The 225000-nt window shown below is 50.4% G+C and overlaps 4 protein-coding genes and 1 long non-coding RNA gene across 16 annotated transcripts in view; 2 read left to right on the forward strand and 3 right to left on the reverse strand.

The window, feature by feature from the left end:
* Window positions 1-21177, forward strand: part of LOC129475916 (granulocyte-macrophage colony-stimulating factor receptor subunit alpha-like) — a 39702-nt gene extending 18525 nt beyond the window's left edge. For all 3 annotated transcript variants that reach the window (XM_063635487.1, XM_063635488.1, XM_063635486.1), the window contains exons 3-12: window positions 1621-1763; window positions 3754-3877; window positions 3995-4124; window positions 5738-5910; window positions 7463-7596; window positions 8428-8457; window positions 10843-10978; window positions 14121-14217; window positions 16079-16160; window positions 20652-21177. In XM_063635487.1, coding sequence (XP_063491557.1) covers window positions 1621-1763; window positions 3754-3877; window positions 3995-4124; window positions 5738-5910; window positions 7463-7596; window positions 8428-8457; window positions 10843-10978; window positions 14121-14217; window positions 16079-16160; window positions 20652-20729 — 1127 coding nt within the window. In that variant the 3' untranslated portion in view covers window positions 20730-21177. The remainder of the gene's footprint in view (window positions 1-1620; window positions 1764-3753; window positions 3878-3994; window positions 4125-5737; window positions 5911-7462; window positions 7597-8427; window positions 8458-10842; window positions 10979-14120; window positions 14218-16078; window positions 16161-20651) is intronic.
* A 9112-nt stretch (window positions 21178-30289) lies between these two features.
* LOC134736105 (uncharacterized) lies at window positions 30290-44342 on the forward strand. Its single transcript, XR_010119821.1, has 4 exons — window positions 30290-30435; window positions 34643-34761; window positions 41008-41089; window positions 42320-44342. It is a non-coding gene; the product is annotated as an uncharacterized lncRNA (long non-coding RNA).
* Window positions 44343-47739: 3397 nt separating this feature from the next.
* Window positions 47740-52773, reverse strand: LOC129475922 (ADP/ATP translocase 3). The gene is made up of 4 exons (XM_055269682.2): window positions 52491-52773; window positions 50080-50566; window positions 48807-48947; window positions 47740-48260 (listed from the first exon to the last, which is right to left on the reverse strand). The coding sequence occupies exons 1-4, from the start codon at window positions 52599-52601 to the stop codon at window positions 48103-48105; spliced, it is 897 nt and encodes a 298-aa protein (XP_055125657.1). The 5' UTR covers window positions 52602-52773; the 3' UTR covers window positions 47740-48102.
* A 5916-nt stretch (window positions 52774-58689) lies between these two features.
* Window positions 58690-106447, reverse strand: ASMTL (acetylserotonin O-methyltransferase like). Of its 7 annotated transcripts, none has more exons than XM_063635481.1 (14): window positions 106200-106394; window positions 99966-100097; window positions 96492-96539; window positions 93184-93248; window positions 92209-92270; window positions 89242-89350; window positions 85812-86199; window positions 83735-83897; window positions 77459-77643; window positions 74895-75027; window positions 74228-74356; window positions 73952-74095; window positions 69138-69260; window positions 58690-60948 (listed from the first exon to the last, which is right to left on the reverse strand). In XM_063635481.1, exons 1-14 carry the CDS (start codon window positions 106290-106292, stop codon window positions 60788-60790), a joined length of 1935 nt encoding a protein of 644 aa, XP_063491551.1. In that variant the 5' UTR covers window positions 106293-106394; the 3' UTR covers window positions 58690-60787. The 7 variants fall into 7 exon arrangements, with proteins under 7 accessions (XP_063491551.1, XP_063491552.1, XP_063491553.1 ...); XM_055269673.2 differs by lacking the exon at window positions 58690-60948 and adding an exon at window positions 64544-64892 and having other exon boundaries at window positions 106200-106447; XM_063635482.1 differs by lacking the exon at window positions 74228-74356 and having other exon boundaries at window positions 106200-106403.
* Window positions 106448-113585: 7138 nt separating this feature from the next.
* On the reverse strand, window positions 113586-195921 carry LOC129475918 (P2Y purinoceptor 8). 4 transcript variants are annotated; one of them, XR_010119802.1, is made up of 3 exons: window positions 149724-150008; window positions 115191-118147; window positions 113586-114543 (listed from the first exon to the last, which is right to left on the reverse strand). XR_010119802.1 is itself a non-coding variant. In XM_063635489.1 (2 exons), the coding sequence occupies exon 2, from the start codon at window positions 118121-118123 to the stop codon at window positions 117044-117046; it is 1080 nt and encodes a 359-aa protein (XP_063491559.1). In that variant the 5' UTR covers window positions 118124-118147; window positions 195588-195921; the 3' UTR covers window positions 113586-117043. The 4 variants fall into 4 exon arrangements, 3 of the variants coding, with proteins under 3 accessions (XP_063491559.1, XP_055125652.1, XP_063491560.1); XM_063635489.1 differs by lacking the exon at window positions 149724-150008 and adding an exon at window positions 195588-195921 and having other exon boundaries at window positions 113586-118147; XM_055269677.2 differs by having other exon boundaries at window positions 113586-118147; window positions 149724-150049.
* Window positions 195922-225000: the final 29079 nt, after the last annotated feature.

The following is a 225000-nucleotide window of genomic DNA, read 5'->3' on the forward strand; positions in this document are numbered from 1 at the left end:
TTCTTAATAACAGCCATTGTGACTGGTGTGGAATGATAACTCATTGTGGTTTTGATTTGCATTTCCGGGAGGAACCCTCCTGACTGAGGGTGTGAGGGTCTGCTTCAGGAAAATATTTCCAGGTTTTTGTGACCTGGTTCAGGGAAGACAGACAAAGACAGCTTTCTGTTTCTGCAATTTTCTCAAATTCCTTCAGCTTTATTTTAAACTGCCAAGAGCCACATCACTCTGGATAAAGAGCCTTTGCCTGTTCTCATTCAAGCGGTTTTCTTTCTCTTTCTTTTTTTTTTTTTTTTTTTTGAGACAGGATCTTGCTCTGTCACCCAGGCTGGAGTGCAGTGGCGCGATCTCGGCTCACTGCAGCCTCAACTTTCTGAGATCAAGTATCCTCCCACTTCAGCCTCCCAAGTAGCTGGGACTACAAAAATATACCACCACATCAAGCTAATTTAATTTTTTTTAATTTTATAGAGATGGGATCTTGCTATGTTGCCAAGACTGGTTTTTGATTTTTTTTTCTTTTTTTTGAGATGGAGTCTTGCTCTGTCACCCAGGCTGGAGTGCAGTGGCACGATCTCGGCTCACTGCAGCCTCCACCTCCCAGGTTCAACCGATTCTCCTGCCTCAGCCTCCTGAGTAGCTGTGATTACAGGAATCCACCACCATGTCCACCTAAATTTTTTTGTATTTTTAGTAGAGATGGGGTTTCATCATGTTGGCCAGGCTGGTCTCGAACTCCTGACCTCAGGTGATCCACCCACCTCAGCCTCCCAAAGTGCTGGGATTGCAGGCGTGAGCCACCGCGCCCAGTGAGTTTTTGATGATTTCTGCAGTAAACATCTCTATGTGGAGAAAGAGCAAGCTGGGACTACATACGTGCACCACCATGCCTGCCTAATTTAAATTTTTTTTAAAAATTGTGTTTTTTAAGAGATGCGAACTTGCTATGTTGCCCAGGTGGATCTCAACCTACTGGGCTCAAGTCAGCTTTTTGCCTCAGCCTCCCAAGGTGCTGGCATTAGAGGCGTGAGCCACCACCCCCAGTCTTCAGGTGATGTTTGAGTATTTCCGCAGTAGAAATCTCCTTTTTCAGAAATAGCAAGGGGGCTGAGAAAACGAGGGAAGATGGACAAGGGAGGAACAGATACCTGAGGATGTGGGACGTCCTAGGGCCATGTGGGTGAGAGGAAAGTCAGCAGGCTCCAGCTCTGAACTTCACCTCCCAGAGCCGGGTGGGAGGAGAGAAAACAGGGCTGGCTGGGTGCTGCGGTGGCTCACGCCTGTAATCCCAGCACTTTGGGAGGCTGAGGTGGGTGGATCACCTGAGGTCGGGAGTTCGAGACCAGCCTGACCAACATGGTGAAACCCTGTGTCTACTAAAAATACAAAAATTAGCTGGGCATGGTGGTCGGCGCCTGTAATCTCAGCTACTCAGGAGGCTGAGGCAGGAGAATCACTTGAACCGGGGTGGCGGATCTTGCAGTGAGCCAAGATGGCGCTATTGCACTCCCGCCTGGGTGACAGAGCCAGACTCCGTCTCAAATAAAAAAAAAAAAAAAAAAAAAAGGAAAAGAAAACAGGAAAAGAGGAAATTCTGAATCCACTGCCCACTGTTTGCAGATCCGCGAACAGTGGTACCAGCCTCTAGTCTCAATGTGAGGTTTGACTCCAGGACGATGAATTTAAGCTGGGACTGCCAAGAAAATACAACCTTCAGCAGGTGTTTCTTAATTGACAAGAAGAACAGAGTCGTGGAACCCAGGGTGAGACGAATTTCCCATGCTCAACCCCTGTCCTTTACACAGCCCTTTCTGAGTTAAAAGCAACAGGGCCAACCAGGCGTGGTGGCTCATGCCTGTAATCCCGGCACTTTGGGAGGCGGAGGCGGGCGGATCACCTGAGGTCAGGAGTTCGAGACCAGCCTGACCAACATGGTGAAACCCCGTCTCTACTACAAATACAAAATTAGCCGCGCGTGCTGGTGCATGCCTGTCATCCCAGCTACTCGGGAGGCTGAGGCAGGAGAATTACTCGAACATGGGAGGCGGACGTTGCGGTGAGCCGAGATGGCGCCATTGCACTCCAGCCTGGGCAACAAGAGCAAAAGTCTGTCTCAAAAAATAATAATAATAAATTAAATAAAAGCGAGAGGGCTACGGACACAAACAAGTGTGGTATTTGGAGAAATGTCGGAGCCACAATCTCAGGGGGACTGGGAAAGTGCTCTTGGCTCATGTCCGCAATGTGTACCGGAGACTGATTCCCTGAGGCAGAGCCTATTTTACCATATTTTAGCCCAAGAGCTTACTTTACCCCAAGATGACAGAAATCCTGGCAAATGCAATTGGATGTGCGCCTGGGTCTGTGGTGGAAGAAGGGTGGAGAAAACTAAAGTGTCAGTGACTTTTCACTGTGTCACCATCCTGGTCCCCCAAAGGATTAAGGTCAGGGTTTTTGGAACACAGGAGACAGAGAGAGAAGAGAGGGGAGAGGGGAGGGAAGGAGGGAGAAACACAGAAAGAGAGAACAGAAGAGGAGGGAGAGGAAGAGAGAAATATAGATGATCAATAGATAGGTGATAGATGATTTATTGACTGATAGGTGATAATAGATGATTGGGAGATTGATAATCAATTCTATAGATAGATGTTACACGGATGGATGGGTGGTCCTGCTATGTTACCCCAGATGACATACATTTTTTTTTTTTTTGAGATGGAGTTTCGCTCTTGTTGCCCAGGCTGGAGTGCACTGGTGTGATCTCGGCTCACTGCAACCTCCACCTCCCAGGTTCAAGCGAGTCTCCTGCCTCAGCCTCCCAGTAACTGGGATTACAGGCACCTGCCACCATGCACAGCTAATTTTTGTATTTTTAGTAGAGACGGGGTTTCACCATGTTGGCCAGGCTGGTCTCCAACTCCTGACCTCATGATCCGCCCCCATTGACCTCCCAAAGTGCTGGCATTACAGGTGTGAGCCACCGTGTCCGACCTTTATTTTTTGGGATGGAGTCTTGCTCTGTCACCCAGGCTGGAGGCACTGGCGAGATCTCAGCTCACTGCAACCTCTGCCTCCCGGGTTCAAGAGATTCTCCTGCCTCAGCTTCCCGAGTAGCTGGGATTACAGGTACCTGCCACCACGCCTGGCTAATTTTTGTATTTTTAGTACAGATGGGGTTTCACCATGTTGGCCGGGCTGGTCTCAAACTCCTGACCTCAAGTGATCCACCCGCCTCGGCCTCCCAAAGTGCTGGGATTACAGGTGTGAGCCACTGCACCTGGCCTCTAGTCTGATACTTTCAGCACTGCTAGAGTATCAGATTGAGTTTTCACCTGCAAGCTGCTATTCCGCGTATCCACTCAGAGTCCTCAGAGGAAGCGTAGGGAGACGATTTCACAAAGGGAGGCAGCTGCGTGTCACCAAATCCAGGTAAAAACCAATACCATGGCTGGGCGTGGTGGCTCATGCCTGTAATCCCAGCACTTTGGGAGGGCGGGGCGGGTGGATCACCTGAGGTCAGGAGTTTGAGACCAGCCTGGCCAACATGGTGAAACCCTGTCTCTACTACAAATAATTAGCTGGATGTGGTGGCAGGTGTCTGTAATCCCAGCTACTCGGGAGGCTGAGGCAGGAGAATCGCTTGAACCTGGGAGGCGGAGGTTGCAGTGAGCCGAGATCACGCTACTGCACTCCAGTCTGAAGAATGTAGGAGACAGAAGGTGTAATTGGCTCTGTCTGGTTGCAACTCTTCAGCTCAGTAGGAATGAATGTTCATGCACATTTCGTGAAATTTGTCTACATGAAGGAGTGACATTTGAGGTTCACGTGAATACCAGTCAAAGAGGATTTCAGCAAAAACTGCTTTATCCAAACTCAGGTAAGCAAGACAGCTCTGGGATCCGTTTGCAGCACTACCCCCCACCATCCCACCAGCATCAAAGTACATCCCGTTGAACTTCAGAGTGAAAATTGTTTTGTTTCTGCCTCTTCCCAGGAAGGGAGGGTACCGCTGCTCAGAATTTCTCCTGTTTCATCTACAATGTGGATTTCATGAACTGTTCCTGGGCGAGTGGTCCGACGGCCCCTCGTGACGTCCAGTATTTTTTGTACATACAAAACTTAAAGTAAGTGTTCACCTCATGTGAAGAATTAAGAGGGACTCAGGGATGGGAGAAAAATCACGCTGGTTTTTTTTTTTTTTTTCTTTTTCTTAAGACATTGTCTTGCTCTGTTGCCCAGGCTGGAATGCAATGGTGCCATCTCGGCTCACTGCAACCTCGACCTCCTGGGTTCAAGCAATTTTCTTGCCTCAGCTTCCCAGGTAGCTGAGATTACAGGCGCCCGCCACCATATCCAGCTAAATATTGTATTTTTAGCAGAGACGGGGTTTTGCCATGTTGCCCAGGCTGGTCTCAAACTCCTGACCTGAAGTGATCCGCTCGCCTTGGCCTCCCAAAGTGCTGGAATTACAGGCATGAGCCACCACACCAGGCTCCATATATTTATTTAGAGACAGGGTCTTGCTCTGTCACCCAGGCTGGAGTGTAGTGATGTGATCTCAGCTCCCTGCAACCTGTGCCTCCCTCCTGGGTTCAAGCGATTCTCCTGCCTCTGCCTCCCGAGTAGCTGGGACTACAGGCGCACTCCATCACACCCATCTAATTTTTGTACTTTTAGTAGAGACGGGGTTTCACCATGCTGGCCAGGCTGGTCTCAAACTCCTGACCTCAAGTGATCCGCCCGCCTTGGCCTCCCAAAGTGCTGGGATTACAGACGTGAGCCACCGCACTGGGCCTGTTGTTTTGTTTTGTGTTGTGTTGTTTTGTGTTTTTGTGTTTTTTAGTTTTGTTTTGTTTTTGTGTTTTTCTTTTGTGTTTTTGTTTTGTTTTATGTTTTTGTTTTCTGTTTTTGTGGTTTTGTGTTTTTGTGTTTTGTTTTGTGTTTATTTTTGTTTTGTGTTTTTGGTTTGTTTTGTGTTTTTGTGTTTTTGTTTTTTGTTTTGTTTTGTTTTGTGTTGTTTTGTGTTTTTGTGTTTTTTAGTTTTGTTTTGTTTTGTTTTTGTGTTTTTCTTTTGTTTTGTGTTTTTGTTTTGTTTTATGTTTTTGTTGTTTTCTGTTTTTGTGGTTTTGTGTTTTTGTGTTTTGTTTTGTGTTTGTTTTGTGTTTTTGTTTTTTGTGTTTTTGGTTTGTGTTTTTGTGTTTTTTGTTTTGTGTTTTTGTTTTGTTTTGTGTTTTGTGTGTTTTGTGTTTTTTGTTTTGTGTTTTTGTTTTGTTTTATGTTTTTGTGTTTTTGTTTTGTGTTTTTGTTTTGTGTTTGTTTTTGTTTTGTTTTGTGTTTTGTGTTTTTTGTTTTGTGTTTTTGTGTTTTTGTTTTGTGTTTTGTGTTTTGTTTTTTTGTTTTATTTTATGTTTTTGTGTTTTTGTTTTGTTTTGTGTTTGTTTTTGTTTTGTTTTGTGTTTTTGTGTTTTTTGTTTTGTGTTTTTGTGTTTTTGTTTTGTGTTTTTGTTTTGTTTTGTTTTTTTGTTTTATTTTATGTTTTTGTGTTTTTGTTTTGTTTTGTGTTTGTTTTTGTTTTGTTTTGTGTTTTGTGTTTTGTGTTTTTGTTTTGTGTTTTTGTTTTATTTTATGTTTTTGTGTTTTTGTTTTGTGTGTTTTGTTTTGTGTTTTTGTTTTGTGTTTGTTTTTGTCTTGTTTTGTGTTTTTGTTTTGTGTCTCTGAACTCTTTCTAATCTTTCAGGAGAAAGAGGGAGATCCGGTGTCCTTATTACATACAAGACGGGGGAACCCATGTGGGATGTCACCTGGATAACCTGTCAGGATTAACTTCTCGCAATTACTTTCTGGTTAATGGAACCAGCCGAGAAATTGGCATCCAATTCTTCGATTCACTTTTGGACACAAAGAAAATAGGTGAGAATAACACATATGATTTTCCTATTGTTTATAGGTGAAATGGAATTTGCCTTAAAATCTGTGTAACTGAGGCCAAGTGTGGTGGCTCACACCTGTAATTCCAGCACTTTGGGAGGCTGAGGCAGGCCAGTCACCTGAGATCGGGTGTTTGAGACCAGCCTGACCAACATGGGGAAACCCCATCTCTACTAAAAATACAAAAATTAGCCAGGCGTGGTGGCAGGTGTCTGTAATCCCAGCTACTTGGGAGGCTGAGGAGAATCACTTGAACCTAGGAGGTGGACGTTGCAGTGAGGTGAGATTGTGCCACTGCACTCCAGCTTGAGCAACAGAGTAAGACTCTGTCTCAAAAACAAAAATTTGTGTAATTTTGGTGCTGTAACAAATTACAACTCAGCTGACTTAACTTTCCTTTTTTTGAGATACAGTTTCACTCTGTTGCCCAGGCTGGAGTGCAGTAGTGCAGTCTCAGCTCACTGCAAACTCTGCCTCCCAGGTTCAAGCGATTCTCCTGTCTCAGCCTCCTTATTAGCTTGGATTACAGGTGCCCACCACCATGCCCAGCTAATTTTTGTATTTTTAGTAGAGACAGGGTTTCAGCATCTTGGCTGGGCTGGCCTCAGTCTCCCAAAGTGCTGGGATTACAGGTGTCAGCCAACCTCCCTCTTTCTCTCCTTCCTTCTTTCCTTCCTTCCTGCCTTTCTGCCTTTCTTCTTTCTTCCCTTCTTTCTTCCCTTCCTTCCTTCCTTCTTTCCTTCCTTCCTTCCTTCTTTCCTTCCTTCCTTCTTTCCTTCCTTCCGTCCTTCCTTCCTTCCTTCCCTCCCTTCCTTCCTTCCTTCCTCCCTCCTTCCTTCCCTCCCTCCCTCTCTCCCTCCCTTCTTCCTTCCTTCCTTCCTTCTTCCTCTCCTTTCTTCTCCTTCCCTCCTTTCCTCCTTCCTTCCTCTTTTTGTTCATTTCTTCCTCACCAGCATCTCTTCGTGTCCCAGTGCCCCACTCCTGGCTGGCCTCTTGGAGCCAGCCCCATATGCCCACACGCTCTCCTCTTCCCAAGCCCACCACATCCCACCCGTGGACTCCTTCATCCCATTGGACATTCCCAGCCTCTTCAGGCTCAGGACTCTCACAGAAGTGTGAGTCCTGCCCACCGAGCCCATCCCTACCTCCCACCCTGGACCCCCTGCCTCAGTGGGTATCTCTCCTGTACATGGTAGCTGCCCCACCTCCACTTGCACCCAGTGTAGACAGGAGGAGACCCTGCACCACCTCCACCTGGACACGGCGCAGACGAAGAGGTGTCCCTACTCCATCTCCACCTGGACCCAGTGTAGACAAAGAGGTGTTCCAACTCCACGTCCACCTGGACCCAGTGTAGACAAAGAGGTGTCCCTAGTCCACATCCACCTGGACCGAGTGTAGACAGGAGGAGACCCTGCCCCACCTCCAACTGGACCCCGTGTAGACAAAGAGGTGTCCCTACTCCACATCCACCTGGACCCAGTGTAGACAGGACCTCTCTGGTTCAGGGTTGTGTCCTGCGCCCTCATTACAGAACGATTCAACCCTCCCGGCAATGTCACTGTACGTTGCAACACGACGCACTGCCTCATACGGTGGAAACAGCCCAGGACCTATCAGAAGCTGTCGTACCTGGACTTTCAGTACCAGCTGGCCGTCCACAGAAAGGTCGGTGACGGCTCCCCGGGGCTGGGCACCAGGAGGGAGGTGTATGTGACACGCCCGCAGAGGAGCCTGGGAATCCCGGGGAAGTGGCCTGGGGGAAGGATGGGTGGGTGGTGAGCGGTGACTCTGGGGTGAATGCACTTCGGGTAGCAGAGGAAGAGGTGAAGCGTCTGTGGCCTGTGAAGCCACCTTGAAGGAGGTTGCAGGGAGGATGGACAAAGATGATCCTGTAACCATGGAACCAGGAAGTGGACCGGGAGGTGTGGGGGACGATGCCACAAGGAAGGGAGAGCCTCTGCTCCACCTCCAGCTGGACGCAGTGTAGACAGAAGGAGACCCTGCCCCATGTCTACCTGGACCCAGTGTAGATAGGAGACCCCACCCCACCTCCATCTATACCCAGTGTAGACAGAAGGAGACCCTGCCCCATGTCTACCTGGAACCAGTGTAGATAGGAGGAGACCCTGCCCCACCTCCGCGGAGACGCAGTGTAGACAGGAGGAGATCTTGTCCCACAACCCCCTGGACCCAGTATAGACAAGGAGAGCCTGCTCCATATCTGCCTGGACGACAGGAGAATACCCTGCCCCAAGGCCAGTGGACCCTTTCTGGATGGGTCACAGGAAGATATCTGGCCAGGAAGAATTCCGTGTTGGCAGCTCCTCATCCTACCTGTCTTGTAGATTCGGGGTTTGTGGAGGGAGACCTGCTCGCCGCTCCTCAGGGACTCTTTCCCATTCAGTGTCCACACCAGGGGAGACACTGTGTGAACCATCTAAAGTGTTTTAGAAATGGAAACAGTGAGTCTTGTATTGTGTTTTGTTTTGTTTCTAGAATGCCCAGCCTGGCACGGAAAACCTACTGGTAAGTGAAACCACAGACCCTACTGATGACCCTCCATGTAACCCTACAGTCCCCTATTCACCAGACCTAGTGTAACCCTACAGTCCCCTATCACCACACCTAGTGTAGCCCTACAGTCCCCTATCACCACACCTAGTGTAACCCTACAGTCCCCTATCACCAGACCTAGTGTAACCCTACAGTCCCCTATCACCACACCTAGTGTAACCCTACAGTCCCCTATCACCAGACCTAGTGTAGCCCTACAGTCCCCTACTCATGAACCCCAGAGTAACCCTACAGTCTCCTACTCACGATCCCTACAGTTCCCTACTCATGACCCCGAGCATAACCATACAGTCCCCTACCCATGACCCCTGGCGTAACCCTACAATCCCCTACTCACCACACCTAGCATAACCCTACAGTCCCCTACTCATGACCCCTACAGTCTCCTACTCATGACCCCTGGAGTAACCCTACAGTCCCCTATTCACGAGCTATAGTGTAACCCTACAGTCCCCTACCCATGACCTCTGGCAGAACCCTACGATTCCCTATTCACAACCCTGGCGGAACCCTACAGTCCCCTACTCATGACCCCTAGTGTAACTGTACAGTCCTGTACCCATGACCCCTGGTGGAACCCTACAGTCCCCTACTCATGACCCCTAGTGTTGCCCCACAAACCCTAGCGTAACCCCACATGACCCCCGGCGTAACCCTACGGTCCCCTACCCACGACGCATGTCTGACTGGACCCAGGGTAGACAGGAGGAGACCCTGCCCCACCTCCACCTAGACCCAGTGTAGACAAGAAGGAGAGCCTGCCCCACGTCTACCTGGATCCAGTGTAGACAGGAGAATACTCTGACCCACATAAAGTTGAACCACTCACAACCCTAGCGTCACCCTACAGTCTCCATGAACCCAGCGTAACCCTACAGTCTTGGTTTATGAGACTGTTAGTGCCATTGTGGCCCAGGGGTGGACACGGTGGGGCGTGACCCTGAACTGGAGGATGCAGATCTCACATGGGTCTGCTCTTAGCCTCAACCTTCATGTCCCAATGGTTGAAATATTTACACTCAGCATGTTCTACTGATTTTCCCATTTTATTCCTCTTTCCTCTGAGTGGGTTAAAAATATATTCCAGTGACTGTCTAAGGAAATTATGTCTCCCTCTAAAATGCTTTTAGAGTGAGTACTGTTGCCGGATATTTACCAACTCTTGCGGCCACTCTGACCCTCAGTATCCTCCTCTGTCCAATGCATATGCTAGACTTGGGGATCTTAATATCCCTTGCTAAACTATCCATCTGAAGCTCTGTTAATATCAGTTGTTGCTCCTGAATCATTTATTTATGTACGTATGTATTTTTGAGACAGAGTCTCGCTCTGTCCCCCAGGCTGGAGTGCAGTGGTGCGATCTTGGCTCACTGTGACACTCACCTCCCAGGTTCAAGTGATTCTCCTGCCTCAGCCTCCCTGGTAGCTGGGACTACAGGCGCCCACCCCCACACCTGGCCAAAAATTTCTGTTTCAAAAAATAAAATTTTAGCCAGGCATGGTGGCTCAAGCCTGTCATCCCAGCACCATGGGAGGCTGAGGTGGGCAAATCACTTGAGGTCAGGAGTTCAAGACCAGCCTGACCAACGTGGAGAGACCCTGTCTCTGCTAAAAATACAAAAATTACCCATGCGTGGTGGCGGGTGCCTGTAATCCCAGCTATGCGGGAGGCTGAGGCAGGAGAATCGCTTGAACCCTGGAGGTAGAGGTTGCGGTGAGCCAAGATCATGCCATTGCACTCCAGCCTGGGCAACAGAGCGACAGTCTGTCTCAAATAACATCAAATAGGCTGGGCGTGGTGGCTCACACCTGTCATCCCAGCACTTTGGGAGGCTGAGGTGGGTGGATCACGAGGTCAGGGGTTCGAGACCATCCTGGCTAACATGGTGAAACCCCGTCTCCACTAAAAATACAAAAATTAGCCAGGGATGGTGCCGGGCGCCTGTAGTCCCAGCTACTCGGGAGGCTGAGGCAGGAGAATGGCATGAACCTGGGAGGCGGAGCTTGCAGTGAGCCGAGATTGCACCACTGCACTCCAGCCTGGGCGACAGAGCAAGACTCCATCTCAAAAAATAAATAAAATAACATAAAATAAAAAAATTTAAAGCCTACATCACTCAAATTTTCCCAACTTGTCTTCCATCCATATACTAACAAGCCTTGACTCTGCTTAGCTTCCAAGACCCGATCAGACCAAGTGCATTCAGAGTGGTAGAAAAAAAAAAAAAAGAAAAAAAAAAAGGAGAAAAACATTTAAAAGACAAAAGAATGAAAAAAGACAACCTTTTCCTCCACGCAGAAGACGCCTATCTCTAACTTTCTTTTTTTCCTCCAAAGATTAATGTTTCTGGTGATTTGGAAAATAGATACAACTTTCCAAGCTCTGAGCCCAGAGTGAAACATAGTGTGAAGATCAGAGCTGCAGATGTCCGTATCCTGAACTGGAGTTCCTGGAGTGAAGCCACTGAATTTGGTAAGCGTCGGGCGGAGGTGAGGGATGTTTGTGTCATCTGCCACCATCTTGGGGCAGGCACAGAGGTCAGGTGCTCTGTCCTGGGCGCTGAGATTGAATTGAGAACGTCACTGGGAGTAGTATCAGGCTCTGAGTTTATCGCTGAGGCTCAAAAGGAGGAGGTGGTCTCGTACTCAGTCACACAGCATTGCTTTGCTGATGTTTTTTCAGGATGGATGAGCTAAGCTCACTCAATAACCAGAGAAGGGCCGGGTGCAGTGGCTCACGCCTGTAATCCCAGCACTTTGGGAGGCTAAGGTGGGCGGATCACTGGAGGTCAGGAGTTTGAGACCAGCCTGGCCGACATGGTGAAACCCCGTCTCTACTAAAAATACAAAATTAGTGCAGCGTGGTGGCAGGTGCCTGTAGTCCCAGCTACTCGGGAGGCTGAGGCAGGAGAATCACTTGAACCCGGGAGGCGGAGGTTGCAGTGAGCTGGGATCATGCCACTGCACTCTAGCCTGGGCAACACAGCAAGACTCCATCTCAAAAAAAAAAAAAAAAAGCAAAAACTAGCCAGGCGTGGTGGCACGTGCCTGTAATCCCAGCTACTCGGGAGGCTGAGGCAGGAGAATGACTTGAACCCGGGAGGCAGAGGTTGCAGTGAGCTGGGATCACGCCACTGCACTCCAGCCTGGGTAACAGAGCAAGACTCCGTCTCAAAAAAAAAAAAAAGTAGAAGGAGGTGGTCTCATACTTATACGGGGTCATGCAACATTGCTTTGCTGGTGTTTTTTTCAGGATGGATGAGCTAGAATCCCTTAATAGCCAGAGAAGGGCCGGGTGCAGTGGCTCATGCCTGTAATCCCAGCACTTTGGGAGGCTGAGGTGGGCGGATCACTGGAGGTCAGGAGTTTGAGACCAGCCTGGCCGACATGGTGAAACCCCGTCTCTACTAAAAATACAAAATTAGTGCAGCGTGGTGGCAGGTGCCTGTAGTCCCAGCTACTCGGGAGGCTGAGGCAGGAGAATGACTTGAACCCGGGAGGCGGAGGTTGCAGTGAGCTGGGATCATGCCACTGCACTCTAGCCTGGGCAACACAGCAAGACTCCATCTCAAAAAAAAAAAAAAAAAAGCAAAAACTAGCCAGGCGTGGTGGCACATGCCTGTAATCCCAGCTACTCGGGAGGCTGAGGCAGGAGAATGACTTGAACCCGGGACGCGGAGGTTGCAGTGAGCTGGGATCATGCCGCTGCACTCCAGCCTGGGTGACAGAGCAAGACTTCGTCTCAACAAAAAAAAAAGTAGAAAGAGGTGGTCTCATACTCATACGGGGTCATGCAACATTGCTTTGCTGGTGTTTTTTTCAGGATGGATGAGCTAGAATCCCTTAATAGCCAGAGAAGGACTCCAATGATAGCCCTCCTAAAGCCCCACCTCCCTCTACCCCACTGGGAAATAGTCTTTGTCCAGTCAAACCATCACCATTCTGGCTCCCTGGCCAAGAGGAAGCTCTCTCCCTCTTTTTTTTTTTTTTTTGAGATGGCCTTTCGCTCTTGTTGCCCAGGCTGGAGTGCAATGGCACCATCTCGGTTCACCGCAATCTCTGCCTCCAAGGTTCAAGCAATTCTCCAGCCTCAGCCTCCCGAGTAGCTGGGATTACAGGCACCTGCTACCGCACCTGGCTAATTTTGTATTTTTAGTAGAGACGGGGTTTCTCCATGTTGGTCACGCTGGTCTCGAACTCCCAACCTCAGGTGATCTACCCGCCTCGCCCTCCCAAAGTGCTGGGATGACAGGCGTGAGCCGCCACATCTGGCCGGGGAAGGTCTCTTCAAAGCCAGGTCTCGGCCGCCCAGGAGACAGGTCTATGCTTTTCTCTGAAGATGATTTTGAGGGCTCCAAACTGAAAAGGGGAAGGGGCAGGATATTGAGAAGTATGTGGTTTTCACCTAAACAAAGGGGACAGAGGAAAAAATGTGGGCTGGAGTGCAGTGGTGCACCTCCACCTCCCAGATCACACGGACAAAATGGGGTACAGAGATGATCAGAGGTGCATTCATGTCTGAGGGGCCAGGGTGACTGTACCTGTAAGAAATGTTTGTTTGTTTATTTTTTGTTTTTTTGAGACGGAGTCCCGCTCTGTCACCCAGGCTGGAGTGCAATGGCACGATCTCGGCTCACTGCAACCTCCACCTCCCGGGTTCAAGCAATTCTGCTGCCTCAGCCTCCTGAGTAGCTGGGATTACAGGCATGCATCACGCTTGGCCAATTTTTGTATTTTTATTTATTTTTATTTATTTATTTTGAGATGGAGTTTCACTCTGTCACCCAGGCTGGAGTGCAATGGCACGATCTCGGCTCACCGCAACCTCCGCCTCCCGGGTTCAAGTGATTCGCCTGCCTCAGCCTCCTGAGTAGCTGGGATTACAGGCATGCATCACACTTGGCCATTTTATTTATTATTTTATTTATTTATTTATTTATTTATTTTGAGACAAATTCTCACTCTGTCTCCCAGGCTGGAGTGCAATGGCACGATCTCGGCTCACTGCAACCTCTGCCTCCCGGGTTCAAGAGATTCTCCTGCCTCAGACTCCCGAGTAGCTAGGATTACAGGTGCATGCCACCACGCCTGGCTAATTTTGTATTTTTTTTAGTAGAGACGGGGTTTCACCATGTTAGTGAGGCTGGTCTTGAACTCCTGACCTCAGATGATGCACCTGCCTCAGCCTCCCAAAGTGCTGGGATGACAGGTGTGAGCCACCGTGCCTGGCCCAATTTTTGTGTTTTTAGTGGAGATGGGGTTTCACCATGTTGCCTAGGCTGGTCTCGAACTCCTGACCTCAAGTGATCTGTCTTCCTCAGCCTCCCAAAGTGCTGGGATTACAGGCATGAGTCACTGCGTCCGGCCCATGGTGGCGAAGTTTTAACAGCTCACCACAGATTTCCTCGTGGGCAAAACATGCAGCAGGCAGGTCGCCTTTCATCTCAGAGCCATCTTACTTAGGAACCAAAAAGAGGGAGGCAGGTTTACTCTACCCAGTTCCCAGCTTGACTGTTCCCTTTGGCTAAATGCATTTGGACACCCCAAGAGATTTAATTTCCTTTCACACGTCCGTCAGTGATTCACCGCAGACGCAAACCTGTGTGTCTCTCTAGGCTCTGACGACAGAAACCTCAGCTCTGTGTACACTTACGTGCTCCTGATCCTGGGAACCCTTGTCTGTGGCATCGTCCTCGGCTTCCTCTTTAAAAGGTAATCTGTGAAACACCTGGGCCTCCCCCAGGCAAACAGGCCAGGCCGGGAGCAAAGCGCTTTCTCCAAAGTCTCTGTCTCTGTGAAAGAGAAACAGCCTTGGCCGGGCGCAGCGGCTCACGCCTGTCATCCCAGCACTTTGGGAGGCCGAGGCGGGCGGATCTCCTGAGGTCAGAAGTTCGAGACCACCCTGACCAATGTGGAGAAACCCCGTCTCTATTAAAAATACAAAATTAGCTGGGCGTGGTGGCGGGCGCCTCTCATCCCAGCTACTCGGGAGGCTGAGGCAGGAGAATCGCTTGAACCCGGGAGGCGGAGGTTGCAGTGAGCCGAGATCACGCCGTTGCACTCCAGCCTGGGCAACAAGAGCGAAACTCTGTCTCAAAAAAAAAATGATAATAAATAAAAAGAGAGAAACACAGCCTGCAAATCTACCTGGTGGTTCCATGACCCATTCAGTAATACGGAGAACTTGCTTGGGACCCCACCTTTTTGCTGGACGTGAGATGCCTCTAGAGCTCAGCTGCGGGCACAAAGGAGGTATCTTCCTGTCTCCTGTGGCTTCGCCTCTAAGGGACGATCGTTTCTGCCTTTCCCAGCTTCTGGAGGCTCCCTGCATCCCTGGGCTTGTGGCCACATCACTGCCATCTCTGCCTCCGTCTCCACGTGGCCTCCTCCTCTGTGTCTGTGTCTCCTCTTCTGCCTCTTAGAAGGGCATCTGTCATTGGATTCAGGGACCACACAGATACACACTAAGAATCACCAAATGGGCCAGGTGTGGTGGCTCACGCCTGTAATCCCAGCACTTTGGGAAACCAAGGCGGGTGGATCACGAGGTCGGGAGATCGAGACCATCCTGGCTAACACGGTGAAACCCCGTCTCTACTAAAAATACAAAAAATTAGCCGAGCGAGGTGGCGGGCACCTGTAGTCCCAGCTACTCGGGAGGCTGAGGCAGGAGAATGGCGTGAACCCAGGAGGCGGAGCTTGCAGTGAGCCGAGATTGCACCACTGCACTCCAGCCTGGGCGACAGGGCAAGACTCTGTCTCAAAACTAACAAAAAAACACCTCCAACCCAGAAGCCACGCTCTTCAAGGCTGGTGGGATCAAGGCAGACGTTTCCCCTCTGGAGCTCAGCCCTTCAACACCAGTGACCTCAGACTCCCTGAAGTTGCCCACAGCCTCAGCCTTCTGAATAGCTGGGATTACAGGCGTGCACCACGATACCCAGCTAATTTTTGTATTTTTAGTAGAGATGGGGTTTCACCATCTTAGCCAGGCTGGTCTCGAACACTTGACCTCAATTGATCCACCCGCCTCAGCCTCCCAAAGTGCTGGGATGACAGGTGTGAGCCACCATACCTGGCCTAGTTCCTTAAGATTTTTGTCATTTGGTGATTTTTTTTTTTTTTTTTCGAGATGGAATCTTGGTCTGTCACCCAGACTGGAGTGCAGTGATGTGATCTCGGCTCACTGCAACCTCCACCTTCCGGGTTCAAGCGATTCTCCTGCCTCAGCCTCCTGAATAGCTGGGATTACAGGCATGCACCACGATACTCAGCTAATTTTTGTATTTTTAGTAGAGACGGGGTTTCACCATGTTGGCCAGGCTGGTCTCGAACTCCTGACCTCAAGTGATCCACCCGCCTCGGCCTCCCAGAATGTTGGCATTACAGGCGTGAGCCACTGCGCCTGGCCTGGTTCCTTAAGATTTTCGTCACTTGGTGATTCTTAGTGAAGTTGTTTTGCGCAGTTGAGCACAGATAGCCCGCACACAGCATCCCTCGGCACAGGGCGTTGATGGAAGGAACTCTGGTGACCTGGGGTTCGTTCTCTTCACACTTTTTCTCTGTGTCTCAGGTTCCTTAGGGTACAGCGACTGTTCCCGCCAGTTCCACAGATCAAAGACAAACTGAATGATAACCATGAGGTGGAAGATGAGGTAGGTAGGGGTGGGCGGAGCAGTGACCTGGGATGGAAAGAGGGTAGTGGGGAACATGGGACACAGCCTCTGAGTGTCGACCATCTTGCTTCTCCACCAGCTGCGACTGCAGCGTCGCCATGGATGTGGCTGGAATCTGTATCCCGTTCCTGGGCCTTCTCCCGGATTGGGGTCAGGGTCGTATCTGTGAGGTCCAGCAGGAGAAATTGAGGCAGGGTAGTGGTCAAAAAAAGGAGGAGAAGATGGTAGAGAGGGCCGGGCACGGTGGCTCACACCTGTCATCCCAGCACTTTGGGAGGGTGAGGCAGGTGGATCACATGAGGTCAGAAGTTCGAGACCAGCCTGGCCAACATTGTGAAACCCCATCTCTGCTAAAAATACAAAAAATTAGCCGGGTGTGGTGGTGCACGCCTGTAATCCCACCTACTCTGGAGGCTGAGGCAGAAGAATCACTTGAACCCAGGAGGCGGAGGTTGCAGTGAGCCGAGATCGCGCCATTGCACTCTAACCTGGGCAACAAGAGCAAAACTCTGTATCAAAAACAAAACAAAACAAAAAAACAACCACAGCAGGGAGAGGAGAGAGACAGAGAAGAGCAGAGGCACAGAGAGGGGAGAGAGACAAACACAGAGAGACACAGAGACAGAAAAAGAGAGAGACGGAGAAGGAGAGATAGAGACAGGGACAAAGAGAAAAAGACAGACAGAGGGAGAAACAGAGAGACATAGGTGGACACGGAGAGGGGAAGAAGAGAGAGAGAGAGAGTGACAGAAAGAGACAGACCAAGGGATGGGAGTGGAAGAGAGAGACGGAGGGAGGAAAGAGACAGAGAGGGAGGCAGAGAAAAGAGACACAGAGACACGGAGAGAGACAGGGAAGACAGAGGAGTGGGACTTAGACTCAGCGAGAGCCCAGAGAGGGTGAACAAGGGCGAGGAACCATGTGACCTGCACCCCGAGACCCCATTGGTGCTCCTCTCCCACCCACCTCTCTCCAGCTCAGGGACTGCGTCTTATGTTGCAGTAGGCGGGCAGGCTGGAAAGTCAGGTCAGGGCTCATGCTACATCCCAGAGGCAGAACCGTCCTGCATTCTCAGAGTAGGAGATGAAATTTTTAAAAAGGAAATAAAACTCTTGTCCAGGGAACCTCAGCTTTTATCCTTTAGACCTTCGACTGATTAGATGAGGCCCACCCTTCCCACTTTATACCTTCGACTGATTGGATGAGGCCCACCCTTCCCCCTTTAGACCTTCGACTGATTGGATGAGGCCCACCCTTCCCCTTTAGACCTTCGACTGATTAGTTGAGGCCCACCCTTCCCCTTTAGACCTTCGACTGATTGGATGAGGCCCACCCTTCCCCTTTAGACCTTCGACTGATTAGTTGAGGCCCACCTTTCCCCTTTAGACTTGTTTTTTTTTGGGGGATGGAGTTTCGCTCTTGTTGCCCAGGCTGGACTGCAGTAGCGCAATTTTGGCTAACTGCAACCTCTGCCTTCCAGGTTCAAGGGATTCTCCTGTCTCAGCCTGGCGAGTAGCTAGGATTACAGGCTCACACCACCGCGCCCAGCTAATTTTTTGTATTTTTAATAGAGATTGGGTTTCACCATGGCCAGGCCGGTCTTGAACTTCTGACCTCAGGTGCTCCGCCCACCTTGGCCTCCCAGAGTGCTGGGATTACAGGCATGAGCCACTGTGCCCAGCCACTTTTAGGCTTTTGACTGATTAGATGAGGCCCACCCTTCCCCCTTTAGACCTTCAACTGATTAGACGAGACCCAGCCTTCCCCTTTAGACCTTCAACTGATTAGATGGAGCCCACCCTTCCCCTCTAGACCTTCAACTGATTAGGCCAGGCCCACCCTTCCCCTTTAGACCTTCGACTGATTAGGTGAAGCCCACTCTTCCCCCTTTACACCTTTGACTGATTATATGAGGCCCACCCTTCCTCTTTAGACCTTCAACTGATTAGATGAAGCCCACCCTTCCCCTTTAGACCATCAGCTTATTAATTAGACAAGGCCTACCCTTACCCTTTAGACTTTCAACTCATTAGATGAGGCCCACTCTCCTCGTTTAGACCTTCGACTGATTAGATGAGGCCCACCCTTCCCACTTTAGACTTTTGAATGATTAGATAAGGCCCACCCTTCCCCCTTTAGACCTTTGACTGATTAGATGAGACCCACCCTGCCCCTTTAGACCTTCAACTGATTAGATGAAGCCCAGCCTTCCCCTTTATAACTTCAACTTATTAATTAGATAAGGCCCACCCTTACCCTTTAGACTTTCAACTGATTAGATGAGGCCCACTCTCCCTATTTAGACCTTTGGCTGATTAGATGAAGCCCAGCCTTCCCCTTTAGACCTTCAACTTATTAATTAGATGAGGTCCACCTTTCCCCCTTTAGACTTTTGACTGATTAGATGAGGCCCACTCTCCCCATTTATACCTTCGACTGATTAGATGAAGCCCACCATTCCCCTTTATACCTTCGATTGATTAGATGAAGCCCACCTTTCCCCTTTAGACCTTCAACTGATTAGATGAAGCCCACCCTTCCCCTTTAGACCTTCCCTTCCCCTTTAGACCTTCAACTGATTAGATGAAGCCCACCCTTCCCCTTTAGACCTTCCCTTCCCCTTTAGACCTTCAGCTTATTAATTAGATAAGGGCCACCCTTACCCTTTAGACTCAACTGATTAGATGAGGCCCACCCTCTCCCTTTAGGCCTTCAACTGATTAGATGAGGCCCACCTCCTTTAGACCTTTGACTGATTAGATAAAGCCCACTCACATTCTCCAGTCCAATCTCTTTTCCTGGAAATCAGTTGATTGTGAACTTGACATCTACAAAGCACCTTCGTAGCAGCCCCTGAGTCAGGGTTTGATTCAATAATTGGGGACTGTAGCCCAGTCAGGGGACATGTCATTACTGCCAGGTATCTGAGACAGAGAGCAAGAGATGAAAGGGAAACAGAGAGACTGAACCCAAAAGAGGTACACACAGGAAGATGGAGATAGAGAGAAACCCAAAGATGGGGGTGGAAGATGGTGAGATGGGGAGGAAAGAGAGACAGAGAGAGAGAGACAGAGAAAAGAGGCAGAGAGACCAAGAGAGAGAGGCTCAACAGCAAGACTCCAGAGAGGGTGACTAAGGGTGAGGGATCTGCGTGACCTGCATCCCAAGACCCCGTGGGTGCCCCTCTCCCAGCCACCTCTCTCCAGCTCAGGGGCTGTATCTTTCTCCCATGGGGAACTCCAGTTCCAGCCCAGGGCTGTCCCCAGCGCCCTGTTCCCTGCCACATAGTTAACATCCCCCCAGTTGCCCCTTGCACACCCCCGTCCTAGACCCAGCCATCTGTCATTCCGTTACCTTCCACCCCCGCGCCAGCCTCCTCCCTGGCACCCACTTTCCACTGACCCCTAGGGGTCCCCCACGTCGAGGTGCCAGGATGACAGCTTCAGGCTTCAACCATCCCTTCTCTGAGCTCCGTCGGCCCCAGGGGCTTAGCACCTGCTGTACCCTGCCCAGGTTTCACACTCACAAGCTCTTCCAAAGGCCACCCTGTTCATCGTCAACTATGAGGCCACATAAGTGGATCTGTCTCAGATCTTTACCCCAGGAAAAGCCCCTGGCCAGGCGCAGTGGCTCACGCCTGTCATTCCAGCACTTTGGGAAGCCAAGGAGAGTGGATCACCTCGAGGTCAGGACTTCGAGACCAGCCTGGCCAACATGGTGAAACCCCATCTCTACTGAAAATACAAAATTTAGCCTGTGGCAGCTAAAGGGGGAAGGGTGGGCCTCATCAGTCAAAGGTCTAAAGGGGGAAGGGTGGGCCTCATCTAATCGGTCAAAAGTCTAAAGGGGGAAGGGTGGGCCTCATCTAATCAGTCAAAGGTCTAAAGCGGGAAGGGTGGGCCTCATCTAATCAGTTGAAGGTATATAGGGAAGAGTGGGCCTCATCCAATGGGTCAAAAGTCTAAAGAGGGAAGGGTGGGCCTCATCTAACCAGTTGAAGCTATAGAGGGGAAGGGTGGGCCTCATCTAACCAGTCAAAAGTCTAAAGGGGGAAGGGTGGGCCTCATCTAATCAGTCAAAGGTATATAGGAGGAAGGGTGGGCCTCATCTAATCAGTCGAGGGTATATGGGGGAAGGGTGGGCCTCATCTAATCAGCTGAAGGTATATATGGGAAGGGTGGGCCTCATCTAATCAGTCGAAGGTATATAGGGGAAGGGTGGGCCTCATCTAATCAGTCAAATTTGTGGTGGTGGGCACCTATAATCCCAGTCACTTGAGAGGCTGAGGCAGGAGAATCACTTCAACCCAGGAGGCCGAGGTTGCAGAGAGCTGAGATCACACCACTGTACTCCAGCCTAGGCAACAGAGTGAGACTCCGTCTCGAGGGAGGAAAAGAAAATGAACACAGCCCACTGAGTCCCAGGCTGAGCTCGTGAAGATCTGACAGCCTGAATCCTCCTTTTTCTCAGATCATCTGGGAGGAATTCACCCCAGAGGAAGGGAAAGGCTACCGCGAAGAGGTCTTGACCGTGAAGGAAATTACCTGAGACCCAGAGGGTGTAGGAATGGCGTGGACATCTCCGCCTCCGTGACACTGGGGAACTGTTTTCTTGTTGATGATGCTGTGAGCCTTTATATAATTTTCTATGTTTTTATTTAAAAACATGATATTTGGGGCCAGGCGCGGTGACTCACGCCTGTAATCCCAGCACTTTGGGAGGCCAAGGTGGGCAGATCACCTGAGGTCAGGAGTTCAAGACCAGCCTGACCAACATGGTGAAACCCCATCTGGACTAAAAATGCAGAAATTTACCCAGGTGCGGTGGCGGATGCCCATCATCCCAGCTACTCGGGAGGCTGAGGCAGGAGAATTACTTGAACCCGTGAGGCGGAGGTTGCAGCGAGCCAAGATCGCGCCATTGCACACCAACCTGGGTGACAGAGCAAGATTGCATCTCAAAACAAATAATAATAATAAATAATAAGTAATAAAAACCTGGTCAGGCTGGTCTCGAATTCCTGACCTCGTGTGATCCACCCACCTCAGCCTCCCGACATGCTGGGATTACAGGCGTGAGCCACCACCCCCGGCTGACTTGCCTCCATTTAAAGCCTTTACCATTGGTAAGCTGACGTCCCAGCTTGCTCCTTCCCCCATGGGAGCTGTCTACCTTTGCTGCTTTCTGGTTTTACCTAGGAGTGGGTGGGGTGGGGGTGGTGGGACCCAGACGAGCCTGAGAGAGATCCAAGGTCTAGACTCAGGGTCTGGAAAATACCCAAAGGAGGAGGAAGAGAGGCTGTGGCCCTCCCTTGGGGTGGAATGAAAAAGAGGCATAGGTGCTCACGGCTGTCATCCCAGCACTTTGGGAGGCCGAGGCGGGTGGATCACGAGGTCAGGAGATCGAGACCATCCTGGCTAACACGGTGAAACCCCATCTCTACTAAAAATATAAAAAAATTAGCTAGGCGCGGTGGCGGGTGCCTGTAGTCCCAGCTACTCGGGAGGCTGAGGCAGGAGAATGGTGTGAACCCGGGAGGCGGAGCTTGCAGTGAGCCAAGACTGCGCCACTGCACTCCAGCCTGGGCGACAGAGTGAGACTGTGTCTCAAAAAAGAAAAAAGAGGCCTAGGTTTGTATGGTGCATGACAGTATGATACATATAAGCAATTCTCATTCTACATGGCAGCTACAGCCCACAGATTTCCTGCAAACGTTGGAAGAACAAATACAGAGCCATTACCTCCTAGAGGAAATACAAGGTTAGATCCCAAGAGTTTCTCTTCACAGTTGTAATCAACCAATCAACCAATCAACGCATGACCTTGTTTGACATGTCCTTCTGTTTAAAGTCCCCTTAATTGGTCGGCAGCGGTGGCTCACAGCTCTAATCTCAGCACTCTGGGAGGCCAAGGCAGGTGGATCACGAAGTCAGGAGTTTGAGACCAGCCTGGCCAACATGGAGAAACTCCGTCTCTACTAAAATACAAAAAATTAGCCGGGCGTGGTGGCAGGTGCCTGTCATCCCAGCTACTCAGGGAGGCTGAGGCAGGAGAATCGCTGGAACCCGGGAGGCGGAGCTTGCAGTGAGCCGAGATCACGCCACTGCCCTCCAGCCTGGGCGACAAGAGCAAAACTCCACCTCGAAATAAATAAATAAATACATAAAGAATACATAAATACACACATACATACATACATAAAATTTAAAAATAAATAATAATAAAACTATCAAAGCCTGGGAAGTCAGTTTGAGACTGTTTCTGTGGCCGGCGGGTTCTGAGAAGGCAGAGATCACAGCGTGTGCAGGAGGAGGTTGGGGACGCCTCGAAGTGGTTGTAGTGAATGATAACAAGGTAGAGAATGGCAACCACAGAGCTTCATCCTTCTGCCATCCTGGAGACCAGGAGTGTGAGGTCAAGGTGTCTCACGGTGGAGCTTCCTCCAGAGGCCCCGGGGGAGGGTCCTTCCCGCCCCTCCCAGCTCCTGGGGTCTCCAGGCGTCCCTGGGCTTGTGGCTGCATCACTCCAGTCTCTGCCTCCATCTCCACGTGGCCTTCTCCTCTGTGTCTGTGTCTCCTATTCTGTCTCTTAGAAGGACACCTGTCATCGCATTAAGGACCCACCCTAATCCAGGATGATCTCATCTCCAGATCCTTCACTTAATGACATCTTCAAAGACCTTTATTTCCAAATAAGGTCCCATCCACAGGTTCTGGCGGGTAAGGGATGCAGATGGAGCTTTTGAGCGGACTATAGTTCAACCCACTACAATTGTATCCAGTTCCTTCTGGAGGCCCTAGAAGAGGATTCTTCCTGCCTCTCCCAGCTCCTGGGGGCTCCAGGCATCCCTGGGCTTGTGGCCGCATCACTCCAGTCTCTGCCTCCATCTCCACATGGCCTTCTCCTCTGTGTCTGTGTCTCCTCTTCTGCCTCTTAGAAGGACACCTGTCATTGCATTTGGAGCCCACCCTAATCCAGCATGTTCTCATCTTCAGATCCCTTAATGACATCTGCAAAGACCCTATTTCCAATTAAGATCCTATTTCCAATTAAGATCCTATTCACAGATGGATGTGAATTTTGTGGGGGGCGGACACCATTCAACCCAGTACAGTTACCAAAAAGCTGTATTTTGCCAGGCGCGGTGGCTCACGCTTGTAATCCCAGCACTTTGGGAGGCCGAGGCGGGCAGATCACGAGGTCAGGAGTTCGAGACCAGCCTGACCAACACGGTGAAACCCCGTCTCTACTAAAAATACAACAATTAGCCGGGCGTGGTGGTGGGTGCTTGTGATCCCAGCTACTCAGGAGGCTGAGGCAGGAGAGTCGCTTGAACCCGGGAGGCAGAGCTTGCAGTGAGCCGAGATCACACCACTGCCCTCCAGCCTGGCAACAGAGTGAGGCTCCATCTCAAAAAGTAAATAAATAAATAAAACTGAGCATAGTTGGAGCCCCTCATCCCCATGACCCCTTTGAACAGTACCCCAGGGGACGGTATGTGAAGTTCAGACAGAAGTGGGTCAGTTTTGCAACTGCCAGGAACCGTGGCCCCTGCCCTGGGTGGCTCTGAGCAGTGGCAGAACCAGCCACATTGCAGGAGCCGGGAACCAGGAGTCAGCCTCATGGTGGGGGGAGGGTGGGGGGCTGGAGGGTGCCTCATTTTCCCGGGACAGACCTGCACGTCCACCCTCTTAGAAGCCAGGGTAAGAGCAAAGAGTCAGCACGCAGTGTGAGAGACCCACTGGCCATGGAAGGTCTCAGCGACACCATCCCTAGGAGGGTGTTGCAGGGGCCTGTGGGGCTAGTTCCTGGTTCCGGGCAGCCTTTACTGTCCAACCCAGGCAGGCCTGGTTTCCGTGACCCCAGTATTGCCCGTGGAATTCCCCTGAGACGTGGGGCTTTCCTGGCGAACTTTCCCAGCGAAAACGCATCCGGTCGCAGGGTCTGCAGCCCCCTCACTCCTGGGATCCCTGGGGAAGTGGGGCTGACTCTTTGAGATTTCTTTTTTTTGTTTTTTTTTTGAGATGGAGTCTCGCTCTGTCACCCAGAGTGGGGCTGAGTCTCTGAGATTTCTTTTTTTAATTGTTGTTTTTTGAGATGGAGTCTCGCTGTCACCCAGGCTGGAGTGCAGTGGTGTGATTTGGGCTCACTGCAACCTCCACCTCCCGGGTTCAAGCGATTCTCCTGTCTCAGCCTCCTGAGTGGCTGGGATCACAGGCGCCCGCCACCATGCCCGGCTCATTTTTCGTATTTTTGCAGAGACGGAGTTTCACCGTGTTTCCCAGGCTGGTCTCGATCTCCTGACCTCGTGATCCACCCGCCTCGGCCTCCCAAAGTGCTGGGATTACAGGCGTGAGCCTCCGTGCCCGGCTGACTACTCCCAGTTTAATTCACCCCAGGCAAATGCAGGCTGGATGGGCTGGGACATCACGGACGATAAAGGGTGTGGCGGGGGATAGAGGGGCCAGGGGAGAGTGGTTGGCTCACTATGCCTCCCCGAAGGATGTTCACATCCCAATCCTTGGAACCTCTGAAAATGCCTCTTTCACGGCAAAGGGGTCTTTGTAGATGTCGTTAAGTAAAGGATCTGGAGATGAGATCGTTCTGGAGGGGGGTGGATGGTAAAGGCAAAGACAGGTGTCCTTCTAAGACACAGAAGAGGAGACACAGACGCAGAGGAGAAGGCCACGTGGAGATGGAGGCAGAGACTGCAGTGATGTGGCCACAAGCCCAGGGACGCCTGGAGCCCCCAGGAGCTGAGAGAGGCAGGAAGGATCTTCCCCTAGGGCCTCCAGAGGGAGCTCAACCCTGAGACACCTTTTTTTTTGTTTGTTTTCTTTTCTTTTTTTTTTTTTTTTGAGACGGAGTCTTGCTCTGTCACACAGGCTGGCGTGTGGTGGCACGATCTCAGCTCACTGCAACCTCTGCCTCCGGGGTTCAAGCCATTCTCCTGCCTCAGCCTCCCCCAGTAGCTGGGATTACAGGCACCCGCCACCATGCCTGGCTAATTTTTGTATTTTTTAATAGAGACAGGGTTTCACCATGTTGGCCAGGCTTGTCCTGAACTCCTGATCTCATGATCCATCCACCTAGGCCTCCCAAAGTGCTGGGATTACAGGAGTGAGCCATCACACCTGGCCCGACACTGAGACATCTTGATCTCAGATTCATGACCTCCAGGACTGGGGGATAGGATATTATGATCAAGGTGCGGCCTCTGGCACAGAGATTGGCAAGGCCTGAGGTTGCTGCAGCAGGCACACAGGAGGGCTGCATCACCGGAGGGAGACCTGAGGTCTCCAGCCATCACCCAGGCTGGGGAAGAGCAGCAGACAGAACCCCAGAGGAAGGTTAACCAAAGCCAGGTCCCATCCCACTTACCTGACCACTGTGCACCCCTCAACATCCTCACAAGGGATGCCTCAGCCTCCCAAGTAGCTGGGATTACAGGCACCTGCCATCATGTGCAGCCCATTTTTTTCTTTTTCTTTTTGAGACGGAGTCTTGCTGTGTCGCCCAGGCTGGAGTGCAGTGGCACGATCTCAGCTGACTGCTACCTCCGCCTCCCGGTGTTCAAGCAATTCTCCTGTCTCAGCCTCCCCAGTAGCTGGGATTACAGGCACCTGCCATCATGTCCAGCTCATTTTTTTCTTTTTCTTTTTGAGACGGAGTCTTGCTCTGTCGCCCAGGCTGGAGTGCAGTGGCACGATCTCAGCTGACTGCTACCTCCGCCTCCCGGGGTTCAAGCAATTCTCCTGTCTCAGCCTCCCCAGTAGCTGGGATTACAGGCACCTGCCATCATGTGCAGCCCATTTTTTTCTTTTTCTTTTTGAGACGGAGTCTTGCTGTGTCGCCCAGGCTGGAGTGCAGTGGCACGATCTCAGCTGACTGCTACCTCCGCCTCCCGGGGTTCAAGTGATTCTCCTGCCTCAGCCTCCCCAGTAGCTGGGAGGCGGAGGTAGCAGTGAGCCGAGATCTCAACACTGCACTCCAGCCTGGGTGACAGAGCAAGACTCCATCTCCACAAAAAAAAAAAAAAAAAAATTAGCTGGACATGATGGCAGGTGCCTGTCATCCCAGCTACTCGGGAAGCTGAGGCAGAAGAATCGCTTGAACCCGGGAGGCGGAGCTTGCAGCGAGCCGAGATTATGCCACTGCACTCCAGCCTGGACAATAGAGCGAGACTCCGTCTCAAAGAATAAACAAAAAGTCGGCTGTGCTCCTGGCCTGTGCGGCACACACACGAGGGTCTGCACACACAGGTGCATGCCTTGCTGCGTTAGGGAGGTTCTATTTCAGGTGTCTCCCATCTGTGCTATCTCTCAGACTCACCCACGACCCCTTCTCATTTCCTTGTTTCTGTTCCTCCCGCCGTGTGCAGGCCGGAGTCCTGCCAAGGCCGCCACCCCTCTCGCAAATTTCTGAAGCTATTCCCAATTGCCTCCCTCCTCTGCCACCAGCCCAAGGAGTTTTTCAGAATGACCCCTGCCGGGTGCATGGCTCACATCTGTAGTCCCAGCCCTTTGGGAGGCAGAGGCAGGTGGATCACCTCAGGTCAGGAGTTCAAGACCAGCCTGACCAACATGGTGAAACCCTGTCTCTACTAAAAATACAAAAATTAGCCAGACATGGTGGCAGGCACCTGTAGTCCCAGCTACTTGGGAGGATGAGGCAGGAGAATGGCATGAACCCGGGAGGCGGAGGTTGCAATGAGCTGAGATCTCGCCACTGCACTCCAGCCTGGGCTACAGAGTGAGACTCCGTCTCAAAAAAAAAAAAAAATTAGCTGGACATGATGGCAGGTGCCTGTAATCCCAGTTACTCGGGAGGCCGAGGCAGGAGAATTGCTTGAACCCTGGGAGGCGGAGGTTGCAGTGAGCCGAGATCGTGCCACTGCATTCCAGCCTGGGCGACAGAGCAAGACTGTCTCAAAAATAAATACATACATACATATATACATACATACATAAATACATAAAATGGCCCCCACCAGGCATGGTGGCTCAAGCCTGTAATCCCAGCACTTTGGGAGGCTGGCAGATTGCCTGAGGTCAGGAGTTCAAGACCAGCCTGACCAAGAAGCTGAAACCCCGTCTCTACTAAAAATACAAAAATTAGCCAGACATGGTGGCGGGCGTCTGTAGTCCCAGCTACTCTGGCGGCTGAGGCAGGAAAATCACTTGAATCTGGGAGGCGGAGGTTGAGGTGAGCCGAGATCATGCCACTGCACTCCAGCCTGGGTGACAGAGCAAGACTCTGTCTCAAAAAAAAAAAAAAAAAAATTAGCTGGACATGATGGCAGGTGCCTGTCATCCCAGCTACTCGGGAGGCTGAGCCAGGAGAATGGTTTGAACCCGGGAGGCGGAGGTTGCAGTGAGCCGAGATCGCGCCACTGCACTCCAGCCTGGTGACAGAAAGAGACTCCATCTCCAAAAAAAAAAAAAAAAAAAAAAAGATGTGAATTCTGAGCCTGGAGGAGGAAGTAGGAGAGGAGAGCTGTGGAGACCAGAAGTCTGAGATTCAAGTTCTTCAGGGCCACGCTCCCTCTGGAGGCCCTAAGGGAGGGTCCTCCCTGCCTCTCCCAGCTCCTGGAGGCTCCAGGCATCCCTGGGCTTGTGGCCACATCACTCCAGTCTCTGCCTCCATCTCCACGTGGCCTTCTCCTCTGTGTCTGTGTTTCCTCTCCTGTCTCTTAGAAAGACACCTGTCATTGGCTTTAGGGTCCATCCTGCTCCCAGAAAATCTCATTTGAGTTAATTATATCAGCAACAACCCTCTTCTCAAATAAGGTCATGTTCTGAGACTCCAGGTGGACATAAATTTGGGGGGCGGTGGGGAGAGAGGCAGCTCACCCTGGAGTAGCAGGAGAGACAAAAGGAGCCGGGGCAGGGCCGGGCGCTGTGGCTTACACCTGTCATCCCAGCAGTTTGGGAGGTCAAAGTGGGCGGATCACTTGAGGTCAGGAGCTCGAGACCAGCCTGGCCAACACGGTGAAACCCTGTGTCTACTAAAAATAGAAAAAATTAGCCGGGCGTGGTGGCTGGCACCTGTAGTCCCAGCTACTCCGGAGGCTGAGGCAGGAGAATCACTTGAACCTGGGGCAGAGGTTGCAGGGAGCTGAGATCGCACCACTGCACTCCAGCCTGGGCGACAGAGCAAGACTCTGTCTCAAAAAAAAAAAAAAAAAACAAAAAAAACATATCTTAGTGGTCAGGTGTGGTGGCTCACGCCTGTCATCCCAGCAGTTTGGGAAGCCGACAAGGGCAGATCACCTGAGGTCAGGAGTTCGAGACCATCTGGCCAACATGGTGAAACCCCGTCTCTAGTAAAAATTTAAAAATTAGCCAGGTGTGGTGGCAGGTGCCTGTAATCCCAGCTACTTGGGAGGCTGAGGCAGGAGAATCGCCTGAACCTGGGGCAGAGGTTGCAGGGAGCCGAGATCACACCACTGCACTCCAGCCTGGGCGACAGAGCAAGCAAAGTGAGACTCCGTCTCAAAAACAAAAAAAAAAAACAACAGGAGCCGGGCTGCAAGGTGGAGGCTCCAGGGAAGGGCTGAGGTTGGGCTGGAATTCGGGAAGGGTGCCAAGAACGAGAGAAGACTTGATACATTCAGAGGGAGGGGAAGGGCTGTCTGGGAGTGCCTGTGCTGAGTAAACAAATAACAGATTTCAGCGTTGGAAAGGGAAGTCGGGGACAGGTTGGTGGATGCCCCATTCAGGGCTGGACTTTACTAAGGGTTTTTGTTGGTTTGTTTTTTTCTTGTGACAGAGCTTGCTCTTGTCACCAGGCTGGAGTGCAGTGGCGCCATCCTGGCTCACTATAACCTCCGCCTCCCCGGTTTAAGCAATTCTCCTGCCTCAGCCTTGGGAGAAGCTGGGATTACAGTCACCTGCCACTACGCTTGGCTAATTTTTAAATTTTTACTAGAGACGGGTTTCACCATGTTGGCCAGGCTGGTCTCGAACTCCTGACCTCAGGTGATGCGCCCTCATTGGCCTCCTAAAGTGGTGGGATGACAGGTGTGAGCCACCACAACTGACCACTAAGATTTTTTTTTTTTTTTTGAGACGAAGTCTTGCTCTATCGCCCTGGCTGGAGTGCAGTGGCGCCATCCTGGCTCACTGTAACCTCTCTCCCAGGTTCAAACTATTCTCCTGCCTCAGCCTTGGGAGAAGCTGGGATTACAGGCACCTGCCACCACGCCCAGCTAATTTTTAAATTTTTACTAGAGACGGGGTTTCACCATGTTGGCCAGGCTGGTCTCAAACTCCTGACCTCAGGTGATCCGCCCTCATCGGCCTCCCAAAGTGCTGGGATTATAGGCGTGAGCCACCACCCCTGACCACTAAGATATCTTTGTTTTTTTTTTTTTTTTTGAGATGGAGTCTTGCTCTGTCGCCCAGGCTGGAGTGCAGTGGCGCAATCTCTGCTCACTGCAACCTCCGCCTCCTGGGTTCAAGTGATTCTCCTGCCTCAGCCTCCTGAGTAGCTGGGATTACAGGCACCCACCACCACACTGGGCTAATTTTTGTATTTTTAATAGAGATGGGGTTTCACTATGTTGGGCAGGATGGTCTCAATCTCTTGACCTCAAGTGATCTGCCCGCCTCGGCCTCCCAAAGTGCTGAGATGACAGGCATGAGCCACCGCACCCGGCCACTAACATATCTTTAATAAGATCTGTCATCTGAGACCGGGGGCCACCTCCCTGTCTGGGTGCCCTTTCCCATGGGACAGGGAGGAAACACAGGTAGGAACCCCTGGACACCGGCATTGACGCCTCCAGGGCTGAATTTACTATGTCAGGAAGTTGCCCAACCCTGCCTGAATAGCTAGCACGAATTCTAATTATAGCAAACAGAAACACTTGCAGGAAAAAAAAAAAAAATGAGAACGAGAACATGACAGTTTTCAAAGAAAGAGTCTTTCTTTCAAGGAAAGTCAGGTTCATGGTTACGAAGCTGCTGACCCCAGGATCCCAGCCTGTGGGAGACAAGGGGGTCTCTGAGAGCCCCCACCCCTCCCCACTGCCATATCCTTATTGGGTCTGAGTTTCAGGGGTGGGGCCCCGGCTGGAGGTTATAAAACAGCTCAATTGGGGAGTACAACCTTTGGTTTCTCTTTGGGGAAAGCTGCTTTCAGCACATACGGGAAGCTATCGGAAGCATCCTAGGATCAGGACACCCCAGATCTTCTTGACTGGAGCCACGAAGGCTGTTTCTTCCACACAGCACTTTGATCTGCATTTAAGGTGAGGTCCCCTCTCCAGGGTGGGATGAGGGAAAAAGAGGGCAGGCAGGGGAGGCGGTGGACTGTGGGTTCCTAAGTCCATGCTGGCAGACACGGGGCATTGGCACGTAACAGGTTTCTGCTGAGACCTGCTGTCCGTGGGCACCACACCGCACATTGAACGACCTGGTACCAAAGAAGGATGTTTGCAATCTCATTCATCATTTGTAACTGGATCGCAGGCTGAAGCCATCATAGCATGTTAGATGCCTTGGGTTTATAAAGGTGATAGCATTAGAAGTAATTTGACTGTGTTTTCTGCTTTTTCGGTGTACTTGTTGGAAAATGTAAGCAACTACACGTGGCTACAGTTCTCTGTTTATTAGAAAGTGCTGGTTCAGCTAGTCAAGGAGCTCACGCCCAGGGCGAGCTGACTGCCAGCCGGGGAGCTGCTTTTGGGACTGGGACCCCAGCCTGCTTGTAGTGTTTCTTAGTGGTTTTCAAAGGCTGGTGGGACTCATGATGTTCCAGACGGCTGGTGAAACCTCAGGTCCCTCCTAGCAGTTTTATTCACAGTAGCCAAGAGGTGGAGACAGCCTTCATACCCATCTATAGATGAATGGAGAAATGTAATGTGGTCCATCCACACAGTGGAATATTACACAGCCATGAAAAGGAACAAGCAGCTTTATTCACAGTAGCCAAGAGGTGGAGACAGCCCTCATACCCCCATCTATAGATGAATGGAGAAATATAATGTGGTCCATCCACACAGTGGAATATTATGCAGCCATGAAAAGGAACAAGGCTCTGCCACAGGCGGCAATGTGGGTGAATGCTGAGGGCATCATGCTTCCTAAGAGAGGCCAGATACAAAAAGATACACAGTGTCTGTATGATTCCACGTATTCCCTATGTCCAGATACAGGCAAATCCACAGAGACAGAAAGTAGATGAGTGGTTGCCACAGGCTGGGGAGGGAAGGATGGGTCTTTAATGGGTGTGGGGTCTCCTTTTGGGGTCACGACAATGTTCTAGAAGATAGAAGTGGTGGGTTTTTTTTGAGACAGAGTCTTACTCTGTCTCCCAGGCGGGAGTGCAGTGGTGCGATCTCGGCTCACTGCAACCTCCACCTCCCGGGTTCAAGCAATTCTCCTGCCTCAGCCTCCCAAGTAGCTGGGACTACAGGCACCCACAACTATGCCTGGCTACTTTTTGTATGTTTAGTAGAATAGTAGAGATTTTGTATGTTTAGTATGTTTTGTATGTTGGTCAGGCTGGTCTCAAACTCCTGACCTCAAGCAATCCACCCCCCGCCCCCTCCCAGCCTCCCAAAGTGCCGGGATTACAGGCGTGAGCCACCGCGCCCGGCTAGTGAAAATCTTTATCAACAAATGTTAAGAGCACAGATTTCCTAACGTTCTTACTCCGGCGTCTTCCTGGACCACAGCCCCTACAGGCAAGTGTGACCGTGCATAGTGTGCCCAGCACATTTTGGACAGCGAGGCCACTATGGGCAGTCACCCCCTGGTCTCTTGGCTGAGCTGACTCTGTCCCAAGGGAGACTCTAGAGATTGCCTGTTGCCTTGGAGGTGGGTTCTGGTCCCTCTGCCCAGGCAGGAAGGGGCTTCAAAGCCTGTAGAACCTCATTTCACCTTTTCTCTGCTGCCCTCAGTCCCGTCCCCTGCCTGAAGGGGCTCAGCATTTTCCAGGCTCACCCCTTCCATTTATAATTTGGAGACAAGCAAGGTCCACTGATGCTAACGCCATTTGGTTCTTTAAAAGACGTTAGGCCGGGCACGGTGGCTCACGCCTGTCATCCCAGAACTTTGGGAGGCAACGGTGGGCGGTTCGCCTGAGGTCAGGAGTTCAAGGCCAGCCTGACCAACATAGTGAAACACCGCCTCTACTAAAAATACAAACATTAACTGGGCTTGGTGGCAGGTGCCTGTAGTTCTAGCTACTCGGGAGGCTGAGGCAGGAGAATCGCTTGAACCCGGGAAGCGAAGGTTGCAGTGAACCGAGATTTTGCCACTGCACTCCAGCCTGGGCAACAAGAGTGAGAATCCATCTCAAGACAAAACACACACACAAAAAACATTATTTATGGTGGTGATGGGTTTTTGAGGACAGCCCATTAGATTTGGCACTTGAGGACCAGGCACTGAGATTCGTGTTTATCATCCCAGCACTTTGGGAGTTTGAGACCAGCCTCGGCCACATAATGAGACCTTGTCTCTACAAAAGAATTAAAAAACTGCCAGGCGCGGTGGCTCACGCCTGTAATTCCAGCACTTTGGGAGGCCGAGGCGGGCGGATGACGGGGTCAGCAGATCGAGACCATCCTGGCTAATGCGGTGAAACCCCGTCTCTACTAAAAATACAAAAAACTAGCCGGGCGTGGTGGCGGGCGCCTGTAGTCCCAGCTACTCGGAGAGGCTGAGGCAGGAGAATGGTGTGAACCCGGGAGGCGGAGCTTGCAGTGAGCCGAGATCGCACCACTGCACTCCAGCCTGGGCGACAGGGCGAGACTCTGTCTCAAAAAAAAAAAAAAAAAAAAGAATTAAAAAATTATCTAGGCGTGGTGGTGCACCAGGAGGCTGAGCTGGGAGGATCATTTATACTGGTGAGTTCGAGGTTCCAATGAGTTATGATTGAACCTTTGTACTCCATCCTGAGCAAAAGAGCAAGACCCCATCTCTAGAAATAGAACAAAAAATGCATCTCAGTACCTCCCCACCACACCCCAGTCCCTGTATGATTCTGATACTTCACCCAAGTGAATGCCTTCAGCTGATAAGCAATGCGGGATCCTCTCCAATCCCTTCTCCGTGATACCCCCTGTTCAGTTAGAAGCATTTACGTTTTTTTGTGTTTTTTTTTTGTTTGTTTGTTTGAGACAGTCTCACTCTGTTGCCCAGGCTGGAGTGCAGCGGCGCGATCTCGGCTCACTGCAACCTCCGCCTCCCGGGTTCACGCCATTCTCCTGTCTCAGTCTCCCAAATAGCTGGGACTACAGGCATGCGCCATCACACCCAGCTAATTTTTGTATTTTTAGTAGAGACGGGGTTTCCCCATGTTGGCCAGGCTGGTCTCGAACTCCTGGCCTCAGGTGATCCTCCGACCTCGGTCCCCAAAAGTGCTGGGATTACAGGCGTGAGCCACCACACCTTTCGCTCCCGGTGTATCACATTCCATTTGCGTAAAAGTTGCTGCTTGTGGAATCCTTGATACTTCCATTGTGGAGATGCTCAATTTCCTGGAAGCCCCAAGGCTCTTGGCAATGGGTCAGGAGACTTTGAGCACCTCCAGCAGAGACCCTTGAATGACAGAGGCTGGAAACAGCCCTGAACCAACCAGTAGGGAGATTTTAAGCCTTCATTCCCAGCTGGGGATCCTCCAGGTAAGACCTCCTGACGGGCCCAGGGAGATTTTTTCCCCCTGGGGAAGGGGTGGTCCCCGAGGCAGGTGAGGCTCTCAGGCACCCCGTGGCAGGGTGGAAAAAGGAAAATCTCTTTGTGTGGCAGTCCCAAGCTGGTCCCTGAGGCAGGTGAGGCTCTCAGGCACCCCATGGCAGGGTGGAAGAAGGAAAATCTCTCTGCGTGGCAGCCCCAAGCTGGTCCCCGAGGCAGGTGAGGCTCTCAGGCACCTCGTGGCAGGGTGGAAGAAGGAAAATCTCTTTGCGTGGCAGCCCCAAGCTGGTCCCCGAGGCACCATTACCCAGAAGGAAGAGTCTGGATTCTTTTTACTGCTGCTAACAGAGGTGTTAAGCGTGTTTGAGAAACATGAGTGGGGCCCGGCCGGGCGCGGTGGCTCACGCCTGTCACCCCAGCACTTTGGGAGGCCGAGGCAGGCGGATCATGAGGTCAGGAGATCGAGACCATCCTGGCTAACACGGTGAAACCCCGTCTCTACTAAAAATACAAAAAAAAAAAAAAAAAAAAAATTAGCCGGGCGTGGTGGCGGGCGCCTGTAGTCCCAGCTACTCAGGAGGCTCAGGCAGGAGAATAGCTTGAACCGGGAGGCGGAGCTTGCAGTGAGCCGAGATCGTGCCACTGCCCTCCAGCCTGGGCGACAAGAGTGAAACTCCGTCTCAAAAAATTTAAGAAAATAAAAGAACTCCACTTCCCAAAGGTATTGGCTAACTCCACGGGCAAAACCATACCCCTTACAATGCTGTTTTAAGATTCTTATGTATCTCTTCTAACTCCAACCTGTCACCATTTTAGATCCAAACCCACCAGTCACGAACCTAAGGATGAAAGCAAAGGCTCAGCGGTTGACCTGGGACCTTAATAGAAATGTGACCGATATCGAGTGTGTCAAAGACGCCGACTATTCTATGCCGGTAAATCATACGCTCTATTGTTTTTTATTTTTATTTTATTTATTTATTTATTTATTTTTCTGAGACGGAGTCTTGCTCTGTCGCCCAGGCTGGACTTCGGTGGGGCGATCTCGGCTCACTGCAAACTCTGCCTCCCGGGTTCACGCCATTCTCCTGCCTCAGCCTCCTGAGTAGCTGGGACTACAGGAAGGTGCAACCTCACCCGGCTAATTTTTTTGTATTTTTAGTAGAGATGGGTTTTCACCGTGTTAGCCAGGATGGTCTCGATCTCCTGACCTCGTGATCCGCCCGCCTCGGCCTCCCAAAGTGCTGGGATTACAGGCGTGAGCCACCGTGCCCGGCCCAGACTCTCTATTGTTGACAAACGAGACGTTCCCGTCTTCTGCAGGAATCTCAGAATCAATACTGCTCCCATTGCTGGTGTCATGACTACCTGGTTTCTGCCCCGAAGTCAGCTGTGGGACTGGAAGTGTCTTTGGAGGGTCTGATTCCCCATCCGTGGGATATCTAAGATACCACACACTGGACAGGGTGGATGTGAAAGTGAAATGAGGCTAAGCTATGACTTCTGCAAAACCAAACCCCACGCTGGGCGCGGTGGCTCACGCCTGTCATCCCAGCACTTTGGGAGGCGGAGGCGGGTGGATCACGAGGTCAGGAGTTCGAAACCAGCCTGGCCAACATGGTAAAATGCTGTCTCTATTAAAAATACGAAAATTAGCTGGGCACAGTGGCTCACACCTGTCATCCCAGCACTTTGAGAGGCTGAGGCGGGTGGATCACCTGGGGCCAGGAGTTTGAGACCAGCCTGGCCAACATGGTGAAACCCCGTCTCTACTAAAAATATAAAAATTAGCCGGGCATGGTGGCAGGCACCTGTAATCCCAGTTATTTGGGAGGCTAAGGAAGGAGAATTGCTTGAACCCGGGAGGCGGAGGTTGCACTGAGCCGAGATTATGCCATTGTACTGCAGCCTGGGGGACAAGAACGAGACTTCATCTCAAAAAATAAAGATTAGCCAGACGTGGTGGCGGGTGCCTGTAATCCCAGCTATTCAGGAGGCTGAGGCAGGAGAATAGCTTGAACCTGGGAGGTGGAGGGTGCAGTGAGCTGAGATCGCGCCATTGCATTCCAGCCTGGGCAACAAGAGCAAAAATCCGTTTCAAAAACAATAAAAAACAAAACAAAAAAAAAACAAAAGTGTGTGCTCAGGAAACAAGGTCCTCATCACGAAATCCTTCCGAATCCCCCTCGTCATCGCCTGCGTTCTCAGGCTTTGAGAACAGCGCCAGGCCTCATGGGGTAGCCCAGGTGAGGATGTGAGCTATTTACGAGTCAGTGTGTTATGGGAAAGGAGCACGTTTCCCTGAGAACCTATTTGGTCCCCTCCAAGTGCTATGTTCATTCAATATAATTCAAATCACGGCCCTTTATGCGTCTGCTCGGGCCACCATTACAAACTCCCACAGCCCAGGAGGCCTAAACCACAGACATGATTCTCCCACAGTCCTGGAGGCTGGAAGTCTGAGATCCAGGTGTGGGCAGGGCTGGCTCCTCCTGAGGCCTCTCTCCTGGGCTTGGAGACACCGTTTTCTCCCTGTGTCCTCACAGGCTCATCCCTCTGTGCATGTCTGTGTCCTCATCTACTTTTCTTCTTCTTCTTTTTTTGAGACAAAGTTTCACTCTTATTGCCCAGGCTGGAGTGCATTGGTGTGATCTCAGCTCACTGCAACCTCTGCCTCCTGGGTTCAAATGATTCTCCCGCCTCAGCCTCCCGAGTAGCTGGAATTACAGGTACGCGCCACCACACCCGGCTAATTTTTGTATTTTTACTAGAAACGGGGTTTCTCCATGTTGGCCAGGATGGTCTCAAACTTCTGACCTCAGGTGATCCACCTACCTCGGCCTCCCAAAGTGCTGGGATGACAGGTGTGAGCCACTGTGCCTGGCCATCATCTCCTCTTCTTATGAGATGTCTTAGTCCATCTCAGGCTGCTATCACAGAATACCATAGACTGGGCGGCTTATAAACAACAGACATTGATTCTCCCACAGTCCTGGAGGCTGGAAGTCTGAGATCCAGGTGTGGGCAGGGCTGGTTCCTCCTGAGGCCTCTCTCCTGGGCTTGGAGACGCCATCTTCTCCCTGTGTGCTCAGAGGGTCGTCCCTCTGTGTGTGTCTATGTCCTAATCTCCTATTCTTATAACACTAGTCCTCTTGGATCCGGACTCTCCCTAGTGACTTAATTTTACCTGAATTGCCTCTTTAAAGACTGCCAGCTCCAAATACAGTCACATGGAACATTAGGGCGTCGATATGTGATTTTGGAGAATAGAGTTAAAACAGTCTAGAACCCCAAAGCGACTTTACCCTATACCATGGCCAACTGACTCTGAACTTTAGAACCACAAATGCTGAAACAAAAAGTTAAGGAAGTTTTGAAAAAGAAGGTGAATGAAGGAGAACCTGGCTTACTTATATCAAAAGGCACTGAAAAGCTGTCATACGCAATGTACGGATTGCTATAAGAATACACAAGTGGATTAATGAAATATGGCCGGGCGTGGTGGTGAGGCAGGAGAATTGCTTGAACCCGAGAGGTGGAGGTTGCAGTGAGCCGAGATTGCGCCACTGAACTGTCTCAACAAAAAACAAACACACAACAACAACAAAAAGAACAACAAACCAAGCAAAACAAACAGAAAAATATTTCCCTAATATTTATTGCTAAGTGGAATTATTTTTATTCAAGCTTTTGTATCTTTAGAAAAAAATTGTGGCCGGGTGCAGTGGCTCACGCCTGTAATCCCAGCACTTTGGGAGGCCGAGGCGGGCGGATCATGAGGTCAGGAGATCGAGACCATCCTGGCTAACACGGTGAAACCCCGTCTCTACTAAAAATACAAAAAAATTAGCCGGGCGTGGTGGCGGGCACCTGTAGTCCCAGCTACTCGGGAGGCTGAGGCAGGAGAATGGCGTGAACCCGGGAGGCGGAGCTTGCAGTGAGCCAAGATCGCGCCACTGCACTCCAGCCTGGGCGACAGAGACTCCATCTCAAAAAAAAAGAAAAAAATTAATGCACACACACACACACACACACACACAAATTCCTTGACAAATACAAAATAGAGTTCAAAGCATGCCCTCCGTGCTGCCCACACCCAAAGCACCTGCCGGCCTGCTAGGGACAGTGGAAGTCCCTGGCACTCCCCGTGTCCCGAGCACCAGGCAGACAGGGATCCCTGCTGGTCTTTCAACTCCCTTAGGGTTCCAGGCGGGGCTGGGAGGTCCGGACGTCGCTCCGGGTCCTGGTACTCAGGTGGCCCACAGGTGGTCACGGTGCCTGTGCAGGTGGCACTACTGCGGTGTCCCCCCCCGGACACCACCCCATATGGCGGTCAGCTCTCTGCTTCCCAGGGCCCTGGGGAGAGCCCACGGTCCCTGGTCCCCCCAGGATGGCCCCTGGTCTGTGACCGTCTCGCCCTTTCCCCCTAGAGTGCGACCAGGAGGAGGGCGTAAACGCGTGCCTGGCGGACGTTGCTGCTGATCGCGCTGGGGACGCTGCTGGCTTTGGTCTGCGTCTTCCTGATCTGCAGAGTCTCGCTCTTGTGGCCCAGGCTGGAGTGCAGTGGCGCGATCTCGGCTCACTGCAGCCTCTGCCTCCCGAGTTCAGGCGATCCTCCTGCCTCAGCCTCCCAAGTAGCTGGGGTTACAGGCACCCAGCAGCACACCCAGCTAATTTCTGTATTTTTAGTAGAGACGGGGTTTTGCCATGTTGGCCAGGCTGGTCTCAAATTCTTGGACTCAGGTGATCCAGCTGCCTCAGCCTCCCAAAGTGCTGGGATGACAGGCATGAGCCACCTCACCCAGCCTGTATTAGTATTGTTATTATTATGTTTTGAGTCTTGCTCTGTCACCCAGACTGGAGTGCAGTGCAATGGTGTGATCTCGGCTCACTGCAGCCTCCGCCTCCCAGGTTCAAGCGATTCTCCTGCCTCAGCCTCCCGAGTAGCTGGGACTACAGGCGTGCAACACTGCGCCCAGCTAATTCTTGTATTTTTAGTAGAGACAGGGTTTCACCATGTTGGCCACATTGGTCCTGAACTCCTGGCCTCAAGTGATCCCCCTGCCTTGGCCTCCCAAAGTGCTGGGATTACAGCCGTGAGTGACCGTACCTGGCCCCTTGAGAATTATTCACAAAAGACCAGGGGCCAAGTCCTCTCTGCTAGCTGCCCCCTGCCAGGAGGTCTGTAAAGCCGAAGCTGAGGGCTCTGGTGGGACCAAGGGTGTCCCCAGGGTGGAGGAGGCAGGGCTGGTCCTCCCCTGCCCTGCCCAGCTGGCCTGACATAGAGGACGGAACGCCATGCTTTCTGGTCGGGAAGGGGCCTGGGCTAACGTCAAAGCTGTCCACTTGGACGGGCCAGGATCTGTCATACAGACCAACTGCAGTTCTCAGTCACCAGCTGGGTCACCCCAGGCCCTGTCTCCTTTTTTTTTTGAGATGGAGTTTTGCTTTTGTTGCCCAGCCTGGAGTGCAATGGCACCATCTCGGCTCACTGCAACCTCTGCCTCCTGGGTTCAAGTGATTCTCCTGCCTCAGCCTCCTCAGTAGCTGGGATTACAGGGATGTGCCACCACGCCTGGCTAATTTTGTATTTTTAGTAGAGACGGGGTTTCTCTGTGTTGGTCAGGCTGGTCTTGAACTCCTGACCTCATGTGATCCACCCGCCTCGGCCTCCCAAAGTGCTGGGATTATAGGTGTGTGCCACCATGCCCAGATAATTTTGTATTTTTAGTACAGATGGGGTTTCTCCATGTTGGTCAGGCTGGTCTCGAACTCCTGACCTCAGTTGATCTGCCCGCCTGGGCCTCCCAAAGTGCTGGGATTACAGACATGAGCCACCATGACTGGCCAGGCCCTGTCTCCATCCTGCTGGGCATCAGAGCTTCACAATCTGTCAAATGGGTGCCGTGGTGATTTCTGTATCCCGAGGGAAGGAGGAGTGGGGGGGGAGGAGGGGGGAGGGAGGAGGAGAGGGGAGGGGGGAGGAGTGGGGAGAGGGAAGGGGAGAGGAAGAGGGGGAAGAGGAGAGGGGAGAGAGGAGGAGGAGGAGGGGGAGGAGAGGGGAGGGGAAGGAGGGGAGATGGGGAAGGCGGAAGGGGGAGGGGGAAAGGGGGGAGGAGAGGAGGGAGAAGGAGGAGGGGGAGGGAGAAGGGGGAGGAGGGGGAGGCAGAAGGGGGAGAAGGGAGAGGAGGGGGAGGGGGAGGTGGAAGAGGGGGAGGGAGGAGGGGGAGGGGGAAGAGGGAGAAGGGGGAGGGGGAAAGGGAAGGAAGGGGAGGGGAAGGGGGAGGAGGGGGAGGGAGAAGGGGGAGGAGGGGGAGGGAGAAGGGAGAGGAGGGGGAGGGGGAGGTGGAAGAGGGGGAGGGGAGGGGGGAGGGGAGATGAGGAGGGGAGGAAGAAGGGGGAGGGGGGAAGGGGGGAGGTGGAAGACGGGGAGGGGAGGGGGGAGGGGAGATGAGGAGGAGGGGGATGAAGGGGGAGGGGAGGGGGGAGGGGAGATGAGGAGGAGGGGGATGAAGGGGGAGGGGGGAGGGGGGGAGGTGGGGAGGGGGGAAGGAGGGGAGGTGGGGGAGGTGGGGGAGGGGGGAGGGGGAAGGGGGGAGGTGGGGGAGGGGGGAAGGAGGGGAGGTGGGGGAGGTGGGGGAGGAGGGAGGGGGAGAGGGGGAGGGGAAAGAAGGGGGAGGGGGAAAGGAGGAGGGAGGAGGGGGGAGGGGGAAGAGGATGGGGAGGAGAGTGGAGGGAAAGTGGGGGGAGGAGGAGGGGGAGGAGGAGGGGGGAGGGGGAAGGGGGGAGAAGAGGTAGGATGGGGAGGGAGGTGGGGGGAGGAGGGGGGAGGGAGGAGGGGGACGAAGGGGGAGGGAGGAGGGGGAGGATGGGGAGGGAGGTGGGGGGAGGAGGAAGCCCTTGCTGCAAGCTGTCTCAGGTCGTAAACTCAGTGACCTGAGGCACCAGGGGTCTGTCTTGGCAGCTGCACCCCTGGGTGGCTCCGGTACCAGCGCCTGCCTACGATGATTGTTGGCAGCGTGTCAGGGCCTTAGGGGCGGGGAAAGTAGAGACCCCTCGAGTAGGTGACTTGAGTGTTTTGCTCCGTCCTGGCACTGCCTGTCCTGGACACGCTGTGTCCCGGATGATGATGAGCTGGTCAGTGCTGGGTTCAGAGCTGGGCCATTTCTCTTTCCTTCGAGGTATCTGGTGATGCAGAGACTCTTTCCCCTCATCCCTCACATGAAAGACCCCATCGGTGACAGCTTCCAAAACGACAAGCTGGTATGGTGTGTTTTCTGCCGCGGGACGGGTCTGGGGGCATGATGGCCACTTTGGGAGGCCCAGGCGGGTGGACAGCTTGAGGCCAGGAACTCGAGACCAGCCTGGCCAACATGGAGAAATTCCGTCTCTACTAAAAATACAAAATTAGCTAGGCGTGGTGGCGGGCGCCTGTAATCCCAGCTACTCGGGAGGCTGAGGGAGGAGGATCACTTGAACCCTGGAGGTGGAGGCTGCAGTGAACTACGATGGAACCACTGCATTCTGTTTGGGTGACAAGAGTGAGATGGCCTGGACTAGGAGGCTGGACACCTGTCTGCTGGTGCTGGTGGGTGGCTGGGAAAAGCTGCATGACGAAGGGAGTGGGACACTGGGCTCCCAGCCCACCGTGATCACAGGCTGTCTCCGCGCCCTGCACACCAGGGCAGACCAGATTGTTTTTTGTTTAGATGGAGTTTTGCTCTTGTTGTCCAGGCTGGAGTGCAATGGTGCGACCTCGGCTCACTGCAACCTCCACCTTCCCGGTTCAAGGTTCAAGCGATTGTCCTGCCTCAACCTCCCGAGTAGCTGGGACTATAGGCATGCACCAACACGCCCAGCTAATTTTGTATTTTTAGTATAGACGGGGTTTCACCATGTTGGCCAGGATGGTCTCGATCTCCTGAGCTTGTGATCCCCCTGCCTCGGCCTCCCAAAGTGCTGGGATGACAGGCGTGAGCCACCGTGCCCGGCCCAGTTTTCAACAAGTTTTTAATGATACCTCTGTCCCTAAGAGAAACGAAGGGCAGAGGAAAAGGAGGCAGACATTTCTGTCAGATTTTGTTGTTTTGTTTTTTTTTTTTGAGACGCAGTTTTGCTCTCGTTGCCCAGGCTGGAGTGCAATGGTGCAATCTTAGCTCACTGTAACCTCCGCCTTCCTGGTTCAAGGTTCAAGCGATTCTCCTGCCTCAGCCTCCCCAGTAGCTGGGACTACAGGCTCGCACCAACATGCCCAGCTAATTTTTGTATTTTTAGTAGAGATGGGGTTTCACCATGTTGGCCAGGATGGTCTCGATCTCCTGACCTCATATTCCCCCTGCCTCGGCCTCCCAAAGTGCTGGGATGACAGGTGTGAGCAACCACGCCTGGCCCACAGAGCAGATCTGACATGGGACAGGCCCCCGCGGATCAGGACGTGGGCTGTGTTATCTGGGGGTGGCCGACTCACCCTGCCTCCTCCTCTCATCTCTGCAGGTGGTCTGGGAGGCGGGCAAAGTCTGCCTGGAGGAGTGTCTGGTGACTGAGGTACAGGTCGTGCAGAAAACTTGAGACTGGGGTTCAGGGCCTGTGGGGGGCTGCCTCAAATCTCCCTGGCCAGGCCAGGCGCCTGCACAGACTAGCTGCTGGACCTGCGCACGCAGCCCAGGAATGGACGTTCCTAATGGGCGGTGGGCGTGGGAGATGCCTGCGTAATTTAGTCTGAAGCTGCCAGGAACAGGAAAGAACAGAACTTTGTGTGTTTATTTCATGATAAAATGCTTTTTTTTTTTTTTTTTTTAACCCACTCACTGGTCCCCGTCTCTGGATTCACCCCCGTTCCTCCAACACTACAAGATTGTTTCCACTGGTTTTTTTTTTGGAGATGGAGTCTCGCTCTGTCACCCAGGCTGGAGTGCAGTGATGCAGTCTCAGCTCACTGCAACCTTCGCCTCCCGGGTTCAAGCGATTCCCCTGCCTCAGCCTCCCAAGTAGCTGGGATTACAGGTGCCCGCCACCACCCGCGACTAATTTTTGTATTTTCAGTACAGATGGGGTTTCACCATGTTGGCCAGGTTGATCTCTTGGCCAGGCTGGTCTCGAACTCCTGACCTTGTAATCCACCTGCCTTGGCCTCCCAAAGTGCTGGGATTACAGGCGTGAGCCACCACACCTGGAGTTTTTTCTTTTTTTGAGACCGAGTCTCGGTCTGTCACCCAGGCTGGAGTGCAGTGACGCGATCTCGGCTCACTGCAACCTCCGCCTCCGGGGTTCAAACGTGTCCTGCCTCAGCTTCCTGAGTAGCTGGGATTACAGGCACCTGCCACCACACCTGGCCAATTTTTGTATTTTTAGTAGAGATGGGGTTTCACCATGTTGGCTAGGCTGGTCTTGAACTCCTGACCTCAAGTGATCCACCCGCCTCGTCCTCTCAAAGTACTGGGATTACAGGCGTGAGCCACAGTGCCCAGCTTCCAGTGTTTTATAACTGCCTCCTCCAGGACTTCTGAGAAACACATCAGCTTTACTGCTTTCCGAGGGTGCCAGATGTCCAGCCTGGCCTGTCTGTCCTCTCCGGCCCCCAGTTGTACACATGACCCTGGCTGTATGGCTTTTTATTTTTTGTGACGGAGTCTCACTCTGTCGCCAGGCTGGAGTGCAATGGCACGATCTCGGCTCACTGCAACCTCCACCTCCGGGTTTCAAGCGATTCCCCTGCCTTAGCCTCCCGAGTAGCTGGGATTACAGGCGTGCGCCACCACGCCTGGCTAATTTTTGTATTTTTAGTAGAGACGGGGTTTCATCACATTAGCCAGGCTGGTCTCGATCTCTTGACCTGGTGATCCACCTTCCTCGGCCTCCCAAAGTGCTGGGATTACAGGCGTGAGCCACCGCGCCCAGCCTGGCTGCCCGTCTCTTTCTAAGCCACCTTACAGGGCTTGTGTAGCCAGGTACACTCCAATGTCCCTAAATGTGCTGTGTCCACGCACCTTTTTACCCACAGACGTGAGGAGCTGCCCACATCCGGCGGGGGCTCTGGGATCTGCCCTGACAGGTTCAGTTGTGCTCACACCCCGAGGCCAGCCTGGGCTCTTTTCTCCCCACCCTGGCCTGACCTGTGTCCCCGCCCTCATTCCCCAGAGCTGGATGGATGCTGGCTTGACTTCTGACCCCCTCCCCAGGCCCTGTCTCCCGGTTGGGATCTTCCCCACTAAGCCTCTGCTGGGTGTGAGGGCCAAACTGAAAACAGGGGTACTTGGAGCTGCAGGACCAGCGTCGCCTGTGTGTGGCGAGGGAGGCCGGGCAGCCTGGCGCAGGAAAGCAGGGAGAAGGAATCCAGGCAGCAGTGACGCTGGCAAGGAGGGAGCCCACCAGCCCACCTGCAGCCCCTGGGGACGGTCCCAACGTCTGCGGGTTGAACGTAAAACACGGAGCCCTCCCAGGGAGTCCTGGATGCCCCACTATAAATCCACAGGAAGGAACTGTTATTTTTTTTTTAGATGGAGTCTAGCTCTGTCACCCAGGCTGGAGTGCAGTGGCATGATCTCAGCTCACAGCAACCTCCACCACCCAGGTTCAAGTGATTCTCCTGCCTCAGCCTCCCGAGTAGCTGGGATTACAGGCGTGCACCACCACGCTCGGCTAATTTTTTGTATTTTTAGTAGAGACGGGGTTTCTCCATGTTGGTCAGGCTGGTCTCAAACTCCCGACCTCAGGTGATCTACCCGCCTCGGCCTCCCACAGTGCTGGGATTTCAGGCATGAATCACTGTGCCCAACCCTTTTTTTTTTTTTTTTTTTTTTGGAGACAGAGTCTTGCTCTGTCACCCAGGCTGGAGTGCAGTGGCACCATCTCAGCTCACAGCAACCTCTGCCTCCTGGGTTCAAGCGATTCTCCTGCCTCAGCCTCTCAAATAGCTGAGACTACAGGCACGTGCCACCACGGCCGGCTAACTTTGTGTTTTTAGTAGAGAAGGGGTTTCACCATGTTGGCCAGACTGGTCTGGAACTCTTGACCTCATGTGATCCGCCCACCTTGGCCTCCCACCCCCCCCCCCCTTTTTTTTGAGACAGTCTCACTCTGTCACTCAGGCTGGAGTGTAGTGGCGCGATCTCAGCTCACAGCAATCTCTGCCTCCTGGGTTCAAGCAACTCTCCTGCCTCAGCTTCTCGAGTAGCTGGGATTATAGGTATGCACCATCGCGCCTGGTTTTTAGTAGAGACGGGGCTTCTCCATGTTGGTTAGGCTGGTCCTGAACTCCCGACCTCAGGTGATCCACCTGTTTCACCATCCCAAAGTGCTGGGATTACAGAGGTAAACCACTGAGCCCAACCAGAACTGTGATTTTGATAGTACCCACGAGGCAGAATTCTCTTAAAAACAGCCATGCCACCACGTATTATTTCCTATTATCTCCAACACTCAGCTTGCTAAGAGCCTCAGCATTTCAAGATTGTGCAGGACTGGCCAGGCAGTTAGTGGCTCATACCTGTCATCCCAGCACTTTGGGAGGCTGAGGTGGGCGGATCACGAGGTCAGGAGATGGAGACCATCCTGGCTAACACGGTGAAACCCTCGTCTCTACTAAATATACAAAAAAATTAGCCGGGCATGGTGGCGGGTGCCTGTAGTCCCAGCTACTCGGGAGGCTGAGGCAGGAGAATGGCGTGAACCCGGGAGGTGGAGCTTGCAGTGAGCTGAGATTGCGCCACTGCACTCCAGCCTGGGTGACAGAGCGAGACTGTCTCAAAAACAAACAAAAAAACAAAATTAGCCAGGCGTGGTGGCAGGCACCTGTAATCCCAGCTACATGGGAGGCTGAGGCAGAATGGCTTGAACCTGGGAGGCGGAAGTTGCGTTGAGTTGGTTATCACACCATTGCACTCCTGCCTGGGTGACAAGAGTGAGACTCCATCTCAAAGAAAAAAAAAAAATCAAGCAAAGTGCACTTGCTGATCTTTGAATTGTAACTTTGGAGACCCTCCCCCCGCCACCAAATTCCCCAAGTCCAGTGTACCATGTAAGATTTCACTTGATCTGCTGAGGAAACCATGGCCCAATTACTAGGTTAAAATCTATTAAGTGCCAGGCGCGGTGGCTCACGCCTGTAATCCCAGGACTTTGGGAGGCCGAGGAGGGTGGATCACCTGAGGTCAGGAGTTCGAAACCAGCCTGGCCAACATGGTGAAACCCCATCTTTACTAAAAATACAAACAGCCAGGCATGGTGGTGGGTGCCTGTAATCTCAGCTACTGGGGACGCTGAGGCAGGGGAATCGCTTGAACCCGGGAGGTAGAGGTTGCAGTGAGCTGAGATCGCACCATTGCACTCCAGTCTAGGGTATAGAGTGGGACTCCGTCTCAAGAAAGTGAAATTAAAAAAAAACTATTAAGTATCAGGAGTGAAAATACATCCAAGAGGGAATGAAGCAGTGAGCACGGCTCCAGGCAGGAACTCAGAACCCACGTCCCCGTGGGTCGCAGCTGTTTTGTGGAGGGTGTGCTGGACCTGCAGGGCTGATGGTGGAAGGTCCTGTTTCACCACTTGCCTCTGGGCCGAGTCATGTGACCAAGACGAGGGCTCACTGAGCTTTCCTGATCTCTGATTTCATCACCGGGACACAGTGAGGGTTTCTACGTGGCAAAGTGCAGAGATATAGATTGTGCCTTTCGGGCCAGGCGCGGCGGCTCACACCTGTCATCCCACCGTGTTGGGATGCTGAGGTGGACAGATCATTTGAGGCCAGGAGCTTGAGACCAGCCTGGCAAACATGGTGAAACCCCAACTCCAGTAAAAATACTAAAATCAGCCGGGTGTGGTGGTGCACGCTTAGAATCCTAGCTACTTGGGAAGCGGGAGCAGAACTGCTTGAACCTGGGAGGCAGAGGTTGCTGTGAGCTGAGATGGCGCCACTGCACTCCAGCCTGGGCGAGAGTGAGACTCCATCTCAAAAAACAAAAAGATTCTTTTTACTACAGCTGGGATTTCTGGAGAGCCCGGGAGAGCCAGCTCTGGAACCGCAGGGCTGCAGTCTCCGTGGCCCTGCCGTGGGCTGAATGTTTGCGCAGGAAGAACTCAAAGGAAGCTGTCGTGCCTGGCGGTGGGTACCCCTTGTGGTGGATTCTCACGGGTGAACCCACGGACACACAGCTGCCACTCTGGGGACCCCGGCCGACTCCACTGTTCATGCTGGAATGGGGGCTGGAGTGGCCCTCGGGAGCCACGGGAGGTGGAGAGGAATGCAAGGTGTCACGGCTGTTTCAGTGTCCCCAAGATTCAGGCTGAAAACGCCACTCTCCCAAGTGATGGCGTTGGGAAGCAGGAGTCTTTGGGAGTGATGAGCCTCATGGATGAGATCAGTGCCCTTAAAGGGACTCCAGAGAGCACCCTGGCCTCATCCATCATCTGAGGACACACAGGGAGCAGGCGCCATCTAGAAGCCAGGAACTGGGTACTCACCAGAGACTGAACCTACCATGCCTCGGTCTTCTGGGACTTCCAGCCTCCAGAGCTATGAGACATGTGGTCATACAAATGGTCTCAGAGAAGGCACAGTAAGTGCCGGTGCCCTGGGGTCCTCCAGCATTTACCAGGGAGCCCGGCTATACTTCTGCCGCTTGGTTTCTACCCCCTACCTCTTCCCAGCTGTGACCCTGTGCCCTCCGTGCCCCGGGGGTGCTGGGGAGAAGGCAGCACCGCAGGCCAGGCCTGCCCTCTGTGCCCCGGGGGTGCTGGGGAGGAGGCAGCACCGCAGGCCAGGAAAGTGGGCCAGCCACGGGGGCAGAGCGTGGCCCCATCTGCCCACAGCACCCATCTCCGGACCCCAGACCGCCCTGTGGAGAGGTGCGCGGCCAGGCAGGAGGCCCAACATAGAACATACTCGCCAGTACTCGGCTGTGCAAAACAGGGGCTAGGGCTTAAGTACAAATGGGAAAACATGATTCTTTTGCTTTAAATAAATACTTAAAACACGACTCGGGTCCTACAAGCGTCTGGACTCTTAGGTCTTGGTATTGGAGTGTCTCACCCATGGGCCCCACGCAGCGACGCCACGGTTCCCTCCCACCCCGTGATCAAGACATGGAATCGGCAGCCGACGGCTGGATCGCAACGCGCCCCTTTTCTAGAGACTTCCCCGGCCGTCTACAGGCAGGATGCAGCTGGGAAAAAGACAAACTGGAATTTCTCGAAGGTCGATGGTCCGCACGGTTGAGGATTCTACGTGGTTCTCTTGGTTCCCTTGGCGTGTGTGTGTGTGTGTGTGGAGGAGGCCGCAGCCCTTAGATCACCTTCTTGAGCTCATCGTACAGGACCAGCACGAAGGCGCCCCCCATGCCCCGCAGGACGTTGGACCACGCACCCTTGAAGAAGGCCTTGCCCCCCTCGTCTCTGAAGATCTTCCTCCAACAGTCGACGGTACCCGTGTACATGATGTCAGCTGCAACGACAGGGAGACAGTGAGACGAGGGCCTCGCCGCCAAGCTCTTCAAGACACGGATGCCACCTGCACCCACAGAGACGTTTCACAGAAGTAACGCCCCAGACGCCTGAGCCACAGTTCTGATTACAGGAGGGAAACCTGAGGTTCTGGTGACCACGTGCCCCCAGCTCAAGCCCACCTCCTAAGCCACTGTCTGAAGGAGGGCTGGACACAGGACTTCAGGCCCCGCCCTGGGTGTCCCCCATCTCCACCCCTGGGGTCCATGCAGAGAGGGCAGGATCGAGGGTGTGGATGCAACCAGACGTTCTAGGAGGTGGGGATTCGGAAATTGCTGCCTGGACCATGAAACCCCAAAAAGATCAGAAGCCCATCATTCAGGAGAATCCTTCCACACAGCCAGGTTCCTTTCGGACACACTGCTGTCTAACATGCCCTGGAAGTGCCTCCTTTGATGCTTCCTGGCCTCCCACGGGCCCGGGCCGAGGAGCTTGGTTCCCCTTCCCACTGGCAAGGGTCCCCCGCCACCCGAGCCCGCGCGGGTACCTCCTTTGCGCCCAGACTGCATCATCATCCGCCGTCGCACCGTGTCGAAGGGGTAGGACACCACGCCGGCCACGGCCGTCACGGTCTGCGCGATCATCCAGCTCACCACGATGTGCGTGTTCCTGGGGTCGGGGAGCATGCCTGCGGGGGAACGGCACGTCACCTTCCGGCGCCTGCACGGCCACCCGAGACCAGGGTCAGCCTCCAGTGTGTGCTCACGGCCACCTGAGGTGGTACCGAGCTCTTGCAAGACCACCAGTGCCCCCTCCACGTGGCTGCCCAGTGCCAGCCGATGATGTTTACGACATGAAAGGTCAGGGCAGGGACAGGAGGGGAAAAGGCCACCTGCCACCTACTGGAACCCAGCAAGACAGTCTCAGAGGTCGGGGTTAGGCCTGTTTGGGGAAGAGAATAGGGCCCTGACCTTCTAAAGGGTCACAGTTATGGGAGTTGCACTGTGTCCTCAAAATCCACATGCTGAAGTCCCACCCCCACCCCAGGACCTCAGAATGCAACTGTACTTGGATATGAGGTCTTTAAAGAGGTAAGACTGAAGGAGGTCAGTAGGGTGGGCCCTGATCCTATGACCCTAGTGTCCTTCTAAAAAGAGATGAGGACACAGACACACAGAGGGACGATCCTCTGTGGGGACACAGGGAGAAGACGGCGTCTCCAAGCCCAGGAGAGAGGCCTCAGGAGGAACCAGCCCTGCCCATACCTGGATCTCAGACTTCCAGCCTCCAGGACTGTGGGGGAATCAATGTCTGTTGTTTATAATCCACCCAGTCTATGGTATTCTGTGATAGCAGCCTGAGATGGTCTAAGACACCTCACAAGAAGATGAGGACACAGACACACACAGAGGGACGACCCTGTGAGGACACACGGAGAAGACGGCCTCCACAAGCCCAGGAGACAGGTTTCAGGAGGAGCCAGCCCTGCCCACGCCTTGATCCCAGACATCCAGCCTCCAGGACTGTGGAAGAATCAATGTCTGTTGTTTACAATCCACCCAGTCTATGGTATTCTGTGATAGCAGCCTGAGATGGACTAAGAGACCTCATAAGAAGAGGAGATGAGGACACGGACACACACAGAGGGACGATGCTTTGAGGGCACAGGGAGAAGACGGAGTCTCCAAGTCCAAGAGAGAGGCCGCAGGAGGAACCAGCCCTGCCCACATCCTATCTTGGACCTTCAGCCCACGGGGCCCCAAGGGAATGTCTGCATACTGAGCCTGTCTCTGGGATTTTGCGAGGGCAGCCACACGTACCCTTGGCCGTATCGTACACGCCGAAGTAGGCCGCCCGGTAGATGATGATGCCCTGTACGGAGACGCTGAAGCCCTGGTACAGGCCCCGGATGCCGTCAGACTTGGTGATCTTCACCAGGCAGTCTCCCAGGCCTCGGAACTCACGCTCTGTGCTTGACTTTCCCACGTCCGCTGCCAGGCGGGTTCTGGCGAAATCCAGCGGGTACACGAAGCAGAGGGAGGTCGCGCCGGCCGCACCGCCGGAGGCCAGGTTGCCCGCAAAGTACCTCCAGAACTGCCTGTGCTTGTCCACGCCCCCCAGGAAGATCTGCTTGTACTTATCCTTGAAGGCGAAGTTGAGGGCTTGAGTGGGGAAGTAGCGGATGACGTTGGCCAGGTTGCCCCTCCAGAAGGACAGCACGCCCTGCTCCTTGGGGATACGGACGATGCAGTCCACGATGCCCTTGTACTGCTTGTCGGCGGCGATCTGCTTGCTGGCGTGCTGGACCTGGGGGACGCAGAAGGTGTTCAGACCAGACCCGGGGCCAACCACCCAGTAAAATCCCAGCTACAGAGTGCATTCTTTTTTTTTTTTTGACACAAGTCACCCTTGTTGCCCAAGCTGGAGTGCAATGGGGTGATCAAGCGATTCTCCTGCCTCAGCCTCCCAAGTAGCTGGGACTACAGGTGCCCACGACCACGCCCGGCTAATTTTTTTTGCATATTTAGTAGAGACGAGCATTCCACCACGTTAGTCAGGATGGTCTTGATCTCCTGATCTCGTGAGCCACCGCACCCGGCTTTCTTTTTTTAAAAAGACAAGGTCTCATGCTGTTACCCGGGTTTGAGTGTAGTGGTGCGATCTCACCTCACTGCAGCCTCCAACTCCTGGATTAAGCCATCCTCCCGCCTTAGTTCCGGAGTACCCGGGTCTACAGGTGCAGAATCATCAAGCTCCGCTAAGTTTAAAAATTACTTTTAGAGATGGAGTCTTGCTACGATGACCAAGCTGCTCTCAAACTCCTGAGCTCAAGTGATCCGCCCTGGGCCTCTCAAAGCGCTGGGACATCACGCCCTAAGTTTAAAAAAATGTTTTAAGCCAGGCACGGTGGCTCATGCCTGTAATCTCAGCACTTTGGGAGGCCGAGGTGGGCGGATCACGAGGTCAGGAGATCAAGAGCATCCTAACACGGTGAAACCCTGTCTCTACTAAAAATACAGAACATTAGCGGGGTGTGGTGGCGGGCGCCTGCTAGGGAGGCTGAGGCTGCAGTGAGCCAAGATCGCACCACTGCACTCCAGCCTGGGCGACAGAGAGAGACTCCGTCTCAAAAAAAAAAAAAAAGGTTTTTTTAAGATGTGGGGTCTTGCTATGTTAATCTGGTTGGTCTCAAACTCCTGGGCTCAAACAATCCTCCCTGGGCCTCTCCAAGTGCTGGGACACCCCGCCCTGCTAAGTTTAAAAAATTTTCTTACACATGGGGTCTTGCTATGTTGTCCCGGCTGGTCTCAAACTCCCGGGACACGCCACCCTGCTAGGTTTAAAAAATATTATCTTAGAGATGCGGTCTTGCTGTGTTGCCCAGGCTGGTCTCAAACTCCTGGGCTCAAGCGATCCTCCCCGGGCCTCTCAATGCACTGGGACGCTCTGCTTTGTTAAGTTAAAATAATTTTTTTTTCTTTGAGGTGACGTCTTGCTATGTTGCCCCGGCTGCTCCCAAACTCCTGGCCTCAAGCGATCCTCCCCGGGCCTCTCAAAAGCGCTGAGATCGCGGGCGTGACCTGTCCTTGCAGCCAAGCCTATTCATTCCCATCACCGAGCTGTCACTGGGAGTACGTTAGCAAGGACGTCCTGGCAGCAATGTTCCTAGGCATCATGCTACTTTCCATAAGCCTCTCTCAAAAGACAAAAAAATGCATTGCTCTGGATCAGAATTGCACAAATGAGCTAAGAAGGGGGGCTAAGAACCACCAATAGCCATATTCTGGTTATTCCAGGACACCTGCGGGCAGGCTCGTTGCCCTATTGGCCTTAGAATTACCCTTCGCGGTGGAGGGGGCAAGAGCAGACACCGGCCAAGGCATCCGCCGGAAGGGTTGGTCCCAGCCCGGGGACCCGCAGGATTGAACTCAAGGCCAAGGCCCGCCCGCCGCAGGGTGCGTCCATGGGCCCTGCTCACCGCGCATGCGCCTTCCAATCCGTGCCGCATTCCCCCGCCCGCCGGGCCCAGTGCGCACGCGTGGACGTCGCCACGCCCTGCGGCAGCCGTCACGTGACGCAGCCCCCGGAAGCCGGCGGCGCATGGACAAAGCGATCGCGGCCTTCCACTTCCGGCGCCCGCCTGCAAGGATCTGCTGCCCGCGTCCCCGCCCGGCCCAGCCACTCGGTTCCCGTCCCTTTGTCCCCGGAGCGGCCGCGCCCGCGTCCCCACCTGCAGCAGCAGCTTGACCCGCTCGATCGGAGCCACGGCCGTCTTGGAGATGGCGGCGGCGATGCCTCCGGCCAAGAAGTCCTTGGCGAAGGAGATGGCCTGTTCCGTCATGGTGGCGGGGCGGGCAGCGGAACGGGCGCACAGCCGGAGAGCGGGCGCGGAGAGTGAATGGAGGGCGTCGCTGGCTCAGCCCTGCCGCCGCCGGGACCGAAAGGACGGAGCGGCTACCGCGCAGCCGCTAAGACGCCGACGCCACGCCCACTCCCCGCCCCCGCGCCTCCTCGCGCCGCGCCCATTGGCTGCGCCGCCCGGCCATGCCCCGCCCCTACCTGCGTGCCTCGCCTCCGAGGGCTGCCGGGAAGCCCGCTGCGCCCCGCCCCGCACTCCAGCGCGCCGCGCCCATTGGCTGAGCTCCCCGGAGACGCCCCGCCCCGCACCCCTAGGTATGCCGGGAACCAGGCCCCGCCCATGCACCGTAGGGGCCGCTGGGGGTTCCGCGGCAGCCTTGACCTTGTGAAGGTCACGCCGCTGCCGGTACCCGAGCGGGCGGGCGGCTGCGGAGTCAGAAGCCCACCCTGATCCCCCGTTCGCTTCGAGTGCGCCGTCCGCTTTCTCTCGGAGGCCGAGGCGACCCCGCCGGGATGCGCGACATGTGTGCCCTGACCTCCGACCCTTGACCCTTGACCGCCAGGCGGCTCCGATCCCTTCATATTATCCGGGGTCGCGCGTCGGGAGACCCCGGCCCCTGCCCGCGTGCACCCGGGGGTCTCCGCGCGAAGCCTGCTGCGGCTTCCACGTGGGCGCGGCTCAGTCCTGCTGCCGATCCGTGACTCGGCGCCGCCCTCCGCGCCCGGCCTAGGTGGAGGGTCTCTGGGCCTCCGTCCTGTGACCCCGCGCGGTGCCCTCCGCCCTGGGGTTGGGGGTTCCCCCTGGGCCGCGCCCACCCGACCGGGCTCCCCGATTTCCCCGTGTCTGCCCGGCGGGGGCTGCGGCCCGGGTGCCCCTTCCCGACCTCCCTGTCCGCCCTTCCTCCCTCCCGCCTTTTCTGCTTTCTCCTCTCCCTTCCAGGCTGTCTCCCGCCTGCCCTTTTCTCCCTGTCTCCCTCCTTCCCTGCTTTTCCGTTTGTTTTTTGCTTCTTTCTCGCCTCCCTCCTTTTTCTCCCTCTTTCCGTCTCTCCCTTCCTTTCCCTCCCTTTTTCTTTCACTTCTGTCTCCCTGTCTCCTTCCTTTCTTGCTACCTTTCTTCCCTCTTTTTCTTTTTTCTCCTCCCTCCCTTTTTCTGCTTTTCTCCCTCCGCCCTTCCTCTCTTTTTTCTTTGCTCCCTCCCTCTTCTGTTTTTCTCCCTCTTTCCGTCTCTCCTTCCCTTTTCCTCTTTCCTTCCCTTCCTCCCTTTCTGCCTTTCCCTCCTTCCCTCCCTTTTCTTTTTCCTCTTTATTTCCTGTCTCCCTCCCTCTCGTCCCTTTCTCCCCTCTCTCTTTTCCGGTTTTTTTTTTTTTTTTTTTTTGAGACAGAGTTTCACTCTTGTTGCCCAGGCGGGAGTGCAACCTCTGCCTCCCTGGTTCAAGCGATTCTCCTGCCTCAGCCTCCCGAGTAGCTGGAATTACAGGCATGCGCCACCATGCCCAGTTAATTTTACATTTTCAGTAGAGACGGGGTTTCACCATGTTGGCCAGGACGGTCTGGAACTCCCTCTCCCTCTCTTTTTCCTTTCTTTTATTCTTTCCTGTCTCGCTGTTTCCTTCCTCTCTGTTTCTCCCTTTCTCCCTGTTTTCCTTTTTTTTGAGATGCAGCCTTGCTCTGTCACCCAGGCTGGAGTGCAGTGGCATGATCTCAGCTCACTGAGGTTCTAGAGATTCTTCTGCCTCAACCTCCCAAGTAGCTGGGATTACAGGCACCCGCCACCATACCTGGCTACTTTTTTTTTTTTTTTTTTGTATTTTTAGGACAGACGGGGTTTCTCCATGTTGGCCAGGCTGGTCTTGAACTCCTGATATCAGGTGATCTGCCCACCTCGGCCTCCCAAAGTGCTGGATTACAGTCGTGCGCCACTGCGCCCCGCCTCCTTTTTTCTTCTCTCCTCCTTCTTTTTCTATCCTACCTTCCTGCCTCTTTATTCTCTCCTCCCTCCCTCCCTCTTTTTCCTTTTTCTTCTCTCCTCCCTCCCTCCTGTTTTTCTCGATCATTCCCTCTCCCTTCCTTTCTTTTTCTCCCTTTCCCCCTTTGCCTCCCTCCCCTTTTTCTTCTTTCCTGTCTCCTTTGCTCCTTTCCTCTTTCTCCCCTCCCTCCTTCCCCGCCTTCCTTTATGCTTCTTTCCCTCTCCACTGCTTCCTTTCATTTCCTGCCTTTCCCCTTCTCTCTTTCTTTCCTTCTCCTCCTGCTATCCGTCCTTCCTCCCTTTCCTCCCTTCTTTTCCTTTCTCTTCTTTCCTTGTGTCTTTCTTTTTTCTTTCCCTCCTCCCTTCCTTTTCTCTCCCTGTGTCTTTCCCGCTCTTGTTTTTCCTTTCTCTCCCCGTGTACCGAGAAGGTGACAGTCCCTGGCTGTGGGTGGGCAGGAGCGACTCGCCCCAGAGAGTGGGGTCACCCTGGGTGACTTCTGGGTGCAGCTGTGAGCCCTGCCTGAGGCTTTTCCTGACCTCTGGGGAGGGCGGCTGAGCCTGGGGCTGGAGGTTGGGGCCAGCTCTGCAGGCTGGAGTGGCTGCTGGGTGGCGGGATGGCTGTCTCAGAAGTCACTGAGGTGTGGGTAGGTCTAACCTTGGGACATTGCTGTGGGGAGGGCCGTGGAGACCAGGTACATTCCTGAGTCTCTGCCAGGGCACCGGGGGTGGACGGTATCCCCTGAGGACCCAGGACCAAGCCAGGCTCGCTGCAGGGGCCCTGGAGTAGAGGGCAGAGGCCGGGAGTGCTGTGGGTGCTGGGCGGGGTGGGGAGTTTGCTGGGGCAGCTGCACCTCACAGGCCTGTGTTCCTTTCCCAGCCTCAGCGAGGCCGGGTGGGACGGGGCCCTGGTGCTGGTTTTCAGTGCCTCAGCGAGGCTGGGCTGGAGCTGCTATTTCCAGATGAGGCTGGTTCGCATCTGCTCTTGCTGGGGCTCCAGGCCTGGGCCCTGGAGCGTGGCGTTCCCTTTCCAAGTCTGCAAAGCCTTAGGAGAGAGAAGAAGGTTCATTCCATGCGGGTGGGGATGGCTAACCATGTCCAGACACTGAGACGGCGCCCTGTGTGCTCAGCCCTCAGCCTGCACTGGCTTGGTGGCTTGGTGACCCGCCAGCAGGGTGGTGCTGTCTGTGGGCTCTGCTCAAGGTCCTCTCAGAGCCAGCAGGATGCCTGCCTGCTTGGGCCTGGCACCCAGGATGTGCTTGGCAAATGCTTCTGGGATGGATGGATGGATGAATGGATAATGAATGCATGGATAGATAATGGATGGATGGATGGATGGACAATAAATGGATGAATAATGGATGGATGGATGGATGGATGATGGATAGATGGATAATGAACAGATGATGGATAATGGATGGATGATGGATGGATGGATAATGGATGGATAATGGATGGATGGATAATGGATGAATGGATGGATGGATGATGGATAATTGATAATGGATGGATGGATGGATGGATGTAGATGGATGATGGATGCATGATGGATGGATGATGGATGGATGGATAATAGATGAATGGATGGATGGATGGATGGATGGATATAGATGGATGATGGATGCATGATGGATGGATGGATGATGGATGGATAATGGATGGATGATGGATGGATGGGTAATGGATGGATGATGGATGGATGGAGAATGGATGGATGGATGATGGATGGATGGATAATGGATGGATGGATGGATGGATATAGATGGATGATGGATGCATGATGGATGGATGGATGGATGGATGATGGATGGATAATGGATGGAAAATGGATGATGGATGGATGGGTAATGGATGGACGGATGATGAATGGGTAGGTGGATGGATGGATAGATGGATGTGTTTGCTTGGCAAATGATTCTGGAATGAATGGATGGGTGGATGGATGGATGATGGATGGATATAGATGGATGATGGATGGATGGATGGATGGATGGATGATGGATGGATAATGGATGGATGGAAAATGGATGATGGATGGATGGATGATGAATAGGTAGGTGGATGGATGGATAGATGGATGTGTTTGCTTGACAAATGATTCTGGAATGAGTGGATGGATGGATGATGGATGGATGGATAATGAATGGGTGGGTGGATGGATGGATGCACTCTGTCGGCAAATGCTTCTGGGATGGATGGATGGATGATGGATGGATGGATGGATAATGAATGGGTGGGTAGATGGATGGATAGATGGATGTATTTGCTTGGTAAATGATTCTGGAATGGATGGGTGGATGGATGGATGGATAATGGATGGGTGGATGGATGGATGCGCTTGGTTGGCAAATGCTTCTGGAATGGATGGATAATGGATGGGTAGATGGATAATGAACGGGTGGGTGGATGGATGTATAGATGGATGTGTTTGCTTGGCAAATGATTCTGGAATGAATGGATGGGTGGATGGATGAATAATGAATGGGTGGATGGATGGATGCACTCGATCAGCAAATGCTTCTGGGACGGATGGATAATGGATGGGTGGATGGATAATGAACGGGTGGGTGGATGGATGGATAGATGGATGTGTTTGCTTGGCAAATGATTCTGGAATGAATGGATGGGTGGATGGATGGATGCACTCGATCAGCAAATGCTTCTGGGACGGATGGATAATGGATGGGTGGATGGATAATGAACGGGTGGGTGGATGGATGGATAGATGGATATGTTTGCTTGGCAAATGACTCTGGAATGGATGGATGGATGGATAATGAATGGGTGGGTGGGTGGATGGATGGATGCACTCTGTCGGCAAATGCTTCTGGGATGGATGGATGGATAATGGATGGATGGATGAATGGATAATGAATGGGTCGGTAGATGGATGGATAGATGGATGTATTTGCTTGGTAAATGATTCTGGAATGGATGGGTGGATGGATGGATAATGAATGGATGGGTGGATGGATGGATGCGCTCGGTTGGCAAATGCTTCTGGAATGGATGGATAATGGGTGGGTGGATGGATGGATAGATGGATGTATTTGCTTGGTAAATGATTCTGGAATGGATGGGTGGATGGATGGATGGATAATGAATGGATGGGTGGATGGATGGATGCGCTCAGTTGGCAAATGCTTCTGGAATGGATGGATAATTGGATGGATAATGGGTGGGTGGATGGATGGATAGATGGATATATTTGTTTGGTAAATGATTCTGGAATGAATGGATGGATGGATAGATGATGGATGGATGGAAGAATGGATGGATGGAAGGATAGATGGATGAATGAATTGCTAATTGGGGCTGTTTTTCCATACAGAGTGCTGCACGTGGGACTTAGCCTTGGACACTAACTCCTTTGCCCCTCGTATCTGGGAGGGAACAAAGTCGCCATGCCTAACTAGGGCATGACCTGGGAGGCCTTTGGGGCCACCTGCCCTGGAACCCGGGGACACAGCCTCCCTGGGAAAGGAGGGTCAGGTGGACCTCACACCTGGGAGTTGGAAGTGGGAGAGACAACAGCTGCTGGGTAGTGGGGGTAGAGCTGTGTCTCTCACCACCCTGCCTCTCCAAGGACTGAGAAGAAAGGATTGAGCCCCGATCTGCCTGCCAGGCACCCAGCCAGGAGAACCCCTTCTCTGCCAGCATCTGATAAAATTACCTGTGTGGCTTCAGCGATCACTGCTGCCTGACCAGCAGCTGCTCTCCTGGAATCTGCGTCCAGAAAGCCCCTTGGGGGTCAGAAAAGTAGGTGGATTAATATAGAAGTAGAGGTGGGTTTTTTGTGTGCTTATTGAGATGGAGTCTTGCTCTGTCGCCCAGGCTGGAGTGCAGTGGTGCAATCTCGGCTCACTGCAATCTCCGCCTCCCAGGTTCAAGCGTTTCTTCTGCCTCAGCCTCCCAAGTAGCTGGGATTGCAAGTGTGTGCCACCATGCCTAATTTTTATATTTTTAGTAGAGACGGGGTTTCATCCGTCCATTCCAGAAGCATTTGCTGAGCACATCCTGGGTGCCAGGCCCAAGCAGGCTGGTCTCGAACTCCTGACCTCAAGTGATCTGCCCACCCCGGCCTCCCAAAGTGCTGGCATGACAGATGTGAGCCACCGTGCCCTGCCCAGAAGCAGAGGTGTTTTAATGGAAAGACTTCAGGCTTCATCGGACGGCCGAGAAGGAATCAGAGCAGGGGTGAGGTTGGCTTTGTGCGGGGTGGGGTGGGGTGCCAGGCTCTGTGTTGGGGGGGGGGCAGCAGCACATCTTTTGTAATTAGTCATTGCCAAGGTTCTACCTGTAAGAAGTGTGGTCCAGGGAGGGCTGATGGGGCTGCAGGATGAGGGGGCTTGACAGACCCCTTTCCCCAGAAGAGGGCCCCCAAGAGACCTTCCCCCTGAAGAGGGTTCCCCAGGACCTCCTCCCTGAAAAGGGACTCCCAGGGCCACCCCCCAAAAAGGGCTCCTCCTCTGAAGGAGGCCCCCCAAGACTTCCCCCATGAAGAGGGCCGCCGCAAAGACGTCCCCCCTGAAGGTGTCCCCCAGGACCTGCCCCCTGGAAGAGGGCTCCCCAAGATTTCCCTCTTGAAGGCTCCCCAAGACCTCTCTCCCGAGAAGAGTCCCCTAAGACCTTTACCTTGGAAAAGGGCTCTCTGCAAAGCTTCCCTGGAAGTGGGCCTTCAAGCTGGGCAGGCTGGGAGGAGCTGTGTACTCAGCATCATCCTTAGGGTCCGTTGTCCTCCCGCTTCCCCTGCCCCGGTCCCCAGATAAATCCAGAGGCTGTTTTAGAGCCAGACGGACACTCCTGGTATGCACCAGGCGCTCATCGTGTAGTGCTCGCTGAGTGGAGGAGGGAGTAGGCGAACCCGGCCGGTCAGGCTGCCCTGCACGGAATTCCAGCCTTGTCACCTCACTGGTTTTTAAATCATCACAATCCTCAGGATGTTCTGTGCATGCCACACACAGACTCTCAGAGTCCAGAGGGGCTGTTTTTGCGCAGTTATTCCAATGAATAAAAAGACGGGCTTGGTGCAGTGGCTCACGCCTGTCATCCCAGCACTTTGGGAGGCCGGGGGTGGGGGTGGGGGGGTCACCTGAGGTCAGGAGTTCGAGACCAGCCTGACCAACATGGTGAAACCTCGTCTCTACTGAAAATACAAAAAAATTAGCTGTGCACGGTGGCGGGCAACTGTAATTTTAGCTACTGCGGAGGCTAAGGCAGGAGAATCACTTGAACCTGGGAGGCGGAGGTTGCAGTGAGCCGAGATCACACCACTGCACTCCAGCCTGGGCGACAGAGCGAGACTCTGTCTCGAAAAAAAAAAAAAAGTTCTAGCAGACACAGAAGGGAGAGGGAGACGAACAAGCCCCAGGGGCCCTTTATCCAGCTTCCTTCCACCTGGGGGACTCCCTCTGCGGGTCCTTGGTTTAAGGGCAAATGGCGAGGGGACCAAAACACAGGGAGGCCACGTTGGAGGTCCCTGCTGCAACCGTGTGGCCCCCCAGCCCACTCCCAGCAGCCAAGACGAAGGGGGGCCTGGGGTCCCCCTAGGGCAGGCGCCTCTGGTTCTCTCTACCGAGAGGCCCCCCCCCCATGCCGGCCTCTTCCTGGGCTGACTTCCAGAACCTTCTCGGACTCATGAACGTTTCAATCTGGATGGAGTGGGGCCTTCGCTGGGTACCCAAGTGGTGGGAATCTGTCCCTCGCCCCTAGAACTCCCGGAGGGCTGGGCCCACGTCTGTCTCCATCCTGTCCCCATTCCCCGCCCCGGGTGGCACGGGCTGGAGAGGAAGGAGCTTCAGGCTTCACAACCATCAAAGCAGGTTGCTTCCAAGATGGCCAGTGGTCACCTGAGATGGAGCAGAGAGCAGCTGTGGCGGACATCTTCTCTAGAAGCCACCTGTGAGCCCTGCAGAGGCCCCGGCCTTTGTGGCTTAAGACAGACGGCGTCCTGCAGGTACACGGGGGAACCCTGTAGGCAGGGACTTTGCTTGCTTTCCCAGGACAGGACAGAGGAGTTTGGCTGGGGGCAGCCCAAGGTGACCGGGATGCTGTCGTCCCAGCTCTGGACCAGGCTGCCATGGGAAGGAAGGAAGGAGGGACAGCTCCAGGCCAGGCTGACGTGGAAGGGAGGGAGGAGGGAGGTAGGACCGACGGAGGCCTGGCTGCTGTCCAGGGCTGGGCTCCGTGGTATCTCCTGGTGGTTGTCAGGTCCTGCCTGGCCCCACATCGAGGCGTGTGATGGAGGGGCCTGGAAGCCTCATCCTTCTTGGTTGCCAAGCAGTGAGGGCCACAGGCATGCGCCACCGCACTGGACTCCCCCTTTCATCATCAAAGCCGAATTTTCTTCCTGCTCCATCTAGGCTTCCTGTGGAGACACCATGTGTGATTGTAAAAAAAAAAAAAAAAACGAGTTAGGCCAGGCACAGTGGCTCACGCCTGCAATGCTAGCACTTTAGGAGGCCAAAGCGGGCAGATCACCTGAGGTCAGGAGTCCGAGACCAGCCTGGCCAACATGGTGAAACCCCGTCTCTACTAAAAATACAAAAATTAGCCGGGTGTGGTGACTCATGCCTGTAATCCCAGCACTTTGGGAGGCCGAGGTGGGTGGATTACCTGAGGTCAGGAGTTCGAGACCAGCCTGGCCAACGTGGTGAAACCCTGTCTCTACTAAAAATACGAAAATTAGGTGAGCGTAGTGGCAGGAGCCTGTAACCCCAGCTACTCGGGAGGCTGAGACGAGAATTGCTTGAACCCGGGAGGCGGAAGTTGCAGTGAGCCGAGATCGTGCCATTGCAGTCCAGTCTGGGCAACAGCGAGATTCTGTCTCAAAAAAACAAAAAAACAGACCAAAAAAAAAAAAAAACGGAGTCTGTCCAGAATTATACACAGTCACCCGTGCCAGGTAACAACCCTTCAGTCAACAACGGCCTTCCTAGACAGCGGAGGTCCCAGGAGATGGTAATACCGTAGTTTTCCTGTGCCTTTATTTGTACACACACAAATCCCTACCATTGTATTTATTACAGCAGCCTGCAGCACTGGGCATACTCACCTGCTGTCCAAGTTTGTAGCCCGGGAGCCGGGGGCCCTGCCACGCAGCCCAGGTGAGTAGCAGGCTGTGTGTGCCACGGCGGTATGTGTGAGTGCACCCCGTGATGGGCACACAGAGAATCGCCTAAGGATGCATTTCTCGAAACAGGTCCTTGTCATTCAGTGACACATACGACTGTGTGTGTGTGTGTGCGCAGATGGGTGTGTACGTGTATGTATGTATACACAGCTGAACACACACACCTCTACACATGTGCCTGTACATGGATAGAACACATAATTTACAGAATTTACAGAACACATAATTTATATTACATAAAATATAGAGAGGTCAGTTTTATTTATTTATTTATTTAGACAGAGTCTCGCTCTGTCTCCCAGGCTGGAGTGCAGTGGCACAATCTCAGCTCACTGCAGCCTCCACCTACTGGGTTCAAGCGATTCTCCTGTCTCAGCCTCCCCCTAGTAGCTGGGATTACAGGCTCCTGCCACCACGCCCAGCTAATGTTTGTATTTTGTGTAGAGACAGGATTTCACCATGTTGGCCAGGCTGGTCTCAAATTCCTGACCTCAGGTGATCCACCTGCCTCGGCCTCCCAGACTGCTGGGATGACAGGCGTGAGCCACTGCACCTGGCCTATTTCAGCTGTTTTCTGTTTTCTTTTTTTTTTTTTTTTGAGACGGAGTTTTGCTCTTATTGCCCAGGCTGGAGTACAATGGCGCGATCTTGGCTCACCACATCCTCCACTTCCCAGGTTAAAGCAATTCACCTGCCTCAGCCTCTCCCCAGTAGCTGGGATTATAGGCACCTGCTACCACTCCCAGCTGATTTTTGTATTTTCTGTAGAGACAGGGTTTCACCATGTTGGCCAGGCTGGTCTCGAATTCCTGACCTCAGGTGATCCACCTGCCTCGGCCTCCCAGAGTGCTGGGATGGCAGGCGTGAGCCACTGCACCCGGCCTATTTCAGCTGTTTTCTTAAAGCACAAAGCAACCTACACATTCTTCTGTGATACCAGGTAACTGTAAGGGTGGAGCAGCTTGTGACTTGGGTGTTATTGAGATCACGTGTGACCACTGCAGAAAACCTCTCCCACCTGTGCAGCAGGCACCTTGAAATAGGTCACCCAGGAGGCAGTGGTTGCAGTGAGCCGTGATTGCACTATTGCACTCCAGTCTGGGCAACAAGAGCAAAACTCCAGACTCCGTCTCCTAAAAAGGAAAACAGCTGAAATATAACGCAGACTGAGGCCCAGCCCGGAACGGGTAAGCTGGGTGCACGCACCGTGAAAACAGCACCTGGGCCTGCTCCGGTTCTCCCCGCTTTGCAGACGCCGCCTGAACCTCGGTGCCTCCTTGAGGTCAAGGCTGTGAGTTAAAGGGCTCCACCCCAGCCCGGCCCCAGGTTGGCCCAGCCATTCCCTGACGGGGGCCAGGGAGGAAAGGGAGCTGTGTGGGCACCAGAGAGGCAAACTGAGGTCTGAGGGTCGGGACACAGCCCGGCAGCAGGAACTGGGAGCGGAGCACGGGGGAAACGTGGATACGCTCAGCTCCCTACAACCGCAGTGAGCGTGTGTGCAGGGAGGGCCTCACGGGGCGGTGTGAGTCTGGCCTGCCGGGGCTTCGGGGGTTTTACAGACACATTTCAGCCCCGCAGCAGGGGCTGGGGAGGTCCCGCTCGTGACAGTCTCTGCACCAAGGCAGGAGAGACGGAAGCTGCCCGGAGAACTACCACTCCATGGCCTATGGGCGTCCGGGGTGAGCGGCGGCGATGGCGTCCCATGGAGGAAACACTGGAAGTCGTGCGGAAGGTGGGAAGATGCAGGCTGGATTGCGGAGAAGGACTGAGACCCTGCCTGGTATGGCACTGTCATAGCAGCCGTCAGCCTGCTGGGAGGCAGGAGAAAGCCCCGTCCCCACCGCCCTCCCCGGGAGTCCCCACCGGCTACTCTGGAAGGCTGCTGGCTCCCAGGACATCCGCTGGGCTGAACAGTTATCTCTGGCTGTCCCTCCGTCCTCTCCTCCCCGAATGCAGCCTCCATCTCCTCCTCCCCCAATTCAGCCTCCATCCCCTCCTCCCTGAATGCAGCCTCCTTCCCCCCTCCCAAAATGCAGCCTCTGTCTCCACTCCCCAAATGCAGCCTCTTTCCCCTCCTCCCCAATACAGCCTCCTTTCCCTCCTCCCCAAATGCAGCCTCTTTCCCCTCCTCCCCAATACAGCCTCCTTTCCCTCCTCCCCAAATGCAGCCTCCTTCCCCTCCTCCCCAATACAGCCTCCTTTCCCTCCTCCCCAAATGCAGCCTCCTTCCCCCTCCCAAAATGCAGGCTCTGTCCCCATTCCCCAAATGCAGCCTCCTCCTCCTCCCCAATGCAGCCTCCGTCCTCTCCTCCCCGAATGCAGCCTCCTCTCCTCCCCGAATGCAGCCTCCTCTCCTCCCCGAATGCAGCCTCCTGTCCTCCCCGAATGCAGGCTCCTTCCCCTCCTCCCCAAATGCAGCCTCCTTCCCCCCCAATGCAGCCTGTTTCTTCCTTCCCAAATGCAGCCTCTTTCCCCTCCTCTTCCCCAAATGCAGCCTCCTTCCCCTCCTCCCCAAATGCAACCTCCTTCCTTCTCCCCGAATGTAGCTTCCTTCCTTCTCCCCAAATGCAGCCTCCATCTCCTCCCTCCTCCCCAATGCAGCCTCCATCCCCTCCTCCCCAAATGCAGCCTCCTTTCCCTCCTCCTCCGCAAATGCAGCCTCCTTCCCCCATCCCCAAATGCAGCCTCTGTCCCCCTCCACAAATCCAACCTCTGCCTCCCCTCCCCAAATGCTGCCTCCTTCCCCTCCTCCCCAAATGCAGCCTCTGTCTTCTACTCCCCAAATGCAGCCTCCTCCCTCATCAAAACCCCTACGGAGGAGGCAGAGACAGGCTTTTGCTTTCTTTATTCAGTCACGACTACACGCTCCTATGTGACTGTCCTATGGTACTTGGGGACCAGGCAGTGCACCTGCAGTCTGGGGGAGGACGTCCCTATAATGAACATGCTGTCTGGGCTTCAGGGGGCCATTTTGGTGGCCAAGATGGCATCCAGGACACCCCCCAAGTGCACCACTTGCACCTGGCGGAAGCCGTGCAGCTCCAGCAAGCACTGGTACTCGCCCAGGCTCCGCACCCTGCCTTCATTCTGCACCAGCATGTTCAGCGACTGTATCAGGGCGCCCTGCACCTCCCTCTCCTCCTCATCCAGGAGCGTCTCCACCAGCAGCAGGCCGGCCCCTGAGGGGAGAGAGCAGAGAGCTGGAGTCCTGACCAGCCACGCAGGGATCCTTCAGCCGGACACAGGGGACACAGCAGGCAACAGGAGCTCAGAATGGTGAGCAGAGGCTGCCGAGAACCCTTACCCACACAGGTAGGGGAGGGGAGAGAGACAGAGACTTGATGCAGGGCGGACAGACAGGGAGAAGGAGATTTGATCGAAAGATGGATGGATAGATGGATGCATCACCTGGGCCTTTTCCGGTTCTCCTGGATGCATGGATGAACAGATGGTAGACGATGGGTAGGTAGGTAGGTAGAAAGATGTATGCATAGGTGGATGCATGGATGAGAAAGATGGATGGATGAATAGATGGTAAGTGATGGGTAGGTAGATGGATGGATGGATAGATGGATGCATGTATGAGATGGATGGATGGGTGAATAGATGGTAGATGATGGGTAGGTAGGTAGATGAGTGGATGGATGGATGAGATGGATGGGTGAATAGATGGTAGATAATGGGTAGGTAGGAAGATGAATAGATGGATGCATGGATGAGATGGATGGTTGGGAGAATAGATGGTAGATGATGGGTACGTGGGTAGATGGATGCATGGATGAGATGGATGGATGGGTGAACAGATGGTAGATGATGGGTAGGCAGGTAGATGAATGGATGGACAGATGCATGGATGGGATGGATGGATGGGTGAATAGATGGTAGATGATGGGTAGGCAGGTAGATGAATGGATGGACAGATGCATGGATGGGATGGATGGATGGGTGAATAGATGGTAGATGATGGGTACGTGGGTAGATGGATGCATGGATGAGATGGATGGATGGGTGAACAGATGGTAGATGATGGGTAGGCAGGTAGATGAATGGATGCATAGATGCATGGATGGGATGGATGGATGGGTGAATAGATAGTAGATGATGGGTAGGTAGGTAGATGAATGGATGGATAGATGGATGCATGGATGAGGTGGATAGACGGGTGAATAGACAGTGGGTAGGTAGATAGTGAATGGATTGATAGATGGATGCATGGATGAGATGGATGGATGGATGGGTGAATTAGATGGTAGATGATGGGTAGGTAGATAGATGAATGGATGGATTGATGGATGTATGGATGTGATGGATGGGTGAATAGATGGTAGATGATGGGTAGGTAGGTGGAGGGATGGATAGATGGAGGCATGGATGAATGGGTGAATAGATGGGTAGGTAGGTAGATGGATAGATGGATGCATGGATGAGATGGATGGGTGAATAGATAGATGAATGGATAGATAGATGGATGCATGGATGGATGGATGGGTGAATAGATGGTAGATGACGAGTAGATAGATGAATGGGTGGATGCATGGATGTGATGGATGGATGGATGAATAGATAGTAGATGATGGGTAGGTAGGTAGATGAATGGATGGATAGATGGATGCATGGATGAGGTGGATGGATGGGTGAATAGATAGTGGGTACGTAGATAGTGAATGGATGGATAGATGGATGCATGGATGAGATGGATGGATGGATGGGTGAATAGATGGTAGATGATGGGTAGGTAGGTGGAGGGATGGATAGATGGAGGCATGGATGAATGGGTGAATAGATGGGTAGGTAGGTAGATGGATAGATGGATGGGTGAATAGATGGTAGATGATGGGTAGGTAGGTGGATAGATGGAGGCATGGATGAATGGGTGAATAGATGGGTAGGTAAGTAGATGGATGGATAGATGGATGCATGGATGAGATGGATGGATGGGTGAATAGATGGTAGATGACGGGTAGATAGATAGATGAATGGATGGATAGATAGGATAAATGATGGATGGATAGATAGATAATAAATGATAAACAGATGACAGATAGGTGACAGATCATTGTAAGAAGGCCAGACGCAGTGGCTCACACCTGTAATCCCAGCACTTTGGGAGGCTGAGGTGGGAGGATGGTTTGAGCCCAGGAGTTTGAAACCAATCTGAGCAACATAGCGAGACCCTGTCTCTATTTTAATTTTTTCAGAAAAGGATGTTAGATGTATAAAGAGAGACAGAGACAGGGTGGGGAGAGGAAGAGACAGAAGATAGATAAGGAAGGGAGGAAGGAGGAGAGAGGAGAAACAGATTGATGATAGATGAGACACATAAAAAGACAGAGGAGGAGACAGGAAGAGGGAGAAGAGAGAGACAGAGAGAGGCCAGGTGCAGTGGCTGACGTCCTCAACTCCAGCATTTTGGGAGGCTGAGGCAGGAGGATCGCTTGAGTGCAGGAGATCAAGGCTACAGTGAACTATGATGACACCACTGCACTCCTGCCTGGGCGACAGCGGGAGACTCCTATCTCCACAAAAAACTTTTTTTTTTTTTTTTCTGAGACAGAGTCTTGCTCTGTTGCCCAGGCTGGAGTGCAGTGGTGTGATCTCGGCTCACTGCAACCTTCGCCTCCCGGGTTCAAGTGATGTCCTGCCTCAGCCTCCTGAGTAGCTAGAATTACAGGTGTGCACTATGCCCGGCTAATTTTTGTGTTTTTAGTAGAGGCGGGGCGTCACCACGTGGCTCAGGCTGGTCTCGAACTCCTGACCTCAAGATCTGCCCGCTTCGGCCTCCCAAAGTGCTGGGACTACAGGTGTGAGCCACCGTGCCCGGTATCAGAAAAAACTTCTTAAAAAATTAGCTGGGCATGGTGATGCATGGCTGTATTTCCAGCTACTCAGGAGGCTGAGGTGGGAGGATAGCTTGAGCTTAGGAGGTCAAGGCTGCAGTGAGCTGTGACTGCGCCACTGCACACCAGCCTGGGCAGCAGAGTGAGACCTCGTCTCAAAAAATACAAAGAGAGCCGGGCGAGGTGGCTCAAGCCTGTAATCCCAGCACTTTGGGAGTCCCAGGTGGGTGGATCACCTGAGGGTGGGAGTTCGAGACCAGCCTGACCAACATGGTGAAACCCCGTCTCTATTAAAAATACAAAATTAGCCAGGTGTGATGGCAGGTGCCTGTAGTCCCAGCTACTCGGGAGGCTGAGGCAGGAGAATGGCTTGAACCCTGGGGGCACAGGTTACGGAGAGCCGAGATTGTGCCACTGCACTCCAGCCTGGGCGACAGAGCGAGACGCCGTCTCAAAAAAAAAAAAGAGATAGATACACAGAGAAAGAGAGAAAGGAGAGAGAGAGGGAGAGAAAAAGGATGGAAGTCTCGACCATCTGAGCCTATGGGGAGTCCTGTTTCAAAGCACAGGTGCCAGCCTTCCCAGGCCCTGGCTCTGTTAAGATAATTAAGCGTTCTCTGCAAATATTCCAGGAATTCTCACTGCAGCAACAACGCTGAACTCTTGAGGGAGGCTGAGCACCCACCAGATTCCCTCAGGGCCAGCTCCTTCAACTGTGGAAATCCGATACGCAGCCCTGGCGCGAACCGGTTCCAGCAGCCCCACTGGGCTCCCAAGCAGCCTGGGTGGACGGGGAAAAACCTGATGTGAAGGCTGTGAGCCGAGCCAGTGCGTGCCGTGTGTGTGTGCACGTGTGTCTGTGTAGAAACACACAGATTAGATCCAGCTGACCCTTCAGCAACACGGCTCTAAACTGCAGAGTCCACTCATTCGTGGATTTCCCTCTGCCTAGGCCACCCGAGACAGCAAGACCAGCCCACGGCTTCCGCCTCCTGTGCAGCCTCCTCAATGTGAAGACAAGAATGAAGACCTTTACGATGAGCCACTTCAGCTTCATGAATAGTAAATGTATTTTCTCTTTAGGATTTTTTTTTTTTTTTTTTTGAGACGGAGTCTCGCTCTCTTACCCAGGCTGGAGTGCAGTGGCGCAGTCTCGGCTCACTGCAACCTTCGTCTCTAGGTTCCAGCGATTCTCCTGTCTCAGCCTCCCAAGTACCTGGGATTACAGGTGTGCACTACCACACCTGGCTAATTTTTGTATTTTTAGTAGAGATGGTTTCACCATATTGGCCAGGCTGGTCTCGAACTCCTGACCTCAAGTGATCCGCCTGCCTCAGCCTCCCAGAGTGCTGGGATTATAGGCATGAGCCACCATGCCTGGCTAATTTTTGTAGTTTTAGTAGCGACGGGGTTTCACCACATTGGCCAGGCTGGTCTGGAACTCCTGACCTCAGGTGATCCACCCGCCTCGGCCTCCCAAAGTGCTGGGATGACAGGCGTGAGCCACCCCGCCCGGCCTCCTTGTAAAACTTGAACCCAAAATACTACGTCTTAAGAAAAACAGTGAACCTGACGACAGGCTCTCACCTGGCTTGCAGCTCGCGGCGACCCTGCTGAGTAACTTGTGGACTCTGGCGTCTGGCCAGTCATGCAGGATCCGGCACAGGACGTATAGCTCAGCGCTCGGGAGGGGGTCCCTGAAAAAGTCACCTGGTTTAAAGACAAAAGGCGACACATCCGTCAGGTATGGAAGAAGCAGTCCTCCCCTGGACAGATCTTGGGAGCGCCACCCACATCCTAAATCGGGGAGAGGGGTGTGGGCGGGAATGGGTCCTCCTGAAGTATATCCCCATGAGGACTCGAACAGAGATCCATGAGGAGCTGGTTAGTGATGTCACGCCCGTGCGGTTTGACGCCGGCCGAGAAAAGGCTGGGGACAGTGGCTCACACCTGTAATCTCAGCACTTTGGGAGCCTGAGGTGTGTAGATTGAGCTCAGGAGTTCGAGACCAGCCTGGGCAACATGGCAAAACCCCATCTCTACTAAAAATACAAATTAGCTAGACAGGGGTGGCGGGTGCCTGTGATTCCAGCCACTCCGGGAGGCCGAGGCAGAATTGCTTGAACCTGGGAGGCAGAGGTTGCAGTGAGCTGAGATCGTGCCATTGCACTCTAGCCTGGCTGACCAAAAAAAAAAAAAGGAAGGCAAGGGAGGAAAAAAAGGAAATTCAGGGGCACCACCTGGGCAAGGCAGGCAGAGTCGGCACAAATGGGCGTCTGCCAGGGAGAGTCAGGGCAGCACTGCCGGTGAGTGGGCAACGGCAGGGCATTCTTTGGTGATTCCAATTCAGGCGCCCAGGAGGGTTGCCTGTGGGGGGTGGGGGGGGGCGCTGCACGTAGCTGCACGCCCCTCTGTAATTGCTGAAATGAAAAGACGGTCTGCTGTAGCGCAGTGAATGGTGTCCCCTTAAAAGATACATTCAGGTGCTGACCCTTAGTCGCTGGGAATGGGACCTTATCTGGAAATAGGGTCTCTATAGATGTCACTGAGTAAAGAATTTCAAGATGAGATCATTCTGGAGTAGGGTGGGTCCTAAATGCAATGACAGGTGTCCTTTTTTTTTTTGAGACAGAGTCTTGCTCTGTCACCCAGGCTGGAGTGCAGTGGCGCGATCTCGGCTCACTGCAAGCTCCGCCTCCCGGGTTCACACCATTCTCCCGCCTCAGCCTCTCCGAGTAGCTGGGACTACAGGCGCCCGCCACCACGCCCGGCTAATTTTTTGTATTTTTGGTAGAGACGGGGTTTCACTGTGGTCTCAATCCTGACCTCGTGATCCTCCCGCCTCGGCCTCCCAAAGTGCTGGGATTACAAGCGTGAGCCGCCGCGCCCGGCCGACAGGTGTCCTTTTAAGAGATAGAAGAGGAGACAGACTGAGAGGAGAAGGCCACGTGGAGACGGAGGCAGAGACTGCAGTGATGCAGCCACAAGCCCAGGGATGCCTGGAGCCCCCGGGAGCTGGGAGAGGCAGGAAGGATCCTCCCCAGAGCCTCCGGAGGGAAGCAGCCCTGAGATGACTTGATCTCAGACTTCTGGTCTCCAGGACTGGGAGAGGATAAATTCCTGTTGTTTGGAAGTTGTGAGGCCCCCGCATGGGGTAGTTTGTTCCGGCCACCACAGGAAACCCCGTACCTACCGTGTGCTGGTGTGCACCTGTGGATGGTCACAGAAGCCTTTGTATTTATTGATTGCTAACCCTGCTCTGTTCAGCAAATACGAACCACAGCAAAGAAAGCAAGCAAGCTGTGAGTTGCATGAGGGGGAAAGAAGGGGCGGGAGAGTGTGCGGTGGGAAGTCTGAGCTGTTTTCCCCCAGCTGCAAGGAGGAGGTGCTATTTCAGGGCTTATGATTTTAAACTTTAGCATTTCTGGCTGGGCGGGGTGTAATCCCAGCACTTTGGGAGGCCGAGGCGAGTGGATCAGCTGAGGTCAGGAGTTCGAGACCAGCCTGGCCAACATGGTGAAACCCCGTCTCTACCAACAGTACAAAAATTAGCTGGGTGTGGTGGGGGGCACCTGTAACCCCAGCTACTCGGGAGGCTGAGGTGGGAGGATCACTTGAACCCAGAAAGTGGAGGTTGCAGTGAGCTAAGATCACGCCACTGCACTCCAGCCTGGGTGACAGAGTGAGACAACGTTCAAAAATAAATAAATACACTTTAGCATTGTGTTTCTGCAGATCTGGCATCCAGCCTGCGCCACAGAGCAAGACTCCATCTCAAAAAAAAAGCACAGCTATCATGACGTCCTGCAGGAGGAGCTGTAGGGTGGTTGTGTTTTGTTTTTTTAAAAACTAGAAAAGCATCCAGGAACCTCTGGGGGAGGGGTATGGAGGTCCCCAGCGCCTGCGTCCACAGGCCTGGCCACTGTTGAGTGGTGCTGAGTTACGGCACATCAGGTGTCTCTTTTTTTATTTTTATTTTTTTGAGATGGAGTTTTGCTGTGTTGCCCAGGCTGGAATGCAATGGCGTGATCTCGGCTCACGGCAAGCTCCGCCTCCCGGGTTCAAGCAATTCTCCTGCCTCAGCCTCCCGAATAGGTGGGATTATAGGCGCCCGCCACCATGCTCAGCTAATTTCTGTAATTTTAGTAGAGACGGGGTTTCACCGTGTTGCTCAGGCTGGTCTCAAACTCCTGACCTCAGGTGATCCACCCACTTCAGCCTCCCAGACTGCTGGGATTCCAGGCGTGAGCCACCGCGCCTGGCCCAGGCGTCTCCTGTCAATCCGTCCTGGCCTCAGCAGCTGCCACCTGGAAGTTCTCCAAGTCTAACCTAAGGCCGCCCTGTTACAGCTCTTGGGTCAGTTCCTTCCGTGGCCTCGGCGCCGTGGATGCCCATGAATGCTGATCTCGGCAGTTCCCCATCTCCACTCTCCTCCCATCTCGGCTACTTGCACCAATGATAACTTCACACAGCCGTCCACCTGTTTGTTTTTAATCATTATTATTATCATTGTCTTTTTTTTCTTTTTGAGATGGAGTTTCACTGTTGTTACCCAGGCTGGAGTGCAATGGTGAGATCTCAGCTCACTGCAACCTCCACCTTCCAGGTTCAAGCGATTCTCCTGCCTCAGCCTCCTGAGTAGCTGGGACTACAGACGCCCGCCACCACGCCCTGCTTATTTTTGTATTTTTAGTAGAGATGGGGTTTCACCATGTTGGCCAGGCTGGTCTCGAACTCCTGACCTCAGGTGATTCACCCGCCTCAGCCTCCCAAAGTGCTGGGATTACAGGCGTGAGCTACCACGCCCAGCCTCATCCACCTGTTTGGAGATGCCCTCGTGTCTGTGTGGACCCACAGAGAGACACGCACAGGCATACCCACGGATGCAGACATAGACATACAGGCACACACATATACCCATCGAGATGCACACACAGACATGCAGACACAAAGGCACACATGCAAGCACACACCACAAAGACATGCACACGCAGATACACTGACAGGCACACACATGGACACAGATACACCAACAAGACTGGCACACACAGACACACACAGATTCAGACATAGACACAGAGATACACTAACAGGCACACACACGCACACAGATGCAGACATGCACAGATGGGCACACACACGCACGGACACACAGATACACCAACAGGCAGACGCAGACATGCACAGATGGGCACACACAGACACACATGGACACAGATACAGTGACTGGCACACATGCAGACGCAGACATGCACAGATGGGCACACACAGACACATGGACACAGATACAGCAACTGGCACACACGCAGACATGCACAGATGGGTACACACAGACACACATGGACACACAGAGATACACCAACACACAGACGCAGACATGCACAGATAGGCGCACACAGACACATGGACATACAGTGACAGGCACACACAGACGCAGACATGCACAGATGGGCACACACAGATACAGCGACAGGCACATGCACACAGACGCAGACACATGCACACAGACGCAGACACACAGACGTACACATACCCACACAGACGCACAGAAACACACATACCCTCACAGACACATACACACCACAGAGATGTGCGTACACACGGACTCAGACACACAGAGACATTGTGACGTACAGACATGCATGCAAGGACATACCACACAGACGTGCACACACAGACTCAGAAACACACAAGCACAGCAGATAGCCACATATGCACACACACCATGCACATAGACACAGACACAACCACAGCAGTCACATACGCATACACACAACCACTGGCACACAGCATGCACACAGATGGGCAGAGATGCACACAGGCATGCACACATATACCCACACAGACACACCCTCACAGAAACAACCACACACCACAGAGACGTGCAGACACACGTGGGCACAGACACACAAGGACATACTACACACAGACACACAGAAGCACAGCAGTCCCATATGCACACAAGACACAGACACACCATGCACACAGATGCAGACACACAGACATGCACACACAGACACACACAAGCACAACAGTCATATGCACACACCCACCCACCCACCGGCACACAGCAGGCACACAGATGCAGACACACACACAGAGATGCACACAGAGATGCACACATACCCTCACAGAAACACACGCAACCACACACCAGAGACGTGCACAAACATGCGGATGCAGACACACACACATTCTCACGCACAGACACGCTCCAGGGCATACCACACACGCACACACACACACACATACAAGCGCAGTAGACAGTCACATTTGCACACAGACACCTACCATGGAAACGCCCAGCAGAAACACAGGTACACACACAGCCGTGCACCCTGTCTAGAAAGAGATGGTGGAGCCTGGAAAAGGTTAGCAGGGCGAACACGAGGCAGGCTCACCTGCTGCGAAGTGGATCTGCGCTGCCTGCGGTCCGGCGGGTTGGAAGTGGGCAGCCAGCTCCATGATGTCCGGGAGGTCAAACACAGTCACCTGCAGATGAGGGTACTCACGGGCCAGCTCTTGGGCCAGTGCACCTGTGCAGCCTGCAGGGAAGCAAATGCATGCTCTGCGGCCTATGGCATTGAGACCCATGCTGGAAGGGAAAGCCAGCAATGGGGAGTTTGCTGGTGTCCCAGACAAGACCGTACAAGCAGGTGAGTGTGGGGGGCACAGACCTGCAGGGAAATCCTTCCAGCCCAGGGGTGGAGGGCTGTACTCCTCCCTTCTCCTTCCTGCTGTGGGGATGTACACACGATGGCCGGTGCTACAGCAGCCACTCTGGGCCACATGTGGGGGGCACAGACCTACAGGGAAATCCTTTCAGCCCAGGGGTGGGGGGGCTGTACTCCTTTCTCCTTCCTGCTGTGGGGATGCAGACACGATGGCTGGTGCTACAGCAGCCACTCTGGACCACAAGGAGGAGAGGCATTCAGAGGTTGGGGAAATGTAAGCTGATGGTGTGAAAATCGTCCCAGGCCCCTGATCCCCCAGCAGCCCTTGGGAATGTGTGTATTGCTCCACCCACTGTCCAGGGCTGGGGTGGGGTGGAGGGTGCATCAGGATATAATCAGACTTGCTGAGGGGAATCCAGGGGTTCCAAGGTGCTCTGCCTCAGCTCCGCAGCCAACAGAGGGCCCCCCAGTCTCTAGGGGGGCATTAAGGCATCCCCGGGGGCCTCCTGGAACTTGGGAATATCCACCCACGATCTGGGACTCAGCCTGGCCCCGTGCAGGTCGTTATCAGGTTTGTCAATGGAAAAAGGCAGTTTGCAGGTGTCCTGAGCAGGGAAGATGCCTGTGGCTTAATAAAGTAAGGAGAACCCTGGCAGTGGGGGCTACCCACCTCCCACGTCGCAGGCAGAGGAGAAGCAGGACAGATCGAAGGCTGTGGCCACCTGGCGTGCAGTCAGCTTCGCCATGCCATGCATGGCCTGCATGAACCGCAGCCGCGTCTCCGGGCTCTGGTAGTGCACGTCCTGGAACACAGTGGGTGCTTAGGGGCACCAGAGAACACGGGCCGAGGGATCGCCCAGCCTCTCCCTGGGGGTCGGAGGGAGAAGTGCAGGGCTCCAGAGCATGGGGGCTCAGCCACGCCTGGGCTGCAGAGGGGGCTTCATGCCACAGCTGTGTTGGGTACCCCTGTCTGTGTGGGGGCTGGGCTGGCTGGGGACAAAGGACCCCGAAGTGGTGGACGATCTCCTTGGAATCCCTTGGTCCACACCACAGCCTGAACTCCAAGCATCTGAGTTTCACAATAGGCTTTTCCCAATAAAGCTTTTCATCCTGGAGGCTCCAGTGGTCCACAAACACCTCACTGGAGGAAAGCGGGAGAGAAGCCGCAATGTCTCTGCAGGTGCCCCGGCTCAGCCTTCACCGCAATAGTGCAGTGTGCAGAGGGGGCTCCTCCGAGAATTCCGGCGTGCAGCGGAGAAGCTCCTCCGAGCTTCTCCAATTCCCCCCTGGTGGCACCTACCCCGGCTCCCAGAGGAGCGCAGGCCCGTCCTGGCTCAGGGCTGTGTCCAGGGTTCGCCTGGACATCCCCTGTCCCCCCAGGGCAAGCAAGCACTGCTGAGGAATGCTTCTGAGCCCCGCTCCCAGCAGGACAGCCCGTCTCCATCCTGGCTCCCTAAATCCCGCAGGGCTCCCCGGCCCTCCCCTGCGTGGCTGGCAATGATGGGGCTCAGGGATCTGTCCTCTGTGATGCCCAGGCCGGCTGCTCACTCTGGCTCAGGGCCCCTGTCCATGCCTCTCGGCTTCTCTCTCCACCACTGGCTTCTCTCTCTGACTCTTTCTCCCTTGGTCTCTGTCTGTCTGTCTCTGTGTGTCTCTGTCTGTCTCTTTCTGTCTTTGTCTCCCTCTGTCTGTCTCTGTCTCCTGTTTCTGTCTCTATCTGCCTCATCTCTGTCTCTCCAAGCCTCCCTGTCTCTGTCTCCCTACCTCATTGTCTGTCTCCCATCTCCATGTCTCTGTCTCTTTCTGTCTCTATCTGTTTGTCTCTGTCTCTATCTCCCTGTCTCTCCGTCTCTCTCCCTATCTTACTATCTCTCTCTGTCTCCCATCTCTGTATCTCTCTGTCTCCCTCTATCTCTGTCTCCGTCTATCTCTGTCTCTGTCTTTCTGTCTCCCTGTCTCTGCCTCCATGTCTGTCTCTCTGTCTCTGTCTCCCTCTACCTTTCTGTCTGCCTGTCTCTCTCTGTGTCTCCCTCTGTCTGTCTGTCTCTCCCCGACATCTGAACGAAGCCCCCGGCTCCCTGGGGCTCATCTCTGCATCACACACACTCAGTGCTCGCTGCCACGGAGGAATGAGGCCATGGCCAGCTGAGCCCACAGCAGACTCCCCACGCCTGGCTGGCACAGCCCTGCAGACCGAGACCCACCCATCTGCACAGGCCCCACGGACCCCACCACATCTCCCATGTCCACCTCAGAAAGGTTCTTGCCAGGGAAAGGGGAAGGAGGGGCGAGAGGATGCAGGGAGTGCTTTGCAAACAGCGGTCTCAGATAAGCGTCAATTCCATTGAAGCAAAGAAGAAACAGGGCATTCATTTAAGGCAGCCTGTCCAACTCCTTCCTATTTCTATTTTTCAGACAGACTCTAGTTCTGTCGCCCGGGCTGGAGTGCAGCAGCACCATCACGGCTCACACTGCAGCCTTGACCCCCCAGGTTCAAGTGATCATCCCACCCACCTCGGCCTCCCAAAGTAGCTGGCTAATCATACCTGGCTCATCGTTAATTTGTTGTTTTTTTGAGATGGAGTCTTGCTGTGTTGCCCAGGCTGGAGGGCAGTGGCGTGATCTCAGCTCACTGCAACCACCACCTCCTGGGTTCAAGTGATTCTCCTGCCTCAGCCTCCTGAGTAGCTGGGACTACAGGCATGCACCACCATGCCCAGCTAATTTTTCTTGTATTTTTAGTAGAGACGGGGATTCAGCGTGTTGGCCAGGCTGGTCTCACACTCCTGACCTCAGGTGATCAGCCCAACTTGGCCTCCCAAGCTGGCTGGGATTACAGGCTCATGTCACCGTGCCCAGCCTAATTGTTAATTTTTTGTAGAGATGGGATCTCACTATGTTGCCCAGGCTGGTCTCAAATCATCCTCCCAACTTGGCCTCCCAAAGTGCTGGGAATGACAGGTGTGAGCCCCTAAGCGTGGCCTTCAAACCTGTTTCTAGGAGGAAATTCTAGTTTCATCAGCTGCTGGCTAACAGTGGAGGATGTCTACCTTGCACCTGTTCCAGGGCTGAGTGACACAACAGCCACAGCACTAAGGTCTCCAGGCAGAATGAGCCAAGCCTTTGGGATCTGTCAGACCGGAGACAGACTGATCAAGGTGCCTACTGATCTGTGTGTCAAAGTGCCTTAGCAAAATGCATGCTAGATAGGTGTCCGCGGCGGTGTTACGCTACCTGGAACGGATCTTCCGCCTTCTTCCCCAACGCCCTGTGGTACTGGTTTCTTCCCTCTCGGATGGCAAACTCCAGGTATGTAAAGAGGTTCCAGGTGAGGTCATTATTTTGCATGATGAAGCCATGCAGAGAGTATTCACCGTCCGATACCAGGTAGAGGTTCGCTGTCTCTGTGTTACTGTAACCTGAAGAAACGGACAGTCCTGTGACCTCCTAATGAGAAAATCCAAGGAAACCTGACCGTAGGGGATGTATCATTGAGATGTTAAAATAAACATCATCCATCTGACCGTAGCAAACCGTACACTCAAGGAAACCTGACCGTAGGGGATGCATCATTGAGATGTTAAACATCATCCATCTGACTGTAGCAAACTGTACACTCAAGGAAACCTGACCGTAGGGGATGCATCACTGAGATGTTAAAATAAACATCATCCATCTGACTGTAGCAAACCATACACTCAAGGAAACCTGACCGTAGGGGATGTATCATTGAGATGTTAAACATCATCCATCTGACCGTAGCAAACCGTACACTCAAGGAAACCTGACTGTAGGGGATGCATCATTGAGATGTTAAACATCATCCATCTGACTGTAGCAAACCGTACACTCAAGGAAACCTGACCGTAGGGGATGCATCACTGAGATGTTAAAATAAACATCATCCATCTGACTGTAGCAAACCATACACTCAAGGAAACCTGACCGTAGGGGATGTATCACTCACGCTTGTAATCCCAGCACTTTGGGAGGCCGAGGCGGGCGGATCACGAGGTCAGGAGATCGAGAGCACGGTGAAACCCCGTCTCTACTAAAAATACAAAAAATTAGCCGGGTGTGGTGGCGGGCGCCTGTAGTCCCAGCTACTCGGAGAGGCTGAGGCAGGAGAATGGCGTGAACCCGGGAGGCGGAGCTTGCAGTGAGCCGAGATTGTGCCACTGCACTCCAGCCCGGGCGACAGAGCGAGACTCCGTCTCAAAAAAAAAAAAAAAAAAGATGTTAAACATCATCTATCTGACCGTAGCAAACCGTACACTCAAGGAAACCTGACCGTAGGGGATGCATCATTGAGATGTTAAACATCATCTATCTGACCGTAGCAAACCGTACACTCAAGGAAACCTGACCGTAGGGGATGCATCATTGAGATGTTAAACATCATCCATCTGACCGTAGCAAACCGTACACTCAAGGAAACCTGACCGTAGGGGATGCATCATTGAGATGTTAAACATCATCCATCTGACTGTAGCAAACTGTACACTCAAGGAAACCTGACCGTAGGGGATGCATCACTGAGATGTTAAAATAAACATCATCCATCTGACTGTAGCAAACCATACACTCAAGGAAACCTGACCGTAGGGGATGTATCATTGAGATGTTAAACATCATCCATCTGACCGTAGCAAACCGTACACTCAAGGAAACCTGACTGTAGGGGATGCATCATTGAGATGTTAAACATCATCCATCTGACTGTAGCAAACCGTACACTCAAGGAAACCTGACCATAGGGGATGCATCACTGAGATGTTAAAATAAACATCATCCATCTGACTGTAGCAAACCATACACTCAAGGAAACCTGACCGTAGGGGATGTATCACTCACGCTTGTAATCCCAGCACTTTGGGAGGCCGAGGCGGGCGGATCACGAGGTCAGGAGATCGAGACCACGGTGAAACCCCGTCTCTACTAAAAATACAAAAAATTAGCCGGGTGTGGTGGCGGGCGCCTGTAGTCCCAGCTACTCGGAGAGGCTGAGGCAGGAGAATGGCGTGAACCCGGGAGGCGGAGCTTGCAGTGAGCCGAGATTGTGCCACTGCACTCCAGCCCGGGCGACAGAGCGAGACTCCGTCTCAAAAAAAAAAAAAAAAAAGATGTTAAACATCATCTATCTGACCGTAGCAAACCGTACACTCAAGGAAACCTGACCGTAGGGGATGCATCATTGAGATGTTAAACATCATCTATCTGACCGTAGCAAACCGTACACTCAAGGAAACCTGACCGTAGGGGATGCATCATTGAGATGTTAAACAACATCCATCTGACTGTAGCAAACCATACACTCAAGGAAACCTGACCGTAGGGGATGCATCATTGAGATGTTAAACATCATCCATCTGACCGTAGCAAACCGTACACTCAAGGAAACCTGACCGTAGGGGATGCATCATTGAGATGTTAAACATCATCCATCTGACTGTAGCAAACCGTAAGCTCAAGGAAACCTGACCGTATGGGATGCATCACTGAGATGTTAAAATAAACATCATCCATCTGACTGTAGCAAACCATACACTCAAGGAAACCTGACCGTAGGGGATGTATCACTCACGCTTGTAATCCCAGCACTTTGGGAGGCCGAGGCGGGCGGATCACGAGGTCAGGAGATCGAGACCACGGTGAAACCCCGTCTCTACTAAAAATACAAAAAATTAGCCGGGTGTGGTGGCGGGCGCCTGTAGTCCCAGCTACTCGGAGAGGCTGAGGCAGGAGAATGGCGTGAACCCGGGAGGCGGAGCTTGCAGTGAGCCGAGATTGTGCCACTGCACTCCAGCCCGGGCGACAGAGCGAGACTCCGTCTCAAAAAAAAAAAAAAAAAGATGTTAAACATCATCTATCTGACCGTAGCAAACCGTACACTCAAGGAAACCTGACCGTAGGGGATGCATCATTGAGATGTTAAACATCATCTATCTGACCGTAGCAAACCGTGCACTCAAGGAAACCTGACCGTAGGGGATGCATCATTGAGATGTTAAACATCATCCATCTGACCGTAGCAAACCGTACACTCAAGGAAACCTGACCGTAGGGGATGCATCATTGAGATGTTAAACATCATCCATCTGACCGTAGCAAACCGTACGCTCAAGGAAACCTGACCGTAGGGGATGCATCATTGAGATGTTAAACATCATCCATCTGACTGTAGCAAACCGTACACTCAAGGAAACCTGACCGTATGGGATGCATCATTGAGATGTTAAACAACATCCATCTGACTGTAGCAAACCATACACTCAAGGAAACCTGACCGTAGGGGATGCATCATTGAGATGTTAAACATCATCCATCTGACCGTAGCAAACCGTACACTCAAGGAAACCTGACCGTAGGGGATGCATCATTGAGATGTTAAACATCATCCATCTGACTGTAGCAAACCGTAAGCTCAAGGAAACCTGACCGTATGGGATGCATCGAGATGTTAAACAACATCCATCTGACTATAGCAAACCGTACACCCAGGGTCCACTGGGTGGGAAAACAGCAGCCACCACGACCCAGCTGTGGACTGCTGTAACTGTTACCCACTGAGGCTGATCCTTCCTTCATGGTTGTGGCCACGCTCAAGCTCCCAGTTATGCAGGCAAACACCCGTCTAGATGTGGCTGTGGAGGTGCGCTGTAGCTGGCGTTTGCATCTACCATCAGTTTGACTTTAAGGGGATTAACCCCCCAAAATTAAAGGAGATTAACCCCCCAAAATGTGCGCTGGCCTCATCCAGCTCACTGAAAACCCCAGAAGCAAACTGAGCTTTCCTGGAGGAGAAATTCCACTTGAAGATGGAAGCAGCAGCTCTTGCTTGAGCTTCCAGCCTGCTGGCCTGCCCTGTGGATTTTGGATTTGCCAGCCTGCACAATCACGGAAGTCATTAAGATAAATTTCTTAAGTTACATCCTAGGGGTTCTGTTACCCTGGAGAGCCCCAAGTGATACAGGGAACTTCATCCTCCACCCACTTCATGTCCAGGTCAGCTGTCCATAGACCCAGCCCCCAAGCTCCCTTCCAGGATGCCCCCTCCCACAGAAGGGGAGGCTGGAAGGTGGAGGACTTGTCAGTGGAGACCTATATATGGGAACAGATGGCCTCGCACCACTCCGGTCCTCCTGTGTAAGAAACAGCCCTGTGTTCGTGTTAATGATGAAATGTTACTATTTTCCCACCGAGCTGACCCTGAGTGTACAGTTTGCTATAGTCAGATAGATGACATTTATTTTCATCATGAATAAATGATGAGACCTATGGTGAAGCAGAAGCCTGTGCAGACGTGGAACTGCTCCTAGGACTCAGCTGCACAAACCATTGTCAAAAGGAGTTGGAACAAGCTTTCATGGTGCCAGAGATGAAAAGCCTTTCTCCATATTCATCATTATTTTCTTTTTTTAAATTTTTTTTATTTTTTTTTTTGAGATGGAGTCTTGCTGTGTCTCCCAGGCTGGAGTGCAGTGGCATGATCTCAGCTCACTGCAAGCTCCGCCTCCTGGTTTCATGCCATTCTCCTGCCTCAGCCTCCCGAATAGCTGGGACTACAGGCGCCCGCCACCATGCCCGGCTGATTTTTTGTATTTTTAGTAGAGACGGGGTTTCACCGTGTTAGCCAGGATGGTCTTGATCTCCTGACCTCATGATCCACCCACCTCGGCCTCCCAAAGTGCTGAGATTACAGGCGCGAGCCACCACACCTGGCCTATTCATCATTATTTTCAATACAGGAGAATAGTACTGAACTGCTCTAGCTGGGGAAGATATTCTGCCTTCTATGTTCCAACCCCTAAGGATATAGTCACATGTCTCTGTGGTAAGGGCACAGCCTTTGGGGCCTCAACCAGTGCATGCTTTGTCTCCTAATCACAGAAGCACAACCACCTCTGTGCAGGTGTCATCTGTCTTCCTGGCCTTCCCAAGCTACTCAAGGACTTGGCCATGTGCTGTCTGTTCTAGCACCACGCTGAAGAGTTATGTTCAATTCAGAAAATACATTGTCATCCATCCATCCATCTACCCATTCACCCACCCATCTAGTTATCCACCCACCCATCCATCACTCATCTATGCATTCCCCCACCCATCCAATCCACCCATCCACCCATCTACCCACTCATTGATCCATTCCCCCACCCGACTATCCATCCAGTGATCCACTGATACATCTATCATCCATCCTCCCACCCATCTGGCCACCCACCCATCCATCTATTCACCCACCCTCCCAATCATCCACCCAGCCATGCACCCATCCGTCCACTCATCCATCCACCCACCTACCCATCCATCCATCCATCCACTGATGGACCCACTGATCCATCCACCCATGCATGCATCCATCCATCCACGCATCCATCCATCCACGCATCCATCCATCCACATCCATTTATCCATTCATTCCCCCACCCATCCAATCACCCATCCATCCATCCATCCACCCACCCATCTATTCACCCACACTCCCAATCATCCACCCAGCCATGTGCCCATCCATCCACTCATCCATCCATTCACACGCCCACCCATCCACACGCCCACTCATCCATCCATCCACACATCCATCCACTCACCCATCCATCCACATATCCCTCCACTCACCCATCCATCCACACATCCATCCATCCATCTGTCCGTCCACCCATCCACTTGCCCACCCATCTGTGCACCCATCCACCGATTCATTGATCCATCCATCCATCTACCCACCTTTCATTTATCCATCCACCCATCCATCCACATGCACACTCATCCATCCATCCACACATCCATTCACCCACCTACCCGTCCAGTCATCCACCCTTCCATCCACACATCCATCCATCTATCCACTCACCCACTCATCCATCCACTCACCCACCCATCTATGCACTCATCCACCGATTCATCAATCTGTCCATCCATCTACCTACCCTTTCATTTATCAATCCACCTCTCCATCCGTCCATCTATCCATCCAACTTCCCATCCATGCATCTGTCCATCCTTCCTCCCATCCATCTATCCACCTACCATCCATCCATCTATCCATCCATTTATATATCAACTCTACCCATCATCTGTGTATCTATGTATCTGTCATCTCTGTATCGTCAATCTATATCAAGGTACCTATGCATTTATCATCTATCTGTGTATCTGTCTACCCATCCATCCACCTTATCTGTCTATAAAAATAAATAAGCAAGTAAATCAACATCTGTGTGCACCCTATTGGGTTCTGTTTCTCAGGAGAACACGGACTGATACAGCCCCTTTGAGACTACAGCCCATAAGGAGGTTGCGCTTCTCCTATGTGCTCACGGCCGCCACTGTTCCCTCTCTGTCGTTCACCCTCTGCTTCTCACCCTTTTGGGAAAAGCAGCATTCCTGAGGGCAGAGGGACAGAAGGTCTGGCCCTCCTTCCTCGCTCTGCCCAGGATCCAGGTCACCTTCCCTCAGTGACTTCCACCTGCAAAGATTATCAGAGCAAAACCCGCTGGGTCCTGTCACCTTGTTTTGTCTTCTTCAGGACGCCCATGGCAGCACAGATGTCCAGAAGCCTCTCCGTTCCACACGCAGAGGTGTCCACTTTGCTGGCAATATCCGCAGCCTTCTGGGGTGCTTCATCTTTTAACAAATCAAACACCTTCAGCTTGCAAGCGGTGAATAAGGCCTGTTAAAAACAAGTGCAGAGAGACTCATTAAGTCACTTGTCAAGTACTTTTTACTCCCACAGACCCAAAAGATGGAGGCCAACGTTGTCGAAAGTATACAACTTGGCCACTGAGCCTTCTTTCACAGAGAACGGTGGGGATTTATAGGTCAAATCCCCAACTATAAAACAAGGCGTACACAAGGTAAAAGCACATCAACGAATATCATGCAGAAAAACCAGCCCATGGGAGAAAAATCAACGTGCTGCAGATATGGGCTGAGTTCAAAACCCATATGTTGAACCCCTAATCCCCCCAGTCCCTCAGGATGTGACTGTATTTGTAGGCAGGGTTTTAAAGAAGTGATTCAGGTAAAATGAAGTCATTTGGGTGGACCCTAATCCAATAGGACTGGGGTCCCTATAAGAAAAGGAGATGAGGACACAGACACACACGGAGGGACGGCCCTGTGAGGACACAGGGAGAAGATGGTGTCTCCAAGCCCAGGAGAGAGGCCTCAGGAGGAACCAGCCCTGCCCACATGTTGATACTGGACTTCCAGCCGCCAGGACTGTGGAAGACTCATCTGTTGTTTATAAGTCACCCCGTCTATGGTATTGTGGGACAGCAGCCTGAGATGGACTAAGACATCTCATAAGAAGAGGAGATGAGGACACAGACACACACAGAAGGATGACCCTGTGAGGACACAGGGAGAAGACGGCGTCTCCAAGCCCAGGAGAGAGGCCTCAGGAGGAACCAGCCCTGCCCACATGTTGATACTGGACTTCCAGCCGCCAGGACTGTGGGAGAATCAGTGTCTGTTATTTATAAGCCACCTGGTGGTGGTTTAATAATCACCGCTTGGTAAATTAGAGACACAGATGGAATGTGCCGTAACCACCTTTATTCCTTATTCACTGCATATTCTCTCTCCTGATGATGAATGACAGGCAGTGTCGTCAGCCCGGTCTCCCTGTCTCCCTGTCTCCAAACCTGCGCCCCTCCTGCACCTGACAGCCCCATCTCTGCTTCCCAGAGGACGCCCTGTGAGGGACCCCTGGTGTTGGGAGGGCTGCATCCCTTCTAGGCTGCCACCGAGAGGGGCCCCTGAACAGAACAGCTCCAAGATGGGGCCTCAGGCTGGGTGCAGTAGCTCACACCTGTAATCCCAGCACTTTAGGAGGCTGAGGGGGGGGGGGTGGATCAGCTGAGGTCAGGAGTTCGAGACCAGCCTGGCCAACACAGTGAAACCCCATCTCTACTAAATATACAAAAATTAGCCGGGCTTGGTGGTGGGTGCCTGTAATCAGGAGGCTCCTCAGGATCTCCTCTTGAGATTCTTAATTACATCTGCCAAGACCCCTTTTTAAAACAAGGGCCCATTCACAGATTCTGGGGATCAGGCTACAGAAAGATCTTTCAGGAGGACCAGTTATGCAGGAGGCTGAGGCAGGAGAATCGCTTGAATCCGGGAGGTAGAGGTTGCAGTGAGCCGAGATCATGCCACTGCACTCCAGCCTGGATGACAGAGCCAGACTCCGTCTCAAAAACAAAAAGAAAAAAGGGTCTTTGCAGACGTAAGCTATGGGACTTCAGATGAGTTGGAGTCAGTGGATTAGGGAGACCTCAAAATCCAATGACAGCTGTCCTTCTAAGAGAAGAGGAGACACAGACACAGAGGAGAAGGCCACGTGGAGGAGGTGGCAGACACTGGAGTGATGCAGCCACAAGCCCAGCGATGCCTGGAGCCCCCAGGAGCTAGGAGAGGCAGGAAGGACCCTCTCCTAGAACTTTCGGAGAAAGCGTGGCCCTGATACAACTTGACCTCAGACTGCCAGCCTCCAGGACTGTGAGAAGTAAATTCCCTTTGATTTAAGCCCAGTGTGTAGGGTCATTTGTGAAATGCGGCCTGAGGAGACAGACACAGGTACCTTCGATAGTTTAAAGCCGTCAATCAGCTCCAGGAGGCGTGTCGGGAACGGAGGCAGGGTCTCCCGAGTCCTGTGACACTCAGCCTCTGCCATGCCCTGTCCCATCGCTCCCGCGTCGGCCTTCTCATCGCGGCTGCCCGTGTCCCTCTGAGCAGGCTCTGAGCCGCCCCGCTCCACGTCACTGAGATCTTCAAAGGTGTCCACGGTCGGGATGGAGTCGTAGTTGACACGCTGCCGAGGGTCCTCCAGGCGGGGTGGGTAGTAGAGCTCCACCAGCTGCTTGCAGAAGTGGTTCAGCGGGAATCCCACCACGTTCAGGAAGTCCCCGTGTACAGATTCCACCAGCATGCCGCCCAAGGCCTGGATCCCATAGCCGCCAGCTTTGTCCCTGGGTGGGCAGGGGAAGGGAAGAGGTGACAATGGGGAGAAAAGTTTCTGGGTCTGAAAATTTCACGGCTGGGAGGCCGAGGCGGGCGGATCACAAGGTCGGGAGATCAAGGCCATCCTGGCTAACACGGTGAACCCTGTCTCTACTAAAAACACAAAAATTAGCTGGGCATTGTGGCTGGTGCCTATGATCCCAGCTACCCAGGAGGCTGAGACAGGAGAATCACTTGAACCCAGGAGAATACTTCAGATCTGGTGTGCTGGCAATTTTCCAGTAAGACACACTGTTCCTCTAAACCACAGTCAACAGGCTGTAAAGAGCCTTGAGCTTCTTCTCCCGTCTCACTTTTTTTTTTTTTTTTTTTAAAAGACAGAGTCTTGCTCTGTTGCCCAGTCTGGAGTGCAGTGACACAATCTCGGCTCACTGCAACCTCCACCTGCTGGGTTCAAGCGGTTCTCTTGTCTCAGCCTGCTGGGTAGCTGGCATTACAGGCACCTGCCACCACACGTGGCTAATTTTTGTATTTTTAGTGGAGATGGGGTTTCACCATGTTTGGCCACGATGGTCTCAAACTCCAGACCTCAGGTGATCCGCCTGCCTCGGCCTCCCAAAGTGCTGGGATTACAGGCATGAACCACCGCGTCTGGCCCTCTTTTTCTTATTTTATCTATTTATTTTTTTTCAAGACAGGGTCTCTGTTGTTCAGGCTGAAGTGCAATGGTACATTCTTGCTTCACTGCTCCCTCAAAATTCTGGGCTCAAATGCTCTAACCTCAGCCTCCCATGTAGCAGGGACACACGTAGATGTGTGTCAACACTCTCAGCTAGTTTTATCATTTTTTGTAAAGATGGGGTTTCGCCGTGTTGCTCAGGCTGGTCTCGAACTCCTGGGCTCAAGTGATCCTCCCGTCTTGGCTTGAGCTACTGTGCCCGGCCTGTCTTTTTTTTTTTTGAGACGGAGTCTCGCTCTGTCGCCCAGTCTGGAGTGCAGTGGCGCAATCTCGGCTCACTGCAAGCTCCACCTCCCGGGTTCACACCATTCTCCTGCCTCAGCCTCCCTAGTAGCTGGGACTACAGGCGCCCGCCACTGCGCCCAGCTAATTTTTTTTTTTGTATTTTTAGTAGAGACGGGGTTTCACTGTGTTAGCCAGGATGGTCTCGATCTCCTGACCTCGTGATCCACCCGCCTCGGCCTCCCAAAGTGCTGGGATTACAGGCGTGAGCCACTGCGCCCGGCATCTTTCTTTAAATGTATATAAACATTTAAAGTATGTATGAAAGTTCAGGTGTTGGGCTGGGCGCGGTGGCTCCCAGCGCTTCGGGAGGCTGAGACAGGCAGATCACCTGAGGTCAGGAGTTCGAGACCAGCCTGGCCAACATGGCAAAACCCCTTCTCTACTAAAAATAAAAAATTCACCAGGCGTGGTGGCGGGCGCCTGTAGTCCCAGCTACTCGGGAGGCTGAGGCAGGAGAATGGCGTGAACCCCGAGGGGCGGAGCTTGCAGTGAGCCGAGATCGCGCCACTGCACTCCAGCCTGGGAGACAGCGAGACTCTGTCTCAAAAAAAAAAAAAAACAAAAAAAAAACAATTAGCCAGGTGTGGTGGTATGCGTCTGTACACCCAGCCACTAGAGGGGCTGAGGTGAGAGGATCATTTTGACTCGAGAGGTTGATGCTGCAGTGAGCTATGACTGTGCCGCTGCACTCCAGCCTGGGTGACAGAGTGAGACCCTGTCTCAAAAAAAAAATAACAAAATTATTTATATAAATATATGAAATAAACATTTTATGCAAATGTATTTATATACATATATTTATATATTTTATATACTTTTATAATATGAAAATATATTTTATATAATTATATATTTATATAACACATAATACATTATGTTATATATAATATGTATAATTACATATATTTAATTAATATATAATTTACATATAATCACACAATTTATACTAATTATGTAATATGTATTAATATGCAGTTACATATTAGTCATACTTAATACATATTATATATTATCTATATCCTATTCATATATATAATTCTATATTATATAAGTATATTATATAATATATAATTATACTATATATAAATCATATAATATATAATTATATAATATATAATTATATTTTATTATAATATATAATCAATTATTTTATAATCTATTATAACAGTACCTATTATATAATCTAACAGTTATATAACCTATCATATAATCTATTATAACAGTATCTATTATAATGGTATATAATCATATTACATTAATATTAATCATTACTTAATATTAAAATTAATCATTAAAAATTAATCATTAAATATCAATCAAATTAATATATAATCTATATTATAATCTAGATGTAATATGGTTATATATATTACAGTATAATCTATTACAGTATATAATATAAATATATAATGTATAATTTGTATAATGTATAATTATATATAATTAATAGAATCTATAATGTGGAATACATAAATTATATATAATTGCAAATATAATTATATCATGTTACATGATATAATGTATAATTATGTAGACATTATATATGATGTAGATAAATATAATACATATAAATGCAAATGGTGGATGATGAAGTGAAGCTGATGGGTGCAGGCATAGCTCCCACGCTCACCGATCTTTGGAAGGGATGACAGGATCACCTCTTAGGGTGAGTTTGCATCACACAGTTTATTCGTGCTAATTGCAGCCAGCGTCCTGGGCACAGACCACCGGGGTCTCCTCCTCCCACCACGTGAACTTCTGTACCCCCGCCCAGCGCCTCCCCAGTCCTCACCGCAGCCCAGCGTTGGCTCCCACCCTGCCCCTCTCTGTCCTGGGAGTTTGGCTCTTTGAGCCTCCATGGATCAGTGTGGTGGTGAAGGGTTTGTGCTTCTGAGGCGGGCGACTCTCCCTCTGCCTCAGCAGCAGGGCCTCCTTCTTTCCCAAAGGCTGGGTGGGACACCCCATGTGTGAGGGTGGCCAGGCTTCCATGCGTGTCCCCCATCCCCCCACCGCCCCCGAGACTCACATGGGCTCCCCACTGTGGATGTATTCCCAGAGAAGCTCCTCAGACAGCTCCGAGAACTTCACCTTCGTTTCCTCGTAGAATTCCGAGACCCTGGTGTCCAGCTGATGGTCTGCAAGGACAGAGCCCCGGGGATGAGCGTGGACGCCAGCTTGTCACCTCCGTGCCCTGACAGCTGCATGGCTGTGCTGTGGAGCTGTGTACTCGAGCGTAGCACACAGTTCAGATATGGATGGTTCATGGGAGAATAAGGTTTATTTCAGACAAGAAAAGAGAGAAAGGGGCCAGGCGCAGTGGCTCACGCCTGTAATCCCAGCACTTTGGGAGGCCAAGGCGGGCGGATCACGAGGTCAGGAGTTTGAGACCAGCCTGGCTAATGTGGTGAAACCCCGTCTCTACTAAAAATGCAAAAAAAATTAGCCGGGCGTGGTGGCGGGTGCCTGTAGTCACAGCTACTCAGGAGGCTGAGGCAGGAGAATGGTGAACCTCCAGGTGAAGTGGAGGTGAACCCAGGAGGCAGACCTTGCAGTGAGCCGAGATCGCCCCACTGCACTCCAGCCTGGGCAACAGAGCGAGACTCCGCCTCTAAAAACAAACAAACAAACAAACAGCACTTTGGAAGGCCGAGGCGGGTGTGGATCACCAGAGGCCAGGGGTTCAAGATCAGCCTGGCCAAACCCCATCTCCACTAAAAATATAAAAATTAGCTGGGTGTGGTGGCAGGTGCCTGTCATTCCAGCTACTTGGGAGGCTGAGGCAGGAGAATCGCTTGAACCCGGGAGGCGGAGGTTGCAGTGAGCCGAGATCACACCACTGCACTGCAGCCTGGGTGACAGAGTGAGACTCTGTCTCTAAATAATAAAAGATGTTTGGTCTCTGCCTCAGGGTCCGGACACAGAGCCCCCGAATCCCGGGAAATCTGTTGAGTGACAGGAGCGAAAGCAGGCGTTTTGCTGTGTGGTGACAAACCCCTTCATCCACAGGGGAGCTTATGTTAATGAGGGAACTTTGGGAAAGGGCAGGCTCTGGTTGTCATTGGGAACCTGCCAGGGATTTGCGGGTGGGAGGTTTGGCAGATGGAGTTTGCCCCCCAGTAGCGGCTGATGTGATTAATCCTGGCCTTTTAAGAGACCGAGAAGGGGCCGGGCGCGATGGCTCACGCCTGTAATCCCAGCACTTTGGGAGGCCGAGGCGGGCGGATCATGAGGTCACGAGATCACGACCATCGTGGCTGACACGGTGAAACCCTGTCTCTACTAAAAAAAAAAAAAATAGAAAAAATCAGCCAGGTGTGGTGGCGGGCGCCTGCAGTCCCAGCTACTCGGGAGGCTGAGGCAGGAGAATGGCGTGAACCTGGGAGGCAGAGCTTGCAGTGAGCCGAGATGGCGCCAGTGCACTCTAGCCTGGGCGACACAGCGAGACTCCGTCTCAAAAGAGAGACCCAGAAGGACAGGGTTCAGGGAGCTTCTGGTGGGTGAACACGTCAGGGTGTGGGGGGAGCTGTGCCACGGTGGGCATGGAGGCTGCATACCTCCTGCACCCGGCACCCTGCACTGTGCCTGGCTTCTGTCTGACACTCCCTGACCTGCTCCTTCGTCACAAACGCACAACCTGGGAAGGAAAGTGCTGCCCTGAGTTCTGTGAGCCCCTCGAGCAGATGACCCAACCTGAGCAGGTGCTTCGAGGAACCCCCAGTGAGCAGCAGGTAGGTCAGAAAAGTACAGGTGTGCCCAGGGATATGGGGCTGGCGTCTTCGCGGGGAGGTCCCATGGAACCCCGCCCTTCACCTGTGGGGTCTGCGCTAACTGCGACGGCTAGTGTCAGAACTGACTGAATTCTACGATGCCTCCTGGTGTCCGCCAACAAGCTGGGAATGGGTTGGTGCACACCTGCAGTCCCAGCACTTTGGGAGGCTGAGATGGGAGGATTTCTTCAGCCCAGGAGTTCCAGACCAGTCTGGGCAACATAGCAAGACCCCACCTATGAGCCAGGTGTGGTGGCATGTGCCTGTAGTCTCTGTGACTCTAGAGGCTGAGACAGGAGGATCGCTGGAGCCCAGGAGGTTGAGGCTGCAGTGAGCTATGATCACACCACTGCACTCCAGCCTGGGTGACAGAGGGAGACCCTGTCTCAAAAAAAAAAAAAAAAAAAGAAAAAGAAAAAGAAAGGCCGGGCACAGTAGCTCACGCCTGTAATCCCAGCACTTTGGGAGGCTGAGGCCGGTGGATCACCTGAGGTCAAGAGTTCGAGACCAGCCTGACCAATGTGGTGAAACCCGTCTCTATTAAAAATACAGAAGTTAACCAGGCACGGTGGCAGGCACCTATAATCCCAGCTACTCAGGAGGCTGAGGCAGGAGAATTGCTTGAACCCAGGAGGCGGGGGTTGCAGTGAGCTCAGATTGCACATCTGCACTCCAGCCTGGGTGACAGAGTGAGACTCCGTCTCAAAAAAAAAAAAAAGAAAATGGCAAAATAGGCCAGGCATGGTGGCTCACGCCTGTAATCCCAGCACTTTGGGAGGCTGAGGGGGATGGATCACCTCAGGTCAGGAGTTCGAGACCAGCCTGACCAACATGGAGAAACCCCGTCTGTACTAAAAATACAAAAATTAGCCGGCCATGGTGGCAGGTGCCTGTAATCCCAGCTACTGAGGCAGAAGGATCACTTGAACTTGGGAGGCAGAGGTTGCAGTGAGCTGAGATCGTGCCACTGCACTCCAGCCTGGGTAAGAGAGCGAGACTCCATCTCAAAAAAAAAAAAAAGAAGAAAAAGACAAACCACACATCTTCCTTTGTCCTACACACTTCCAAATTCACCGACAACTTTTCTCAAGCAGGACATAGGCACAAACCCCTCTGGGGATGGGGGTGGGCAACTGTCCTCCTCCCCCCTCAAGCCCAGGGTCCCGAGAATGTCCCAGGTTCTTGTCGCGGCCTCTGGGGGAACCCGATCCCCGGGCCGCGGTTACCTTTGCTGGAGCACTGGACAATCGCGACGCCTGTGAACACGCTGTGTTCTCTCCCGCTCAACCTGCAAGACACAACCGGTGACCACGTGACCGTGCTGTGACCCGTGGGAGCTACAAAACGAGTTTCTCAAAACCAGGGAGGCAGCAAGGCGTCCTTGGTCCTGGCTCCGTCCCCAACCTCTTCTCCCCGATCGTCCTGCTGTGGGGTCTCCAGGGAAACCTTTACGGAGAGGCCGGGGAAGGGGTCACAAATCCCACCAGCAGTGGTCCTGACGGGAGGCCCCAGGCCAGGCAGCTCTCAGCTGGGCCTATGGCAGGCGGGGGGTGCGTCTCTTCCATGTCCTGGGATGGCAATGAGGTGCCAGGCTATGGGATCAGATCCAGGACGCCCAGTGGGAAGAACAGGGCACCGCCAACTTCTCGTGACCCCAACAGTCTGCAGTGGGCATGAGACACTCTGGGATCAGTGCTGCAGAATCCTAGACAAGGATGAGCATGGAGGGATAGTGCCTGCCTCCCTACATAGCTCAGAGAGCAGGGCTCAGACAACACAGCTCACACAGCACGGCTCAGACAGCAGGGGTCAGACAGCACAGCTCACACAGCATAGCTCACATAGCACAGCTCACACAGCACAGCTCAGACAGCACCGCTTATGGAGCAGTTTAGACAGCACAGCTCACACAGCACAGCTCAGGCAGCACAGGTCACACAGCACAGCTCACACAGCACAGGTCACACAGCACAGCTCAGACAGCGCAACTCACACAGCAGAGCTCACACAGCACAGCTCAGACAGATGAGCTCACACAGCGCACCCGAGACAGCACAGCTCAGACAGACGAGCACAGACCAAAAAGCTCGGACGGCAGAGCTGAGACAGATCCACCCTGCTCCCCGGGACACCCGGCCGGATATCACAGCTACTCTGAGGCCCAGAACCCGAGACGGCTCTGAGGCCAACACGGTGCTTACAGGGACAGCATCCTGTGGGCGTCCTGCTTGTCCACCGGCTTCTCCAGAATCAGCCCCCCGACCGTCTGCGAGAGGAAGGGAACGGAGGGAGTTGGTTCCCCTGCCGAAGTCAGGCCTGTGCAAGCCCCACAGTCCCATTCACAGAAGTCACTTCTTTATGGAAATGAAGTTGACACGTCCTGAGTCGCCGTTTCAAACAACTAACCGGAGTTATCATGTTGTACCACCACTACCTGCCTGGTTCCAGAATGTTCTGGTTCCAGAATGTTCTGTTCACTCCAGAAGGAGACCCTGTCCCCACGCAGCTGTCCCTCCCCAAGGCCCCTCCCCAGATCCTGGTAACCGCCCATCCTCTTTCTTTCACTGTGCGTTTGCCTGTTGCAGACATGGCGTAGTAATGCAATCCGGCAATGCGTGGTCCTCCGTGGCTGGATTCTGTCACTGAGTGTGACGTCCTCAACGTTCATCCATGTTGCAGTCTGTTTCGCAGCCTTGTTCCTTTTTTTTTTTTTTTCTTTTGAGATGGAGTCTCACTCTCTTGCCCAGGATGGAGTGCAGTGGCGCAGTCTCGGCTCACCGCAACCTCCGCCTCCAGGGTTCAAGCGATTCTCCTGCCTCAGCCTCCCATGTAGCTGGGATTACAGGTGTGCACCACCACCATGCCCAGCTAATTTTCATTATTATTTATTTATTTATTTTTTGAGACGGAGTCTCGCTCTGCCGCCCGGGCTGGAGTGCAGTGGCACAATCTTGGCTCACTGCAAACTCTGCCTCCTGGGTTCACGCCATTCTCCTGCCTCAGCCTCCCGAGTAGCTGGGACTATAGGTGCCCGCCACCATGCCCGGCTAATTTCTTGTATTTTTAGTAGAGACAGGGTTTCACCGTGGTAGCCAGGATGGTCTTGATCTCTCGACCTCGTGATCCACCTGCCTCGGCCTCCCAAAGTGCTGGGATTACAGGCGCCCACCACCACGCCCAGCTAATTTTTGTATTTTTAGTACAGACGGGGTTTCGCCTTGTTGGGCCAGGGTGCTCTCGAACTCCTGACCTCAGGTGATTTGCCCACCTCGGCCTCCCAAAGTGCTGGGATTACAGGCGTGAGCCACCGTGCCCGGCCAGCCTCGTTCCTGTTCATGGCTGCATAGTATTCCACTGTGTGTGGATGGACTATGTTGTAATTACCCATTTATCCACTGACAGACAGTTAAGCTGTTTCTGCCTTTTAGCTGTTGTGAATAGTGCTGCTGTGAACATTCGTGTAGAAGTTTTTGGTGGAACACCTGTTTTGAATCCTTTTGGGTATGTACTTAAAAGTAGATGTATTAGTCTGACCGGGCCACCATAGCAAAGTCCTATAACCCTGGTGGCTTAAACTACAGAAGTTTATTCTCCTATGGTCGTGGAGACTGGAAGGGCGAGATCCAGGTGTGGGCAGGGCTGGTTCCTCCTGAGGCCTCTCTCCTGGGCTTGGAGATGCCGTCTTCTCCCTGTGTCCTCACAGGGTCGTCCCTCCGTGTGTGTCTGTGTCCTCATCTCCTCTTCTTATGGGGTGTCTTAGTCCATTTCAGGCTGCTATCACAGAATACCATAGACTGGGTGGCTTATAAACAAAAGACATGGGCCGGGCGTGGTGGCTCACGCCTGTAATCCCAGCACTTTGGGAGGCCGAGGTGGGCGGATCACGAGGTCAGCAGTGTGAGACCATCCTGTCCAATATGGTGAAACCCCGTCTCTACTAAAAATACAAAAAATTAGCCACGCGTGGTGGCACGCACCTGTAGTCCCTGCTACTCGGGAGGCTGAGGCAGGAGAATCATTTAAACTCGGGAGGTGGAGGTTGCCATGAGCTGAGATCATGCCGCTGTACTCCAGCTGCAGCGACAGAGTGAGACTCTGTCTCAGAAAGAAAAGAGAAATGGATCTTTGCCAATGTAATTAAGATGCGGTTGGACAGAATTAGGGTGGGCAGTTTATGAGTGGTGTTGTTATAAGAAGGGGAAAATTTCAGCCGGGCGCCGTGGCTCAAGCCTGTCATCCCAGCACTATGGGAGGCTGAGGCGGGTGGATCACTTGAGGTCAGGAGTTCGAGTCCAGCCTGGCCAACATGGTGAAACCCCGTCTCTACTAAAAATACAAAAATTAGCCGGGCGTGGTGGCGGGCACCTGTAATCCCAGCTACTCAGGAGGCAGGAGAATCGCTTGAACCAGGGAGGCAGAGGTCGCGGTGAGCCAAGATCATACCACTGTAATCCAGCCTGGGCAACACAGTGAGACTCTGTCTCAAAAAAAAAAAAAAAAAAAAAGAAAAAGAAAAAAAAAGAAGAAGAGGGAAAATTTGGACACAGACACCCAGAGGGGAGACGGCCACATGGAGATGGAGGCACAGATAGGAACCACAGGACCATTAGCCAAAGGATACAAGGGGTTGCCAGCAGCCTCCAGGAGCTGGAGACAGACCAAGACCAACTTCTCCTCAGTACCTCTGGAAGGAACAAACCCTACGGACACCCTGATTTGTGGCTTCTAGCCTCCAGAACTGTGTACCTTCCCGTGTCTTTTTATTTTGAGGCAGAGTCTCACTCTTGTCACACAGGCTGGAGTGCAGTGGCACCATCTCGGCTCACTGCAACCTCCGCCTCCTGGGTTCAAGCGATTCCCCTGCCTCAGCCTCCTGAGTACCTGGGAGTACAGGCGCAGTCTGTATTCCATATCATTTATGATATGCACTGATATTACTATATTAATTGCAATATTATATTCAAACATAATAACAGATAAGCTACATGAATCTTAAATCTTAAATGATAGTAGTATATTAATTATAATTGTATATCGCATTGTAGCATATATCAACAGATAAACTACATAATTCTATATTATAAATGTTATATTAATTGCAATCCGATATTAGACAGAATTAATGTAGCTTATCTGTTACTATGTGTTATAATATTCTCTTGCAATTCATAACATAGTATCATTTATGATACTATCAATTAGCCACCACGTCTGGCTAATTTTTGTATTTTCAGTAGAGATGGGGTTTTACCATGTTGGTCAGGCTGATCTCGAACTCATGACCTAAGGTGATCTGCCCGCCTCAGCCCCCCAAAATGCTGAGATGACAGGGGTGAGCCACGGCCCCTGGCCCCTTCCCGTGCCTTTAGGCCCCTCATCTGCTGGTAGGTGGTGATGGGAGTTTCTGGAAGCGAGTCCACTGCTGTCTTCAGAGGAATCCGGAACATCCAGAACAGGCAGATGAAAACCAAATCGGACGTTAGAAAGGAGCGACGCTGGCTGCACTCACCACGATTGTGTCCGCTCCAATGACCACGTCGGGGGTCCGCAGGTCCTTCTGCAAGAAAGCCAGATTCTGGTTTAGCGGTGATATGCCGTGGGTCGCACAGAGAACTTTTCCCGCTGGTACGGGCGTGAAACAGCATCACAGGGGCAAAGCCAGGCCCACTTTGGAAGGTGAAGCTGGGGGTGCTGAAGGTCATGGACAAGGACACGAGTGGGTCCCCCAGGTGGTCGCCCGGCAGGGGCTGGAACGTGGGTGAGGCCAGGGCCCACAGGGGCTGCGTGATCGGGGTCAGGCACTCACGGAGCATCTCACGGGCAGTACAGGAAACAGAATGCCTGTTCTGTAAGCTTGCTCTTCCAGCGGGGCACGTACAGTTTGATTCAGGGGCCCCAAACCTCCCTGAGTTACCCAGAATTAAGGCCAAAAGGTTTTTGATACCTTCAATGTAATTTCAGAAAAAGGTACTTAGGTGCAGTGGCTCACACCTGTCATCCTAGCACTCTGGGAGGCCGAGGCGGGTGGATCACCTGAGATCAGGAGTTCGAGACCAGCCTGGCCAAGATGGTGAAACCCCGTCTCTACTAAAAATACAAAATATTAGTCAGGCACCTGTACTCTCAGCTACTCAGGAGGCTGAGGCAGCAGAATCTCTTGAACCCGGGAGGCGGAGGTTGCAGTGAGCCAAGGTTGCACCATTGCACTCCACCCTGGGTGACAGAGTGAGACTCAGTCTCCAAAAAAAAAAGAAAAAAAAAAAAAAAAAAAGGAAAGAAAGAAAAAGAAAAAGGTACTTAGGACGATAAAAGAAATCCAGGTTGAAAATTCAGCCTCAGAGCAACAGGCAGTCACAGGACATCTGCGTGCACCTTTGACCTTAGCTCCCCCCAGCACTGGTCTCCGTAAACTCTGCACTGCCAAAACCCACAATCAATATTCTTCTCTTCACAGCACTACTCACAACAGCCTTATCGCTAATGTATTTCTTTCTTTTTTTTTTTTTTGAGACGGAGTCTCACTCTGTCACCCAGGCTGGAGTGCAGTGGCATGACCTCGGCTCACGGCAAGCTCCGCCTCCCGGGTTCACGCCATTCTCCTGCCTCAGCCTCTGGAGTAGCTGGGACTACAGGCACCTGCCACCACGCCCGGCTAATTTTTTGTGTTTTTAGTAGAGACGGGGTTTCACCGTGTGAGCCAGGATGGTCTTGAACTCCTGACCTCGTGATCCGCCTGCCTCGGCCTCCCAAAGTGCTAGGATGACAGGCATGAGCCACTGCGCCCGGCCCTCTAATGTATTTCTTATATTAATGGCAATGGTGTATTGCATGATAACACACAGCAACAGGGAAGCTACGTTAACTCTGTATCCTAAATGATAGTATTATATTCATTGTAACAGCACGTTACAACACACAGCACACAGTAATAGCTATGTTAATTTTATATATTGTGACTGATGTTATGTTAGAGTCATATATTATATAACACATAGTAATTGATAAGCTACATTAATTCTTTTTTTTTTTTTTTTTTTTTTTTGAGGCAGAGTCTCGCTCTGTCGCCCAGGCTGGAGTGCAGTGACGCAATCTCGGCTCACTGCAAGCTCCGCCTCCCGGGTTCACGCCATTCTCCTGCCTCAGCCTCTCCGAGTAGCTGGGACTACAGGTGCCCGCCACCACGCCCGGCTAATTTTTTGTGTTTTTAGTAGAGACGGGGTTTCACCGTGGTCTTGATCTCCTGACCTCGTGATCCACCCGCCTCGGCCTCCCAAAGTGCTGGGATTACAAGCATGAGCCACTGTGCCCGGCCTTAAGCTACATTAATTCTATATTCTAAATGACAGTAGTGTATTAATTACAATAGTGTATTACAGCGGGGAGCAGTGGCTCACGCCTGTAATCCCAACACTTTGGGAGGCTGAGGCAGGTGGATCACCTGAGGTCAGGAGTTGCAGACCAGCCTGGCCAACATGGTAAAGCCCTATCTCTACTAAAATAATAGTGTATTACACAGGAGCATATAGTAACAGATAAATGACATAATTGTACATTATGATACAATTATATTAATTGTCATAGTATATTCCATAGTGTCACACAGTAACAGACATTCTGTGTATCACAACACATAGTAATAGATGTTAATTCTATGTTGTAACTGATATTACTGTATTAATTGCAATATTCAAACATAGTAACAGATAAGCTACATGAATCTTAAATCCTAAATGATACTAGTATATTAATTATAATTGTATATTGCACTGTAGCATATAGCAACAGATAAACTACATAATTCTATATTATAAATGATGTTGGTCGGGTGCGGTGGCTCACACCTGTAATCCCAGCACTTTGGGAGGCCGAGGCGGGTGGATCACGAGGTCAGGAGATCGAGACCATCTTTGCTAATATAGTGAAACCCTGTCTCTACTAAAAATACAAAAAGAAAATTAGCCGGGCGTGGTGGCGGGCGCCTGTAGTCCCAGCTCCTCGGGCAGCTGAGGCAGGAGAATGGGGTGAACCCGGGAGGTGGAACTTGCAGTGAGCCGAGATAGCAGCACTGCACTCCAGCCTGGGTGACAGAGCGAGACTCCGTCTCAAAAAAAAAAAAAATAAAACATGTTATATTAATTAATTGCAATCTGATATTAGTGGCACAGTAATAAGCTACATAATTCTGTATCATAAATAATACTATTATATTAATTGTAGAATATTACAACACATAGTAATAGATACAGCACATTAACTGTATACCATAAATGATACTATTAATTGCAAGAGAATATTATAACACATAGTAATAGATAAGCTATATTAATTGTATATCATCAACGAGACTATTATATTAATTGCAAGATAATTTTTGTTTTAATTTTTTATTTTTTGGACACAAAGTCTTGCTCTGTCACCCAGGTTGGAGTGCAGTGGTATGCTCTCAGCTCACTGCAACTTCCATCTCCCGGGTTCATGCCATTGTCCTGCCTCAGCCTCCCGAGTAGCTGGGATTACAGGCGCCCGCCACCACGCCCAGCTAATTTTTGTATTTTTTGTAGAGACGGGGTTTCACCATGTTGGTCAGGCTGGTCTTCAATTCCTGACCTCAGATGATCCGCCCGCCTCGGCCTCCCAAAGTGCTGGGATTATAGGTATGAGCCACCGTGCCCGGCCACAAGAGATTATAATACATAGTAATAGATAAGCTACATTAATTCTACATCATAAATGACACTATGCTATCAATTGCAAGAGATTATAACACATAGTAACAGATAAGCTACATTAATTCTATACCGTAAATGATACTATTAGGTTCCTTGCAATACTGCATTATATTATAACATAGTAATAACTCAACTGTGGCACCTATTGCATCTTCTGAATGACGTTTATTTGTATCATGTATATTTACCACCTGCAAATCCCCTCATCGTAGCAAAGGAATTTTCATGAGGGCTGAAGGGCAGGGGCCCCTTGCCTGGTGCATCCGGTTGGCCACCTCCAGGGCCTTCTGCTTGGCGTTCTCCATGGCGTATCCATATGGAGTGGCGAAGGAGGCTTTGTCCAGCTTCTCTTTAAACTTGGAGGGGAACACCTCAAACCTGAGACCCTGCAACAGGAGAAAGGGGTCAGGAGGGTCGACAAAAGACCCTGAGAAAAGTGAGTGGGACGTGCAAGGTTTGCAGGAGACGTTTGCTATACTCCCCGACCCTCTCCCGGGTGAGCTCATCCATCTGCAGAGCTTTCCCTAAGTGTGGCTGGGAGCTGGGGACTCACCAGGACTTTCCCTAAGTGTGGCTGGGAGCCGGGGACTCACCAGGGGCCTCTGGGGACTGACCAGCGGCCTTCTTGGCTCTCAACAGAAGAGGCTGGCAAAGGAAGAAGCCAGGAACAAATAGGCCAGCAGAGAAGTATTCACTTGGGCCCTGAACCCACGAGCCAACAGGGTGAGAGGGTTCCCGGAGACCTGAAGGTTAGGGCAGAGTACTAAAACCATCCTGCCCACAGGAAATTCAGGAAAAATGCCAGCAATGATGGCTGTGGGAAGGGAAGCAATGACGGCTCTAAATCAATCCCTGGTACCTAGGAAGAGATGACACCGTCCCTGGGGAGGCCTGGCCTAGAGGTAGTGACCCCCACAGAGACTGTGGGGTCAGGAATGATGGTGGTAAATGCCCCCAGTGGGGTTGCCCCTGCCTGCCACACCCTGCCAGGGCCCAGGGAATTCCGCGTCTCCCCTCTGACAGAGCAGAAGCATCGCCATCTGGGACACACATTGCCATCTGGGACACACACCGCCATCGTGCACACGCACCTCCATCTTGGACAGACACCGCCATCGTGGACACACACCGCCATCTTGGACACACACCGCCATCTTGGACACACACCGCCATCATGGACACACACCTCCATCTTGGACACACACCGCCATCTTGGACACACACCGCCATCATGGACACACACCGCCATCATGGACACACACCGCCATCTTGGACACACACCGCCATCATGGACACACACCGCCATCTTGGACACCACATCGCCATCTTGGACAGACACCGTCATCTTGGACACACACCGCCATCTTGGACACCACATCGCCATCTTGGACACCACATCACCATCTTGGACACACACCGCCATCTTGGACAGACACCGCCATCATGGACACACACCGCCATCTTGGACACACACCGCCATCGTGGACACACACCGCCATCTTGGACACACACCGCCATCTTGGACACACACCGCCATCGGGGACACACACCGCCATCATGGACACACACCGCCATCTTGGACAGACACCGCCATCTTGGACAGACACCGCCATCGTGGACACACACTGCCATCATGGACACCACATCGCCATCTTGGACAGACACCGTCATCTTGGACAGACACCGCCATCTTGGACACACACCGCCATCTTGGACAGACACCGCCATCTTGGACAGACACCGCCATCATGGACACACACCGCCATCTTGGACAGACACCGCCATCTTGGACACACACCGCCATCTTGGACACACACCGCCATCGTGGACACACACCGCCATCTTGGACACACACCGCCATCTTGGACACACACCGCCATCGGGGACACACACCGCCATCATGGACACACACCGCCATCTTGGACAGACACCGCCATCTTGGACAGACACCGCCATCGTGGACACACACTGCCATCGTGGACACCACATCGCCATCTTGGACAGACACCGTCATCTTGGACAGACACCGCCATCTTGGACACACACCGCCATCTTGGACAGACACCGCCATCTTGGACAGACACCGCCATCATGGACACACACCGCCATCTTGGACAGACACCGCCATCTTGGACAGACACCGCCATCTTGGACATGCACGGCCATCTTTGACACACAACACCATCTTGGACACACAACACCATCTTGGACACACACCGCCATCTTGGACACACACCGCCATCTTGGATAAACACCACCATCTTGGAGACACACCATCTTAGACACACACCACCATCTTGGATAAGCACCACCATCTTGGACACACACCATCTTGGACAAGCACTGCCATCTTGGACATGCATGGCCATCTTGGACACACACCGCCATCTTGGATAAGCACCACCATCTTGGAGACACACCATCTTGGACACACACCGCCATCTTGGATAAGCACCGCCATCTTGGATAAGCACCACCATCTTGGACACACACCATCGTGGACACACACCACTATCTTGGATAAGCACCACCATCTTGGACACACACCATCTTGGACAAGCACTGCCATCTTGGACATGCACGGCCATCTTTGACACACAACACCATCTTGGACACACACCGCCATCTTGGACACACACCGCCATCTTGGACACACACCGCCATCCTGGATAAACACCACCATCTTGGAGACACACCATCTTGGACACACACTGCCATCTTGGACACACACCGCCATCTTGGACGCACACCGCCATCCTGGATAAACACCACCATCTTGGAGACACACCATCTTGGACACACACCGCCATCTTGGATAAGCACCACCATCTTGGACACACACCGCCATCTTGGATAAGCACCACCATCTTGGACACACACCATCTTGGACAAGCACTGCCATCTTGGACATGCATGGCCATCTTTGACACACACCGCCATCTTGGACACACACCGCCATGTTGGACACACACCGCCATCCTGGATAAACACCACCATCTTGGACACACACCACCATCTTGGACACACACCACCATCTTGGATAAGCACCACCATCTTGGACACACACCACCATCTTGGATAAGCACCACCATCTTGGATAAGCACCACCATCTTGGACACACACCATCTTGGACAAGCACTGCCATCTTGGACATGCGTGGCCATCTTTGACACACAACACCATCTTGGACACACACCGCCATCTTGGACAAGCACTGCCATTTTAAGTTCCCTTGATTAAAAACTGCCTAAAACCAGCCCCAAAACATCAGCCTAATGGCTGTCAGCATGATCAAAAACAGTCAAACCCTGAAATAAACCGCCTCTGACCAGAAGCATCCCAAGCTCAAGATAACCTCCCTTCAGACCAGAGACATTCCAACCCCTCAGTCAACTTTGCCTCACACAGAAACATTCCGAGCCTGCGATAAGATTCCCCTTCCTAAACCCTTAAATACCCTTAGTCTGTAAGAGAGAACGTTCTGCTCCTAACCTAACTCAGCCAGAAGCCCCGCTCAGGCTTGTTCTCCAAAATAAACCCATCTTTCACTGTGAAGCTACTTTTCTTCTTTTGTCTTTCTTCAACTCTTATATCCTCCTCAGCCCTCCTCACCTCTTGAAGGTGTCCCCAGATCCTGGCCCTGATGCCCATCCTGGTCTTCAGGGCAGTAGTCACCAAGCCCTGGACATGCCCTGCAGATCTCAACCCCAGATCACATAGACCCCTGCCCTATGCCCTGTCACCCCCAATCATGGAGACCCTTGCCTTCTGTAAGGCACCCCGACCACTCTCATCCCCGTCACTAGGACCAGGCACGTGGCGTCCCCCCTCCCATGGCACCAGACTTCCAGTCCTTAGTCCCCAAGAGTAGACTCCTGCCCCACTGCACTATCCATAGGCCACCAGTAACTACCCTACCATCACCAGTAACTTTTCTGCCATCACCAGTAACTACCTCACATCACCAGTAACTATCCCCCATCACCAGTAACTACGCCCCATCATCACGAGTAACTACCCCCCACCACCAGTAACTACCCCCCACCACCAGTAACTATCCCTCATCACCAGTAACTATCTCCCATCACCAGTAACTATCCCTCATCACCAGTAACTACTCCCCATCACCAGTAACTATGCCCCATCATCAAACCCAGTAACTATCCCACCATCACCAGTAACTATCTCCCATCACCAGTAACTATCCCTCATCAGCAGTAACTACCCCACATCACCAGTAACTACCCCCATCACCAGTAACTATGCCCCATTATCAAACCCAGTAACTATCCCACCATCACCAGTAACTAACCCCCATCACCAGTAACTATCCTCCCATCACCAGTAACTACCCCCCACCACCAGTAACTATCCCTCATCACCAGTTAACTACCCATCACCAGTAACTAACCCCCATCACCAGTAACTATCCTCCCATCACCAGTAACTACCCCCCACCACCAGTAACTATCCCTCATCACCAGTAACTATCCTTCCATCACCAGTAACTATCCCCCATCACCAGTAACTATCCTTCCATCACCAGTAACTATCTCCCATCACCAGTAACTATCTCCCATCACCAGTAACTATCCCACATCACCTATAACTATCCCCCTGTCACCAGTAACTACCCCCCATCATGAGTAACTATCCCTTCGTCACTAGACCCTCTCCTCCATGTGATTAGGGCTCCAGAGAGAGGCAGACACCCACTGCCTAGGCGTCCTGCCACCCGCAATAAGATCCTCACGGGGGCACCAGGAAACACTTCCCATACCCCAGCTACAAAGTCCAACCTTCAGTCACAGGGCCCACTCCATCCCTAAAAGTCCTGAGTCACTCACCTCCTCAATCCCTAGGGGTCCCAGGTCACTCCCCTCCCCCATCCCTAGGGGTCCTGGGTCACTCTCCCCTCCCCCATCCCTCGGGGCTTCTGGGTTACTCTCCCCAACCCCATCCCTAGGGGTCCCGGGTTATTCTCCCCACCCCCATCCCTAGGGGTACCAGGCCACTCTCCCCTCCCCCATTCCTAGGGGATTCCGGGTCACTCTCCCCAACCCCATGCCTAGGGATCCTGGGTTACTCTACCCTCCCCCATCCCTAGGGGGTCCCGGGTCACTCTGCCCTCCCCATTCCTAGGGGGTCCTGGGTCACTCTCCCCTCCCCCATCCCTAGGGGCTTCCGGGTCACTCTCCCCTCCCCCATCCCTAGGGGGTCCTGGGCCACTCTCCCCACCCCCATCCCTAGGGGTCCTGGGTCACTCTGCCCTCCCCATTCATAGGGGGTCTGGGTCACTCTCCCCTCCCCCATGCCTAGGGGGTTCTGGGTCACTCTCCCCTCCCCCATCCCTAGGGGTCCCGGGCCACTCTCCCCTCCCCCATCTCTAGGGGGTTCCGGGTTACTCTCCCCACCCCCATCCCTAGGGGTCCCGGGTCACTCTGCCCTCCCCATTCCTAGGGGGTCCTGGGTCACTCTCCCCTCCCCCATGCCTAGGGGGTTCTGGGTCACTCTACCCTCCCCCATCCCTAGGGGTCCTGGGCCACTCTCCCCTCCCCCATCCCTAGGGGATTCCAGGTTACTCTCCCCACCCCCATCCCTAGGGGTCCCAGTCTACTCTCCCCTCCCCCATTCCTAGGGGGGTCCTGGGTTACTCTGCCCTCCCCATTCCTAGGGGGTCCTGGGTCACTCTCCCCTACCCCATGCCTAGGGGGTTCTGGGTCATTCTACCCTCCCCCATCCCTAGGGATCCCGGGTTACTCTACCCTCCCCCATCCCTAGGGGTTCTGGGTCACTCCACTCTCCCCCATCCCTAGGAGTCCTGGGCCACTCTACCCTCCCCCATCACTAGGGGATTCCGGGTTACTCTCCCCACCCCCATCCCTAGGGGTCCCGGTCTACTCTCCCCTCCCCCATTCCCAGGGGGATCCTGGGTTACTCTGCCCTCCCCATTCCTAGGGGGTTCTGGGTCACTCCCCCCAACCTCATGCCTAGGGGTTCTGGGTCACTCGGCCCTCCCCATTCCTAGGGGTCCTGGGTTACTCTACCCTCCCCATTCCTAGGGGTCCCGGATTAGTCTCCCCATCCCCATGCCTAGGGGTCCCGGGTTACTCTCCTCATCCCCATCCGTGGGGCTCTGGGGTCACTCTGCTGTCCCCACCCCTAGCGGTCCTGGCTCACTCTACCCTCCCCATTCTTAGGGGTCCCGGGTTACGCTCCCCTCCTCCATCCTTAAGGGGTCCCAGGTCACTCCCCACCCCCATCTCTAGGGGGTTCCGGGTTACGCTCCCCTCCCCCATCCCTAGAGGTTCCGGGTCACTCTCCCCAACCCTATCCCTGGAGGTCCCGGGACACTCTACCCTCCCCCATCCCTAAGGGTCTCAGGTCACTGTCCCATCCCTATCCCTAGGATTCCTGAGTCGCTGGGCCCTCCTCGGTTCAGCCCCTCCGTCCCCGGTCCCCTGCCTCGCCCAGGCCCAGGCCGCACCGCGTTGCTGAGGATCTCCTGACGGCGTGGGGAGGCGCTGGCCAGCACCACGCGCTTGTGCAGCAGCTTCCCAATCACCGGGCACAGCACCATGGCGTCCACGCCAGGAGCCGGGCGTCCGCAAATCTGTGCCCGGAGCCCGCGGTGCGCGCAGCGCGGCTGCAAAAAACGGCGTCCAGAGTCCCGCTCCCCGAGGCCACGCCCCCGCCCGCCTCCGCGAGGCCACGCCCAGTCCACGCCTTCATTGGCCTCCCCGAGAGGCCACGTCCAGGCCACGCCTCCATTGACCTCTCCCCCCCAAGGCCACGCCCATGTCACGCCTCCATTGCTATCTCCGCGAGGCCACGCCCAGTCCACGCCTTCATTGGCCTCCCCGCTCCAGGACACGCCTCCATTGACCTCTCCCCCCAAGGCCACGCCCATGTCACGCCTCCATTGAAGTCTCCGCGAGGCCACGCCCAGTCCACGCCTTCATTGGCCTCCCCGCGAGGGCACGTCCAGGCCACGCCTCCATTGACCTCTGCCCCCCAAGGCCACGCCCATGTCGCGCCTCCATTGAGGTCTCCGCGAGGCCACGCCCAGTCCACGCCTTCATTGGCCTCCCCGCGAGGCCACGCCCAGGCCACACCCCTGCCCGCCTCCCCTCGGGCCCCGCCCCGGCCGCTCGCTGAAGCACCGCCCCCAGCTCCGCCTCCCGGGCCCCGTCCCCGCCCCTGGCGCTCGCCCCGCCCCTCCCCGCCCCGCCTGCGGCGCCGAGACGGACAATCCCGCCGAAAGCGCAGGCAGCTGGGGGGTCCCAGGGAGGAATGGCTGGCGTGGATACTTGGGGTTCCTTGCAGGCGCGGCACGGGGAGTGGAAATGCTGGAGTTCCCGCGGAAATGCTGGGGTTGTGGGCAGCCGTGGGACTGAGGGGTTCTTACCCGCACATGGGGGACCAGGCTCAGAGATGGGGGTCTTGTGGGCGCCGTGGCGGGGAACGTAGAGATGGGGGGTTCCCCGCGGACCCGGTGCGAGTGGCGTGGAGATGGGGGTGTCCACGGGCCTGGTGGGAGGGGCGCGGAGATGGGGGTGTCCACGGGCCTGGTGGGAGGGGCGTGGAGATGGGGGTGTCCACGGGCCTGGTGGGAGGGGCGTGGAGATGGGGGTGTCCACGGGCCTGGTGGGAGGGGCGTGGAGATGGAATTCCCCGCGGGGATGCTGGGAGGCGCGTGGAGATGGGAATTCCCGCGGGGATGGTGGGAGGGGCTTGGAGATGAGGGTCCCCGCGAGAATGCCGGGAGGGGTACGGATATGGGGGTTCTCGCGGGCCAGGTGGGAAGGGCAGGGAGATGGGGGTCCCCGCGGGCCTGGTGGGAGGGGCGTGGACATTGGGGATCCGCGCGGGCGTGGTGATGGGCGCGGCGTGGGGACCCCCTGTGGGCGCAGTGCGGGGGGCGCAGGGATGGGACCAGATGTGCCTTCCCTCCGTAAATGGACCCCACCTCCAGGGCAGCGGGTCCCTGGCGTGCCGCAGGCTGCAGGGGGCGCGCGTGAGCTGTGCGAGGATTTTTCTTAAACCTCCCCCAGAGCCCAGCTGCACCTGCTTCGTACAATCCCACCGGGGCGTGGAGACTCCGGCACTGTTTCCCCAGCCTTTGTGACTCAAAAGATTTTAAAATAAAATGTCAAAAATAATAATATGCTCAGAGCATATGCCAGTGATGTGTAGATACAGAAAATGGAATCCTACAGTTAATTTTGTTAACCGTGCAATGACATCCGAGGGTGTCCAACACATTATGCAGAAAACGAAAAACTGTATTCAGAGAAGTTACAGAAGAGTCAAAGAAAAGAGAGGAAAAAAACATCTAAACCACGTGATGTCTGATATTCAATATTGTGAGTTTTTGGAAAAAATTGTTTAAAAAGCAGCACATAGATTCACATTTCAGAATTTTGGAGAAGTAACTTTCTTCGTTTTGAAGCAGCAGAAGGAATCACAAGTTTACAAACTGTACTGCATAGAACTTAAACTCCATGCAGGTGAAGGGTTTTTTTGTTTGTTTGTTTGTTTCTTTCTTTGTTTTTTGAGACTGAGTCTCACTGTGTCGCCCACGCTGGAGTGCAATTGTGCAATCTCGGCTCACTGCAACCTCCGCCTCCCAGGTTCAAGCGATTCTCCTGCCTCAGCCTCCTGAGTAGCTAGGATTACAGGCACCTGCCATCACACCCGGCTAATTTTTGTATTTTTAGTAGAGATGGGGTTTCACTGTGTTGGCCAGGCTGGTCTCGAACTTCTGACCTCAGGTGATCCACCCGACTCAGCCTCCCAAAGTGCAGAGATTACAGGTGTGAGCCACCGGGCCCAGCTGCTGGTGAGATATTAAATCATAAAGAAAAATAGCAAAGGAAATTACAGTAATTCTCTATAGAAAATGAAGCCTGCCACTTCCTACACGTGTACAGGCAAAGCTGGAGAGTTTAGTGACCTAAAGTGGGGGTTGCTGGTAAATGTCACTCAAAACTCTGGGGCTTAAAACAGCAAAAATTAATTGTATTACAGCTCTGGAGGCCAGACATCTGAAATCAAGGAATAGGCAGGGCCACGCTCCCTCCGAAGGCTCTAGGGGAGGAAGCTTCCTGCCTCTCCCGGCTCCTGGGGGCTCCAGGCATCCCTGGGCTTGTGGCTGCATCGCTCCAGTCTCTGCATCCGTCTCCACATGGCCTTCTCCTCTGTGTCTGTGTCTCCTCTTCTGTCTCTTACAAGGACACGTGTCATTGGACTTAGGGTCCACCTTAATCCAGCATGATATCTTGAAATCATGAACTAATTGCACATGTAAGGACCCTATTTCCAAATAAGGTGCCGTTCACCAGGTGGACATATCTATGGGGAGGCATGAATCAACACGGTCCCCCATACCAGCATTCCAGAAGGAGTGCTAACCAGAGATGGGGTCCAGCAGCCTTTAACACGCCTCTGTTTATCCCTGTAAGTTCTCCATTACGGCCACATCATTGCAACCCCAGCAGGCAGAGCTTTAACTGCTCTGAAGCCCTGACTACTGCAGCCTCCTCAATATGTGCCCTTCAGTGACTTTCAGATTTTTCTTGGCTTTTTTTTTTTTTTTTTTTTTTTTTGTTAGACTGACTCTTGCTCTGTTGCCCAGACTGGAGTGCAGTGGCGCCATCTCGGCTCACTGCAACCTCCACCTCTCAGGTTCAAGTGACTCTCCTGCCTCAGCCTCCCAAGTATCTGGGACCGCCACCACGCCCAGCTAATTTTTTGTCTTTTTTAGTAGAGACGGGGTTTCTCCATGTTGGCCAGGCTGGTCTTGAACTCCCGACCTCAGGTGATCTGCCCACTTCAGCCTCCCAAAGTGCTGGAATTACAGGCATGAGCCACTGTGCCCGGCCGATGCCTGTTTGTTTGTTTTGTTTTGTTTTCTTTGTTTGTTTTTGAGACAGAGTCTCGCTCTGTCACCCAGGCTGGAGTGCAGACATGTGATCTGGGCTCACTGCAAGCTCTGCCTCCCGGGTTCATGCCATTCTCCTGCCTCAGCCTCCTGAGTAGCTGGGACTACAGGCACCCACCACCACACCCGGCTAATTTTTTTGTGTGTTTTTTAGTAGAGACAGGGTTTCACTATGTTAGCCAGGATGGTCTCGATCTCCTGACGTGATCTGCCCACCTCGGTCTCCCAAAGTGCTGGGATTACAGGCGTGAGCCACCGTGCCCGGCCAATGCCTGTTATTAATAAGCAACCCAGTCTATGGTATTCTGTGATAGCAGCCTGCAATGGACTAAGACATCTCATAGGAAGAGGAGAAGAGGAGCTGAAGACACAGACACACATGGAGGGATGACCCTGTGAGGACACAGGGAGAAGACAGCGTCTCCAAGCCCAGAAGACAGGCCTCAGGAGGAGCCAGCCCTGCCCACACCTTGACCTCAGACCTCCAGCCTCCAGGAACGTGGAAGAATCAACGTCTGTTGTCTAAGCTGTACAGCGTACAGGACTTTGCTATGGCAACTCCAGCAAACTCATCCACCCCGTCCCACCAGGCTGGGCTTCCTTCCTTAATGTTCTGTTTCGCATTGAGCCAGCATCGCATGGTTGGAGGTTCAAAGATTCTCAAATGTGTGCATGTGTGTGGGTTTTGTGTAATTCACTTGTCACCAACTGAGGAGAGATCCTACCTTCCAAGAAACAGCTGGCAATGTCTGAAGATATTTTTGGCCCTCACGTCTGGGGGTGTGCGTGCAGTGCAGGGGTGCTGCTCCCGTCTGGTGGGTGAGCCCAGGGTCTCTGCTCAACACCCTACAGTGCCCAGGACGGCCCCACCACAGACAGTCCTCCAGCCCCAGACGTCAGCTGTGCTGAGGTGGAGGAACCCTGAGTTAGCATGAGAGGGTTTGTCTATCTATCATCTATCTATGTATCTATGTTATCCATCATGTATCCAGCTATTCATCTATCATGTATCCATCTATCTTGTCTATGTATCTGTCTATCACCCTTTCATCTATTTAGCCGTAATATCTATGTATCTCTCTATCCATCCATGTATCTATCTATGTATGTATGTGTCTATCTATCCATCTATCTATGTATGTGTCTATCCATCTATCTATGTATGTATGTATCCGTCTAGCTATCATCTATATATCTATCCATCTATGTATGTATGTATGTATCTGTCTATCATCTATCAATCTATGTATCTATCCATCTATGTATGTATGTATCTATCATCCATCTATCCATCTATATATGTATGTATGTATCTGTCTATCATCTATCCATCTATGTATGTATGAATCTATCATCTGTCTATCCATCCATCTATGTATGTGTCTACCTATCATCTATCCATCCATCTATGTATGTATGTGTCTATCATCTATCTACCCATCTATCTATGTATGTGTCTATCATGTATCTATCCATGTATGTATGTATCTGTCTATCATCTATCTATCCATCTATGTATGTATGTATGTATGTATCTGTCTATCATCTATCTATCCATCTATGTATGTATCTATCATCTATCTATCCATCTATGTATGTATGTATCTGTCTTTCTATTATCTATCTATCCATCCATCTATGTATGTACGTATCTGTCTATCATCTATCTATCTATCCATCTGTATGTATGTACGTATCTATCATCTATCTATGTATCCATCTGTATGTATGTATGTATGTATGTATGTATCATCTATCTATGTATCTATCCATCTATGTATCTATGTATCAATCATTTATCTATCATCTCTCAGTCTATCCATCTATGTATCTATCATCTATGATTAGATATATCATCTACCAATCTACCATCTATCTATCATCTATCTATCTATTCTAACTATCATCTATCTGTTGTGTCTACCTACCTATCTCATCTATCATTTATACCCCCCTCTTTTGTTGTCTATGTATCTATATCCATCTGTGTATCCATTATCTACCTATCATCTCTATAGCTATCATTTATTATCTATCTTTCCATCCATTCTGTTTATCTATGTATCCATCTATCTATAGTCTGTATAACTATCCATTATCTATCTTCTATCCATCTTTCTATCTTTCCATCATCAATGTATTATCTATCTTCTATCCATCTATCCATCTATCTTTCCATCATCAATCTGTTATCCATCTATCTATCCATCTATCCATCATCTATATATTCATCTATCATCTATCAATCTATCATCTACCTATCATTCATCTATCTATCTATCTATCTATATCTATCTAATCATCTCCTATCATCCATTTATCAATCTATCATCTATCTACCCATGTATGTATCTATCCATCTATCATCTATCCATTTGTCTATCCATCTTTTTTTTTTTTTGAGACAGAGTCTCCCTCTGTCACCCAGACTGGAGTGCAGTGGTGCGATCTCAGCTCACTGCAATCTCCGCCTCCCGGGTTCAAGCGATTCTCCTGCCTCAGCCTCCCGAGTAGCTGGGATTACAGGCGCCCGCCACCATGCCCGGCTAATTTTTGTAGTTTTAGTAGAGACAGGGTTTCATCATGTTGGCCAGGCTGGTCTTAAACTCCTGACCTCGTGATCCACCTGCCTCTGCCTCCCAAAGTGCTGGGATTACAGGCGTGAGCCACCACACCCAGCCCCAGCCTCTAGAACTGTGAGCAAGCAATGCCTATTGTTTGTAAGCCACCCAGTTGATGGTTGTGATGGTTAATACCAAGTGTCAACGTGATTGGATTGAAGGATACAAGTACTGATCCTGGGTGTGTCTGTGAGGGTGTTGCCAGAGGAGATGAACATTTGAGTCAGTGGGCTGGGAAAGGCAGACCCCCCCCCCTTAATGTGGGTGAGCACCATCTAATCAACTGCCATCGAGGCTAGAATATAAGCAGGCAGAAAAATGTGAAAAGGAGAGATAGGCCTAGCCTCCCAGCCTACATCTTCCTCCCGTGCTGGACGCTTCCTGCCCTTGAACATCTGACTCCAAGTTCTTCAGTTTTGGGACTGGGACTGGCTCTCCTTGCTCCTCAGCCTGCAGATGGCCTATTGTGGGACCTTGTGATCCTGTGAGTTAATACTTAATAAACTTCCCTTTATTTATTTTTGAGACGGAGTCTCACTCTGTCACCCAGGCTGAAATGCAGTGGTGTGATCTCGGCTCACTGCAACTTCCGCCTCCCGGGTTCCAGCGATTCTCCTGCCTCAGCCTCCCAAGTAGCTGGGATTACAGGTGTGCACCACCACGCCCAGTCAATTTTTGTATTTTAAGTAGAGATGGGGTTTCACCATGTTGGTCAGGCTGGTCTTGAACTCCTGACCTCAGGTGATCCGCCTGCCTCGGCCTCCCAAAGTGCTGGGATTACAGGTGTGAGCCACTGTGCCCAGCCTGAAACTCTATCTATCTATCTATCTATCTATCATCTATCTATCTATTGATCTATCATCTATCTATCTATCTATCTATCTGTCTATCATCTATCTAATCTATCTACTATCTGTCTATCTAATCCATCTACTCTCTATCTGTCTGTCTGTCTGTCTAATCTATCTACTATCAATCTATCTAATCTATCTACTATCTATCTAATCTGTCTATCTAATCTATCTACTATCTATCTATCTATCTATGTATCTATCTATTCATTTATTTATCTGTCTATCCTATTCTGTCCCTCTAGAGATCTCTGAGTAATGCAATGGTGTTTTGTTTGTTTGTTTGTTTGTTTCCAGCAGGATAAACAGGCTAAGACAAGGAGCCTTGAAGAGGATAAGACATTGGATCCAGCATAAAATGTGATCTGTGTTTAAAATGCAAGTCCTGCAGAAATCAGAGACAGAAACACATTTGCCCTGTGCACTGGGAAAAAATAGAAGCAGCATCAAAGCTCATGTTTTTTTCTTACGTCTTATTTTTATTTTTTACAGAGATGGGGTCTCACTGTGTTGCCTAGGTTGGCCCTTGAACTCCCGAACTCAGTCAGTCCTCCCGGCTGAGCCTCCCAAAGTGCTGGGATTACCGGCATGAGCCGCCACGCCTTGATGGAGGCTGAGACTTTTTGGAATCCCTCCCTCTCTCCATGTCCTGCCAAGAACAGAAGAAAAGTTTTCCGTCTTAAAACACGTGTGTGAGTCAATAGACCTGTGTTATCTTTTCACTCAAAGCTCAGCCGGTGAACAGACTGAGTCAGCTTCCAGGAAACATCCGCGGCTGTAAGAGGGGGTGTCGGCTGCTCTCCATAGCCAAGTGTCTGCAAAAATCATCATAATGACAAAAAAAAAAAAAAAAAAATCGACACACTTTGCCTGATTGCGACGTCTTCATTTGCTGGGGGATGTCAGGGTTCTCGCACGTTGTCGAGGAAGGATATTGTCTCAGCTTCCTCTGACTCAAGCTCTCATTTTTGTTTACAAGGCAGTTTAGGGATCGTCCGTGCATTACTGTGAAGGTGCTACTCTGAGGTTTTTCACAGTTTTTTTTTTTTCCCTCATGAGACACACCCAAGGCCCACGCTCAGCACTTGCGGCGTGTGTTCCTGTGGGGTCTCTCGCTGACTGAGGACTTTCGGTCCTGGATGCTTCTGTAGCAGCTTTGCTTTCTAGGGTTCAGCTTTGGGACAGTCTAGAGAAGCAGGGGGTTAATTTTCCTCCTTCTGTGGAAGTTCTGGGTCTCTCACGCATCCTCCAGTTCCTTCTGGAGGTTCTAGGGGAGGGTCCTTCCTGCCTGTCCCAGCTCCTGGGGGCTCCAGGCGTCCCTGGGCTTGTGGCCACATCACTCCAGTCTCTGCCTCCATCTCCACGTGGCCTCCTGCTCCGTGTCTGTGTCTCCTCTTCTGTCTCTTAGAAGGACACCTGTCATTGGATTTAGGGCCCACCTTAATCCAGAATGATCCAATCTCAAGGTCCTTAACTTAATCGCATCTGCAAAGACCCTATTTCCAAATAAGGTCTTACAGACTCTGAGCATTAGGATATGGACAAATGTTTCTGGGGGCCACTATTCAATCCACTACAATTGTATCCAATTCCTTCTGGGACGCTCTAAGGGAGGGTCCTTCCTGCCTCTCCCAGCTCCTGGGGGCTCCAGGCATCCCTGGGCTTGTAGCCACATCACTCCAGTCTCTGCCTCCATCTCCACGTGGCCTCCTCCTCTGTGTCTGTGTCTCCTCTTCCATCTCTTAGAAGGACACTGGTCAGCCAGGCGCGGTGGCTCACGCTTGTAATCCCAGCACTTTGGGAGGCCGAGGCGGGCGGATCACGAGGTCAGGAGATCGAGACCACGGTGAAACCCCGTCTCTACTAAAAAATACAAAAAAATTAGCCGGGCGCGGTGGCGGGCGCCTGTAGTCCCAGCTACTCGGAGGCTGAGGCAGGAGAATGGCGTGAACCCGGGAGGCGGAGCTTGCAGTGAGCCGAGATTGCGCCACTGCACTCCAGTCCGGGAGACAGAGCGAGACTCTGTCTCAAAAAAAAAAAAAAAAAAAAAAAAAGAAGGACACTGGTCATGGCATTTAGGCTGCTTAATAATCCAGGACGATCTCATCTTCATATCCTTAAGTGATTACATATGCAAAGTTCCTTATTACCAAATAAAATCTATAATAATTTCAGGTTCTGGGCTTTAAAACAAGACATGTCTTTCTGGGGCAACTGTTCAGTGCACCACAATTATATCCAGTTCCCTCCAGAGACTTGAGGGGAGCAGCTCCTGGGGGCTCCAGGCATCCCTGGGCTTGTGGCAGCATCACTGCAGCCTCTGCCTCTGTCTTTATGTGGCCTCCTCCTCTGTGTGTGTGTCTCCTCTTCCGTCTCTCACAGGGACACTGGATGGGGTTCACTGTAAATGCAGGATGGCCTCGCCTTACTTCATTACATTTGTAAAGACCCGATTTTCAAATACGGTCCCATCCTGATGTTCCAGGTGGACACGGGTTTTGGGAATGATAATTCATTACAAAACCATCTCTGTTTTCCCGCCACAGTGATGACGGCAGGAAAGAGGCACCAACAGAGGACCTCTGAACAGCAGCTTCAGCCTCCATCAGCGTCCGCAGTGCACAGAAAGGGAGGGGCTGGGCATCCGAGGCCACTCACTGTGGAGACACAGAGACCCTGAACAGACAGGCAGCGTTCCCACTCCCACCTCCAGACTGGTCCTTCTCTCCCAAGAGAGCCTGGGATCCAATTGCACATGATGTTCCGACACCCCTGGGGAGTCAGAGCTCTTCTTTGCCCTGAACCAGCTCAGGTATTGGGGCTGGTACAGGCACATCCCGTGTGGAAGACAGACAAAGACACAGCCTGCTCACCACCCACACAGCACGGAGGGGGCTCAGCGGCTGATACCCCTGTAGGTTCCTGGGGTCCACACCTGCACCTGCTGCTCGGTCTCCAAACGGTCTCACGGGCAGGCCAGTTGGACTTGCCATGGCTGAGGCTGTCCGTGGGGGAAAAGGACGCAGAGAATGGGCAGGAGGTGGGGAACTCCCGAATCGAGCTGCACCCTTGGGTTGGCGTGGCCTGGGGGCCCGTCTCACGGAGCCTCCTTTCTACACCTGGGCCTCCCGTGGTCCTTGTCCTGAGTCACGGAGGCCTGAGTGTGTTCCAGGGACCCGATGGGACATCATTCCCTATCAGGGACTCACAGAAGCAGAATAGGGGTGGGGTCCCACCAAGCCGGGTCAGAACAACTGTGCCAAAAATCACGGTGGTCACCTCCAGGGTGGGGGTTGGGACGTGGCGGCGCGTGGGGAAGTGGGGACGCAGAGTAGCTGACTTGCTGGAGTCTCTGAAAGAAGAATTCCAAACACAGCAACTGCAATGCTCCTGAGTGAAATAAACAGAAATTTCGGTGTGCACCAAGCTACGGAGACCAGAACCTCTCGGGGGAGGATGGGGAAGGCCAGAACCACAGCTAAGCGACGATGTCAGCAAGGAGAAGAGCTGGGAATGGGGCTCGCAGGTCGCCCCGGGAGGATATCCAGAAACGGAGTCGGGGAGGCAGTGGGGCTGGTGGAATATCCACGCTCCGGTACGGACAGGTGTGAGAAGAGGTGTCCAAGGAGCTCGGGGGTGACACCCCGGCCCTACTAAAAAAATACAAAAATTAGCCGGGCAATGGTGGCACCCGCTGTCCCGTGGCACAGAGAGGCAGAGGCACCTTCTGCAGGATAACAAAGCGCCCTGTGCACCGCTGGGCCTCGCTTTTTTCTCTACCCTGAGTGAAGGCTGGAGACCCTTCCTCACCGGTGCCTCTGCAGTGCCTGGGAGAGATGCAGCTCTTCTCCCTGAACCTCTGGCACCGTGACCTCTCCATGCGCCCCTGGATCTCCAAGCTGCTCCCCCGCGGGACTCAGAACACGCTCTCCTGCCTCTGGAGGCCGGACCTGGGGGCCCCCTGCACCCCTTCGGGCTGCGCACCGGCCTCGGAGCGCACGGACGTGGTCCTGGCGGAGAAGAGGCTCTCGCGACGCGTGTCCAGGGGTTCTCCGGGCACCCGGCGGTAGCCCAAATACTCCCACAGGCGCAGCTGGAATTCCCGGGACGCAAAGTAATAGACAAACGGGTCCAGACAGTTGTTGAGGCAGCTGAGACACAGGGTGAGCTTGTACACGTGATAGTAGCTCTTGCCATAGAACAGGCGGCCCACGATGTGCGCCAGGAGCACGAAGTTGTTGGGGGCGAAGCAGGTGACAAACGACAGCAGGACCACTACGGCCAGGCCCACCGCGCGCCTCCGCTGCTCCCGGCCGTGCGCCTCCTCCGTGCGTAAAAGCTTGAGGATGGTGGCCGTGTAACAAGCCACGGTGACCACGAAAGGGATGAGGAACAGCAGGATGAAGATGGTGAAGAGGAACACGGCCCACATGGCCACGCTGGGGAGCATCGTCCACTTGAGCACGTCGAAGCAGGTGACGATACCCAGGGCGTGCACCGGGTAGGTGAGATCGGTGCGCGCCAGCGGGGACAGGGCGGTGAGGAGCAGCAGCCAGGTCCCTGCGCACGCGGCCACCGCGTAACGACGACGGCGCCAGCGCTTGGAGCTGAGCGGGTACAGCACCCCCAGGAAGCGCTCCACGCTGATGCATGTCATGGTGAGGATGCTGGAATACATGTTTGCGTAAAAGGCCACCGTCACCACGTTGCAAAGGAGCACCCCGAATACCCAGTGGTTGCGGTTGCAGTGGTAATAGATTTGGAAAGGCAGCACGCTGGCCAGCATCAGGTCCGTGACGCTCAGGTTGATCATGAAGATGACAGAAGGGGATCTGGGCCCGATGCGCCGGCACAGCACCCACAGGGAGAACAGGTTGCCCGGGATGCTGACCGCCGCCACCAGCGAGTACACCACGGGCAGGGCCACCGCGATCGCCGGGTTCCGAAGCATCTGCAGCGTCGCGTTGTCCGGGCCGGTGCTGTTGGGGACTTGCATCCTGGAGGGGTCCTCGCCCGGGATCTGCAAGGGAAGAGGGTGCACGGCTCAGGGGCGCAGGTGAGGGTCAGGGGCGCAGGGGAGGAGGTGGCTGCCGGGAGGGCTCCTGAGCGCCGCTCGCCCCGGGGTCCAAGGTGGGGGAAATGCTTTAGCAGGGGCCTCCCGTCTCCTCCATCCCTCCCTCCCTTGCTTCCTCCTTCCCTCTCCTCCTTCCGTCCCTCCCTCTCTGCTTCCTTTCTTCACCCTCTGTCGTTCTTTTCTTCTTTCCTCTCTTCTTCCCTTTCTGCTTCCTTCCTGCTCTCTCCCTTCCTTCTCTCCTTCCCTCCTACCTTCTCTTCTTCCCTCCTTCCTTCCTTCCCTCCCTCGGTCCCTTCCTTTCTTTTCTCCTCTCTCCCTCCCTTCTTCCCATCCTTCCTTCCCTCACTCACTCCCTCCCTTCCTTCTCTTTTTTCTTCCTTCCCTCCTTCCTTCCTTCCCTCCTTCCTTCTTTCCCTCCCTTCCTCCCTTTCCCCTTTCCTTCCTACCTTCCTTCTGTCTTTCCTCTTTCTCCTCTCCCCTTCCTTCCCTCCCTCCGTCTCTTCCCCCTTCCTCCCTTCCTTCCTCCCTCCCTCCTTTCCCTCCTTCCTTCCTCCCATCCTTCCTTCTCTTCCCTCCCTCCCTCCTTTGTTCCTTCCTTCCCTCCGTCTCTCTTTCCCCCTTCCTCCCTTCCTTCCTCCCTCCCTCCTTTCCTTCCTTCCTTCCTCCCTTCCTTCCTCTCTCCCTCCTTTCCTTCCTTCCTTCCTTCCCTCCCTCGTTCCCTTCCTTTCTTTTCTCCTCTCTCCCTCCCTTCTTCCCATCCTTCCTTCCCTCACTCACTCCCTCCCTTCCTTCTCTTTTTTCTTCCTTCCCTCCTTCCTTCTTTCCCTCCCTTCCTCCCTTTCTCCCTTCCTTCCTACCTTCCTTCTGTCTTTCCTCTTTCTCCTCTCTCCTTCCTTCCCTCCCTCCTTTCTTTCCTCCTTCCCTCCCATCCCTCCTCTTCCCTCCCTTCCTCCTTCATTCCTTCCCTCCCTCCGTCTCTTTCCCCCCTTCCTCCCTTCCTTCCTCCCTCCCTCCTTTCCCTCCTTCCTTCCTCCCATCCTTCCTTCTCTTCCCTCCCTTCCTCCTTCATTCCTTCCCTCCCTCAGTCTCTCTTTTCTCCCTTCCTCCCTTCCTCAATTCCTTCCTTCCTTCCTCCAATCCTTCCTTCCTCCAATCCTTCCTTCTCTTCCCTCCCTCCCTCCTTCGTTCCTTCCTTCCCTCCGTCTCTCTTTCCCCCCTTCCTCTCTTCCTTCCTCCCTCCCTCCTTTCCTTCCTTCCTTCCTCCCTCCCTCCCTTCTTCCCTCCCTCCCTTCCTTCTCTTCCCTCCCTCCCACCTTTCCTTCTCTTCTCTCCCTCCCTCCTTTGTTCCTTCCCTCCCTCCCTCTCTCTTTCCTCCCTTCCTTCCTCCCTCCCTCCTTCCTTTCCCTCCTTCCTTCCTCCCATCCTTCCTTCTCTTCCCTGCCTTCCTCCTTCATTCCTTCCCTCCCTCGTCTCTTTCCCCCCTTCCTCCCTTCCTCCCTTCCTTCCTCCCTCCCTCCTTTCCTTCCTTCCTCCCTCCCTCCTTTCCTTCCTTCCTTCCTTCCTCCCTCCCTCCCTCCCTTCCTCCCTCCCTCCCTTCCTTCCTCCCTCCCTCCCTTCCTCCCTTCCTCCCTTCCTCCTTCATTCCTTCCCTCCCTCATCTCTTTCCCCCCTTCCTCCCTTCCTTCCTCCCTCCCTCCCTTCCTTCCTCCCTCCCTCCCTTCCTTCCTCCCTCCCTCCTTTCCTTCCTCCCTCCCTCCTTTCCTTCCTCCCTTCCTTCCTCCCTTCCTTCCTTCCTTCCTCCCTCCCTTCCTTCCTTCCCTCCCCGCCCTCCCTCCGTCCCCTCCTTCCTTGGATCAGGGAGGTCACTGGAGACCTCAGCCCATGTCAGAGGCTGAGACTCTTAGAAGATCCACAGTGGGGCTTGTGGCTCCCCTGGGCAGGTTGAACGCGTTGTCATACAAACCCTCACCACTCACTCAGTGTCCCCCATGGATGGAAACCACAAAGCCACCGTCAGCCCCCAGGGTGGTCTTAATGGGAATTCTTGACACCCCAGGAGCATTAGTCTGGGTGTTAGTCCTTTCGTCTCAGGGACATCTGCCCACAAAGCATCTATCAGCAGAAAACACACAATCCGAGCGCCAGGAGAGCAACCCACAGCCTCCAAAGTCTTTCTAGCTTTTAACACCCATCTCAACCCACTGCTCCTCCCTGCTCTTTCTTCCTCCAGAGGAGACCTGTGACTTCTTACCAACTGCTGTACAAACAGCTTCCTCAGACTGGTTTTAAAATGGCCCAGAGTTTTCGTTTCGGTTTCAGGGAGAAGTTTTCTGCCCCTCCGGTACGTGTCCAGGTGTGAAAGCTACAGTTATGCACGTGTCAGCACCGCCCCCCACGGCCAGCTGGGCACCTCCAGCCACCTATGGCTTCAGGAGGAAAAGCAGACTCTTCCTTCTTGGGGTTCCGCTTGGTGTGGCCGTGGGGGACGTCTGGAAGGAGAGACGCTTTAGCCGTGAACTGGAGATGAAAAAGTGCCTGTCAAAGGGACACTATTTTTATTTTGAGAATGTAAAGTGAAGAGAGCTGGAAACAGGGGTGCCCTGGAATTGCTCTTCTGTTTTTGTTTGTTTTATAGAGATGGGATCTTGCTTTGCTGCCCAGGCTGGAGGGCAGTGGTGCAAATGTAATTCAGTGCAGCCTCCAACGCCTGGCCTCAAGCTATCCTCCTGCCTCAGCCTCCCAAAGCGTTGGGATTACAGGCGTGAGCCACCACACGTGGGCTGGAATTTGTTGCTTTAGTTCTCCAGGTAGGCAGCTGTGCCTGGCACACACTTAAACATGTGCTGTTGAAAGTCCTAAATGGTGGCCTCACCCAGCCACCCTCATGTCTGTACCTGTGTGGTCTGAGGATCCAGCAAGCAGCCTCTTCACAGCCAGATCTGTTGCAATTTCGAGTCTGTCCCCTGTGGCCACCGGGCAGCCCCCAGGGCAGACAGACAGACAGGACTGCTGAGCAACACGGATGATTAATCAAGAAATTACCTCTAACTGAAGCCAGCTGCCCTGACACAGGAGGCACTGGCTTGCGGTTTGGGCCCCGCCGAGGCTCAAGGGGAAGGATGGAAATTTTAGAAAATCAGCACAATGGTCGTTCTTGGCGGTGTGTGGCCTGCAGAGGCGGCTTCTCCAGAAATATCTGGGCACTGAATTGTCTGAAGCAACACACCGACCACAGGTGGGCACTCACGGGCTCTAGGTGGGACCCTCCTCTCCTGTCCCCTCCCCTCTCTCCTCTCTCCCCTCCTCTCTCTCCTCTCTCCCCTCCCCTCTCTCCTCTCTCCCCTCCCCTCTCTCCTCTCTCCCCTCCCCTCTCTCCTCTCTCCCCTCCCCTCTCTCCTCTCTCCCCTCCCCTCTCTCCTCTCTCCCCTCCCCTCTCTCCTCTCTCCCCTCCCCTCTCTCCTCTCTCCCCTCCCCTCTCTCTCCTCTCTCCCCTCCCCTCTCTCCTCTCTCCCCTCCCCTCTCTCCTCTCTCCCCTCCCCTCTCTCCTCTCTCCCCTCCCCTCTCTCCTCTCTCCCCTCCCTCTCTCTCCCTCCCTCTCTCTCCCTCTCTCTCCCCTCCCCTCTCTCCTCTCTCCCCTCCCCTCTCTCCTCTCTCCCCTCCCCTCTCTCTCCTCTCTCCCCTCCCCTCTCTCCTCTCTCCCCTCCCTTCTCTCCTCTCTCCCCTCCCCTCTCTCCTCTCTCCCCTCCCCTCTCTCCTCTCTCCCCTCCCCTCTCTCCTCTCTCCCCTCCCCTCTCTCCTCTCTCCTCTCTCCTCTCTCCTCTCTCCTCTCTCCTCTCCCCTCCCCTCTCTCCTCTCTCCCCTCCCCTCTCTCCTCTCTCCCCTCCCCTCTCTCCTCTCTCCCCTCCCTTCTCTCCTCTCTCCTCTCTCCTCTCTCCTCTCTCCTCTCTCCTCTCTCTCCTCTCTCCTCTCCCCTCCCCTCTCTCCCCTCCCCTCTCTCCTCTCTCCCCTCCCCTCTCTCCTCTCTCCCCTCCCCTCTCTCCTCTCTCCCCTCCCCTCTCTCTCCTCTCTCCCCTCCCCTCTCTCCTCTCTCCTCTCTCCTCTCTCCTCTCTCCTCTCTCCTCTCCCCTCCCCTCTCTCCCCTCCCCTCTCTCCTCTCTCCCCTCCCCTCTCTCCTCTCTCCTCTCTCCTCTCTCTCCTCTCTCCTCTCCCCTCCCCTCTCTCCCCTCCCCTCTCTCCTCTCTCCCCTCCCCTCTCTCCTCTCTCCCCTCCCCTCTCTCCTCTCTCCCCTCCCCTCTCTCTCCTCTCTCCCCTCCCCTCTCTCCTCTCTCCTCTCTCCTCTCTCTCCTCTCCCCTCCCCTCTCTCTCCCCTCCCGTCTCTCCTCTCTCCCCTCCCCTCTCTCCTCTCTCCTCTCTCTCCTCTCTCCTCTCCCCTCCCCTCTGTCTCCCCTCCCCTCTCTCCTCTCTCCCCTCCCTTCTCTCCTCTCTCCCCTCCCGTCTCTCCTCTCTCCCCTCCCCTCTCTCTCCCCTCCCCTCTCTCCTCTCTCCCCTCTCCTCTCTCCTCCCTCCCCTCCCTCCTCTCTCCCCTCTCCTCTCTCCTCCCTCCCCTCCCTCCTCTCTCCCTTCCCCTCCCCTCTCTCCCCTCCCCTCTCTCTCCTCCCGTCTCTCCCCTCCCCTCTCTCCCCTCCCCTCTCTCCCCTCCCCTCTCTCTCCTCCCCTTTCTCCTCTCTCCCCTCCCCTCTCTCTCCTCTCTCCTCTCTCCCCTCCCCTCTCTCCTCTCTCCCCTCCCCTCTCTCCTCTCTCCCCTCCCCTCTCTCCTCTCTCCCCTCTCTCCCCTCCCCTCTCTCCCCTCCCCTCTCTCCCCTCCCCTCTCTCCCCTCCTCTCTCTCCCCTCCCCTCTCTCTCCTCCCCTTTCTCCTCTCTCCCCTCCCCTCTCTCTCCTCTCTCCTCTCTCCCCTCCCCTCTCTCCTCTCTCCCCTCCCCTCTCTCCTCTCTCCCCTCCCCTCTCTCCTCTCTCCCCTCCCCTCTCTCCTCTCTCCCCTCCCCTCTCTCCTCTCTCCCCTCCCCTCTCTCTCTTCTCTCCTCTCTCCTCTCTCGTCTCTCCCCTCCCCCTCTCGTCTCTCCCCTCCCCTCTCTCCTCTTTCCCCTCCCCTGTCTCCTCTCTCCCCTCCCCTCTCTCCTCTCTCCCCTCCCCTCTCTCCTCTCTCCCCTCCCCTCTCTCCTCTCTCCCCTCCCCTCTCTCCTCTCTCCCCTCCCCTCTCTCCTCTCTCCCCTCCCCTCTCTCCTCTCTCCCCTCCCCTCTCTCCTCTCTCCCCTCCCCTCTCTCTCTTCTCTCCTCTCTCCTCTCTCCCCTCCCCTTTCTCCTTTCTCCCCTCCTGTCTCTCTCCCCTCTCCCTCTCCTCTCTCCCCTCCTCTCTCTCCTTTCTCCCCTCCCCTCTCTCCTTTCTCCTCTCTCCTCTCTCCCCTCTTCCCTCTCCCTTCTCTGCTCTCCCCTCTCCCCTCTCCCCTCTCCCCTCTCCCCTCTCCCCTCTCCCCTCTCCCCTTTCCTTTTTTCTTTTTGCAGTCTGTCATCCAGGCTGGAGTCCGATGGCACAATCTTGGCTCACTGCAACCTCTGCCTCCTGAGTTCAAGCGATTCTCCTGCCTCAGCCTCCCGAGTAGCTGGGATTACAGGCGTGCACCACCACACCTGGCTGATTTTTGTATTTTGAGTAGAGACAGGGTTTCACTGTGTTGGCCAGGCTGGTCTTGAATTCCTGACCTCAGGTGATCCACCAGCCCTGGCCTCCCAAAGTGCTGGGATGACAGGCGAGAGCCACTGCACCTGGCCAGGTTGGACCCTTTTTCTTACGCTTTGCAGGAAAATGCACACCTGTCTGGCAGCAATGCATCCAGGAATGTTTCTCGTCTGTTGAGGGTCTGTGTGTATCTCCCCCAGCCCTCTCACTTATTTCTTCTTAAAACAGCTTTACCAGCTGGGCGCGGTGGCTCACACCTGTCATCCCAGCACTTTGGGAGGCCGAGGTGGGTGGATCATGAGGTCAGGAGATCAAGACCATCCTGGCTAACACAGTGAAACCCCGTCTCTACTAAAAACAAACAAACAAACAAACCAAAAAAAATTAGCCGGGTGTGTTGGCAGGCGCCTGTGGTCCCAGCTACTCGGGAGGCTGAGGCAGGAGAATGGCACGAACCCGGGAGGCGGAGCTTGCAGTGAGCCGAGATCGCACCACTGCCCTCCATCCAGCCTGGGCAACAGAGCAAGACTGTGTCTCAAAACAAAACAAAACAGACAAAGAAAAAAACAGCTTTACCAAGATGTGAGTTACATACCATAAGCTTTCACTCATTCATACAGTTCAATGGTATTTGATATATTCACAGATGTGCAAACAACACCATAATGCAATTCCAGAACCATTTTCCTCCCTAAACAAAACTCAGAACCTGGCCGGGCAGCATGGCTCACACCCGTAATCCCAGCACTCTGGGAGGCCGAGGCGGGTGGATCACCTGAGGTCAGGAATTGGAGACCAGCCTGCCCAACATGATGAAACCCTGTCTCTACTAAAAATACAAAAAAAATTAGCCGGGTGTGGTGGCACATGCCTGTAATCCCAGCTACTCCAGAGGCTGAGGCAGGAGAACCGCTTGAACCTGGGTGGGAGGCAGAGGTTGCAGTGAGCCAAGATCATGCCATTGCACTCCAGCCTGGGCAACAAAAGCAAAACTCCATCTCAAAACAAAACAAAACAAAAGCCCTTCAGAACCCCACAACTGCTAATCCTGTTCTTTCCCATCCCCAGCCCCTGTCAACCTCAAATCTGCTTCCTTTCTCTGTGGATTTGCCTATTCTAGACATTTCTTAAGAATAAAATTCTACAATATGTGGTCTTTTGTGTCTAGCTTCTGTCACTGGGCCAGGGGTCTTCAAAGTTCATCCACACTGCAGCCTGTGTCAGAGCTTGAGTCCTTTTAGTGGGTGCATAATTGTCCACTGTATGGATAGACCACATTCTGTTTATTCATTCCCCTGTGGATGGACATTCTGATTTTTTCTGAGTTTTTTTTTTCTTTTTTTTCTTTTGAGATGGAGTCTTGCTCTGTTGCCGAGTCTGGAGTGCAGTAACACAATCTCGGCTCACTGCAACCTCCACCTCCTGGGTTCAAGCAATTCTCCTGCCTCAGCCTCTGGAGTAGCTGGGGCTACAGTAACCTGCCACCACGCCTGGCTAATTTTTTTGGTAATTTTTTTTTTTGAGAGGGAGTTTCGCTCTTTTTGCCCAGGCTGGAGTGCAATGGTGTGATCTCGGCTCACGGCAACCTCCACTTCCTGAGTTCAAGCAATTTTCCTGCCTCCGCCTCTGGAGTAGCTGGGATTACAGGCATGCACCACCGCACCCAGCTAATTTTTGTATTTTTAGTAGAGACAGGGTTTCACCATGTTGGCCAGGCTGGTTGTGAACTGCTGATCTCAGGTGATCCACCCTCCTCGGCCTCCCAAAGTGCTGGGATTACAGATGTGAGCCACTGTGCCCAGCCCATTTTTTTTTTTTTTTGTAATTTTAGTAGTGACAAGGTTTCATCACGTTGGCCAGGCTGGTCTCAAACTCCTGACCTCCGATGATCCACCCTCCTCAGCCTCCCAAAGTGCTGGGATTACAGACATGAGCCATCACGCCCAGCCCATTTTTTTTTTTTTTTTTTTTTTTGTAATTTTAGTAGCCACAAGGTTTCATCATGTTGGCCAGGCTGGTGTCAAACTCCTGACCTCCCATGATCCACCCTCCTTGGCCTCCCAAAGTGCTGGGATGACAGGTGTGAGCCACCATCCCTGGCATGTTCCTGATTCTTGGCTATTGTGAATAAAGCTGCTCTCCCCTCATTCCCAGCCCTGGGAACCCCTTTCTAAAGGGTTCAGATGCTGAGTGCAGTGATCCTACAGTCTTGTTCGGGGTGGACCTTACAGGGTTGGGATGAGAAAGAGACAAAAGGCATCTCCTCGTGGGCAGCAGGGATTGCATGCCGCTGACAGACCCTTTTTTGCCAGCTATTGTCTTCTGGCTATAACCACCCCTCTTTCCTGAGTGCTGGGGGCCATCCCAGCTGTTGAACAGACAGGGGAGTGAGAACCCAGCCCTAAGGAACAACAAGCCAGCCCCGTGCTTGTCATCTGCTCTCCTTTCTGGTTTTCTGGGGGTGTTTGCACCACCCAGTTTGTGGTTCTTTTGATAGGGCTGTCTCAGGAGGCCCTCAACCCCAAAGGCAGCAAATGGCACTCTGTTGGAGCTGTGGTGCTGGAAGACAATCAAAACAGACGCTGGCTTCAGTTACCTACTTTGATTACATAGGAGGAAGTTGTCGTGGGCCACACCCTGACTGATACTCTTGTTATTATGGCCATTTCTTACTTAGAAATAGGGTCTGCGTCTATGTCATTAGTGAAGTCAAAATGTGGTCATAATAGAGTAGGGAGAGGCCCTAATAAAATTCACTGGTGTCCTTAGGAGAAAGAAATTTAGGCACAGACACAGAGAGAAGGCACGGGAAGATGAAGACAGAGATGAGAGTGGATGGATGGGTAGATGGGTGAATAAATGGATGGATGGGTGGGTAGATGGATGGGTAGATGCATAGATGGGTGCATGAATGGGTACATGGGTGGGTGGATGGATGGATGAATGGATGGATGGGTGGGTGAGTGGATGAGTGCATGGGTGGATAGATGGATGGGTGGGTGGATGGATGGATGGATGGATGGATGGATGGATGGATGGAGTGGATAGATGGGTGGGTGGGGGGGAGGGTGGATGTGTGGATGAATGGTGGGTGGGTAGGTGGGTGGACAGGTGGATGGATCAGTGTTTAGGTGAATGGATGTGTGGGTGGATGAATTGATGGATTGATGGGTAGATGGATGAGTGGATGTATAGATGTATAGATGAGTAGGTGGATGGGTGGGTGGATGGATGGGTGGATAGATGGATGACTAGGTGGATGGGTGGGTGGATGGATGGATGGGGATGTGTAGATGGACAGGTGGGTGGATTGATGGATGACTAGGTGGATGGGTGGGTGGATGGATGGATGGGGATGGGTAGATGGACAGGTGGGTGGAAGGGCGGATGAATGGTGGGTGGGTTTGTGAATGGGTGAGTGAGTGGGTGGGTGGATGGGTGGATGGACGGATCAGTGTTTACGTGAATGGAAGTGTGGGTGGATGAATTGATGGGTTGATGGGTGGATGTATAGATGAGTAGGTGGATGGGTGGGTGGATGGATGGGTGGATAGATGGATGAGTGGGTGGATGGATGATGAATAGATGGTGATGGGTAGATGGATGGGTGGGTGGAAGGGTGGATGAATGGTGGGTGGGTGTGTGAATGGGTGAGTGGGTGGGTGGGTAGATGGGTGGATGGATGGATCAGTGTTTATATAGGTGGATGTGTGGGTGGATGAATTGATGGGTTGATGGGTAGATGGATGGGTGGATGTATGGGTGGGTGGATGTACAGATGATTAGGTAGATGGGTGGGTGGATGGATGGGTGAATAGATGGATGAGTGGGTGGATGGGTGGATGGATGGATGATGAATGGATGGGGATGGGTAGATGGATGGGTGGGTGGATGAATGGTGGGTGGGTTTGTGAATGGGTGAGTGGGTGGGTGGGTGGATGGGTGGATAGATGGATGAGTGGGTGGATGGATGGATGCACGGATGAGTGGATGGATGGGTGGGTGGATGGGAGGGTGGATGGGTGGATGAATGGCAGGTGGGTTTGTGAATGGGTGGGTAGGTGGGTGAATGGGTGGATGGATGGATCAGTGTTTAGATAGGTGGATGTGTGGGTGGATGAATGGATGGGTTGATGGGTAGATGGATGGGTGGATGGATGGATGAGTGGGTGGATGGGTAGGTGGATGGATGGGTGGATGGATGGATGAGTGGGTGGATGAGTAGGTGGATGGATGGGTGGATGGATGGATGAGTGGGTAGATGGGTGGGTGGGTAGATGGGTGGATGGATGAATAGATGATGCATGGATGGATGCTTCTATCCATGATGAAATGCCAATTGTTTCCAGAAAATCACCAGAAGCTGGAGCAAAGCTTGGAACAGATTTTCCCTCAGAGCCCTAATGAGGAACCAACCCTGCCAATACCTTCATCTCAGACTTCTGGTCTCCAGGATGGGGAGAGAATGCATTGCTGTTATTTAAGCCACCACATTAATGGTAATTAGTTACGGCAGCTGTCGCAAACCAACACACCGAGAAAAGAGAGGAAAAGTTTTAACCAACAGACGTCAAAGAAATTAGAGAAAGCGTCATCATACCAAACAAAAGAGAAGAAGAACCTTAAAAGAAAGATAAAGCATGAAAAGCACAAGATTATAGGATAAGAGAAAGAAATGAGGAACAAGCCAATGGGCCTCAGAAACTCAATGGAAGACCAGGATATCAAGACGTGAAGATATAAAGATGGCACTGCAAAGCAATAACAACAACGTGTATTCATGCAGTCCCCCTTTCTTTGGTTGACTTACTGTTGAGAAATGTCCAACACTAGCAGAATGGACCATATAGATTATCATGTGATTTGCCAAAGCCTAGGAGGAATGGCTGCATAGGACCCTCTCCTCACCTGCCATGGTATCATTGAACCACTAGGGTAGGGAAGGAAGCAAGGCTCAGAGCTCCCTGCTCAAGCATCTTCCCTGCAGGGACCAAGACATCTTCTTGACCTTTGATATGTGGAACTATGGCACAGGGGCTGCCCAGAGCTCTCCATGACCCAGACATCAGACCCCTTCCAGCTCCAGGAGGGAGGAGGTACAGGCGCACACCTGGTGCTGACCTACAAGAGTCATGGGAAGAATACAGCTTTGGGACACCTCCTATGACCAGGTTGTTCAAGATTTTACAATGTGGTCTCAGGGTCACTGTTTACTGCACCCAGACGTGTTTGAGCAAGAGTCCTAGATATCGATTTAGAAATATAATGGGCAGGCCGGGCGGGCGCGGTGGCTCATGCCTGTAATCCCAGCACTTTGGGAGGCTGAGGCAGGCGGATCATGAGGTCAGGAGATCGAGACCATCCTGGCTAACACGGTGAAACCCCGTCTCTACTAAAAATACAAAAAAATACAAAAAATTAGCCCAGCGTGGTGGTGGGTGCCTGTAGTCCCAGCTACTCAGGAGGCTGAGGCAGGAGAATGGCATGAACCCGGGAGGCGGAGCTTGCAGTAAGCCGAGATCGCACCACTGCACTCCAGCCTGGGTGACAAAGCGAGACTCTGTCTCAAAAAAAAAGAAAGAAATATAATGGGTCATGTAGATGTTCGAGAGGTAGGCAAGGGTGGCTGATGCCAGGTCTAGAAGAACACGGGTCACCTAGAAGGCTTCCCCTACCCTCAAGAATAGCTGGAAATGTAGGCGACATCCCTGGTTGTCACAACTTAAGGAAGGATGCTACTGGGATCTGGTGGGTGGAGCCCAGGGATGGTGCTCAACACTCTACCGTGCACAGGAGGGTCCCCACCACAGAGAAGCATCCAGCCTCAAATATCTACAGTGCTGAGGTTGACAACCTGGCCTGAGCATAAGAAATTCGGTGGCTCAAGCCTGTAATCTCACAACTTTGGGAGGCCGAGGTGAGTGGATCACCTGAGGTCAGGAGTTTGAGACCAACTTGGCCAACACGGTGAAGCCCTGTCTCTACTCAAAATACAAAAATTAGCCAGGTGTGGTGGCGGGCGCCTCTAATCCCAGCTACTTGGGAGTCTGAGGCAGGAGAATCACTTGAACCCGGGAGGCGGAGGTTGCAGTGAGCTGAGATCGTGCCACTGCATTCCAGCCTGGGTGACAGAGCAGACTCCATTTCAAAGAAAAAAAAAAAAAAGAAATTCACCATCTGTCTATCCATGAATCCATTTGTTGATCTATCCCCTGTCATCCGTCCATCATCTATCATCTATCATCTACCTATATCAATCATCTATCAATCAGACAATCGTCTTGCAACCCTTGATCCATCATCTATCTATATCAATTATCTATCAATCAATCATCTGCCTATCAGTCTTCTCTCTATCAATTACTTATCTATCTAGCAATCATATCTATCATCTATCAATTATGAATCAATCATCTTTCTATGGATCTGTCATCTAGTCATATCAATTACCTACCAATCAATTATCTATTAATTACATCTATCATCTGTGAATCAGTTATCTAACAATCACATATACGTGTTCATCAATCAGCTATCAATTATTTATCTATGCATCAATTGTTTATCCATTCAATGGTTTGCAAATGTGAAGGATTCAGGTATCATAATTGAGAAGATGCTCCTGGCATCTGGTGGGTAGATCCCAGGGACACTGCTCAACACCCAACAGTACACAGGATGGCCCCACCACAGAAGATCATCTGGGTGTGAAATGTCAGCAGTGCTGAGGCTGAGAAACCTGCCCTCAAGCAACTGTGTGACAAGAGCAGCCTTCAACAAACACACAGAGCTCAGGAGTACTTTCCAAAGAATGTCTGCAAGAGGCTTTCAGGGAGAGAAAAGACCCCAGGCAGATGTTCCTAGCAAGGAGCTGGTGTCATGGAAAGGGACAATGGTCTCATCATGGTTAGTGACCAGCTGTGGATGAAGAGCGATTCCTTAAAATGCCTGCACGTGCCCCTCATTGCCTTGCCATCATGGACCTCCCACCCCATCATAGAGGAGGAGACCTGGTCTTCAGGAAGACAGATGGAACATGAGCTAAAGCATCTCTTGGGCCCCTGAGCTGGGGTGGGGTCAGACGTCAGAGCTGTGGCCAGAAGCGATGACAAAGAGAAGTTCTTTACTCATGTGGAACCTTCCACTGGTATCTCCTGTGTCCAGTCTTAAGCATTTCTCTGTATGATGGACACCAATGCTTTTAAAATGAAAAATGGTGCTGGCAGGCATGTGTGTGTGTATGTGTGTGCGCACACAGCAGGGAAGCAGAAATTATTACCAACATATCTTTTGCAAACAGGGGTCATATAAACTAGAGAGATTGCAGAAGGCAGACTGTAGATAAGAGATTGCAGAGGGGTTGTAGGGTGACAGACAGGTCCCCTCGGGAGGGAGGAAGTAGGAAGAGAATTGGAGGTTTTCAGTATGGGAAGCTGAAGTGGCACAGGTATCTTTTATTTATTTATTTATTTTTTGAGACAGAGTCTCGCTCTGTTGTCCAGGCTGGAGTGAAGTGGTGTGATCTTGGCTCACTGCAACCTCCACCTCCCGGGTTCAAGCGATTCTCTTGCCTCAGCCTCCTGAGTAGCTGGGACTACAGGCACCTGCCACCACGTCCGGCTAATTTTTTTTTGTATTTTTAGTAGAGATGGGGTTTCAGCATGTTGGCCAGGCTGGTCTCAAACTCCTGACCTTATGATCCGCCCACCTCGGCCTCCCAAAGTGGTGGGATTGCAGGTGTGAGCCACTGCGTCCGGCACAGATATCTTTATGTGACCATAGATAGCAGGGACTGGGAAAACACAGAGGCTAGATGGTGGGCTCAGGGTGCAAAGACTATCATGGAACATACCAGAAGCCTCCCGCCCCCTGCTGTCTGCCTTTCTGGTGGTCCCTCCCCACTGAACTGCAACTTATCCTAATAAAACCAGGGTTGATACCACCGCTTCCAGGATCCCAAGTTCCAAGTCCCTTCAGCTGCAGAAGCAGATGCAATCTCTTCTGAACTTTCAGACACCATTGAGTTTTCAACCTTGGTTTAACTTTTAGACCTTCCAATTACAGAACACACACACACACTTGTTATGAGTAAAAGAATAAAGAAACATAGAGAGATCTGTATTCGTGTTTGTCTTCGTATCTTTCCCCTCCAGGTCCCACTTCCCTTCAGAAGTAACCTCTGGGAGTCCCTTTGCTCCAGAACCTCCTTTCAGACACAGGTTAAGTTTTATTTTGCGTAGTAGGACATACACCCGTCACCACCTTTGTGAATGTCTTGTGGTGTCTCTAACCATATACCCCACAGTGAGGGGATTTGGATGGATCAACTCTGCTTCAGCCTGTGCTTACACACACTCCTCTGTAAGTATTTTTGTGCATGCCTGTGAGAACATTTTCTAGGATCGATTTCTAGGAGAAGAACTGGTGATTTGAAGGGTGTGCATATTTTAAATGGCATGCTTGTATTAGAAAGGAAGTAAGATCTAAAATCAATAATTTAAGTTTCCACCTCCAGAAACTAGAAAAAGAAGAGCAAATTAAATCTAATGGAAGAAGAAAGAAATAAATTACAAATATTAGATTAGAGGAGAAATCAGTGGATTTGAAAATAGGAAATCCATAGAGGACAGAAATCAGTGGAATTGAAAACAGCAAGTCAACAGACAAAAATCAACAAAACCATAGGCTTGTTCTTTGAAATAACAATCAATGAGACTAACAAGCTTCTAGCCAGACTAACAACAAGAACAACAAAGAGTGAGAACACGAGTTACTAATACTGTAAAGGAAAGAGGTGACATCACTACAGATCCCACGGACATTAAAAAGATCATAAAGAAATATTATAAATTCTGTGCCCATAAAATTGATCACCTAGACAAAAAGAACAAAAGGATAAAATCTGACAACTCACACAAGAAGAAATAGCCAATCTGAGTGAGCCTATATCTCTTAAAGAAAGTGAATCGATAATTTAATAACCTTCCCTAACAAAAGGCTCCAGGCCCAGATGGGTTTACTGATGAATTTTCCCCAACATTTAAGGAAGAAGTTATATTGATTCTCTACAATTCCTTCCAGAAGATAGAAAGAGAGGGAATATCACCAAATATCCACCCAATAAATTTCACCAATATGTGCTTACAGCTAATAGACAAGAGCAACAATCATTCTTATACCATCATCAATAAGGGTGACAGCAACTTGCCTGAAGGGTGAGAGGTTTCAACTCATATTTTCATCACAGCAACAGAGGTTGACATGTTTCTTTATTTTCTTTCTTTTTTTTTTTTATTGGCTGAGTCAGAGTTTCCCTCTGTCACCCAGGCTGGACTGCAGTGGCACGACCTTGGCTCACTGCAGCTTGCACCTCCCAGGTTCAAACAGTGCTCCTACCTCAGCCTCCCGAGTAGCTGGGATTACAGGTGTCCTCCACCACACCAGCTAATTCTTGTAATTTTTTTTTTTTTTTTTGAGATGGAGACTCACTGTGTCACCCAGGCTGGAGTGCAGTGGCAGGATCTTGGCTCACTGCAAGCTCCACCTCCCAGGTTCACGCCATTCTTCTGCCTCAGCCTTCCAAGTAGCTGGGACTACAGGTGCCTGCCATCACACCCGGCTAATTTTTTGTATTTTAGTAGAGACGGGGTTTCACCATGTTAGCCAGGATGGTCTCGATCTCCTGACCTTGTGATCCACCCACCTCGGCCTCCCAAAGTGCTGGGATTACAGGCACGAGCCACCGCGCCCAGCCAATTCTTATATTTTTAATAGAGATGGGTTTTCACCATGTTGGCCAGGCTGGTCTCAAACTCCTGACCTCAGCTAATCTGCCCGCCTCGGCCTCCCAACGTGCTGGGATGACAGGTGTGAACCACTGTGCCCAGACAGGCTGGCATGTTTTTACATTGATTGACCACTGGTGTCCCTTTCGGGACATGGCTTTCTTAGACATTGTCTGCTGGGCCTTTTGACCCTCTCTTGTTAATGGGATGGTAATAAATATTTATATTTTTTTCTTTTGAGACAGAGTCTTGCTCTGTGGCCCGGGCTGGAGTGCAGTGGCACGATCTGGGCTCACTGCAACCTCCGCCTCCCGGGTTCACGCTATTTTCCTGCCTCAGTCCCCTGAGTAGCTGGGACTACAGGCACCTGCCACCACGCCCCGCTAATTTTTTGTATTTTTAGTAGAGATGGGGTTTCACCATGTTGGCCAGGATGGTCTCAATCTCCTGACCTTGTGATCTGCCCGCCTCGGCCTCCCAAAGTGCTGGGATTACAGGCGTGAGCCACCACACCTGGCTGTAAATATTTGTATGTCACAGGAACTGATTATATTTGTGTGGTTTTATTTCTAGGCTCCGTATGCTTAAATCTATGTGTCTTTTCGCCAATATTCCACTGTCCTTTTTTTGGTTGTTGAGACAGAGTTTTGCACTGTCACCCAGGCTGGAGTGCAGTGGTGCCATCTCACCTGGGTTCAAGTGATCCAACCACCTTGGCCTCTCAAAGGGTTGGGATTACGGGTATCAGCTAACAGACCCGAATAGAACATGCAAAACTATAAAACTTCTAGAAGATAGTAGAGAAGAGAATCTAATTGATCTCAGATTTGGTGATGACTTTTTAGACACCAGAACAAAGGCAGCATCGGGAAAGAAATAATTGAAAAGTTGGACTTTGTTCGGGTTAAAAATGTTTGGTCTGAGCTGGGTGCAGTGGCTCACGTCTGTCATCCTAGCACTCTGGGAGGCTGAGGTAGGTGGATCACCTGAGGTCCGGAGTTCAAGACCAGCCTAACCAACGTGGCGAAACCCCGTCTCTACTAAAAATATAAAAATTAGCCAGGCGTAGTGGCAGGTGCCTGTAGTCCCAGCTACTTGGGAGGCTGAGGCAGGAGAATTGCTTGAACCCTGGAGGTGGGGGTTGCAGTGAACCGAGATTGTGCCACTGTACTCCAGCCTGGGCGACAGAGTGAGACTCTGTCTCAATAATAATAAGAATAATAATGATAGTAATAATAAAACCAAAAACGTCTGGTCTGCAAAAGACATTGTGAATGGAATGAGAAGTCACAGACTTAGAGAAGATATTTTCAAAACCAGTATGCGGTAACCTGGTAACCAGTACCTGGTAACCAGTACCTGGTAACCAGTATGTGGCCAGGTGCAGAGTAGCTCATGCCTGTAATCCCAGCACTCTGGGAGGCCAAGGTGGGTGGATCACCTGAGGTCAGGAGTTTGAGACCAGTTTGGTCAACATGGAGAAACCTCGTCTCTATTAAAAATACAAAATTTAGCCAGGCACAGTGGCTCATGCCTATAATCCCAGCACTTTGGGAGGCCAAGGCGGGCTTGAGGTCAGGAGTTTGACACCAGCCTGGCCAACACGGTGAAACCCCATCTCTATTAAAAATACAAAATGAGCTGGGCATGGTGGCGCATGCCTGTAATCCCAGCTACTCAGGAGGCTGAGGCAGTAGAATTGCTTGAACCCAGGAGGTAGAGGTTGCAGTGAGCTGAGATCACACTGCTGCACTCCAGCCTGGGCGACAGTGAGATTCCATCTGAAGAAAAAAAAAAAAGGGGAGAGCTTGTCTATATGAACAATTTTAAAATATTAGCTGGGCATAGTGGCGCATGCCTGGAGTCCCAGCTTCACAGGAGGCTGAAACAGAAGGATCTCTTGAGGCCAGGAGTTCGAGGCTGCAGTGAGTGGTCATTGCACCACTGCCCCCAGCATGGTTGACAGAGCAAGACCCTGTCTCAAAAAAAAAAAAAAAAAAAAAAAGGATGAGTTCATGTCCTTTGCAGGGACATGGATGAAGCTGGAAGCCATCATTCTCAGAAACTAACAGAGGAACAGAAAACCAAACACTGCATGTTCTCACTCATAAGTGGGAGTTGAACAATGAGAACACATGGACACAGGGAGGGGAACATCATACACCAGGGCCTGTCGGGGGGTGGGGGGCAAGGGGAGGGATAGCATTAGGACAAATACCTAATGTAGATGACGCGTTGATGGGTGCAGCAAACCACCATGGCACGTGTATACCTATGTAACAAACCTGCACGTTCTGCACATGTACCCCAGAACTTAAAGTAGAATAATAACAAAAAAAGAGAAAATAACTTTTTTTAAAACAAAGAACCAGTATGCAAAATGTGCCAAAGAAAACTCTTAAGACTCAACCACTGGAAAAAAAAAAACCCATTTAAACATGGGCCGCCTCACCAAAGATGCTTTGCAGGTGGCAAATTCACCTACGAAAAATCACTCCACGTCGTAGCTCATCAGGGGGTTGCAAATTAATACCGCCGAGACATGCCAGCCAACAGGTCTCGGGGTGACTAAGATCTAGAGATACCAACAGATGAAGTACCACAACTGTCATTGAATGCTGGTCACAAGAAGAGGGTCCCTGCACCCTCTCACCTTCAGGTCACTCTGCAGCCTGCAATACATATTTTTTTTCTTGAGGCTGAGTCTTCCTCTGTGGTCCAGGCTGGAGTGCAATGGCACAATTTTGGCTCCCTGCCACCTCCGCCTCCTGGATTCAAGCCATTCTCCTGCCTCAGCCTCCAGAGTAGCTGACAGGCACCTGCCAGCACGCCTGGCTGTTTTGTGTTTTTAGCAGAGATGGGATTTCACTATGTTAGCCAGGCTGGTCTCGAACTCCCGACCTCAGGTGATCCACCTGCCTCCACCTCCTAAAGTGCTGGGATTACAGGCGTGAGCCACTGTGCCCAGCCATGTAGTCACATTTTCTTCAAGCTTTGGGTTTAAGGGATCCCAGCTTTGGGTTTAGGAATCCCAGCTTTGGGTTTAGGGATCCCAGCTTTGGGTTTAGGGATCCCAGCTTTGGGTTTAGGAGAACTCAGCTTTGGGCTTAGGAGAGTCCAGCTTTGGGTTTAGTGGAGCTCAGCTTCCATCCCCCGCACCCTCAAAGTTCCCCATCTTTGTAGACCCGGTGACCCCTGTTTCTGTGATAACACCTGCCTCTGAACGAACTCTGTGTTCTACTGACTTCAAAGTGACCCACCAGCCCCAGTGAACTGGCAGCTGGCAGGCGTCGGGGGATAGAGGACCTGCCAGCATCGGCCTCAGATCACAAGGCAAGAATCCTCGTAGGTAAGCACAAAAATGCGTAGGAAATGCTCTGAACTCTATCTCTCTGTGTTGATTTTCCTCTATTGCATCATCCAACCAAGCAGACCGTTTGCCCAGCGAGATTTGCATGCCATCCTCCACGGATGACCTGTGTAGATTTTGATCTGTGTTTTCTGCAAAGGCAGCGGCCGCATTTCTCTGATTTCTGTATCTCATTCTCAGAGTGTATAGCACGGGGCTTCATCACTGGCCAGAGAGCAGATTCTGAGAAACATAAGAAGCCCCTTTTTAAAACAAAATTAATTTGTTTGTGTGTGTGTGCATGGGTGGGGATGTCTGCACAGCAGCTGCAAAATCAGCCTCGCTCTGGAAGGCAGGAAGCCACTGTACGTGGAATTAAGCTAATTAACATGAAATGCCATTCGGTGAAAAAAAAAAAAACCCCAAAGTGATTGAGTGTGTGAGCCCTGCCCTGCTGCAAAAGGAGTGTGGAAGTAGCACATATGCTGAAATTTAAGCACTTCTGCCGTTACTGAGCCAAAGTGCCAACGGTTTTAGCGGGTTATGGCAGACAGATTCGTTTAACAGATGAGAGAGAGGTGAGAGGAAGGTTTCCAGTCTTGACCTCCTAACAGCTGTTCTCTGTTTAAAGATTGTTGCTCTAGATACGAAGTCCTTGCCCATGCCTATGTCCTGAATGGTATTGCCTAGGTTTTCTTCTAGGGTTTTTATGGTTTTAGGTCTAACATTTAAGTCTTTAATCCATCTTGAATTAATTTTAGTATAAGGTGTAAGGAAGGGATCCAGTTTCAGCTTTCTACATATGGCTAGCCAGTTTTCCCAGCACCATTTATGAAAATTCGGCACATGTACACCATGGAATACTATGCAGCCATAAAAAATGATGAGTTCATGTCCTTTGTAGGGACATGGATGAAGCTGGAAACCATCATTCTCAGCAAACTATCACAAGGACAAAAAACCACACACTGCATGTTCTCACTCATAGGTGGGAACTGAACAATGAGAACACATGGACACAGGAAGGGAAACATCACACACCAGGGCCTGTTGTGGGGTGGGGGAGCGGGGAGGGATAACATTAGGAGATATACCTAATGCTAAATGACGAGTTAATGGGTGCAGCACACCAACATGGCACATGGATACATATGTAACAAACCTGCACGTTGTGCACATGTACCCTAGAACTTAAAGTATAATAAAAAAAGATAAAATCAATTATTTTAATTTAAATAAATAAAGATCGTTGCTCTGGGTGAGTTTGATGCTGACTTGCCTTAGGATAGTTTAACTGTGATTGGGTGGATTCTACTCATCCTGTTTCCAGCCACGTGCTCAGCAAAGCAGTCAAAGAGAAAGATTGCTGGAGAAGAAACGGAGACAGCCTCAACTACCTTGTTTCTGTCTGAAGTCAAAGCCAGACTCCCTTAGATTCAAAGCGAGGTTTCCTTAAAACCCAAACAGGAGCCAGGTGCGGTGGCTCACGCCTGTAATCCCAGCACTTTGGGAGGCTGAGGTGGGTGGATCACCTGAGGCTGGGAGTTCGAGACCAGCCCGACCAATATGGAGAAACCCCATCTCTACTAAAAATACAAAATTAGCTGGGCTTGGAGGCGCACACCTGTAATCCCAGCTACTCGGAAGGCTGAGGCAGGAGAATTGCTTGAACCCGGGAGGCAGATGTCGCGGTGAGCCGAGATTGCGCCGTGGCACTCCAGCCTGGGCAACAAGAACAAAACTTTGTCTAAAGAAAAAAAAAAAAAAAAGAAACAACCCAAACAGGAACTCCATTAAAACCCAAAGCTGCCCTCCCTTAGACTCAAAAAGAGGCTTCCTTAAAACCCAAAGAGGGGCTGCCTTAGACCCAAAGCTGAGCTCCCCCAAACCCAAAGTTGGACTCCCCTAAACCCAAAGCTGAGTTCTCTTAACCACAAAGCTGGGCTCTCCTAAACCCAATGCTGACCTCCTTTAAACCCGAAGCTGAGCTCCCTTAGACCAAAAGCTGGACTCCCGTAAGCCCAAAGCTGGGCTCCCCTAAACCCAAAGCTGGGCCCTCATAGACCTAAAGCTGACTTCCCCTAAACCCAAAGTTGGGCCCTCATAGACCTAAAGCTGGGTTCCCCTAAACCCAAAGCTGGGCCCTCATAGACCTAAAGCTGGGTTCCCCTAAACCCAAAGCTGAGCTCCCTTAGACCCAAAGCTGGGCTCCCCTAAAACTCAAAGCTGAGCTCCTTTAAACCCAAAGCTGGACTCCCCTAAACCCAAAGCTGGGCCCTCATAGACCTAAAGCTGGGTTCCCCTAAACCCAAAGCTGGGCTCCCCTAAACCCAAAGCTGAGCTCCCCTAAAACCCAAAGCTAGGCTCCTTTAAACCCAAAGCTGGGATCCCTTAAACCCAAAGCTGGGCTCCCCTAAAACTCAAAGCTGGGCTCCCTTAAACCCAAAGCTGGACTCTCCTAAACCCAAAGCTGGGCCCTCATAGACCTAAAGCTGGGTTCCCCTAAACCCAAAGCTGGGCTCCCCTAAACCCAAAGCTTGGCTCCTTTAAACCCAAAGCTGGGCTCCCCTAAAACTCAAAGCCGAGCTCCTTTAAACCCAAAGCTGGACTCCCCTAAACCCAAAGCTGGGCTCCCCTAAACCCAGGGAAGATTTTCATCTTTGAACACAAAGGAGTGTGTTTTTCTCTTGTTCCCTGGACCCAAACCCGCAGTGACAGGAACCCCCAGATGTGACAAGCCTCCAGTATATGTGTTTCCCCACACGCGAGCCAGTTTCAATCTCTCTCCTGTGAAAGATACAAGGATCCCGGGGTAGCAGTGATCATAGACAGAGACTCATTTCTTTGTTCTCTTTGTGACCTAAGGGAGGTTCTCAGGCCAACAGAAGAGGATATTTTAAAAGATTTCAAAGCAGTATGCATCCTAGGCTACCACTCAGCACAAGAAATTAACATTACAGGCCGGGCGCAGGGGCTCACGCCTGTCATCTCAGCACTTTGGAAGGCTGAGGCGGGCGGATCACGAGGTCGGGAGTTCCAGACCAGCCTGGTCAACATTGCAAAACCTCGTCTTTACTAAAAATACAAAAAAAAAATTAGCCGGGTGTCGTGGCAGGTGCCTGTCATTCCAGCTACTCGGGAGGCTGAGACGGGAGAATTGCTGGAACCTGGGAGGCAGAGGTTGCAGGGAGCTGAGATCACACCACTGCACTCCAGCCTGAGCGACAGAGCAAAACCCTGTCAAAAAAAAAAAAAAAAAAGAAGAGGCAGCTGGGGCACCTTCCTGAGCAAAAACTAGAATCCTCCGTGTCCCATTCAAGTCCTGCGTGTTTGCAAATTGACTCCAAAAATCACCGGGTGGGTCCTGAAATAGTTAACCATATCATGCACCAATTCCCCTCCTAGGTAAAAGCTGGAGACAAAGACAGGTGGAGAATTTGTTAAGCAAACATCTGATTCCTTAATGAGGTAATAATGTCTTTTTTTTTTTTTTTAGAGACAGGATTGCACTCTGTTGTTCAGGCTGCTCTCCAACTCCTAGATTCAAGAAACCCTCCTCCCTCAGCCTCCAAAAGTGTTGAGATTACAGTCTGAGCCACTGCACCCGGCTCTTAATAATGTCTTTTTTCTTCTTTTGAAGGCGGATTCTCACTCGGTCGTCCAGGCTGGAGTGCAGTGGCTTCATGGCGGCTCACTGCAACCTTCTCCTCTGGGGTTCAAGCAATTCTCATGCCTCAGCCTCCCGAGTAGCTGGAACTACAGGTGTGTGCCACCATGCCCAGCTACATTTTTGTATTTTAGTAAAGGTGGGCGTTTTACCATGTTGCCCAGGCTGGTCTCAAATTCCTGAGGTCAGACAATCCACTTGCCTTGGCCGCCCAAACTGCTAGGATTACAGGAATGAGCCACTGAGCCCAGCCCCTTAATGATGTCTTACTGTAAATTATAGCTAAATGTGTACACATTAAATTAAATATTACCTTATTAACATTTTATTTACTTTTGTCTCTTTTATATTGTAATTAAGGCTATATGGATATGTAAATTTAATAATATGTAAATATACGTAATCATATAAAGTAATATATATTATTGTATATTACATATATTATTTATATATAATTTTTATATAATAACTTATTTACAAGTTATTATATAATAAATTAAACATGTTATATAGTATGTATATTTAATAATTATATACAATATATTGTATAGTATCATTTATATGTTATATATAATTTGTGTATCATATGTAACATATTGAACATACCATATATAAAATTATATACAACATTTTATAGATCACGTTATGTGTATATATAATATATATATAATTATATGTATAATACATTATTTCTGCATGTCATTTTGGTAAGTGAGGGTAACATTAGAAAATATATAAAAAGGGGTGTGGCCGGGCGTGGTGGCTCACACCTATAATTGCAGGACTTTGGGAGGCTGAGACGGGTGGATCACCTGAGGCCGGTGGATCACCTGAGGCCAGAAGTTCGAGACCAGCCTGGCCAACATGGTGAAACCCTGTCTTTACTAAAAATACAAAATGAGCTGGGCATGGTGGCAGGTGCCTGTTATCCCAGCTACTTGGGAGGCCGAGGCAGGAGAATTGCTTGAACTGAGGAGGCGGAGGTTGCAGTGAGCGGAGATCGTGCCACTGCACTCCAGCCTGGGTGAAAAGAGTGAAACTCTGTCTCAACAACAACAAAAAATGGTTGCACCAATAAAAACTTGCAAATGAACGTTCCCTGCAGCACTCTTCACAACAGCCAAAAGGTGGAAACAGCCCAAGTGTCCGTCAACAGACAGACAGATAAACACAACGTGGCCCCCCCATGCACACAGTGGAATAGTATACAGCTATGAAAAGGAACAAGGCTGTGACCCAGGCTACACTGTGGATGAATCTTGAAGACATCACACTCAGGGACAGAAGCCAGACACAGAAGGCCACATGGTGTAGGATTCCATTTCAATAAAATGCCCAGAACAGGCCTTTGTGGGGAATGACAAAGTGGTGGAAATAGACAGAGGTGGCCGTTTCCCAGCACTGTGAATGTCCTAAATGTCCCCCAGTTATTTGCTTTAAAATGGTGAGTTGATGTAAAGCACAATCTCAACAAGAAACAATTGTCTCTTGAAGCAGGAAGGACACTCCTCAGGTTTCTGTTTTACTTCCTGCGTCCGAGCTGGCCTTCCCCCACACCCTCCTGGCTGACTCCCTTCCCCCACACCCTCCTGGCTGACTCCCTTCCCCTACACCTTCCTGGCTGACTCCCTTCCCCCACACCCTCCTGGCTGAGTCCCTTCCCCCACACCCTCCTGGCTGACTCCCTTCCCCTACACCTTCCTGGCTGACTCCCTTCCCCCACACCCTCCTGGCTGAGTCCTGAATGCTCCTGCGTTCTTAATGCTGCACCGCTTGTTGCTTGGGTCTTCCTGTCCCCCAGAGAGCCCCGGCCCTGGCCACGGTGACCCTTTTACCCCAGGACAGGGCAGCCCCAGGGCCGAGCTTCTGCTTTTGGGGGATGCAGCAGTCACTGGGGCTGTAGCCAGCCTGGCCTCCTCATCCCTCAGGTCCCCACCGGGGTGTTTGGAGCTGGCTGCGCAAGCCTTCCCTGCCTGTGGTCCCCTATGGCCAAGTTGACCTTGGCTGGGCATGAGTGGAGGGGAAGCAGTGGCCACCACTGTGTGAACCAGTGACCTCATGCTGTCCGTCAGGAAGCCACAGTGAAAGGCGTGCAAGTTCTCAAGTCCAGCATTGTTTCAACTTCCTCCTCCTCTTCCCTGGCCACACAGAGCTTCCTTCCTAGCTACCTGGAGATGACAGGGATGGAGAAGGTCAAGTGTACTTGAGTCCTCAGGTGACATCGCCTGTTTCTGGAGCAGGCGTCACATTGAATGTGTGCAAACATTTTCTTGTGCACCCATCCTAGGAAGATGCGCTTATCATCTTTGCTTTACATATAGGGACACTGAGGTGCAGAGGGCATAAGGAACCTGAGCCATGAGTGATAAGGACGTGGTGACTGAGACCCAGGCCCTAGGTTTTCTGGGCATGTAGAAGATGCCACACTCTGCTTTGCAATAATCTCCAAATACACGCATCTGAGCGGAAACACACCTGCACCTCTGAGCCTGAACTCTGCACCTGTCTCCGGCTGCCTGTTTCATCCTCCTTGCCCTCCCAAAGGGATTTCAGGGACTATACTGCATACCGAGAACTCCCCAAGGAGAAGAGACCTGAAGTGTATCATCCTGGTGCTCCCTGAGGCTGGAGCAGAGTCCTGGCCTGCTGGGCAGGTGCATTTGCACCTGCTCTTCACAGGGGTTGGGAACAAGTCAGAATACAGGTAAAAAAGAGGAGGCCGGGTGCGGCGGCTCACGCCTGTAATCCCAGCACTTTGGGAGGCTGAGGCGGGTGGATCACAAGGTCAGGAGATCGAGACCACCCTGGCTAACATGGTGAAACCCCGTTTCTACTAAAAATATAAAAAATTAGCCGGGCGTGGTAGTGGGCACCTGTAGTCCCAGCTACTTGGGAGGCTGAGGCAGGAGAATGGCGTAAACCCAGGAGGCGGAGCTTGCAGTCAGTCAAGATCGTGCCACTGCGCTCCAGCCTGGGCAACAGAGCGAGACGCCGTCTCAAAAAAAAAAAAAAAAGAAAAGAAAAAAGAGGAAGCTGGGCACAGTGACTCACACTTGTAATCCCAGCACTTTGGGAGGCCGAGGCGGGTGGATCACCTGAGGTCGGGAGTTCGAGACCAGCCTGACCAACATGGAGAAATCCCATCTCTACTAAAAATTAGCTGGGTGTGGTGGCGCATGCCTGCAATCCCAGCTACTTGGGAGGCTGAGGCAGGAGAATCGCTTGAACCCGGCAGGTGGAGGTTGCAGTGAGCCAAGATCGCACCACTGCACTCCAGCCTGGGCAACAAGAGTGAAACTCTGTCTCAAAAAAAAAAAAAAAAAGAAGTGGGTCTCAACAGGGTCCCCAGTGTATCACTAACAGCTGAGCCTCCCCAGGAGCCCCGCAGCCTGCCTGAGTTATTACTGGAGAGGCAGAACGAGCTGAGGAATCTCACTGCCTGGTTCTGCTCTAAACCATCCTCCTGGGAAGGGGTGAATGCAAAGCTACGACGTGACTACAACTCAAAGGCTGGGGTGCTGTTTCCCCTGCTCGCTCTCAGGCACAGATGATGTGCTCATGCCAGCTTCCTTGGTACGGTGGTCTACCTGGCCCTGCAGAAGGCTGTGTCCCCACAGCGGTGGGACCAACTCAGAGATATCTCCTGTAGGTCCTCTGCCCCTGCAGCTCCTTATGCCTGTCTGCACCCAGCACGGTGTCTTGAGTGACACCTTCAACCCTCCTTCTTGGGGCATCAGCCCACCATGGACCTGCCAGAGCCTCTTGGAAATCTGCATTTCATTCCAGCCCATGGGTGCCAGCTCCTGCCTCCATGAAGACCCTCTCCTCCCCACCAGGTACCTGCTGCAAACTCTTTTGGGTCTGCTGTCCTTAGCTTAGAGCTCTGCACCCAGGATGGTCTTGGTAAATGCAGGGTGTATATGTGTGTGTGTGTGTGTGTGTGTGACACAGGACATTCCCAATGACTGTGGAGGGAATGAATGGGTGCCTGTATGAATAACACTCAGAGCATCCACACAAATGTGGAGAGAATGGATGAATGACATCCAGGATTCAGTCACGCAAATGTGGAGGGAATGAATGAATGATACCTAGGATTCACTCCCACAAATGTGGAGGAAATGAATGAATGATACCCAAGGATTCCCCACAAATATGAAGGGAAAGAATGAATGACACCCAGAGATTCATTCCCACAAATGTGCAGGGAAAGAATGAATGACACCCAGGATTCACTTCCCCAAATGTAGAGAGAATGAATGAATGATATCCAGGATTCACTTCCGCAAATGTAGAGAGAGTGAATGAATGATACCCAGGGATTCCCCACAAATGTGGAGAGAATGAATGAATGATATCCAGGGATTCCTCACAAATGTGGAGGGAATAAATGAATGACACCTAAGGATTCCTCACGAATGTGAAGGGAATGAATGAATGACACCCAGGATTCACTTCTGCAAATGTAGAGAGAATGAATGAATGATACCCAGAGATTCCCCACAATTGTGGAGGGAATGAATGACTGACACTTAAGGATTCCCCACAAATGTAGAGGGAATGAATAACACTCAAAGATTTACTCCTGCAACTGTGGAGAGAATGAATGAATGAATGACACCTAAGGATTCCTCACAAATGTGGAGGTAATGAATGAATGACACCCAGGATTCACTTCTGCAAATGTAGAGAGAATGATTTAATGATACCCAGATATTCCCCGCAAATGTGAAGGGAACGAATGAATGACATCCAGGGATTCCCCACAAATGTGGAGGGAATGAATGAATGACACCTAAGGATTCCCCACAAATGTGGAGGGAAGGAATGAATGACACCTAAGGATTCCCCACAAATGTGGAGGGAATGAATGAATGACACCCAGAGATTCATTCCTGCAAATGTGGAGGGAATGAACGAATGAGTTGCACACAGGCCTTGCTTGATAAACGAATGGGTGAATGCATAAATGAATGACGTGCAGGGTTTTCTCCCTAAACGTGGAGTGAATAAATGAAAGAGTGAATGCATGATGCCCACTAGTTCCTGACAAGTGTGGAGCAAATGAGTAAATGAGTGAATGCCATTCTGAGAATGTAGAGTGAATGAGTGATGGAATGTGTGGAGCAAATGAGTGAATGAATGGATGAATGCATGCCACTGTGAGAATGCAGAGCGAATGAGTGATGGAATGTGTGGAGCAAATGAGTGAATGAACGAATGAATGAATGCCACTCTGAGAATGCAGAGTGAATGAGTGATGGAATGTGTGCAGCAAATGAGTAAATGAATGAATGAATGAATGCCACTGTGAGAATGCAGAGTGAAGGAGTGATGGAATGTGTGGAGCAAATGAGTAAATGAATGAATGAATGAATGCCACTCTGAGAATGCAGAGTGAATGAGTGATGGAATGAATGAATGCCAGTCTGAGAATGCAGAGTGAATGAGTGATGGAATGAATGAATGCCATTCTGAGAATGTAGAGTGAAGGAGTGATGGAATGTGTGGAGCAAATGAGTGAATGAATGAATGAATGAATGCCACTCTGAGAATGCAGAGTGAATGAGTGATGGAATGAATGAATGCCATTCTGAGAATGCAGAGTGAATGAGTGATGGAATGTGTGGAGCAAATGAGTGAATGAATGAATGAATGCCACTCTGAGAATGCAGAGTGAATGAGTGATGGAATGTGTGGAGCAAATGAGTAAATGAATGAATGAATGAATGCCACTGTGAGAATGCAGAGTGAAGGAGTGATGGAATGTGTGGAGCAAATGAGTAAATGAATGAATGAATGAATGCCACTGTGAGAATGCAGAGTGAAGGAGTGATGGAATGTGTGGAGCAAATGAGTAAATGAATGAATGAATGAATGCCACTGTGAGAATGCAGAGTGAAGGAGTGATGGAATGTGTGGAGCAAATGAGTAAATGAATGAATGAATGAATGCCACTGTGAGAATGCAGAGTGAATGAGTGATGGAATGTGTGGAGCAAATGAGTAAATGAATGAATGAATGAATGCCACTCTGAGAATGCAGAGTGAATGAGTGATGGAATGTGTGGAGCAAATGAGTGAATGAATGAATGAACACTGTGAGAATGCAGAGTGAATGAGTGATGGAATGTGTGGAGCAAATGAGTGAATGAATGAATGAATGCCACTGTGAGAATGCAGAGCGAATGAGTGATGGAATGTGTGGAGCAAATGAGTGAATGAATGAATGAATGCCACTCTGAGAATGCAGAGTGAATGAGTGATGGAATGTGTGCAGCAAATGAGTAAATGAATGAATGAATGAATGCCACTGTGAGAATGCAGAGTGAAGGAGTGATGGAATGTGTGGAGCAAATGAGTGAATGAATGAATGAATGAATGCCACTCTGAGAATGCAGAGTGAATGAGTGATGGAATGAATGAATGCCATTCTGAGAATGCAGAGTGAATGAGTGATGGAATGTGTGGAGCAAATGAGTGAATGAATGAATGAATGCCACTCTGAGAATGCAGAGTGAATGAGTGATGGAATGTGTGGAGCAAATGAATAAATGAATGAATGAATGAATGCCACTCTGAGAATGCAGAGTGAAGGAGTGATGGAATGAATGAATGCCATTCTGAGCACGGAGTGAATGAGTGATGGAATGGACAGAAGGTGGCAGGGGCAGTGTGGACGTTGGCCCCACCGCCTGCTTCTGGCCCACTTTGGTCCAGCTTGCTACTGGCCCTGACCTCTTTGCTGCATCCATGGAAACTGTAGGCCCAGCACCCCTGGCCCCTGGGGTCACTCCCTCTCTGGGCTGTGTGGTTCTCCAGGACTGCCGATCAATGAGGAGAGGGGTGTGGTCCAAGCCTTTCAATCACTGAGGATAGGGGGGTGTGGTCCAAGCCTGTCAATCACTGAAGATGGGGGTGTGTGGCCCAAGCCTGTCAATCACCCAAGAGAGGGGCGTGGCCCAAGCCTGGCCAGTTAGGGGTCCCCCTCACCCTGTTCGTAAAAATTATCTCAAGCAGTGGTCATTTGTTTCTGACATGGCTGGTCGGAACCCTTCAGGAGGTGTGACTTGTGGGTGCCAGGAGAGAGAGGGTGTCTCTTTTCCCATTTGATTCTGCTCTGAAAAGATGGGGACCCCAGGCTACCACAGACCCTCTTTCCATCGCTATAGAGAAAGTGGTCTTCCTCCAGTGATTCCACACCCTGCAGCTGAGGGAGGCAGAAAAAGGTGGGGCTGAAACGTGGGAAGAGAGAAAGAGAAAGAGGAGAAACTGATGACCATTTAAGCTCCTGGATCCAGCCATGCCTGAAGCCCCCATAGAAATCCTAATTATCCAATTTGAGGATTTCCACCTTGACTTCAGCTAGCTCGACTCAAGTTTCTATTGCTGGCCATAGAAGACAGTTATGCCTCAAGCACTAGGGGTAGGCAGGCTGGGCTCCCAGTTGAGGGACAGAATGGTCCTAGTTTCAGAGAGAGGGCCCATGGAGCCTATGCCCCCTGCCCTGGGCTGAGACATGGTTGTTCCAAAGACAGTCACGCATCATTCATCACTAATTCCCCAGCACAGTGGTTCAAGGCTAACAAGCAGCACTCAGCGCCCACCTCTGCCTCTTTCTGGTTGTAGGTCTTGAACACACCCCCACCTCCATGTCTGCCTCAGTTGCCATTACTGGTAAAACAGGGATGATCGTAGTAGCACCTGTCCCACGAAGTTTTGAAAATCCCAGAGGTCAGGCTGGGTGTGCGGTGGCTCACACCTGTAATCCCAGCACTTTGGGAGGCCAAGGTGGGTGGATCATGAGGTCAGGAGTTCTAGACCAGCCTGGCCAACATAGTGAAACCCCATCTCTACTAAAAAATACAAAAAATTAGCCAGGTGTGGTGGTGGGCACCTGTAATCCCAGCTACGTGGGAGGCTGAGGCAGGAGAATCACTTGAACCCGGCAGGTGGAGGTTGCAGTGAGCCGAGATCGTGCCACTGCACTCCAGCCTGGGCAACAATGAAAGACAAGAAAGGAAAGAAAGGAGGGGGGGAGGGGAGGGGAGAGGAAGGGGAAAGGGGAAGGAGGAAGGAGGAAGGAGGAGGAAGGAGGAAGGAAGAAAGAGGAAGGAGGAGGAAGAAAGAAAGAGGAAGGAGGAGGAAGGAGGAAGGAGGAAAGAGGAAGGAGGGAGGAAGGAGGAAGGAGGAAAGAGGAAGGAGGAAGGAGGAAGGAGGAAAGAGGAAGGAGGAAAGAGGAAGGAGGAAGGAGGAAGGAGGGAGGAAGGAGGAAGGATGGAGGGAGGGAAGGAGGAAGGAGGAAGGAGGGAGGGGAGGAGGAAGGAGGAGGAAGGAGGAAGGAGGAAACAGGAAGGAGGAAGGAGGGAGGGAGGGAAGGAAGGAAGGAAAAGATCCCAGAGATAAAAGCCTTGTAAAAGCAGCTGCTGCGTCCTTGTCACTCAATCGACGTCAACTATTTTTATTAGCGAAAAACCAAAAACAACCTCTCGTCCCCACAAAACAGAAGCAAAATAAAAGCCAAAGACAGGTGTTAAGATTTCTGGGAGAGCGCATTTTAAAGAAGGTGGACTTTGTTCATCTCGAGAGCGACCCAAGCCAGCATCTCGGCGTCCTGTACCCTTCGTCAAAGGAACAATTGACTTGAAAATTGGGAATCTCTGTTAAAACGGACAAGATGATTTTGCTCTTTTCTTGTGGCAACGTCTGAACATGTGCAAGAAAGGGGTATTTTTTAGGCCAACCTCAGCCCTCTCTGCGACCCTCGACAGCTTGTGCGAATTGCACAGCTCCTATGTGGAGGCTGTGTGTCATTTTGCAGGACTCTGGTGAGCCCGGGTTAAAAATCACACACCCCAAAGGGAAGCTGAGCTGAGGGTCTTCTCTGTCATTCAACAGCGTCTCTGGCCCGGATATGCCCTGCTAGCTGGGGTATTTCTGCAGGGCAGCCTCTCCTACCCCAACACCCCCAGGTCCCCGTGACTTACAACGGTGGCTGCAGGGAGGGCAGACATCCTGGGTGATGCTGGTCTGGTGGTGCTTGTCTGAGCAGCCGTTAAGCTAGGCAGGGGGTCCTCGGGGACCCTCCTCCTGGTCCAGAGGCGGCTGCCCTACGGGAGTGAGCACTGCACAGGAGCAGGAGTGGAGGGCCAGCTGTCTGCTGTGCTGGGAAAAAAAATCCCACAGGCTGTGCCTGCGGCGCACCCTGAGGCAGACACCAGCAGCCTCTGTAGACCCAGAGAGCTGCTCTCAGCTGCGATCTGTCATCTGCAGACTGAGATTGGTGCACGGTGGTTATGAAACCGGCCAGACCAACAATAGATGGAAAAGGTTCCTCTTTTATGGCCCTGGGCCCCAGGGAGCGACGTCAGGTAATCAGAGGGGGATTTTATGTGTTTTTCTCCTAATGCGATATTTTTCAATGTGACTTTTTTTTTTTTTAATGAGTTTGGCCTCCACGTATGTGGGACCATTGCCTCAGAAGGGTTAGTTTAGGATTAGAAAATGGGTTAAAGTTAAGGACAGCTTCTCTTGCATATATTGGATATTACTTTATGCTTTATGTGAAAATACTAATTTTTAAAAATAGGTATGCCCGTAGTCACTATTTGTTTTCTTTTAAGACTGAGTCTCGCTCTGCCTCCCAAACCGGAGTGCAATGGCACAGTCTCGGCTCACGGTGGCTTCCTCCTCCCGGGTTCAAATGATTCTGCCTCAGCCTCCCAAGTAGCTGGGAAGACAGGCATACATCACCACACCCGGCTAAATTTTTTGTTGTTGTTGTATTTTTTTTTTTAGTACAGACAGGATTTCATCATGTTGGTCAGGCTGGTCTCGAACTCCTGACCTCAGGTGATCCACCCGCCTCACCATCCCAAAGTGCTGGGATTATGGGCGTGAGCCACCGCGCCTGGCTGCGTATTCACTATTTAAAAGCAGTCAGTACTCATTGGATGATGCTAAGACAGTTTTTTATTTGGAAGCTTGAGGCTGCAGTGAGCTGAACTGCACTGTACTCACTGTTCTGAACTGAATTGAACTCACACCACTGCACTCCAGCCTGGGTGACAGAGCAGGACCCTGTCTTAAAAATTAAAGGGAGGGCCCTTCATTACAAACAGCGAGGTCCGTATATATTTTCTGAGTTTCATATCTGTTACAGGCTGAATTGTACCCTCCCAAATTCATACGTTAAAGTCCTAACCCCTGGGACCACACAGTGTGGCTGTATTTGGAGATTACTTCTTTAAAGGGTTAACAGCAGTAAAATGAGGTCACCAGAAGTGGGCCCTGATCCAATAGGACTGGTGTCCTCATAAGAAGAGCATATGAGGACACAGACACACACAGAGGGACGACCCTGTGAGGACACAGGGAGAAGACGGCATCTCCAAGCCCAGGAGAGAGGCCTCAGGAGGAACCAGCCCTGCCCACACCTGGATCTCCGACTTCCAGCCTCCAGGACTGTGGGAGAATCAATGTCTGTTGTTTCTAAGCCACCTAGTCTATGGTATTCTGGGATAGTAGTTCGAAATGGACAAAGACAGCTCATAAGAAGAGGAGATGAGGACACAGACACACACAGAGGGACAACCCTGTGAGGACACAGGGAGAAGACGGCATCTCTAAGTCCACGAGAGAGGCCTAAGGAGGAACCAGCCTTGCCCACACCTGGATCTCAGACTTCCAGCCTTCAGGTCTGTGGGAGAATCAATGTCCGTTGTTCAGAATCACCCAGTTTGCAGTGTTTTATTATGGCGGCCGAGCTGACTACCCCTTCACTCTGAAGCAGGCAGGAGAAGGCAGACGTCAGAGATGCTGCCGAAACCTAGGCTGAATGGACGTGAACTTGGGATGCCGCCGAGACCTAGGCTGAATGGACGTGAACTTGGGTACCACTGGCTTGTCCCTGCTGTCAAATCCCAAAGACCAAAGATCTTGAGACCATCTGGAGTCATGCTCCCCCCCGATCCCCAGCTTCTCAGTAGAGACAGCATGTTACGGGGTGGGAAATGGTGGTTCCCTGCCTTGGCATTGGGGAGTCACATGAGGTCAGAGCCACAGCCACAGCCCTCCCGGGTACGACTCCCCGGGATTCCACCCTCTGCCCTTACAGAGGGTATCTCTCTCTCTCCGCTCAGTTCGCAGGAAGCAGCTGGTCTGCAGTTCCCAAATCTACTTCTTGGAGCCTGTGTCCTCTACTATTTTCCTGGAGGGAACAGGATGGGAAGGAGGCTGGTGTCCCCTTAAAACATTCAGTCAGCCGCCGCCTCAGACGGAACAGTCATGTGTAGATAACTAGGACATGGGGTCATATTCAACACTGCTTCCCGTGACTTTTTCTTTCTTTCTTTTTTATGAGACGGAGTCTCATTTTGTCTCCCAGGTGGGAGTGCAGTAGCGCGATCTTGGCTCACTGCAACCTCCACCACCCTGGTTCAAGCAATTCTCCTGCCTCAGCCTCCCCAGTAGCTGGGACTACAGATGCCCGCCACCACGCCCGGCTAATTTTTGTATTTTTAGTAGAGACAGGGTTTCACCATGTTGGCCAGGGTGGTCTCGATCTCCTGACCTCGTGATCTGCCCGCCTCGGCCTCCCAAAGTGCTGGGATTACAGGCGTGAGCCACTGCACCTGGTCAAGTATTTTTAATATTAGTATTTTAGAAACTCAGTCACTGCACTAGTAAACCAGCACGGATAGAAACACAAACATCAGGCCGGGCGTGGTGGCTCACGTGTGTAATCCCAGCGCTTTGTAAGGCCAAGGCAGGTGAATCACTTGAGGTCAGGAGTTCGAGACCAGTCTGATCAACATGGTGAAACCCCGTCTCTATTTAAAATACAAAAATTAGCCGGGCTTGGTGGCGGGTGCCTGTAATCCCAGCTACTCAGGAGACTGAGGCAGGAGAATCACTTGAACCCAGGAGGCGGAGGTTGCAGTGAGCCGAGATTGTGCCATTGCACTGCAGCCTGGGTGACAGAGTGAGACTCCGTCTCAAAACAAAACAAAAAAAGAAACTCAAACATCACAGAGAGAGATCAATTTTTTTAAAAATAGCATGTTAATTAGGGTTTTCTCGGGTTTTTTTCAAGACAAGGTCTCATTCTGTGGCCCAAGCTGGAGTGTAGGCCGGGCACGGTGGCTCACGCCTGTAATCCCAGCATTCTGGGAGGCCGAGGTGGGCAGATCGCCTGAGGTCAGGAGTTTGAGACCAGCCTGGCCAAGATGGTGAAACCCTGTGTCTACTAAAACTACAAAAACTAGCCGGGCATGGTGGCGGGCACCTGTAATCCCAGCTACTTGGGAGGCTGAGGCAGGAGAATCGCTTGAACCTGGGAGGCAGAGGTTGCGGTGAGCCGAGATCGTGCCACGGCACTCCAACCTGGGTGACAAAGTGAGACTCCGTCTCAAAAAAAGAAAAAAAAATTAGCTGGGCGTGGTGGTGCACACCTGTAATCCCAGCTAGTTGGGAGGCTGAGGCAGGAGAGTCGCTTGAACCCGGGAGGCGGAGGTTGCGGTGAGCTGAGATGGCGCCACGGCACTCCAGCCTGGGTGACAACAGTAAATTCTGTCTCTAAATAAATAAATAAATAGTATGCTGAGAAGCAAATATGGCTTTTTCTGTTTGTTATTATGGGTAGCATCTCCAAGAAGGTAACGGATTTGCTGAGGTGTGGAGTGGCATCCAGGCTGGTGAGAGATGGTTGGTTTGGGGAGGCAGTGGGGCGGCGAGGGGCTTGTTGGGACCGGCTTGGAGGCCTGTGGGTGTCAGGCATGCAGCGTAGCGGGTCCTTGCCATCCAGGAAGCTGTGAGTATTTGGTTTGGGGCAGCTGAACCCGGGAAGCAGACACGGAGGAGGTAAGAAGCAGAGAGGGATGGGCAGCAACCCCACTGGATGCCAGCCAGCAGACACGGAGGAGGTAAGAAGCAGAGAGGGATGGGCAGCAACCCCACTGGATGCCAGCCAGCAGACACGGATAGCATGAAGGATAAAAATAAAAGACCAACTGCTCCCTGCGAGCTGATTCCTGGTTTGCCCTGGAGACTCAAGCTGCTCCTGAACCTTAAACAGCAACCACAGTGTTAGAAAACTGTTGACGAGGCCGGGCGCGGTGGCTCACGCCTGTCATCCCAGCACTCTCGGAGGTGGAGGCGGGTGGATCACGAGGTCAGGAGATCGAGACCATCCTGGCTAACACGGTGAAACCTCGTCTCTACTAAATATACAAAAAAATTAGCCAGGCGTGGTAGCAGGTGCCTGTAGTCCCAGCTCCTCGGGAGGCTGAGGCAGGAGAATGGCGTGAACTCAGGAGGCAGAGCTTGCAGTGAGCTGAGACTGTGCCACTGCACTCCAGCCTGGGTGACAGAGTGAGACTCCGTCTCAAAAAAAAAAAAAAAAAACTTGAAGAGGGCCAGCCCATCTTGGTTACAGCCCCTAAGAGGTGACCTTCCAACACCATGGGACCTGCAACAGCCAACTCTGTATTTTTTTTTTCAGACGGAGTTTTCCTCTTGTCACCCATGCTGGAGTGCAATGGCGTGATCTCGGTTCACTGCAACCTCTGCCTCCCAGGTTCAAGCGATTCTCCTGCCTCAGCCTCCTGAGTAGCTGGGATTACAGGCACACGCCACCACGCCCGGCTAATTTTTGTATTTTTAGTAGAGATGGAGTTTCACCATGTTGCCCAGGCTGGTCTTGAACTCCTGATCTCATGATCCGCCCTCCTCAACCTCACAAAGTGCTTGGATGACAGGTGTGAGCCACCGCGCCCGGCCCTCTGTTATTTTTTGAGATGGAGTCTCGCTCTTGTCACCCAGCCTGGAGTGCAGTGGCACGATCTTGGCTCACTGCAACTTCCGCCTCCTGAGTTCAAGTGATTCTCCTGCCTCAGCCTCCTGAGTAGCTGGGATTACAGGTGTGCGCCATCACGCCTGGCTAATTTTTGTATTTTTAGTAAAGACAGGGTTTCACCATGTTGCCCAGGCTGATCTTGAACTCCTGACTTCGTGATCCACCCGCCTCAGCCTTCCAAAGTGCTGGGATTACAGGCGTGAGCCCCTGTACCCAACCCTCTGTTTTTTCTTTTTCTTTTTTTTTTTTTTTTTTTTGAGACAGAGTTTCGCTCTTGTCCCTCAGGCTGGAGTGCAATGGCACGATCTCGGCTCACTGAAACCTCTGCCTCCCAGGTTCAAGCGATTTTCCTGCCTCAGCCTCCTGAGTAGCTGGGATTACACGAGGTGTGTGCCATCACATCCGGCCAATTTTTGTATTTTTAGTAGAGATAGGGGTTTCACCATGTTGGCCAGGCTGGTCTCGAACTCCTGACCTCAGGTGATCCTCCTGCCTTGGCCCCCAAAATGCTGGGATTACAGACGTGAGCCACCGTGCCTGGTGGCCCTGGCGTTTTCTTACACATGAGATAATGCTTGCCACAGTTACTGCCTATGTCCCTGCAAACTATCACCAGATCCCCTCTTACGCCCAAACTTTAATACAATGTTTCATGTCCTATGTGTTTACTGCCTATATTAAAACTATAACTTACGGGAAATGTGTCATTAGGTGAAACGTATGAATAAGGAAAGAAGAGAAATATAAACAAAACAAAACAAAACAAAACCCTGTAATTTAAAATACTACATTCAAACAACCTGACCAAAACTCTCTAAACAATTTCTGCAAAACAGAGCCGTAAGTAACTTGGGAACCAGACAAGGGGCAACCTGAGATGTCTTTCTATTTATTTATATCTCTAATTTTTTAAATCTGTTTTTTGTTGTTGTTTTTTTTTTTTCTTTTTGAGACAGAGTCTCGCTCTGTGGCCCAGGCTGCAGTGCAGTGGCGCGATCACGGCTCACTGCAAGCTCCACCTCCCGGGTTCACGCCATTCTCCTGCCTCAGCCTCCCGAGTAGCTGGGACCACAAGCACCTGCCACCACGCCTGGCTAATTTTTGTATTTTTAGTAGAGACGGAGTTTCACCGTGTTAGCCAGGATGGTCTCGATCTCCTGACCTCATGATCCGCCCGCCTCGGCCTCCCAAAGTGCTGGGATTACAGGTGTGAGCCGCTGTGCCCGGCCTGTTTTTGTTTTTTTTTTTTAGTTTTCAGTGTACAAATCTACCTTCACGATTAATTTCTAAGTGTTTTATTCTTTTTGGTGTTATTGTTAGTGTAATGGTTTTCTTATTCTCTTCTTTATGTACATATTTTGAGGTAGGGTCTCACTCTGTCGCCCAGGCTGGAGTGCAGTGGTGTGATCTCAGCTCACTGCAACCTCTGCCTCCCGAGTTCAAGTGATTCTCCTGCCTCAGCCTCCCGAGTAGCTGGGATTCCAGGTACACGCCACCACACCCAGCTAATTTTTGTATTTTTAGTAGAGACGGGGTTTCTATTAAATGTTGTCCAGGCTGGTCTTGAACTCCTGACCTCAGGTGATCGGCCCACCTTGCCCTCCCGAAGTCTTGGGATTACAGGCGGGAGGCCCTGTGCCTGGCCACGTTAATTCTTTACAAGTCAACAGAGGCCTGTTGCTCTGAGCTGCCGCCACCCCCGGCCCTGTTTGTGACGACCAATGGGCTTCCGTGGACGTGGGATTTTGGGTGCTAAAACCAGGAAAGCCCCCAGCAGCACCCAGGCTCTGAGGCTCTGAGGCTCTGGGAGATGGAGTCTGAGAGACACAGCCTCCCCACCAGAGGGAAATGACCCATTACAATCCCCTGGGTGGTTTTCCAGGCCAAGCAGCTGGGGCCGCCTGTCTGGCCCAGGGTGACCTGAATCTCTCGATTCTGTCCTGGGAGAGCTGGGGATTTTTAAGCCTGACCTTTTAACTTTACCACAGGGCTGCTATCCAGCCTTCCTTCCTGTGACAGTCTCTACGCCCATCTTCCAAAGCTCACAGAGCCGGCCGGAGAGTCCCGGGACCCTCCTGGAAGGAGGTGGCTGCGTCTTCTCAGATACCATGTCCAGGCTTACGTCTGAATCTTTTTGGTCTGACTCCAAGCGACGTAAATGTCAGACCCCTGGAAGTGCTCTGTGCATCCCTGTGATGGTGCTTTGTAGACTTTTGGCCTGTGTTTGACTTTCTGATGCGTTTTCATTTTCGTTTTTATGTATTTATTTATGGAGACATAAGGTCTTGCTCTGTTGCCCCAGGCTGGAATGCTGTGGTGACATTATATAGCTCACTGCAACCTCAACCTCCTGGGCTCCAGCGATCCTCCCATCTCAGCCTCCTGAGCAGCTGGGACCACAGGTGCACGCCACCACAGCTGGCTAATTATTTATTTTCGTAGAGTTGGGGTCTCATTATATTGCCCCGTCTTAGTTTTCATTTTTATTTATTATTATTATTATTATTTGGGACAAAGTTTCACTCTGTCACCCAGGCTGGAGTGCAGCGGTGCAATCTCGACTCACTGCAACCTCTGCCTCCCGGGTTCAAATGATTCTCCTGCCTCAGCCTCCGGAGTAGCTGGGATTACAGGCATTTGCCACCAAGCCCAGCTAATTTTTTGTATTTTTAGTAGAGATGGGGTTTCACCGTGTTAGCCAGGATGGTCTCGATCTCCTGACCTCATGATCCACCCACCTCGGCCTCCCAAAGTGCTGGGATTACAGGCGTGAGCCACCATGCCCAGTGAGTTTTCATTTTTATTTATTATTTTTTGAGATGAAATCTTGCTCTATCACCCAGGTTGGAGTGCAGTGCTGTGATCTTGCCTCACTGCAACCTCCGCCTCCCGGGTTCAAACGATTCTCCTGCCTCAGCCTCTGGAATATCTGGAACCACAGGCATGTGCCACCACGCCCGGCTAATTTTTGTATTATTAGTAGACACAGGGTTTCTCCATGTTGGCCAGGCTGGGCTTGAACTCCTGACCTCAGGTGATCCGCCCGCCTCAGCCTCTCAAAGTGCTGGGATGACAGACATGAGCCACCACTTTGCTTATTTCTGTTTTGGTCACGTCCTCCCGGGAGGGTGGCGGGGGGGTGGCAAACCTCCTCCCCTCCCTCCCCCACTTCGAACACAGAGTGAGTGTTGGTGACACTCAGCCAGGGACAGGGCCCCACTGCGAGCCAGGTTCCTCTTTCTACTGACTCTCTGGGGACCCTGTTTGCTTCCCTGCAACACGCTTTGCTGAAGAGCCTCCGTGCTGGCTGCCGTGTGAGCTGCCCCTGTCCCCAGCCTTCCCCACCTGCAAACCCAAATCGAGGGCCTCCCAGCTGGGTTGGATGGTGGCCCCCAGAGATACGTCCATGTCCCCAGCCCTGCTATTTGGGGAGGGGCTTCATTTGGAAAAGAGGGTCTTTGCAGATTCATTCCGTTGTGGATCTTGAGAGAAAATAATCCTGCATTGTCTGGGTGGGCCCTAAATGCAATGACGGGTGTCCTTCTAGAGACGGAAGAGGAGACACAGACACAGAGGAGAAGGCCACGTGGAGATGGAGGCAGAGCCTGGAATGACGTGGCCACAAGCCCAGGGACGCCTGGAGCCCGCCGGAGCTGGGAGAGGCAGGAAGGAGCCTCCCCTAGGGCCTCCAGAAGGAAGTGGATACAATTGTAGTGGGTTGAACAGTGGTCTTCCAAAAAAGATCTGTCCACATCCTAATTCCCAGAACTTGTGAATGGGACCTTATTTGGAAATAAGGTGTCTGTCATAAGTGAAGGATCCAGAGGTAAGATGATCCTGGATTAGGGAGGCCCTAAATGCAGTGACAGGTGTCCTTCTAGAGACAGAAGAGGCGACTCAGACACAGAGGAGAAGGCCACGTGGAGATGGAGGCAGAGACTGGAGTGATGCAGCCACAAGCCCAGGGATGCCTGGAGCCCCCAGGAGCTGGAAGAAGCAGCAAGGACCCTCCCTTAGAGCTCCTTGAGGGAGCACGGCCCTGAGACATTTTGATGTCAGACTTCTGGCCCCCGGAACTGTGAGAAAGTAAATGTCTGTTATTGAAGTCCCCACTTTGCCGCATTTTTTTTTTGTCAGCCTCAGGGTACTCACAGAAATGGCTTTGTCTCTGCACGCCTAAAATCGTTTTAATGTTGCTACCGAACAAGTTTGAAAGATGCAGGCAGTTTCTGATGCGCCACGAGCTTAGTTACTTAAAATACAACTGCCAGCCGGGCGCAGTGGTTCACGCCTGCCATCCCAGCACTTTGGGAGGCCGAGGCGGGCGGATCATCTGAGGTCAGGATTTCGAGACCAGCCTGGCCAACATGGTAAAACCCCGTCTCTACTAAAAATACAAAAATTAGCCAGGTGCGGTGGTTCACACCTGTAATCCCAGCACTTTGGGAGGCCGAGGCGGGTGGATCACCTGAGGTCAGGAGTTTGAGAACAGCTTGGCCAACATGGCGAAACCCCATCTCAGCCAAAAATACAAAAATGAGCTGGGCGTGGTGGCGGACACGTGTAGTCCCAGCTAATCAGGAGGCTGAGGCAGGAGAGTCACTTGAACCGGGGAGGTGGAGGTTGCAGTGAGATAAGATTGCACCACTCCACTCCAGCCTGGGCAACAAAGTGACACTCCATCTCAAAAACAAACAAACAAAACAAAACAAAACAAAACAATAAAACTGCCTGCTGGGCACAGTGGCTCACGCCCATAATCCCAGCAGTTCGGGAGGCCGAGGCAGGTGGTTCATCTGAGGTCGGGAGTTCGAGACCAGCCTGGCCAACATGGTGAAACCCCGTCTCTACTAAAAATACAAAAATTAGCTGGGCATGGTGGCAGACACCTGTAGTTCCAGCTACTCGGGAGGCTGAGGCAGGAGAATCGCTGGAACCCGGGAGGTGGAGCTTGCAGTGAGCCGAGATGGCGCTGTTGCACTCCAGCCTGGGCAACAGACCAAGACTCTGTCTCAAAAAAAAAAAAAAAAAAAAAAGATTTAGGAATTCCATATGCTTCTTTGCCCTCCTTGAAGCTTCTATTTCAATCTTATTGCCTCCTGATGTCATGTAGACCTGGATTTGAAAGCCTTTTAGTGCTGACCCTGTCCATCTCATGACAGCAAAACAGTTCATGTGTTGAAATTTAACCATGGGTTTCACTTCCAGGTACCATAAGGATCCCACGTGCTGGAAACTTTCTTCTGTTGAAATGTTCTCTGTGGTCAAAACTGATCAGGCTGGGTGCAGTGGCTCGTGCCTGTAATCCCAGCATTTTGGGAGTCTGAGGCGGGTGGATCACTTGAGGTCAGGAGTCTGAGACCAGCCTGGCCAACATGGTGAAACTCCATCTCTACTAAAAATACAAAATCAGGCTGGGTGCAGTGGCTCACGCCTGTAATCCCAGCACTTTGGGAGGCCGAGGCGGGCAGATCACGAGGTCAGGAGATCGAGACCATCCTGGCTAACACAGTGAAACCCCGTCTCTACTAAAAGTACAAAAAATTTGCCAGGCGTGGTGGCGGGCGCCTGTAGTCCCAGCTACTGGGCAGGCTGAGGCGGGAGAATGGCGTGAACCTGGGAGGCAGAGCTTGCAGTGAGCTGAGATCGCACCATTGCACTCCAGCCTGGGGGACAGAGGAAGACTCTGTCTCAAAAAAAAAAAATACATAAAAAATAAAAACAAAACAAAATTAGCCAGGTGTGGTGGCGCACGCCTGTAATCCCAGCTACTCGGGAGGCTGAGGCAGGAGAATTGCTTCAACCTGGGAAATGGAGGGAGTATTGCCTGAGGCAAGGAGTTTGAGACTAGCCTGGGTAGACCCTATTTCTACAAAACAATAATAATAATTGGCTGGGCATGGCGGTATGTGCCTATGGCCCTAGCAACAGGAGGCTGAGGGAGGAGGGTCACTTGAACCCAGGCACATGGGGCTACGGTGAGCCATGTCTGTGCCATTGCACTCTAGCCTGGGTGACAGAGAAAGACCCTAGGTCTCAAAAGACAGACAAACAAAAACACCCCATAACTAAAAAGTGATCAAAGCAACATAAACGTATCATACACCTTGACACACAATGATTAAACATGAAAGTAAAATTGTTTTGTAAATTAATTTCTGAATGAGATGAATCTTTTTTTTTTTTGAGATGGAGTCTCGCTCTGTTGCCCAGGCTGGAGGGCAGTGGTGCCATCTCGGCTCACTGCAAGCTCCGCCTCCCGGGTTCACGCCATTCTCCTGCCTCAGCCTCCTGAGTAGCTGGGACTACAGGCGCCCGCCACCACGCCCGGCTAATTTTTTGTACTTTTAGTAGAGACGGGGTTTCACCGTGCTAGCCAGGATGGGAGATGAATCCTTATCACGGTTTTCCTATGCATTTAATGAAGGACCTTTATCCAGCTCACACATCAGTCCTGCTGCTATTTGATGAGTTTGTATGTGAAGGCACTCAATCAGAACAAACAGATCATGTTAAGCCGGGCATGGTGGCTCACACCTGCAATCCCAGCACTTTGGGAGGCCGAGGAGGGCAGATCACTTGAGGTCAGGAGTTCAAGACCAGCCTGGCCAACATGGCGAAACCCCGTCTCTACTAAAAATATAAGAATTAGCCAGGTGTGGTGGTGGGTGCCTGTAATCCCAGCTACTTGGGAGACTGAGGCAGGAGAATGGCATGAACCCAGGAGGCAGAGGTTACAGCGAACCCAGATTACGCCACTGCACTCCAGCCTGGGCGACAGAGTGAGACCTCATCAAAAAAAAAAAAGGAGAAAAAAAAGATTTGCTGGCCGGGCGCGGTGGCTCACGCTTGTAATCCCAGCACTTTGGGAGGCCGAGGTGGGTGGATCACGAGGTCAGGAGATCGAGACCACGGTGAAACCGCATCTCTACTAAAAATACAAAAAAAATTAGCCGGGCGTGGTGGCGGGTGCCTGTAGTCCCAGCTACTCGGAGAGGCTGAGGCGGGAGAATGGCGTGAACCCGGGAGGCGGAGCTTGCAGTGAGCCGAGATCGCGCCACTGCAGTCCAGCCTGGGTGAGAGAGCGAGACTCCGTCTCAAAAAAAAAAAAAAAAAAAAAAAAAAAAAAGATTTGCTAAAACAAGTTATTACTGACCTGTAGATTAACACAAAGCAGATTCAGAGGACATTGCGCAAAAGCTTGATGCCAGGGATTTATCAGTGAATCTTGAAAAATGTCAGGAGTCCTTAAAATCCATTAAGTTGGGCCATAGGCCAAGGCAGGAAGATTGCTTCGGGCCAGGAGTTTGAGACCAGCCTGGGCAACATAGCTACATCCCATCTCTAAAAAATCCCCCCAAAAAACTAAAAAAAAAAAAAAAAAAAATTAGCCAGCTATGGTGTGCACCTGTAATCCCAGCTACCTGGGGGGCTGAGGTAGGAGGATTGCTTGAGCCTGGGAGGTTGAGGCTGCAGTGAGCTGTGACTGTACCACTGCACTCCAGTCTGGAATAATTTTTTGAGCGAGACCCTGACTCAAAGACAAAAAAAAAAAAAAAACTAGGCAGGGGGCAGCGGCTCACTCCTGTAATCCCAGCACTTTGAGAGACTGAGGCAGGCGGATCACCTGAGGTCAGGAGTTCAGGACCAGCCTGGGCAACATGCTGAAACCCAGTCTCTACTAATACAAAAATTAACCGGGCATTGGCCATGTGCAGTGGCTCACGCCTGTAATCCCAGCACTTTGGGAGGCCAAGGCAGGTGGATCACGAGGTCAGGAGATAGAGACCATCGTGGCTAACACGGTGAAACCCCGTCTCTACTAAAAATACAAAAAATTAGCCAGGCGTGGTGGCGGGCACCTGTAGTCCCAGCTACTCGGGAGACTGAGGCGGGAGAATGGCGTGAACCCGGGAGACAGAGCTTGCAGTGAGCCAAGATCGTGCCACTGCACTCCAGCCTGGGCAACAGAGCGAGACACCGTCTCCAAAACAAACAAACAAAAAAAATTAGACGGGCATGGTGGTGCGTGACTGTAATCCCAGCTACTCGGGAGGCTGAGGCAGGAGAATTCATTTGAACCCGGGAGGCGGAGTTCCAGTGAGCCGAGATCGTGTCATTGCGCTGCAGCCTGGGCAATAAGAGCTAAACTCCATCGCAAAAAAAAAAGCCCTATCTATCAGCTTGGAAAAAAAATCAGTGTCTCCAGCCCAGAGTTCGAAGTGTTTTGACAAGGCTGGGAGAAGAAGCAGGATAATTAGCTGAACCTGTGAGTATTTCTGTAGCTGTGCTGGGCTGACCATCAGAATTCACAGCTTTCTCTCATCCACCTGTTCCAGAAAAGTCAGCAGCTAAAAGCGAATGTGGATACAATGAGTTCCTCCTGACCACAATCTCTAGTCTAGGTCTAATTACAGAAGCTAGGGAAGCTGTAGACAGAAGGAATCCCTCGCTGCTGAATGCAGTCGTTCTGTAGTCTGCGGGAGCTGGCCACTATTTCTGACAGACAGAAGATTAGGGTTAGGATTAGAAGATCAGGTCGCCATTTCAGAGAGCCGGAAGATTAGAGAAGAAGACTGCAATAATTGGTATCTTTTTTTGTTTTTGTTTTTTGAGACAGAGTCTCACTCTGTCACCCAGGCTGGAGTGCAGTGGTGCGATCTTGGCTCATTGCAACCTCCGCCTCCCGGATTCATGCCATTCTCCTGCCTCAGCCCCCCGAGTAGCTGGGACTACAGGCACCTGTCACCATGCCTGGCTTACTTTTGTATTTTTAGTAGAGACAGGGTTTCACTATGTTGGTCAGGCTGGTCTTGAACTCCTGACCTCGTGATCCACCCGCCTCGGCCTCTCAAAGTGCCGGGATTGCAGGTGTGAGCCACTGTGCCCAGCTGGTGTCATATCTTAATGCTGTGTAGAAACGTATCCAGTCTGTATTAGTTATCTTGGGCTTCTGTAACAAATTCCCACAGGCCAGGCAGCTTAAACAACAGACACTGATTCTCCCACAATCCTGGAGGGTGGAAGTCCAAGATCAAAGTGCGGGCAGGGTTGGTTCCTCTTGAGGCCTCTCTCCTGGGCTTGGAGACACTCTCTTCTCCCTGTGTCCTCACAGGGTCGTCCCTCTGTGTGTGTCTGTGTCCTCATCTTCTCTTCTTGTGAGGTGTCTTAGTTCATCTCAGGCTGCTATCACAGAATACCATAGACTGGGAGGCTTATAAACAACAGACATTGATTCTCCCACAGTCCTGGAGGCTGGAAGTCTGAGATTCAGTTGTGGGCAGGGCTGGTTCCTCCTGCAGCCTCTCTCCTGGGCTTGGAGATGCCGTCTTCTCCCTGTGTCCTCACAGGCTTGTCCCTCTGTGTGTGTCTGTGTCCTCATCTTCTCTTCTTGTGAGGTGTCTTAGTTCATCTCAGGCTGCTATCACAGAATACCATAGACTGGGAGGCTTATAAACAACAGACATTGATTCTCCCACAGTCCTGGAGGCTGGAAGTCTGAGATTCAGTTGTGGGCAGGGCTGGTTCCTCCTGCAGCCTCTCTCCTGGGCTTGGAGATGCCGTCTTCTCCCTGTGTCCTCACAGGCTTGTCCCTCTGTGTGTGTCTGTGTCCTCATCTTCTCTTCTTGTGAGGTGTCTTAGTTCATCTCAGGCTGCTATCACAGAATACCATAGACTGGGAGGCTTATAAACAACAGACATTGATTCTCCCACAGTCCTGGAGGCTGGAAGTCTGAGATTCAGTTGTGGGCAGGGCTGGTTCCTCCTGCAGCCTCTCTCCTGGGCTTGGAGATGCCGTCTTCTCCCTGTGTCCTCATGTGGTTGTCCCTCTGTGTGTGTCTATGTCCTAATCCCTTCTTATAAAGACGCCAGTCCTGTTGGATCAGAGCCTCCCCACAGACTCGCTGAATCTCAATCACGTCTTCAAAGACTCTACGTTGAAATGCAGTCACATTCGAAGGCTCTGAGCGTTGGGATTGTCATCTATGAATTTAAGGGAGACACGGCTTGGCCCATATCAAAGTCCCGTGTCTAAATCCCTGATTCTGTGACGTCCGCACATCAACCCAGTGCCTCTGTGACTGGGTATCTCCTTATTCTATTGGATTCCTATTTAATGAGCCGCCTAAAACCTCTCCAAGTGCATCTCTGTGTGTTTGCATATGCTGCGCTGCAGGCTGTTGATGGCTTAGTGCTTCTGCAGACAGAAAATCTCATGCACTGGCAGGGCACGGTGGCTCACGCCTGTGATCCCAGCACTTTGGGAGGCCGAGGCGGGCAGATCACAAGGTCAGGACATTGAGACCATCCTGGCTAACACGGTAAGACCCTGTCTCTACTAAAAAAAAAAGAACAACAATAAATTAGCTGGGCGTGGTGGCGGGCGTCTGTAGTCCCAGCTACTCGGAGAGGCTGAGGCAGGAGAATGGCGTGAACCCGGGAGGCGGAGCTTGCAGTGAGCCGAGATCGCGCCACTGCCCTCCAGCCTGGGCGACAGAGCGAGACTCCATCTCAAAAAAAAAAAAAAAGAAAGAAAAAATCTCATGCTCAACCTCAAATTGGAAACATGAATCAGGGCGTCTCAGAAGACCTGAGCTGGGTTTCTGTGACTGACGTGGTGCTCTGGCCGCTTGCCCATCGCAAAAACGGATGAGACTGTGGAGAGCAGATCTTTATCTTTCTGAGAAGGAAGCAACAGAGGGCTTCGTCACCGGCCTTTCCGTTGGCCTTGGTGTCTTAATGACCACAGATAGTGTCCACGGAATGAGTTTCCTCGTGTCCAGCAAGGACAGGGCTGAAAAATGGAACCACTCCACAAAGAGGCACTGGATGAGTGTCTGCAGACAACTGAAGATAAAGCTTGGTGTCTCATCAACAATTTCAGAATATTATCCACTAGCTTAAGAAGATACAAAAGGCCTTCCGGGAGGCCGAGGCGGGTGGATCACCTGAGGTCAGGAGTTGGAGACCAGCCTGGCCAACATGGTGAAACTCCATCTCTACTCAAAATACAAAACTTAGCTGGGTGTGGTGGCAGGCGCCTGTCATCCCAGCTACTCAGGAGGCTGAGGCAGAAGAATCGCTTGAACCCGGGAGGCGGAGGTTGCAGTGAGCCGAGATTGCACCACTGCACTCCAGCCTGGGCGGCAGAGCAAGACTGCGTCTCAAAAACAAACAAACAATAAAACACAAAAAACAAAAAACAAAAAAATCCAGGAGGAGGACTTATAAATAGAGTAATTCTTCCATTTCTACCCCTGTGTAAAATTCCTTGAGTATTGCATTTTTTAAAATCATTTCCCATTTCTAAACTTGGTAACAAAAGAATATCTTTTTTGCATTGAATGAAGCATCTTGATTTCCTTCTGTGTTTTTTTTTTTTTGACACAGAGTCTCACTCCGTCAATTCTCCTGCCTCAGCCTCCCAAGTAGCTGGGATGACAGGCGCCCACCACCACACCTGGTTAATTTTTGCATTTTTCGTAGAGACGGGGTTTTGCCATGTTGGCCAGGCTGGTCTCGAACTCCTGACCTTAGACAACCCGCCTGCCTGAGCCTCTCGAAGTGCTGGGATGACAGGTGTGAGCCACCATGCCCGGTGCTTAATTTGCTTCTTAAAACACACTCCCCTGTGCCCTTCCCCTTCTAAGATGAGCCAGGAGGCTAATTGGGTAGACAAAAAAAAGATAGAAGTTTGTCTCTTTCTGGAGAGAACTGGTGTGGCCACAAGGCTATAGATAGAGATGTCTCTTCTGGGAGAAGACTGCCTGTTGGTCCCTTCCATTGAGAAACTAGCTCCTTTTCAGCCCTGAGCTTGGGGCATCAGTTGTTTGGATGTAAAGATGTGTCTACTACGTTGACCAGAATCTTGACGACGTCACCATGAGCTTGGTGACTCAGAGGGACCCTGGACATTTTGGACGTTTGTCACTTGCTGGCTACTTTTTTATTTTCTTTTTTTTTGAGACGGAGTCTTGCTCTGTCGCCCAGGCTGGAGTGCAGTGGCGCAATCTTGGCTCACTGCAAGCTCCGCCTCCCGGGTTCAAGCGATTCTCCTGCCTCAGCCTCCCGAGAAGCTGGGACTACAGGCGCCCGCCACCACGCCTGGCTAATTTTTGTATTTTTAGTAGAGACGGGGTTTCACTGTGTTAGCCAGGATGGTCTCGATCTCCTGACCTCGTGATCCACCCGCCTCGGCCTCCCAAAGTGCTGGGATGACAGGCGTGAGCCACCGCGCCTGGCCACTTTCTGGCCACTTTCATTTCTGTAGGCAATGGATGGGTCATAGGAGTCCCCAGGGCTACAATTAAGATGCAATGTAGTTGGAAGTGACATTGATTCAGGAGTCCTAGGTGCTGGCAAGGCCACCAAGAATAACTCAGACCTGGTCAAGTTTCAAGGCATCAGGTCCCTCTTTGTTCAAATCGGGTCCAAAAGTTCCATGCTCTACTGTTTCTAACAGGCTCCTGGAGGCCTTGCATACAGGCAACCCCCCAGCTGCCTCTGAGCCAAGTAAGGAGGGTCTAAGTTGAGAGGTGTGATCAGGGCAGGCGTCCTCACTTGCTCTGTGTGTGTCCAAGATGAAGTACCCTAGATTTCACCGGACGAGATGAGACCTGACATTCCACATTGTCCTTGAACACCTGGCAGTCAGCACCCACTACTTTCTGAGTCCTGGAAAAAATCAACCTCATGTCTCCTTGGATGAGTTGTCCTGGGAGACACGTCAGGACCCCACCCAAGCCTTCCCAGCCGAAAATCATCAGTGAGCCAGAAAAACTGTCACTCATATCGCTGGTGACCGCCGACGGTGGTTGGGAGCTGGGGTGGCTCATGAGTCCCTGCAGTACCGGCGACATTCCTGTTGTGTGGATTGTTAAACTGAGGCTCGGGGGGGCCGTGACGGCACCCAGCAGACTCCCCACGTGCCGGCCCCTCCTGTTGGCGATGTGTGATTTCCACCCCCCACCTGACTTCCCTCATCTCCATGCCACATTCATGAGTAGCTTCATGCTGAGTTTCAGCCTGTTTCTGGGTACACCACCCCTGTGGTGAGGGGGGGAAAGTAAAGGTTTTTCTCATCTGACAGAAGAGGAAATTGAGGTTAGCTATTAGGTCATGGCATGGCCGTGGTCAGACCCACGGCTGATAACATTTAAAGGCGCGCCTGAATCAAGCCAGTGCTGTCTGCCACTCAACACACACCCCACGTCTTTGCAGCCGGGCAGGACCAGGCAGGACCCACGCCGCCATCCCTCAGGGGACCTCCCTGCTGCCTCCCCCACCTCTTCCACCCCGTATGGCGTGTGCCTGATGGCCTCTCATCACTAAGCCCCTGCCCCCCGCCATGACGCCCTGTGGGTTCAGGGGAAAAATCCAGCAATGGCCTAGGTCAGGTCACATAAGATTCCTCACAACAGACTCTGATGTTCTGGCAGAATTGCTGAGTGTCTCTAAAACCATGGAAAGCCCCAGGGGCCGGCAGAGCTGCAGGCAGTCAGCTGGGGAGGTGGCCTTCATGCTGCCATTAACCAGGCTGAGTGTTGATCAAAGGTTTTCAACTGGGGCCATTGCGGTCCCCAGGGGGCGCTGGGCAGCAGCGACATCTCTGGCTGTCATGACAAGGTGGAGGAGCTCCTGGCATCTGGTGGGTGCAGCCCAGGGACACGGCTCAACACACCACAGTGCACAGGACGGCTCCGCCACAGAGAGTCATGCAGCCCCAAAATGTCAGCAGTGCTGAGGCTGAGAGACTCCGTATATCAGCTATCCCCACATGAGAGACTTTGTATATTGGTTATCTATGTATCCATCTATGTATCTACCTGTCTAGCCATCCATCTATTTATCTCTCTATCATCTATGTATCTATCTAACTGTCTAGCCATCTATCTATCCATCTATCATCTATGTGTCTATCCATCTATTCATCCATCTATCTATCCTATATGTATTTATCCATCCATCCATCCCTCCATCCATCCATCCATCCGTCCGTCCGTCCGTCCATCCATTCTATCTATCTATCTATCTATCATCTATATATCCATCCATTCTATCTATCTGTCTATCTATCTATCTATCTATCTATCTATCTATCTATCTATCTATCTGTCATCTATATATCCATCCATTCTATCTATCTATCTATCTATCTATCTATCTATCTATCTATCTATCTATCTATCATCTATATATCCATCCATTCTATCTATCTATCTATCATCTATATATCCTATCTATCTATCTATCTATCTATCTATCTATCTATCTATCTATCATCTATATATCCATCCATTCTATCTATCTACCTATCTATCTATCATCTATCTATCCATCCATTCTATCTATCTATCTATCATCTATCTATCTATCTATCTATCTATCTATCTATCTATCTATCTATCTATATCTATCTATCATCTATATATCCATCCTATCTATCTATCTATCTATCTATCTCTATTATCTATCATCTATGTATCTACGTATCTATCCATTCATTGTATCTACCATGTATATAACTATCTTCTATCTATCATCTATCTCATCTATCATCTGTATACATCTATCGTCTACCACCTATCTGTCTCAATATCTGTCAATCTATCATCTATATCTATGTATTACCTATCAATCTCAATAGCTAGCTATCAATCACCTATCATCTAATCTATTCATCCATTTATCTCAATATCTGTCAATCATCGAATAGTTATATCTATTCATCTATCTGTCTACACCTGGCTTAGAGCCTGATGGGCTCACTACTCTGGGAGAGTAGCTGCGAGGAACACCACCAAGTGTCCTCACTGATACAAGCTTTTTGTTTTTCTCTAGCAGCTGAACAAGCCCTGGCTTGGAGATGAGCAATATGAAAATTGGTGAAGCTCGTCCAGCTCACAGATGCTCCCTCACGGACCCCCTGCTCCACCAGCCATAACTACAGCTTCAATTGCACAAGAGATTAATTTCAGCCACTTTCTCCTGGTAAGAGACTCCAACAATGGGCTGGTTCTGGATGGTTGACAGAGGCTGCATACTCAGTGCCTCTGTGTCCTGGAAGCCCCTTTGACAGACGGGCACAGTGGCTCATGCCTGTAATACCAGCACTTTGGGAGGCTGAGATGGGTGGATCACTTGACGTCAGGAGTTCAAGACCAGCCTGGCGACCACGGTGAAACCTATCTCTACTAAAAACACAAAAATTAGCCAGGCACGGTGGCGTGCACCTGTAATCCAAGCTACTCAGTAGGCTGAGGCAGGAGAATTGCTGGAACCTGTGAGGCGGAGGTTGCAGTGAGCCATGATCGCGTCACTGCACTCCAGCCTGGGCAACAGAGTGAGACTCCATCTCAAAAAGAAAAAGAAAAGAGGCCAGGCACAGTGGCTCATGCCTGTAATCCCAACACTTTGGGAGGCCAAGGCGGGCAGATCACGGGGTTAGGGGATTGAGACCATCCTGGCTAACCTGGTGAAACCCCGTCTCTACTAAAAAATGCAAAAAAATTAGCCGGCTGTGGTGGCAGGTGCCTGTAGTCCCAGCTACTCAGGAGGCTGAGGCAGGAGAATGGCATGAACCTGGGAGGCAGAGGTTGCAGTGAGCCGAGATCACACCACTGCACTCCAGCCTGGGTGACAGAGTGAGACTCTGTCTCAAAAAGAAAAAGAAAAGAAAAAAAAGAAAACACCTTTTGATATAGACAGCCTCATTGTGATGCATTAAATGTTAAAAGTCTCCACCCCCAAGTGAACATGGAACTTCTGTCACACGCATGTTTGTCCTGTATCCACATGTCAGGGCGCCCTTCATTAAAATTCATAGCTCCTCCTGTAACCCGTTGAATACAAGTATGCTTGGTCATCTCCTACAACACAAATTCCCATCTCTGTCTTTTCTCCTTTGAAATGTCTACTTTTAGTCTCTGCCAGAGGCTACATTTCCCAGCCTGTTAGGCCATACAAATCAAGCTCTCCTCTCCAAATGTGTACATCTTGTCATTTTTTTTCTTTTAGCAACAAGATCTTGGTCTGTCACCCAGGCTGGAATGCAGTGGTGTGATCACAGCCCACTGCAGCCTCCAACTCCTGGGCTCAAACCATCCTCCCACTTCAACCTCCCAAAGCACTGAGGTGAAAGAGAGGAGCCACCTTGCCCAACCAATCTCATGATTTTAAGTTGACGCCTTCCATTCTCTTGATGGCACTGAGCACTTGCCTTCAACAGCATGTCTATGGATGGCCAGCTAGGTCCCTTCCAGGGCTCCAGACACAATTCTCTTAGCTGTCTGTTGTCTGAGAGTTCTTCCTGATTGAAACATGGCCTCCTGCCTTATAACTTACCCCACCTGAGTCCTCTCGTCTGTCCCACATCACTCCCTGACAACACCCACGATGGCCAGGTGCATCCTTCTGGAATTCCAGGTGAGCAAGTGTTCTGCCTTCAGTGATATGGGGGCCCACCTGCTCCTCTGCCTTTTTTCCTAGCTCCTTTGTCCAGGGCTCATTGCACCAGATACATAAGCAAAGAGAAGAGGCTCCCAGGCTAGGGGGGTCTCCTGTCCAGGGTTTCCTCCTGTGTAAGAGTGTCCTGAGGGTATAGTAAACAATGACCCCACACTGGGGGTACTTAACAGAAATTCATCATCTCCCAGTCCTGCAGGTGAAGAGTCTGAGATTGAGGTGCAGGCAGGCCCACGGTAATAGTCTGTTCTCATGCTGCTAATAAAGACATACCTGGCCGGGGGCAGTGGCTCAAGCCTGGAATCCCAGCACATTGGGAGGCTGAGGCGGGTGGATCAACTGAGGTCAGGCATTCGAGATCATCCTGGCCAACATGGTGAAACCCCATCTCTACTAAAAATACAAAAATTAGCCGGACGTGGTGGTGGGTGCCTGTCATCCCAGCTACTCGGGAGGCTGAGGCAGGAGAATCGCTTGAGGTGGCTGAGATCATGCCACTGCACTCCAGCCTGGGTGACAGAGCAAGACTCCATCTCCAAAAAAAAAAAACCAAAAAAAAGACATACCCAAGACTGGGTAATTTATAAAGGAAAGAGGTTTAATGGGCTCACAGTTCCACATGGCTGGGGAGACCTCACAATCATGGCGGAAGGCAAAGAAGAAGCAAAGTCACATCTTACATGGTGGCAAGCAAGAGAACAGGGGAAATTCCCCTTTGTAAAACCATAAGATCTCCTGAGACTTATTTACTATCACAAGAACAGTATGGGGCAAAACTGCCCCTAAAGTTCAATTATCTCTGCCTGGTCCCGCCCTCGACATGTGGAAATTATTATTATTATTTAATTTTACTTTAAGTTCTGAGATACATGTACAGAACGTGCAGGTTTGTTGCATAGGTATCCATGTGCCATGGTGGTTTGCTGCACCTGTCAACCCATTATCTAGGTTTTAAGCCTCACATGCATTGAGTATTTGTCCTAATGCTCTCCGTCCCCTTGCCCCCCACCCCCCGACAGGCCCCGGTGTGTGATGTTCCCCTCCCTGTGTCCATGTGTTCTCATTGTTCAACTCCCACTTATGAGTGAGAACATGTGGCATTTCATTTTCTGTTCCTGTGTTAGTTTGCTGAGAGTGACTGTTTCCAGCTTTATCCATGTCCCTGCAAAGGACAAGAACTCATCCTTTTTCATGGCTGCGTAGTATTCCATGGTGTCTATGTGCCACATTTTTTTTTTATCCAGTCTATCATTGATGGGCATTTGTGTTGGTCCCAAGTCTTTGCTATTGTAAATAGTGTTGCAATAAACATAGACTCATGAAGATTATTACAATTCCAGGTGAGATTTTGATGGGGATATAGTCAAACCATATCAACCATCCTCCCTCTGGAGGTTCTAAGGGAGGATCCCTCCTGCCTCTCCAAGCTCCTGGGGGTTCCAGGCATCCCTGGGCTTGTGGCCACATCACTCCAGTCTCTGCCTCCATCTCCATGTGGCCTCCTCCTCTGTGTCTGTGTCTTCTCTTCTGTCTCTTAGAATGACACCTGTCATTGGATTTGGGGCCCACCCTACTCCAGGATGATCTCATCCCAAACCCTTAAATCACATGTTCAAAGACTTTTTCAGCAAAGAAAGGCCCGTTTCCAGGTTCCAGGGGGTTAGGACATGGCCCTATCTTTTGCGGGTATGCACCATTGAATCCACTACACATAGACTAACAACTTGTGCCCATTTTCATTTACTTGTCACAGTTTTAGCCCTGAGGTTCTTGTGTCCTGAAAATACCTTATAAATCCAGGGCAAACCAAGATGGATAATCTTCCTGTACCCAACACCTGCACAGGTAAATACAGTTCTGTTTAATCCTGATGTCTGCTCAGGCTGACTCTTCTCTCTGCCTACCACAGCTGGGTTCTGTGCTTGGTAGGAACACCTGCCCCTTTCCTTTCCATTTCCTTTTCCTTTCCCTTCCCTTCCCTTCCCTTCCCTTGCTTCCTTTCTCTTCCCTTCCTTCCCTCTCTTCCCTCCCTTCCCTCTCTTCCCTCCCTTCCCTTCCCTCCCGTACCCTCCCTTCCCTTCCTTCCCTTCCTTCCCTCCCTTCCCTCCCCTCCCCTCCCCTCCCCTCCCTTCCCTTCCCTTCTCTTCCCTTCCCATTTCTTTCCCTTCCCTCCCTTTCCCTTTCCCTCCCCCTCCCCTCCTTTCCCCTCCCCTCCCCTCCCCTCTCCTCCTGTCCCCTCCTCTCCCCTCCCCTTCCCTCCCTTCCCTTTGACAGAGACTTGCTCTGTTGTCCTGGCTGGAGTGCAATGGCGCAATCTCAGCTCACCGTAACCTCAGCCTCCCTGGTTCAAGCAATTCTCCTGCCTCAGACTCCCGAGTAGCTGAGATTACAGGCACGCACCACCACACCCAGCTAATTTTTGTATTTTTAGTAGAGACGGGGTTTCACCATGCTGCCCAGGCAGGTCTCGAACTCCTAACCTCAAACAATCCACCCACCTCGGCCTCCCAAAGTGCTGGGATTACAGGCGTGAGCCACCGTGCCCAACCTGCCTTTTTCTTTTCTTTTATTATTATTATTTTTTAAAGATAAAAACAACTTTGTAGAGATAGAATTCCTACAGCATGCAACTCACCCATCTACAGTTCATTGGGTTTAGAACATTGAGTTGTGCAAACACCTCCAGAGTCTATTTTAGGATGTTTTCTTGCTCTTTTTGTTTTTTTTGAGACAGTTTTGCTCTTGTTGCCCAGGCTGGAGTGCAATGGCGCAATCTCTCCTTACTGCAACCTTCGCCTCCCAGGTTCAAGTGATTTCCCTGCCTCAGCTTCCCGAGTAGCTGGGACTACAGGTGCCTGCCATCACACCCGGCTAAGTTTGTATTTTTAGAAGAGATGGGATTTATCCATGTTGCCCAGGCTGGTCTCCAACTCCCGACTTCACGTGATCCGCCCGCCTTGGCCTCCTAAAGTGCTGGGATTAAGGTGTGAGCTACTGTACCCGGCCATTTAGGATATTTTCATCACCCCAAAAAGAAATCCTATACCCTCTAGCTCTTACTCCCTGCTATCGTCTGAAGATTTATATCACCCCAAAATATATAGATTTCAACCCTACGCCTCAGGATGCTGTCAGGAGGTGAGAGCTTTGGGGGAGATTAGGGTGAGATGAGTTTACAGCAGAGATGCTCCATGATGAGACAAGTTTCCTTATAAGAACAGGAAGAGGGCCAGGCATGGTGGCTCATGCCTGTAATCCCAGCACTTTGGGAGGCCGAGGGGGGCGGATCACTTGAGGTCAGGAGTTCGAGACCAGCCTGGCCAATATGGCAAAACCCTGTCTCTACTAAAAAAAAAAAAAACACTAAAAATTAGCCAGGTGTGGTGGCAGTCACCTGTAATCCCACCTACTCGGGAGGCTGAGGCAGGATAATTGCTGGAACCTAGGAGGCGGAGGTTGCAGTGAGCCAAGATCGCACCATTGCACTCCAGCCTGGGCAACAAGAGCGAAACTCCATCTCAAAAAAAAAAAAAAAGAACAGGAAAAGACCGCAGAGCATCCACGTACTCCTTCCTTCTCTCCCTCCCTCCATTCATCCCTTCTTCACCCCTCTCCCACAAATATAAGCACAGAGAACAACCCTGTGGGGACACAGGGAGAAGACGGCATCTCCAAGCCCAGGAGAGAGGCCTCAGGAGGCGCCAGCCCTGCCCACACCTGGATCTCCGACTTCCAGCCTCCAGGACTGTGGGAGAATCAATGTCTGTTGTTTCTAAGCCACCCAGTCTATGGTATTCTGTGATAGCAGCCTGAGATGGACTAAGACACCTCATAAGAAGAGGAGATGAGGACACAGACACACACAGAGGGACAAGCCTGTGAGGACACAGGGAGAAGACGGCATCTCCAAGCCCAGGAGAGAGGCCTCAGGAGGAACCAGCCCTGTCCACACCTGATGCCCAGCCTCCAGGAGAATCAAGGTCTGGCGTTTAAACCGCCTCGTCTATGGACCTTTGTGGTAGCAGCCTTCAGCTTGGGCCCCCGCCCCATCCCACAAACACTTCCAGCCTTGTCTGCCTATGTGTGCCTTGTGGGCAGCCACCAGTACATGGCCCGAGACTGATGTTCCGCCCTCCGGAGTCTCAGGATGAACTGGAAGGTATTAAGGAAGTCATCTGAGCACTCTGAGCAAAATGGAAACCAATTGCACTGGGAAAACAGGATCTGCGGTGAGTCTGTTGAGCTTGGACAGAGAAGAAGCCTGGTGTTCGGGTCCTTCTGCCTGGGCCTGCGGGGCCAGGTAATGTTAACAGGAAACATACTCAGACCCAAGCGAGGTCTCAGAAGATTTAAGGGAAGTTCAATCTTCACACGTGTCTCTGGTTTCCAGTAATATCTGGCCCCCAATATTCTCCCTGGTCCCCAATATTTTCTGGTTCTTAGTAATCTCTCGGCCGCACGCGGTGGCCCACGCCTGTCATCTCAGCACTTTGGGAGGCCGAGATGGGCAGACCACCTGAGGTCAGGAGTTCGAGACCAGCCTGGCCAACACGGTGAAACCCCGTCTCTACTAAAAGTACAAAAATTAGCCAGGCGTGCTGGTGCGCACCTGTAATCCCAGCTACTCAAGGAGGCTGAGGCAGGAAAATCGCTTGCACCCAGGAGGCGGAGGTTACAGTGAGCCAAGATTGCACCATTGCACTCCAGCCTGGGTGACAATCAGCAAAACTCTGTCTCAAAAAAAATAAAAAATAAATAAAAATAATCTTGGCCGGGCACGGTGGCTCACGCCCGTCATCTCAGCACTTTGGGAGGCTGAGATGGGCAGATCACCTGAGGTCAGGAGTTTGAGACCAGCCTGGCCAACATGGTGAAACACCGTCTCTACTAAAAATACAAAAATTAGTCAGGCATGGTGGCAGGTGCATGTAATCCCAGCTACTCGGGAGGCTGAGGCAGGAGAATGGCATGAACCCAGGAGGCGGAGCTTGCAGTGAGCCGAGATCGCACCACTGCACTCCAGCCTGGGCGACAAAGCGAGACTCTGTCTCAAAATAATAAAATAATAATAATAATTAATAATAATAATCTCTCTGGTCTGTAATACTCTCTGATTCTCCGAAAGCTCCCTAGTCCCCCGAAACCTGTCTGGTTCCCCAAAATCTTTCTGGTCTTTAATATTCCGGCTGGGCCCAATGGTCTCCCCGATCCTCAGTATCCTTGCTGGGCCCTGATCATCTTGTTTGTCCCCAATCTTCTCTCTGGTTCCCTAAAATCTCTTCAGTCCCCCCAAATCTGTTTGGTTCCTAAAAATCTGTCTGGTTTTCAATATTCCCATTGGCCCTCAATAATCTCCCTGGCTGCCAATATTCTCTCTAATCCTCAATATTCTCTGTGGTTCACAATAATCTTTCCAGTCTCCAGTATTCTTTCTGGTTCCCCAAAATCTCTCTAGTCCCCCAAATCCTGCCTAACTCCCCAAGCCTGTCTAATTTCCAATACTTCCATTAAGCCCCAGTATTTTATCTGGTCTGCAACAATCTTCCTGGTCCCCAATCATCTCCTTGGCCCCCAATAATCTTCCTGCCCCCAATAATCTCCCTGGTCCTCGGTATTCTCTCAGATTCCCAATATTCTCTGTGGTCCCCCAATAATATTTCGGATCCCCAATATTCCTCTGGTCCCCAATAATCTTTTGGCTCCCCAATATTCTCTCTGATTCCCAATCATCTCGTTGGTCCCTAATAATCTCTCCTGTCCCCAATCACCTCCCTGATCCCCAGTAATCTCTGAGATCTCAATATTCTCTCTGAGCCTCAGTATTCTCTCTGAGTCTCAATGTTCTCTCTGGTCCCCAATAATCTCTCTGGTCCCTAATAATCTCCCTGCTCCCCAATATTCTCTCTGATCTCCAATTACCTCCTTGGTTCCTAATAATCTCTCTGGTCTCCAATCATCTTTCTGATTCCAATATTCTCTCTGGTCCCCAATCATCTCTCCGGTCCCCAATAATCTCCCTGCTTCCCAATATTCTCTCTGATCTCCAATAATATCTCTGATCCCAATATTCTCTCTGGTTCCCAATAATCCCTCTGGTCTCCAATAATCTCTCGGATCCCCAACAATCCCTCTGGTCTCCAATAATCTCTCGGATCCCCAACAATCCCTCTGGTCTCCAATAATCTCTCTGATCCCAATATTCTCTCTGGTTCCCAATAATCCCTCTGGTCTCCAATAATCTCTCGGATCCCCAACAATCCCTCTGGTCTCCAATAATCTCTCTGATCCCAATATTCTCTCTGGTTCCCAATAATCCCTCTGGTCTCCAATAATCTCTCGGATCCCCAACAATCCCTCTGGTCTCCAGTAATCTCTCTGATCCCAATATTCTCTCTGGTTCCCAACAATCCCTCTGGTCTCCAATAATCTCTCTGATCCCAATATTCTCTCTGGTTCCCAACAATCCCTCTGGTCTCCAATAATCTCTCTGATCCCAATATTCTCTCTGGTTCCCAATAATCCCTCTGGTCTCCAATAATCTCTCGGATCCCCAACAATCCCTCTGGTCTCCAATAATCTCTCTGATCCCAATATTCTCTCTGGTTCCCAATAATCCCTCTGGTCTCCAATAATCTCTCGGATCCCCAACAATCCCTCTGGTCTCCAATAATCTCTCTGATCCCAATATTCTCTCTGGTTCCCAATAATCCCTCTGGTCTCCAATAATCTCTCGGATCCCCAACAATCCCTCTGGTCTCCAATAATCTCTCTGATCCCAATATTCTCTCTGGTTCCCAACAATCCCTCTGGTCTCCAATAATCTCTCTGATCCCAATATTCTCTCTGGTTCCCAACAATCCCTCTGGTCTCCAATAATCTCTCGGATCCCCAACAATCCCTCTGGTCTCCAATAATCTCTCTGATCCCAATATTCTCTCTGATCTCCAATTATCTCTTTGGTCCCTAATAATCTCTCTGGTTCCCAATCATCTTTCTGATTCTCAATAATATCTCTGGTCCCAATATTCTCTCTGGTCCCCAGTCATCTCCTGGGTCTCCAATATTCTCTCTGATTTCTAATATTGTCTCTAATTCCCAATTATCTCCTTGGCTCCCAATCATCTCCCTGGTTTCTAATATTATCTCTGTTCCCCAATATTCTCTCTGATCCACAATCATCCCCTTGGTCCCTAATCATCTCCCTGGTTGCCAATCATCTCCCTGGTCCCCAAGATTTTCTCTGATTTCTAATATTGTCTCCGATCCCCCCCAAATCTCCCTGGTTCCCAATATTTTCTCGGATCCCCAATCATATACTTGGTTCCCTAATAATCTCCCTGATCCCCAATCATCTTCTTGATCTCTAATAATATCTCTGTTCCCCCAAAATCTCCCTGGTTCCCAATATTCTCTCTGGTCCCCAATAATCTCTGTGGTCCCCAATATTCTCTCTGATTCTCAATTATCTCCTTGGTCCCTAATAATCTCTCTGATCCCTAATAATCTCTCTGATCCCAATGTTCTCTCTGGTCCCCAATCATCTCTCTGTTCTCTAATAATCTACCTGTTCCCCAATATTCTCTCTGATCTCCAATTATCTCCTTTGCCCGTAACAATCTCTCTGGTCCCCAATCATCTTTCTGGTCCCCAATAATCTCTCTGATCCCAACATTCTTTCTGGTCCCCAATCATCTCTCTGGTCCCCAATAATCTCCCTGTTCCCCAATATTCTCCCTGATCTTCAATTATCACCTTGGTCCCTAATAATCTCTCTGGTCCCCAATCATCTTTCTGACCCCAATATTCCCTCTGCTCCCCAATCATCTCTCTCTGGTCCCCAATAATCTCTGTGGTCTCCAATATTCTTTCTGATCCTCAATTATCTCCTTGGTCCCTAATAATCTCTCTGGTCCCCAATCCTCTCCCTGATCCCCAATAATCTCTCTGATCCCAATATTCTCTCTGATCCTGAGTCATCTCTTTGTTCTCTAATAATCTCCCTTGTACCCAATATTCTCTCTGATTTCTAATATTATCTCTGGTCCTCAATCATCTTCTTGGCTCCCAATAATCTCCCTGATCCCCAATAATCTCCCTGGTCCCCAATATTTTCTCTGATTTCTAATATTGTCTCTGGTCCCCAATAATCTCCTTGATCCTCAATCATCTCCTTGGTGCCTAATTATCTCCCTGGTCCCCAGTATCCTCTCTGATTTTTCTTTTCTTTTTTCTTTTTTTTTTTTTTTGAGACAGAGTCTCACACTGTCACCAGGCTGGACTGCAGCAGTGCGATCTCGGCTCACTGCAACCTCCGACTCCCTGGTTCAAGGGATTCTCCTACCTTAGCCTCCTGAGTAGCTGGGATTACAGCGCTGGGCTTACAGGCACGCGCCAGCACGCCCAGCTAATTTTTGTATTTTAGTAGAGACGGAGTTTCACTATATTGGCCAGGATGGTCTCCATCTCCTGACCTCATCATCCGCCCGCCTCGGCCTCCCAAAGTGCTGGGATTACAGGCGTGAGCCACTGCGCCCGGCCTTTATCCTCTCTGATTTCTAATATTCTCTCTGTCCCCAATAATCTTTCTGGTCCCCAATAATCTCTCTGGTCGCCAATATTCTCTCTGATCCCCCATCGCCCCTCTCTTATGGTCCACTGTAATCCTTATGGTGCACCTTAATCCATCCCAACATGGACAAACCGTAAGATCATTGAGTACCCTGCATGGAACACGGGTTGCAACCACTGTCACCCTGGCATCAGCAGGAACCTTGGCATCAAAGCCACAGGCCGGAGGACACTCTGCATTTGTCTGCAGGAAGTCAGTGCACTTGGACCCTGCCTGCAGGAATGTGGACCGTCAGTCATTTGCATGAGTGCCTAGAAACGGCAAATGAAAGTGTGTTTATTTAGAAGCGAGTTGCATGGGGTGAAGGAAGCCAGTCAGCCGCGCCTCAGCTGGGTATTTGGTGGTGGAGGTTTCAGAAACTCCCCTTCCTTTGCTTCCTGTGAGCGTGACAGACAACCTCCTAATTCCCATGCAGCTCGAAAAGGGTCCCGCGAAGAGTGTTTATAGCCCAGAATGAGGAAGTGAGACAAGGGGTATTGCACGGTTATTTTTTCTTATGTCTTTCTCTTTCTCGCTGTCTTTTCTTTTTTTGAGTTGGAGTTTCGCTCTTGTTGCCCAGGCTGGAGTGCAATGGTGCGATCTCGGCTCACCGCAACCTCCGCCTCCCGGGTTCAGGTGGTTCTCCTGCCTCAGCCTCCCGAGTAGCTGGGATTACAGGCCCTCACCACCACGCCCAGCTAATTTTTTGTATTTTTAGTAGAGATGGGGTTTCACCATGTTAGCTAGGCTAGTCTCGAAGCCCTGACCTCAGGTGATCCACCCGCCTCAACTTCCCAAAGTGCTGGGATGACAGGCGTGAGTCTCCATGCCCCGCCCTCTTTTTCTCTCTTAAAAAAAAAAAAGGTGAGGTTTACATAATGAAATCAGTCATTCTAAATGGAACACCTCAGGGAGATTTGTTGCATTCATGCCTGCGTGCAGCCAACACCTCGATGTAGTTTCAGAATATTTTCCTCACCTCCCACACACGTGTGTATTGTAACTTTAAATGCAATCCTCAGATGACAAGGCTCGGAATCATCGTGCAGACACAGAGATTCAACAACCAAGATGCGATAATTATAGTGCACTGGCCAGGCACGTTGTCTCATGCCTCTAGTCCCAGCACTTTGGGAGGCCAAGGCAGGAGAATGGCTTCAGGCCAGGAGTTCAAGATGAGCCTGGGCAACATAGCAAGACCCTTTCATTAGCCAGACATGGTGGTCAGTGCCTGTAATCCCAGCTACTTGGGAGGCTGAGGTGGGAGGATTGCTTGAGGCCAGGAGTTAGAGGCTGCAGTGAGCTATGAGCATGTCACTGCACTCCAGCCTGGGCAACAGAGCAAGGCTCTGCCTCTAAAAATAAAAATTAAGTCCGGTCGTGGTGGCTCACATCTGTTATCCCAGCACTTTGGGAGGCTGAGACAGGCGGATCACTCGAGGTCAAGAGTTCGAGACCAGCCTGACCAACATGGTGAAACCCCATCTCTACTAAAAATACAAACATTAGCTGGGCATGGTGCCACATGCCTATAATCCCAGCTACTCGGGAGGCTGAGGCAGGAGAATCACTTGAACCTGGGAGGCAGAGGTTGCAGACAGCTGAGACTGCACCATTGCACTCCAGCCTGGGCGACACAGCAAGACTTCATCCCCCACTGCCAAAAATAAATAAATAAATAAAACAAAAATGGAAAAAATTAAAAAAAAAAAGATATAGCAAACAGTTTGGAGTAGCAGTTAAGGGTGTGACCTTTGAGGCTGGTGTAGTTGGAAGTAATGCCCCAGCCAGGTGAGGCTGTGCCTTCCTTTCTGTGTCCCTCAGTTTCCCCTAAGCAAAATGAGGATGTCAACAGAGCTTTCTCAAAGGGTGTAACTTTAGTCCCTAAAATCTTCACTGTTCCCCAATATTCTCCCTGGTCCCTAATCATCTCCTTGGTCCCTAATCGTCTCCCTGGTCCCCAATATTCTCTGAGTTTCACAATTCTTGCATTTAGCATAGAATTTTTGCGGTTCATCCACATTGTAGAGGTATCAATACTTCCTTCCTATTTAAGCTGAAAAATATTGTAGATTTGTGTTTGCCAGAAGGAGGAGGGAAGGGAGAAGTGGGAGCGATTGTATTTAAGATGGTGATTTTTTATTATTATTATTTATTTTTTGAGATGGAGCCTCCCTCTGTCTCCCAGCCTGGAGCACAGTGGCGTGACCTCTGTTCACCGCAACCTCCGCCTCCTGGGTTCAAGTGATTCTCCTGCCTCAGCCTCCCCTGTAGCTGGGATTACAGGTGCCGCATCACCACGCCCGGCTAATTTTGTATTTTTAGTAGAGACAGGGTTTCACTAAAAAAAAAACCCCTGTCGGCCAGGCTGGTCTGGAACTCCTGACCTCAAGTGACCCACCTGCCTTGGCCTCCCAAAGAGCTGGGATTACAGGCGTGAGCCACCATGCCTGGCAAAGATGGTGAATTTTGTTATGTGAATTTCACCTCAATAAATTAAAACAAATAAAACAGCAGTATTTATTTCGGTGACTGAGTTTTTTGGCATTGGAGTGTCTACACGTCTCCCCCAACCCCGTTCCTGTTTGATTTTCTCATCTGCAACGTAGCGATGGGGTAGAATTGGGTCTTGTACTCGGGGTTGTTTCAATAGTTTGATGATGTGGGGGAGCATTGAGAATGTCCCTTTGTACACAGTAGGCTTGTCACACTTGCCAACTGCTTACCCCTCTCTCTTCTGTGGATCCACTCATCCCTTTATTCATTCGTTCATCCACTCATTCATTCCTTATCCATCCACACATCCATCCATCCACGCATCCATCTGTCCATCCATCCATCCATCCATCCATCCGTCCATCCACGCATCCATCCATCCATCCATCCATCCATATATCCATCCATGCATCCACTCATCCATCCATCCATCCACTCATCCATCCATCCATCCATCCATCTGTCCATCCATCCATCCATCCATCCATCCATCCATCCACGCATCCATCCATCCATCCATCCATCCATCCATCCATCCATCCACGCATCAATCCATCCATCCACATATCCATCCATCCATCCACTCATCCATCCATCCATCCATCTATCCATCCATCCATCCATCCATCCATCCATCCATCCATCCATCCACTCATCCATTTATCCATCCATCCATCCATCCATCCATCCATCCATCCACCCATCCATCCATCCATCCATCCATCCACCCATCCATCCATCCATCCGTGCATCCATCCGTGCATCCATCCATCCATCCATCCATCCATCCATCCATCCATCCACACATCCATCCATCCATCCATCCATCCATCCATCCATCCATTGACTCATCCATTTATCCATCCATCCATCCATCCATCCATCCATCCATCCATCCATCCATCCACACATCCATCCATCCATCCATCCATCCATCCATCCATCCACTCATCCATTTATCCATCCATCCATCCATCCTCCATCCATCCATCCATCCATCCATCCATCCATCCATCCACACATCCATCCATCCATCCACTCATCCATTCATCCATCCATCCATCCATCCATCCATCCATCCACCCACCCACCCATCCATCCACTCATTCATTCACCTGTCTACAGTGAGGGTCTGTGTCCTGTTCAGCTGCTCGAGAAGGTGGTCTCAGGGTGAGGGCAGCTTCTTCACCCTCTCACAGTCCTGTAGCCAGGGTCTGTCGCCTTGCAGGGAGTTGTGCTCTACAGCAGTGCAGAGGGTTTGAGTGGCGACCGCCCGAAATCCCTATTGGTGCAATAGATCCTCTCTCCTCCTCTGATTAGGCCAAGGAGCTCAGTGTTTTGTGAAGAATTTGTTTGGGGAGTGCTTTGAGTTGGATTGCATCCCTTCAAAAGACACATTCAAAGCCTCAACATAGGTACCTGTGAATATAGGACCCTATTTGGAAATAGGATCTTTGCAGATGGGATTAAGGTGTAAGTTAGGATGACATCATACTGCATTTGCGTGGGGCCTTAATCCTATAGGACTGGGGTCATTCTAAGAAGAGACTGGGACTCAGGCATGCACCGAAGGAAAATTGCTGTGTGAAGACGGAGGCAGAGATTGGAGGGAGGCATTCCCAAGCCCAGGGACATCAAGGATGGCAGAGGATCAGAAGCTCGAGAGAGGCATGAAAGATTCTTCCCAAAGCCTCAGAAACAGTATGCATTAATTCGGGGCAATTGACTGGAAACCAGCTCCTTTCTTGTTTCATCTTTCTATTCACCAATTGACTCAGTCATGCATCCATCCACTCATCCATTCATCCATCCATCCACCCATGAATTCATTTATCCATTCGTTTATCCATGTATGTATTCATGCATCCATTCATTCACTCATTCATTTACCCATTGGTTCATTCATCCACTCACTCATTCCTTATCCATCCACTCATCCATGCATCTGTCCATCCATCCATCCATCCATTTATCCATACATCCACTATTCATTCACCCATTCATTTATTCATGCACCCGTTCATTCACTCATTCATCTATTCATTCATTCATTTATTCCTTATCCATCCACTCATCCATCCATCCATCCATCCATCCATCCATCCATCCATTCAGTCATCCATCCACTTATCAATACACCCACTATTCACTCACCCATTCATTTATTCATGCATCCATTCACTCATTCATTTATTCATTCATTCCTTATCCAGCCGCTCATCCATCCATCCATTCATTCATCCATCCATCCATCTACTCAGTCATCCATCCATTTATCAGTACACCCACTATTCACTCACCCATTCATCTATTCATGCATCCATTCATTCACTCATTCATTTATTCATTCTTTCAACCACTCGCTCATTCCTTATCCATCCACTCATCTATCCATCTGTTCATCCATCCACCCATTTATCCATACATCCACTATTCACTCACCCATTCATTCATGCATCCATTCATTCCCTCATTCATTCATTCATTCCTTATCCAGCTGCTCATCCACCCATCCATTCATTCATCCATCTACTCAGTCATCCATCCATTTATCAATACACCCACTATTCACTCACCCATTCATTTATTCATGCATCCATTCACTCATTCATTCATTCACTCATTTATTCCTTATCCAGCCACTCATCCATCCATCCACTTATCCATCCATCCATCCAGTCATCCATGCATGGATGGATGGATGCATCCACCACTCATCCATCAAAAATTCATTCATTCATCCATTCATTCATTTATGCATTTAATCATTCACCCATTTATTCAGTAATTCAGTTTTGCATCCACTCATTTATCCACTCATTCATTCCTTACCCATCCGGTTATCCAGCATTCATCCATCCATCTATCCATGAATTCATCCATCTATCCATCTATACAGCCATCTACTCATTTATTCATCCATTCACTTACTCATCCATCCACTAATTCATTTATCCATGTGTTTATTCATGCATTGATGTATTCACTCATTCATTTACCCACGCAGTCATTCAGCATCTATTTATTCACTAAATCATTTATTCATCTATTCATTCATTTTCTTTCTTTTCTTTTTGAGACGGAGTTTCGCTCCTGTTGCCCAGGCTGGAGTGCAATGGCTCGATCTCGGCTCACTGCAACCTCTGCCTCCTGGGTTCAAGGGATTCTCCTGCCTCAGCTTCCTAAGTAGCTGGGATTACAGGCGCCCACCACCACACCTGGCTAATTTTTGTATTTTTTAGTAGAGACCGAGTTTCACCACGTTGGCCAGGCTGGTCTTAAATTCCTGACCTCAGGTGATCTGCCCACCTCGGCCTCCCAAAGTGCTGGGATTCCAGGCGTGAGCTGCCGCGCCCAGCCTATTCATTCACTTCTTATCCATCCACCTATCTATCCATCTGTTCATCCATCCTTCCATCCATTTATTCATTCATCTACTCATTCATTCATTCATCCACTCATCTTTTTATTCATTCATTCATCCACTCATTTATTCCTTATCCATCCACTCATCTATCCATCCATCCATCCATCCATTTATCAATCCACTTATCCATACATCCACTATTCATTTGCCCATTCATTTATTCATGATCCATTCATGCACTCATTCATTTATCTATTCATTCATTCATTTATTCCTTATCCATGCACTCATCCATCCATCCCTTCATTCTTCCATCCATCCAGTCATCCACCCATATATCAATACACTCACTATTCATTCAGCCATTCATGTACTTCATTCATTCATTTATTCCTTATTCATCCACCTATCTATCCATCTCTTCATCCACCCATCCATCCATCCATTTATTCATTCACCTACTCATTCACTCATCCATCCAATCATCCCTTCATTCATTCATCCACTCATTCATTCCTTATCCATTTACTCATCTATCCATCCATCCATCCATCTGTCCACTCATCCATTCAACCACTCGTTCATTCACCTGTCTACATATCCATCCATCCACTCACTAATGTACTAATCCACTCATTCATTCATTTATTCATTCACCCATCTATTAATGCAACCATCCATTCAACCATCCAACAAACAGTACTGAGGCCATGGTAATATCTTCTGGTCTCTCATCTACAAAGTCACAGCCCCTACAGGGACCCTGCTCATTCATTCCCTGTGGCTGAGACTGAAGGGGTATCTCCTGTTTCTATTCCACCTGTGGCCACCGGCTGGTCTGTCCCTGTCCTGAGTACAGGGGTAGTCTCATTCTCCTCCACCCCCAGAACAGATGAGTGATAAATAAATACCGGGAGACAGAATGCCTCTAACCCCAGGGTAAAAGCCTGAGTATCCTAGAAGTTGCCTGTGTTCACGCCAAGAGCTCGTGATGGACATATGGACACTGTAGATGGACAGCAGCCCCTTCACTGAGCAGCTAGTGCCTGGGAAGCCTCCAGCTTCACTGAGCCTCAGGTTTCATCTCTTGCATCTCACAGGGAGGCTGTCTGCAACATGCCCATTTCAACCACTGGCTGAGAGGCTCATGCAGGTATGCATATAACAGGGCTCCTTGGTGGAGAGTGGGTTCCTGGAAAGTCCATCAGAGCTACTGCTGCACAACTGCCCCTTGAGGAGGCCATGACAGCTCTGAGCACCAGGGGCTGCCAGTCACCACCGTGTGAACTCAAAGTCTTGCATTAATCCTCATGCGACATCTTCAAATCCACTTTAAACGTCCCAGGGAAGCCCGGAGGAGCAAGTGCTTCCAAGAGGCTGGCTCTGGTCTTTGGATTGAGTGTGGATTTGAGTCTCTTTGAATCAGTGTGGATTTGAGTTTATTTGAATGAGTGTGGATTTGAGTCTCTTTGAATGCGTGTGGGTTTGAGCCTTTTTGATTGTGGACTTGAGTCTCTTTGAATGAGTGGGGATTTGAGTGTCTTGGAATGAGTGCGGATTTGAGTTTCTTCGAATGAGTATGGATTTGAGTCTCTTTGAATGCGTGTGGGTTTGAGTCTCTTTGAATGCGTGTGGGTTTGAGTCTCTGAATGAGTGTGGATTTGAGTCTCTTTGAGTGTGGATTTGAGTCTCTGAATGCATGTGGATTTGAGTCTCTTTGAATGAGTGTTGATTTGAGTCTCCTCATTCCTGCACTTTTTCAGTTCCCTTTGTTGCATGGGACAGTATAAATGACGCTCCCCATTGATCCAGTTTTGCAAGTAAAAATGTCACGTGTGGAAGCCAGCATTTAGTGCTCGGGCAGATAAACATGTTTGATGAGAATAACACGTACACACAGCGGGGCCCTTGGTCTTGGAAAGGTGGAGAATAAATACTCCATTTCCCCCGAGACCCGACCTGCACAGGGAATGTCTGCTTAGTCTACACATGTGTGCGTTGTAACGACACAGTCTCTTCAATTCTACTTACTTTATTATAGAAACAAGAGCATGCATACAGCACATCGGGAGATGGAGAAATGGAAGGAAGTGATCCAGAGGCCCTTGACCCAGCCCATTCTCTCCCTGAGACCTGGGGGATGGGACATGGTCTTGCTTCTCCTTCCAGGTCTCTGGAAGGATCATCTTGTCTTATCTTGCCTGCGTCTCACCCTGTGTTTCAGAATCGCGGGAGATTCTGTTCCAATGGGGATGCTTGTCTATATCTTGGGCAGTTTGGGGTGTCACAACTAAAGGGGGTACTCCTGGCGGGTGGAGCCCGGGACGAGGCTCAATGCCCTATAGTGCACAGGATAGGCTCAAGACAGAGAATCCTCCAGCCCTACATGGCAGCAGTGCTGAGGCTGAGGCACTCTGCCTGAGAATGAGAGAGTCTCTGTTAGTGACTATCTGTCTATACCTATCTATCATATCTATCATTTATCAATTTATCTATATATCATATCTATCTCTCTATCTGGCACCTATATCTATTTATTTATTAATTTTCTCTGTCATCTATCTATACCTTGCTAGCATTTATCTCTCATCTCTATCATTTATCTGTCTACCATTTGGTAGTGGTTTCAACTAGGTGTGATTTTTCTCATCACGGCACACTGGGTAATGTCTGAGGACAGTTCTGGCTGTCGCAACTGTGGGGGTGCTCCTGGCATCTGGTGGGTGGATCCCGGGGATGCTTCTCAATACCTTACACTGCACAGGATGGCCCCACCACAGAGAATCACCCGGCCCCAAATGTCTATAGTGTTGGCGTGGAAAGATCCTCCTTTTAGTATAGAGAATCTCACTCTCTCTCTCTCTCTGTCATCCATCTATGTATCTATGTATCTATGCATCTATGTATGTACGTATGTATCTATCTATCTATCTATATATCTATGTATCCATGTATCTATGTGCGTATGTATCTATCTCTATTACCTATCTATCATCACCATTATCTATCTATCTATCTATCTATCTATCTATCTATCTATCTATCTACATCTGTCATCTATCTATATGTATGTATGCATCTATCTATCTTATCTATCGCTCATCTATCTAGGTATCTCTCTAATCTATCATCTATCTCTCTAATCTATTAATGCATCTATGTATGTATGTATGTATGTATGTATGTATCTATCTATCTATCTATCTATCTATCTATCTATCTATCTATGTATCCATGTATCTATGTACGTATGTATCTATCTCTATTACCTATCTATCATCACCATTATCTATCTATCTATCTATCTATCTATCTATCTATCTATCTATCTCTCTATCTACATCTGTCATCTATCTATATGTATGTATGCATCTATCTATCTTATCTATCGCTCATCTATCTAGGTATCTCTCTAATCTATCATCTATCTCTCTAATCTATTAATGCATCTATGTATGTATGTATGTATGTATGTATGTATGTATGTATGTATCTATCTATCTATCTATCTATGTATCCATGTATTTATGTGCGTATGTATCTATCTCCATTACCTATCTATCATCACCATTATCTATCTATCTATCTATCTATCTATCTATCTATCATCTATCTATCTCTCTATCTACATCTGTCATCTATCTATATGTATGTATGCATCTATCTATCTTATCTATCGCTCATCTATCTAGGTATCTCTCTAATCTATCATCTATCTCTCTAATCTATTAATGCATCTATGTATGTATGTATGTATGTATGTATGTATCTATCTATCTATCTATCTATCTATCTATGTATCCATGTATCTATGTACGTATGTATCTATCTCTATTACCTATCTATCATCACCATTATCTATCTATCTATCTATCTATCTATCTATCTATCTATCTATCTATCATCTGTCATCTATCTATATGTATGTATGTATCTATCTATCTTATCTATTGCTCATCTATCTAGGTATCTCTCTAATCTATCATCTATCTCTCTAATCTATTAACGCATCTATGTATGTATCTATATATCTGTCTATCTAATCTATTTATCCATGTATGTATGTATCTATCTACCTACCTACCTAATCTATGTATGTATGTATATATGTATCTATCTATCTAATTTATGTATGTATGTATGTATCTATTCTATCTATCTGATTGATCTATGTATCTATCTCTCTATCATCACCATTATCTATCTATATGTATGCATGTATCTATCCTATCGATCTCTCATCTATCTATGTATCTCTCTAATCTATGCATCTACCAATCTAATCTATGCATCTATCGATCTAATCTATTTATCCATGTATGTATGTATGTATCTATCTAATCTATCTATGTATCTGTTTATCTAATTTATGTATCTTTTCTATCTATCTCTATTATTTATCTATCTCTCTCTCTATTATCACCATTATATATCTATATCTATGTATGTATGTGTCTATTCTATCTATCTATCTCTCATCTATGTATCTCTTTAATCTATCATCTATCTAATCTATGCGTGTATCTATGTATCTATCTAATCTATTTATCCATGTATGTATGTATCTATCTAACTTATGTATGTATGTATGTATCTATCTATTCTATCTATTTATTGATTCTATCTGTCTATCTATCTATTTATCTAATTTATCCCTCATATGTCTTTAAGACAGTGATAGACAAGCAGGTGATTTTGCTACCTGGAGACATTGAGTAATATCTGGAGACATTTCTGATTGTCACAACTGTGGGTGCTCCTGGCACCCTGTGGCTGGAGCCCAGGGATGCTGCTCAACACCCTACAGTCCCCAGGATGGCCCCACCACAGGGAATTCCCCCTCCCCAAATGTCACTAGTGCCCCAGCAGGCAGCCTGTGCCTTTTGTGTCTCATGATTGGTTCTATCCCAAGATCTGTCCTTGCCCCTGTCTTCCTGCACGCCCTCTCCATCAGGGATCCCCCTGCTTACAGAGTCCCCCATAAACAATGTCCAGGCCCCCTCCCAGCCTGACCGTGCCCATCCCGAGTGGTCAGCATGCTCAGCCCACTCCCAGCACATGAACTCCTGGGGAGCCTGGACAGCACATTGCCACTCCACCAACTCATCATCCAAAACCAACACAGCCTGTCTGTGCCACTCCCTGCCCAGCCATGGAGAGTCTCATGGGACTCTGCCCTCCCATGGAGACCTCCTTGGCTAGAAAATCACACATCCTGCTTCCACAACGTCCCTCTGCTCAGGGCAGCAGCACCTTTCCCCTGGAGCAGAGCAATCTGCACAAAAGCATCAACGCAGCCCTCGAGGTCCCAGTGCAGCTCAGGGACATGAAAAAACGCTCAAAATCACGAACGATCAGGGAAACGCAAATCAAAACCAGAATGCGACACCACTTCAGCCCTGCAAGAATGGCCATAATCAAAACATCAAAAACTAGCAAATGTTAGTGTGGATGTGGCGAACAGGGAACACGTCTGTACTGTTGATGGGAAGATAAACAGCCACTATAGAAGACAGTGTGGAGATTCCTTAAAGAGCTAAATGTAGAACCACCATTTGATCCAGCAATCCCACAGCTGGGTATCTACACAGAGGAAAGTAACTCATTATACGAAAAAGATACTTGCACAGGCACGTTTACAGCAGCACAATTTGCAATTGCAAAAATGTGGAACCAGCCCAAATGCCCATCAATCAACAGGTGGATAAAGAAACTGTGGTATATTTATATATATAAGTGCCGGCACTGAGACACACACAAACACATACACACATATGTCATATATGTGTGTGCCATATATATATACACATATGTATATATGTATATGATGTGTATATATACACATATGTATATATGTATATGATGTGTATATATACACATATATGTATATATGTATATGATGTGTATATATACACATATATGTATATATATGTATATGATGTGTATATATATATACATATATATGATGGAATACTACTTAGTCATGAAAAAGAATAGCATTTGGAGTGACCTGGATGAGACGGGAGAGTATTATTCTAAGTGAAGTAACTCAGGAATGGAAAACGAAACATCACATGTTCTCACTCATAAGTGAGAGCTAAGCTATGAGGTTGCAAAGGCATAAGAATGCCACAATGGCCGGACACGGTGGCTCAAGCCTGTCATCCCAGCACTTTGGGAGGTCGAGGCAGGCAGATCACAAGGTCAGGAGTTTGAGACCAGCCTGGCCAACACGGTGAAACCCCGTCTCTACTAAAAATACAAAAATTAAAATTGGGTTCAGTGTATACTGCTCGGGTGATGGACACCCCGAAATCTCACACATCACCACTAAAGAACTTACTCGTGTAACCAAATAGCACCTGTTTCCCCAAAACCTATGGAAGTAAAAAGTGTAAAACAAACCAACAAAAACACACATCGACTTCTGAAAAAATCTTCTGAGGAGTGTGCTTTCTTGAGGCAAATAAAAGAGATTGGAGCCATAAGTAATATATATATTCATATATTATATATTTACATATTTATTATTTAAATATATATTTATATATTATATATTTATTTTATATATTATATATTTATATATTATTTATTATTTATATATTATATATTTATTATTAAAATATATTGCATATTTATATATTATTTATTATTTATATATTATATATTTATATATTTATTATTTAAATATATTGTATATTTATATTTTATTTATTATTTATATATTATATATTTATATATTTATTATTTAAATATATTGTATATTTATATTTTATTTATTATTTATATGTTATATATTTATATATTTATTATTTAAATATATTGTATATTTATATTTTATTTATTATTTATATATTATATATTTATATATTTATTATTTAAATATATTGTATATTTATATTTTATTTATTATTTATATATTATCTACTTATATATTTATTAAATGTATTGTATATTTATATTTTATTTATTATTTATATATTATATACTTATATATTTATTATTTAAATATATTATATATTTATATATTATTTATTATTTACATATTGTATATTTATATATTTATTATTTAAACATACTATATTTTATATAGTATTTATTATTTATATATTATATACTTATATATTTATTTAAATATATTATATATTTACATATTATTTATTATTTATATATTATATACTTATATATTTATTTAAATATATTACATACTTATATACTATTTATTATTTACATATCATATATTTATATATTTATTACTTAAATATATTATATATTACTTAAATATATTATATATTTATTACTTAATTTATTACTTAAATATATTATATATTTATTACTTAGTTTATTACTTAAATATATAACATATTTATATATTATTTATTATTTATATATTACACATTTACATATATTATATATTTATATATTTATTATTTATATATTATATAGTATTTATTATATATTTATTATGTATTATATATTGTTTATATATAATTACTTATATAATTATATATATAATACATATATACACACACACACACAGTTAGATATATCTGTTGCTTTATCCTAAATGAACACAGATCCTGCGTCCCTAGGGAGCGACGGTGTGAACCACAGAACCCTCCCTGGAGTTCCCTGAGCTCAGTCCCGTCCTTGGGGGTAATCCTGGGGCCACCCATCCCGCCCACGCCATTTTTGTACCTTAACAGGTGTGGGCAGGCGGTCGTGTGTCTCCCAGGGGCCGTGCAGAAACTCCTAACCCGAGAGAGGAAGAGCAGGGTTCCAGGTGGACACTGGGATCCCTGGACCCTGCCCCGCCCACCCCACTGCTTCTAGGTACAGAAGAGGGGCTGTGGGAGGGAGATTGGGGACCATGCCCAGCCACAGCCAACAAGGAGGCGCTGATGGAGAGGCAGGGCTGAAGGAGAGGCAGGGCTGAAGGAGACGCAGGGCTGATGGAGAGTCAGGGCTGAAGGAGAGGCAGGGCTGAAGGAGAGGGCTGCAGGAGAGAGACTCAGATGAGAGGGGGCCATCTGCCCAGGGAAGGGGCCTCTCCAAGCCCAGGGAGGTACGTATGCACCACTGTCAACAGCTACTCTGCTGTCGTTAATCCTAAACCATCGCTTCTCCCCCAGAACCTTAAGTGACAAACTCAGAACTGCAGTGTGGGTAGGGCTTGAGGGAGGGAGCGTCTCTGTGGTTCTCCAAGGGGACCTCACCTCTCCCACCCACCCGAAGCTTGGTCAGTGTGAATGGTGCAGCCAGGTGGGGACCTGGCAGAAGGCATCTGAAAAGCATGTGCTTTTACAAACACAGGGTTGCCCACCGTCCCGTGCGTCCCATGCACGCCTCTCTCAGCCTTTGACCTAATTGTCCCCCTGGGGGTGGGGGACGCCAATATTTGGGAAAGCGGGCAGCATCCTGGTGCACGTAGGACGCTGGCACCTGTCTGGCAGTGCCTATATGAAAGTACTGTTTTTCCAACATGGGATAATTCCCCTTTTTTTTTTTTTTTTTTTTTTGAGACAGACTCTCACTCTGTCACCCAGGCTGGAGTGCAGTGGCGCGATCTTGGCTCACCGCAACCTCCGCCTCCTGGGTTCAAGTGACTCTGCTGCCTTAGCGTGCTGAGTAGCTGGGATGACAGGCACCCGCCACCACACTCGGCTAATTTTGGTGTTTTTAGTAGAGACGGGGTTTCACTATGTTGGCCAGGCTGGTCTCAAACCCCTGACCTCAAGCGATCCGCCCACCTCGGCCTCGCAAAGTGCTGGGATTACAGGCGTCTGTCACCGCCAGAAAAAAAAAATGTATATGCTACTATCTGGTGCTGCTTGCCAAAGTCAAGTGGGGTACACAAGGAGGAACGGAGCAGGAAGGAGAGATTGAAGGCGCAGTCAGGTGCACCTGCTTCCCCACGGGCTTCAGCTCCTCAGCGTTTTTCACTTAGGGCACTCACGCTTCTGACTGCTCATCCACGTTACTTAAAGATAACAGCATGGGAAGAAACCACACACACACACACACACACACACACCCTTTTCTTTTTGGGAACACAGCCACGTGACCATGGTTCCTCTTTATAGAAATGTGACCTAAAGCGCCACAGCAGGCCTTGTGTGTGTGGCCTGGAATTCTCAGAAGAGCTCCCTCGGCCTTTTGTCTGCTTTTTAGGGGGACAGATCTGACAAGCCCCAAGGAATTGGGGTTTCTAAGCGGACCTGTACAAATGAGGTCTGAGGGGGCTGCGAGACCCGGGTCTGGGGTCTCCCTGGCACCGAGGGGGTGACGAGGGGCCACCGTGCTCATCCAGGCACCCATAGGGCTTTAAAACCCATTTAATTTATGCCTACTGTTCCATTATTGGAACGCTAAGCATTTCGGAGTTATTTATGTCCCACGGCTCAAGGTCATCGCCAAGGTCTGATTGCAAACATTCAAAAAACTGCAACCTCAGGCATAAATGGGTTACGTGCAGCAACCCCAGCTGCTTACCCTCTCTAAGGTTAACCTCAAGAGAGGCGCATTTCATGGAATGAGTTTTTTTTTGCTTTTTGTTTAAACGGAGTCTCGCTCTGTCGCCCAGGCTGGAGTGCAGTGGTGTGATCTCTGCTCACTGCAAGCTCCACCTCCCGGGTTCACGCCATTCTCCTACCTCAGCCTCCTGAGTAGCTGGGACTACAGGCACCTGCCACCAAGCCCAGCTAATTTTTGTATTTTTAGTAGAGACGGAGTTTCACCGTGTTAGCCAGGATGGTCTCGATCTCATGACCTCGTGATCCGCCAGCCTCGGCCTCCCAAAGTTCATGGAATGAGTTTTTAAAGGAAGGGTGGCTTGCAGCCCTGGAAAATTTGAGCATTTCTCCCCTAAGTGACGAAGCGGCTGTGCAAAGGCTTCCTCCCAGGGAATTTGCACTCCTGGTCTCCTCTAGCGTGAGGAGAACACACCTCAGGAGTTTGCACCATCTTCCCCCATGTTCTCACCCTACACAGACCCTCCTAATGACCCTCTCTTCTCCCCTGACAATGAAGGACAAGAATAAAAGGCCAGCTCGGCAGCTCACCTGTGTAGCAGCAGAAGTAGCAGGTGAGAGATCAGAGGGTCTCCAGGTAACAGGATCCAACGCTTAAGTCGAAGGCTGTGCCTCAGAGCCCAGGACTCAGGGGGCCAGTCACCAGCTTGCAAACCGTGGCCACTCAAAGTGCTTGAGAAAGTGCTCACGGGTGGCAGACAGCTGCCCTTCCAGTTCCATCTGTCCAGCAACCTTGCAAACACGGCCGCTTCGTTGGGTGGCCCACGGGCTGGCACAACCGTCTCCGAATGCAAATTCTGCAGACTCCACCTCCGAACGCACGACCGCGGTTGCGACTCAGGCTTAGGTGGAAAGGAAGTCTGTTGTGAAATTTCCTCTGTGACTGTCTGAACACTCGTGCAGGGCTGAGACTGCTGGAGTAACGTCGCTCTGTCTCTGGGCAATACCGTTAACCGCCCACCTCCCTATCACTGGCTCCCAGGGGGCCCTACTCTAAGACAACCCTGAGAGTGAGGAAAAGAACAACGATTTTCCTAAATTTTGTAACCAGCGGTGAAGTGCCGTGGCATTCAGAAGAACAGATTCCTGTTTCTTCTGAAATTAAAACAAAACAAAACAAAAAAGAACAGAACATGTTTCCTTTTACACGCTAAAGCTGTGCTCATTGCGACATCTCTTGGTACACAGCCAGACTGTGACAAGTGAACAGACCTTGGGCACAGATCATTCCGGCTCTCACAGTTGGTCACGGGCGCTGCAGGCTCATATCCTCAACGTCCCACGGGGGATCGGCCAGTTTCATGAGTGAGAACCAGGTTTCCGAGCTCTGCCATCCCTGATCGGGAGGAGCAACGGTTGGTTCTTGTCACTCGTGGGAGGAGATTGAGAGGGAAGGATCTGTCACCAAGAAAGAATGAGTGAATATGGAACCACTGCTCAGGGAAAGACATGGTAGAATCACTCCTGTAGTCCTAGCACTTTGGGAGGCCAAGACAGGTGGATCACTTGAGGTCAGGAGTTCGAGACCAGCCTGGCCAACATGGCGAAATCCCGTCCCTACTAAAAATACAGAAATTAGCTGGGTGTGGTGGTGGACGCCTGTAATCTCAGCTACTGGGGTGGCTGAGGCAGGAGAATCACTTGAACCTGGGAGGTGGAGGTTGCAGTGAGCCAAGATCAGGCCATTGCACTCCAGCCTGGGTGACAGAGTGAGACTATCTCAAAAAACAAACAAACAAACAAAAAAGGCCAGGACTGGTGGCTCACGCCTATAATCCCAAAACTTTGGGAGGCCAAGGCGGGTGGATCACTTGAGGTCAGGAGATCGAGACCAGCCTGGCCAACAGGTGAAATCTCGTCCCTGCTAAAAATACAAAACTTAGCTGGGCGTGGTGGTGGACACCCGTAATCCCAGCTACTGGGGAGGCTGAGGCAGGAGAATCGCGTTAACCTGGGAGGTGGAGGTGGCAGTGAGCCCAGATTGAGCCATTGCACTCCAGCCTGGGCAACAGAGAGAGACTCTGTCTTAAAAAAAAAAAAATCAAAAGAATCCTTCAGGCCTCTGGTCATAGGGTTTTCTTCAACGGATCAATAAGTAGCTTTATATTACGTGTGTTTCTGTTTGAAAACACCTTATTAAGGAAATTGTTCTGCTGAAAGGACACCCACACTCACAGTTCATTGCAGCACTATTCATGATAGCAAAGACACAGTCAACCCAGGTGCTTATCCATGCATTGGATAAAGAAAATAGGGTACGTGACCCGTGGTTGCAGTGGCTCACGCCTGTAGTCCCAGCAGTTTGGGAGGCCAAGGCAGATGGATCACCTGAGGTCAGGAGTTCGAGACCAGACTGGTCAACATGGAGAAACCCCCTCTCTACTAAAAACACAAAAAATAAGCTTGGCGTGGTGGCAGACACCTGTAATCCCAGCTATTTGGGAGACTGAGGCAGGAGGATCGCTTGAACCCGGGAGGCGGAGGTTGCAGTGAGCCGAGATGGCGCCACTGCACTCCAGCCTGGGCAGCAAGAGCGAAACTGTCTCAAAAAAAAATAAACAAATAAAAATAAAAAAATAAAATGGGGTACATAGACATCATCGAATAGTATGAAGCCATGAAAAAGAATGAAATCATGTCCTCTGCAGCAACTTGGATACAGCCGGAGGCCATTCTCCAGAGTAAATTAATACAGAGACAGAAAGCCGAATACTGCATGTTCCCACTTAAAAGCAGGAGGTAAACATGCGGTACTCATGGATATAAATATGGGAAAAACAGTCCAGGCGCGGTGGCTCACGCCTCTAATCCCAGCACTGTGGGAGGCTGAGGTGGGTGGATCATCTGAGGTGAGGAGTTTGAGGCCAGCCTGGCCAACATGATGAAACCCTGTCTCCACTAAAAATACAAAAATTAGCCGGGCGTGATCACAGACACCTGTAATCCCAGCTACTCAGGAGGCTGAGGCAGGAGAATTGCTTGAACCTGGGAGGTGCAGCTTGCAGTGAGCCGAGATTGCACCACTGCACTCCAGCCTGGGCAACAAGACGAAAACTCTGTCTAAAAAAAAAATATGGGAAGAAGAGGCATTACAGACTCCTAGAGAGGGGAGGAAGGGAGATGAAGGGCTGAAAAACTAACTGGGTGCTAAGCTCAGTAGCTAGGTCACGAGATCATTCATACCCAAAATCTCAGCATCGCACAATACACCCTTGTAACAAACCTGCACATGTACCCCTGGAATCTAAAATAAAGTAAAGGCCGGGCACGGTGGCTCACGCCTGTAATCCCAGCACTGTGGGAGGCCGAGGTGGGTGGATCACCTGAGGTCAGGAGTTTGAGACCAGCCTGGCCAACATGATGAAGCCCTATCTCCACTAAAAATACAAAAATTAGCCGGGCATGGTCACAGACACCTGTAATCCCAGCTGAGACTGTGCCGTGGCACAATCTTGGCTCACTGCAACCTCCGACTCCAGGATTCAAGCGATTCTCCTGTCTCAGCTTCTGGAGTAGCTGGGATTATAGGCGTACGCTACAACACCCAGCTAATTTTTTTTTTATTTTTAGTAGACACGGGGTTTCACCATGTTGATCAGGCTGGTCTTGAACTCCTGACGTCAGGTGATCCACCCGCCTCAGCCTCCCACAGTGCCACGGCACTCCAGCCTGGGTGACATAGCAAGATTCTGCCTCAAAAAAAAAAAAAAATAGCCAGGTGGGGCAGTATGCTCCTGTAGTCCCAGCTACTTAGGAGGCTGAGGAAGGAGGATCGCTTGAGGCCAGGAGTTGGAGGCTGCTGTGAATTATCACACCACTGCACTCCAGCCTGGGTGAGACAGAGTGAAAAAAGAAATGCAAATTATTCTCGAATTCTGTGTCTGTGAATTCCTCCACGCACTAACATTTATTTGCAACCCCAAAACCAGGACTCGTGATGGTTTTGCAAACGTTCAAAAACAGGCACACAGTGGTGAAAATGGGGGCGTTCCGGGATCAGCTCATCCTTTTGGGGGTATAGTGAGTGCCAGGTATTTTTACATTTTTGTGCATTTTGTTGGCGATTTCTGTTTCAAATGCCCCAGAAGCTGCAGAGCTGCCTAGCATCCCTAACTCCATGAAGACGGCAGTGCATCTTATGGAGAAAATAGGTGTTAGAGACGCTTTGCCCAGGCATAAGTTATAATGCCGTTGGCTGTGAGTTCCATGTGACCGCATCACAGTATCGACTCCATAAGGCTTTTTAAACAGAAACACACGTAAAATAAGGTTATATATGGATCGGCTGTGAAAAATTTGGGGACCAGAGGTACAAAAGATACAGGCGTCTAAGTGTGGACTTTTTGCAGGATGGTTTGTATTTGTTAACTCAGTGTTTGTTCTGACTTTATGGAGCACGTCTACCATGAAGAGGGAGAGACTACTGTAAGCCTGAAGACAAACACTTCATAAACTGATGACTAGACTCCGTCTTTGATTTTCTTTTCTTTTCTTTTTTTTTTTTTTTTGAGACAGAATCTCGCTGTGTCACCCAGGCTGGAGTGCAGTGACGTGATGTCGGCTCAATGCAACCTCTGCCTCCCAGGTTCAAGCGACTCTCCTGCCTCAACCTCCCGAGTAGCTGAGATTACAAGTCTCTGTGACCACGCCTGGCTAATTTTTGTATTTTTAGTACAGACAGGATTTCACCATGTTGGCCAGGCTGGTCTTGAACTCCTGACCTCGGGTGATCCACCCACCTCGGCTTCCCAAAGTCCTGGGATTATAGGCATGAGCCACCGTGCCCGGCCTTTACTTTATTTTAGATTCCAGGGGTACATGTGCAGGTTTGTTACAAGGGTATATTGTGTGATGCTGAGATTTTGGGTATGAATGATCTCATGACCTAGCTACTGAGCCTAGCACCCAGTTAGTTTTTCAGCTCTTCATCTCCCTCCCTCCCCTCTCTAGGAGTGTGTAATGCCTCTTCTTCCCATCTTTTTTTTTTAGACAGAGTTTTCGCTCTTGTTGCCCAGGCTGGAGTGCAGTGGTGCGATCTCGGCTCACTGCAACCTCCACCTCCAGGGTTCAAGCGATTCTCCTGTCTCAGCCTCCTGAGTAGCTAGGATTACAGGCATGCACCACTATCCTCGAGTAATTTTTATACTTTTAGTAGAGACTGCAAACTCCGCTTCCCAGGTTCAAGTGATTCTCCTGATCCGCCCGCCTCAGCCTCCCAAAGTGCTGGGATTACAGGTGGGAGCCACCTTGCCTGGCCACACCTGGCTAATTTTTTTTTTTTTAATTTTTTGTAGAGGCCGGGCATAATGGCTCATGCCTGTAATCCCAGCACTTTGGGAGGCTGAGGCGGGTGGATCATGAGGTCAGGAGATTGGGACCATCCTGGCTAACATAGTGAAACCCCGTCTCTACTAAAAAATACAAAAAATTAGCCGGGCGTGGTGGCGGGTGCCTGTAGTCCCAGCTACTCGGGAGGCTGAGGCAGGAGAATGGTGTGAACCCGGGAGGCGGAGCTTGCAGTGAGCTGAGATCGTGCCACTGTACTCCAGCCTGGGCAACAGAGTGAGACTCCATCTCAAAAAAAAAATTTTTTTTTATTTTGAAATGGGATCCTCTGTGTTGTCCAGGCTGGTCTTGACCTCCCAGGCTCAAGCCACCCTCCTGCCTTGGCCTCCCAAAGCTCTAAGATGACAGACATGAGCCACTGCACTGGATAGACAGAATCATGAGAATTGATTCTGTTTGCTGCTAACCAGAAATCAGGAAGAAGTGAAACAGCTGTTCCAAGGCAGACTCAGGGTCACGTGGCATTTGGAAGACAGTCCTTTGAAAACGGGCTCTTCACAGAGAAAGCTGTGATGTTCTCTCTGCCCAAGTGTTGCTCAAATAAGTGGAGGTCGTAGGAGTATTTGGACACCTTCTTGAGTTTCCTGTGAGGATAAGCCATGGAGTGGGAGGATGGTCTGTAATCCCAGCATTTACGTATTATTATTATTATTTTTGAGATAGAGTCTCACTCTGTCACCCAGGCTGGAGTGCAGTGGTGCGATCTCGGCTCACTGCCACCTCCGCCTCCTGGGTTCAAACAATTCTCCTGCCTCAGCCTCCAGAGTAGCTGGGATGACAGGTGCCTGCCACCACACCTGGCTATTTTTTTTGTATTTTTAGTAGAGATGGGGTTTCACTATGTTGGCCAGGCTGGTCTCGAACTCCTGACCTCAGGTGATCTGCCCACCTTGGTCCCCCAAAGTGCTGGGACTACAGGTGTGGTGGCGTGTGATTGTAATCCGAGCTACTAGGGAGGCTGAGGCAGGAGAATCACTTGGACCCGGGAGGTGGAGGTTGTAGCGAGCTGAGATTGCACCATCGCACTCCAGCCTGGGCAACAAGAGTGAAACTCTCTCTAAAAATAAATAAATAAATAAGAAAATAGGGTACATGGACACCACAGAATAGTACACAGCAGTGAAAAAGAACAAAGTAATGTCCTTTCACCTTGAAATCATGTAATTACATAATGGAATCATGTAGTTTCGCCTTGCAAAGCTGTGCACAGATGGGACAGCTCCCGTCAGAAAGACATGAAGCTTATGGCTTGCAGTGGCCACAGGCTGGACATTCCGAGGAAAGAGGGAGGTGCATTGAGAAGCAGATAAGACTGAGTTATGGTTGCAGCTGACGGTCCCAGCAGAGCTCTCCGGCTACAAGCTGGCAGGCGGACATTTGGGGTCCACGCTGCAGTGAGACCTGGGGGAGTATGACCAGGAGGCCTTGGGCTGCCCGGCTCAGATCCACTGTCTCTAAGATACATAACCCTGGACTGTGTCAGGAGAGGCAGAAAGAGGAGATCAGTTGCAGATGCTGGAGTGTTCAGCAGCTGGCTCATTGGTGCTCCTGGGTTTTGCGGGATCCGTGCCTCTTCTCTCCCCATAGAAAGGGAAGGAGGCGGCCGGGCACAGTGGCTCACACCTGTAGTCCCAGCACTTTGGGAGGCCATGGCGGGCAGATCATAAGGTCAGGAGTTCGGGACCAGCCTGGCCAATATGGTGAAACCCCGTCTCTACTAAAAATACAAAAATTAGCCAGGTGTGGTGGCACACACATGTAATCTCGGGTACTGGGGAGGCTGAGGCAGGAGAATCGCTTGAACCCGGGAGGCGGAGGTTGCAGTGAGCCGAGATCACACCACTGCACTCCAGTCTGGGCAATAGAGTGAGACTCCATCTCAAAAAAAAAAAAAAGGAAAATGAAGGAGGCTTAAAAGTCCAGAGAACGCCACTGCTGCCATCGTTCCAAGCTGGAAGTCACCAGGACATCTCTTTGTGCTGAGGAAACTCAGATGTGGGCTGAGCTCCTAGGCTGAACTCTACAGGTCGGCCCGTGAAAACTTCTTTATTAACAAAGGACTCACCAGAGAGCAACAGCTATTGTACTGGGCTTGGCAGCAAACAAGACGACAGGTAGCGAAAATCCTGCAGTCTTTTTCCATTTTTATTATTATTTTTTTTGAGACGGAGTCTTTCTTGCTCTGTTGCCCAGGCTGGAGTGCACTGACGCGATCCTAGCTCACTGCAACCTCCGCTTCCTGGGTTCGAGTGATTCTCCGTCTCAGCCTCCTGAGTAGCTGGGACTACAGGCGCCCGCCACCACACCGGCTAATTTTTGTATTTTTAGTATAGACGAGGTTTCACCATTTGGGCCAGGCTGGTCTTGAACTCCCGAACTCGGATAATCCGCCTGCCTCGGCCTCCCAAAATGCTGGGATTACAGGTGTGAGTCACTGCAACTGGCCCTGTGGTTTAATTTTAAAGGTCCAAAATCATTTGTTTCTAAAGTTTGCCCTTGTGCTAAAGTGCCAGTGTATGTATGTAATACTTGATTTGGTTATAAACAATATTTGATGATAGATCTTAGTGTAGTAGTTTCTATAACTAAAAAGCCTTAAGCTGCTAAAACAGTATTTTTCAGAGATGTGAAATGCAGTATGGGACTAATTATTATTATTATAGTTCCTTCTCTAAGTCTAAAGATAAACTCTGAAATGCTCTGTCATGGCGTTTGAAGGGTCCTTCCAATCTTAAAGATTCATGTTGGCTGGTGTGACCCTGTCTCTACTAAAAATACAAAAATTAGCCAGGTGTGGTGGCAGGTACCTGTAGTCCCAGCTACTCGGGAGGCTGAGGTAGGAGAATTGCTTGAACCCAGGGGGCAGAGCTTGCAGTGAGCCAAGATCGTGCCACTGCACTCCAGCCTGGGTGACAGAGTGAGACTCCCTCTCAAAAAAAAGAAAAAAAAGATTCATGTTGGCTGGTGAAACCCCATCTCTACTAAAAATACAAAAATTAGCCGGGCATGGTGGTGGGCACCTGTAGTCCCAGCTACTCAGGAGGCTGAGGTGGGAGAATAGCTTGAAGCTGGGAGATGGAGGTTGCAGGGTTGCAGTGAGCTAAGATCGCACCACTGCACTCCAGCCTGAGTGACAGAGCGAGACTCCATCTCAAAAAAATAAAAAAAATAAAAAATAAAAGATTCATGCTGGTTTTCACTATCTCATAACGTAGGCTACAAAAATAGTTTAGAGTATGGAGCCAACAACAGTATGTGCAAAATATCAGCTAACCCAATAGCAAGTTAAAAGAAAAAAGTATGTGAGTCAGGTAAAAAATTCTGATGGTTAATGTCCTAAAGACAAGTTTATTATTTATTAATGTGCATAATATAATTTTGCAGCAGTGAGCCGAGATCATGCCACTGCACTCCAGCCTGGGCGACAGAGCGAGACTCCGTCTCAAAAAAAAAAAAAAAAAAAACAAACAAAAAAAACAAAATAAAATTGTTTACCCCCCTGAAAAAAGATCTATCGTTACATGAATTGGTGTTCTGCAGAGACAAGAACCAATAGAATACATTTTTATATATACATAAGAGATAAATTTTTATCTGGGTGTGCAAGATTTATATATATATATAAATATATGTGTTTTATTATATATATCCTTAGGTAGATAAGGACATATGCATATATATTTCTTTTATATAATTTATAAATATTTATATATTCTATACATATTTACTTATTTATAAATACATATATATATTTTAACAACTATACAATATATGAGGCTTCTTGGAAGAAACTGACTCATAGCATTATGGAGATCGAGGTGTCCCACAATCTGCTGTGTGAAAAGCTGGAGACCTGGAAGAGCCAAAGATGTGAATTCCAGTCTGAGCCTGAATTTATACCCAGGAGAGCAGACAGTGTGAGTTCCCACCTGAGTCTGAAGACCTGAGACCCAGGAGGGCTGAGGGTGTGAGCTCCAGTGTGAGTTTGAAGGCCTGAGACCCAGGAGAGCTGAGGGTGTGAGTTCTAGGGTGAGTCTGAATTTCTGAGACCCAGGAGAGCTGAGGGTGTGAGTTCTAGGGTGAGTCTGAATTTCTGAGACCCAGGAGAGCAGACGGTGTGAGTTCCCACCTGAGTCTGAAGACCTCAGACCCAGGGGGGCTGAGGGTGTGAGCTCCAGTCTGAGTCTGAAGGCCTGAGACCCAGGAGAGCTGAGGGTGTGAGGTTCTAGAGTGAGTCTGAAGGCCCGAGACCCAGGAGAGCTGAGGGTATGAGTTCTAGGGTGAGTCTGAAGGCCTGAGACCCAGGAGAGCAGAGGTGGTGAGTTCCCACCTGAGTCCGAAGACCTGAGACCCAGGAGGGCTGAGGGTGTGAGTTCTAGGGTGAGTCTGAAGGCCTGAGACCCAGGAGAGCTGAGGGTGTGAGTTCTAGGGTGAGTCTGAATTTCTGAGACCCAGGAGAGCTGAGGGTGTGAGTTCCAGTCTGAAGGCCTAGGGAGACCAATGTCACAGCTGAAAGCCCATCAGGCAGAAGGAATTCCCTCTTAGTTTCTGGGGAGACGCCTGTGCATAGCTGTCCACCTGCTTGACCTCTCTGTGGGGCAGCTGCAGACCCTCAGGCCGGGCGCTACAGACCGACGTGGTTAAGTCAGGCTCATTTCCGCATCTCGTGGGGCCATGCGTCGTATTTTGTGAGTCCGTGTTGCAGGTTGCAGGAAAAAATATGTTCATCTCTCTGACACGGCGTTTGAAGGTGTCTGAGCCGAGCTGAGCTGATCCGAGGACACCAGCTGAACCCCGGTGGGTTTAGTGACCGCCATAAGGTTGTTTGGGGCTGTTTCTCTGAAGGAAACCAGGGACAGGATGTGTTCATGTCCCAGGAGAGCTGAGGGCCTGATATTGAGAGAGTAACGGAAAACCGACAGGGCCTGGAGGAAGAGGGACAGAAATAGCAGCCCCGGCCAGGCCCCCACGTCTGCCCCGGGAAACCAGGCTGCCTGCTTCCAGGGCATCCTGTAAAGCCTGCTGTTGACCCGTAAGTTCCTGGCTGTTAGCAGCTACCCTCCCAATGTGCCCACCCAAGGGACAGAGAGACCAGGAGGCTTGGGGCTGCGGTGGGGGCCAAGCCATTGTGCCAGCTTCTCTGCTGCGTACGCAAGGTTTCAGGGCTGAGTATGCCCTGAATTTTTGGTGGGTGTTCACCCAGGCCTGGGTGGCCTAGACAGTCCCAGGAATAGAATCCTAGTCCCAAAATCAAAGCATGTCCATGCAGGCCAAGTGTGGAGGTGTTATTCTATTTGCAAGAATTGGTTTATGGATGGGGAGTGTGTTCATTGCTGCTTCTCATACCCCTTTTTCAAAATAATTGTAGGTTCACCCCCGGAATGTGGGAAATGAAGCTCATTTGCAAATAGGGTCTTTGTAGATGTGAGAAAGGTTAGGATCTGGAGGGCTGCAGGCTCAGTTCTTCCTGCAACACGTCCTAAGCAAAATCCTGGGCATTGGCCGGGCGCAGTGGCTCACGCCTGTAATCCCAGCACTTTGAGAGGCCGAGGCGGGTAGATCACTTGAGGTCAGGAGTTCGAGATCAGCCTGGCCAATATGGTGAAACCCTGTCTCTACTAAAAATACAAAAATTAGCCCGACGTGGTGGCGGGCGCCTGTAGTCCCAGCTACTCGGGAGGCTGAGGCAGGAGAATCACTTGAACCCGGGAGGTGGAGGTTGCAGCGAGCCGAGATCGGGCCACTGCACTCCAGCCTGGGCAACAGAGTGAGACTCTGTCTTAAAAAAAAAAAAGAAAAGCAGCCAGGCACGGTGGCTCACGCCTGTAATCCCAGCACTTTGAGAGGCTGAGGCAGGCAGATCACTTGAGGTCAGGAGTTCGAGACCGACCTGACCAGAATGGTGAAACCCTGTCTCTACTAAAAATACAACAATTAGTCAGGCGTGGTGGTGGGCACCTGTAATCCCAGCTACTCAGGAGGCAGGAGAATCACTTGAACCCAGGAGGTGGAGGTTGCAGTGAGCCGAGATCGTACCATTGCACTCCAGCCTGGGCAACAGAGTGAAACTTAGTCTCAAAAAGAAAAAAAAAAAAAAAGGCCAGGTGCAGTAGCTCATGCCTGTAATCCCAGCACTTTGGGAGGCCGAGGCGGGCAGATCACCTGAGGTCACTTCAAGAACAGCCTGACCAACCTGGCGAAACCCTATCTCTGCTAAAAGTACAACAATTTGTTGGGCGTGGTAGTGGGCACCTGTAATCCCAGCTACTTAGGAAGCAGGAGAATCACTTGGACCAAGGAAGTGGGGGCTGCAGTGAGCCGAGATCGTGCCATTGCACTCCAGCCTGGGCAACAGAACGAAACTTAGTCTCAAAAAGAAAAAAAAAAAGAAGGCCGGGTGTGGTGGCTCACGCCTATAATCCCAGCACTTTAGGAGGCTGAAGCGGGCAGATCACTTAAGGTCAGGAGTTCAAGACCAGCCTGACCAACATGGTGAAACCCCGTCTCTACTAAAAATACAAAAATTAGCCAGGTGTGGTGGCACATACCTGTAGCCCCAGCTACTCGGGAGGCTGAGGCAGGAGAATGACTTGAACCTGGGAGGCAGAGGTTGCAATGAGCCGAGATTGTGCCATTGCACTCCAGCCTGGGTGACAGAGCAAGACTCTGTCTCAAAAAAAAAAAAAAAAACAACAACAAAAAAAAAACTCTCAGAATGGTTATGCCATTGGCCCAAAGCCCCGGTGCAGCCCAAAGTCTGTTTCTTTCTAATGGCATGATTTCCTTCCTCATGGCAAATCCCACTCCAAGGTCCCACAGAACCCCACCCTGGCATTCCGTATCTCCTTCCTGGGATGGGGGTCTCTGTTCTGTGACTGCAGTATTAGTCCATTGTCACACTGCTATAAGCATCGGCCTGAGACTGGGTAATTGATAAAGGAAAGAGGTCGTATTGACTCATAGGTCCACATGGCTGAGGAGGGCTGAGGAAACCTACAGTCCTGTTGGAAGGCGAATGGGCAGCAGGCACCTTCTTCACAAGGTGGCAGCAAAGAGGGAGCGTGTGGAGGGGGAACTGGCAAAGAGTTATAAAACCAGCAGGCCGGGCGCGGTGGCTCACACCTGCAATCCCAGCGCTTTGGGAGACCGAGGCGGGTGGATCACGAGGTCAGGAGATCGAGACCATCCTGGCTAACATGGTGAAACCTCATCTCTACTAAAAATACAAAAAATTAGCCTAACCTGGTGGCAGGTGCCTGTGGTCCCAGCTACTCGGGAGGCTGAGGCAGGAGAATCGCTTGAACCCAGGAGGCAGAGGTTGCAGTGAGGTGAGATCGCACCACTGCACTCCAGCCTGGGTGACAGAGTGAGAATGTCTCAAAACAAACCCAAAAGAGGGCCGGGCACAGTGGCTCATGCCTATAATCCCAGCACTTTGGGAGGCCAAGGCGGGCGGATCACGAGGTCAGGAGATGAGAGGCTAACGTGGTGAAACCCCATCTCTACTAAAAATACAAAGAATTAGCCGGGTGAGGTGGCGGGTGCCTGTGGTCCTAGCTACTTGGGAGGCTGAGGCAGGAGAATGGCGTGAACCCGGGAGGCGGAGGCTGCAGTGAGGTGAGATTGTGCCACTGCACTCCGGCCTTGGCGACAGAGTGAGACTCCGTCTCAAAAAAAAAGAAAAAAAGAATGCAAAGTGGTGACACTGACTCACAAGTCCACATGGCTGAGGCCTCAGGAAACTTACAGTCATGGCGGAAGGTGAACGGGCAGCAGGCACCTGCTTCAGAAGGTGGCAGCAAAGAGGGCGCGTGTGAAGAGAGAACTGTGAATCGCTTACAAAACCAGCAGGTCTCTCGAAAACTCATTCACGATGCTGAGAAGAGAGTGGGGAAAACCTCCCTCATGATCCAATCACGTCCCTCCCTCAACACGTGGGAATTACAATGACAGATGAGGTTTGGGTGGAGATGCCAAGCCAAACCATAGCCCCTGCGAATGCCTGGCTGATACAAGTGACTTATGTGCCTTCCTCTACCCCCAAACACAGCCTTCAGGCCGGTGGAGGCCAAAATATTTCTCCACTCCTCCATACGCACCCAAAACATTGTCTGGCACTGCAGAGACACCCCATCACTAATTATTGCATGGGAATAAAGCAAGAAATAGAGCATGTTGGCCGGGTGCAGTGGCTTACACCTGTCATCCCAGCACTTTCAGAGGCTGACGGGGGTGGATCACATGAGGTCAGGAGTTTGAAACTCTCCTGGCCAACATGGTAAAACCCCGTCTCTACTAAAAATACAAAAATTATCTGGGTGTGGTGGCGGGCGCCTGTAATCTCTATTTGGGAGGCTGAGGCAGGAGAATCGCTTGAGCCTGGGAGGTGGAAGTTGCAGTGAGCTGAGATTGAGATTGCGCCACTGCACTTCAGCTTGGGTGACAGGGTGAGACTCTGTCTCAAAAAAAAAAAAAAAGACAAGAAAGGAGGAAGGAAAGAAAGAGAGAGAGAAAGAAAGTAAGAAAAAGAGAAAGAGAAAAGAATACAAGAAGCAAGAAAGGAAGGAAGGAGAGAGAAAGAAAGAGAGAAAGAAAAAAGAAAGAAAGAAAAGAAGGAAGGCAGGAAGGAAGGAAGGGGAGAGAGAATGAAAAAGAAAAGAAAGAAAGAGAAAAGAATACAAGAAGGAAGGAGAGAGAAAGAAAGAGAGGAAAGGAAAAGGAAGGAAGGAAGGGGAGAGAGAGAACGAAAAAGAAGGGAAAGAAAAGAAAGAAAGAGAGAAAAGAAAGAAAGAAAGGAACGAAGGAAGGCAGGAAGGAAGGGGAGAGAGAATGAAAAAGAAAAGAAGGAAAAGAATACAAGAAGGAAGGAGAGAGAAAGAAAGAGAAAGAAAGAAAGGAAAAGAAAAGAAGGAAGGAAGGAAGGGGACAGAGAGAACGAAAAAGAAGGGAAAGAAAAGAAAGAAAGAGAGAAAGAAAGAGAAAAAGAAAGAAAGAAAGAAAGAAAGGAAAGAAAGAAAATGAAGGCAGGAAGGAAGGAAGGGGAGAGAGAATGAAAAAGAAAAGAAAGAGAGAAGAAAGAAAGAAAAGAGAAAAAAGAAAGAAAGAAAAGATGGAAGGCAGGAAGGAAGGAAGGGGAGAGAGAATGAAAAAGGAAAGAAAGAAAGAGAAAAGAATACAAGAAGGAAGGAAGGAGAGAGAAAGAGAAAAAAAGAGGAAAAGGAAGGAAGGAAGGGGAGAGAGAGAACGAAAAAGAAAGGAAAGAAAAGAAAGGAAAGAAAGAAAGAGAAAGAAAGAAGGGAAGGAAAGAAAGAAAGAAAGAAAGAAAGAAAGAAAGAAAGAAAGAAAGAAAGAAAGGACGCTGCCAGGGCTGTGTAGACACCGCCTTTCACTTCTCCTGAGTAACCCAGTTGTCTCCCTGGCTGTCTGCAGCCCTGGGTAGGTCTGTTGTTGACTGCAAAGGTGGTACGGGAAGAGGAAGTATCACACCCTCCAACTTTCTGCATCACGAACCCTATCTGACTCTCCTCATCTAGGGGTGCTGTTTTTCTGCAGAAGTTGGCACTACAGTCTTGAAGAAAACAAAGCAAAACACCAAAGTACTGGCTACAGGAGGCTCAGGCTACCAATTTCATTTCCTTATAAACTCAGTTCTGGGGTCTTGATTTGAACATGATGCTCCAGTGTCAGGAAGGGGGTCAAAAAAGGGAAGCATGTCTGTGACCTTCAACTCAGGAGGAAAACACTTATGGTTGTTTATTCTTTTTAAATTAAATCTATCAAGAGGCAGAACCACTGAGGAATATGCATAGCAGCACACAACAGCCAAAAGGTGGAAACACCTCCATGCATACAGGATAAATCCTGTGCATTGCAGGATAAATCCATGCAATGGAATACTACACAGCCATGAAAATGGGATACTATGCAGCCTTGAAAAAGGAATGAGGTTCTGACACATGCTGCCACATGGATGAACCTTGTGGACATCTCACATTCAGTGACAGAAGCCAGACACAAAAGGCCACATTCTGTAGGATTCCAGGCAAGCATGTCTGTGACCTTCAACTCAGGAGGAAAACACTTTATGGTTGTTTATTCTTTTTAAATTAAATCTATCAAGAGGCAGAACCACTGACGAATATGCATAGCAGCACACAATAGCCGAAAGGTGGAAACAACTCAAATAGCCATGCACACATGGGAGTGGATATGCAGGATAAATCCATGCAGTGGAATACTACACAGCCATGAAAATGGGATACTATGCAGCCTTGAAAAAGGAATGAGGTTCTGACACAGGCTGCCACATGGATGAACCTTGTGGACATCATACTCAGTGAGAAAAGCCAGACACAGAAGGCCACACTTTGTTGGATTCCAGGCAAGCATGTCTGTAACTTACAACTCAGGAGGAAAACACTTTATGGTTTTTATTCTTTTAAAATTAAATCTATCAAGAGGCAGAACCACTTAGGGATATGCATAGCAGCACACAATAGCTGAAAGGTGGAAATAACTCAAATATCCATGCACACATGGGAGTGGATATGCAGGATAAATCCATGCAATGGAATACTACACAGCCATGCAATGGAATACTATGCAGCCATGAAAATGGGATACTATGCAGCCTTGAAAAAGGAATGAGGTTCTGACACAGACTGCAGCATGGATGAATCTTAGGACATCATGCTCAGTGAGAGAAGCCAGACACAGAAGGACACACTTTGTAGGATTCCATTTCTATGAAATGTCCAGAACAGGCAGATCCATACAAATAGGAAGTGGATTTGTGGTTGTGAGGGGCTGGGGAGTGGGGATTGGGAATTCCATGCTTAATGGTACAGAGGGTCCTTTTAGATGATGAGAATGTTAGCAGTGATGGTTGTGCAATGTTCTGAATGTGCTAAATGCCACTGAAACACACTCTTTAAAATGGTTGATTTTGGCCGGGCGCAGTGGCTCACGCCTGTAATCCCAGCACTTAGGGAGGCCAAAGCAGGCAGATCACGAGGTCAGGAGATCAAGACCACCCTGGCTAACATGGTGAAACCCCATCTCTACTAAAATAAAAATACAAAAAATTAGCTGGGTGTGGTGGCGCATGCCTGTAATCCCAGCTACTCGGGAGGCTGAGGCAGGAGAATGGCGTGAACCCAGGAGGCGGAGCTTGCAGTGAGCTGAGATCGCACCACTGCACTCCAGCCTGGGCGACAGCACGAGACTCTGTCTCAAATAAAATAAAATAAATAAAATAAAATAAAATAAAATAAAATAAATAAAATAAAATAAAATAAAATGGTTAATTTTATGTTCTGTGAATTTTACCAAAAGAAAAAAAAGAATGGGCATGGTGGCTCACATCTGTAACCTCAGAAGTTTAGAAGGTTTAGGTGAGAAAACTGTTTGAGCCCAAGAGTTTGAGACCACCCTGCGCAATATAGCCAGACCCCATCTCTACAAATTAAAAAAATAATAATAAGCCAGGCGTCACGCCTGTAATCCCAGTACTTTGGGAGGCCAAGGAGGGCAGATCACGTGGTCAGGAGATTGAGACCATCCTGGTTAAGGTGAAACCCTGTCTCTACTAAAAATATAAAAAAATTAGCTGGGCGTGGTGGCGGATGCCTGTAGTCCCAGCTACAACCTCACTGCAACCTCCATCTCCTGGATTCAAGCCATTCTCCTGCCTCAGCCTCCCAAGTAGCTGGGATTACAGGCGTGCACCATCACGCCCCACTAATTTTGTATTTTTAATAGAGACAGGGTTTTACCATGTTGGTCAGGCTGGTCTCGAACTCCTGACCTCAAGTGATCCACCTGCCTCGGCTTCCCAAAGTGCTGGGATTCCAAGCGTGAGCCACCGCACCCGGCCAGACATGATCCGTTTGTGTGTTTGTGGTGAGAACACTTAACATCCACTGTCTTCGAGATTTTTTTTTTTTTTTTTTTTGAGTTGAAGTCTCGCTCTGTCGCCCAGCCTGGAGTGCAGTGGCATGATCTCAGCTCACTGCAACCTCCACCTCCTGGGTTCATGCCATTCTCCTGCCTCAGCCTCTCGAGTAGCTGGGACTACAGGCGCCCGCCACCAAGCCCGGCTAATTTTTTGTATTTTTATTTTAGTAGAGACGGGGTTTCACCATGTTAGCCAGGATGGTCTTGATCTCCTGACCTCATGATCCGCCCACCTTGGACTCCCAAAATGCTGGGATTACAGGCGTGAGCCACCATGCTCAGCCTGCAAGATTTTTAAGTACACAATTCAATATTATTCATTATAGTCATCGTGTTGTACCATAGATCTCCTCAGCTTACTCATTCTGTGGGAATGAGCATGGTTTCTTTGTTTGTTTGTTGGGTCAAACATCTTTTCCATTTTAGCTGGTTTTTTTTTTTTTTTTTTGAGACAGGGCCTTGCCCTGTCACCCAGGCTGGAGTGCAGTGGTGCAATCTTAGCTCACTGCAGCCTCAATCTCCTGGGCTAAAGCTATCCTCCCACCTCATCCTCCCGAGTAGCTGGGACTGCAGGCACACACCACCATGCCCAGCTAATTTTTCTTTCTAGAGATGGGGTCTTGTTATGCTGCCCAGGTTGGCTTCCAACTGCTGAGCTCAAGCAATCCTCCCACCTCAGCCTCCCAAAGTGTTGGGATTACAGGTGCGAGCCACCATGCCCAGGCTTGGACATTTGTCCATCCGTCTTCTATTCATCCATCCATTTATCCATCCATTCATCCATCCATCCATCCATGTATCCATTCATTCATCTATCTATCTGTCTGTCTGTCTATCTATGTATCTATGTATCTATCTATCTACTTATCTATGTATCTATCTATCATCTATCTATCATCTATCTATCTACGTACCCATCTATCATCTGTCTATCTTATCTATGTATCTATCTATCTATGTATCTATCTATCTATTTATGTATGTATGTATGTATCTATGTATCTTCTATGTATCTATGTATGTATGTATCTATCATCTATCCAATCTATCTCTGTATCTATCTATGTATCTATTTATCTATCACCTATCTATCTAATCTATCTATGTGTCTACCTATGTATCTATGTATCTATCGATCATCTATTATCTATCTATCCATCATCTACCTACCTATCATCTATCTATGTATCTATCTATGTATCTATGTATCTATCTATCATCTATCTATGTATCTATCTATCTATCTATCTATGTATCAAATCTATCTATCTATCTATCTATCTATCTATCATCTATCTTATCTATCTATCTATTATCTATCTATCTACCTACCTATCATCTATCTATCTTATCTATCTATCTATCTATCTATCATCTATCTATTATCTATCTATCATCTATTATCTATCTATCCTATGTATCTGTCATCTATTATCTATCTATCCTATCTATTATCTATCTATCTATCTATCTGTCTATCTTATGTATTAAAGTGGTTCTCAACTGGAGAAGATTTTGCTGTCCATGAGACAATCAGTAAAATATGGAGTTATCCTTGGTTCTCGCCACTGGCTGGAGCAGCAGGTGCTCCTGGCATCTGGTGGGCAGAGCTAAGGGACGCTGCTCAGCATCGTACAGCGCACAGGACGGCCCCACGACGGAGGATTCTCCAGCCTCAAATGTCAGCAGCTCCAGGGCTGGTGTGTTCTTGGATAACCCTCACTCCCCACATCCTTTCTGGGATGCCCCGTTGTGGCTGCCTTCATCATCTTTTGAATGAGGGGATGAGTGAATGAAGACACTGGAGACCATCTGGGTAGAGAGTTTCCCTCTGATTCCCAGGGATGCCTCTGTCCTGGACCCCAGCACAGATCACCACGGACAGCCCCTAACCATTGCCGGGCTCCTGGGGAGGGTCACCCTTCGCTTACTCCCCGTCATACCCATCTGGGGAATGGGTGGCTTCCACAGACCCACCAGGCATCTCCCTGTATCCCTGTACCTGCTGGAGGGTGCTACGTTGTCTCTGATTTCCAGGGACAGTTTGAGCAAGCAACCCAGGTCCCTATATGGTGAGACGGTGTCTGGGCTACAAACCCAGGCCACTGATGTTCCTTGCTATTTAGGAGTCAAGACATTTATGTCCCCATTGTTTGGGGGAGTTCATCCACACAGTAACACTACAGAAAAGTTGAATGCTGTTTAGTTTGTTTTGTTTTGTTTTTGAGAAGGAGTCTCGCTCTGTCACCCAGGCTGGAGTGCAGTGGCGCGATCTCAGCTCACTGCAAGTTCCACCTCCTGGGTTCACACCATTCTCCTGCCTCAGCCTCTGGAGTAGCTGGGACTACAGACGCCCGCCAGCACACCCGGCTAATTTTTTGTATTTTTTAGTAGAGATGGGGTTTCACCGTGTTGGCCAGGATGGTCTCGATCTCCTGACCTCGTGATCTGCCCGCCTCAGCCTCCCAAAGTGCTGGGATTACAGGCGTGAGCCACCGCGCCCGGCCTAGTTTTTCTTATAATAATGCAGTATTGTTTGTAGGATACTCTACAGGTTTGTGAGTGCAGAGACCCCAAACAGGCACGAAGGGGTGGAAAAGGGGTGTGCTGGGAAAGAGGACAGAGAAAGTGGGGTCTCATGGCTCTCAGCAGAGAGACAGCTGCAGGTACCCACCACTGTAGGCTACTGTCATAGAGACCCAGCAGGTGGGACATTCAGCTGCCTCTTCAGGTTGCATCTTTGAATGCAACTAGGGGGAGCAGCTGAGCTTCAGGGATTCACGGATTCTATCAGGACAGCAGATGAGGGACTGGCAGGTACTTGGACCTTACAGCTCAGCACCTGCGAAGCAATGTATGCTTTTTTTTTTTTTTTTTTGAGAGAGGATCTCACTCTTTTGCCCAGGCTGGAGTGCAGTGGTGCAGTCTCAGCTGACTGCAGCCTTGACCTCCTGGGGTCAAGCGATCCTCCCGCCTCAGCCTGATCTATGTTGCAGTGAGCTGAGATCGCACCACTGCACTCCAGCCTGGGTGACAGAGTGAGACTCTGTCTCAAAAAAAAAAGAGCCGGGCGCGGTGGCTCACACGTGTCATCCCAGCACTTTGGGAGGCTGAGGCGGGCAGATCACGAGGTCAGCCTGGCTAACACGGTGAAACCCCGTCTCTACTAAAAATACAAAAAATTAGCCGAGCATGGTGGTGGGTGTCTGTAGTCCCAGCTACTCGGGAGGCTGAGGCAGGAGAATGGCGTGAACCCAGGAGGCGGAGGTTGCAGTGAGCCGAGATGGTGCCACTGCGCTCCAGCCTGGGCGACAGAGCAAGGCTCCCTCTCAAAAAAAAAAAAAAAAAAAGGAAAAGAAAAGAAAAAAGTGTTTGGTAGTTTCCCCTGTGGTCGGTCTCTCTCTCTCTGTTTCTCTCTCTCTCTCCCCTGCCACCTTGTGAAGATGTGCCCACTCTGTTGCCCAGGCTGGAGTGCAGTGGTGCAGTCTCAGGTCACTGCAGCCTTGACCTCCCTGGCTCAAGCGATCCTCCCGCCTCAGCCTCCTGAGTAGCTGGGACTACAGGCACAGACCACAACACCCACATAATTTGTGTATTTTTTTATAGAGATGGGATCTCACTATGTTGCCCCTTCCTTCCTTCCTTCCTTCCTTCCTTCCTTCCTTCCTTCCTTCCTTCCTTCCTTCTTTCCTCCTTCCTTATTTTCTTTCGAGACAGACTTTTGCTCTTGTCTCCTAGGCTGCAGTGCAATGGCACGATCTCAGCTCTGCCTCCTGGGTTCAAGCAATTCTCATGCTTCAGCCTCCCAAGTAGCTGGGATTACAGGCACCCACCATCAAGCCCGGCTAATTTTTGTATTTTTAGTACAGACAGGGTTTCACCATGTTGGCCAGGCTTGTCTCGAACCTCTGACCTCAGGTGATCCACCCGCCTCGGCTTCCCAGAGTGCTGGGATTACAGGGGTAAGTCGCCGCACCCAGTTGCCATACACTTAAAAAAAAAACAATGAGGAGATAATCTAACTATAACAAGAGAACGGGGTGCATTCCTCAAGGCTGTGGGGCAAACGGTTTTGTTTGTTTGTTTTTGAGAGAGGGTTTTGCTCTTGTTGCCCAGGCTGGAGTGCAATGGCGTGATGTCGGCTCACTGCAAACTCTGCCTCCCGGGTTCAAGCGATTCTCCTGCCTCAGCCTCCCGAGTAGGTGGGATTACAGGTGCCATCACCACACACTTTTAAAAAAAAATGAGGAGATAATGCAATTATAACAAGAGTACCAGGTGCATTCCTCAAAGCTGTGGAGGAAACAGATTTTTCAAAGGTCATTAAAGAGCAATTGTTTTTTCAGGCCTGGTGCAGGAGATATAAATTACAGAGGAGTTTTGATGTCTATTCATAACCTGTCAATTGGGATTGCCCTTCTCATCTCTACTTTCCCTGGCCAGGTGACCCTGCCCTGGGGGAAGCCATGAGAGGCTGACTTCAAAACATTCTCGAAGCCTTTCTGAATTCTGTTGCTTTTTTTAAAAAGTCTTTAGGAGTTGGTTAATTTTTTTTTTTTTTTTTTGAGACGGAGTCTCACTCTGTCACCCAGGCTGGAGTACAGTGGCGCGATCTCGGCTCACTGCAAGCTCCGCCTCCCGGGTTCACGCCATTCTCCTGCCTCAGCCTTCCGAGTAGCTGGGACTACAGGTGCCCGCCACCATGCCCGGCTAATTTTTTTGTATTTTTAGAAGAGACGGGGTTTCACCGTGGTCTCGATCTCCTGACCTCGTGATCCACGGAGTTGGGTATTTTTTTACTTCATCAAAGTGAAAGAAAACAAGAGCTATATTTGTTTGCTATAACTATGATGAAAGATCTGAGTTATTTCACACTAAAAGTTATATAAGGTTTTGATTTATGACATCTCCAAAGTAAGCTTTGGAGGAATGAATGGAAAGAATATGGTTGGGTGCAGTGGCTTACGCCTGTAATGCCGGCACTTTGGGAGGCTTGAATTGTTTTTCAGTAATTACTATAGTAGCATTCTGCAAATAGCAACATTTCTTTGCTAATAGTTACATATGCAGCAAAAATAACTGTATAAAACTCATTTTTTTTTTCTACACATTATGGTGAAAACTGAAACTCTTTATCTGCATTGGTTGAGATAAGGATTTACCATAGTGTGGCTTGCTACCTTCCCCCTCCTTCTCTCCTATGCTGCCAGAGTCTGTATTTATTTAAGCATTTCACGTCTTTTATTTCCAAACTCTATTCTCTAAAAGTATATTTTGTCTTAGAATGTATTGTACTGATACTAATTGATACATATAATATTACTATAGTGTATATTTTCATACATTGTGCCTTGAAAACATTTTTTATGAACCTTCTCATGTTTTATGGTTAACTGCCAATCATTTTGTACCACAGCTTCCCCATTTTAAAATTCTTAATTTCATTCATTTCTGGTTTGGCTGAAGTTACTTTGGCTGTTGTTGTTGTTGGGTTTTTTTTTTTTTTTTTTTTTAGATGGAGATTCACTCTTTGTTGCCCAGACTAGAGTGCAATGGCACAATCTCAGCTCACTGCAACCTCCTCCTCCTGGGTTCAAGCAATTCTCCTGCCTCAGTCTCCCGAGTAGCTGGGATTACAGGCATGTACCACCACGCCTGGCTAATTTTTGTATTTTTAGTAGAGATAGAGTCTCACCATGTTGGTCAGGCTGATCTCAAACTCCTGACCTCAGGTGATCCACCTGTCTCGGCCTCCCAAAGTGCTGGGATTACAGGTGTGAGCCACCGTGCCCAGCCTGTTGCTGCTTTTAAAAACACAGTCTTTCTGTGTCGCCCAGTCTGGAGCACAGCGATGCCATCATAGCTCACTGCAGAGTTGATTTCCTGTTCTCAAGCAATACTGGATGGAATTACTTTTAAGTCACTTTTTTTTTTTTTTTCCCAAAAGGGGACCTAGGCGTGGTGGTACACGCCTGTGGTCCCAGCTACTGAGGAGGCTGAGGTGGGAGGATGGCTTGAGCCCAGGAGTCCCAGGTTGCAGTGAGGTATGACCGCACCATTGCACTCCAGCCTGGGAGACAGAGGGAGACTCCCTCTCTGAAAAAAAAAAAGTTGGGGGATATAAAAAATTTGCTAAAAGAGTAGAACATATGTGAAGCGTTCTTATCACAACGATAATAAAAATACATCATCATCATATTGAAAGGGAAGAGGAATCTTTTGGAGGTGATATGTTTATGACATAGGTGGTGGTGGGACTCTCAAGGATGTGTCTTTTTCTCTCAAGTTATCAGGTTGTATACTTTAAATATGTATAACTTTTTGTATGTTAAACAAACCTCAGTACCGTTATTTTGTTTTTTATTGCTTCAGGCCTTCGGTTATTTTGTTCTGTAGACGGCTGATGATGTGTTGCTTTGTAAAATAATCTGCTTATTTCTCCTGAGCATTACAGGATGTGATTTATCTTGAATATTTAAACAAATTTCCAGGAATTTTCATGTGTATCTTTTCATTAAGATACTTAAAGGGCTTTTTGTTTGTATGGTGTTATTCAGTGCGGAGATATTTTTCTCTCTTATTTCTTTGATTATCCTTTCTGCTCTATTCTCTTTGTGGAATTTATGTTGAAAATATACCATATATGGGAGATCTGTATATACAATATATGTATACATGAGATGAATTTATGTTGCAAAAACAACATATATGGTAGATATTATACAGATATGATATATTTATATATGAGATGAATTTATGTTGCAAATATAACAATATGGTAGATATTATACGTGATATGGTATATTTATATATAGATGAATTTATGTTGCAAATATAACCTATATGGTAGATATTACATGGTACATGATATGTGTGTATATATGAATATATAATATATGTACACATGAGATGAATTATCTTGCAAATATAACATATATGGTAGATATTATATATGCTATAATATTTCTATACATGGGATAAATATACCACATATGGTAGATATTATATATGATATATGTATATATATATATCAGATGAATTTATGTTGCAAATATAACGTATATGGTAAACATTATGTACGATACACCTATATATGAGATGAATTTATAACACAAATGTAACATATATGGTAGATATAGATGATATAATATACTTATATATGAGATGAATTTACATTGCAAATGTTACAGATATGGTAGATACGTATACATATGGGATACATTTACATTGTAAATGTACCACATATGGTAGATATTATATATGACATATGTATATGTGAGATGAATTTATGTTGCAAATATAACGTATATGGTAGACATGTATATATGCTATAACAGCTGTATACATGGTATAAATTTATGTTATAAATATACTATATATGGTAGATACTATATACGATATATGTATACATGACATGAATTAATGTTGGAAATATATTTGCCTATATGGTAGATGTGTATATCTAACATGATATATGCATACATGAGTTAAATTTATGTTTCAAATATTTTATATACATATATAGTAGCTATGAATACAGTCATCCCTCAGTAACGTTGGGAAATTGGTTCTGGAACCCATCTGAGGACAGGAAGATCCAGGGATACTGAGGTGCCTGATATAAAATGGTGTAGTATTTGCATATAACCTACCCACATCCTTCTATATGCTTAAAATCATCTGTAAATTATTTATAACACCTAATATAACGTAAATACTATGTAAATAGTTGTTATAGGCTGGGCGTGGTGGCTCACGCCTGTAATCCCAGCACTTTGGGAGGCTGAGGCGGGTGGATCACCTGAGGTGAGGAGTTCGAGACCAGCCTGATCAATATGGTGAAATCTGTCTTTATTAAAAATACAAAACTTAGGCCAGGTGCGGTGGCTCATGCCTGTAATCCTAGCACTTTGGGAGGCGAAGGTAGGTGGATCACAAGATCAGGAGATCGAGACCATCCTGGCCAACACAGTGAAACCCCATCTCTACTAAAAATATAAGAATTAGCTGGGTGTGGTGGCGTGCACCTGTAGTCCCAGCTACTTGGGAGGCTGAGGCAGGAGAATTGCTTGAACCAGGGAAGCGGAGGTTGCAGTGAGCTGAGACTCCTTTGCAGGGACATGAATGGAGCTGGAAGCCACTATCTTTAGCAAACTAACAAAGGATCAGGAAGCTAAATTACACATGTTCTCTCTTATAAGTGGGAGCTAAATAATGATGACACTTGGACTCAAATTAAAAAACAACAGACGCTGGGGGCTATGTGAGGGTGGAGGGTGGGAAGAGGGAGAAGAGCAGGAAAAATACCTATTCGGCACTGGGCTAAGCACCTCGGTCATGAAATAATCAGTAGCAAAATCCCCCATCTCACATACCTCCTGAACCTAAAATAAAAGTTAAAACATCAGAAAGAAAAAAAGCTAACTTGAAATGATGCAGTTTGAAGCTTATTAAAAAATGCGGAAGCATCACAAGACTCCAAAAATGGGCAGGATGATGGTTTTTAAGTTACGTGTATTTTACCACAATAAAAAAAAAATTGGGTCGGGTGCGGTGGCTAGTGCCTGTCATCCCAGCACTTTGAGAGGCCGAGGTGGGTGGATCACCTGAGGATGGGAGTTCAAGACCAGCCTGACCAACATGGTGAAACCCCGTCTCTATTAAAAATACAGAAATTAGTGGGGCATGGTGGCGCACTCCTGTAATCCCAGCTACTCAGGAGGCTGAGGCAGGAGAATCACTTGAACCCGGGAGGCGGAGGCTGCAGTGAGCCAAGATCGCACCACTGCACTCCAGCCTGGGTGACAGAGTGAGACTCTATCTCAAAAAAAAAAAAATTGTAGAAACATGACAAGACTCACAAAAAAAAATGGACAAGATGATGGCTGGGCACACGGTGGCTCTTGCCTGTAATCCCAGCACTTTGGGAGGAAGAGGTGGATGGATCACAAGTTTGGGAGTTCAAGACCAGCCTGGCCAAGATGGTGAAACCCCGTATCTACGAAAAATAAAAAAAATTAGTCAGGTGTGGTGGCGAGCACCTGTGACCCCAGCTACTTGGGAGGCTGAGGCAGGAGAATCGCTTGAACCCGGGAGGCAGAGGTTGCAGTGAGCCAAGATCGCGCCACTGCACTCCAGCCTGGGCGATAGAGCAAGACTCCGTCTGACACACACACACACACACAAAAGGACAAGATGATCGTTTTTATGTTATGTATATTTTACCACAATAAAAAAAAGTTTTGGAGGACAGGGTAAGCAATACTGTAGGTGAGGATGGCTGCCTGCCAACCATTTCCTGACTCCTTCCTGTCCTAATTTTACCAAATCATTCTGCAGGCATCCTGTGGCCTCCGTGTTGAGATGGGCAGGCAGAATTGCAGAGACGTTTACAGCTGCAACGAGGCGTTGGGGGCCACATCCTACCTTCCCGTGTTCTTCCCGTAAAAAGGGTCAATGCTTACCGTGCCTGAGTCGTGACACCAGCCAGTTTCCTAGTCATCTGATACTTCTGCCTCATGGCACAGGCACATCTGAAGAAACTCCCCATGAGGACCTGCTCAGCTACCCCAGCCTGACACCTGGGCCTTCGCAGAGGCACCTGAGCTCTTGCACCTGAACTTGCAGGGAACGGTCTGGAGACCAGAGCTGGGACACCGTGTATCCAAATGCCCAGTCTGCAGGCGGATTTCAGCTTCGTCATTTGTCAAGGGAGAGGGATGACAGCAGGATGACAGGTGAGACAGACAGCCTATGAACCCAACATAGCAGCATAGCAGTACAGTGGGTACCGCCGTGAACACGACACACACAATAGGAAGCTCATTCTCCCCTGTTGAATGTTCGATATTATGTTCACTGCTTAACCAGAAAAAAAAAAAAAGCAAGGCTGCATTCAATGTAATCCGTGCATCATGGTGCCACATGTAGCCGTGGAAAAGTAAACTCCTTGATAAAATAATGAGAATTCACAGGTAAGTTTACAGCTTGTCCTGTGGGCTGCTGGCTTTCTTTTTTTTTTTTTTGGAGATGGAGTCTTGCTCTGTCACCAGGCTGGAGTGCAGTGGCACGATCTCGGCTCACTGCAACGTCCGCCTCCCGGGTTCAAGGGATTCTTCTGCCTCAGCCTTCTAAGTAGCTGGGACTACAGGCATGCACCCATGCCTGGCTGGAATGCAGTGGTGCGATCTCGGTTCACTGCAACCTCTGCCTCCCGAGTTCAACGGATTCTCCTGCCTCAGCCTCCCAAGTAGCTGAGACTACAGGCGTGTGCCACCATGCCCAGCTAATTTTTGTAATTTTAGTAGAGACGGGGTTTCACCATGTTGGCCAGGATGGTCTCAATCTCTTGACCTCGTGATCCACCTGCCTTGGCCTCCCAAAGTGCTGGGATTACAGACGTGTAAGACACCACGCCTGTTCTTCCAACTTGTTTTCTAACCTCATCCTAGAGCGATGAATGCATACATAGGATGACCCAGGATACACACATGCATTTCCATTTCATTCACCTGCAAAACAGACATAAGTGTTTCACCTCGGAGGAGCTGCACACCAGGAATCACTGCCTGTGGGCTTGGTGAAAATCAGATCGCGGCAGTCATGAAAAGCCAGGTGGTAGAGAAGGACGACCATGCAATTGCTGAAAAATCCCAAATCCAGAAGCACTGGCCGAGAATTTCTCCTTGTTTTCCAATTGCCTCTCCTTGGGGAAGCCGTAAAAATATGTCCCCTTGGGGCCGGGCACGGTGGCTCATGTCTGTAATCCCAGCACTTTGGGAGACTGAGGCGGCTGGATCACAAGGTCAGGAGATCGAGACCATCCTGGCTAACACGGTGAAACTCCGTCTCTACTAAAAATACAAAAAGTGAGCTGGGCGTGGTGGTGGGCACCTGTGGTCCCAGCTACTCGTGAGGCTGACGCAGGAAAATGGTGTGAACCCAGGAGGCGGAGCTTGCAGTGAGCCAAGATCGCGCCACTGCACTGCAGCCTGGGCAGCAGAGAAGACTCCGTCTCAAAAAAAAAAAAAAAAAGTGCCACCCTTGGGGTCAAGCTCTGGAATCTCTGGCATCTCTGGTAAAGAAATATGTCTGAGAATTACAAGAAGGAACTCCAGGAAGGTGGGACAGACTGAGGAGGCACTAGCGTGAGGGAATTGAGGGATGTGCCTATGATATAAAACTTGAGGGGGTTCCCCAAACCCAGTAACCAACATAACTCATCATGTCATGCAATATGTATTTTATTTTATTTTTTTATAGAGACAGGGTTTCATCATGTTGCCCAGGCTGGTCTCGAACTCCTGACCTCAAGTGATCCACCCACCTCGGCCTCCCAAAGTTCTGGGATTACAGACGTGAGCCACCGTGCCTGAACCTCATGCAATATTTAAATAGCAATAAAGGTCGGGCGCGGTGGCTCACGTCTGTAATCCCAGCACTTTGGGAGGCCGAGGCAGGCGGATCACCTGAGGTCGAGAGTTCGAGACCAGCCTGACCAACATTGAGAAACCGGGTCTCTACTAAAAACACACAATTAGCCGGGCGTGGTGGCGCATGCCTGTAATCCCAGCTACTCCGGAGGCTGAGGCAGGAGAATCGCTTAAGCCTGGGAGGCGCAGGTTGCAGTGAGCCGAGATGGCACTATTGCACTCCAGCCTGGGCAACAAGAGTGAAACGCCGTCTCAAAAAACAAACAAACAAACAAACAAATAAATAAAATAAATAAATAGGCATAAATATTAAGGCAAAAATTTTCAGTGAGCCGAGATGGCGCTATTGCACTCCAGCCTGGGCAACAAGAGTGAAACTCTGTTTCAACAAACAAACAAACAAACAAATAAATTAAATTAAATTAAATTGATAGGCATAAATATTAAGGCAAAAATGCCATGAGAAACAAACCATAAACATTTTAAATAAGGATGGGACTAGTATGCTGATGGTAATTAAACATGAAAGCTTGATAGTCACTTGGTCAAGAGAAATTGACAAACCTGACAATCCTATCCATTGGCAATGATATAAGCAAAAATGAAAGTTTGAGAGTATTTTGGTAAGCATGCTTTCATTCAAGCCAGGAAAGTAGAATGACTCCACAAAAAGTCTGGTTTTGATAAAAAAAAAAAAAAATTTAAAAGTTAAAGTAATGCTCTGAATTTTCATATACCCGTGTTTTCTTGTTGTAATATTTTTCCAACTATTTTAATGTTCTGAAAAAAAAAACACATGAAATATTTCTAGGGGGCATGAATTTTTCCTTTTCCATATGTTTTGCTTCAGGCTTCCATCAAAACTATCAAGCACTGCTGAATCTGGTATTTGTTCACAATATTGAGGATTTATTCATGGTTGTTTATTTGAATTAATTTTGATTTTAAAATATTCAGTGAATTTGGTTTTATAATATGGATTATAGGGGTTATGGATAGAGGGTGGATAAATGGATGGATGAGTGGGTTAATGGATGAGTAGATGGATGAATCGATAGATGGATTAATGGATACAGAATAGATGGATGGATGAATGGATGGATGGGTGAGTGGTTAAATGGGTGGGTTAATGAATGGAGGGTGGATAGATGATGGATAGATAGGTTAATGGATTGAGGGTAGATGGATGGATGAGTGAATGAGTGGATAGG

Source organism: Symphalangus syndactylus, chromosome Y, assembly GCF_028878055.3.
Source record: "Symphalangus syndactylus isolate Jambi chromosome Y, NHGRI_mSymSyn1-v2.1_pri, whole genome shotgun sequence".
Taxonomy (NCBI): domain Eukaryota; kingdom Metazoa; phylum Chordata; class Mammalia; order Primates; family Hylobatidae; genus Symphalangus; species Symphalangus syndactylus.

What these genes read in the sequence shown, in the direction of transcription:
- LOC129475922 (XM_055269682.2), bottom strand. Translation starts at nt 52,601, where the DNA reads ATGACGGAACAGGCCATCTCCTTCGCCAAGGACTTCTTGGCCGGAGGC. An exon ending in GGGTCAAGCTGCTGCTGCAG is followed by an intron (nt 50,567 to 52,490) that starts GTGGGGACGCGG and finishes TGCGTCCCCCAG; the next exon opens with GTCCAGCACGCCAGCAAGCA. An exon ending in GCAGTCTGGGCGCAAAGGAG is followed by an intron (nt 48,261 to 48,806) that starts GTACCCGCGCGG and finishes CTGTCGTTGCAG; the next exon opens with CTGACATCATGTACACGGGT.
- ASMTL (XM_055269673.2), bottom strand. Translation starts at nt 106,292, where the DNA reads ATGGTGCTGTGCCCGGTGATTGGGAAGCTGCTGCACAAGCGCGTGGTG. An exon ending in CTCTGCCTGCGACGTGGGAG is followed by an intron (nt 74,357 to 74,894) that starts GTGGGTAGCCCC and finishes ATTTCCCTGTAG; the next exon opens with GTCTGTGCCCCCCACATGTG. An exon ending in GCAGATCCACTTCGCAGCAG is followed by an intron (nt 69,261 to 73,951) that starts GTGAGCCTGCCT and finishes TCTTTAAACCAG; the next exon opens with GTGACTTTTTCAGGGACCCC.
- LOC129475918 (XM_055269677.2), bottom strand. Translation starts at nt 149,750, where the DNA reads ATGTCTGCCCTCCCTGCAGCCACCGTT. An exon ending in CCCTCCCTGCAGCCACCGTT is followed by an intron (nt 118,148 to 149,723) that starts GTAAGTCACGGG and finishes CTTCCCTTGCAG; the next exon opens with ATCCCGGGCGAGGACCCCTC.